The following is a 210,991-nucleotide window of genomic DNA, read 5'->3' as shown; positions in this document are numbered from 1 at the left end:
GAGAGTCTTATAATATTTCCCTGTTGAGTGTTCAGACCATAAATGCTATGCACCTGCCTGCCTCATCCTTGTATTCCTTCTCTATTACCAGTCCTGTCCCATTCCGAATCATGATAGCCAGACCGCATCCCATTGTAGTCACTTGAGTTCTTTAAGAACTATACTATGTTTCCCGGGATTATTAAGACCATTGATATTCCAAGATCCAATCTTGAATTTGGTATCTGACGAGCCTGAAGTAGATGTCCTTCCCCCCCACTTTATTCACCCCTCCCGACCTCCCCCAAGAATTCCCTCTGGTATCTCCACCTCCTGACCAGACAGATTACAAGGAAATTAAATAATAAATAATAATAATAACTTTATTTTTGTATACCACCATACCCAGGGAGTTCTAGGCGGTTCACATCAATTATTCAGATTTACAAGCAACTAAGTCGTTGAGGTAAGCATGAAGGGGTTGTACAAGACATTGGGGTTAGGTAGGGATATGACAATAAGAAGGAGTAAAGGGAGAGTTCAGATCGTTGGTGGGAGGGGTGAGAGGAGTGGGAGAAGGGGGATTAGGGATTCTGTCCGTGGAATAAATGAGTTTTGAGAAGTTTTCTGAAATCGAGGTAGGTGGGGGCCTCGAGCATAATTTGGGCTAGCCATGGGTTCTGTTTGGCCACCTGGAAGGCGAAGGTTTTGTTGAAGAACCTTTTGAGGGAGGGGAAGGCGAATAGATTGATTCTGTGGGAGTTCTTTTTGTTGCAGTTCAGGTTGAAATGCGGGATGAGGTAGCTCGGAGATAGGCCAAATAAAGTTTTGTAGCAAAAGCACGCAAACTTGAATAGGATTCTAGATTCAAAAGGTAGCCAGTGTAGTTTGTGGTAGAAAGGAGAGGTGTGTTCCCATTTGTTCAAGCCAAATATAAGGCTGCTCATATGTCACATCTGTTCTCATTCACCCACCAAGCATCTCCAATATACCATTTACACCTGCATCCACAACCTCCGAGAATCATGAATAATGGAATTTAACACACACATGCGCACACACACACACACACACACGCACAGAATCAAAGTGGAATTGTCCCAATCAGAATTGGGACAATTCCACTTTGGTTCTGTGCACCATTCTGATTGGGACAATTCCACTTCGGTTCTGTGCTTTTGTGTTTGTGGTTTTGTTTCCCCTGTTTTTTTTTGTTAATGGAATTTAACAACAGTCCAACTACTTAAATAACCGCCTTAGGAGCAGACTTCCCCTGGTGCACAACAGTCTGCCAAGCTCCATCCTTCCTGGGTTCTTCCATCTCCCCCAACTGCTGCTCCATAGGTAGTACATTACGACACCCTATCTCTTTCAATACAGTCAAGGCTTCTTTGATGGTATTAATCTTCCTAGAGTTCCCATTTATTGTAATCCACAACCCTACAGGAAAAAGCCAATGATATTTGTGACCCTTGGTAATTTAGTGACCTCTCTGAAGGACTGTCTTTTTTGTAAGGTCTTGAAATACTCCCACCTTCAAATCTTTCCATCACCAGTCCGGCATGCTGCGAGCCTTGGCCAAAATTCTCTCCTTGGTTCCGAAGTCCCTAAAGCATACTATGATATCTCTCACCTTTGAACCTCTAGGCGATCCCAGGCTATGATGTGCTCTTTGAATATGTAGCGCTTCTGCACCAACTCCATCAGCTGTTTCCAGCAGTGCACAACAAAACTCTCGCACCACCACCACACAATCTTTATAAGCCTCCGTTTCAGGAATACCCTTGAAACGGAGATTACAGCATCTCAATCTAATCTCCATGTCTTCTATTTGGGCCTGGAGATCTGACAGCAATTTAGTGTTTGCGGCTACTGAGTGTTTAGTCAGTTTCACCTCCTGCGCCATACTTGCCACGTGCTTTTCTGAAACCGCTACTCGGGTTCTGAGCTCACGCACTTCATTTTTGATCTCTGCAAAAGTGGCTTCATCTTGGCGCACTCCTACAATTGCTTCCTTCAGCTCTTGAATCCACAAAGGTGCCTCAGTCTCCATGCTCTTCGCACCCTCAACAGGTACGTTCGATGCTCCTTCATCCTCTGACTCCAAGGACTGCCGCGCCTGCCCTTTGCCACGATCTGTCCCTGCAGAACCTGATGCTGATTTCGATTTATCTCCTAATTCCACCATAAAATGAAAATTTTTGAGCTTCTTTCTGGTGGCCATGATGCTGCCTAATATATACTGCACTGTAGTAAAGTATTGTGAATTCTTGAGAAAGCAATCCCAGCAATAATTTGCAGCCCCATCGGAGCTCGATGTTCAAGCAGCCATCCTGGGCTATGATGTCACTTCCTCCTCTACAGCTTCTTTCTTTATAATTCTCTCAAGGTCTGATCCCATGAACACTAGGGGGTAATGTCTCCAAATGGGCTACAGTACTTCTTTGCATACAATTACAGTACTGAAACTCACTCCTAAGCCAGGTCAGTGGATGTAGCTACAGAAGAGCCACCCACTTTGGGCTCAGGTTTACCCAAAACTGTTGTGGGTGGCAGGGATCCCTAAACCTTGCCAGCTGAAGACCTCCTCCTCCTCCAGATTCCAGATGCCATAATGCTCTTCAAGCTCAGCAGTTGTGTCCCTGAGCCACCACTGGTAACCCCTGTGTATGCTCAGTTTTCATGGGTTTGTGTGGGGGAAGGGGATGGTGGTGGCAGCTGCCAAGCTTGGAGTTCTAGCCATCATAGGAGGAAGTCTTCACTTGGCAGGGCTTAGGGATACCCAGCAGCTCAGATATTTATATTTTGTCTTGGGGGAAGTGTGGGGAGGAGGCAGAGAGCAAGGATGATTTTGTGCCCATCCACTTTGGTCTTTGGTCCACCCCAAAATTGCCATCTGGCTATGCCAGTGAGCCAAGGTATGATTTCGGTCTTTCAAATTTACTGCTAATACTTATCATAGTACTTCCATTGTGCCAAAGAGAGCTCAGTTTCCTTCTGGAGTTCATAAAATGTAATAGGTATAGGCAACCTGTCAAGATGTGCTTGTTCATGGTGCAACCTCACCTTGAACATTGCATTCAATTCTGGTCACTATATCTAAGTAAGTAAATTTACATAGATCCAAAGAAGAGCAACCAAAATGATAAGAGAGGAGGAACTCCTCTCATATGAGGAAAGGCTAAAGAGGTTAGGGCTCTTCAGCTTGGAAAAGAGATGGCTGAGGGGAGATATGATTGAAGTCTACAAAATCCTGAGTGGTGTAGATTGGGTAAAAGTGAATCAATTTTTTACTCTTTCAAAAATTATAAAGCCTATAGGGCACTCGATGAATACATAGAAATACCTTTAAAACAAATAGGAGGAAATATTTTTTCACTTAGATTGTTAAGCTCTGGAACTCCTTGCCAGAGGAAGTTGTAACAGCAGTTAGTGTAGCTGGTTTAAAAAAGATTTGAACAAGTTCCTGGAAGAAAAGTCCATAGTCTACTTTGAGACAGACATGAGGGAAGCCACTGCTTGCCTTGGATTGGTAGCATGGAATGTTGCTATTTGGATTTCCCACAGGTACACTTGTGACCTGGATTGGCCACTGTGGAAACAGGATACTGGACAAGATGGACCACTGGCCTGACCAAGTATGGCTATTCTTATGTTCTTATGAATATTCCTTCTAATCAAGCTTGTGTGTCCCAAGAAAATGGGAAATGTTTCTCCCACATTTTCTTAGTTTCAGACTGCATTTCTGGTATTTAAAGAGCTTCACTAACATTCATTTATGCAAAATCTAATATTTCTTTGAGTTTGCTAGGCTAAGCACTGGCCATAGGGGATGACAGCTTCTAAGACCATTGACTTTATGCATACATGTGAGTATAACACTTTGTCACGATTTACCAATCAGTTTCCTCTGGATGTGATAGTCATTAGTTTAATGATGGTTTTTCCTTTAAGGAAAGCCACAAAATAGGAAAGGATCTCTACCGAATAAACACTAAAGCAGTAGTTATCAGTTACACAGACCTTGGGCGCACTCAGGTTTTGGTCTATTTTAGCTATGACATCAAAATGACACACTGCATAGAATAATGCCTCAGTGTGAAGTCATAGGCAGCTCTCCACCAATGAGGGCTACCCTGGCCGGTTGGAGGCGGGTATAGCATCTTAAAGGGAAGCAGACAGAAGCCCTGGAGCTGATGAAGTGATTGCTACAGCAGCTCAGCTTTCTGTTTCTGGTTAAAGAAATCCTGAGTGGTGTAGCGAAGACGGCCCAACTCATCAGTGAAAGTGATGACAAATCAGTGAAAGTGCTGGATTTCTTTTGGCTCCCAGCGCAGAGCCGCACGATTCAGGAGGATGCTGCAATGCATCAGCTCTTCCTCGCCGCCTCCTCCTCCCCCGCGCGCGCGCGCATCCTCCCTCCCCCTCCCCGCTGCAGCATCTTCGCTGCTCTGCAGAGCCCGCGCTGCTCTCTGCAAAGGAAAGGGGAGCGTGAGTCTTCTCGGGCAAAGCAAAGACACCCGGGAGTGTGCACAATAGGTCTGCCGCTCCCTCCCAAGGTAGATCTGGGCTTTGCTGTGAGAGACTGATACGAACAGCGAGAAGCAAGAAAGAACTTAGTGAGAGAGAATGAGGCAGAGAGGAGGTGAAGAGCTTTTAGGGAGACCGTGACTGATCCGCTTCGCTAGGGAAGAAGAGCCTGCTTTTTAAAAGGCCAACAAGCGCCGCAGAAGTGGCCCTTAACCCTCCGGGATAGTAACAGCGTGCAGCTTTCATTTACTCCGATCTGCCGCGATTAAAGTTAACACCGACTTTCCCGATTTCGGAAAATGCCAGACAAAGAAAATTAATTTTATTTTTATTTTTTAAAAAAGCTACTTAAGTTCCTTTACGATTTCCAGAAAGAAAGATTATACTTTATTTTACCCAGATTATCTTTACTAGCTTTCTTTGGGCAGCACATATTTGATTAACATTACACAAGGATTTATTAGAGTGCCAGCGCTGTAGCTGTTATCCGCAAGCAAACTGTTGGAGCCCCGGCACAAATCAGAAGGCGACGATAAGCCGCAAAAAAAAAAAAAAAAAAAAAAGGAAGACGTTTTAGCCTAGCAAGCCGAAAACACATTTGAGATTAAGCTGCTGCGGTAAAGTATCCACGTAGGTGATCTCCGGCAGATGCCGCTCGCTAACCCGCCGAGGCCGGCACATCTTTTATAGCGGTCACGGATGGCCTATAGAGGTGACGGCGATTAAGGGTGTCTCATGGTGGTGCGCGTGAGCTCGTGCTGGCGGATTGTTCCGACGGTGGAAGCGAAGAGCGCCGGCCACAGCAGTGCTGCTGCCGCCTGAGGAACAGAAAGTGTGGCCGTCCGATCCACTTTGTGATGAGAGCCAGCGAGAAGATTCCCGGGTTCTGGGGGCTGCCCTTCTTAAAAACTTCTCGCTACCTTCTTCTGTCCTGCTGACGTGATTTTTTCCCTCTGGCGGCAAAGCTCAGGAGTTTCTCTTTGGTCACACGAGGCAGTTTCCCCGACGCTTCACAGCGGTGGACCTGAAGCCAGAATGGGAAAAAGAGTGAACAGTCAGTGAAAGAGCTATCAAAGCTATCCGCCTGCTTTGGCGGACCCCCGTTATTGCTCCTTCCCTCCTCCACCCGGCTATAAATATCTTTCTTGAAGGGGGGATCAGTTACCACCTAATTGAAAGGGAAGGAGGGGACTTGGACTGTAAAGGGAAAAACTGCAGATATCAGTTCGGAGGACGGAAAGGTGTCCAAAAAACTTAAGAGACGCCACTTTTAAAGGTTGGGGAGCGGTTGAGGCCTTTTTGGAGAAGGCTGGAACCCCATTTGATTGGCCAAGGTTTGTGTGACTAGTGACTGAGTTTGCTCTTTGGTTGAAACATGCCTTGCTCAGCACAGATCCTTCTGCTTTGCCTCATGTCTGGTGAGTAAGACTGGCAGTCTTTAAGAGGAGAAAGCTGTTGAGAGGAGTGCTAAGCTAAGACCATCTGGATTCCTCCCTTGTGAGGGAGTCTCCATGTTCTTGTTTGTGGATTGCTGAATGCTTTTCTTGTGTAATAATAGCCTTGTTCAGATCCTTCCGTGTTTTGCCAAATGACCCTGATTAGCCATGATTTTAGATTTTTTTTTTTTTAATACCACAAAGCTTTAGAGTCTTGCTATTTCTGCTGAGACAGCAGGGATTCCATTTACTCTAAGAAGAGCAGCATCTACAAGTTAACAGTGCAATGGGGCAGACCCAACTTGGGCTCACTCTGTGTCCTTAGTGACATTGAATCAGTCTGATAACTCTGTATAAAAATCTAAATGACTATTTATTTAAAAAAATTTATATACCGCTTAGAATCAAAACGGTGTACAAAAAATTACAGTCTCCCAGGGTAGCAGAGATACCAAGTTCCAGGATGGAGACACTTTGACCAGTCCTGGTTTTGCGTTTATATTTCAAAGCACTGTGGGATTTGTAGTGAATGATCCTACCCATTGAAATCAGTTCTGCAAGAATTGGCTCAAAATCTCCAGCCTGGAACTGGGTAATTTGTCATCTCTGAGGTAGGATAGTTAGTGTGTATCTAGCACTCTGCTGACTGGTCAGGAATAAGTGGATTCTGTCAGTGCATCCTGGGATATGTAGGCTCACCCCATGCTTCATTTAACGAGAGATAATGAAAAACTTCACACTCTTAGAATTAAGTCAAATTATGTCTTCATCAAAGAGTTCCTGCCTCGGGGGAATAATTTCAAATCATGGTAAATTAACATCTCCAGAGCAGAGAGCGAGTTAATACTGTGTTTTTGCTGTCTCTAAAGAGCCAGGTCAGGTGGTTATTAGTTGAATTTATACGGATGTACACAGGTGATCATGTACCCTCCCAGTCCACAATATACACATACATTCAGGCACACAGTTTATATATATATATACTTACATGCATACACATACATGTATGTGTGAAATATGTGTGAGGCACGTATTAGTGTTTCTGAAAGCCTTCCTTGTCTCATGGGGGTGGGGAGGGGAATGGGGAAACGCAGAGAGAGATGCAGGTGACAGAACATTTTGCTCTTCCCTTCCTCCAGCTCTTTTGCCTGTTGTCTGTTTTCTTCAATGTCTCGATCTGCAACACTTTTCTCCTGCCCTCTCTCCCTTCTCTTTCTTTCCCTGTTTTTTCTCTGTTACCTTGTCTATCTTCTATCACTATATCCTATTTATCTAATTTTTCCCATCTTTCTCTTTTGCTCAGTATGGCACCTTCCTTCTGTTTGCTGCAGTACCATTCTGTATCTCTGTCTCTTTCCCAGTGTGTCTTAAGTTGTCAAGGTCCTTAGCTCCAGGCAGGAGATCATTGGCTAGTCCTGGATTTCAGACATCCTTATCTTGATGCACTGTGAAATTAGTGTAACTCGGCACTTTTATGTATCTTCTGTACTTTCTATAAAGTACTTTCTATAAAGTTAAGTGCCAAAATGCTGGGTGCTAAGCACAAAGTTTATACCAGGATTCAGGGTCCCCAGATTCTATATTAGAATACAAGTGTGTGCTGGCATTTACACACATTTAGGCATGCTCACTTTTGCCTTGAATGCACCCAAATGCAGCAATTTAGCATGTAAATTTATTTTATTTATTGAGATTTATTAACCACCTATAGAAAGATATTCCCCAAGGTGGTATATAGCAGGTATAATCCAACATAAATTTTTTAAACAGCATAACTGTAGTAAAAAGACCAAATATAAACATAAATACAATGAATGAGGTAAGAGTTAAAATCAGTAAATTGAAACTTAATAATAGGACTACCATGAAATAGTTTCAAAAATATATTATTAACATAGAAACATGACAGCAGATAAAGGCCAAATGGCCCATCTAGTCTGCCCATCCACAGTAACCATTATCTCTTTCTCTTTCTGAGAGATTCCACGTGCCTATCCCAGGCCCTCTTGAATTCAGACACAGTCTCTGTTTCCACCACCTCTTCCGGGAGACTGTTCCACGCATCTCCCACCCTTTCCGTAAAAAAGTATTTCTTCAGATTACTCCGGAGCCTATCACCTCTTAACTCAAACTCAATCCCTTTGCAGGACCACATTTTGGATTTGTAGGTACTTGGAGGGCCTCAGAAAAAATAGTTAATGTCTTATTAAAGAAATGACAATTTTGCATGAGGTAAAACTTTTTATAGTTTATAAATCTCTCTTTTTGGCTAAGTCTTAATAATAATATTGTCATTTATAGCTAAAGAGACATATGATCAAGAAACTGTTTATTTTACTTTTGTGATTATGATAAACATGCCGAGGGCCTCAATATAGTACTTGGCGGGCTGCATGTGGCCCCCAGGCCGTGAGTTTGAGACCACTGTCTTAACTTCATCCTATGCCCTCTCATTGCAGAGTTTCCTTTCAAATGAAAGAGACTCAACTCATGCACATTTATATTACATAGGTATTTAAATGTCTCTATCATATCTCCCTTTTCCCGCCTTTCCTCCAAAGTATACAGATTGAGATCTTTAAGCCTGTCCCCATACGCCTTATCACGAAGACCACACACCATTTTAGTAGCCTTCCTTTGGACCGACTCCATCCTGAAATTCAAGTAAGAGAGATTGTCTCCCTATGTATTATACTTATTAAGCATCTCATAAGCACAAACACTAATGCTTTTCTAAAAAACAGTTTATCTTATAGCCAAGGGGTCAAATGCAGATATTAGATGAGGACAAGATGGGTGGTACAGAGTGCTTTGGGATAAACAGATGGGAGGCAAGTTGTTTATACAGTTAAACAAGGTATAAGGAACTGATTTAGTTAGTATGTGTGGCAAGCTAGCACCTACTGTATATTACATTACATTACATTAATGACTTCTATTCCGCCCGTACCTTGCAGTTCTAGGCGGTTTACAAAAGAATCTAGCTGGACATTTCTAGGAGAATACAATTTAGGATTTTTGAATTGCAAAAGAAGAAAAATAAATAAATAAATAAAAATAACTGGACAAGTCCAGGAGAATTATAATTTAGGGATTTGTTTACATTTCCTGGAGAATTGCAATTTAGGGAGTTGTTTACATGGATGGGACTTTGAGGAGAATGAAGTAGCAAAAGAGGAAGAGATTTTTTTGGGGGGGAATTTACAAGGGGGGGGGCAGGGGGAAGAGTTAAGACAGCTGGATACATTTTTTGAAAAGCAGAGTTTTAATCTCTTTGTGAAATGATTTAAAGTCGCTCGTTGTCAGTAAGTTGGAGATGGTGTGGTCAAGTTTCGCTGCTTGCGTTGTTAGTAGGTTGTCATACATCTTCTTGCGCTGAGTACCTTTGAGTGGGGGGAAGGTAAATGGGGACTGAGTTCTCCTTTGTCTGGTAGTAAGGTTTTGAATTAGGCGGTTGTTTAGGTAGGTAGGAGCAGTGCCATTTATTGCTTTGAATAATAGACAGTATAATTTGAATTGAATTCGTGCTTGTATTGGTAGCCAGTGTGAGTCTAGGAAGGCATTAGTGATGTGGTCATATTTACTTAGCAAGTAGATCAGTCTGAGAGCCGTGTTTTGTATAGTCTGTTGTAGTTTTATCAAGTTTGCTGGGCATGGTAGATAGAGGATGTTGCAATAATCCACTAGACCTAGGACTAGGGATTGGACTATGAGCCTGTATTTCTTTTTATCGAAAAATTTTCTAATTTTTCGTAAGTTGCACATGGTTAAGAATGCTTTCTGGGTAGTCTTGTTGATTTGGACCTGCATAGTGCAGCATTGTTACTCCTAGGAGTTTAAGAGAGGACTGTATTGGGTATTTGGTGGCATTTATTTCTAGTTCTGTGATGGAAGGGGTTTTGTCCTTTTTGAGCAGAAGAAATTTTGTTTTCTCTGAGTTTAGTTTCAATTTGTGGACTATCATCCATTTTTCCACTGCTTCTAGTGTTTTTTCCAGTTTTTCTATTGAAGTGGGATATGGTGAATCGAAGGGTAGGAGTATGGTGATATCATCTGCGTAGCTGAATGATGTTACATTTTGGTTATCTAGGGTGGTCCCTAGGGAGGATATAAAGAGGTTGAAGAGCGTTGGCGAAAGTGGTGAGCCCTGTGGGATTCCACAGGGGTTAGACCAGGATTCTAATTTAAGATCGTTTGACTTTACTCTGTATGTTCTTGATTTAAGGAATCCATGGAACCAGTTGTATACCCTGCCGATATCCCTATGGTTTCGAGTAGTAGGATGAGGTGGTCAACTAGGTCAAATGCTGCAGAGAGATCAAGTTGAATGAGTAACATCCTTCTGCCTTTGCTAAGGTACTGTCTGGCTGTGTCTAGTAGGGCTACTAGTAGAGTCTCCGTACTGTGATTGGTTCTGAACCCTGATTGAGAGGGGTGAAGAAGGTAGTTTGTGAGGTATTGAGCAACTAGTCCTTCTATTAGTTTAACATAAAATGGTATTGAAGCGATGGGTCTGTAGTTGGTGGGGATATCTATTGGGACTTTATGGTCTTTCACAATTGGGGTGATTATGATTTCTCCTAGGTCCTGTGGGAATTGACTTTCTGTGAGTGTGGTTTGGATCCATTGCATGAGGCTAGCTCTAAATTTGGGGGAGGCATTTGCTATCAGATACGTGGGACAGTTGTTCAGGTCGCATGAAGCTAGGCTGTATTTTTTATAGAGTCGAATCATATCAGTCCAGTGGACTGCTGGGAAATCTATCCAGGTCCTATCTGCTGCAATGGCTTCTCCTATTAAAGGGTTTGTTGTTATCTCGTTGAGGTGAGTGCGTGTGTTGTTGAAGGTAGACCTGATTGAGGTAATCTTGATTTTGAAGTGGTCTGCAAATGGGTAGCTGTAGGTGGGTGGTTTCCTTGTGTGGATAGGAAAGGTTTGGTGTCAGTGAGGTTTTTTACTAGGTTGAATAGTTATTTTGTGTCTAGGGCCTCCAGGCCTACCAGTTTAGAGTAGTAAGCTTTTCGTTTTTCCTTGAGTTTGATCTTATATTGTTTTATTAGGCTTCTCCATGCTATTTTTGTTTGATCTTGGTTATTTTTTTTTTCCCAGGCTCTTTCTAGTTGTCTGCAATGCCTTTTGAGTTGGAGAAGTTCGGTGTCGAACCATTTATCAGACTGTCTGCAGATTCTGTGTTTTGATTTTACTGGTGCTAGCTCATTTAGGATTGTTTCGCTTACAGTTCACCATTGGGGTATGAATTCTATAGGGTCTATGGATTTGATTGCGTGGTCTGCTTTGTCCCAGAAAGTAGTAGGTTCTATTTTTTGACAGGTTTTGAAGGGGGTTTTGTGGGGTTGATGTTTGTCTTTGCATTGAGCCCACTTGATGTTAAAGGTGAATTTATAATGATCTGACCAGAGAGAGGGGTGCCAGGTCCCGTTTGAGATGTGAATTTCAGGTATGTGAGGACTTTGGGACATGTAAGCGGCAATATCTAGTTGGTGGCCTTTTTCATGTGTTGGTTGGGGTTTGAGAATCTGGTAGGATAATGCTTTGAGGTATGAGAGTATACTTTCAACTTGTTTGGAGGAGTGGTCTTCTAGGTGGAGGTTTATATCTCCAAGGAGCAGGTTGTGTGTTGATATTAGAGAGTTCCGGAAGATGAAGTCTTCAAGTAGATGTTTTGAGGTGATCCATTTTCCTGGAGATATGTAGCAGAGAATGCAGATCATGGTGCCTTTGAGTTTGTCATCAGATAGTTGGCAGGCTAGAAGATCCAAGTAGGGGGTAGAGTGTTTATCTAGAACTTTTATGTTAATGTTGTTTTTGGATGGCCAGTCCTCCCCCTTGCTTTTTTTCTCGGCAGACCAACTCTAATTTGTATTCCTTAGGGCAGAATTCTGTTATGCTGGGGTCTGAGTCGGAGGTTAGCCAGGTTTCGGTTAGGAACAGGTAACCAAGCTGTTCTTTGACTATCCAGTCCTTTATTAGGTCAGCCTTTGGGCCTATCGATCTTATGTTCATATATGCACAGGCTATTGAGGTGAATATTGTACGAGGGATGGAGGTACATTTAGGGTAGAGGAGGTTTCTTGGTTGTGGATTGGGGTTGAGAGTTGTTATTCTTGGCTTAGGAGGAGGTCTTTTTCCCCAGTTGGGGGGATGCTATTCTGGGTGAACATTGAACAGTCTATCAGATTTCTTGGTGAGTGGAGTTTCCTGGGTGGTTGGATATGTCTGTAGGATTCTGTTATAATAGGGATAGGGTAGATATAGTACCCTGCTGTTTTCCAATTTGTTAAGATCAGGAAGAAAAGTAGGAGGATATGCATTATTTTTGGTGTGTGGGGTGACATTGTGATTGAATGAGGAGGAGGTTCTTCCTCTTGCTGAGAGCTGGGTGGGAGGTGGAGGCTCCGGGAAGGTCTGGAGCTATATTGGAGGAAGATAGGAGTAGTATGGTGGTGGTAAGGTAAAGAAGAGGGGGTATTAACCTGGAGTGGTAGGTGGTCTGTTGGGTATAGTGGAGTTGGCGGAGTTAGGGCCTGAATTGGGTTCTGGTTTAGAGAATTTGGAGTGGGGGGAGAGGTCGGTTTCCTTTATTTCAACCCTACTGGGCTGGGATTGTAGCTGTGCTCTTTTGAGGGCTATATGCCGGGTTGGAGAATTAGTAGTATTGGGACCTGATGAGGTTTCTAGTGTTTGAGACTGGAGAGAAGAATAAAGGAGATGGCTCCTTACCTTTGAGCCTTTCTAGACTGGTACTACAGCTGGGTTCAATTGAGGGTTTGATGCAAGTCAGTGAGTCGGCTGCTGGGGTGATTGTGATTTCTTGTTCAGTGTTCTTCGTCTCTTCGCGCAGACGCTTCGCAAAGGCGCTTGCTAAGGCGCACACGCCTTTGCCGTGCGCCTTAGCCGGCGTGCAGAAAGGCTGCGCGCCGTTTATGCGGGTGGCTGCTTTCCATGCAGTGGTGAGGGCTGGAATCCCGCTGCTTGTTTTTGAAGAAAAAGTCTCCTCTCCCGGCTGGCTGTGGGGAGGAGGCGGGGCGAAACTCACGCACCGGCGAGCAGGGGACGGTGGCTGCTTTCCCTGCAGTGGTGAGGGCTGGAATCCCGCCGCTTGTTTTTGAAGAAAAAGTCTCCTCTCCTGGCTGGCTGTGGGGAGGAGGCGGGGCGAAACTCGCGCACCGGCGAGCAGGGGACAGTGGCTGCTTTACCTGCAGCGGTGAGGGCTGTGTAATAAAGCTTTGGGTGAAGAGCCAGGCTTTCACTTGCTTTCTGAAGTGGAGATAATCTGGAGTTAGACATAGCCTCTTTGGGAATAAATTCCAGAGCGTGGGGAATCCTGAGAAGGCTCACTGGTAGATATCAAATTGTACAATTTCTTTTGATGACACTATCTATAATGTGGATGTAAATTTGGGAGATACTCATTCTCTACCCACATGAATGGCCCCTTTCATTTGCACACTATGTAAGTTGTGCTCTAAGATCATAGAATACTGCTTAGTGCCCAACTTGCCTGTACATCTGTAACATTTGTGTGCATAAGTACTGGTATTCTGTAATCTGAGCGTGCAAATAGGGCCCACGTTATATATTGAGGGGTCCAGTAGAAACATAGAAACATGAGGACAGATAAGGGCCAAATGGCCCATCCAGTCTGCACATCCCCAGCATCCACTGTTTCCTCTCCCTAAGAGATTTCACATGCCTGTCCCATGCATTCTTGAATTAAGACACAGTCTTGGTCTCCACCACCTCTACTGGGAGACTATTCCATGCATTTACCACCCTTTCTGCAAAAAAAAGTATTTCCTTAAATTACTCCTGAGCCTATCACCTCTTAATTTCATCCCATGCCCTCTCCCTCTGGGACTTCCTTTCAAATGAAAGAGACTCGCCTCATGTGTATATATGCCACATATTTAAACGTCTCTATCTTATCGCCCCTCCCCTGCCTTTCCTTCAAAGTACAGTAAAACTTTGGTTTGTGAGCATAATTCGTTCCAGAAGCATGCTTGTAATCCAAAGCACTTGTATATCAAAGCAAATTTCCCCATAGGAAATAATGGAAACTCTGACGATTTATTCCACAACCCAAGATCTTTAATATAAAATACTATAAGTACTTGTATTACAAGACCTCGCTCGTTTAGAACAGTCACTACACTCCTGCAGCGTCAGAGAGAGAAGAACCATTGGCTCAGTTGTGATATGTGTATACTACATGTACTTGTATTGCAAGACATTGCTTGTATATCAAGTTAAAATTTAATCAAATATTTTTCTTGTCTTGTAAAACACTTGTAAACCAAGTTACTTGCAATCCTAGGTTTTACTGTATACATATTGAGATCTTTGAGTATGTCCCTGACCATTTTAGTAGCCTTCCTCTAGACCAGTGTTCTTCAACCGCCGGTCTGTGGACCGGTGGCGGTCTGCAAAAAAACCTTGCCAGTCCGTGAAGGATTCGGGTCCCCGCCACAACAAAAGGTGCCTGTGTCAGCTGACGTGCAACTTCCTGTTGCCATCGCTATGCCGGGCCTCCTGCCTTCCACCATGTATGCCAGGACTCCTGCCACGCATGCCTCCTGCCTTTGTCACCATACACCCAGACCAGCAGCTGTGTACTTTTAACTTTGGCACACAACTGCCCCTAAGCAGTAGTTTAGCTGCGGTTTCATAAGACAGCCTTGGGGCCTTTGCTAGGCCGGCCCGCTTCGATGATGCTGTGTGCCAAAGTTAAAAGCACATCGAGCTGCTGCTAGCCTAAAGAGAGGAAATATTTGCTGGAGAGGGAAGGAGGGAAGGGAGAAGAGGTACTCCTGGACAAGAGAGGGGAAGGGGGTATTGCTGGACAGGGGAGAAGAGAAAGGGAAGGGAAGAGAGTTACTGTTGGATAAGGGGAGGAGGAAAGGGAGAAGGGGTACTGCTGGACAGGGGAGGAGGAAAATAGAAGGAAACATTTGGCAGGGAGATTAGAAGAGGGAAAGGAGTCAGGATGGAATGGAGAGATCAGATGAGGGAAAGGGGAGAGACAGAAGAATGAGAAAGTAGAGAGAGATTGATGCTGGGAAGGGGGTCAGCTGAGAAATAAGGAGAGAGGGACAAAGATGCTAGGAGAGATAAAAATGAAGAGAGCAGAATAAATCATGTAAAAAGGAGAGAGGGGGGAACAGGCTGGATGGAAAGGGGAGAGGGGCATAGAAAGAAGGGAGAGGGCAGACAGTGGCTGGAAGGGGCAGAAAAAGATGATGAAAGCAGAAACCAGAGACGACAAAAGGTAGAAAAAATTTTTTTTATTTCTATCTTGTGATTAGAATATATCAGATTTGAAATATGTATCCTGCTAGAGCTGATGTTAGACATAACTGTGGAGTGTAAAGCCCAGGCAGTGCTTCTTTAGCTTCCAGATGGCTTAGGGCTCTCTCTGACCAAGGGGCAGTTGCACTCCCCCTAAAACCATTCCTGCCATGTGTGACTGCGGTATTTTGTTAGCATGATATTTGTGTAGCATTCTGTAAATTGGCTTATTCAGTTTTCTTGATAGTAGAGGGGATGTATGTGAAGGGGAGGGGACACGGGGGTTTTGTTGATCCTTGCCCTGTATTATTTGTATTTATAAAATGACAATTGTACAGAATATTGTTTTTATACTTTAATAAAATATGTTCAATATAAAATCATAACTATTTGAGGCTTGTGCAGATGAAATCAGATGGTTTGCAAGACCGAGCTCATGGGAACGGGACGGTGATGGGTTTTTAAAAAAAAAATTTCATTCTTAGTAGTTTGCCGGTCCACAAAATAATTATTTTATTTCTGACGATCCATAGGTGTAAAAAGGTTGTAGAACACTGCTCTAGACCACATGTGTCAAACACAAGGCCCGCCTGGCCGTTTTATGCGGCCCGCAGTGACTGTGCACCGGCTTGAGGGCGATGCAATATTTTCCTCATTGCTGCCCCCGGTGTTTTACCTTGTGGCCGGCTCCCTCCTCCTCACTGCCGCATTTGGGATTCTGTGCACAAAGCTGCATGCAGCGGCTCCTCACATGTCCCATGCCTCATCCGGAAGCCTTACCTCTGAAATTGTGATGTTGGAGAGAACGCTTCCAGTTCAGGCATAGGACGACGACGCTACCCACGGTTTTTTGCACAGAAACAAATGTGGCAGTGAGGAGGAGGGAGCTGGCCAGAAGGTAAACACCTACCAGAGGGAGGCAACTAGTTGAGGCACAGCATTTGCCCCCTTTCTTTCCCTCCAACCCAATTCCATCCAGTATCCTTCCCCCTTATGTCTCTCTCTCCTTTCCCTGCACACCAATTCCATCAGCATCTTCCACCTTTCTCTCCCTCCACCACCCTTCCATACCACCCTGACCCCCTTTTTCTCCCTCCACCACCCTTCTATGCTCCTCTCTCCCTCCAAACCAGCAAGGTCCCATGATGACTGCTTCTGTTACCTCTGCCTCTTGAAGATGTAAGTGATGTTGGAGGGGGTGGGCCGGCAGACGCAGGGAGTTGCGGCAAGGTTCCGCAATGACTGCAGCTGCCGGTCCACCCCTTCCAACGTCACTTACGTCTTCTGGAGGCAGAGGCGGAAAATGCAGTCATTGTGGGACCTTTCTGCACTTCAATGCGGCTGCCAATTCTGCTTCGGAATTAGTACAGCAGCCGCGCTGAGGTGCAGGTGCCATTTAGAGCAGCTCGGAAGGTTCTGGATCCAGCTGGCTGTGTACCCCCCTAGAGCTGGCACCCGGGGCAGTCTGCCACTGTATGAGGGGACAAAAAATAATAAAAATAATGGATAACTTGACCGATTTAGACGTCATACAATTATAACCACAAAAATATGTCATAAAATGTAATTCTAAACTCAAAAGACTCCAGACGAAAAGCAGACTATAGAAACGAAACCAGAAAAGACCAAACCCATAGTACTAAGATTCAAATGCTAAAATCGGACATGTCCATTAAGAAGAGAAGTGTGGATCACTGCTAATTATAACGAGTGAGTCTTTAAAATATGAGACGGTAACGGATAGCTAGACCTGGTGGACGGAAGTGATAAATATTGGAGCCAAAACCAGAGCACCGTGATGAAACTTGAATGGAAATATGGATACCTATTTATATTTTTGAGTAAAATTGCGATGCGAACATGTCATAGAAAAGAATAAATAATAGAAACATAGAAACATAGAAATTGACGGCAGAAAAGGGCTATAGCCCATCGAGTCTGCCCATACCAATGACCCACTCCCTGATTCTTACTCTCCTAGAGATCCCACATGAATATCCCATTTTCTCTTGAAATCTAACACGCTGCTGGCCTCAATCACCCTCTGAGGCAGCTCGTTCCAATGATCTACCACCCTTTCAGTGAAGAAGTACTTCCTCGCATCACCCTGAAATTTCCCTCCCCTGATTTTCAGCGAGTGTCCTCTGGTTACTGAGGGCCCTGTAAGACTGAAGATATCATCTTTCACCTCTATACGCCCAGTAATATACTTAAAGGTCTCAATCATGTCCCCTCTCTCTCTTCGCTCCTCCAGTGAGTACATCCGCAGTCTTTTTAACCTTTCTTCATACGTGAGTTCCCTGAGCCCCAAAACCATCCTGGTAGCCATTCGCTGAACCGACTCAATTCTCAACACATCTTTTCGGTAGTGTGGTCTCCAGAATTGAACACAATACTCGAGATGAGGTCTCACCATGGATCTGTACAGCGGCATTATGACTTCAGGTTTTCTGCTGACAAAACCCCTACGGATACAGCCCATCATTTGTCTTGCCTTGGACGATGCCTTCTCTACTTGATTGGCAGCCTTCATATCGTCGTTAATGATCACTCCTAAATCACGTTCCACCGTGGTCCTGGACAAGGTTTCACCATTTAGTGTGTAAGTTCTGTGTGGATTTTTTTTGCCTAGGTGCATTACTTTACATTTTTTAGCATTGAAGCCCAGCTGCCAAGTTGATGACCACTGTTCAAGCTGTCTTAGGTCCTGCGTCATAAAGTCAGGCACACTGCTTTTGCCAACTATGTTGCATAGTTTGGCATCGTCGGCAAACAGTGATACTTTTCCTCTAAGTCCTTGGGTCAAATCTCCTATGAATAAATGAATCTCCTATGAATGTGTAAACCAAAAACCAAGAACAACATATTGTAACATCGAACTCAGAATTAATGAAATAACATGCTAAAAGAACTTAACCCCCCCTAAAATAGGGCATATACATACTTAAAATGATGGCTGGTTACAAACAGTATGCCTAGATATATAGACCTAAACAGGGCAAAAGTAAACGTATGGAAAATGAACAGCTGATAATACAGAGTGTATCTTGAAAGCATAAACTGATAGTAGCTCAAAGACAAGCTGACCGGGTAGATGAAAAGTGAAACCTGGGAAAGATCTAAATTATTGTACAAATGAGCTTCTACTAAAACCAAAGAATAAAACTACAGCACTCGAAAGTAAAAAAGGGAGAGTAAAATGGACTTACCGAAAAGGTCTCTGCACTGATGAGATAAACTCGTACACAGAATAAATGTGAACATGCGACAGTGTGGCTATGATATTTGATCCGTTGAAAGAGGCGCCAAAAAAAGTGTTGGCAGTGGATTGGATGCACACTGATAGGGGAGGGGCATCGGGCTGTTAAAAAAGGCTGCTTTAATAAATAAATGAAAATATTGATGAAAAATTAAATAAAAAACCAAAACCATGATAAAATGTCGAACCTAACTGCAAGTGGTAGTGAAAGTAGCATAAGGCACCCGTAGTACTGTTAGTGCCAGAGCTGCTTAGAATAAAGAACCGTACTGTACATGAGGAGAAAAAAGAAAGAATGAGGTGATAAGATGTAAAGTGCTGGCCCCCTCACTGCACCACTTGATAAAACTAAAGAGCGATGTTCTAGAGCAGTGGTGCCCACACTTTTTGGGCTTGCGAGCTACTTTTAAAATGACCAAGTCAAAATGATCTACCAACAATAAAATTAAAAAAAAACACAAAGCACACTGTACGCATAGAAAATGTTAATTATCATTCCTATTCCAGGGTTTTTTCAAAGAGGTCAAAGCAGATGACTCTATGCACTGTCACCTCAGTAACAACCATACAAAAATAGACAAATACCCCCCTCCCTTTTTACTAAACCACGATGTCAGTTTTTAGCGCAGGGAGCTGCGCTGAATGCCCAGCGTTGCTCTCGACGCTCATAGGCTCCCTGCACTAAAAACCGCTATTGCGGTTTATTAAAAGGGGGCCATAGTGCAAAATATAGACAGCAAATATAAATTCAGACACATTTTGATCACTAAATTTAAAATAAAATCATTTTTCCTACCTTGTTGTCTGGTGATTTCATGAGTCTCTGGTTGCACTTTCTTCTTCTGACTGTGCATCCAATCCTTCTTTCCTTCTTTCAGCCTGTATACTTTCTCTCCTCTAAACCTCATTCCCTCCCCCAATTTTTTCTTCTTCTCTCCCTGCCCTTTCTTTCTCTCTTCATGCCCCCTTTCTTTTTTTCTGTTTCTCTTCTTTCCTTCTGTCTCCCTGCCTGCCCTCTTTTTTCCTGCCCTCCCCCAAGCCACTGCCACTGCCGCCGCCATCGGATAACAGGCCCCAAAGCCGCCGCCGCCCCAAGCTCTCCCTGCTTCCCTGCTTCGGGCCGACTAGCATTCCTCTCCCCGACATCAATTCTGCCATTGTAGAGGAAGTTCCGGCCCAGCCAAGCAGCGATTGGCTGGCCATAACTTCCTCTCCGACGGCAGAATTGACATCGGGGAGAGAAAGGCTGATCGGCCCAAGATCACGATCGACCTATTGGGAGAAATCTTGCCAGATCCTGCCTTCGCGGAAACAGAAAGTAGGCAGGATCCGGCAGCAAGAACAGCAAATTGTAAGCTTCACTGATCTGTCTCCTGCCTTAGCCCGTAGCGAACGCATGCTCCGGGGCTCTAACATGTGCGTGCTGGCTTCCTTTCCACTCCCCCCACCTCCCCCGATATAACCTCCGATTTCGGAGGGAAGAGAAGGGAAGCCCGCATGCACACGTTAGAGCCCCGGAGCATAAGTTCTCTAAGCCGTTGTGTTTTTTTTTTAAATGTTGAGCAGCGGCGGCAGCAGCAGAATTCACATAGGATGATATCCGGACGGTCATCTAAATTAGCCGAGCAGAGTGCCCGGCTAAAAGTCCCTTGGGAGAACACTGCGCTGCTCTTTGAACCTTTTCTAGTGCTGCTATATCTTTCTGGAGGTAAGGAGACCAGAATTGAATGCAATAGTCCAGGTGAGGGCGCAACATGGAATGATACAGAGGCATTATAATATCCTTAGTCTTGTTAACCATCCCTTTTTAAATAATTCCTAGCATCTTGTTTGCTTTTTTGGCCGCTGCTGCACATTGGGCGGAAGGTTACATCGTATTGTCTACAATGACACCCAGATCCCTTTCTTTGGCGCTAAACCCCACGGTGAGGCCTCCAGAATTGTACACAATATTCTAAATGAGGTCTCACCAGAGTCTTATACAGGGTCATCAATACTTCTTTTTTCCTACTAGCTATACCTCTTTCTATGCACCATAGCATCATTTTAGCTTTTGCCGTCACCTTTTCAACCTGTTTGGCCACCTTAAGATCATCATATACAATCACACAGATGTCCCGCTCTTCTGTCGTACACATAAGTTCTTCACCCTCTAAACCAGTGGTCTCAAACTCAAACCCTTTGCGGGACCACATTTTGGATTTGTAGGTACTTGGAGGGCCGCAGAAAAAATAGTTAATGCCTTATTAAAGAAATGACAATTTTGTATGTGGTAAAACTCTTTATAGTTTATAAAACTTTCCTTTAACAGTTAAAAGGAAAGACATATAAACTATAAAGAGTTTTACCTCATGTAAAATTGTCATTTCTTTAATAAGACATTAACTATTTTTTCTGCGGCCCTCCAAGTACTCTATTTTTTCTGCAGCACTCACATTTAAAGTTTAATATCTTTTCTTTCTCAAAACTGGCACATTTCAATCACTAAATTGAAAATAAAATCATTTTTCTACCTTTGATTGGTAATTTCATCAGTCTCTGGTTGCACTTTATTCTTCTGACTGTGCACCCAATACTTCTTCCCTTCTTTCAGCCTCCTGTATGCTTCCTCTCCTCCAGACCTCATTCCCTCCCCCAACTTTTTCTTTCTTTCTCTGATTCCGTGCCCCATTTTTTGCTTTTTTTTCTGGCTCCCTGTCCCCATCCCACCTTCTTTCTTTCTTTCTTCCTTCCTTCCTGCCCTCCCCCATGCCACCGCCGCCGCGGAATAGGCTGCTGCCGCTATCGGGAACAGGCCATCTCCCTGCTTCTCTTCTGCACGGGGCTGACCAACTCTCGCTGCCCGATGTCAATTCTAACGTCAGAAAGGACGTTCCGGGCACCCAGGCAGCGATTGGCTAGCCAGAACGTCCTCTCGGCGTCAGAATTGACATCGGGCCGCCAGAGTTGGTCGGCCCTGCAGGGAAGAGAACAGTGGACCGCCCCCCCCCTTGGTACGCCACTAGAGCAGCAGCGTGTCTGGTGGCTCGTTCGTTCAAAGCCGCGGGTGGTGGCTCCTTGCGCGATCCGCGCCTGCGTCTGAAGCCTCTCTGATGTTGTGACATCAGAGAGGCTTCCGATGCAGGAGTGGATAGCGCAAGGAGCCGCCAACCCGCGGCTTTGAGCGAACGAGCCGGCTGCTGCTCCAAAAGGAAGAGAATGATGCCTTCAGACTGCGGGCCGCAAATTAAACCTGTAGAGCCACATGCGGCCCGCGTGCCGCGTGTTTGAGACCGCTGCTCTAAACTGTACCGTTCCCTTGGATTTTTGCAGCTCAAATGCATGACCTTGCATTTCTTAGCATTAAATTTTAGCTGCCAAATTTCAGACTATTCTTCAAGCTTTGCTAGGTCTTTCATCGTGTTGTTCACACCATCCGGGGTGTCTACTCTATTGCAGATTTTGGTATTACCTGCAAAGACCACTATCCTCTGTCTTCTATCCAACCAGTTACCGACCCAGCCCATCATTTTGGGGCCCATCCCGAGGGCACTCAGTTTATTTATTAGAAGTTTGTGTGGAACACAGTCAAAGGCTTTGCTAAAACCTAAATACACCACATCTAGCGCACTCCCTCTATCCAATTCTCTGGTCACCCAGTCAAAGAAATTGATCAGTGAAGCCATGTTGCCTCCAATACTGTAATCCACTGGATTCCAGAAACTTTGCCATTCTCTGTTTTAAAAGCATTTCCATTAATTTGCTTACCACAGTGCTTCTGTGTTTCTAGAGAGGTAAACTTTTGCAATAATTTCTCATGCACAGGAAACAAACTGATTCAGAGCATTAGGTTCCCTTAAGGTAGGGGTTCTCAAACTTGTCCTGGAGGGAGCCCCAGCTAGTCAGATTATCAGGATATCCATGAGAAAGATTTATGCATACCAAGGAAATAGTATATGCAAATCAATCTCATGCACATTCATTATGTATATTCTGAAAATCTGATTAGCTGGGCTTCCTCCAGGACAAGACTTGGGAACTGCTGGTCTATGCAAATCTGTTGGATTCTGAATTGGTTTCATCCTTAGCTTGACAGATCCAGTCTTGGATTTATCCCCCATTGCATCTATGGACCTGTAGTTCCTGTTTCTTTAAGAACAGCAAGTTTGGAGATGTGATAGGGTAAGACCAGGACTGAATTCTGATGACCTTGAATTAACTGGTAGTTGAACCTCTGCTAATCGAAGCACAGCTGCAAAGTGACTTGGTTCCTGCAAGCTCTTTAGGATTATTCCTGTTTGAACATAGAACCAGTGGCATACTAAGGGGGGGTGGTCCGCCCCAGGTGCTGCCCGCCCCAGGTGCAGCCTTAGGGGGGGGTGTACAGCCGGCCAGGTCCGGAAAACTCTACCGGGCCGATCAGCCTGCCTCTCCCTGACGTCAATTATGCCGTCGGAGAGGAAGTTTGGGCCAGCCAATCGCTGCCTAGCTGGGCGGAACTTTCTCTCCGACGGCAGAATTGACGTTAGGGAGAGGAAGGCTGGTCGGCCCGACACAGGGAAGACGAGCTTGGGGTGGCGGCGGCTTTAGAAGGTGTCACTGAAAAAAAAAAGGAGGCCAGAACTGGGTCACTGAAGGCAGCATGTTTACTTCATTCATGCTGCCAGTGGCCCGAAGAGTTGCAGCAGTGCTGCTGGGAAGAACAATGAACAAGCACCGGATCCTGCCGGGGGAGGAGGGGGGAGGAATAGCATGGGGAGGGTAAGAGAGATGCTGGAACGCGGGGATGGGGAGAAAAGATGCCAGACATCCAAGGGAAGCAAGGGAAGGGGCTGATAGAGATGCCAGACCACGGGAGGGAGGAAGGAAAGGAGAAAGATGTCAGACCACGGGAGGGAGGAAGGAAAGGAGGGAAGAAAGATTGGATGCAGTCAAAAGAAGAAAGTGCAACCAGAGACTCACCAGGCAGCAAGGTAGAAAAAATGATTTTATTTTAAATTTAGTGATCAAAATGTGTCTGAATTTATATCTGCTCTCTTTATTTTGCACTATGGCCCCCCTTTTACTAAACCACAATAGCGTTTTTTAGCACAGGGAGCCTATGAGCGTCGAGAGCAGCCCTGGGCATTCAGCGCAGCTCCCTGCGCTAAAAACTGCTATTGTGCTTTAGTAAAAAGGGAGGGGGGGTATTTGTCTATTTTTGTATGGTTGTTACTGAGGTGACAGTGCATAGAGTCATCTGCCTTGACCTCTTTGAAAACCCCCCAGAATAGGAATGATAATTAACATTTTCTCAGCGTACAGTGTGCTTTGTGGGTATTTTTAAAATTTTATTGTTGATAGATCATTTTGACTTGGTCATTTTAAATGTAGCTCGCAAGCCCAAAAAGTGTGGGCACCCCTGAGCTAGAGCATTGAAGTTGCGTGTTTCTGCCGTAAAGGTCATCTCTGATGCAACTGGAAGTTGCATCAGAGACAACCTTTACAGCAGCCATATGCAACTACAACACTCCGGCTGCTGTAAGAAGGCAGTTTAGACATCGCCGGCCACAGGGCAGGGAGGTTTGTTGGACCGGGCCTGTTGTCCGGGTCGGGGAGGGGGGGGAGAAAGCGCCACGAAGGTAAGGGGCAGGGGGGGAGAAAGGAAGAAAAGGTGGGGTGGAGAGGAAAACAGGGTAAAACAGAGGGGGGAGAAGAACGCTGAAAGCACATGGGGAAGACAGAGGGGGGAGAAGATGCTGAATGGAAATGGGGAACAGAGAGTGGGGAGAAGATGCTTAAGGGAAATGAGGAACAAAGAGTGGGGAGAAGATGCTGCAGGAAAATGGGGAAGAGAGAGTGGGGAGAAAACGCTGAAGGGAAATGGGGAAGAGAGAGTTGGGAGAAGACGCTGGCAGGGAAGAAGACAGAGATGCCAGACTATGGGAGAAGCGGAGGGAAGAAGATGGGTGCCAGACCAATTTGGAAGGAGGGAGAAAGGGAGAGGCACAGTAACAGAGCAAATGGAAGATGCAGAGAGAAGAGAGACAGTGGATGGAAGGAAGAGAGTAACAAGAAGATGAGGAAAGCAGAAACCAGAGAAGACAAAGGTAGAACAAAAATTTTCTATTTATCTATTGCTTTAGGAGACCTGTGTCACTGTTTCTGTGGTGTTGCATTGTATGCAGAGTCCAGCTTCTTGCTGGTTCAATTTAACCTTTGTCTATGTATTTCTATTTTATCCCCCCTTTTACAAAACTGTGGAGCATTTTTTAGCGCCAGCCGTGGTGGTAGCAGCTCTGATGCTCAGAATTCTATGAGTGTTGGAGCTTTTACCACCGTGGCTAAAAGTCACACTACAGTTTTGTAAAGGGGGGAGGGGTTAGTTTGTGATGACATATTCCATACTAGGTGAAGGTGTTTTCTGTGTTCTGTGTGTTCAAAAGACATGGTTTTCTGTTAGGATTGACGGTGTAGGATTGATATGTACTAGTCTGGCTTGTTTAGTTTTACAATGGGTGTATTGATGTTGTACTGCTCACTGCAGTATGTAAGATGCTGCCTTTTCCTAGGTACTCATGTGTGACATGTGGCTTGTTACTAAAAATCATGTTTTTTGTACAGATGGGGGGGTGCCAAAAAATGATGGGCCCCGAGTGTCACTTATGCTAGGTACGCCACTGCATAGAACCCTGTTGCATTTTGGAATTTTTTGTTCTGCTTCTTCCATGTGCCATCAGTAGGGTTACTAGACGTCCGGATTTCTCTGGACATGTCCGGGGGTCCGGATGGCTTTTCAAAACCCAGCACTTTGTTCAGGTTTTGAAAAGCTTCCCGACATCGCATTGGGAAGGGGCTTCCGCATCTGCCATGCGTGGACGCAACATGGTGATGTCGCGCGCACATACGGGTGACATCATTGTGTCATTTCCACGCATGCGTGGATGCTGTCTGGGGATGGGGCTATGGGTGGAACTTGGCGGTCCTGAGGGCATTGCCATGGGTCTAGATTTCCTGAAGGAAAATCTGATAACCCTAGCCATCAGCAATACAGATAGAAAAGTACAATAGGAGGCAGCTAAAGAGCCAGGACTGATTTAAGGTCTTCTTCTCGAAACAGAGTCGCTAAGTAGCCTTGCAGAAAGAGATCTGTAGGCCAATTTGCTGTGGTGTTACACAGAAAGATGTCCATCTATCCCTCTGCTCTTTGCAGGTTCAGCACTTAGGGGTGAAGAGGGTGGAGGTGAATACCTGTCATTCTTCCAAATGTGGAAGAAGATTGATTCCTGTTCCCTGAGGACATGACTCTCTAGTTAATGGGTTTCTGCTTTGCAGAGTAACTGAAGCTGCAATTTATAATTAAACACTTTACTTCCGGGAGAGAAGCAATGTTTGTGTACTACTGCCGAGACCTCTGAGAGCAAACTAGGATTGTGCATCAGTTTAGACACCCCTCTCCCCAGCTACTCTATCCTCAGACTCTCATCTGCCCACCCAACATTAATAATAATGCTGAAGAAACACTGATCTGCTCCAAAGGAGAGCACACTGCACTAATATTGACAAGGCACTGATGTACCAAAGCAGCACATATTGCATTGATAATACTGAAAAGGCCTGCTCCAGTAACACTAAGAAAGAGAGTACACTTTACCAATAACAATGATTAAAGAGTACTGATTTATGAAAGGTACATCAATAATACTGATAAGGTGCTGCTTTACTTGTCAACATACACTGGACTGATAGGATATTGATTTAGTAACAGAGTGTATGATGCAGTATTATCACTAACATAGCATGGATTCACTAAAGGAGCGTACTTTCTATTTCACATATATTGACTTATCCCTTTGGTGGAGGAGATTTGATCTGTTTTTTATTTGATTATAATAAAAAAATATTAGTCTTGGGCTCTACCTGAAGACTGACAGTTAAAGTTCTCATTAATAAATTTGTGGGTATGGAAGGTAGTTAATTCAACTCAATACAATACATACAAATAGTTAAAGCACAATTTTCAGGCTGTTGCTAGAAGGGTTCAAGTTCTTGTTCTGTTTCTAATCTGATAATGTGTTGCTACAGGCCTAGGACTGCAAATGCCACCCCACAAAATAGACTTGCAACCCCTCTGTACACCTCAGCTAGAAGCAGACAACCAGGGCTGGCTCAGCCTGTGGACCAGGTGAGGCCCTGTCCCAGGATGCCAAAATTCAAATTTCTAGAGATATAAATGTCAAACTGGGATTTTGAAACCCTTTATCAGTACCTCACGTAGTCCATTATGAGGGGGAGATTTGAGGTAGAGGGGGAGATACTGGATCACAGGTTGGGGGGAGGGAAGCAGGCAGGTAGTGATGCCTAGTCAGTGGCCACACACCCTAGATAGGGGTCAGGCTGTTGGGTTACTGGATGGTTTGAGCATAGATTGCAAGGTTGGAGAAGAGGTGCAAGGTTGGAGACAGTCTGGGCACAGATTGTAAGGTTGGAGAGGGGGGTGCAAGGTTGGAGACAGTCTGGGCACAGATTGCAAGGTTGGAGAGGAGGGTGCAAGGTTGGAGACAGTCTGGGAACAGATTGGAAGGTTGGAGAGGGGGTTGCAAGGTTGGAGACAGTCTGGGCACAGATTGGAAGGTTGGAAAGGGGGGTGCAAGGTTGGAGACAGTCTGGGCACAGATTGGAAGGTTGGAGAGGGGGTTGCAAGGTTGGAGACAGTCTGGGAACAGATTGGAAGGTTGGAGAGGGGGTACAAGGTTGGAGACAGTCTGGGCACAGATTGCAAGGTTGGAGAGGGGGGTGCAAGGTTGGAGACAGTCTGGGCACAGATTGCAAGGTTGGAGAGGAGGGTGCAAGGTTGGAGACAGTCTGGGAACAGATTGGAAGGTTGGAGAGGGGGTTGCAAGGTTGGAGACAGTCTGGGCACAGATTGGAAGGTTGGAGAGGGGGGTGCAAGGTTGGAGACAGTCTGGGCACAGATTGGAAGGTTGGAGAGGAGGGTGCAAGGTTGGAGACAGTGGGAACAGATTGGAAGGTTGGAGAGGGGGTTGCAAGGTTGGAGACAGTCTGGGCACAAGATTGGAAGGTTGGAGAGGGGGTGCATTTGCAAAAGTTGGCTTGGGGCACCACAGTCCCTTGGATGGCCCTGCAGTCACTACTAGAAAACTGGCCTTGCTGGGACTGTGGTTCTGGCAGCAGCAATGGGTCTCATGGCATGTCCTTCTTCCTTTGCAGAGAGAAGAGGCTGCATGATTCCAACTATTTAGTTTGAATTGGAGGGTTCTGTGTTTACAGAGACCTATGCAATTCAAACATTGTCTGTTTCAGCTGTGTGGTTGAGACTGATGATTGAACTATGCTGGGCTTTGTAGACACAGAACCCTGAGGATCGAACTCAGCGGCCCCTCTGTGAAGGAGAAGAAAGCTGCCATGAAACCTACTAGCACGGCTAAAACCAGAGCCCAGTTGGACCAGCTTACAGATATGTGTCTCAAGGATGGAATTTGGAGAGACAGTGGAGGAAGGGAAATAGCTAAAGATGGAGAGAGGGCAGCATAGAAGAAGAGAGAAATGATTTGGAGTGTGGGGAGAAGGAAAGCTCAGAAGATGGATGCATCTCAGAAGATATTGGACATGATGATTGGGAGAATGCTGAGGGGCTGGGCCGGGAATTATGGATGGGAAAGGCTGAGGGGCGGATGCTCAAAAGCTTACTGTGCAAGTAAGACTTGTGGCCAGTCTAGCTTCTAATGCACAAAAGGGTTCTCGGTGGCTTTTACTGATCATGGTAGCAGCTACCTAGAATCCTATGCAAATGAATTACAAGGAGCTCAGTAGTATTAAAATTAGCACTCTGTGTAATACACAACAAGGAATGCCCACCTTTTACAATGCAAACATTTCTGGCAGATCTGGAGCTGTTGGTGACTTTTCTCTGGTAGGTGCACTTTTCAAGCAAACTGCTCAAATTCAAGCATTTTAAATTCTGATGTTCCTATGTTGTGTTCATGTGTCCCGTGCCTCACAGACACATCATATCACCATGGACCTTAAAAAAAGTCTTCCAAACTTGCTATATTGCAAAAGAAGCTTTAGCTGCAGCTGGAATGGTTTTTTGGTTTTCTTTTTTGCCCTTGATGCTGCTTATCTTTTTGGAGCTCCAGCAATCACAGCCCTGCACTCTATTGGGCCTGTGCACAAAAGCTGCACCTACTGTTCAGCTCTTCTGTGCAGGCACCAGGCACTGTTCTTTCCCCTTTCACCATGATTCTCAACACAGTGTACATATAATTTGCATGCTGTTTGTGTTGAGCATTGCCCTGCAAATGAAAATCACTTCTAACCTGGTGTTTTCCACTATGTTCTGTGCATTGAACCCTGAGTAGGAATTTCAAGGGGATGGTGGCAGTTGGTAGGTTTGAATAGGGCTGTATTGTGAGCTGTAAGTATGAGTGGGATAAATTGAAACATAGTGTGAATGATCTGGAAGATTGGAGAGAGGATGAGAGGTATTTGAAAGAATTGGAGATACTGTAGAGGGGTATGAGAGCGAAGGGATAGATCTCTGAAGGGATGAGTGAGGGTGGAAATGGCATTAAGAAGATGGTGAAAGAGAGGCAATAGAAGATGTGATGAGGGTAAGAGAAGAAATTCCCAGAGGCAAGAGAAGGAGAGACAGAAATTGAACTGGGACTGTGAGAGGATGAGAGGCCGTAGAGTAGTGGTCTTTACTAATTTTTAAGCAGGAGTCACTTTGAAACCAAATGAGCTGAAGGAGAGCCGCAAAATACAAGTATCTTCCTACATGTGGCCATGACACTGCTCACTAGCAGGGCTTCCTTCTCTGTGACGTGGAGACTTCCCCTTAACTTGGGCAGAAGATGGCATAAAATATATCAGTATCTGGATACCTTGTGATCTATCTAAGTTGTATGCTATCTAAATAAAATCTCGCATGCAGTTTATGGAGCACAAATTTTTGGTATGGAGCACTTTTCCTCTGTCTTTACTGGGTATAATTGCTTTATTTAATATGTTATTATTACCTTACTGGCTTTACTTTTTTCAAATGCTTCCTATTTTCTTATCTACTCAAACCCACAAACTCATAGTGCGTGCCTTAAACAAGTTTATCTGGAATGGCAAATAGCCTACAAAATAGTGGTATCTCCTCGAGACAAAGGGAGCTTGGGGCTCTTGAATATTCATATTTTTGCGATGGCCTGTCAATTCCGGCATATTAATGATTGGTATAGAGATATCTCTAAATAAATTTTAATTTACCCAGGCTGAAACTGCCCTACTTCACTTGTACCACTTTAATACTTTTGTTTCATGCTCCTTTAAAATATTTTCGTCCTCTCCTACAAACATACCTAATTTATTTAGCTATGCGAGCGGCTTGGTGGTGGCTCTGTAATCTTTTAAAACTCTGTCCTACTTCTACTCTTTTGCTGCCTATATGGGGCAACCTTGAGTTTGAACCAGGGCAGACTTCCAGGGTATTTCACTTTAGGGCGACCTGGGGACTTTTCATGTATTTTAGGTAGTATCCAAGGGTGGGTCTCAAGTCTTTCACTGCTCTACAAGCTAAATTTTTACTCCCCCCAAAAATATATAAAGGAGTCACTCTATATTGCTTTAACAGTGAACTAGAGGCAAATGTCCATCAACTGCTGTTGAAACTAATGCTCAGAGACATGAAGGCAGATATAACCGCTTCACCACCCAATCATCGCATTGCTCAATACAGTGTCAGAACTATAACAGCGATGAATATAAACTTGCACTTGTCTGATTGGCTAAAAGCTCTATATCTTAAATAGATTACTTAAGACGATGAAACTTAACTTCAGGTTAACTCCAGGTTAACTGGTTCCGATGTGCCACGTTACGATACTGCTTCAGGGAACCGACATTGCACTGCTAAACCATCTCAAACTTTGGGCAATGAAGTCTCTTTAGTATCCCTGGTGGTCCAGCAGTGAATCATAACAGGAGTGACTTTCCTTTGCTCCTGTCCTTGCAGAGCCCTAGCTCATTGGCTGCCATGAGAACTCAGATGTTGGGTTGGGTTTGGTAGGAACATGAGGGCCCTGGTGCAGAAAGCTAACAGGGCAGGAGAATCTGGTCGAGCTATGTTGCCTAGACCTGTGGCACTTCTTGATTTTCAAAAATTGTTACTATGAGTTTTTATTTCTTTTTCAAGTTTCTCTTCATATTCTTTCTTAGCTTTCTTTAACAATGCTTTGCATCTAACTCGCCAGTGCTTATATGTCTGTTCTTATTTCCTTCATTTGGATCCTTTTTCCATTCTTTAAAGGATGGTGTTTTTTTGTTGTTTGTTTGTTTTTTTGGCTATAATAGCCTCTTTCACTTCACCTTTTAACCATGCCGGCTCTCGTTTCCTCTTCTTTCCTCCTTTGTTAATAAGTGGAATACATCTGGTCTGTGCTTCCACCTGGTTTAGAGTCCTAACCTTTGTTACTGATCCTTTTAGCTTCTTTTTAACCATTTTCTTCATTTTCTCATAGTTGATCTTTCGAAAATTAAATGCCACTACAGTAGATTTCTTTTGCGATGTCACTCCAGGTATCAGCTCAAATTTGATCACATTGTGATCACTGTTTCCCAGCGGACCCAACACAGTTACCTCTTGTACTATGTCTTGCATTCCTCCAATTTTACTATATTGCCTATCTTTTTTTCTATCTGTATTTTTACTTTTCCAGCTTCTCGGCTTTTGGAGATATTTCTGCCGGTTTCCTCTTTCTGTGATATCTTGTAATTTATGAAGGCTAACCTTTTATTTGATTTTAACTGTTTTATTTTAAATGTTATACATGCAAAACAATAATACAAGAAAAAAGAGAATCCCCCCAGCCCCTAACACAATCCCCCTCCCCCCAATTTGGGCACTTCCTAAATACTCCATAAAATAATATATAAGCCCAAGCAAAATACAAGTACAGAATGTCCAACTCTAGCATCATAGAGATAGTGATGACGAAGACTCTCCACTGCAAATAGATATCCCAAGCCTTGTGAAAGGGCTGTAAGCGCCCATATTTTAATGCAGTCAATTTTAACATCAAACAAATAAAATCTAGTTCCCTCAACAATTGGAGTAATTCAAAGAAAAGACTTAAATGTCTACAACCCGGCTTTACTACTTTGAGCTACACTCCCACTACTAGATAGACCCTTGAGGTCTAGAAAGGATCATAGATGGTCTGGTGTGAAGAAAACATATTTTAAATCCAATGAATCTTCAATCTTATTACATCTATTTTATCACTTATTTATTTTTACCCATAGGTTTAGATTAGCGTAACGCTTTAAACTTATCTTAATAGATGTGACTGGGGAGGGCTGGATCTGACATGTTTTAATTACTTGATGCTATTCATCATAATGAAGAACCATAAAAAAATATTTTGATCCTTTATTGTTCAGACTATTGGTGCAGGCATTAGTTTTATCTATTTCAGACTATTGTAATATCATCTATTTAGGAGCACTCAAAAAATTCTAAGGAAATTAAGAATAATTCAGAATACAGCTGTTCGATTGATTTTTGGTTTAAAAAAGAACAACCATATTAGTCCATATTATCGTTTACTTCATTGGCTGCCTTTGGAGGCAAGAGTATTATTCAGATTTTCCTGTATCTGCTTTAAGCTGATATCGGGATTGTCTCCAGCTTACCTTTTTCCTCATTTTGTGTTGCATAGATCATCACGAGAAACTAGAAACTTCTACTTATTTGCTTATCCACAAATTAATGAGTGTAGATATAAGACCTTCTTAGATAGGTCCCTAGCATTTCAAGCATTTCAAGCTGGTAGGCAACAAGCTTGGTTAGGTAAATGCATTCAGCAAGCTATGTTATCCTGTTGCAGTTTTTGGAAATTAATTAAGACCACTTTGTTCGATAAGTTTATTACTTAGTGCAGCGGTATCAATGTCCCTCTTCGAGGGCCGCAATCCAGTCAGGTTTTCAGGATTTCATCAATGAATATGCATGAGATCTATTTGCATGTATTGCTTTCATTGTATGCTAATAGATCTCATGCATATTCATTGACGAAATCCTGAAAACCTGACTGGATTGCGGCCCTCGAAGAGGTACTTTGACACCCCTGACTTAGTGAGTTATATTATTGAAATTCTATTTTACAAATATTTGTATTTTTTACTGTATTATTGTATTTCGCTGATTGTCCAGCTCTTTTTCGTGTAAACCACCTAGAATTTTTGGTTATGTTGGTATAAAAGAATAAAGTTATTATTATTAATCACCCCTTACATGGTTAAGATCAAAGAACCAAAAAGCCTTCACACTACACTTACCAGAGACACTGCTGTTATCCGACTCCCAAAACTTCACCAGAGTAAGATGGCGGTAATGGCATACTCCCAGCTCATTAATATTAAAACAGTTTTTTTAGAATAGCTGATAATCTCTGCATAGCATTGTTGGAATATCAAATTAACGTGGTCCACTCCACCTCCGCGTTCACCCTCAAGTTCTACTGTATTAATATTATAGATCCACCGTTGTTCCTTAAAATTTAAAGCTTTCTCACAATTGGGATATCAAAGTGGGATATCAGGATGGTAGGCATGCTAGATGGTGCTCTAAAACTATTGAGGGCAATGAATGGGCAGTTCCAAGAAAAAGTTTTGTGATAAGATCTAGGGCAGATTCAGATTGTAATAGTAAGGATATAATCTATATTATAATCTATAATATATCCATGTAATTTCATTTATATTGGTTGCACTAGCAGACCTATAAAGATTAGATTAAATGAGCATAAATCTAGAATTCTTATACAAAATCTGCAAGCCCCGATTGTTGCCCATTGGATACAGAAAAAAACATTCCTGGGAGGATATTAGGTGGCTTGTTATTGATCAGAATAAGCTGGGGAGGGTGGGTATAAACTTCTCTAAAAATGTTATGGCATTGGAGCCATCCACTCCCTCCGGGAGTCCCAAAACACGCACATTATTACAGCAACTTCTATTGTTAGCTTCCTCCAGATCTTTCCTCAGTTGTGCAAGGGTTTTACGATCAGTCTGGCAGCGCTTAAATCCGTCCTCCATCACAGAGAAATTTGTTCAAGATGATCCATTCTGGTGTTAAAGATCACAAGCTGCTGAGATAGATTTGCAACTTCCGCCTGAAGAGAGATGATTTTAGTTGTTTTCTTGTATTAAATTTTTAATAATTTTAAGTTCTGTCATAGCAAGATTGAGAAATTCAGCAGTATCCCATCCCAGTGGTACTTTCAATGGCATCAGAGGGTCCAGTTTAGGCCTCTTAGCTCCTCCCACCACGAAAGCCACTTCTAACTTACTTTGCTTTCCAGACACCATTCAATCTTAAGAGCATTTATCATACACTTAAAGATATCCGTATTATATACTCGCTTAAAATGGCCGTATTATATATATATGCAAACCTTATTAAAAGGGGAAAATAAAAGCAGAGAGAGAGGGCCGTTGAATCACGTGTCTATTCCACTTTGGTGTTAAGCTCTGCCTCCTGACCTGTTCCCTGTTCTATGACTAAGGCACTTCCTCTGTTCTATCTCTGGAACAGGATGCAGCAAATGTTATCTACACCATCAGTGGTGTTTATTATAGATTTTTGGTATCATCCGCAAAGAGGCAAATCTTACTTGACAGCCTTTCAGCAATATTGCTTAGAAAAATGTTTAAAAAGCACAGGCCCACAAACCAAACCTTGAGGCAAGCCACTGGCAACATCCTTTTCCTCAGAGCGATCTCCAGTGACTACTACCTCTGTTGCCTTCTACTCAACCAATTCCTGACCCAGTCTGTCATTTGGGGGGTCTTACCAAGGGCACAAGGCTCTTATAGACACCTGTGTGGAACACTGTGATTCAGGTTATTCTTCCTAACACTATCAAAGGCTTTGCTAAAATGTAATTTCACCACATCTAGCGCTCTCCCTCTGTCCAATTCTCTGGTCAGATTGATCAGATTTCTCTGACAAGACCTGCCTCTAGTGAATCTATATTTACTGGGGGTCCTCTAATCCATTAGATCCCAGAAACTTCACTATTTTCTGTTTTAAAAATGTTTCCATTAATTTACTTATCACAGATGTCAGACTTACTGGCCTGTAGTTCCATACCTTTCCCTTATTTCCACTTTGATGGAGAGGGACCACTTCCTCCCTTCTCCAGTCTTCGGTACCACTCCTAACTCTAGCACAGCGATATTTGAATTCACACACTCAAATTTATCAACTACTTCCTTTGAAAAACCCACGTTCTGAAAAATGACAAATTTCAACATCCCTTCCATCTAATAATTATATTGCCATATATCTTTCAGTGTAACTTCTTGTGTCATAGTAACATAGAAGATGATGGCAGATAAAAAAACCAAATGGCCTATCCAGTCTGCTCAACCTTACCCACTCTTTAAATTAAGTTTCAAGTTTATTAGGATTTTATATACAGCCTATCAAGGTTATCTAAGCGGTGTTTACAATCAGGTACTCAAGCATTTTCCCTATTTGTCCTGGTGGGCTCACAATCTATCTAACGTACCTGGGGCTATGGAGGACTGAGGACTGATTTAATTTAAATTTTCCTTCTTCTTCTTAGCTATTTCTGGGCCAGAACCCAAAGCTCTGCTCAAACCGTGCAAGTCTGCCCAGTACTGGCCTTAGTTTTTCAATATTTACCATTATTTTCTAATTCAAAATCCTCTGTGTTCATCCCACACTTTTTTGAACTCTGTCACCATTTTCCTCTCTACCACGTCCCTCGGGAGCGCATTCCAGGCATCAACCATCCTCTCTGTACAGAAGAATTTCCTTAGAGGACTCTTGAATCTACCACCCCACAACCTTAATTATATCCTATGGTTTTACCATTTTTCCTTTCTCTGGAAAAGATTTTGTTCTACGTTAATACCTTTCAAGTATTTGAACGTCTGAATCATATCTCCCCTGTCCCTCCTTTCCTCTAGGGCAGTGTTTCTCAACTTCTTCAAGACAAGTACCCCGTAAGCCTAACAAATACCAACCGAGTACCCTGCCTAAGCTCCACCCCAGACTCTCCCCTGACCCTACCCCCATAATAATAGTACTAATTGTAATACAATTTCTTCCATCCATTTTTCATATACACACAATATAATCTTACTAATACATAATGGTAATCACAAAATAAAAAAAAACACAAAACACACTGTACACACAGAAAATGTTAATTATCATTTATATTCGTGTTGTTTTTTTTCCCAAAGAGGTCAAGACAGATGACTTTAAAATATGCAAATTATCATTTATATTTGGGGGGTTTTCCAAAGAGGTCAAGGCAGATGACATTAAAATATGCAATCAGTAACAACTATTGAAAAATAGACAAATATAGAGCAAAATATAGACAGCAGATATAAATTCACAAAACTGACACATTTTGATCACTAAATTGAAAATAAAAAATTATTTTTCCTACCTTTGTTGTCTGGTGATTTCATGAGTCTCTGGTTGCATTTCCAATATTTATTTATTTCTGCCTCCTGCATTTTTCCTCTCCTCCAGACCTCATTTCCTTCCCCAACCAACATCTCACTCTCTGTCTCTCCATGAGTTCAACTTTTCTTCCTTTCTCCTCCATCCCTATTGGCAATATGTCTCCCCCCTCTCTCTCTCTCACTGTCCGTCTTGAGAGAACCAGACATCTCTACCACCCCTTCTACTGCCACAGCCAACATGTCTCCCTCTCTCATCCCCCGGATCATGTGCAACATTTTTCACTACTGCCCACCAGCCTCATGCCCATTTCTCCTTCTATCACCCCTCTCCAGCACAATGCCACATTTCTCCCTCCATCACTATGTCCAACATTCAGTGGTGTACCTAGGGTATGTGGCACCCGGGGCCCATCATTTTTTGACACCCCCCCATGTAAAAAAATATTTTTTGTAATAACCATGAAAAATAAATGGTCATAATAGAAACAGGCACTGAAAATTTTCTTTTATTGAACCTCATATATGTAACCATTATTCCAAACATAACATAAATTATGTCTGAATTGTCATGACATCAGAAGTACATATGGAGTAGTTGCAAGTGATGCTTGGGACAGTTCTGATTGTGTTAGTTCGGTTTTATGTGTTTTTTGAATAGAAGGGTTTTAATTTTTTTTTGAAGGTTTTGTAGTTTGTGGTCGAGGTCAATAGGTTGTAGAGTTGGGGGTCGAGTGTTAGGAGGTTGTCGAACAGTTTTTTTTCTTTTGACAATTTTGGTTGGAGGGTGTGTGAATGGTGCTTGAGTTCTCCTATGTCCGGTTGAGGTGGATTTAATTATTTAGCTGAAGAAATTAGTAAACCCCCCCCCCCATTCCACACACATTAATTTTCTTCCATTTTTGTTCCCATTCTAAAAAACACTGATAAGTTCCCAGAAAAAAAATACATTAAAATAAGAAGTGCAAACAAAGGCCCCTACAGATGAGAACATAACATAAGAATAGCCTAACTGGGTCAGACCAATGGTCAATCATGCCCAGTAGCCCATTCTCATGGTAACCAATCCAGGTCACTAGTACCTGGTCAAAATCCAAAGAGTAGCAACATTCCATGCTACCGATCCAGGGCAAGCAGACACTTCCCCCATGTCTTAATAACAGACTATGGACTTTTCCTCCAGGAATTTATCCAAACCTTTCTTAAAATCAGCAACGCTATCTGCTTTTACCATAACTTCTGGGCACTTCATTTTTAAGCTTCGATCTTTCCTTCCAAACAGAGACCTTGCTAGATGTCAAATACAGAAAGAACAAGGTAACTTCACAAGGACTTAGCTGTGCAGGAAATGTGAATCTCCTCATACACCCACCATATAGTGTAAAAATGTGCAAAGGTCTGGTTTTTTTCTTTCGATCACTACATAGCCTAATACCACACAAGCAGTGCTGTTACAAACTTATTCTGAAGGTCAATGCTAAGGTTATCAAAGTTTCCTTCCTTGGACCACAAGGAGATACTGACAAACCACTGGAAGAGATCCCAAAACAACTACCCAGGCACAACACCCAAAGACCCACTCAGTGTGTGAACCAATTGAGTGGAGTGGACTAACTGGGGGGTGGAAATGTGCCCGGAGTTTGCTCAGCAGAATTTCCCAGACCACCTCTTTCTCTCAACACATTGACACGTTGCCACCACCACCACCATTAGGAACACCTCACCGGGTAGGCCAGCAATGCTTATAAACTTTATAAAACACATTATTATATTTTCTTATAAAGCACATATTTTAACTGAACTCTCTGACATCCTCAGCCTTGCCATTCACAAAAATAGAAGGAAGAAAAGTTCCCGTTTCCTGCTGTCTCATGTCCTCGGCCTATACAATATTTTTCTTCTGCAGACCCTTCAAAAGTCTGACCAAATCCTCGTTTCACTTGCATTATAAAGTACTGAGGATGCCATCTCTCTCCAATCCCAGGTCCTAAAGTCTAAGACAGTAGCGCAAACTAGTGCTGCCCGATTCAAGAAAAAAAAAAAATTTGATTCGATTCAGCCTATTGAATTGGTTTTTCGATTCAACTTTCCTGCCCAATTGGGTGTTTGTTTTTTTTCAAACACCCTGGTGGGTTTATTTTATAACTTTTTCACCCCCCTTTGGCTTCTCCTAACCACACTGGCGCTGTGGTGTAAGTAAAATAAAGAAACAAAAAGGACTTTTCCTCTCTCTGTTAAATCCTAGCTCACGTTTGCGGTCTAACATCAGCTCTGGCAGGATACACATTTCAAATCTGACATATTGTAATCACAAAACAGAAAATAAAATTAGTTTTTCTACCTTTTGTTGTCTGGTTATTTTTCAAATCTTGTTGGTCCAAGGCTCTGGTTGTCTTCTGATAACTTGCTTGCCAGGGTCTCATTCTTCTTTCTTTCTGCATGCTAACCATCCATCTGCCATCTCTGTCCTCTCCGTTTCCCTTCCCTCCTCAGGAGGTCTGGCATCTTTCCTTTTTTCTTCTCCCTCCACAGATCCATCTTTTCTTAACTACCCTTTCATCCAGCATCTCTCCCTCCTTCCCCACCACCCCAGGGTCCACCATCTCTCCCTTTCTTTTCCAAACTCCCCTCCTATCCAGTATCCCCCCCTCCACACCATCCCTTGTGTCCAACTTCTCTCCCTTTCTGTTTCTTCTCTCTCTAAAAACCATGGTCCATCATCTCTTTCCCTCTTCTCTATTTTCAGACCCATTATTTCTTCCCACCCAAAGTCCGGCATATGCGCGTCTCTTTGAACCCCCCCTATTCCCTCCGTGTATTTCTACACCAGGGCCCCCCTCCCTGAAGGCCATCCCCCCCTTAAAGGTCTGCATCCCACCCCTGAAGGCCTGCACCCCCCCGAAGGTCTATCCCCCCGAAGGGCTGCCCCCCCACCAAGGCCTGCCTGCCTGCCTGTCCCCCCCTTGAAGGCCTGCCTGCCTGATCCCCTTGAAGGCCTATCCCCCCTTGAAGGCCTGTCCCCCCCTTGAAGGCCTGCACCCCCCCGAAAGCCTGTTCCCTCCCTTGAAGGCCTGCCTGCCTGTCACCCCCCCTTGAAGGCCTGGCTGTCCCCCCCCCTTGAAGGCCTGCCTGCCTGTCACCCCCCTCCCTCTTGAAGACCTGCCTGCCTGTCACGCCCCTCCCCCTTGAAGGCCTGCCTGCCCGCCCTGCCTCACCCCGAAGGACCGCTCGCCCCCCCTGGCCTCCCCGCACCACCTTTGAAGCAGCCCGCTTTTTTTTTTTTTTTTTTTACTGGTTCACCAAATTTATTTTAAAAATCATAAAATGTCTTACAAAAAAAAATGAACATTACATTCTGCACACTGCTCTGAATCAAATAAGGAACACAGACCAGCATATATGCCCTCCACAACATACAGTGTACTTAAAGCAGTGAGTTCACAATAGTTAGAGAGAACATTACAATTTAAATCACTGACAATCAAAAATGAAATTCACTCAGTCTGCTACTGTTTTCAACTACAATGTTAATATCCCCATTCCCATCCCACTCCCCAGTATCTAAAGAACTAAAGCATTACATCTGGTGAACAGCAAAGATTTTTCTACACCTCAAATGCAGTACACCTATGAAGCAGAGGAATGTTGGCTTTTTATTTTAAAACGGAAGTGCAGATAAAATAAAAAATGAAAAAACAAAAAGATGCAGGACTCCTTCATTCTTTACTAGTCTTAGAAAAACTTGCCAGAATACTGCTTCACACTATAAAAAAAGAAAATCTTACAATAGAACCCTTGAGCATGTGCCTCTCAATGTTTAGAAGTCAAAACCCATAAGAATAATCTTCAGAATACTGCTTCACACTGTTTTGCAGTAAGTATTATGCATTCTGTATCTGGTCCTGTGTGCCTATGATAGTAATGATCCGATCTTCTGATCCTTCTAAAGGTTCATCAATTTTGATGGAAGCCCTGATTCATGACGAATTCACTTTTAACATTCAACTTTCTTCCATTTTTCTGCTTTCTTCTCAAAATCTATCTACTTTTCCATGTCTTCCTTTCTCTTCCCATCTATCCATGTGTACTGTCAACTCCCTCTTCATTTATTTTTATCTCTTCCCTGCCATGCCATCTCCTCCATCTATCTCCCCTTCCCCTCCATCCCTGTGCACCATCTTAATCCTCTCTCTCCCATGGTCAGACAACTCTGTCTTCCCCCTTCGGGGTCCTATGGACTGGCATCTTTTTCTCTACTTCCCATAGCCTGGAATCTCTCTCCTCTCCCATGGTCTGGCATCTTTCTCTTCTTCCCTCCCTCTTACTGTGGTTTTAACATTTCTCTCTTCTCCTTCCCGCAGTCTGGCTTCTCTCCCTTTCCACCTTCCATCACCCTTCGCCGGAGTCTGGCATTTCTCCCTTCCCACCTTCCATCTCTGTAATCTGGCATCTCTCCCTTCTTTGAGTCATCTCTCCTCCCTCCCAGTGTAACATTTCTCCCTCCCTCCTCTCTACCACTATCATGTCCAGCAATTCGTCCTCTTTCTTCCTGTCCTCAAGTATACCATCTCTTTTTCCCTCCCACTCTACATACCTATGTCCAACAATTTTCTTTTTCTCTTCACCCGCCGGCAGCATCTCTATTTCCCTCCATTCCCATCCTCCCAGCCCATGTAGCATCTGTCCCAACCCCCTCCAGCCCGTGCAGCATCAGTCTTTCCCAACCCCCTCCAAACTCCTCCCAGTCCGTGCAGCATCTGTCTTTCCCAACCCCCTCCAAACTCCTCCCAGTCCGTGCAATATCTGTCCTTCTTGCTTTCTCACTCTTCCTCCCCCCACCACAGTCCATGCATTGACCTCTCCCCAGTTCCGGACTCCCCCACCTAGGTGGGGGAAGTCAGGAGAGTCATTCTTCTGATTGTCAATTTTTGGGGAGGTCATGGCCCCTGTGGCTTTCCCCATTCTGATGCCTATGTATGTTTCAAGGTAAGATAGAAACTTGTATCAAAAAAACTTGTAAACATAGAAACATAGAAAGATGACGGCAGAAAAGGGCCAAGGCCCATCAAGTCTGCCCACTATAGACCCTCCCCTTAAGATTAGCTAGTGTTTTGCCCTGACCCTCTTAGGGATCCCACATGGGCGTCCCATTTATTCTTAAAATCTGGCACGCTGCTTGCCTCGATCACCTGCACTGGAAGCCCGTTCCACCGATCAATCACTCGCTCCGTGAAGAAATACTTCCTGGTGTCGCCGTGAAACTTTCCGCCCCTGAGTTTGAGCGGGTGCCCTCTTGTGGTTGAGGGGCCTCTAAGAAGGAAGATGTCATCTTCCACTTCTATACGTCCGGTGATGTATTTAAACGTCTCAATCATGTCTCCCCTCTCCCTGCGCTCCTCTAGAGTGTAGAGCTGCAAATTGTCTAGTCTTGCTTCGTACGGGAGACCTTTAAGCCCTGAGACCATTCTGGTGGCCATTCTTTGGACCGACTCGACCCTCTGCACGTCTTTGCGGTAGTGTGGCTTCCAGAATTGCACGCAGTATTCCAGATGAGGTCTCACCATGGCCCTGTACAATGGCATAATGACAGCAGGCTTTCTGCTGACAAAACTTCTACGGATGCAACCCAGCATCTGCCTTGCCTTTGAGGAAGCCTTCTCCACCTGATTGGCAGATTTCATGTCTGCACTAATGATTACTCCCAAATCTCGTTCCGCTGAAGTCCTGGTCAAGGTCTCCCCGTTCAAGGTATAAGTTCTGCACGGGTTTCTGTTACCTAGGTGCATGACCTTACATTTTCCAGCATTGAAGCCCAGCTGCCAGGTTGAGGACCAGCATTCCAATGTGCGCAGGTCCTGCGCCATACTATCTTGTAAATTGTCCTCGCTTACCATATTACATAGTTTGGCGTCGTCGGCGAATAATGTTACTTTACCTTGAAGCCCTTGAGTCAGATCCCCTATGAATATGTTGAAGAGGAGCGGACCCAAGACCGAGCCCTGAGGCACCCCGCTGGTCACCTCCGATGTCCCAGAGAAAGTACCGTTAACCATCACCCTCTGACGTCTGCCACTCAGCCAATCTCTGACCCATGCCGTCAGAGTCTCTCCCAACCCCATTGATTTCATCTTGTTTAACAGTCTGCGGTGTGGGACGCTGTCAAAAGCTTTACTGAAGTCCAGGTACACTATGTCCAGTGAATCTCCTTCATCCAGTCTTTTTGTTACCCAGTCAAAGAAGCTGATGAGGTTTGATTGGCAGGACCTACCCTTGGTGAATCCATGTTGATTGGGGTCCCGTAGATTCCCTTCGTTCAAGACCGTGTCCAACTGGCGTTTGATCAGTGTTTCCATGATTTTGCATACTATTGATGTCAGACTCACCGGTCTGTAATTTGCAGCCTCTGTCTTGCAACCCTTTTTGTGTAGAGGAACGACGTTAGCTGTTTTCCAGTCCAAGGGGACTGTCCCTGTACTCAGTGAGAGATTGAATAGTACGGCTAACGGTTCTGCCAGGACATCACCTAACTCCCTAAGCACTCTGGGGTGCAGATTGTCCGGTCCCATGGCTTTGTCCACCTTGAGTTTTGTTAGCTCAAAGTAAACCTCGCTGGGTGTGAATTTAAAACTCCGAAACTGTACTGTAACTATGACAAATTGTAACCTATTAACTTTATGTATGCTAACCTGAAACCCGTTCTAAGCTCTTTAGGGAAAACAGGATAGAAAAATGAATTAATAAACATTTGGCCTTTTTTTTGGGGGGGGGAGGGGGTGTTGACTCATTTCTCTGCAATCCCTAGTCTGATCTGGCACTTTTGTGTTTTCCATATGTAAAGTTTCATCCCACTCCGTTAAATTTTCAGTTATTTTGCTCCCACAGCTATACTCTCAATTCCTTTGTATAATTCTTTCCAACTTTGTACATAACATATATAGGGGCCCTTTAACTAAAGTGCAGTAAAGATTTACAGTCACTGCACAGTTCATGCCTAGAGTACCACAAGATAACTGCAAAGCTTGTGTGGTAACTTTTGGAGGCATGCCTAGCATCTTCCCATTCAGCATTTGTGCTGCGCCATTCACAGCCATCATCAAAATGTCTCGAGACTACAACGGGAACTCACAGCAGCCATTTTGATGATGGCTCTGCACAGGGCAGGAGCTTAGGACGATCGATCCTGCCCTGTGTCGCCGCTAGACCACCAAGTAAGGTCTGGGGAAGGTCTGGGATGTGGGGGTGGGTCAGAGCTGGCCCTGAAAGTTATCCACGATATTTCAATATTCGCGGGCAGGCTCTGCCCTTAATTCCCGTGAATATTGAGGGTTTGCTGTACATCAAAGTAAAATAAAGAAAAAAAGGGAGGTAAATGGATAAGGGAGACACATTAGGACAGGGAGCGCTTTGAGAGAAGTGTTTTGGTGCTTTAGGGCGATTCAGCGTATTGTTTTCCAAAGGACTTCATGAGATATAAGGGCAAAAGAAGTGAGGGCTGGGACTAAAGAGTATAGGCGTCTTTAAAGAGAAAAGTCTTAAGTTCAGCTTTAAATTTTTCAAGAGAGTTCTCCAATCAAAGATCTAATGGAAGGGCATTCCACAAAGAAGGAGCGGTAACTGAAAAGATGGATTTGCAAGTGGTGTCATAGAACAGTTTACGTACTGATGGTATGGAAAGTAGGTTTTGGTTGCTAGATCGAAGGGCCCGAGAAGAGAATATGGGATCAGTAGTTTATCAATGAATGCTGTTTGGTTTGAGTTTTTTTATTTTGAAAGTGAGGAGGAGTATTTTATAGGTGAGTGATGGGTAACCAGCGAGCTTTACGGAGGAGAGGAGTAACATGGTCAAATTTTTTTGCATGATAAATTAATTTTACAGCAGTATTTTGTAGTACTTATAAGCGACGGATTTCTTTCTGGGTTATGCCCTGATAGAGGGCATTGCAGTAGTCTATAGTTTAAATTATGAGAGAATGAATCAGGATGTTAATAGAGGGAGGATCAAGAAAAGAAGTGATGGAGCAGATGAGCCTAAGCTTATGAAAACATTTCTGCATTACTGCACTAATTTGTTGATGGAAGATAAGGTCCTTATCAAGGATGACACCGAGAAGTTTGACTTTGCTGCCCATTTTAATTGGGGAGGAATCCATGTAAATGGGTAAACATTGATGTTTGTCTGAGGAGGTCGGGAAAAGGATACCTGTAGTTTTAAGGATGTTTAATGTGAATTTGTTATGCTGGAGCCAGGAGCTGATTTTATTGAGTTTATGATTGATTTCAGTTATTTCATCAGGTGATGTAGGATTTAGGGGGTGAAACAGTTGGATGTCATTAGCATACGTAAATACAGTGAAACCTATAGATTGGGCCAGAATGAGTAGAGGTGTAAAAAAAAAATATATTAAAGAGAAGTGGTGAGAGGATCGAACCTTGGGGGACTCCATAACTTTGATAGATGGTGGAAGAAGTAGAGTCATTGAAGCTAACTCTATAATTTCGATCCTGGAAGTAAGAAGAGAACCATTTTGAGGAATGGTTCAGTGTAAGAGTTGTATCTCCGAGTGAGTCTCTCCCAGGCCCTTCTGTACTGTAAGTACGTTCTTCTCTGGTTGGGAGTGTGTGGTGCAGTGGGTTATAGCTTTAGCCTCAACACCCTGAGGTTGTGGGTTCAAATCCCTCACTGCTCCTTGTGACCTTGCTCAAGTCACTTAATCCCCTCATTGCCCCAGGTACACCTAGTAGGTATATAAATAATTAAAAGATAAATTAATAAAATAGTGGTGCTTCTTGGGGAGGAAGAGCCTAGCTAGCAGCCTGAAGTCCCCCTCTGTAAAATTGGACTGCCTCCTGCATGCCATTTTGCTGCATACAATTTTAATGTGAAAAAACAGCATCATAACACTAAAACGTGATAATGTTATAAACATCGACGATATCTATGTGATGCCTAAAAGGCGATCTACAAAGCACATACATAAGAACACTCAATTCTATAAAGGATTCCTAACTATATAGATGTGCTTAAATATGCTGAGTGTGATTCTCTATTGTGCGTCTATGCATAATAGAATCGTGCTGAGCGTTGTGCTACTGGATGTCTTAAACAATGCCTAACTTTAGGCGTCATTTATAGAATTTGCTCCTTACTGCCTCCTATTGAAGGGCAAAACCTTTAGAGCAGGGCTTCCCAAATCTCAGAAGTCCAAAGCCAGTTTTTTAAGATATCCACAATAAATATGCATGAGGTGAGCTTGCATACTTTGGAGATCCAGTGCATGCAAATTTATCATTTGCATATTTATTGTGGATTGTGGATACCCTGAAAACATGTCTAGCCAAGGGCGTTACAGCTTAGATTTGGGAAACTCTGAGTTAGAGAGAAATTATAGTCTGCTGCCTGGCTTAGGAGGGGTATAGTTAAGGTGACCATACATCCCGTTTTGAATGGGACTTTCCCCTTTTTAGATCCCCTGTCCCGTTGTCCCCACACGGAACGCCGAAATGTCCCGTTTTCAGGGACAGTGTCCCGAAGCTGTCCGTGGGGACAACGGGACAGGCGATCGCTTCCCCTCCCTCCAGCGCCAAAGCCTTCCCCTCCCAGACCGGCCCCCGCTGCTGCTGCCTACTGCTGCTTCAAACACCCCCCCGGTCCGCCGCCGTTGCCGACCACTGCAACTAAAGCTAAGTAAGGTCCAGGCGCCGGCCCACAAACCTTCCTCCCGACATCAATTCTGATGTCGGAGAGGAAGTTCCGGGAAGAAGGCCTGGACCTTACTTAGCTTCAGTGGCGTACCTAGCATATATATAACCAACACTTTCAATTGGAGACTAATGTGGTCATAAGATGTTATAGTGAGAAAATTTTGCAGAGGCAATGTGGAGCAAGTAATAGCTCTAGATGCGCTCTAAAAGAAGGAAAAAGCCTCAGAAAAGGCCCTCCCACCGCCACAAAGGTGGAACTAAAGGTGGTTAAGCGGTTACCTCACAGGCAAAACCTTCGTTTCAAAATGAGCATTTTTGAGCAAAAAACTATGCTTCACATATGCAAAATATTTGATAGAGGATAAAAACACTTATCTTAAGCTGATCGGCACACCGACGGAGGCCAGCGTTTCACCAACAGGCTACATCAGGGTGTGACCCGACCGATCAGTCTTATAAAGAGCGAAAACGAACGCTTCAAAAAAGTCCAGAAAATGGCTATAACATCTTATGACCACATTAGTCTCCAATTGAAAGTGTTGGTTATACATACATTGGTTTTCAATACATCTGAGTTTTTGTAGGTACCTAGCATATGTGACACCCAGGGCCCATCATTTTTTGGCAAACCCCCCCCCCCCCCATCTGTACGAAAAACATGATTTTTAGTAACAAGCCACACGTCACACATGAGTAGCTAGGAAAAGGCAGCATCTTACATATTGCAGTGAGCAGTACATCAATACACCCATTGTAAAACTAAACAAGCCAGACCAGTACAGATCAATTCTACACCGTCAATCCTAACAGAAAACCATATCTTGCGAACACACAGAACACAGAAAACACCTTCACCTAGTATGGAATATGTAATCACAAACTAACCCCTCTTTTACAAAACTGTAGTGTGGATTTTAGTCACGGTGGTAACATCTCTGACACTCATAGAATTCTGAGCATCAGAGTTGCTGCCACCACGCTAAAAAATGCTCCACAGTTTTGTAGAAGGGGGCTAAAATAGAAATACATAGACAAAGGTTAAATTGAACCAGCAAGAAGCAACACCACAGAAACAGTGACATATGTCTCCTAAAGCAATAAATAAATAGAAAATTTTTGTTCTACCTTTGTCTTCTCTGGTTTCTGCTTTCCTCATCTTCTTGTTACTGTCTTCCTTCCATCCACTGTCTGCCATCTCTCTGCCCCTCCCTATATGGTATCTTCTCTCTTTCTATTCCCCTTCCAGAAACTGTATGCCTCTCCCTTCCATCTCTCCTCTAGACCCCCCCTTTGGTCTGGCATCCATCATCTTCCCTCTGTTCCATCATGGTCTGCCATCTTTCTCCTTTCATCTCTCTTTCTCTCCCCCTGTGATTTTTAGCATCTCTCTCTTCTCATTTCCTCCGCTCAGATCTGATATCTCTGTCTCCTTCCCCGTTCTCTGGCATCTCTCTCTCCTCTCTCTCTCTTCCCTTTCCTTCTCTGGTCTTCCTTCTTTATTTTCGGCCTCCGTTTAAATTAAATTCTTTCTTACTATGCAGTCCTCAGTTTCCCTCTTTTCACTATGTCTACCCACAGCATGTCACCTCTTTCCTTCACCCCTCCACTATCTCACTAACTCTTCTTCCCTCATCCAGCATATGTCCTTTTTCTTTATCCCTCCTTCCATCCAGTATGTGTTCTCTTCCTCCACTTCCATTCAGCATTTGCTCTCCCTTCTCCCCACTTCCATCATCTGACCTCTTCTCTCTCCCCTTTCTACCCACTTCTATCATCTGCCCCCTTCTCTCAATCTCTCCATCCACCACAGGCCCATCTTTCTCCCTTCCTCACCTTTCCGATTTTGGCAGCAAGATCTGAACCCCCCCCCCCCCTCTGGACAACAGGCCCGGTCCGACAAACCTCCCTGCCCTGTGGCCGGCGATGTCTAAACTGCCTTCTTACAGCAGCTGGAGCATTGTAGCTGCATATGGCTGCTGTAAAGGTCATTTCTGATGCAACTTCCGGTTGTGTCAGAGTTGACCTTTACGGCAGCCACACGCAGCTTCAATGCTGTAGCTCAGGGGTGCCCACACTTTTTGGGCTTGTGAGCTACTTTTAAAATGACCAAGTCAAAATGATCTACCAACAATAAAATTAAAAAAAAACACAAAGCACACTGTACGCTGAGAAAATGTTAATTAGCATTCCTATTCTGGGTTTTTTTCAAAGAGGTCAAGGCAGATGACTCTATGCACTGTCACCTCAGTAACAACCATACAAAAATAGACAAATATACCCCCTCCCTTTTTACTAAACCACAATAGCAGTTTTTAGCGCAGGGAGCTGCGTTGAATGCCCAGGGCTGCTCTTGACGCTCATAGGCTTCCTGCGCTATTGCGGTTTAGTAAAAGGGGGCCATAGTGCAAAATATAGACAGCAGATATAAATTCAGACACATTTTGATCACTAAATTGAAAATAAAATCATTTTTCCTACTTTATCTGGTGATTTCATGAGTCTCTGGTTGCACTTTCTTCTTCTGACTGTGCATCCAATATTTCTTTCCTTCCTTCAGCCTGTATGCTTCCTCTCCTCCAGACCTCATTCCCTCCCCCAACTTTTTCTTCCTTTCTCCCTGCCCTTTCTTTCTCCCTGCCTCTCTTTCTTTTTTCTCTCTTCATGCCCCCTTTCTTTTTTTCTGTTTCCCTTCTGTCTCCCTGCCTGCCCCCTTTCTTTCTTTCTCTCTGCCCTCCACCATGCCACTGCTTCCACCATTGGAGAACAGGCCCCAAAGCAGCCACGGCGGCTGCCCCAAGCTCTCTCTGCTTCCCAGCGTCGGGCCGACCAGCATTCCTCTCCCCGACGTCAATTCTGCCATCAGAGAGGAAGTTCTGCCCAGCTAGGCAGTGATTGGCTGGCCCGAACTTCCTCTCCGACGGCAGCCTTAGGAGGGTGCACAGCCAGCCAGGTCCGGAAAACGGTTGATTGCCAAGGCAAAGTGAGTCTATCACAGAGCCCGGGATGGGCTCCGCGATCGACTCACTTTGCCTTGACGATCGACCATTTTCCGGATCTGGCGGCTGTGCACCCCCCCTAAGGCTGCACCCGGGGTGGACCTCCCCCCCTTGGTACGCCACTGCTTTACTTTAGTTGCGGCAGTCGGCGGTCGGCAGCGGCAGTAGACCAGAGGGTGGGGTGTTTGAAGCGGCAGTAGGCAGTTGCAGCAGGGGCCGGTACGGGAGGGGGCAGGCTTTGGTGCTGGAGGGAGGCAGGCAGGCTGGCTGGCTTTAGCGCAGGAGGGAGGTAAGCTGGCTAGCTTCGGGGGAGGGGGTGGAACAAAGGCTGGAAGGCAGTGAGGGGGACATTGGAAGGAGTCACTGGGGGCACTAAGGATATTGGAAGGAGGCACTAGGGGCACTAAGGACTTGGGAAGGACGCACTGGGGGCACTAAGGATATGGGAAGGATGCACTGGGGGCACTAAGAACATAGGAAGGGGCACTAAGGACATAGGAAGGAAGGAGGGAGGGAATAGAAAGGCACAATTATTGGGTGTCAGGTCAAAAGCGCGCCGGGACAAAGGTGTGCGCAGACAATTGAGCGCAGTGCGTAGGCGCGCACCACAGATAATTACTGTTTTTAGGGCTCCAATGGGGGGCGTGGGGGGAACCCCCCACTTTACTTAATAGAGATTGCGCCGCGTTGTGGGGGTGTTGTGGGGGGTTTGGGGGGTTGTAACCCCGCACATTTTACTGAAAACTTCACTTGTGGAGGGTTACAACCCCCCCAAACCCCGCATAACGCCGGCGCCATCTCTATTAAGTAAACTGGGGGGGGGGGCTCCCCAACAAAACCCCCCGTCGGAGCCCTTAAAAACTGTAATTTTCTTTGGCGCGCGCCTCCGTCTTGCGCTCAGTTGTCGGCGCGCACCTTTGTCTTTCACGGGGTTGTCTATGAACCCAATTATTGTGCCTGAGTAAAGAAAGAAATGAAAGAAAGGATGCACAGTTAGAAGGAAATGCAACCAGAGACTCATGAAATCACCAGACAGCAAAGGTAGGAAAAATGATTTTATTTTCAATTTAGTGATCAAAATGTGTCAGTTTTGAGAATTTATATCTGCTGTCTATATTTTGCACAATATTTGTCTATTTTTCTATAGTTACTGAGGTGACATTGCATATTTTAAAGTCATCTGCCTTGACATCTTTAAAAACCCTCCAAATATAAATGATAATTAACATTTTCTCTGCGTATAGTGTGCTTTGTGGTTTTTTAAAATTTTATGGTTACTATTATGAATTAATAAGATATTATGTGTACATGAAAAATGAATGGAAGAAATTGGGGATGGGATCGGGGGTGGGGCTAGAGGGGACTGACAATTAATAGATGTCCCGTTTTGATGAAAAAAATAAATGGTCACGTTAAGTATAGTAGGTTTACCAGATAGTTTTATGGAGTCTGGCCTGCTTTCAGTGTACAAGTGTATTCTGTTTTCTGTTAGATAAGAAAGAGCTAGAAGTCTGTAAATGTAAATAGGACAAACTCTGAACTAGTTCAGTTTTTTTGATGGCCTGGTAAGTGTATAGATAGAAGACCTTTAAGAAAGCAGTATAGAAAGTTACCATGCAAAAATACTCTGACAACTAAGAATTTTTTATGTAGCAACAAATCACTTAGAAGCTTGGGAAGCACTCAGAATCAAGATAACACAGAAAGCCAAACATCGCTAAAAGGAAGTTGGAAGACTACCAAGACTTCAGTGGAAACCTGTGTAATAAGACAGTTCAGTTCATAGAAATGACTTTGCAGCAGGTCTAAGTAATCCTAGTTGAGAGTTTAGTGTTCCTTAGCCACGCTGCGGAAGGGCTGAGCATTCCTAGCAGTCATTTCTGACCTTTCACAATGACTGAGATCCTCTTTCAGTGATTGGGCCTCCGCCTGTGTGAGGTTTAGTTACTTTATGTGCAGACTGCTCCCCCCTGCACTGAATGATTCCTGTGCTAAAATGCTTTTTACATCTGTTGCTCTGGCACCCATTTGAAGCACTAAAACTTTCTTCTATACGAGTATCCTCTTGACTCTTTTTAAAATTCACTTGCAAACTAATAGTACCTAAAGTAGACATAAATAAATTGAAGAGCAGAGAACAGGCACACTGCAACCTGGAATCCAAAACTCGGAGATAGAATTGTTCTTTTGAACACAATAACTATGATTAGTTTAAAACTTTTGAAACCAATTTAACACTGGACCCCTAATCTCAATCTCACTCATTGTTTACTGCATCAAAGACGGTCAGTATGTCAAACTTAAGTAGAATTGTCTTTTAATATGAGAAGATAGTACCAGTAACTTAAAGGCCTGATTCACTAACCTGCCCAATCGTGACCGATCTGTGTCCAATCTGTGGAAGGCTAATATTCAAGGCGATTGGTGGAATGCCCCCCACCGACCACATATATCACTACTGAGCGATCCCAATGCATGCGCAGACCATCTTCTTTGCCTGTAGATGGTCTGTGCATGCTCTCCGCTGAAACTTTTTTGACTTCCCTGAGTTCCTCTGTTTTAAATACTTCTTTAAGAGCAAAACTGGGCTTGCGGGGACTGGGTTTTTCAACTTGCTGAGGCTATTGCAGCTAATAGCAGGCACTCAAAACTTCAAAGCCTGTTGGCGGTAGATAATTAATCCTTTGCAAGCTTACAAATAATATAGCGAAGGTGCTGTAGTCCGTTGCACAAGAGGGAACTGTTAACTGGCCCAGTGTGACGTCAGGCTTTTGGAAGTCCGTGCTGTCCCAACTCTCCTGCTCTCTGCCGCCCTTCCCCACAGTACAACCACGGCCTCACACTGTGGGGAAGGGCGGCAGAGAGAAGGAGAATCAGGGCGGCAAGAGCAGGACTCAGCTGGAAGTGTAGCGATGTATCCCTGTTCGCCACCTTTAGAGGCAGAGAGCAGAGTGGCAGAGATGCAGAGTGGCAGAGAGCAGGGGGCTTTTTTGATGCTTTAATGGGCTGGGATTTCAGGGCGAGGACAGTCGGAAAAGACGTGAGCGACTGGTCCCCAGCAGTTGCTTATTCTGTTGATCGGCCAGCTCAGTCAGTATCTTAGATTTGTTTAGTGAATTGCTGCCTGCCTACTTTGCATGCCGTTTCCTCTCATTTGCATGTGCAGATCAGGATCGGATCGGAGGATGATCGGCACATAGGTTAGTGAATTGGGTCAGAGGGAAATCAGGTCACAAAGTGATCGGGACTTGATCGGTGGGCTTAGTGAATCTAGCCCAAAGGGCTAGATTTACTAACCTCATGGATCCAATCCAATAGCGTTCCGATCCGTGAGGTTGCCAGCTGCCCGATTCACGACGTGTCCTCTAGTGCTGCCCGATTCAGAGAAAAATAATTCGATTTGATTCACCCTGTTGAATCGATTTTTCGATTCGATTCACTGTTAACGACACAGGTTTTTAAGTTTAAACATTTTATTTAACGAAGGCAATATCATGTCAGAAATAGGAACATCCAAACTATAACATAGCTTTAAAATTAGTTAGAAACATAGATTAAATAAATTACATTTGCCAGTTCTTATTTAGAAATATCAGTTTGTCAGCTTTGGCTGGCTTCTGACAACTTCGCCAATCAGCAATTATTTGACCTGCTGCAGAGAATATTCTTTCTGAAGGAACAGAAGTTGCTGGCGAACATAGAAACTTCTGAGCAAGCTGGCTTAGTAAAGGTAGCTTCTCTTGTCTGTCATTCCAGTATGCAAATACATCACCTTCAGTTTCCAAGGGTTCTTCAAGTTTATAGCATGCAAGCTCTGCATTGCATCTGAGGCTGATTTCACTATTGTCTGACATCGATGGAAGTCTAGCTTTAATGGCAGCCACATTAGTATTTTTAACTATTTCCCAAAAGCTGTGCTTATGTCTCTGTATCCTGCGAGTGAAGTTGTTCAGGTACCACATGAGTACTTTCTGGTTCAGTTAGTGTTGCTGGTGGGTTGCTCAGAGTTTGATTTTCAGGACCTTTTGTATAACAAATGCAGTTATATCTGTTACCTGTTTAGAACTGTAATATCTCAGACATCTACCTTCTCTAAGCAAGTAAGGGAAAAATTTAAAAAGGTGGACTTAAATTTAATGTTACTTGATAAACATGTCTTGAGTATGGAGACTGAGGTTACTAATCTTAGAGCTACTTCCATCTCAGCAATTAAGGATTTTGAATCTTTACATTTCAAATTGGAAATGATAGAAAATGCCTGCAGATCTAAGAACTTTCATCTCCTTAATTTTCATTCTATTTACTTATTTTCTGAAATATTATTTAGAAAGTACTTGCAGGAAGTATTGGGATTGGTAAATTCTGATGAGATTCAACTTAGCAATTGTTACTATTTACCAATTAGAAGGAAGAAAGTTGATATTCCGTAAAATGTGGATCAATTGATAGCTACAGAAGTGGATCTAAAAGAGGGGGGTCTTTTACTAAGGCGTGCTAGCCGATTTAGCGTGCACTAAATGCTAACGCATCCAGAGAATATAATGGGCATGTTAGCTAAATCGGCTAGCATGCCTTACCCTCTTTTCTACAAAACTGCGCTAGCGGTTTGTAGCGCAGAGAGCCGCGCTGCTCCCGACGCTCATTGAGTTCCAATGAGCGTCGGGAGCAGCGCGGGCCATTCAGCATGGCTCTCTGTGCTAAAAACTGTTAGCGCGGTTTCGTAGAAGAGGGGGTTAGTAAAAGGCCCCCAGAGTTTTTGGAAGATTCTCAGGAAAATATTATAACCAGATCCACTTTACTTGTTACATTTGCCCATAAAAAAGATAAATCATTGGTAATGAAAACATTTTTTAAAAAAAGATGTTAACTTTTGCGGGGGAAAAATAAATATTTTTCTGGATGTTTCCAGAGCTACTCAGCATTTTTGGCTATAAAACCTTAAGCTATTTTTTTTCTTAAATATCCCTGAAAATGTTTCATAACATTTCAAGAGAAGGAATATGTTTTTGGGACTCATTGCAGTTAGATGAGTTTATCACAGTTCATGATTTAAGCTAATTTGGAGTAAAAGATTATTGATCACATGGAAGTAGACAAGATTTTGTCTAGTTTTCTGATTTCTGATTTCCTTTAAGGCAAGATTTCTCTCCCAAGTTGTGGGCTAGTAGGCATTACTATCTATTGATGTAAGAATGTTAATATATATATATATATATATGTCCTTTGCATTGTCTATCCTGTTTCTTATGTGTAAATGGAAATGTTATAAAGTTGTTTAAAAAAAAAAGAATTATCTGGGGAATTATCTGATCTGAGGAAGAAAGGTTTACCTTCAAAAGCTAATCATAAACTACATTGTTAGTCGAATAAAAAAGGTATTTTTTTCCTTTTTGTTTTATTTCTACATATTGCCTACTTAAAAAAATAGCTACAGAACAGAGGACTATCAGATCCCTTTTCCTCCCGATTGCTTGACAGTTCTCCGCATATGGGAATCCCAGAGAACATGAGAAAATCTCTACAACACTAAAATGAAAGAATCTAATAAAAAAAAATTCCTTCCTGATTCCAGAACTGCGGGCTTAACTGTTCTTGGTTATAATACAAAGGGTAATTTTATAACAGGACACCTGGGTAGGAAAAGCACATAGATGCATAGTGTATTTTGCACTATTTTATAAAGGCATTGAAGACTGAGAATAAAAATATTAAAAGAGACATGCCTAATTATGAGATTTTAGATTAATTTTTTTCTTTCAAAAGGGAATAGTAATGAAGCCTAGGGGGAGATTATGAAGGAGAAATATAGAGGAAGAGGATCAAATGGATGAGTGGTGCAGCGGTTACAGAGGGTAATGACAAAGATTAAAGGCTGGATGGTAATAAGTTAAAATTAAGCATCTAGAAAACGAAGGTGATGTGTTTTATAAGACAGAATTGAACTTTTGGGTATTGAAAATCTGGTGTGATTTCTAAGGAGGTAAAGTATTTAGGAGTGCTGGTGGATTTTTATTTGACTTTTAGAGGGCATGTTTGTGCCATGGTCAAGAAAGGTATTTTTTAAATTGCGCATGATGAATAACTTATGGCCATATCTGTCAAGCAATATGTTTAGAACTGTTTTGCAGACTATTGTTTTTACACTCTCCGTGATTGTTTATTTATTTATCTATTTTTTTTAAGCTGTTCGTCCCCCTTTTGAATCTCACTACTTAACTTTGTTTTTAATTCTTTTTTTAATATTTTGTAGTCTAAGGTATATAATTATAAATTACTACGATGAATTCTTTCTCTTCCATATTTTGATGCTTCTTGTGCATATACATTTCTTTAATTACCTAGCCTCCCCATACTCCCAACAGATTGGTACATTCATTAACTACGATTCTAAATTGTATGAATTCTACATATCCTGATCTCTTTCTGATGCATTTCAAAGTACTTAATTTGTCCTTGTATTTCCTCTATGAGCTTTGTATTGTCAGTTACCTTGCATTGATTTTACCATATACTTGACTCCTCTGCCTCATTTTCCTCTCTGCGCTCTATCTAACTCTTTGCCCTGTCTTTATGATTCCGACTGCATTATTTTTACTTATTTGTTTTTACATTTGCCAAGCCCTATCCATGATAATTACTGACTGGACTGATTAGTTTTATATTTATGAATTAATTACCATTTCATTAATTATTAAGTCTTTCTAAAATACCTTTAATTTACCAAGCTGACCCATATTTATGTTGTCTGTCCTTTCCTCACACTTGCTTTCCAATTGTCCTATACTTATTGAATGCAACCTTTAATATACATTACTAATATTTCCTATGCATCACAACACACTAATTAATTAATTTTGCAGCGTCTTTCATAATTTTAAATTGATATGTACTGTTGACCAACTGAAGTATGTTTTTCCCTACCTCCCTCTATTGCTAGATACTCTGTACTATATAGATTTCCCTATTAGTACAGAGTATTAATTGTACTATACTCTTTGTATATTGTGACCAAGCAGGAGCCGTCCTGACCTTGGTCACGTAAATTTACTTGCCATCCACCAGGGGAGCCCAAGAGCTGTGCAGGTCCGTGCTGACTCAGCTAGAACAGGGCATGGCCCTGCTCTAGAAAAGGCAGCAGTGTGGAACAAGCAGTTAGGCAAGCTAGGGAGAAGATTAAAGTTCCTCTCCCATGATGACCCCCCGGGTCCAAGCAGAGGTGAGAACTGTACACCTGTGGAGGTAATTGAGGCTGGTGAATCACTGGATCTTCCAGGGCAGGAGGAAGAAACCCCTATGGAGCTACAAGGAAGTCTTCCAGAGGAGTTTGGTGAATATCCTGAACCCATGGAAGTTGGCTTAATCACCAGGTGTCAAGATTGAGCTTAAGACTGTGAGTTTTGTTTTAGACTCTACATTTTGTTTTGAATGCCTGAAGCTGAAAGTGTCTTGTTTAGGGTGAGGTTTGCAAATACCCTGGGAGGGAATTTTGAAGGCTGTTATATGAAGCTGCTTGGAAAGGCAAACCTAGGACACTCTTCATTTCCCAGCAGTGCTTCAAAGGCTGCTGGAAGCTTCTGTTTGGATTATTGTGAACTTTATGTATACCAGAGCAGAGAACTGTATTTTTGCATTACTACCTACTTAGGAGTAGGCTGTGAGAGCCCTGAGGAAAGAAGCCCTGAGGGGGAAAGATCCCAGGGGAATTATTGACTGTTTGAAGGGAAAGGAAATCCTGAACTGTTACTGTGTTATTTTTGCTTTTGAAAAGCAGCTGGTGTTTTTTTTTTCCTTGCTTTCTTTCTGAGCACGAAATGCCTTAGGAATTTACTGCCTGTTTTGAGCTGATCATTATTTGTGGTGTGAGAAGTATACTTACAGAAAAATAGACAATAGGGTGCATTAAAATTATAAGTAAAATAGGTACTTAGAAATTCCCTTACTGTCCCGAAGACTCACAATCTAACTAAAGTACCTGGAAAAATGACAATTAGTAGAGTAATGAAGAAATAAAATAGAGATAGATGAGAAACTGTCTTTCCTAAAGTAAAGTTTGGAGCTAAAGAACTTAGGAACTGAACGAATGGGTTTTTGTTTAGAAACCTTACTGTGGCTACTGTTTTCCTGGTAGTGTAATCACCTGATTTCCCACAGCTGTGCTGCCTTCCAAAAGGTAGCTGCAGTGAAAGTAATTTCTGAGCAAAGCTGTGCTGTGGCTTGCTGCCTAACTAAGTACATAACTTTTGCTGCTATAAGAATTATCTGGACTTTATATGTCTGCTGGAAAGCTATCTTTCATACCTCTGAAACAAATACTGCTGAGAGGAAGTTTGGGTTTTGTTTCTGAACATCAGAATAAATTCATTACTGAACCAGAGTGCAAGAACTCAAGCAAGTCAAACTGTATTTGGTTTTCTTTAGTACCTTTATTTTGTTTTGAAGCTGAATTTATGAAATGCTGCAGATATTTGCCTTTGTGTTACATCTTTTTGGACCAAGGTCAGAATAAAATCCATTATTCTTTCTTGAAGAACTCTGAGGTGTGGTGACTTGAAGCCAGTACTTACTTTGTGTTCTCCCGGGCCTAGGCAGTTTCCTAGGGCCAACCAAAAGTCCTGAAGATACCCCTGGTCATAGGGGACACGACAGAGCATAAGTTTTGTCACAGTTGAGCTCCGCTCTGAGGAGTGTTTGACAGCATACAGTCCCATCCTTCTTGCCAAAAGTAATGACCAGCTTTCATGTCAACCAGGAGGTCTAGTTGCTGGCATGTCACCTTCGGGATCCAAGAAGTCTGACAGAATCATGAAGTTGCTACATATGTGCAGAGTGTTGCTGCATTACCTAGAAGCAACTGAGTTTCAGCTGCTAGATCATCCCTTTGTGTTAGTGGGCAGTAGCTGCTGGGGACAGCCGGTTTCAAAACGACCATTTCTAGATGGATTTGAAAGGCCATTTCATCGGCTTATATTGGGAGTGGTAAGATACTTCCGATTTCCCTGAAGGCCCACTCTATTAGGAGTGAGCTTTCTCCTGAGCGGAGTCAAAAGTAGTATCCATGGAAGAAATTTGTAGAGTGGCCATCTGTCTCGCACTCTCCATACTTTTACACAGGGTGGATGTAGTGGCAAAATTGGATACCGCTTTCAGAGCTTCAGTGCTAACAGAAGGCTCATCCGTCCCACCCTAGATTTACAGGGACTGCTTTGATACGTCCCACTGGTTCAAGAATGACATTCCTATTGAACTAAAAAGGAAAATTATGTACCTACCTTTTTAATATTTTTTTCTAGGAGCTAGGAACGTCAGTCATGAAGCCCACCCTGTCAGGCAATTCTTAGGCTGCCATTCTGCCTCGAACTTGTCTATAGCTCCGGACAGTTTGCTTCTTCCCTTGGCCTCTAGCAAGAGCTAAGATAAGAAAAGTTCACCTATCTCAAGAAACTAAGAGGTATCCTAGAGAACTCCATGACTATTGGTGCAGGCTGTACTCAATTAAGTGGCCTGAGTTCCACCTTGTTATGGTATATAAAGTGTTCATCATTAATATTATTGTTATTTGTTGTGTTATGAGCAGAACAGACTTGTTTCTTGGGGAGAGTCCCCATTCCCTTCCATCTTATGTTTATTCTCCAGGTCAGAACTGACGAGTACAGGATAGCTCAGGGAGAGAGGAGGTAAAGAGGAAAAATGCAAATGAAGCGCTCTACATATACCTCGTGGGTGAAGGTGCATAAATTCACTGATTTAAGACTGATGTTTCTATCTCCTAGAGAGAAGATTAACAAGGTAGGTACATAAACTTCCTGTCCTACCCGCTTAAATCACTTGCCGTTGCCTAAGAGGGGATATTCAGCTACACTTAACGGAGAGTGCAGGTGAATATCCCCTTAGATCACCCAACTAAAAAGTGTGTCTAAAACTGTGAGCTGCTGTGAGAAGTTACAGCAACCATCTTGAAGAGTCACTTCTAGGGGCAGAAGCAAGTGGGCTGTTTGCCTGCTCCCATGACTCCCGCTGCATCACCGGGTACAAAGATATTTTGTAAACAGAAGATGTGGTGGTTTGTTTATCCCTGTTCTCACATATGGGTGATGTCACCGGTGGAGCCTCGATGCGGAAGCCTCGCAAGCAGACTTGCTTGTAGAAACTAGAAGTTTTGAGTCAGTCACACCGCGCATGTGCGAGTGCCTTCCCGCCCAGCACAGGGCGCGTCTCCTCAGTTCTCAGTTTTCTGCGGAGCCGAGAAGTCCGTCTTCGACTCTCTGCATGTAACTTAATTACTTCGTGCCTTCTCTCACCACGGTTTGTGTTATTTTTCTTCACAAATCGCTATATTTATTTTACTTTCTTTTATTTCTAGTTTTTAAAAAAAAATTTATTTCTTCCGTTCGACTGCCCGGACAGGCCGCTTGGCCGCAGCCCAGGGGCTTCGACCTTGCAGCGGCTGTTTTTCCTCCTATGACCCAACCAACAACAGGCTTTAAGAAGTATAGCCAGTGTCAGCGTGCGATTTCTCTCACGGACCCACACAGTAGGTACCTTAAGTGCCTTGGGCCAGACCATCATCCGAAGTCGTGCGAGCGCTGTGCTATACTTCAACCTCGAGCCCTTAAATGTCGTCTACTTTCAGTGGAGAGACTCTTCGGGATGGATTCAACCTCTTCCTCGACTCCGAAGCCGACCTCGGCCTCACCCTCAACCGAGGGTCCTCCTGCCTCCACTGCTTCTACCTCGAGTCTCATTAGACCTTTTTCGTTTGCAGCGGCTCTTTCCTCGACGACGTCTGCTGTATCTTCCCCTGTATCCTCAGATCAGATAGCTCAGCAGACAATTCCACCAGTGGTGCTTAAGGTGCCTAAGACTTCCAAGTCGAAGCACATTTCCACTGCCTCTGTGGAACCTCCAGCCAAAGCAGGTGGTCCAGTTTCAGACACGGATCCATCCTTGCCGGCTTCTTTCCAGACCATGTTAGAGAAGCAATTCATCCAGTTCTTCACTAATATGGGACCAAAGCTTGCAACTCTAATCCAGCCTGGGCATCCTGTAGACTCCCGCGAGGTCGAGTCTCTTCCTGTGCCTCTGTCTGAGCCTACACACTCTATGCAGGGAGCAGAGTCTCTGCGAGTGTCTGGTCTGGCATCTATGCATGTAAAGCAAGGAGCAAATTCTTTGCAAGTGCCTCGACAGGAATCCTCACACTCCATACAAGGAGCTGAGTCTTTGGGAGTGCATCGAGGATTCTCCATCAAACCTTTGGAGCTTCGATCCACAGCTTCCAGCCCCATCCATTCCTTGGTGCCATCGACTATTTTCATCTCTGGGGCAAAGTTTCCTTAAACTTCAAGATCTGCTTCCAAGCACCGTTCGCACCGTCGTTCGAGGCCTTCATCGAGGCATACTTCCAGGCATAGCTCTTCTTCCAAGGAGTGTCCTTCTTCTACTAAGCCTCGATCTACAGCTTCTAGTTCTACTAGACCACCAACTCCTCAATCGAAGTCTCCACTTCCAAACTTCAAGGACTCAGTAGTTTCGATTGCTTCATCCAAGTCTCCCTATTCTTTTGATGCCTTTTTTCCGGTCGAAGCCTCATCTTTGACCCAGGCTGCCTCGACGACCTCGAGTCCTTCTCAAGGCGGATCAGCTGTCTTTCTCCTCTTTTCTTCGTCAGATGGCTATTGATTTGGACCTTCAATTGGATGCTGGTTCCAAATACTCTAAGGAGTATCTCGAAGTCATGCATCTGCCTCAACCTCTGGTAGAGTCTCTTAAGCTTCCTCTTCACAAGCTTTTGTCTCAGACTTTTACCAGATGCCTGGAGACTCCTTATGCAATTCCAGCTGTTCCAGGCAAATTGGACTCCAGATATAAAACTCTCCATTGCAAAGGATTTGAGAATTCACAATTATCTCACCAATCCCTACCTGTGGAGTCATCCTTGAAGAGGTCACATCCTTCCAAGGTTTATGCTACCGTTCCTCCTGGAAGGGAAGGGAAAACTATGGACAAATTTGGACGTCGCATCTATCAAAATGCCATGATGTCCTCTAAGTCCTTAATTACAATTTCATCACTTACAATAAAATTACAATTTTATCACTTACTAGCTGATGCCCCGGCGTTGCACGGGTATTTAATTATAGCAATAACACTGTAAATGGATTCAAAAAAAGATACTTTATAGTGGTGAAATAAATTATTTTTTTACAGCTTTATAAAAAGTACAATATTCAAATAATAATGTGAAATATTACTAACACAAAACTTGATTATAAACAACATTTTTAGTTTCACCTCCAGGAGCAAGAACATATACATTCTTGGGTGAACCCACCCTTGAGCAAGCAACATAGAGTTGTCCATGGGAAAAACAGGGGGATCTTAAATCCACTCCACAGTATATAATAGTCTGTCCTTGTGATTTGTTGATTGTGATAGAGAATGCAAGTCTCACTGGAATTTGCAATCTCTTAAACTGAAAAGGAAGATCTGTTGGAATAAGTGGTATCCGCGGGATAAATACGGTTTCACCTTGTCCCTTTCTGGTTAAGATAGTCGCTTCAATTACATTGGACAGTAACCTCTTTACACAAAGCCTTGTGCCATTGCAAAGTTTTGGTGGGTCAAGGTTGCTAAGTAAAATAACTGGAGATCCCACAGCTTTTTACATTTTTTCCATTGACATGAATGGGTGAAATATGATTTTATGTTTGTAGCTCCGCCCACGTGTGCAGGTGGGCCGCGAGACCCCCAAAACATATCACCCCAGATAGTGAGGGATCTGCATATCAAGTTTCGTTCAAATCGGTCCCACAGCTTTTTACATTTTTCCCATTGACTTGAATGGGTGAAATCTGATTTTCTGTTTGTAGCTCCGCCCACGTGTGCAGGTGGGCCGCGAGACCCCCAGAACATATCACCCCAGGTAGTGAGGGATCTGCATACCAAGTTTAGTTCAAATCGGTCCCACAGCTTTTTCCATTTTTTCCATTGACTTGAATGGGTGAAATCTGATTTTCTGTTTGTAGCTCCGCCTACGTGTGCAGGTGGGCCGCGAGACCCCCAGAACATATCACCCCAGGTAGTGAGGGATCTGCATACCAAGTTTCGTTCAAATCGGGCAAGCCGTTTTTGAGTTGGCAGCTTTTTACATTTTTTCCATTGACATGAATGGGTGAAATCTGATTTTCTGTTTGAGGCTCCGCCCACGTGTGCAGGTGGGCCGCGAGACCCCCAGAATATATCACCCCAGGTAGTGAGGGATCTGCATACCAAGTTTCGTTCAAATCGGGCAAGCCATTTTTGCGTTGGCAGCTTTTTACATTTTTTCCATTGACATGAATGGGTGAAATCTGATTTTATGTTTGTAGCTCCGCCCACATGTGCAGGTGGGCCGCGAGACCCCCAGAACATATCATCCCAGGTAGTGAGGGATCTGCATACCAAGTTTCTTTCAAATCAGTCAAGCCGTTTTTGCGTGATCGCGGCACATACACACATACACACACACATACACACATACATACCTCCGATTTTATATATATAGATTTTGAGTTCCTCATTGCTCTTTTACCTAAATTTATCACTTATTTAGATACTCAAAAGCACTTTGAATTTCAAGAAGTCATCACTTCTCTCTGACAACTCAGATTATATCTATTTCAGTCTTCTTACGATGCATTTGAGTTGTCTGCCAGGGCAGCTGCTTGTTCTGTAGCAATGCGCCACCTTGGTTGGCTTCGTACCATTGACATGGATTCTAATCTTCAGGCAGCCACCAAGAAATTGTCTGAGCATGAAAAATCCTTTGCTTCTATTGTCAGACCTAAACCGAAGCCAGCTCCTGCCAAGCCTGCACACTCTCCTCCTATTTACCAGAGGCGTTTTGCTCCGAGAGCGGCTTCTTACACTCGCCCTCCTCTCATGAAACATAAACTGAAGCAACAGAAATCTCAACCTTCTGCTGCACCTAAGGCTACACAGCCTTTTTGACTGTTTAAAACAGAGTATAACCGCCACCGTTCTGTCTCTGTCCTATCTTCCCCCTATTGGAGGTCGTCTCCATCATTTTTACCACCGATGGGAGACAATCACATCCAACCTCTGGGTGCTGTCAATCATCAGGGAAGGATACTCTCTTCTTTTCTCTCAGGTTCCACCAGAGCTTCCTCCAAGAGAGTATCCTTCCAGTCCATCCCAGACCGCCCTTCTTCAGGAAGCTCAAGCTCTGCTTCGTCTCCATGCCATCGAACCAGTTCCATTGGAACAGCAGAACAGGGGGTTTTACTCCTGTTACTTCCTTGTTCTGAAGAAGTCGGGCGATCTGCGACCCATTCTGGATCTCAGGGCTCGCCACAAATTTTTAGTCAAAGAAAATTTTGCATGCTATCCCTGGCATCCCTGTATCCCCTCCTAGATCAGAACGACTTGTTATGCTCTCTGGATCTCAAGGAGGCTTATACTCATATTCCCATTCATCAATGGACTACGTGGTTCCTACAAAGTTTGGGATTCGAAATCAACTTTCCCAAATCACAACTTAAACCCTCTCAGAATCTACAATTCATCGGAGCTGTTCTGGATATTATCCAACTCAGAGCATTCCTTCCGCAATAACATCTGGAAGCTCTCCTACAACTCTGTCATACAGTGTCTTCCCGCTCCTCCATATCAGCGAGACACATGATGGTACTCCTGGGTCACATGGCCTCCACAGTACACGTGACTCCTTTTGCCAAACTTCACCTCAGAATTCCTCAGTGAACCCTGGCATCTCAGTGGACGTAGGTTTGCAACCCACTTTCTCGACACATAAGTCACTCCTTCATTTAAACAGTCTCTCCGTTGGTGGATGCTCTCTTCCAATCTCTCCAGAGGCTTGCTGTTTCAAACGCCCCCATCAAAAGGTCCTCACGACAGATTCCTCGACCTACACTTGGGGCACTCATCTCGATGGTCTCTATACTCAAGGCCACTGGACCAGTATGGATCGTCAGTATCATATCAATCTGTTGGAACTCAGAGCGATTTTCAAGGCTCTCAACGCTTTTCAACATCTTCTTCACAACCAGGTAATCCTCATTCGGACGGACAACCAAGTCGCCATGTACTATGTCAACAAACAGGGAGGGATGGGATCTTCCTCCCTTTGTCAAGAAGCTCTGAAGGTTTGGGACTGGGCAATCCGCCACAACAACTTCCTCAAAGCTGCCTACATCCAAGGGGCAGAAAATTGCTTGGCGGACAACTTGAGTCGCCTTCTGCAACCTCACGAATGGACACTCCATTCCTCGCCCCTACATCACATTTTTTCACAGTGGGGAACTCCTCAGATAGATCTCTTTGCAGCTCCCCACAACCACAAACTGCCTCAGTTCTGCTCCAGGATATATTCTCCTCATCGCCTTGAGGCAGATGCTTTTCTTTTGGAATGGACGAATCTCAAGACTTGTCAAGTTGAAGAACGACCATGCCACCATGATTCTGATTTGCTCCTCGGTGGCCGAGACAACCTTGGTACTCCCTTCTACTTCAACTCAGCAGCAGGGAACCATACCTTTTACCAGTTTTTCCATCTCCCCTTACACAAAGTCAGGGATCTCTGCTTCATCCCAACCTACAGTCTCTACACCTGACAGCTTGGTACCTCTCAACATAACTCCTCTTCAGTTTTCTCAACCTGTAAGAGACATTTTAGAGGCTTCTAGGAAGCCTACCACTAGACAATGCTATCACCACAAATGGACTAGATTTTCTATGTGGTGTTTTTCTCACAATAAGGAGCCTCAACATTCCTCCTTATCTTCTATTTTGGACTACCTTTTGCACTTATCCACCTCTGGCCTCAAGTCTACATCGATCCGAGTCCATCTAAGTGCAATTGCTGTTTTCCATCAGCCTATTGATGGGAAACCACTCTCTGCTCATCCGGTGGTTTCCAGATTTATAAAAGGACTTTTCAATGTCAAACCTCCTCTCAAACTGCCTCCAGTGGTTTGAGACCTCAATGTTGTTCTTGCTCAATTGATGAAGCATCCATTTGAACCAATGTCTACAGCACATCTGAAGTATCTCACTTGGAAAGTGATGTTTCTCATTGCCCTCACTTCTGCTCGAAGAGTCAGTAAGCTGCAAGCTTTAGTTGCTGATCCACCTTTCACTGTATTCCATCATGACAAAGTGGTCCTTCGTACTCATCCTAAATTCTTCCCTAAAGTGGTTTCAGAATTTTATCTCAACCAATCCCTTATTCTTCCAGTGTTCTTTCCAAAGCCTCATTCTCATCCTGGAGAATCAGCTCTTTATACTCTGGACTGTAAACGTGCTTTGGCCTTCTATTTGGAACGCACCAAACTACACAGAACTGCTTCTCAACTTTTTGTCTCTTTCGATCCAAACAAGTTGGGACATCCAATCTCTAAACGTACCATCTCCAACTGGATGGCTGCTTGTATCTCTTTCTGCTATGCCCAGGCTAGATTACCCCTACACAGTAGTGTCACAGCCCATAAGGTCAGAGCAATGGCAGCTTTAGTAGCTTTCCTCAGATCTACACCTATTGAGGAAATTTGCAAAGCTGCTACTTAGTCCTCGGTTCATACTTTCACTTCTCACTATTGTCTGGATGTTTTCTCCAGACGGGATGATCATTTTGGCCAGACAGTATTAAAAAATTTATTCTCCTAAATTGCCAACGCTCCCACCATCCTATTCTGGTTAGCTTGGAGGTCACCCTGGGATAAAGCACAGGTGTTATCCAGGGACAGCAGGCAGCTATTCTCACAACCCACCCACCTCCCCTGGTTGGCTTCTCTGCTAGCTATCTGAACTGAGGAGACGCGCCCTTTGCTGGGTGGGGAGGCACTCGCGCATGCGCGGTGCGGCTGACTAGAAACTTCTAGTTTCTACAAGCAAGTCTGCTTGCGAGACTTATGCATTGAGGCTCCGTCAGTGATGTCACCCATATGTGAGAATAGCTGCCTGCTGTCCCCGGATAACACCAGTTAAGGTAAGTAACTGTGCTAATGTGGCAAATATTTTTCTGCTAAAAATTGTTGTAAGGCCTGAATTTGAGTCAGTGTCATTAGTGAAAATAAATACAAATTTAGTTCCTCATATATAAAAGTGTATCTGGCTTCCCTAGGAACTCTGAGCATCTTCCTTTACTTGTCTTTCAGTATCAGCCTGTTCGGCAGGATGTGTGGAGGTTGATTCGGGGACAGAGGCTGTCAACGGCAACTCATTCAAGATAAATTGCATCTCCTGCAAGAAGCGTGGTGAGACTACTGCTACGGCCTTCACAGAATGGCTTTTCAAAGGCAAACAGGATTCAGACTATACTCTGGTAAGTTCAGAGTGATGCAGAGATGAACAGCTTTGTGTATGTTTGGTTGCAAATTCTTCAGGAACAAAGTCCTCCAAACAATCCTGGAGAAAAAAACTCAGAGAATTCTCTAAACTGAGGGCCAGATTCTGCATAGTACAATCAAAGTTGCATGTGCAAATTGGTGTGCACTGCTGATTTGCGCATGCAGCTTAATTGTTTAACAAGCTAATTAGCACCGATAAGTGGCAATTAACTATTAATAATTGGGCACTAATTAGAAGTTATGTGCACAACTTTCTAAGCACATTCTATAAAATAGTGCACGCAGATTTTAGTGTCCGAATCTCAAAGAGGGCTTGGCCAGGGGATAAGCATGGGCATTTCCTAAAAGTTAAGCACACTGTTATAGGATATGCCTGATCTGTGCACAACTTAGATGCAGGTATTTCGGCCTGGTTTTCATTGGCCTAAATGGATGCTCCTAAATGTTAGTCACACTTACTGCCACTAAGCGTGATTCTATATACGGTGAGTGCCTTTTATAGGATCATGCTAAGCACCATTCTGGCCAGCTTCGATTTTTTTAGGCGCCTTATATAGAATTTGAAGGCAAGTGTGCAAATTGGTTAATCAAGTTACTGTATCTTGTTATCAGCTTCCCATGTGTTCCTGGTAACTAGGGCTCAGATGAAGTTTGTTAAGGCAGTGAGAAAGAATGGCAAGAGTAAAGATAACTGCAGGAGACCCAACTTGTTGAGATAAATCCAGCAACATATATTTTGATTTATTTTAATCCTGTGGATGCATTGTAGATACATTAATCATTTCAGAATAGTATATTAATTTCTTTTTTGTTGTTTTTGTGTTATAAAATTGAATGAAAATTGACTGACACATTAAAACATACAGGTGTCCAAGCCAACACACAAACCATTTGAATATACAGTGGTATCTTGGATTACGAGCATAATCCGTTCCAGGAGCATGCTCGTAATCCAAAATGCTCGTTTATCAAAGCGAGTTTACCCATAAAAAATAATGGAAACTCGCTTTGATACGTTCCCCCCCCCCCTCCCAAGGCCAGGGTGCTGCTCCTCCCCCCACTCGCAAAGTCCTCGTCCCCCCCGCATGATCTGGCACCCCCCCGTGAGAACAGGCACCCCCCGCCCGACCAACTTTAACTCACCCCCCCGTCTGGCACTGGCACGATAACCGCTCCCCCCTGCTCCCAAAGGCCCTCCCCCCCCCGCTCGAATAGGCACCCCTCCCCGCGAGACAAGGAACCCCCCGCCCGACCAACTTTAACTCACCCTCCCTTTGGCACTGGCACGCAGCCCACAAGTGCCGGTGCCGGTGCCACTTGAAGATCTTCTTCTTCCCAGTCTCTGCTGGCTTTGAGCATGCATCTGCGCATGCTCAAGCCCTTCTAATTCTCCCTCTCGCCGAGATTCTCGGTGAACGTTTTCTGAAAGTCCAAGTATACAATATCCACTGGTTCTCCACTATCAATTTGTCTGTTCACTGTCTCAAAAAATTGAAGTAGGTTCGTCAAACATGATTTCCCTTTCCTGAAGCCATGTTGATTGGCTCTCATCAGGTTGTGTGTGTCTAGGTGCCGGACTATGCTATCTTTGATCAGCGCCTCAACCATCTTTCCAGAGACAGACGTAAGACTTGCAGGTCTGTAGTTGCCTGGCACTCCTCTCGATCCTTTTTTAAATATCGGCGTGACATTCGCTATCTTCCAGTTGTCCGGTATCTGTCCTGTTTTGATTGACAGGTTGGCAAGTTTTTGCAATAGTTCTCAGATTTCAAATTTCAGTTCTTTTAGTACTCTCGGATGAATTCCGTCCAGTCCAGGAGATTTATCACTTTTAAGTTTATTGATCTGTTGATAAATCTGGTCCAAGTCCACTTCTACTGTGGTGAGGCTGTCCTGTATGACTCCCTTGAACACTTTCACTGTGACAGGTATTGCTGCGGTGTCTTCCTTTGTAAAGACAGACACAAAGAAGGAATTCAGTCTGTCTGCAATTTGTTTGTCATCCTTGACGCACCTTTTTCCTCCCAGGTACCAAATTTTCTTTATAGTGATGTGACTTGAAATAGGTGCCTGCTTACCTTCTTGTCTTAGACACCCTGTTAGAGGGTGACCGAAATTGGAGTTCTTGGTTTTGGCTGAAACTGAATCTGTGGCCAAAACTTACTGCTTGATTTCAGCTAATATCAAAACAATCACTCCCCTCCCCCCACACACACATCCAATAGAGAGCAAGAGTGCAGATCCCTTGGGGCCATCCATTCCATCCCCCCTTTGACCTCCCCAGGCTTATCTTTAGAAGCCCTGGTGGTCTAGTAGCCACTTTGGGTCAGGAATGATCCCTAATTTCTCCTGCCCATGCCAGCTCAAACAGTTTTGTAGTATCCAGATCTGATTGTTTATGTTTCTGTATGAATGATGATTTAAAATCTGTCTTTTATAATGGCTTTCAATTTTTCTGTTTTATAAAATGTTTTTATTGTAAACTGCCTTGAATTGTGCTGCAACAAAGGTATCAAGTTTAATAAATGATAAATTACAATTTTAAATACAAACTCCATAAAGATAAGTTAATGAATAGTTATATTTAAGATCTTTAAATGAATCACTTTCTTTCTTTTCTTTTCTTTTTTTCCAATTCTTTATTCATTTTTTAAAAATTTACAATAAGTGTAACAGCATTTATAACATTTTAAACTCAAATACAACACTTAATAGTCTGTTAAAATCCATATCAGAATTTATCCCCCTCCCCCCTAATCAATAACATTCTTTAAATTCAAGAAAACCTACCATAAACCCCATTCCTATATACCTTATTTAATATTCAAATTAAAAAACCCTTCCCCCCTCCCCCCATCCTGGATGTGCATTTTTAAGGGGAAAAATAATATTCAATCATTACAATATTTTGTTAATGGCTCCCAAATCTCCTGAAATTTTCTAAAATTCCCCTGCTGTGAGGCTATTGTCCTTTCCACTTTCTGATATAGGCCATGCTTTGCTATCATTGTATCAGAAATATAGACATTATAGAAATATATCACACTTAGGGCCTGTTTTACCAAGCCACGCTAGCAGTTGCCCGTGGCAACAGCTCCGAATCCCTTTAAATCTCTATGGGCTTCAGGGGCGTTACCGCACAGCTGCTGCTAGTGCGGCTTTGTAAAACAGGCCCTTAGAATTTTATAAATAATAATTCAAAAATATTAAAGATACTCCTACTTTTTCTAACCGGTTCCATCATTCTGTTTCTTTTTTTAATCAACATATCAATGGTGATTCTTAAAATTTTATCATAGTCCTTGATACAGTAATAGCATAACATAGACTATATCAGAAATTGGTGCAGGTGGGCAGTTATAAAATTACCCCTTAACTATTAAGGTTTAGGATGTCTGTCGTATAAGTAAATTTTATCAGCAATGCAGATAAAAGTTGAATTGGCTAAAACAGAGGGTTGGGAGAGGTTTTCTATCTTCACAAAGTTTATCTTTAAAATCTGCATTCTGGCAAGTTTAATTTTCAAGATCATATAACACTGAGGTCTGTGCAATATTGAACCCCATTTTCCTGAGGTTATTGCTGGATGGAAGGGTGAAGCACTCTCCTGGGGCTGTGACTCTATGGATCTCACCTACACTAATACTTAAGCAGGAGGTCCAGATTGACACAGGTTTAGTTGTTCAAAACAAAAAATGTCTTTATTGAAGAATTATTGAGAAACAAAATCCAGTAGTAGAAGCTACAAATCAATCCATATTAGTCTGTTTACAGTTCATTTTGAAATCTTAAGACATTTGGAAATAAGGGTCAACAAACAAATTTGCATGTGAGACCTTTTTATTGAACAAACTTAATATATCTGTGAGTAACATAGTAGATGATGGCAGATAAAGACCTGAATGGTCCATCCAGTCTGCCCAACTTTACCCACTCTTTAAATTACTGATTTGATTTAAATTTTCCTTCTTCTTAGCTATTTCTGGGCCAGAAACCAAAGCTCTGCCCTGTTCTGTGCTTAGGTTCCATCTACTAAAGTCTCCATCAAAGCTCACTTCAACCCATCTAAACCATCTCAGCCACGGGGACCATTTACCGTGGTAAACCGCGGTTCACCGCAGTAAATCCACAGGAATGGAGACTTTTGCAACTGGTTTACCGCAGGAATGGGGGACAAGATTTTTCACTGCCCCGCAGGAATGGGGACAAGACCTTTTACCGCCCCGTGGGAGCGGTGAAAAGTCTTATTCCTGTGGTAAAAAAATTGCGCCCATGTCAGACTCAGCATGTTCTCCCCAGCTCCTCTTGCGCCTATTTTACCTTCAGGAGCCAGCCATGCCACAATGAAGACAGAAGGAACCTAAAACCTAAGCCTGAGACCAATGTGATTTGAAGAATAAAATTACCAGACAACAAAAAGAAAAAAAATAAATTTATTTTATATTTTGTGATTAGAATATTTCAGATTTGAAATATGTATCCTGCTAGAGCTGGTATTAGACATAACTGGGGACCACAAAGTCCAGGCAGTGTTTCTTTAGCTTCCAGCTGGCTTAAGGCTCTCTCTCTGACCAGGGGGCAGTTGCCCTAGTTGCATTCCCCTAATATTCTTACCATGTGTGACTAAAGCAGGGGTGTCCAATTGCGGCCTGAGGGCCGCATGCTGCCCCGTGAAGTATTTTGTGCGGCCCCAGTCGAGGGCAATGCAATGTTTTCCTCTGCTGCCCCCGAGTGTTTACCGTCTTGCTGGCTCTGCAGTGTTTTGTGCGGCCCCAGAAACATTATTTTTGACCAATGCAGCCCAGGGAAGCCAAAAGGTTGGACACCCCTGGTTAAAGTATTCTGTTAGCTTGATTTTTCTATGTAGCATTCTGTAGTAATTTGGTTTGTTCAGTTTTCACAATAGTGAAGGGGATATTTGTGAAAGGGAGGGGAGATGGGTTTTGTTGAACCTTGCTCTGTTTTATTTGTGTTTACAAAATGACAGTTGTCAGAGGAGAAGCTTCCACCCCCCACACATGCAAATGCAGGGTGGCACAGGCAGGCTTTGCCGGCATCAGCTTCTTTTTTAAAGTGCCGTGAAGGTAAGGGGGAGGGAGGTAGGGAGGGAGATAGAGTTGGCCGGAGGTAGGAGGAAAGGGCCGCGCGCGCGATCGGTGACCACGCGCCTTCCCTCCCTTAAGTTTCTTTACTCCGTGAAGGTAAGGGGAGAGAGGGAGATTCTTAGGCTGCTGAAGGGCAATGAGGTGGCGAGAAGGAAGGGTGGATGCTGCGGGGGCGGTGAAGGGGACGACGGCGACGGGGCAGTGAAAGGGAGGGCGGGTTCGGGGATGGGGCAATGAAGGGGACGGCATTGAAGGGGACGGCGGTCCAGTGACGGGGACAGATTTTTTCCCCGTGTCATTCTCTATGTCCAATCTTCAGCTTGCAGTATGAAACAGGATTTACACTCAAAATAAGACAAAAACAGAATCAGTAAATACTTAAGTGCTTTCATTAGCAAACTTGCATAGTAGTTATCAGTTGTCCCTAGACAAACAGGTAGTATAGTCCAAAAGAATGGCTCAACTTCCTTCCAGAGTGAAACAAGGCCAAAAGGAAAAGAAAACCAAATCACAGTCCAAATTGCTGCAGTTCTTTTGTAGCACTTACAGCTTCACAGGACCATTATTTTAGTAGCAGCAGAAACAGTTCCTTTTGGCAAAGCAAACTTTACTTAGTCCCAAGGTCCAAAAGAAATCAAAAATATCCAAAGACAAAACTCCTAGGCAATCACTCTTTATGCACAGCCTTATGCTAATGTCTCTATTTAGGCTTGCTATTTAAAGTGGAAGCTTTAGGCAGCACCCCATATACTAAAATATATCCACAACAAAGCCCAGTAGTTTAAGCCAGCTCCATGGCTTCTACAAGCTCTCCTTTATATGGAAGCATTTCACCAACCTCTATAGATTCCTGTTGGGCAGTCAGCTCTGGGGTAAACGGTTCCTCATATTCACTCACAGCCAGCATTTCAATGTCAGGCTTTGACTTGGACTGGTGGCTGCTAGGTGGTAATACCTGTGGCTCTGTTCTTCTCCTGGGTGACTTCAATAGCTCTGCTTCCTCCCTGCTGCTGGCCTCTTTTTGCTCTCTCAGGGTCTGGTTTATATTGGAGAGAGTCCTGCCTACACCTGTTTGGAATTGGTATGGGCAAGTACTCTCTCTGCCTCCCCCTTTGGTTAGACTGCAGATTGCAGTCTGGGAAAAACTTTTTCTGAGGGGGGAAAAAAAGAAACTTTTCAGCTTGTTTCTATAAACTTTCCCTTTGTGTTGAACAGGACGTTCTTGCCAGTGATCCTGACTGTGAGGACTTGAGCTGGGATAGACAGCTCCATTTGCCTGCTCATCAGGAAAACTTCTCTGGTGGGCTTTAAACCCCTTTAATACTGGCTTGCCCTTATATTTCTCCTGTGGCAAGTCGAGAACGGCACTAGATTAGCCACAATGCTCATCCCCTTGTTCCCAGATTTATGAAATACAAAAGATCCTACAGCCATTTCCTACCTCAGCTATGGAACCAACTACCCACACAGATCAGGTCACTAGACTCACTAAAGACCTTCTGCAGAGCAGTAAAGACCTTCCTCTTCTGCCAATCGGGCCATTAAAAACTGCCTCCTCAATATACTTCTCCTAGTACTCTTCGCTATGACCAGTCTGGTCTCTAGAATAAGCTCTGTTATTGTCTACTGTAACCTATTTGTTGTCATGACTAGTCTGTTTTCAAACGATTGTGAATGTCTACTTGTAACCCGTTCTGAGCTTCTGGGAGAACAGGATAAAAATTGAAATAAATGAAAGAACTTTTCAATATTAAACCACCTCTCAAACAGCTTCCAGTGGTCTGGGATCTCAACGTTGTTCTCATTAGACTGTTGAAGCCTCCATTTGAACAAATATCTTCGGCTCATCTTAAATATCTCACTTGGAAAGTGGTATTTCTAATCTCTATCTCTTCCACTCGTCGAGTGAGCAGACTTCAGGTGTTGGTGGCAGACCCACACTTTACAGTTTTCCACCATGATAAAGTAGTTCTCAGCACCCATTCTAAATTCCTAACGAAAGTAGACATGGAATTTCATTTGAATCAATCAATTGTGCTTCCAGTGTTCTTTCCCAAGCCTCATTCTCACACTGGAGAAGCAGCTCTTCATACTTTGGACTGCAAACAAGCTTTGGCTTATTACTTACAGCAGAATAAGCCACATTGATAACGTGACAATTTATTTTTTTCATCAAAATGGGACATCTATTAATTGTCAATCCCACCCCAATCCTGCCCTAGCCCCGCCCCCAATCCCACCCCCAATTTCTTCCCATTCGTTTTTCATGTACACATAATATCTTATTAATTCCTAATGGTAACCATAAAATTTAAAAAAACTACAAAGCACATTATACGCAGAGAAAATGTTAATTATCATTTATATTTGGGGGGTTTCAAAGATGTCAAGGCAGATGACTTTAAAATATGCAGTCACCTCAGTAACTATAGAAAAATAGACAAATATAGTGCAAAATATAGACAGCAGATATAAATTCTCAAAACTGAAACATTTTGATCACTAAATTGAAAATAAAATCATTTTTCCTACCTTTGCTGTCTGGTGATTTCATGAGTCTCTGGTTGCATTTCCTTCTAACTGTGCATCCTTTCTTTCATTTCTTTCTTTACTCAGGCACAATAATTGTCCCTTTCTATTCCCTCTTTCCTTCCTTCCCATGTCCTTAGTGCCCCCAGTGCCTCCATTCCATGTCCTTAGTGCCCCCAGTGCCTCTTTCCCATGTCCTTAGTGCCCCTTCCTATGTCCTTAGTGCCCCTTCCTATGTTCTTAGTGCCCCCAAGCCCTCCTTCCCATGTCCTTAGTGCCCCTAGTGTTCCTTCCCATGTCCTTAGTGCCCCCAGTGCCTCCTTCCCATGTCAGTGCCCCAGTACCCCTTCCTATGTCCTTAGTGCCCCTTCCTATGTCCTTAGTACCCCCAGTGCCTCCTTCCCATGTCTTTAGTGCCCCCAGTGCCCCTTCCTATGTCCTTAGTGCCCCAGTGCCTCCTTCCCATGTCCTTATTGCCCCTTCCTATGTCCTTAGTGCCCCCAGTGCCTCCTTCCCATGTCCTTAGTGCCCCCAGTGCTCTTTCCTATGTCCTTAGTGCCCCCAGTGCCCCCTTCCCATGTCCTTAGTGCCCCCAGTGCTCCTTCCTATGTCCCCCTCAATGCCTTCCAGCCTTTGTTCTACCCCCTCCCCCAAAGCTAGCCAGCCTACCTCTCCCTGCCGTGCTAAAGCCTGCCTGCCTCCCTTCCTCCAGTGCCAAAGCCTGCCCCCCGGACCGGCCCCCGCTGCTGCTTTCCGCCGCTTCAAACACCCCCCACCTCTGTCCACCGCCGCTGCCGACCACCGCAACTAAAGCAAAGTAAGGTCCAGGCGCCAGCCCACAAACCTTCTTCCTGATGTCAATTCTGATGTCGGAGAGGAAGTTCCAGGCCAGCCAGGATTGGCTGGCCCGGAACTTCCTCTCCGATGTCAGCTTGGTCCTCAGTTCACATATTCACATTTCACTACTGTCTGGAATCTTATTCCAGATGAGATTGTCACTTCAGTCATGCAGTATTACAAAATTTATTCTCTTAATGGACAACACTCTCTCCATCCCACTGTAATAAGCTAGGGAGTCCCGCATGTTAGAATATGCTGCCTGCTTGTCCTGGGAAAGAGCACAGTTACTTACCATAATGGGTGTTATCCAGGGACAGATATTCTCACAACTCACCCTCCTCCCCTGGTTGGCTTCTTAACTTGCTTATGGAACTGAGGAGCCGCGGAAAGTACTCACTTATGCATGGTGCGGGCAGTTACGAAGTTTCTAAATACGTAAAGTGGCAATACACTTTTAATACTGTCCATACCGGGGCTCTTTGTGAGAATATCTGGATAAAACCCGTTACAGTAAGTAACTGTGCTATTCCTTTGCATCATCACCCTTGAAAACTATTTCTGATTCAGATAGATCACTTTCATCTTCTTCCAAAATGACTGAAGTAAAGAATTCATTCAGTCTCTCCGCTATGGCCTTATCCTCCCAGAGCACCCCTTTGCTCCTTGATCATCCAGTGGTCCCTCTCTGGTTTTCTGCTTTTGATGTACCTAAAAAAATTTATGAATTTATGCCTCATTGGCCTTTTTTGCCTCAAGCATCATTCCCTCTCTGTCCCGATGGGCTCATACTCTACCTAATGTACCTGGGGTATTGGGGGATTAAGAGACTTGCCCAGGGTCACAAGGAGCAGTGTGGGATTTGAACCTACAACCTCAGGGTGCTGAGGTTGTAGCTCTAACCACTGTACCACACAATTCTTAATCTAGTGAGCTAGTGTGGACTTGGAAGCTGTTTGACTTTTCCAAGGACCACAGTGTAAAACAAAAATATAGTACAACTTCCATAAATAGTTTTTGCCAAGTAGTAGATCAGAACTCTGTGCATATCCAGCACATGAAAAACTTTATGTCCATCCTTATCTCTTTTAGAGAAGGCTGGGAGATATTTCCTGATTTACATAGAATGACAATACCACCTTGGGTAAAAATGAGATACTGTCCTCAGTGATTCAGAAACCTCTGAAAAGGAAACATAAGGATATCTGCAAGACAGAGCTTGTTTCTCTGACACCTGGCTAGCTGAATAGATCACCACTAGAAAAACCATTTTCAGAAAGAAGTTCTTAAGGAATGCCTACCTTCATGGGACTAGGGGACACTCGATGAAACTGCAGATAAATACTTTTAAAACCAATAGGAGGAAATATTTTTTCACTCAGAGAATAGTTAAGCTCTGGAACACATTGCCAGAGGTTGTGGTAAAAGCAGATAGCAATAAAATGGCGAGTCACTTGTATTTGGATGAGACTCTTTGGAGGTCATCCTACCAGTTAGTAGGTTCCCAAAAAGCTTCCAAGGTCTCGAATGTTTAAACTACACTTTTGTGTCTGGTAGTTTTTTTCCTTGGCCACCTCTGAAGATAGAGATAAGAACTGAGGTGGGATGTAGCCTGTTCATGTACTAATTTAGACCAAACAATATATTCTAATCACAAAATAGAAAATAAAGGGGTTTTTTCCTAATTTTTGAGTGTGCGTCATTTTATTCTTTAAATCATGTTGGTCTCAGGTGCTGGTCTGTTTTCTTTTGTCTTCTCTTAACTCACTTTCCAGGGTCTCCTGACCATTTGACATTTCTTCTTTCTCCATGCTTACCATCCATCTTCTATCTCTATGTATGTATTGTTCTTCATGTTCAGCATCTTCCTACTCTATATCTCCTATACGTCCCTTTCTAATATTTCCCCTGTACCACTAGCATTAGTTTAGACGCGATTCCATCAGGCAGCCTCAGGGCCTTTGCTGGGCCGGCCCACCTCGCATCATCAAATCGGGCCGGCCTAGCAAAGGCCCTGAGACTGCCTGATCTAAACTAATGCTAGCAAGAGCTGTATGGTGAAGTTAAAACATAGAAACATGATGGCAGATAAAGGCTAAATGAGAGATCCCACGTGCTTGTCCCAGGCTCTTTTGAATTCAGGCACCATACAACAATATCTGCAGTCACTTCTACTGTGTCATGAGACCACATATAGCGAGCAATGAACAATCTTTCTCATGGCTGTATTTCTACAAGTTATCAATGGAAAAACAATTTGTTCAACTTCTAGTGCAACAGGCAAATGGTTATGAACAAACTATTGCAGATTATATTACATATCCAAGATCTCAAACACCCGAGACACTACTTGATTCGTTTCATGTCCTTACTGGGGTTACGTGTTCATCATCGGCCTTGTTTTACTTATTAATGCCTGGCCACACAGGCAGCGCGATTAGACCACCAACTCTCTACTTTGCTGATAACGATCCAAAACTACAGAACATTTAGAAAAGAAATAAAAACAATACTATTTTAAAAAACCCTGATACCCAACAATTGAAACCAACCTAAAGCATCTCTACTCTCTAAAACAACCTAACGCCACAAGATCTGCCTCATCTCTACGAACCAATGTATTTATTCTATAATTCCTCTGGAAATGGCCAAATAGTTCCTTTATGTAATCCGCCTTGAACCGCAAGGTAACAGCAGAATAGAAATCACTAATGTAATGTAATGTAGTGTAATACCCAAATGTACTTATGTGGTGCTGTGATAAATTTAAATTTAAGAAGAGCACTTAGATTATAGCCCAATGGCTACCCAGCCATTTCACTGGCAAGTTTCCTCAGGGGCTGATGCTCTTCACTTTCATTATATCCTGCATTAAAACATAAACTGCGTTACTAATTCAAATTGAGTGCAAATCCCAACCAAAATATAAATGGTCAATTTTTATTATTATTAATATTTTATTTTGTTATTCTTAAATATATAGCTAACTTTAAAAACATTAAGAATTCAAATCTATAATTTATCAACTTGAGGACCACCCAGTGATAATTACATTACATTAGGGACTTCTATTCTGCCTATACCTTGCAGTTCAAGGCGGATTACAAAAGAGCTAACTGGACATTTCCAGTGAAGTTACAACAGTTTTGGGGTTTGTTTGTTTTTTGGTTACAAGGGAGGAGAGATACCTGGATTAATTCTGGAAGAACTTGCAAATTGGATATTAAATTGACTGTACGTTACTGTGTGATATAACAAATAGATTACAGTTAGAGTACAAATAAGATTACGTTACATTTCAGGGATCTGAATACTTGGTTGGTGTTTTGGGGAGGAAGAGATTATTTAAGTGGAGGTTTTGGGGGAGAATTTATCTAGGAGGAGGGGGAAGGGTTGGGTTAAGATATCTGGATAATCTTTTTGAAAAGTAGGGTTTTGATTTCTTTTTGAAAAGTTTTGAAGTCGACTGTTGCCATCAACAGGTTGGAGATGGAGTGGTTAAGTTTTGCTGTTTGCGTCGCCAGAAGGTTATCAAACATCTTTTTGCGCTGAGTGCCCTTGAGTGGAGGGAAGGCAAAAGAGTTCGGAGTTATTCTTTGTCTTGAGGTGAGGATCTGGTTTAGGCAGTTGTTTAGATAGGGGGGGGGCGGAGCCGTTTAATGCTTTGAATAATAGACAGTAGAATTTGAATTGAATTTGTGCTTGCATAGGTAGCCAGTGAGAGTCTAGGAAGGCAGTTGTAATATGATCATATTTTCTCAGGGAGTAGATTAGTCTGAGTGCAGTGTTTTGTATAGTCTGAAGTTGTTTTATCATGTTGGCAGGGCAAGGTAGATAGAGGGAATTGCAATAGTCCAGTAGACCTAAGACTAGGGATTGGACAAATAGCCTGAATTGTGCTGGGTCGAAGAATTTTCTTATTTTACGTAGATTTCTCATAATTAAAAAAGCTTTCTGGGATGTTTTATTGATTTGGGACTGCATTGTGCAGCATCTGTCTATCATTATTCCTAGGAGTTTGAGTTTGGGCTGTATTGGGTATTTGGTGTTTTTAATTTTCAGTTCTGTAATGGTGGGAGTTTTGGCCTTTTCGAGCAGAAGGAATTTTGTTTTATCTGAGTTTAGTTTCAGTTTGTGGTCTACCATCCATTTTTCCACTGCATCTAGGGTTATTTCCAGTTTTGCTGTAGTGGTGGGCTCTGATGGGTCGAAGGGGAGGAGTATGGTGATGTTGTCTGCGTAGCTGAAGGATGTAACATTTAAGTTATCTAAAGTGGCTCCAAGGGAGGAAATAAAGAGGTTGAAGAGCGTAGGTGATAGAGGTGATCCTTGTGGAACTCCGCATGGGTTGGACCATGGTTCTGATTTGATATTATTGGACTTTACCCTTTAGGTTCTTGATTTGAGGAATCCTTGGAACCAATTGTAGACCTTGCCTGAGATCCCAATGGCGTCAAGTATCTGTAGCAGTATGGAGTGGTCAATCAGGTCAAATGCTGCGGAGAGGTTAAGTTGGATTAACATCATCTTTTTGCCTTTGCTAATTTGCTGTCGAGCTGTGTCTAGTGGTGTTACAAGTAGTGTTTCTGTGCTGTGGTTGGTTCGAAATCCTGATTGTGAGGGGTGAAGTAGGTTATAGTCTTCCAGGTAGTTGGTGAGGTATTGTGCAACTAGACCTTCTATTATTTTAACGTATATTGGTATTGAAGCGATTGGTCTGTAGTTGGAAGGGTTATCTATTGGTCCTTTGTGGTCTTTCATGATTGGGGTGATTATGATCTCTCCAAGGTCTTGAGGGAATTGACCTTCTGTTAATGTGGTTTGAATCCATAGCATGAGGTTGGCTCTGAATGTGGTGGAGGAGTATGATAACAGGTAGGTGGGGCAGTTATTTAGGTCACAAGAAGCTTGGCTGTATTTTTTGTAGAGTCGATTCATATCCGACCAATATAATATGGGTAAGACTGTCCAGCTTCTGTCTGCAGCGATGGCTTCTCCTGTTGAAGGGTTTGTTGTTATCTTGTCAAGATGGGTGTGAGTATTGTTGAATGCGGTTCTGATCTTGGTGATCTTATTTTTGAAATGATCTGCTAGTTGAATAGCTGTCGGTGGGTGGTTTCCTTGTGTAACTAGGTGAGGTTTGGTGTCGGTGAGATTCTTTACTAGATTGAATAGCTTTTTTGTGTCTAGGGTTTCCGTGCCTATCATTTTGGAGTAGTAAGCTTTCCATTTTTCCTTGAGTTTGTTCTTGTATTGGTTGATTTGAGTTCTCCATGCTGTTTTTGTGTGTTCTAGGCTCTTTTTTTTCCATTCTCTTTCTTGTTGTCTGCAGAGCTTTTTTAGTTGGGGAAGTTCAGTGTCGAACCATTTGTCTGACGGTCTGCAGATTCTGGATTTTGATTTTTCAGGAGCTAGCTCATTCAGGATGGTTTCGCTTACAGTACGCCATTGTGTTATGAATTCGTTGGGGGCTATATTGGTGATTGCGGGGTCTGCTTTGTCCCAGAATGTGGAGGGTTCGATTTTTTGGCATGTTTTGAAGGAGGTTTTTGGGAGGGGGTTGCTTGTTAATGCGTTGAGCCCAATTGATGTTAAAGGTGTGTTTGTAGTGATCTGACCAGAGGGAGGGGTGCCAGGCCCCATTTGAGATGTGGATTTCGGGATTGTGAGTGTGTTGGGACATGTATGCAGCGACATCTAGTTGGTGGCCTTTTTCGTGTGTGGGTTGGGGGTTAAGGGTCTGGTAGTTCAGTGCTTTGAGGTATGAGAGTATATTTTCTACTTGTTTGGAGGTGTGGTCTTCTAGGTGGAGGTTTATGTCTCTAAGGAGTAGGTTATGAGGTGATGTTAGGGAGTTCTGATAAATGAATTCTTCGAGAGCATTCCATTTTCCTGGTGTTGTGTAACAAAAAATGCAGGTTAGAGTTCCTATGAGTGTATCGTTGGATAATTGGCAGACTAGGAGATCTAGATAGGGAGTGGAGTGTTTGTCTAGGGTCTTTAAGTTGATGTTGTTTTTGAGTATGATGGCTAGACCTCCTCCTCATTTTTTTTCTCTGCAGACCAATTAATGTGTCATGTGGGTAAATTTTAAATATGTAATATTATTTAGGGTTCTCTGAAAATCACTAAAACTACTTACCAACTTGAAGACCACATGGTGATATTATTTCATACGGGTAAATTTAAAATATATACTATTATTGGGGGTTCTCAGAAAATCACTAAAACTATTAATAAACAATGTTTTAAAAACTACTAATGATGTACTTCATGCAATGAATAACTTTCATGGCTGACTGCCAACTGGATAAATGAGGATCAACATCTACAGACCATGGTAATGCAATATTCTAACGCCAGTCCTACTCTTGAAGGAATCATCAGAAGTAATTGGCGAATTGTACAAACACATCCCATATTCAAGGACAACAAATTAAGAACTGCCTACAGTAGGGGATATAATCTTAAAGATATTTTGAGTTCCTCTAATCCCATTATAGATAGGAAAACATCTACAATTACAGGGCATTATAAATGTGAACATTGCAAATGTTGTGAAAACACCATGCAAATTAAGACGTTTCAAAATCCATCCGATAGCACATTTTGAAGCATTTTACATTACATTACATTACATTAGTGATTTTTTATTCCGCTTGTGCCTTGCGGTTCAAAGCGGATTACATAAGAAGAGAGCTGGACATTTCCAGGAGGGTACATGACATTGGAGAATACAGATTGAAAGTGTAGACTAATGACAGAGAGAGTGTGTAGACATAATAACAATGGAAGATAAAACAGGTTACATTACTATACATATCAAATATTCTGTTTCCATACGTTGGTAGGCAATCTGTTTCGGTAGGGTGAATTAGGTTCCTGGTATTTTTATTTTTTTTTATTATTTTTATTTATTTATTTATTTTTTTTTTTTTTATATATGTATTTTTTTGTCGGTTGATGGTATGGTGCCAGGGAGTGATCAAACCTGGTTGGTGGAAGAGGGGAGGAGATTAGGTAGATTGTAAATACTTTTTGAAGAGCAGCGTTTTGATTTCTTTACGGAATGCTTTGAAGTCAGATGTTGAGGTTAACAATCTAGTGATGGAGGGTTCGAGTTTTGCTGCATGCGTTGCTATGAGGTTATCATAGAGCTTTTTACGATGAGTGCCATTGAGTGGTGGGTATGAGAATGGTGTCAGTGTTCTTCTTATTCTGGGTGGAAGGTTACGTTTTAGGCGATCGTTTAGATAGGCAGGTGCAGTACCGTTGAAAACTTTGAAGATTAGACAGTACAGTTTGAATTGAATTCTGGCTTTAATTGGTAGCCAATGAGAGTCTAGGTAGGCGTTGGTGATGTGGTCATATTTTCCGAGGGAGTAGAGAGCTGTGTTCTGAACGGTCTGTAGTTTTTTGATCATGTTTGTAGGGCATGGTAGATATAGGATATTGCAGTAGTCCACAAGACCTAGTACCAGGGATTGTACAATGATCCTGTAGTGTTCTTTGTCAAAGTATTTCCTTATTTTTCTTAGGTTGCGCATTGTGAAGAATGCCTTTTGGGTAGTTTTGTTGATTTTAGTGACTGCAATACTAGTTTTGCTATATATATTGTGGCATGTCCTTGTCCTAAAATATATGTGGGTAAGACCAAAGCAGCCTGAAAATTAGGATGAATGAATATGGATCCAAATATAAACACAAGAGGAAGGAGGCTCCAGTGGTCCAACATTGCTATGATTTTCAGCACAAGTTTTCTGATTTACATTGGGCGTTATTAACATTGAAAAGAAAAATATCAGAGGGGGTGATAAGAGATAAACTTTTACTCTAGAGAGAACAGAGATGGATACACAAATTGCAAACCATTGAACCAAAAGGGTTAAATATTAACATTGAATGGAAAGCTTTTTTCTAAAAATTCTCATTCACGAGTTATATTTAGATTTTGGAATAGTATTACAGTATATAGTAGAACTACAAGTAACATATTCAACTCAGATATGTGACTTCTGATTAAATATCATAATAGTAAAAGTAGGGGTTTAACAATAAGATTGTAAAAAAACGAATATTATGAGCGAACAGAGTTTTGTAAGCAAGCAGTAGCACGTAAACACACGTTAGCGCAAGTATCATTAGTTGGAACACATGCAGGAGAGCAAAGTGATACTCTTCAAATACCTAGAACATGTTTTCAGTAATGTTAACATGATTCAATGTGGACCTCATCACGTTCCAGTAATAGATGACAAGCATGTTTTAAGTATAACGAGCTACTCGTTCGGCTCACATATCAGTGGGGTTCATATTATGATATCAAGGCCAATAGTTAGCAACCAAGCCTTGTCAGCAGCGTCACATAACGTCAATGATTATTGAAGCTGACTGAAGGCGTTCTATTCAAAATCGGGCGCCATTTTGAAGCTCTTGTTTCAGGTTTTAAAACAAGTGGTGCAAAGAGAACCTCCGTACAATGCGGATTTAAAAGTAGACAGAGTAAGTACAGATACAAAGTAATGATAGATTCTGTGCTGCTAGCGTTTTTTTAAAATTTAAATTAACACTTCTTGAAGTTCTACCGTTAAATTTCAAAACTTGAGATGTAAAGAAAGATTTGGTCCAATTTGGACTCAAAATAGAAAGAATGATTAAAAGCTAAAGCTTTAAAGATATTTACAGTAAGCTAGTGTAGTCAAGTAACAATCTCGAGGTGAACATAGACATATTTTGACCTACAAGATAATGCCGAGTGATGCAGGCTGATAATATTTCTAAAGACAATACAGTACTAGGTCAAAGTAATGGATTGAATTAAAGTATCTAAGTAACATTTATCCAATTGGTAGTCAACCATTAAAGTTATTCATTGCATGAAGTACATCATTGGTAGTTTTTAAAACATTGTTGATTAATGGTTTTAGGGCCTCTTTTACAACGCTGTGCAGCAACAGCCCCAAAGCCCTTTAAATCTCTATGGGCTTCGGGGCTGTTACTGCAGCAGCAGTTGCTAGCATGGCTTTGTAAAAGAGGCCCTTAGTGATTTTCTGAGAACCCCCAATAATAGTATATATTTAAAATTTACCCTTATGAAATAGTATCACCAGGTGGTCCTCAAGTTGGTAAATAGTTTTAGTGATGATTTTCAGAGAACCCTCAATAATATTACATATTTAAAATTTACCCGCATGACACATTATCACTGGGTGGTCCTCAAGTTGATAAATTATAGATCTGAATTCTTAATATTTTTAAAGTTAGCTATATTGAAGGAGTCTGGGACTGGTTTTCCTAAGTGTTGAACTAAGTTTTCCCTTTAATAAAATGCTGAATTATGTTTAGCTGCAGACCTAACTTATCTCATGTTCTAGCCTGCCTGTACTGGGTGTTAGCTTGGACATTCTAACTTCTTATGGCTATCTCAGCATAAACGACATGTAACAGAAAGACTGCAGGGCTTAGATAAGTGACCTGCTAATGACCTGCTAGCGAACCTCGCAGGCCGCTCTCCAACTTGGTAGCACGTTCCCTCTGACGCGATCCCGTGCGTCAGAGGGAACGTGCTACCGAGGCTGGAGAGTGGCCTGCGAGGTTCGCTAAAGCCGGACACCATCGCAGGCTGTTATTTACAGGAGGATCAGCAGCGTGAGAGGAGCCGCCGCCGGCACTTTTAAAAACTTAAAACAAAAATCTTCGGCTGCAGCAGGCCAGCCCGCGGGAAGGGAAGGGGGAGGGGACGAACGGAGCAGGCCAGATCGCAGGGAGGGGCTGAAACGGAGCAGATCAGCTCAGGTAAGAGAAGGGAATTGCTTCAGCAGGGACCTGGAGGGGAAGGGAAATATCACTGCTGCTTCTGCAAAGGAAAGTGGGGGGGGAGAGAAGGGAATGGGGGGTGGGGGAAAATGCTGCTACTACTTCACAGGGACCTGGAGGGGAAGGGAAATACCGCTGCTGCTTCTGCAAAGGAAAGTGTTGGGGGGGGGGGTGGTAGAGAGACAGAAATAAATACAGACAGACAAAAGAAGGCCAGGGAGAGAGACAGACAGAAAGAAAGACAGACAGACAAAGGGTGCCAGGGAGAGAGAGAGAAAAATAGCAGGAGGGAGAGAGACAGAAAGAAAGGAAGAAAGAGACAGGAGCAGGGAGAGAGACATAAAGAAAGACAGACAGGCATATATTCTAGCACCCGTTAATGTAACGGGCTTAAACACTAGTCCAGGATATAATGAAAGTGAAGAGCATCAGCCCCTGAGGAAACTTGCCAGTGAAATGGCTGGGTAGCCATTGGGCTATAAGCTAAGTGCTCTTCTTAAATTTAAATTTATTGCAGCACCACATAAATACATTTGGGTATTACCTGCATTAATAAGTAAAACAAAACTGATGAGGAACACGTCACCCCAGTAAGGACACGAAACGAATCAAACGATGTTTGAGGTCTTGGATATGTAATATAATCTGCAATAGTTTGTTCATAACCGTTTACCTATATTTGTACAAGCTCAGTACTTTTTTCTACCATGCTAGTGGACTTTTCATTCCACTGCATGGCACCAGATCCTCCCCTTTTGGGAAATTCCTCCTACAAACCTATTTGAGTCTCCTAACGGTCTCATGTTGCTCCGGTTCCTCTCCACATTATTTTCCTTATAGTTAGTGGAGGCTAATTTTCTTCTAGGTGACATAAACACATTCTGGTATGCATTTCTGCCAATGAACAGAAAGTTAATCCAGAGGTTGTTAACCCGATCTAAGTGCCCGTTTCCTATTATACAATGACCTAAGCCAAGCAAGGCTTCACATAAACCTGTTTCCTTTTTATTCTTAAGCTTCCCACATTTTTTTAAATGGGTGATTCTTTCAGGTTTAAAAACTATTCTCTATTTATGGATAGGTCCTACAAGTCCGACTTATGGTCACTGGAGAGCCAGAATGTTACATCATGTACTTATGGAGGCTATGTCTATTTCTGATTGGGATTTGAAACAGGGCAGAGTGTTACTTACAACTTGGCAACCATTTTTAGATTCATTGACTCCCATTTCTCGCAGTCGTGTTTTGTTAGGAAGACCTTAAGTAATTTTTTTTTTAAATACAGTCCTGGGAGGAGAAACTGGTAGGAAAAATTAATTATATAACTAGTTGGTATTTAAAATATAGTTTAAATAATTGACTACATCTGTTCTGGATATTAGGTGGGGGGGTTAAATGTGTGGAGGGAGGTGGGTTGGAATGGTGGGATTAGAGATTGATATTGAAAATTGTTTAAGCCTAATATTTGTTGTTTACATTGTTATTCTTTCTGTATTGCTAGATTTTGTATGTGCTCAATAAAAATGATTGATTAGCTTCCCACATTCTAGAACCCAAATAGACATTTTACCTGGGTCTTCATAACATCTCACTCTCCTTTGTTCGGATTCGGCTTCTACTATGCGGTCGGGTTACATTTACCAACCTCAATAAGTGATGGCTTTACTGGATTACAGTATTTTCCTTTTACTCTTATTGAGAACATTGTGTACCCCTTACTAGTCCACTAATTTACTTCTCCTTCCATTACTCTGTACATACTCGTATCAGATGGTATTTCCAAGTTTGTTAAGTGGTACTGTCCCATTTATTCTTTATTTCGAAGCTAACTCTCCCTCTATCCCTTTCAGTTAAGCTAGGGAGTCCCATCTGTGAGAATATGCTGCCTGCTTGTCCTGGGATAAAGTACAGTTACTTACCTCTAACAGGTGTTATCCAGGGACAGCAGACAGATATTCTCACAGCCCGCCCACCTCCCCTAGTTGACTTCTTCACTTGGATATAGAACTGACGACCTTGCGAGCCAGCGTTGGGCAGGAAAGCACTCGCGAATGCACGGTATAGGCAGTCTCAAAGCTTCACTAAAAGCTTAAAGTGACAGTACATTTTTTAGCACTGTCCTTACTGGGCGCTGTGGATGATGTCATCCATCTGTGAGAATATCTGCCTGCTGTCCCTGGATAACACCTGTTATAGGTAAGTAACTGTGTTTACTGGTAGATAAAGGGAGAAAAAAATACCCTAGAAGGGCAAAATAATAGTAACAGCATTAAAATAAAATTGTGAACAGAGGTCAGTAATTCCTAGGTTTTGGTCCTGGTCTGCACAGTCCCTGCTCTGGTCACATTTTGTGCCTGGTGGCAAAATGCATCATATTATCAAGACAATATAATTTCACATTTTTTAACATGTATACATATCTTCAGGGTCTTCAGAAGTGCCAGTATTAGCCAAGTGTTTTCAATGGCTAAAATATTATTTTGGCACTGGCCTCGTCATCAGACCCACTTAAATATATTTTTTTTAATATATTTTTTTAAAGTTTTTAAAAAATGTATAAAGTGCTCGTGCTTTGTGCTCATTTAATTCTTCACTTTTATATTTATAAGTTAAACTTATCTTATCTTTAAAGTTCCTCTTATCGTGAAGGGACCTGTTGCTTCAACATTTTTCGGCAATAGGCTGTATCAAGAAGAGTCCCCTGCAACACAAATTCATTTCTAAAAATATAAAATACATCACCATGAGTTTTTTAAATAAATATTAATAAGGAAAAAATCCCATTATAACTTAAAAATTGATATTTACCCCTTTATAGCTGATTGCACCATCCCGAACTTGTAACTTCTCTCGAACAAGATGGCCCCAGCGTTCTTTTTTCTAAATTTAAACCTCCATTTTTACGTCAATTATGTCAGTTACTGAAGGCAGTGAATCGGAAATCACACCAATGATATCCATTCTATTTCTTGATTTAAACCCAATGGTTCCACTGTATTTAAGGTAAAAATCCATTTCTGTTCACTAAAATTCAATCTGCGCTCGTAATGTCGTCCCTCCCACCCTTCTTTGATGTGTGTGATCACTCTCCACTGAATATCCTTTATTGTGTGGCATTCTTTTTGCCAGTGTTGAACCAGTGGTGCTTGAATCACCCCATTGGTTATCCTGGATTTGTCTTTAAACACTTTTGTACAAAATTTGAACATATTGGATCCACAGATACAATTTACACTATCATATGATAGACAGAAAATAGAATTCCTGGACCTCACCATCTTTTGAGATCACAATAGATTTAAAACTACACTGTACTGAAAACCGGTGGAAAAGAACACTTTACTTCAATTTCGTAGTCATCAGCCATATATATTAAAACTTAATTTACCTGTAGGACAGTTTCTTAGACTACGGAGAATTTGTATGGAAGATGCAGAATTTCTGACACAATCAAAGATATTAGAATCCCGCAAAATGAAGAGAGGATACCCCAAAAAAATCTATCCGTAGGGCATTTTTGAGAGCAAAATATGCCAATCATGACCTATTGTTAAACCAACAAGTTCAACAATCTAGCCAACAACCAGTACAGTCCAAAAATAGATTGGTATGTGTTATACTGTACTATAATGGCTCGAACCTCTTGGTGAATAGTATGAGAAAACACTGGCATGTGCTTCAAATTATACCAGTTTTATTTGAGGAATTTCCAACTACAGCATACAATAGGGGTAAAAATTTGGGGGAACGGTTGGCTAAATACAGGTATATTGAGGAGGAAGTAGTTGAAGACCTAAAATGTGGGAACTGCCAGTGGTGTAAGAAGACCAGAGAAGGAAATGAATGGTAGCCTCCTGGACTGGATATTGTCACCTACCGGGGTCTTGGTACGGTTAATAAGACCCCCGATAGGGGGTAGTACACTCTTGACGCGGCTCCCAAAGGGGGAGACCTCACTGGTGTCTCACTATCCGGGCTTTGCTCCAAAATAAAGCACCGGGAGTCAAGTTGAACCAAACATAATGTGTAAAGTTTAATTAGGCACTTAACACACCAACTAGAAATCATATAAGCAGTTATTACAGTTCAAGTTTCCTGGCTTCTTCAAAACAGGGCAAAGAAAGAAAAACAAAAAAAAAAATGAAATACTTTTAACCTTCACCCGGTCCGGTGAAAGCACAGCAAGCTTTCTGTCAGGAATAATTCCAGTCCAGGTCTTAGTGCTTTCTCTACTTTGCCCCCCACAGTCTTTAAGAAAAAAAAACAAACACAGCACAAGTAGTCTCTTAAGAAATTATCAAGCCGTGAGCTTGAGTCCTGGGCTTACCAATCAACACAGTCCAGTTTCTTCACCAGGTATTTGTATCTGTGGTTATAAAGTAAACTTTAAGCAGGAACCAAAAAGACAAAACTAAAGCCTTACTGCAGGCTCTTAAAGTGTCAGTCCTAATTAGCTCACAGTCCTGTAGTTCCCCTGGAGCTTCTGCACAGCTGCAGGGTAGCAAAACAATCAAGCTGTTGCAGCACTGCTCTAAGCTTGTTTGTACCTCACAAACAATCAGGATCTAGTTCTTCTAAACTCTTCTCCACTATTATTCAGATGCAGCTTCGTAACTGCAGTGTTTAGTGGCAAGTTGTCAAGCCCACATCCATGGCTTCTCCCATAACGGTCTCCGGCATACACCCTGCATCCAGCTCCATGCTTTCTGGTGTGTCCAGCTGCTCTGCTGGTTCCTGGGGTATTGAAGCCTCACACTCCATTGGCTCTGGAGTGAGGTCTGGCCTTTTCCTGGCCCGGAGAACTCTCTCTGCCAGACTCTCTTGGGCAGCCTCCTCTAATGCTCTGGAGAGCTGCTTAAAAGGCCTAGGGCCACGCCCTACACTGGGTGTCTGTGTGCCTAGCTTGTATGCTCTTGGGCTCCCCCTCAGGCTGCCGGGCAGAATATCACTGGGAACTTGCTTTAATTTCTTAGTGTGGCTGGAGGTTTTCCTGGTCCGTGGAGTTATCCTATATTCTGGGCACTGCTCTAGGTTAGAAGGCTCAAGATAGGCAGCTAGGCTTAAAGGATCTTCTTGCTGATCCTTTTCAGAGAGAGCCTGGTCTCGAGTAAGTGCTTGAGACCGGGGTTTTGCTCTGACCTGACCGTCTCGGGGAGCGGAAATGTCACAATATACTAATAAAATCTAGAACCAATACAACATGTAAATCTAATAATGTAGTCTACATTATAGTCTGTCCCTGCAATCTTGTTTATGTGGGTAGAACAAAGCCGTACAATAAATGTTCGACTCAATGAGCACAAATCCAGGATAACCAATGGGGGTCATTCAAGCCCCACTGGTTCAACACTGGCAAAAAGAATGCCACACAATAGAGGATATTCAGTGGAGAGTGATCACACACATCAAAGAAGGGTAGGAGGGAGGACATTACGAGCGCAGATTGAATTTTAGTGAATAGAATTGGATTTTTACCTTAAATATGGTGGAGCCATTGGGTTTAAATCAGGAAATAAAATGGATGTCATTGGTGTGATTTCTGATTCGCTGTCTTGAGTAACTGACATAATTGACGTAAACTCAGAGGGAGGTTTAAATTTAGAAAAAGAAATCTGTGGCCATCTTATTCGAGAGAAGTTACAAGTGTGGGATGGTGCAATAAGCTATAAAGGGGGTAAATATCCATTTTTAAGTTATAGTGGAGGGTTTTCCTCATTAATATTTATTAACAAAACTCACATGGTGATGAATTTTAGAGTGGTGTACCTAGCATATGTGACACTCAGGGCCCATCATTTTTTACACCGCCCCTCCCCCATCTGTACGAAAAACATGAATTTTAGTAACAAGCCACACTTGAGTACCTAGGAAAAGGCAGTATCTTACATATGTAAAACTAAACAAGCCAGACTAGTACAGATCAATCCTGCAGTCAAGCCTAACAAAAAACCATGTCTTTCGAACACACAGAACACAGAAAACTAACCCCTCCCTCTTTTACAAAACTGTAGTGTGGATTTTAGCCGCAATGGTAACAGCTCTGACGCTCATAGAATTCTGAGCATCAGAGCTGCTACCACCACGGCTGGTGCTAAAAAATGCTCCACAGTTTTGTAAAAGGTGGGATAAAATAGAAATGCATAGACAAAGGTTAAATTGAACCAGTAAGAAGCTGGACTCTGCATACAGTACACCACAGAAACAGTGACACATGTCTCCTAAAGCAATAAATAAATAGAAATTTTTTTCTACCTTTGTCTTCTGTGATTTCTGCTTTCCTCATCTTCTTGTAACTCTCTTCCTTCCATCCACTGTCTGCCGTCTCTCTTCCCCTATATGGCATCTTCTCTCCTTCTCTCCCCCTTCCAGAAACTGTATGCCTCCCCCTTCCATCTCTCTTTTCACCCCCCATTGGTCTGGCATCTCTCTCCTCTCCTTCCCTCTCCCACACCTTTCCTCTGCAATCCCTTTCCCTCATTTTCCTTTTCAATTTATTTTCTGCATCTGTCTAAATTACGTTCTTACTACCCTCTCATCAATGTCCTATACCGCTAACAACTGTGAGGTTTCTAAGCGGTTTACAAAAATGATGCATTAAAAGATTCAATAAATAAGATAGGTACTTGGAAATTCCCTAGCTGTCCCAAAGGCTCACAATCTAACTAAAGTACCTGAAGAAACAATTTATGAAAAGTAAAGATAAAAATATAAAGACAGAGGTAGAGATAGAGATAGAAATGAATATTCCAACAAGATGGCGGCCAGTTAGGTCATCTTCTGTGCTGTCTCCCTTGTCCTGCTTTTGTTTTTGTTTCATTTTGCCTTTGTTGATTTTTCTTTTAAATTTCTTTTTTGTTGGTTTTTTGTTCTGTCTCTGCTGTTTTCATTTGGGACTTCCAATCTCGTTGGTGTTTGCTTCTTTTGAGCTCACCTACCGTTTTCCAGTTTGACAGTTGCTCCGATCTGGCAGCTGAGGGAGCCATTGCCTGATGCCTGAATGGCTCTATGGTGGCGGTTAAGAGTTGAAAAATTGGGTCCTGTTTCTTTTCGTGGTGGATGGGAGAGTTCTGGCTTTCGGCTCCTTGTGTTTTACTGTCTACCTAAAGCTTGCCACCTCTTTCCCTCACCTCTCCAGTGTTTCCCTAACTCAGTCCTTTTCTCACCATCATGTGCCCTCCTTTTATTTATCCCCTCCTTCCATCATGTACCTTCTCCTCTCTCTGTCCACTTCCATCCAGTGTCTGCTCCCCTCTTTCTCTTCTCCCATTTCCTTCCTGCATTTGCTCACTTATCTCTCCCATCTGCACTTCTATCCAGCATAGGCTCTCCACTACCATCCAATGTCTGCCCTTTCTCTTGCCATCCACCCCTCTTCAATCAGCATCTGCCCCCTTTCTTTCCCTCCAATATCCTTCCCCCTTATGTCTCTCCCCTTTCTCTGTACATCAATTCTATCAGCAGCACCCTTCCATAACACCCTGACCGCTTTCTTTCCCTCCACCACTCTTCCATTCCAGAAATCCTGCTCCTTTCTCTCCTTTCATGCAGCAAGGTCCCACGATGACTGTAGCTTCTGGCTGCCAGTCCACCCCACTCTCACGTACTTGCTCTGGAAGCGGACTCAGCAGCCGCATGCTGGAAGGTCCCGCGATGACTCGTCTGCTGGCTCTGCTCTGGCAGACGCAGGGAGTTGTGGCAAAGTCTCGCAATCACTGCGTCTGCCGGGTCCACCCCCTCTGACGTAACTTACTTCTTCCAGAGCAGAGCCAGCAGATGAGTCATCGCGGGACCTTCCTGCACCTCAGCGTGGCTGCCGACTCTGCTGAAGAGAAAGTAAGTCAGAGGTAACATGACCATTTATTTTTTTCATCAAAAGGGGACATCTATTAATTGACTGTGTATCCTTTCTTTCATTTCTTTCTTTCTGCACTCAGGCCCAACAATTGTCCCTTTCTATTCCCTCCCTCCTTCCTTCCCATGTCCTTGGTGCCCCCAGTGCCTCCTTCCCATGACCATGGTGCCCCCAGTGCCTCCTTCCCATGACCATGGTGCCCCCAGTGCCTCCTTCCCGTGTCCATGGTGCCCCCAGTGCCTCCTTCCCGTGTCCATGGTGCCCCCAGTGCCTCCTTCCCGTGTCCTTGGTGCCCCCAGTGCCTCCTTCCCATGTCCATAGTGCCCCCAGTGCCTCCTTCCTGTGTCCTTGGTGCCCCAGTGCCTCCTTCCTGTGTCCATGGTGTCCCCAGTGCCTCCTTCCCATGTCCATAGTGCCCCCAGTGCCTCCTTATGTCCCCACACTACCTTCCAGACTTTGTCCACCCCAAAGCCAGCCAGCTTGCCTGCCTACATCCTGCCCTCCCTGCCGCGGAAAAAAAAAAGCGCCTCTCCCCTTCCTTTCACCCGGTCTGCGCCTGCAATCTTACCTTCCCCCGCTGACAAGAAGTCTTTCCGACGTCAATTCTGACGTCGGAGGGGACCTTCCGGGCCAGCCAATCACTGCCTGGCTGGCCCGGAAGTCCTCTCCGATGTCAGAATTGACGTCGAAAGACTTCTTGTCGGCGGGGGAAGGTAAGATTGCAGCGGCGCGGGCCGGGGGAAAGGAAGGGCAGGAGGACCCGGATCTGGCCGGATGTGCACCCCCCCAAGCCGTGCACCCGGGGCAGACCGCCCCCCCCCCCTCCACCCCCCTCTTGGTACGCCACTGGAATTTTATATTTTAAGAAATGAATTTATGTTACAGGGGACTCTTATTGATATAGCCTTTCAGCGAAACATGTTGAAGCAACAGGTCCCTTCCCGATACGAGCAACTTTAAAGATAAGACAAGTTTAACTTGTAAATATAAAGTGACGAATTAAATGAGCACAAAGCACAGAACACTTTATAAATTTTTTTAAAACTTAAAAAAATATATTTAAGTGGATTTGATGACGAGACCAGTGCCAAAAGTATATTTTAGCCATTGAAAACACTTGGGTAATACTGGCACTTCTGAAGACCCTGAAGATATGTATACGTCAAAAAAATGTGAAATGATATTGTCTTGATAATATGATTCATGTACTATAGACAATATTAGAGAGCTTTGCTATATAAAGATACTGTGGTGGTGGCAAGATGCAGTATAGTTTTCTGCTATAGTTGCTGTTTTTCCTCTTTTCTCCAGTATTATACTGAGCTTGTCCTACTCATTCTTTGGTGGTAAAGTCTTTTATTCTCTTAGTTTTGGGAAGTATTTTTCTTTGATGTCTTTGTATTTAGCATAATGCAGTAGGAAATGTGTTTCTTTTTTATTTCTTCAGTAGTGCATTGCATGCAGACAGTGGCATAGTAAGGGGGTGGGCGGAGGAGTGATCCATCCCGGGCGCCATCTTGGTGAGGGTGCAAGCACCTGTCCTCCTCCCCCCCCCGCCTCCACTGCTGTATTTGCACAGTGCTACCCTTCCCCATACCTCTGTAAAATTCCTGGCACAAGCAGCAACCCCCACCCTGCTATCGCACTAGCATCAGCTCTTCCTCTGATATCAATGGACCCGCACCAAGAAGTTATGTAGGAAGAAGAGCCAACGCTAGTTCGACAGTAGTTTTGGGGTTGCTGTTTGCACCAGGAACATCACAGAATTACGGGGGAAGGGAAGCGACGCATGCACGGCAGGAGGGGGCGGGGAAGGAGCCTGTGGAGGTGGCGGGTGGAGAAGAGGGCAGGGGAGGGGCGTCACCACACCAGGCGCCTCTCACCTTTGCTATGCCACTGCATGCAGATTGATTTGGTAGTTTTCAGTTCAGTTTTTCTCTTCCTCCTGTTTCTAGTCTTTGGTCACATATTCTGTATTTGATGAGGGTCTATTTGTGTTTTGCATTTGTGAGCAAGGCCAAGTATTCTGTTAGTCTATAGCAGTATACATGAATTTGTAGCAGTCCAGCTTGTTCTGTTTTCGGATCTATGTCTCCCAAAAGGAGGTAGAATATCTTTAGAATCCATCTTTCAACCCCACTCTTCTGTTCTCAGATCTTCCAGTACATCAGCCAGGTTGCATCTATCCATGATGAGCGCTTTACTGAACGGCTGGCATGGAGCGGAACCAATCACACTAATGACATTCAGGATATGTCCATCACAATCACTAATGTCACCTTCAACCATACTGGGGACTACAAGTGTACTGTCAACCGGACCCTCCACTTCGAGGCTCATGAATTTCTGATTAATGTCACCAAGTATGTCCACCTAACAGTAGTGGAAAAAGGTAATAACTGCATTCTCCAAGGGTCACATTCAATTTCCTTTTCTCATCTTCAAGGGATGTGGAGTTTTTTGTTTTTCAGAGGGGCTGTGCCAATCATCTACTTCAGGAATCCAATATGGGAATGAGATGGCTTAGTTTTTCCAAATGTCTTGACTATATCAAGCCATGATTTCTCAGTTGGCAAGCAAACATTATGAGGCCACCTTCACAACCCTTCCTGTCAATGTTTAAACATGAGAAGGAGATTGAAGGTTGGTGGGTGCCACTAGGAGGCATCTGGTGGACGAGATAGAAGTTGTTTAGTGTCAAGGAGTGAGACAGCTGACAAGCAACACAGCATGTGTATTTAATTTCATAGCAAAGAGTCCCTTTCACAGAATTTTGAAATACCTGATGTATAAGTATTAATGGTGGAACCCCATTTGCTGGAGGTCTAGGCTCTATAGGTCTAGGCCAGTGGTCTCAAACTCATGGCGGTACTATTTTGAGGCCCTCAGTATGTTTATCATAATCACAAAAGTAAAATAAAACAGTTTCTTGATGATACGTCTCTTTGACTATAAATTATAATATTATTATTAATACTTAGCCAAAAGGAAAGATTTATAAACTATAAAGAGTTTTATTTCATGCAAAATTGTAATTTCTTTAATAAGACATTAACTATTTTTTTCTGAGGCCCTCCAAGTACCTACAATCCAAAATGTGGCCCTGCAAAGGGTTTGAGTTTTAGACCACTGGTCTAGGCTATATAGCACATCTCTTTTGGGTCTTCACCCTCTGTATTCCAGTGGGGCACATGGGCTTTTGTCACCAAAAGCTCTTTTTAATGTCCTCTAGTTCAGGTACAATGTTTCTTATGGCAAGGTATTCTTTATTGGTAGACAACACTGTGTAGACAGATGGGCTTGATACTGGCAGTGTTTCGACAAGCATGCCTCTGTCAAGAGTCTCTATATAGTGTGTCATACCCAGTGGGTTATTATGTTAAAAATTAACACTGTAGAAATTTTCACTGTGACTTGGAGAATCTCCATAGCCACAAGAGAATTTCTACATCGTTAATTTTCAACAAAATACCCCTCTGGCACGTTTGACGAAACACTGCCAGAATACCATGGATTAACCATCGCTGAATACGCAACATCTTTTGTCTCATGACTCCTCTATTTGCATTGCTGTCCTCGTCTTTGCGATCAGACTCAGCTCTTATATAAGTCTGAATAACATGTCACCTTTCATGCACAATAGGATAAAACCAAAAAATGAGTTTATTTATGAGGTCCGATAGGGGTATCAGACAGCCCCACAAACCAGTTAAGTTTGAGGGGGATACACTCTTCATATACCCCACGCTACCTCCTCCTCCGTGTTAATTCTTTTTCTATTTTGCTTTCTTTTATCTTTTTGTCTTTTTTCCTTTTTTTTATAAATTGTTACTTATTGAACATTTCTAATGCTGGAGCTATATTATTGTATATGAATACTCTGAATACTTAGCTTTCAGCCTTGAAATCATTCCCCTGAACGCCAACGCGTTTCGAATTCTTTGTCAAGGCGACATGGGGAAAGCTGAAACCCAAAAGACATCATAATTAGCACTCTCCAACATGGACTACGCTAAAAATATTCTACTTATTCTACAAAAAGCATAGCCCTCCCATTACTTCAAAATCATAGCTTACCTACTAAGGTGAACATACACTGCATACCGCCGCTAAGCTTATCAAAAGACAAGCCGCGGCGTACAAACTCTGGACTTAAAAACCCCCGCCTGAATGATGACATTTCCGGGGGAAGGACTCATCGAATCATACTACAAACAAATTTGCCTACATTTAAAGAGACCAGCATGAAGTTAAAGGTCCGATTGAGCTAACCAATCGGAAGACTCATTAAGCCCCTTAGGGGACATAGTATCTAAAGTGAACATCCACCGGAGTTCGCATCGGTTTAACCTCTGGGCAGCATTAGAAATGTTCAATAAGTAACAATTTATTAAAAAAAAGGAAAAAAGACAAAAAGATAAAAGAAAGCAAAATAGAAAAAGAATTAACACGGAGGAGGAGGTAGCGTGGGGTATATGAAGAGTGTATTCCCCTCAAACTTAACTGGTTTGTGGGGCTGTCTGATACCCCTATCGGACCTCATAAATAAACTCATTTTTTGGGTTTATCCTTCTGTGGACTCTGTGACTATTTTGGTTTTGAGATATTTCAAGCTATCATTAAGAGGAATTGGTAGTTAGACCTTTCATGCACAACAGCATGGAGAAAAGAGCCCAGCACAGAATAAAAATTGAAAGCGGGGGGGGGGAGGAGCAATTGGGTAGCGAGAGGAACATATGATGATCATGCTACCTACTAGGAGAAGGGAGTCAGGTACCGTCTTGTACAATGCTGGCAAACCGCACCCTCATTCTATGCTATTGGGGAGTTAGCAGAGATTATCTCAGGAACCAGTGTATTAATGCTTCCTGGACCTGGTGCTCTGTGCATTAGAGCTACTCTGCTTGGTTGTAGAACTTCTGCTGGAGGGTTACATGATACACTGAGGACGGCATCAGTATACAGAGTCCTACTGCTGTATGAGAGTGTGGATGTGGCTAATCCGTACTTCATGTACAATCTCTCCTGAGGCTGAATGGATGGAATCTTGCATCTCTGATAGCTTCAGCTGCAGGCAACTAAAAGATGATCCCTTCCCTTTGGGCTACCTGCATGCCATAATCGGACATGAAAAAAACAACAAACCTGTCGGAAGCTGTGTTACCCTTAGGCATCTGAGCTAATCAGGGCCTTAGGCATCTGAGCCAATCAGGATGTACCGATAAGGGGAAGGCCCACCATTTTGGAGTGGCCTGAGAGAAGGAGGGACTGGGCATCCCTGTTGCTGTCATCTTTCTGTATAGGTACAGAGGTGGTTCAGGGGGTATATAGGTGGTTCAGGGAAGGCTGGAGGCATCCAGTGTCAGGAGGGAGTGGGCATCCCTCCTGCTGATTCTTTCTAAAGTAGTGGGAGTAGAGGAGGGGGTCCTGCGAGAGGAGGGGGTTGGTCATTTCGGTGTGGGTGGTTTCGCGGAGGCAGGAGGGAGTGGGCATCCCTCATGCTGATTTTTATTTATGTCTGCAGAGGAAGGATCCTGGGGGGATGTTTTGGCTAAGCGAGGGAGGGTCGCGGAAGCAGGAGGGAGTGTACAACCTTCTGCCTCTCTTTATTTTTTCTTCCAGGGGTCGTCGGGGTGGAGGGTGTTGGCTCAATTCACACTTTTTTTTTAATGGGGCAGATATTATGTGTGTGTAACACATGCACAACATCTGTGTCATTAAAAAAAAAAAGAAAAAACCCGAACAGCTGAGTGGCAGAAGGCTGCTTTGGGGCTTCCCTTACCGCTCAGTTTTTGGGCTTCCCCAAACTGGCTCTGTGCATGTGTGGGAGCCAGTTTCTAAGCAAGCAATCAGATGGGATTATGACTACCCTCTGCAAAACTCATTTGCAACCGTTTGAACATCGATTGCTGTATAGAAATCAGCCAACAGTGACCCGCATGGTCTTAAAGACCTTTTTAGTGCATCTAGCCCCTAATCTGAGTTCTGGCTGCCTTTTCATCCTCTGCTCACTCACACGCTGCCTCCACTATTGGTTCTAATTCAGTATATTCCACCCTATTACTAAATGCTGCATTCCAGAATAGAGAATGAGTAGAGAATTCATCACCGTTCCCGTCCCCGCGGATAACCGTGGGAAACCATCTTCATGTCATTCTTTAAGGAGAGAGGGAAGAATCAGAGTATGAATGGCTACAACCACTGACCCACAAGCTTTGCTTTGAAGAATGCTGGTGTAGAAGAACTGAGGTTGAAATAGACACTAGAAAATGACATGGGATTATTTCCCGCGGTTATCCGCGGGGACGGGGACGGTGATGAATTTTGTCACCGTGTCATTCTCTATTCCAGAGTACTAGGCATTTTCAAAGTTTGAAGGTTGGCTGTACTGATCTGCTACTCCTGAGATCTAGAAAAGCTCATAATATCCTCTGGCATTTTAGTTTATAGTTTATCAAATTTTCTATACCGCTTGGCTTACAGAAGCTACCCACTTACAATTCTCAATGGTGGACATTTTTAAGAATCACAGCAAACTGGAAAAGAATGCCATTTAAAAGGAGAGATTCATCTACACAAGATCATTTAAACATAAAAATAATTCAGATGAATTCAAATCAATTAAAAAACAAAACAATATAAACCAAACCATAGTGGGAGTGTGTGATGCAATGGTTAGATCTACGGCCTTAGCACCCTGAGGTTGTGGGTTCAAATCCCTAGCTGCTCCTTGTGACTCTGGGCAAGTCACTTAGTCCCCTCATTACCCCAGGTACACTACATAGAGTTTGAGCCCACCAGGACAGATAGGGAAATATGATAAAGTACCTGAATGTAAACCACTTAGGATATAAGTGGTATATAAATAATTAAATATATAAAACCCAATCTAAGAAAACTGTATCCTAGTTTTTAGGCAGCAAGACCGCAAATGCCATTACAAAATCATTGAGCCTTCAACAGGTGCTTAAAAAGCATTAGAGACTGAACTTCCTGCAAAGTTTGTAGGAGGGCTTTCCAAAGGGACAGTGTTAGGTAGAAAAATGCTTCTCTCCTTGTGGACATTAATTGAGTCTCCAGAGTATTTTATTTTGTGATCATAGTGATCTTGTAGGTTAATTCTGTCTAATTTAGCAGCATTACAGGTTCTCATTCATACACAACTCTGAATTAAAACTATTAGCTTAAATTGTATCGTGTAGAATGCAGGCAATCAATGATAGTAACACTCGTGTATATATAAAGGAGTAATGTTCAAACTTAGCTGCCTCCTCAACATCCCACAGTCTGCTGTATGTTACTATTACTACTACTATTTATCACTTCTAAAGCACTGAAGGGCATACACAGCACTATACATTTTGACATTAAATTGAAGGATTTGAAGATTCTTAAGATTTTCATTGGTAATTCTCAACACAATAGCATTAGCATAGTCAAACTATGCCAATAAAAAAAATCTAAAAATATCACTTGGTACGTATTTGGAATCACTGATAAGCTAGCAGTATATTGTAGCTTCCCTAAACTCACTCACCAACTACAGATATGCCCAATCTTTTCATACAGGACACGGAAGTTCAATTTAGGGTCTTTTCTGCCTCACATGGGCTGCACCCAGAGCTTATGCCTTAGACCAGGGGTGTCCAACCTTTTGGCTTCCCTAGGTCGCATTGTCTGAAAAAAATGTTTCTGGGGCTGCGCAAACACTGAAGCAAGACAGAGGAGGGAGCCGACAAGATGGTAAACACCCAGGGGCAGCAGAGGAAAACACTGCATCGCCCTTGACTGGGGCCGCACAAAATACTCGGGCCGCAGGTTGGACACCCCTGCCTTAGACAGTAGAAATCCGGATGATGATTTTTGTCATAAGTAGAGGCATGTGTCTAATTTTCTGTGTTTTAAGGCTCGCTCTCTCTCTTTGAGGGCTTGCTGCCTGTTACTGGAAATATTTTGTTTCCTTCCCATGAAGTCTTTACATGAGAATACTATCCTGCATATGCTGTATGATATATCATTAGTGCTACCTTGTATCTATACGTAGGAGCTAAGGGAGACAGAGAGGTACCTAGAGGAAACCTACAGGGACATTGTGGAAAAGTCTTATTCCCAATCTGGCAGCCTCTGTGCTGCCTCGGAAGATGGAGGTCTTCTTAAAGGAGAGCATCACCCTGGTGAAGTAGGAGGCAATTCTGAAGCCAGGATCTGTTCACCACGGGATGCAAAGTCCTCTCGCTCTGAGGATGTGTCTCCAGAGGCTTCTGCCCAAGAGGGAAGGTTTAGGTCAGCCATTATAGTGGGAGATTCAATCATTAGGCATGTAGATAGCTGGGTGGCTGGTGGACGTGAGGATCGCTTGGTCACTTGCCTGCCTGGTGTGAAGGTAGCGGACCTCACGCATCACCTAGATAAGATTTTAGACAGTGCTAGGGAGGAACTTGCTATCTTGTTACATGTGGGTATCAATGACATAGGGAAATGCAGTAGGGAGGGCCTGAAAGCCAAATTTAGCTCTTAGGTAGGATGTTAAAATCCAGAACCTCCTCGGTAGTTTTTTCAGAAGTGCTCCCTGTTCCATTCGCAGGTCCCAAAAGACATGCAGAGTTCCTGGGTCTCAATGCTTGGATGAGGTAATGTTGCAGGGAGGAGGGTTTTAGATTTGTTAAGAACTGGGTGGCATACTGGGGAAAAGAGAGCCTATTCCGCAAAGATGGGCTCTACCTTAACCAGGGTAGAACCAGGCTGCTGGCGTCAGCATTTAAAAAGAAGATAGAGCAGCTTTTAAACTAGAAACTAGGGGAAGGCCGACAGTCGCTCAAAAGAGCATGGTTCAGGCAAGGTATCTTTAAAAGATATAATCAAAAAAGGAAAGACAGAGCATCCCGATAGTAAGATCGCAATACAGGCGACAGGAGATCAGGTTTCCTTAAATACAGAGCAGCCTGATTTTAAAGATTGTAAATTATCCATGCCAACTGCTGACCAAATTGTAAATAAATATGGCAAACTCTGTTTGAAAAGTCTGTATGAAAATGCCAGAAGCTTAAGAAACAAGATGGGAGAGTTAGAATATATTGCTGTAAATGAAAAGATAGATAAGTGGAACCTTGGTTTACGAGCATAATTCGTTGCAGAAGCATGCTCGTAAACCAAAATACTCGTATATCAAAGCGAGTTTCCCCATAGGAAATAATGGAAACTCGCTTGATAAGTTTCCACCCACCCCCTCCCTGAGGCCAGCGGCGCTGCTCCCCCCCCTCAAGCGAACTGGCACCCCCTGCCCGAACAACTTGAAACTTAACCCCCGTCTGGCACTAGCATGCAGCCCACAGGACGTGCCGGTGCTGCTTGAAGAACTTCCTGCCTCTGCCGGGCCTTGAGCATGCATCTGCGCATGCTCAACATAAGAACATAAGAACATAAGCATTGCCTCTGCCGGGTCAGACCAGGGGTCCATCGTGCCCGGCAGTCCGCTCCCGCGGCGGCCCCCCAGGTCCATGACCTGAAAGTGTTCCCTACCTAACCTAAAATATCCATACCCTATTCGCTCAATGTCCTGTAAGGTAAACCTCTATCTGTACCCTGTAATCCCCTTCGCTTCCAGGAAGTCATCCAGTCCCTTTTTGAACCCCAGAATTGTACTCTGTCTTATCACCTCTCCGGGAAGCGCGTTCCAGGTGTCCACCACCCTCTGAGTGAAGAAGAACTTCCTTGCATTCGTTATGAATCTGTCTCCTCTCAGTTTTTCTGAATGACCTCTTGTTTTAGTTGTCCCTGCTAGTCTAAAGAATCTGTCCCTCTCCACCTTCTCTATGCCTTTCATGATTTTATAAGTCTCTATCATGTCCCCTCTCAGTCTCCGCTTCTCCAGGGTAAAGAGCCCCAGCCTGTCTAACCGTTCAGCATATGAAAGGTTCTCCATACCCTTTATCATCCTCGTTGCCCTCCTCTGGACCCTCTCGAGTATTGCCATGTCCTTCTTGAGGTATGGCGACCAGTATTGGACGCAGTATTCCAGATGTGGGCGCACCATTGCTCGATACAGTGGTAGGATAACTTCCTTCGTTCTGGTAGTGATACCTTTCTTGATAATGCCCAACATTCTATTCGCTTTTTTTGAGGCTGCTGCACATTGCGCCGCCGGCTTCATTGTGTTATCCACCAATACCCCCAGATCTTTTTCTTGGCTGCCTTCCCCGAGTACCCTCCCTCCCATCGCGTAGCTGTACATGGAGTTCCCCTTCCCTATGTGCAAGACCTTATTTCTCCACATTGAAGCTCATCTGCCATTTTTTTGCCCACTCACTCAGTTTATTCAGGTCGCTCTGCAGTTCTTTGCATTCCTCAACAGTTCTGACCCTGCTGGAGAGTTTTGTGTCATCCGCGAACTTGATAACTTCGCACTTTGTCCCCGTTTCTAGATCATTAATAAATATATTGAACAGCAGTGGTCCCAGCACTGACCCTTGCGGAACACCACTTGTGACCCCTATCCAGTCAGAGTAGTGCCCCTTTACTCCTACCCTTTGTTTCCTGTCCGCCAGCCAATTTTTGATCCATCTGTGCACGTCCCCTTCCACCCCGTGACTCCACAGTTTCTTCAGTAAGCGCTCATGGGGCACCTTGTCGAAGGCTTTTTGGAAATCTAGATATATAATGTCTACTGGGTCACCTTGGTCCAATTGCTTACTTATCCCCTCAAAGAAATGCAGTAGATTTGTCTGGCATGATCGGCCTTTACAGAAACCATGCTGGCTCGATCTCATCAGATTATTTTTTTCTATATGCTCATTGATACCTTCCCTGATCAGTGATTCGGCCATCTTCCCCGGAACAGAGGTTAAGCTCACCGGTCTGTAGTTTCCCGGGTCGCCTCTCGATCCTTTTTTGAAGATCGGTGTAACATTCGCTATCTTCCAGTCCTCCGGGATTACTCCTGTTCTCAAGGACAGGTTGCAAATATGCTGCAGTAGCTCTGCTGATTCATCTCTGAGCTCTTTCAGTATTCTCGGGTGGATCCCGTCTGGGCCCGGAGCTTTGTCCGTTCTTAATCTATCTATCTGCCTGAGAACGTCTTCGAGGCTTACCTCCATGCATGATAATTTCCCCTCTTGATCTCCCCTGAAGATTTTTTCCGGTTCTGGCACACTGGATGTGTCCTCTATTGCAGTGGTTCCCAACCCTGTCCTGGAGGACCACCAGGCCAATCGGGTTTTCAAGCTAGCCCTAATAAATATGCATGAGAGAGATTTGCATATAATGGAAGTGACAGGCATGCAAATCTGCACCATGCATATTCATTAGGGTTATCCTGAAAACCCGATTTGCCTGGTGGTCCACCAGGACAGGGTTGGGAACCACTGCTCTATTGTAAAGACCGACGAGAAGAACTTGTTTAGCCTACCAGCCACTTCTTTTTCCTCTTTCACCACTCCCTTCCGGTCACCCTCATCCAGGGGCCCCACCTCCTCCCTTGCTGGCTGTTTCCCTTTCACATATCGGAAAAATGGTTTGAAATTTCTTGCTTCCTTGGCCAGTCTCTCCTCATACTCTTTCTTGGCTTTCCTGACTACTCGGTGACATTCTTTTTGATGCTTCCTGTGCTCTCTCCAGTTTCCTTCAGTTTTATCTTTTTCCACTTCCGAAATGATATTTTCTTGTCTCCTATCACCTTCTTTACTTCACTGGTTATCCATGCAGGGTCCCTCGTCTGATTCTTCTTGGAACCTTTCCTAAATCTTGGTATATATAGGTTTTGCGCCTTGTTTACTGTGTCCTTGAATAGGGACCAGGCTTGCTCCACAGTCCGAATTTCCTTGGAGCTGTTTCTGAGCTTCTTTCTCACCATTTGTCTCATGGCATCATAGTTCCCTTTCTTGAAGTTAAATGTTGTTGCCTTGGTTCTCTTTCCCATAGGTAGTCCTACTTGCACTTTGCCTTCTAATTCTCCCTTCTAATTACAGCTGCTTACCTCGATTCACACTGGCTCCCCAATACAAGCAAGAATACTATTTAAATTCTACTGTCACTATTTAAGACCATAAACGGAGACTGCCCAGCCTACTTGAACAACCGACTAATCCAAACAACTACAACCAGACATAGGAGAGCCCATTCACGCACCCTCCAATCAGAAACGTCAAACGAAAAAAAAATGTACGATAGCCTCCTTGCCACTCAAGCAGCAAAAGTAGACTACCTATTCTCCAATTTACTGATCACGACCCCAGACTACAAAACCTTTAGAAAAGAAATAAAAACCCTGCTATTCAAGAAATCCTTAAAGACAAACTAACACAGCAAGAATCATCTCAATCCCCAATAGCAACTCCATAATACCACGGGAAATGTCCAGATAATTCCTTATGTATTCCTAAATGTCCAAATAACTCCTTATGTAATCCACCTTGAACTGCAAGGTAATGGCGGAATAGAAATCACTAATGTAATGTAATGGCTGAAACACCGGGAACGGGACCGCAGAAGGAAAACGTGAATAGGGATGGAGGATTTGTGTTCGTGAGGAGCTACCTAAAATAAAGGTAGACAAAGCAATGGAGCCGGATGGTGTACATATGAGGGTGCTGAAGAAACTTAGGGAAGTTCTGGTAGTTCCACTGACTGACCTTTTTAATAAGTCTCTAGAGTCGGGAGTTGTACCGGAGGAGTGGAGAAGGGCGGATGTGGTCCTTCTCCACAAAAGTAGAAATAAGGAAGAAGTAGGGAATTACAGGCCAGTAAGTCTGACTTCTTTGGTAAGCAAATTAATGGAAATACTTTCAAAACAGAGAATGGTCAAGTTTCTGGAATCCTGTGGATTACAGCAGTGGTCCCCAACCCTGTCCTGGAGGACCACCTGGCCAATCGGGTTTTCATGCTAGCCCTATTGCAAGGTGAAAATAACTTAGTTTGTGATTTATTAACTCATATCATGGCATTCAGAGCAAAGTTGGTACATCTGGAAGGCCAGGTGAAAGATTGTAACTGTGCTCATATGCCATACTGTACAGAATTGCTTAAAAAGGGTGAAGCAGAATTTCCTTTCTCGTTCACAAATTTAGTTATTTCAGATCTTAAACAACAGTTTCAGAGACAATTTGCTGATTTGGATGCCAATGCTAGGGAAATTAGATTGTTTCAATATCCGTTTCACTGTGATGTTGCTGATGTCCCAAGTCAAATTCAAATGGAAATTATTGAACTTCAGGCAAATGAACATATTAAAGATAAATATAAGGAAGGAAACTTGATCAATTTTTATATATTTTTGAACTCTGAGCAGTTTCCAAATTTGAAGAAATTTGTTTGTAACTTTATCTCCATTTTTGCGAACAAACTTTTTCCTGAATGAAATATATCAAGTCAAAATACAGGGCAAATTTATCTGATGAACATTTGAAGTCACTACTTGTGTTTCAAAATTTGAAACTCAGTTTAAGATTCTAAAAACACAAAAACTGTTCCATCATTCACATTAATGGTTTTATTATAATTTTGAAAATGTGATGAAAATGTGAGAATTTGCTAGTAGTGTTTGTCATCATTAATATACAATAATTTAATCTCACATACTCTAATTAGTTTATAAAATTTTCTGCTTTCATTAAAACTCATATCTAGAATTATTTATCTTTCTTTTTTTTTTTTTTTTTTACTACGGCCCACTGAAAAGTGCTGAAGTGTACCCTCTCATGGCAAAAAGTTTGGAGACCCCTTATTTAGGGGAGTAACCAAAAGGAGTTCTGGCTGGGAAAGGAGGAAAACAACTGAGGAGAAGGTGATAAAGAACAGTGGTGCTAAGGAAGAGGGAGAAGAGTAGAGGCTGGAAGACATGAGATGTGAGGGGAAGAGAGGCTGAGAGAAGAGATATAGACCAGGGGTGCCCACACTTTTTGGACTTGCAAGCTACTTTTAAAATGAGCAAGTCAAAATGATCTACCAACAATAAAATTAAAAAAAAAAACCACCAAGCACAATGAAAGGCAGAGAAAATGTTAATTATTATTCATATTCCGGGGGGGTTTCAAAGAGGTCAAGGCAGATGACTCTATGCAATGTCACCTCAGTAACAACTATACAAAAATAGACAAATATACCCCTCCCTTTTTACTAAACCACAATAGCAGTTTTTAGCGCAGGGAGCTGTGTTGAATGCCCCGCGCTGCTCTCGACGCTCATAGGCTATTGCGGTTTAGTAAAAGGGAGCCATAGTGCAAAATATAGACAGCAGATATAAATTCTCAAAACGGACACATTTTGATCACTAAATTGAAAATAAATCATTTTTCCTACCTTTTTTGTCTGGTGATTTCATGAGTCTCTGGTTGCACTTTCTTCTTCTGACTGTGCATCCAATATTTCTTCCCTTCTTTCAGCTTCCTGTATGCTTCCTCTCCTCCAGACCTCATTCTTTCCCCCAACTTTTTCTTTCTTTCTCCCTGCCCCTCTTTCTTTCTGCCTCCCTTTCTTTCTCTCTCACTCTCTATGCCCCCTTTCTTTCTGTCTCCCTGTTCCCCCTTTCTTTCTGTTTCCCTTCTTTCTTTGTCTCCCTGCCCCCCCTTCTTTCTGTCTCCTTGCCTGACCCCTTTCTTTCTCCCTGCCCTCCCCCAAGCCACTAGGTTTTCTGCCGCCACCATCGGGGAACAGGCCCCCAAGTCACTAGGTTTGCCACCGTCGCTATCGGGGAACAGGCCCCCAAGCCACCACCGCTCCAAGCTCTCCCTGCAGAAGTGTCGCGCTGACCAGCATTCCGATCCCCGATGTCAATTCTGACATCAGCGAGGAAGTTCCGGGCCAGAATTGATGTCGGGGAAAGGAATGCTGGTCGGTCTGACGCTTCTGCAGGGAGAGCTTGGGGCAACGGTGGGGATGTCGGGGAGAGGAAAGCTGATCAGCCCGGTAGATCGGGATGGCAACACGAGTCTATCACGGAGCCTGGGATGGGCTCTGCGATTGACTTGCGTTGCCTTCCCGATCTACCGGTCGATCGCGATTGACGTATGGACACCCCTGATATAGACTGTGCAAGCTGAGGGAGAGGTGTCATAGAAATGTCATAGAAAGTCGTAGATAAGAGGATAGCTGGAGAAAGAGAAGCAGAGAGCTGAAGAGGACTGTGAGAGAAGTTCTAGTGGACTTAGGCCCCCGATGCTCAAAACTTACCATGCCTGTAACATTTGATGCTAAATCAGTTCTAACCAGTTTAGCATACAAGCATTTTAGTTTCTGATGCACAAAATGGCTCTGTGCGGTCTTTTCCATGCTTCATAGCAGCCTCCGAGAATAATATGGAAATGTATACCAGCAAGCTCATTAATATTAAAATGAGCACTTTGGGTGATGCACAGGGCAGGATTAATTCTTTGGCCCCTAGGCACACAAGTACACTGGGCCCTCCTGCTCCTACCCCGCCCCTATCATGCCCATGCCCCGCCCGTATCCCGCCCATGTCCCGCCACATTTATCTGTTTTCTTATTTCTTTTTTCTTTCAAAAATTTTTAATTTTTATCATGAAATGAAAATACAAAGAAAATATACAATAATCCTGAACGAATACAACCAGGAATCAAAACCAGAACACACGATGAAAGTGTCTTTCGAATGGTATCTGCACGGAGACAAATGGACCCAGCCAAGCACCACCCCACCCCCACCCCTCCAAGCACTCCAGTGTCAGAAATTCAAGAGGGCACTTCAGGTGCAATGGGACAGACTGTCCCAAACTGGAGCCCAAACCACCCGGAATTTTCTCCATCGACCAGGGCCACAGTTCTTAACATCCAAATATTCATACTTTAACAAGGTAAACAGTTCATTTTTCCACATAGTAAGGGTAGGCACCTCCGCTTGCTGCCAGAGCAAAAGGATACATTTTCGAGACAACAACAAAGCTTTTTTCAGCAATAAGGAGTTACCCCTGGAAAATCCCAAAGAAGTGAATTGAAAGAAAAGCAAAACATCTGCCCTCAGGGGAATTCTTTTTTTCATAATCGTCTGTAGGTGGAGACCAACAAAGGACCAGAAAGTTTGTACTCTGTCACAGGACCAAAACATGTTAAACAATCCAGCTGGTGTTGAGTGGCAAAGCCAGCAACAAATGCCCTATATGGGGAGATGTAAAGTCTCAATAAGAATTTATAGTGTTGTTCCTACAGCACCACCGAGCGAGTCAGACGCGGGAGATGTCGCATAAGAAAACACAATCCCTCATCAGTAATCTGTTCGGTAGGAGCAAGGTCCTGATTCCATACCACCGCCACAGCATCATAGTTCCAGGGAACACTGAAACTTCCCAAGCTGACTTGGTAAAAGGATAAACTGGTTTGGGATGGACTGGACAGGGTCAGAGTTTCCTGAACCATATCCGCCATATCTTCATTCAAAGTGGAGTGGTCCAGGGAATACAGATAATGGATGACCTGGCCATAAGAAAGCCAATCTCGAACCTGCAAGACACCCCGAGCCTGAAGATCAGGGAAGGAGACAGGAAGGCCTCGTGCCGTCACCACATCCCACACATAATAGAGACCTTTGTCATACCAGCTCCTCAAGTAGGTCTTAGAGCCATCCGGATCCAGATCCCGGTTCCCCCACAAGGGCAATAGCACAGTTGAGGTGAAAGGCAAATGCATATGTTTGCATAACCATTGCCAACACTGTCTCATAGATTTCAGCAAAGTATGAGAACGAGTAGGAAAAATCCGATAGGGTCTTTTCACATGAAGATAATACAACAAATGTGTTGGTGCCATCAACTGCTGTTCAAGAGAAACAGGAGTATAATATTGAGTATTCTTAATCCAGTCAACCAAATGTCGGAGGAGACATGCAACATTGTATTTTCTCAGGTCCGGCAACGCCAAACCACCGCTCCCCAGCGGCAAAGAGAGTTGCGCCAAAGTCAATCTGGGCTTCTTATTTCTCCAAAGAAATTTACACAAAACTTTTTGATAATGACCAACATCCTTATTCGTAAGAAACATAGAAAAAGTCTGCATCACATAAATCCATTTTGGGAACAATACCATTTTGAACAAAGCAATTTTACCCCGCAATGTCAGCGGGAATTTGGTCTAAAGAGCCAATAAGTCCCGTGATTTACCCAACAACACAGAAAAATTTTCCACATAAGCTTTTTTAAGGTCACCCGTGATGTATATCCCCAAATATTTAAGTCTGTGCTCCACTTTCGCAAAGGAAAAGGGGAGATCCAATCCTCATAAGCATACCCACTAAACTGCAAGGCCTCTGACTTGTCTAAATTTAATTCAAAGCCCGATACCCCCCCACAACACTCAACAAGTTGCAAAACCCATTGAAAAGAGCGTTGGGGCTGAGTCAGCAACAACAAAATATAATCAGCAAAAGCCAGACATTGCACTTCTTCCTGACCCACTGGAAGGCCCAAAATAGAGCCATCCTCCCAGATATGGTGCAACAAAGGTTCCAAAGATAAAATAAAAAGTAAGGGAGAAAGTGGACACCCCTGACGAGTGCCCCACTCTACCCGGAACCCATCAAATACAGCACCATTAACCAGCACTGCCACACTGGGATTGGCATAAAGAACCCGCATCATGTCCAGAAAAGGGCCCCCCAGCCCATACTTACCCAAAGCCAAAAACAAATAGTCCCAGTCCACACAGTCAAAAAAAGCATCTAAACTAATCAGGAGGGCCGGGAGAGAATAAGTAACACTGTGCCCCAATGCAGCCATAATTTTTCTCACATTCCACACCGCCTGCCTCCCCTGGATGAAGCTGACCTGGTCCGGGTGAATCACCTCTGGCAAAAGGGAAGATAAATGCGTGGCCAAATTTTTGCCAGCAATTTAAGTTCAAAATTAATTAACAAAATAGGACAATAAGAATCCATAGACGTAGGATTCCTAACAGGCTTGGGGGATCAATACTATATAAGCACGATTAGCATGGGCTGGAAAAGTCCCATCCGACACTACCTGAGCAAAATAAGCCTCCAAAGACTTGACTATATGACTTTGCAGAATTTTATAAAACTCTTAAGAGAGACCGTCAGGTCCCGGAGCTTTGGACAGAGGTGAATTCTTAATCACCTGACTAATCTCCAAGGCAGTGATCGGCTCATGGAGCAATTGACTAGACTCCTCCCAAAATTGGGGCAAATGGAGGGTCTGGAAATAAGAATGTAACGTGGCTGGGGTAGACTGCTGCTTGGTATAAAACTCCCGAAAATGCTGATGAAAAATCTCCATCAAGCGGTCCCGATCAGTGACAAAAACGCCCTGAGAATAAAGTCCTTTACAAAAATGAGGGCCCTGCCAAGGATGTACCAAACAAGTCAGAAGTCTACCAGACTGGGACCACTGGCTATGTTCATGAATCTTAGTTTGCAGGGCTACCCGGGCCACCAAGAGGGAATCATAATCCATCAGGGATCCAGAAGCAATCCACTGACGTTTACAAACCTCCACCTTCCGGTGTAAATATAAAAGATCACGCGATTGTTCCTTACGTTGTCGGGCTACATACGCTATAGTTTCCCCACGAAGAACCGCTTTAGCAGTTTCCCAAAGTAACACCAGATTGGAGGCTGAGGAGACATTGTCCAATAAAAACTGCTGCCAGCATTTGATAATATGAGCCCGGAAACGCCGATCCCAATAAAGAAAACGAGAAAACTTCCACAGACCAGGTTAGACTCAAAATTGCATACCCCGAACTTCCACCCATATCAAAGCATGATCGGAAAGAGTAGGGACATCAATTTCTGCTCGAATCACCCAGGGCAAAAAAGAAGTGACAACCAAGATATAATCTGTTCTGGACATGGTGGGATGCGCACGGGCCACATGTGTAAAATCCTTATCCAGAGGATGATATAATCTCCACACATCAACAAGATCCAAAACATTACAAAATTGAGTAAGCCCCCATGCCGATCGGAGATCCGGAGGAGAGGCCCCTCCCAGCCGATCCATATCAGGGTCCAAGACTGTATTGAAATTCCCCAAGAACATCAAGGGCACATCCAGAAAGGTGGAGCACAGACCCACGAGCTGCTGAAAAAAATCAAGGTTAAACACATTGGGAGCATAAACAGTTGCCAATATCATCTCCTGACCCTGAATATCCAAATGAAGAAACAAATACCTCCCCCCAGTATCCTTAACCACTCTATGCACAGGATAGGGAAGATGTTTACTAAGGAGAATAGCTACCTCTGCACTATGGGTAGTGCCCATGGAATAATAAACCTCTTTGACGCATCTCCTACCCAGTTTCTCGTGTTCAGCATCAGACAGATGGGTCTCCTGCAGACAAGCCACATGCATCCCCTTCTGCCGGAGAATTTGTAGTATCTTAGACCTCTTTACTGGCGAGTTTATACCCGCCACATTCCACGAGCACACCTTTAAAGATGGATCACCCATAGTCAGGGTTAAACATAATATTCAACTCAAACCAGAACAATAATAAAGGGGTCCAACGCCCAGCCCACATCAGACCCCTCTGCCCCACAAATCCAATATAACAGACCCCCCAGGCTCCACCAGAACCAAGATCCCCTGACACTGGAGTGCTGAACCCACCCAAACCCAACCCCCCCTCAAGGGAAAACATCCCCCTACCCTTCCCCATGCTCCCCAAGTTCCCCCCCCAAAACTACTTCACAAGTTACGTCCCTATTCTCACCCCAACAGAACAAGACCCATAAGAATCCCTTAAACTAACAGAGTCCCCACTCTCCAGACTTACAACCAGACACACTCACAAACCCGCAGACAAACCCCCTCCCCCAAGCCACACCACACTCCCACCAATCAGTCCAACCAACAACCACAGTATACCATAGATTCCAATACCAAAACTCTATGGGGTCCCAATGACAGCAGCCACCACACCAGATTGCCTCCTATTCACTAGCGGAGGGACCACCTCGATACCCAAGGTATTCACAAAAGTCAATGCGGTGGCTGGAGAGTCAAAAGTCTGTGCTCGTCCATTTTTCTGAATTCTCAGTTTTGCCGGATAGAGTAGGGCACGCTTCACTTTATTGGCATACAGAGCCGAGCAAATGGGGGTAAATTCATGACGCTGCGCCACCACCACAGTAGAATAGTCCTGGAAACAAAGAATATTTTTATTGTCGTGCCGCAGGCCCATGCCCGCTCAAAGCGCTTGCAGAATGGCAGTCTTGTGGGCAAAGTTCAAAATCTTAAAAATGACCACATGAGGTCGGAAGCCTTCTGGACCCCGAGGCCCCAAACGATGCACCCTCTCCACCCTGAACCTTTTCAGATGGGCATCCAGGGAAAGCAACTGAGGGATCCAGCTCTCCAGAAAGCCAGGCAGCTCCGCATCTAGAATGTGCTCTGGGAGACCCACCAATCGTAAATTGCTCTGAACACCCCTCTTTTCAAGGTCGTCCACTTTGTGGGTCAGGGCCACCAACTCCTTCGCCATCCGCATGGCTCCCGACACCAAAGGCTGCACCCGATCTTCTAAGGAGCTGACCCGATGCTAAACGTTATCCTTTTCAAGCCCCAAGCTATCCAGCCGCTTATAAGCCACATTGATTTTATCCAAAAACTGTTGCAGCTTTTTATCAATAGCCGCTTCGACCGTCGCTGTAACCGCCACCACAAGATCTGCCATCAGTACTGGTCTTGCTGTCGGGCTAGGTGAACTAGCATCCAACCCCATTTTAGGCTCCTGAAGTTGGCCCTTGTCTCGATTGGTTCGGATGGGTTTTGAAGCCATGAGCACCTTCAAAACAAGGTGCAAAGACGTCCGAACCCGAAAAGAGGCAAAACGCACCTCCCAGACTACTCGGGACCCAAAAAGACTAGGTAAAATAGATGGTAGGGCACACGAGGACGGGAGCAGTGCTTTTCAGTGGCTGCTCAACCTCATGACGTCACCGGAGGTCCTTATTTATTTCTTTATTTCCACTTGTATTTGTTTTCTTTTTTTTAATTCAAAATTTAATTCTGCGTGGAGGAAGAAGGAGTAGGCAGCAGCTGGAAGGAGAGGAAACCAGAGGGAGGTAGATACAAGAGAGGAAGACAGGGGAGAAAGCGGCGGCGAGGAGCGGGCAGCGGCGAGAGTAAGCTCCGCCCCATGCACCACGTCAGCAACAGCATCATCGCCCGAACTCCCCCTTAAAGGAGAGGAGCCGCAGCGCGAAGGCCACTGCCACGTGGAGGAAGAAGGAGCAGGCAGCAGCTGGAAGGAGAGGAAGCCAGAGGGAGGTAGATACAAGAGAGGAAGATAGGGGAGAAAGCGGCGGTGAGGAGCGGGCGGCGGCGAGGAGCGGGCAGTGGCGAGAGTATGCTCTGCCCCCCGCACCGCGTCAGCAACAGCATCATCGCCCGGACTCCCCCTTAAAGGAGAGAAGCTGCGGCGTGAAGGCCACTGCCGCGTGGAGGAAGAAGGAGCAGGCAGAATCTAGAAGGAGAGGAAGCCAGAGGGAGGTAGATACAAGAGAGGAAGACAGGGGAGAAAGCGGCGGTGAGGAGCGGGCAGCGGCGAGAGTAAGCTCCGCCTCTCGCACCGCATCAGCAACAGCATCATCGCCCGGACTCCCCCTTAAAGGAGAGGAGCCACGGCGCGAATGGCATTGCCGCGTGGAGGAAGAAGGAGCAGGCAGCAGCTGGAAGGAGAGGAAGTCAAAGGGAGGTAGATACAATAGAGGAAGGCAGGGGAGAAAGCACCTCAGCAAAAGGGCAGCAGCAGAAGGACAGGAAAAGGGAGACTCAAGAGAAAACACACACGCATACAAGCAAAAAGGCAGCAGAAGAGGGACAGGAAAAGGCAGGCTCAAGGGAGAACACACACACATATGCGCACACAAACAGCAGAAAAAGGCAGCAGAAGGGGGACAGGAAAAGACAGACTCAAGAGAGAACACACAAACATACACAAGCAAAAGGAACTGGCAGGCACAGAGGGCTAGGAAGAGGCAGACAGCACGCTCGCACAAGCGAAGGGAAGCAGAAGACGAAGAAGGTAAGGAAGAACCAGGAACAGGAGTGAGCGCAAAAGCAAAGAGTACAGGGACTTCAAGAGGCGAACAAGAATGGAAGCTGAGGGACTCCTGAGGATGAGCTTCCCAGTTTACTGCACGGACTGCCACATGTACAACTACCTCCCCTCAGGGAGGCAGTCGTATCTATGCGGATGATGTCAGGAACTGAAAAGCTTGAAGATGAGGTTAATAGTCTGAAGCCCAGGATCCGGGAACTGGAGGGACTCTACATCTCAGAAGACACGTTCCAGACAGTTGAAGACCCTTTGAAAGAAAGGCACATCGAGGAACAAGTCAGGGAGCTCGAGAAGTTCATCGAGGATGCCTACAGGAGAGTGGAAGAACAAGAACATGAGCAGAGCAGGAACAAGGAAGATGCACTGAACGGAGGATTAGAACCACCTGACACTAAGGCAGAAGGACACCATGGAGGAAGCTTCCAGGAAGAAGAGGCAAGATCCTACCAGTGCCTAGAGGGAGAAGAAACGAAGCGCACCAAGGACACAGACCTGCGACTGCAGCGGAAGCTGAAAAAAGGGAAATCTGCAATCCTGGTAGGAGACTCAATCCTCAGGCAGGTGGACAGTCTCATAGCAGGAGGGAGAGAGGATCGGCTGGTGACCTGTCTCCCAGGAGCAAGAAATAAGGACATCGTCGACAGAATTGAAAGGATCCTGGAAGGAGCAGAGATGGAAGAGACGGCAGTGATAGTCCACATCGGGACTAATGATGACACCAGGAGAGACTACAGCAGGAATGCATTTACCGAACAATTCAAGATCTTAGGAAGGAAGCTAAAGATGAGGACACAGAGGATAGCATTCTCGGAGATCCTGCCGGTACCGAGGGCTGATGTGAAGAGACAAGACGGAACTACAATCAATAAATGCGTGGATGAGGAGATGGTGTGAGGAAGAGGGATTTCACTTTGTGAGGAACTGGACAACGTTCTGGGGCAAGAATAAGCTCTTCAGGAGAGATGGACTACACCTGAGCACGGCGGAAACTAGACTACTAGCAAACAACGTCAGGAGAGGAATGGAGCAAGCTTTGATGATTCGGAAGACAGTATCCCGAGAAGATACTGAGTGGGGAAAGTGTTGAGAAGACACAAATGGCACAAAACAGGAGCTGAAAAACCAAGGGAGCCAAACGAAACAAGAGGAGGATAGGAGGAGTGTACTACAAGGGGAAGACAAAATGGAGCAAGATGAAGGGGAGGATCAAAAGGAGGATAATAAGAACATACTAAAAGAGGATAACAATAACCAGGAGTCTGCAGGGCAGGCAGGAGACAGAAAGAAAAATGAAACACAAGGGAAAAAAACAAGGAGGGAAAAATAGCAAGACCTAAACTGCATGTACACTAATGCAAGAAGCCTAAAGAACAAAATGGGGGAACTAGAAGTCGTAGCCAAAGATGAGAGCCTGGACATCATAGCGATCATGGAAACATGGTGGAACGAAGAAAACAAATGGGACATAGTACTACTGCCAGGGTACAAGCTCTATCGAAGAGATAGGACACACCAGAAAGGAGGAGGAGTAGCACTTTACATAAAGGACACCATTCACTCAACCGGAGTGGACGCAGCAACGACAAATGATTAACTGGAATCACTATGGGTCAAAATACCGGGAAGAAAGGGAGCCGAGATAAAGATAGGGCTGTACTACTGCCCACCAGGGCAAACTGAAGCAAAGGACGCAGAACTGGGAGCTGAGCTGAGGCGGGAATGCAAAAACGCAAATACCATAGTTATGGGAGACTTCAACTATCCCGGGATAGACTGGAGTCTTGGAGTTTCAAAATGTACAAAGGAAATGGAGTTCCTGGAGGCTGTACGGGACTGCTTCTTGGAACAGCTTGTCAAGGAACCAACAAGAGGGACGGCTATTCTGGATCTAATCCTCTACGGGCTGAATGGACCTGCCAAGGAAGTGGAAGTAATGGGACAATTAGTGAACAGTGATCACAACATGATCCAGTTCAAAGTGGAAATAGGAGTGCCAAAAGGGAAGAGAACCATTGCAACAATGTTTAACTTCAAGAAAGGGAATTATGATGCCATGAGACAAATGGTGAAGAAGAAACTCAGGAACAGCTCCAGGAAAGAACAGACAGTGGAGCAAGCCTGATCCTTATTCAAAGACACGGTAAACGAAGCGCAAAACCTATATATACCCAGATTTAGGAAAGGGTGCAAAAAGAATCAAGCAAAAGACCCGGCATGGATTACCAATGAAGTCAAGATTGTGATAGGGGACAAGAAAAAATCATTCTGGAATTGGAAAAAGGATAAAACCGAAGAAAATTGGAAAGAGCACAGGAAGCATCAAAAAGAATGTCATCGCGTGGTCAGAAAAGCAAAAAAAGAGTATGAAGAAAGACTTGCCAGGGAAGCACAGAATTTTAAACCATTCTTCCGATATGTGAAAGGAAAACAGCCGGCGAGGGAGGAAGTGGGACCTCTGGATGAGGGAGATAGGAAGGGAGTGGTGAAGGAGGAAGAAGAGGTTGCAGACAGACTAAACACGTTCTTTTCGTCAGTCTTCACAAAGGAGGAAACATCCAACATGCCGGATCCGGAAAAAATCTTCATGGGGATCAGGAGGGAAAATTATCATGCATGGAGGTAAGCCTAGAAGACGTACTCAAACAGAGAGATAGATTAAAAAACTGACAAATCTCTGGGCCCAGACGGAATCCACCTGAGGATACTGAAAGAGCTCAGAGACAAAACGGCGGAGTAGCTGCAGCAGATTTGTAACCTATCCTTGAAAACTGGGGTAATTCCGGAGGACTGGAGGATAGCGAATGTTACATCTATCTTTAAAAAAGGATCAAGAGGCGACCCGGGGAACTACAGACCGGTGAGCTTAACCTCAGTTCCGGGGAAGATGGCCGAATCATTGATCAAGGACAGTATCAATGAGCATATAGAAAGAAATAAGCTGATGAGAACAAGCCAGCATGGTTTCTGTAAAGGAAGATCATGCCAAATGAACCTACTGCACTTCTTTGAGGGGTTAAGCGAACAATTGGACAAAGGTGACCCCATAGACATAGTATATCTGGACTTCCAAAAAGCCTTCGACAAGGTGCCCCCTGAGCGCCTACTAAGGAAACTGTGGAACCATGCGGTGGAAGGAAAAGTGCACAAATGGATCAAAAATTGGCTGGCAAATAGGAAACAGAGGGTAGGAGTAAAGGGACACTACTCTAACTGGAAAGGGGTCATGAGTGTCGTCCCGCAGGGGTCAGTGCCGGGACCATTGCTGTTCAATATATTCATAAATAACCTGGAGTCAGGGACGAAGTGCAAAGTTATAAAATTTGCGGATGACACAAAACTCTCCAGTAGGGTTAAAACTCTGGAGGAATGTAAAGAACTACATAGGGACCTGAATAAACTGAGTGAGTGAGCAGACAAGTGGCAGATGAGCTTCAATGTGTAGAAATGTAAAGTCTTGCACATAAGGAAAGGAAACCTGATGTATAACTACACGATGGGGGGGGGATGGTACGGGGAGAAGGCAAACTGGAAAAGGACTTGGGGGTTTTAGTGGATAAAACAATGAAGCCGGCGGCACAATGCGCAGCAGCCACAAAGAAGGCGAATAGAATGTTGGGCGTTATCAAAAAAGGTATCACTACCAGAATGAAGGAAGTTATCCTGCCACTATATTGGGCGATGGTACGCCCGCATCTGGAGTACTGCATCCAATATTAGTCGTCATACCTTAAGAAGGATATGGCGATACTCAAGAGGGTCCAGAGAAGAGCAACAAGGATGATAAAAGGCATGGAAAATCTTTCATATACTGAAAGGCTGGAGAAGCTAGGGCTCTTTTCCCTGGTAAAGCGGAGACTTAGAGGGGACATGATAGAAACTTATAAGATCATGAAGGGTATGGAGAAGGTAGAGAGGGACAGATTCTTCAGACTAGCAGGGGCAACAAGAACAAGAGGGCATTCACAAAAATTGAAAGGAGACAAATTCAAAACAAATGCTAGGAAGTTTTTCTTCACTCAGAGGGTTGTGGACACCTGGAATGCGCTACCAGAAGAGGTGGTAGGGCAGAGTACGATTTTGGGCTTCAAAATGGGATTAAATGACTTCCTGAAGGAAAAGGGGATTGAAGGGTATAGTCAGAGGGTTACCATACAGGATAATAAATGATTAGAGAATAGAATGCTTGAGGTATAAGATCACTTACAGGTCATGGACCTAGGGGGGCCGCCGCGTGAGCGGACTGCTGGGCACGATGGATCCATGGTCTGACTCGGCAGAGGCCATGCTTATGTTCTTATGTATACCAGTGCACAGTTTTTCTTCTATGCAACCCCCAAACATCTCTGAACAAATCCTCCTTCTTTCCCCACCTACTTACCCAGGAATTTAATTCTTAACCCTTTCCATGCATATATAAAAGTGTTCAAATATTTGTAAAGCAGTAATATTATCCGAAATATAAGTCTATATTAATAACCAAGTTTACAACGCATCTCAACTGCCTCACTCTACATCAACCAAATCTGTAACATCAACATCAAATCTGTAACATCAACCAAATCTGTAACTCCTCTTGTACGTTCCACTCCATGTATGTTAACTTGCAACGAAACAATAAGGCAATCAGTCCACCAAAGAATCCAACGTGAAACAAAAGAAGATTGGCAGAAAATAAGGAGATTCAAATCAGGTTAATTCAAGGTGCTCCAAAGAACCATGCCCGATGCATTTCACCAAACAAGGCTAGTCAACGCTAACAGACCATGTCTTTCATACACACAGAGCACAGATACACCCTCACCTAGTATGGAATAAGTAATCACAAAGTGAAAATAGAAATATGTAGATAAAGGTTAAATTGAACTGCCAAGAAGCTAAATTGCATACAGTGAAACACCACAGAAACAATGACACATAGCCCCCTAATACTCTGCAAAATATAAATATAGCAGATGTAAATTTGAAGAAACTGACAAACAATCACCACTTTACAAATTAACAAATAGAAATAAAACAAAACTTGAAAATAAGAATATACCATTTTATTGGACTAATCCATTTTTCAATTAACTTTCAGAGACCATAGCCTCCTCCTTCAGGTCAATATAGTATACCGCTGTTACATTATACTGTCCTGACCTGAGAAAGGGGTTTTGGTCTCTAAAAGTTAGTAAAAAATGTATTTAGATTAGTTCAATAAAAAGGTTATCTTATTTTCTGTTTATAAAAGTTTTATCAACACAACTACAATACTATTTATTCTAAAACAACAAAAAAAAATCTGTTCTTTCTAGCTAGCATCTGTCCTCTCTCTCTTCCATGCAGCATCAGCCCCTTCCATCCACTGTCCACCCTCTCACCGTTCCATATTGCATCGTCCCTCTTTCTATGCTCCTTTCATAACTGTCTATCCTGTGCCCTGTCTCTCTTTGTACATGATTCATTTCAGCTCTGTCACCTCTCTATTTTTCTCTCTCTGTCACCACCCCCTCTCCTATGCTCTGGCATCTCTCTATTCTCTTTTCTTTCCTTCCCACCCCACGCCACAGTCTGGCATCTTTGTCTCCTTCTTTTCCCTAATTCCCTGGCATCTCTCTCCTTTCCTTTTCTTCCATCTCTCCCTCCTCCTCCATGCTCTGACATCTCCTCCTTCCTTTTCATTTGGTCTGGCATACCTTCCTCCTCCCCTCCATTCCCTAGCATCTCTTCCTCCCTGGACCTGATGGGCTGCCGCATGAGCGGACTGCTGGGCATGATGGACCTCTGATCTGACTCAGCAGAGGTACTGCTTATGTTCTTATGTTCCTCCCTCCCTCTCTTTCTTCCTCCAGTTGAGTGCAGCAATTCTCTCCCTCTCTGCTCCATTTCCTCCTTCTGTCACCTCGTCTCCGATCGGCAGTGCAGTCCCTAAGCGGGTGCTCCAAGGCCTGGCATCATGAACTTCTTCAGGCAGCAGCAACATTCACAATTCGCTGCTGTTGCCGGCTTCGGGCCTTCTTCTCTGTCAGGTCCTGCCTTTGCAGAAACAGGAAATAGGCAGGACCCGGCAGAGAAGCTGACAACAGCAGTGAATTAGAAACGCTGCTGCTGCCCAAAGAAGTTCATGATGCCAGGCCTTGAAGCACAAACCAAAAAGCCACTGGAGGAGCCTGCTATAAAAACTGCAGTCCCAAAGACAGAGGCAAAAGACCAGGCTTCCACAAAAAAACAAGGGACATCCACAAAGCACACCACGTGGAGCCAGCTGTTGGACACAGGAGTTTAAAGTTCAAATGCTTTATTTCAAATTCAAAAAGCTACACCAACGAACACTGGAGCCTAGATCCAACATGGGCCATGTTTTGGCAAATGAAGTCTTCCTCAGGGGTCCTTCAGAAGGTTCAGAAATCCAATACACAAAGAAAAGAAAGGTAAAAAATAATAATTAAAAACATAATAAAATATAACTAAAACCATCAATGACAAAACCATCACATCAATATAAAAAACCCACATCAATAAATTTTTTTTTTTTAATTGAAAAGCATTATAAATGAAAAATGGATAATCATTCATCACATAAACATGAACATATTGATTTGGATTTGGATTTCTGAGATCCTTTTCCTTCACCCATATCTGTGTGCATTGTTGTAGTGGCATGTGTTTTCAGGGAACCATATTCGTCCCAATGAAGCAGTATAGAAAAAAAGCATATATATCTTACGTTTTCACTTTTTCATGGTTTGTTGGTAGTTCTTTGCCTCTTCCTCCCAAGCGTCGATTTATGCATGTATATGACATTCATTGGCAGTGACTTGCTTTACAGCAGGAAAAAAACCGCTAGGCATGCCTGGATTGTTTTTGCACTGTAAAATATTAAGGCCCATGAATTATAAGCATTTGTGATCCACGTGTGCTTTGTGCTACAATGGACAACATTATGGATGGAGGTTTTATCCCTGCTTTCTGCAGGATGCCCTAAGAGGATACAGTGATGATGATGGAAGAAAGGAGGTACAGCAGCCAGAGAGGATTCTAGTACGTGACCGTCCCGAGATGTCAGACCAAAAGGTAGTGAATGATTATCATCTAAGCAGGGCAGGGATTATAGATCTATTTAAGGAGATCAGAGCTGATAGTAATCCATAACAGTCCCATGCACTGCCTGGGCTGGTGAACCTGCTGACTGTCCTGCAGTTCCTTGGCACAGAAACCTTCCAGCTTGTGATCAGGTGTAGCAGCAGTGTAGACCAGTCATCTATATGTAGATGTTTGTGCCAGGTATTGCAAACCCTGAAAAAATGTGCCAAGGACTACATCAACTTTCCAGAGAGGGAAGAAAACCAGAGGGAAGTTAATCTGGACTTTTTCTGGATTTCTGGCATGTGTAATGTCTTGGCTGCCATTGACTGTACCCATGTCATATTTATTCCCCCATTGAATGAAAAGATGATGTTCCACAACTGCAAAATATCCTCCTTGAATCTCTAAGTGGTCTGCGATTCAAACCTGAAAATGCTTGATGTTGTGCCAAGTTCCCCAGGAACTGCCTTGATTCGTATATCCTAGCCAACTCTGCCCTTGGGCAAAAATTTGCAGAGGGAAAATTTGCTCAAGGGTGGCTACTGGGTAAGTGTGGTGTGTGATTTGGAGGGCTATGTGGATGGAGGGGGGGCATTGTACAGTTTTCCCAATTTAGTTTGTATATCCTAGGCAACTCTGCCACATGTTAGTCTATGGTTTGGAGAGCTGTGTGTAATGAGTAGTTGGGGAGGGGGAAGGCAATGAAAGAGGGTTCTTGGGGGAAGGGAGGCCATTGTACTGCTATCCCATTTTGAAACATAATGAATGGGTAGCTTGGGGGGTGGTTGGGCACATTTATAATTTCCATCTGGAAAAAAGGGATAATTTTTACCTCATGAGATATTTCTTCTTATAGGAGATGGTGGCTATGGGTGTAAGCCATGGCTGATGACTCTACTACTGGCACCATGCTCAGAGGTAGAGAAATGCTGCAATGAGACACACATCTTGACCAGGCATACTATTGAGCGCACTTGTGGAGTGCTGAAGAGCTGCTTCTGCTGCCTGCATCTCTCTGGAAGATTCTTGCAGTATAGCACTCAGAAAGTGTCAATGTGACAGTGTGCTGCATGCTGCATAACATTGCACTGAGACATTGAGTAGAGATTCCTGTCAAATGTGGCACCCGATGACTTGGACATCATCCCACCTGCTTCAGGGTCAGATGTTGTAAGGAGAAATGCAGACTTCTGACAAATTTGCAGTTTTGTTTCCAGAATGTTTACATAAAATGTATTTTCACTTAAAACAAAATGTGGTTAATAAAGATGGGTATCAAAACTGAACTGAAATTGTACCTCTAAATGGTTATAAAACAAAGAGATTTTTGAGGGACAGCAGTACAAAAGGTATTTAGGATACAAGATATTTATTGCATTATCTGTTTAATTGGCATGTGTAACTGCTGCCATGCCAATCCATTGAGAGTGTAGGCCTGTTCTCTTGCAGTTTATTTTTGATGCCTGTGTGCCAATTCCTAAACACCCTATATCCTGTCCTGTGGCCCAGCCAAAGAGTTCAAGCAGGTTGTTCCATGGTTGTCCTCTTGGCACATAAAAGCATTCCAAACACAGCAGAGGTAGGGGTGGGCAAGGTGAGAGGGGGGCTGGCAAACTGATGATGCCTATGGTACCACACACATAGAAAGTGCCTGATGTGGCTATGCTTAAGGCTGGTATGGTACATGTTTTGAAAAAGCTGGGGATATATTTTCTATGTGCTGATCTCATGGATTGCTAGATCATCACAAAATAAGTGCCTCCTCAGAAGTTTTTAACCTTGAAAAATAAATCATATTTGTGCACAATACCATAGTACAATTGAACCCCCTTCCCCCCCCCCAAAAAAAAAAAGATGTGCTTATTATGTGCACGAGTATGGTTTGAAAACTACCAGCCCTATGCATCCTGGGGGGGGCGACATGTCTTTTCCTCCCCTGTGTATGTGTGGGTATATAAACCGTGCCCATCCCTGTGTGTCTCATCCCTTCTAAGAAGATGGAGGAGCATGTTGGGTCTTGTAGTTGTAAGCCCAACTTCTCAGAGCCTATGTCTCCTCTTCCTCCGTTGGGCATAATTCCAATGAGGTTGAGTGTATGAGACTCCCCCTCATCCTGAGCTTCCTCGGGATATGAAAAGACAGCTCCTAAAATGGAACAAAATGGAAAGTGGATAAACTTTATTACATACATACCACAAACTACAGTATTTAACCTGCACCCACACAAACTACAGTATTTAACCTGTACCCACACGACTCACCATCCCCTTCATATGTGCCTGAGGCACATGGAACCACTGGTACCCTGCTAGACATTCCCTCATGCAGATCCTCTACAGGAAAAAGCACAAAGCAGTTGCAATCAAACTGTTTAATCTGTATCAGAAAAGTATTGCCCCCCTCCCCAAATCACACCCAACTCACCATTTTCTCCATTGGTGGGCACCACAGATGTATCCATACCACCTGGCAGACCCATGATATGCACATAATGGATGGTGTCAAACCCACGCTGTTCCAGGGGACTGAGCATCATATCGCACCATGGTTCCCCCTCACCCTTTGTGTATTTCCACATCTTGCGAGCCTTCTCCTTCACCAGACCATGGAAATTCTGCCACTGCAGCTTGCACTGATCCACAGTGTGCTTTTTATACCCCCAGGGCACTGACATCCACAGGTATTTGGACCCACAGCAGGTTCTTCTGGCCCATAGAAAGATATGTTTTTAAAAGGCATTCAAAATCCTCACAGACACAATGCACCGAAGCTCTAGCTTTTCCTCACTGAACTTCAGTGCACGCGTCTGGTGAGGTTGGAAATGAATTTTAGGGTGTTTTTTAAAATATGTTAGTACTTTTAGTTTTTGGTCCCATATTTGCATAGGGGTTATCTGTGTTCTGGTTGGAATGAATGTTGAGAAGCATACATTGTGTTATGTGTAGTTTAATTTTGTGGTTAACCATTACCATTATGTGTTAATAAGATTATATTGTATGTGTATACAGGTAGTCGTCGACTTACGACCACAGTTGGTTCCTACTGCTAGATCGTAAGTGGATCAGGACGTAAGTCGGCCTATGTTAAATTAAGGCAAGAATATTAGACTGGGTAATGATATTTTAATCATTTTAATCATCATAAAACAATCTGTTAACAACATTTTCTTTCTTCGGAGAGCGGAAGTCGCGTTGTAAGGTCGAACAGTCGTAACTTGGATAGCTCGTAAGTTGACGACTACCTGTATATGAAAAATGAATGGAAAAAATGGTGTTGTAATTAGTATTATGGGAGCGGGGTCTGGGGCGGAGATTGGGTGGGGTCTGGCCCACGACATAGCCTGTCGTGGGCCAGACCCCATAGTTTAGGATCCATAGTTTAGGATTTCGGCCCTTTAATGTGATTGAGTTTGACACCCCTGCCTTTGAGGAAAGAAGGGATAGAGGTCATTTAAATACTTGGATGGTATTAATCTACAAACAAATCCTTTTGAGAGATGGAAAAGCAGTAAAATTAAAGGACATAATATGAGGTTGTAGGGTGGTAGATGTAGGAGTACCGTAATACCAGGAAATACTTTTTCATGGAGAGGGTTGTGGATGTCTGGAATGCCCTCCCTATAGAGGTGATGGAGGCAAAAACAGTGACTGAATTTAAAAAAATGCATAGGATGGACACAAAGGATCCCTAACATTGCCTTGATGATGAGTGTGACTGTTGGGCAGACTGGATGGACCATTCAGTCTTTATCTGCTGTCATTTACTATGTTAGGAACTGGGCAAAATTCTGGGAAAGGGGGAGCCTATTCCAACAGGATGGACTCCACCTTAACCAGGATGAAACCAGATTACTAGCACTAACATAGAATCATGATGGCAGATAAAGGCCAAATGGCCTATCTAGGCTGCTCATCCACAGTAACCATTATCTCCTCTCTCCGAGAGATCCCTATCCCAGGCCCTTTTGAATTCAGACACAGTCTCTGTCTCTACCACCTCTTATGGGAGACTATTCCATGCATCTACCACCCTTTCTGTAAAAAAAGTATTTCCTTAGATTACTCTGGAGCCTATCACCTCTTAATTTCATCCTATGCCCTCTCACTGCAGAGTTTCCTTTCAAATGAAAGAGGCTCGACTCATGCGCATTTATATTACAGAAGTATTTAAACGTCTTTATCATATCTCCCCTCTCCCGCCTTTCCTCCAAAGTACACAGATTGAGATCTTTAAGCCTGTCCCCATATGCCTTATAATGAAGACCACATACCATTTTAGTAGTCTTCTTCTGGACCAATTCCATCCTTTTAAAATCTTTTTGAAGGTACGGCCTCCAGAATTGTACACAATATTCTAAATGAGGTCTTACCAAAGTCTTATACAGGGGGCAACAATACCTCCTTTTTCCTACTAGCCATACCTCTCCCTATGCAACCTAAGTTTCCAAGTTTCCAAGTTTATTAGTTTTTTAATATCCCGACCATCAAGCAAATGTCTGGCCGGTTAACAGTGTTTTGTAAAGGCTAAAAATGTTATAAAATAATGTGAACATATATGACGTAGACTAGACAAACTGGAGGGTGAGGGAGATAATGGGAGGAAGGGAGAAGTTACATAATTTAGTAAAGAAGGAAAACAGTCAGCAGACAATTTTGATGCTCAATTCAACACATTTTTGCAATGTTTTTGTTAGTTCTGCTCATTACTGGCTGCCCTGACCTCTTCATCACTGATGCTTTCATTCCCCCCAGAAAAACGTTTAATCCATTTGCACCCTGCTTCATGGCATTATCCCCATAAACTTGGACTAACATGTCCCTAATTTCATTTCCACTCTTGCCATGGAATCAAGGGTGAAATACTCATGTGGATTAAAAAGTGGTTGGTGGATAAGAAACAGAGAGTGGGGGTAAATGGACAATACTCAGACTGGAAAAGCGTCACGAGTGGAGTGCTGCAGGGTTCGGTGCTCGGGCCTGTGCTCTTCAACATATTTATAAACGACCTGGAAATTGGTACGACGAGTGAGGTGATTAAATTTGCGGACGATACAAAGCTATTCAGAGTAGTGAGGACACAGAAGGATTGTGAAAACCTACAACGAGGCATAAACACACTCGAGGAATGGACTGCGAAATGGCAAATGAGGTTCAATGTGGATAAGTGCAAGGTTATACATGTCGGTAACAAAAATCATATGCATGAATACAGGATGTCCAGTGTACTCGGAGAGAGCCCCTAGGAAAGAGACTTGGTAGTACTTGTAGACAAGACAATGAAACCGTCTGCACAATGTGCGGAGGCGGTGAAAAGGGCAAACAGAATGCTAGGAATGATTAAGAAGGGGATCACAAACAGATCAGAGAAGAGGGGCAAGAGAGGGAGATATTTTGGGGAATAGAGGTGCATGGGGAGAGATGGAGAAATGTTAAAAATTATGGTGGAAGGGAGAGATGTTTGACCCACGGCACAAAAGAGGGGAAGAGAGATGGTGGATAATAGGAGAGAGGCAGAGATGTTGGACATGACAGAGAAAGGAAGAGAATGCTGCATGGGGGGGAAGGAGAAGAGAGATGTTGGATCAAGGGTACAAGGGAGGGAGAGGGAGAGTGAAATGTTGAATTTGGGGGTGTATGAGAAGGAGGAAGAGATTGATCCAACATATGTTAACTTTTAATGCAGTGATTGTAATATGTCAGTTTTTTAAATTTACGTCTTCCATCTTTATATTTTACACAGTACAGGGGGATATCATTTTTTCTCTTTCTCTGGTGATGCATTGTGGCTGATTGGAGATTCAGTTTAATATATTTCTACACATAGGTGTTGAAACAGGGGGGACCACAGGGGCCATGGCCTTCCCAATAATTCCTGATGATAACGGGGCTGGTGGTGTATCTACACAGGCAGCATTCTTTTTGGAGCAGCATCTTGCTGCCAGCCAGCATACCTGCTGGTTGGCTCTCTTTGCTGCGAACCTTCCCCGACATCTACTCCTCGCCCCCCTCCACCGCACATCTACTTTACAATTCTTGTAAATGTTGCTGGGCAAAGGAATCGATTTCTCAATGCCGCCCTGCCGCCAGCAGGCGTCTTCTCTCCACTGCGCCACACCCTCTCTGACAACTTTCTGTTTCCGCTGGGACAGGCAATGGAGAGAAGATGCCAGTTGGTGGCAGGGCGACATTGAGAAATTGGTTATTCTGCCTGGCAACGTTTACAAGAAATATAAAGTAAACACGGGGTATGGGGAAGGAGTAGATGTTGGGGAAAGTTTGTGGCAGAGAGAGCCAACCAGCAGGTATGCTGGCCGGCAGCAAGATGCTAGAGTGCTACCAGATTTGGGGGAGGGGTAGAAGGTAAAGAAGAAGTAATATAGGACATGGGAGATGGAGTAGAGGAGGGAGAGATGGAGTAGAGGAGGGAGAGATGTTGGATTCAAATGTGGGAAGGAGGGAGAGATGTGACACTCAGGAATGGGGTAAGGGGAGGAGGGTAAGATGTCAGATTTGTGAGGGACAGGGAGAGATGGACTTGGGGATAGCAGAGGGGGTAGAAGGATCATAGGGACAGGTGGCAGAGTGAGAGATGGATTTGGAAGAAGACGGAGCAAGAGAGGGAAAGAAGAATATTGGGGAAGGCAGAGGGGATCAGGGAGAGATTATAGAAGGGGGTGAAAAGAAGGAGACATGGATGTGTGGGGGGGCAAAATGGGGAGAGGGAGAGATGAATTTGGTAGAGAGGGCAAAATGTGGATAGGGAAGGAGATTCCGGGGGTGGGGCAGAAGAGGGAGGAAAGATGGACTACTCAGGGAGAGCAGAAGAGGAAGAAGAGAGATGGACAGGGAAAGGCAGAGGAGATATGGACTGGGGGCCAGAAGGAGGGAGGGAAGAGAGATATCAGACTTGGGTGGAGGGAGTGGAAGGGCAGAAAGCAGAGATGGACTTGTGGGAGGGAGAGAGAAAGAAAGAGGAAGAAAATGCTGGGTTACAAGGGTGGAGTAAGCAACAAGGAGGGGAGGTGCTAGAAATGGTGGATCCATGTGGGAGAGTTGTCAAGGAGATGAACAGAATGAGTATATGAGGATAGAAATGTAATGGGAAGCAGATAAAAAGGAATAGGAGGATGAGAAATGTGAAAGCTAGGGGGTGAGAGAAGGAGATAGAAAGTTGATTAGATAAAAGGTGAAAAGGAATAAAACAATGTTCCCTCTAAGCTGCATGGTCGCACATCTTTTGGCCACGGAGCCCACACACCAAGATCTCTGGCCATATTCTGCTGCTACTGCTGCTGTGGCTTTGTGAAGAATGAAGTGCGGCTGGAAGGAAGGAGGAGGCGGTCTACTCGGATGTCTTAGAGCTGGCCAGAACACAGGTACACACCCTTGGGAGGGTTCATGAACTTGGGACAAGAGAGAGAGGCGCATTAGGTCACAGAAGGGAGGGAGAGGGGCACAGGACACAGAAGGGAGGGAGTGTGAACTTGGGATGAAGGAGGGAGGGGGCACGAACTTAGGACATGGGAGGGAGGTGGCATGACCTTGAGACAGGATGGAGGGGAGGAAGGAAAAGAGATGCTGAGGTAGGGGAGGGAATAGAAAGGGAGAATTGTTAAACATGGGTGTGAGGGAAAGAGATGGTGTACATGGGGAAAGGAAGAAGAGGAGAATTGTTGGGCTTAGGGAGGGAGAGAATTGTTGGCCCCGAGGCCACTGGCACGCTTCCACCCCACCCCCGGGAACCGGCTTCACCCCCAACCTCACCCCCGCGACCCATACCCTTACCTCGAGCGGACAGGACACAGGGCGTGCCGATGCCGAAAGAGCCTGCCACAGATCTCTGCTGGGCTGCTGCGGGGCCTTGAGCGTTTGCGCATGCTCAAGGCCTCCTGGCTCCCACTCTCTCCGAGATTCTCATGAGATTTGAGCCAGAAGGCCTTGAGCATGCGCAGACACTCAAGGCCCCGCAGCAGCTCAGCAGAGATCTGTGGTAGGCTCTTTCGGCACCGGCACATCCTGTGGGTTGGTGCTGCTTGCCGGTGTCCTGTCTGCTCGAGGTAAGGGTTTGGGCTGCGGGCGGAGGGGGCGAAGCTGGTTTTCTGGGAGGGGGGGGCTCACATATCGAGTCAATGCTCAGTTTGCGAGTCAAAGTTTGCAAGAGTGTTTTGATTGTCTTGCAAAACACTCGCAAACCACGTTACTCACAAACTGAGGTTTGACGTACTTTGATGTTTTGAGCAAAAGATGTTGCACACAGTCCGGGGGATAAGATAGGGAAAAATGTTGGATGTGGCAGTAGAGGGAGTTGGAGAGATGCACCCTGGATCCCTCCTTCTCTCTCTCTCTCTTTCCCTACTTCCTTTGCAGCAAGGGAGGGAATAAGATAGAGAGAGATGGTGGACAGTGAAAGAGAGGGAGATGTTGCATATGGGGGCGGAAGAGAGAGGAAGAAATGATGTGCAGGGGTGGGAAGGGGAAAAGAGTGTGCTTTGTGTGGTTTTATTTTGTGGTTACCATTATGTATTATTAAGATTATATTGTTGTACAGTATATGAAAAATGAATGGAAGAAATGGCATTTGCAAGTACAGTAAAACCTTGGATTGCAAGCAACTTGGTTTGCAAGTGTTTTGCAAAACAAGCAAAACATTTTATTAAATTTTAACTTGATATACAAGCTGTGTCTTGCAATACGAGTACATACAGTATACACGTGGGAAAGCGCTACAAGGACTTCAGGGACCAGACGGACTCCATCTGACCAGTAGGGGTAAGAACGTCTTCGGACACCGACTAGCCCGCCTGCTTCACAGGGCTTTAAACTAGGTAAGTCGGGGGAGGGTACCCATTCACATATTAGTGCAGAAAGGAATTATCCTGATGAGGTGAGTCGAAATTCCGCTTCCATGTCCAAGGTAAGTACCCACATTGCAAACAGTTCTTTGGGAGTCACACCGACTCGGGTAGGATACGCCTCACAGGGACTTAGCAAACACAAGATATGGAGGGCCATGTATGTCAATGCACACAGTTTAGGTAACAAAATTCTAGAATTGGAGGCTGAAATAAGGAGTGCCGACCTAGATGTGGTGGCAATATCTGAAACTTGGTTCACGGACTCACATGGGTGGGATATGGCTTTACCGGGCTACAATCTACTTCGTCAGGACAGAGAGGGCAGGTTAGGAGGGGGGGTAGCTCTATACATTAAAGAGGACATCAAAACCACCAGGATCACAGATGTCAAGTACACCGGGGAGTCCCTCTGGGTAAACCTGGCAAGAGGCAGAGAAAAATGCCTGTATCTAGGTGTGGTATACAGACCCCCAAGACAACTGGAAGACATGGACGCAGAATTAATTGAAGACATAGAGAATATCACTCTACGAGGAGAAGCTGTACTGCTAGGGGACTTCAATATGCCTGATGCAGACTGGAACTCATTTTCAGCGTCAACCAGCGGTAGCAGGAGGCTCTTAACCTCCATAAAGGGAGCACGTCTCAAACAAATGGTAACGGAGTCCACTAGGGCCCAGGCGATCCTCGACCTGGTACTCACCAACGGGGAAAGCATCTCAGAGGTCTCAGTAGGAGCTACGCTAGCCTCCAGCGACCACAACATAGTATGGTTCAACCTTAGGAAAGGCTTCCCTAGATCAAACACGAAAACAAAGGTACTCAATTTCCGGGGCACAGACTTCGCACGTATGGGAGATTTCGTCCATCAGACGCTGCAGGACCAAGCGGAGACCGATGATGTAGAAGCTAAGTGGTTAACACTGAAATCAACCATACATAAAGCAACTAGCCGCTTCATAAAATCAGTAAATAAATGACAAAGAAACAATAAACCCCAATGGTTCACCGCGGAGATCTCGCACCTCATTAAGGAGAAGAAAAAAGCGTTTCTCTCCTACAAACGCACAGAGAAAAGAGAGGCAAAAGTAGAATATAGGACCAGGTCTACAGCGGTCAAAATGGCAGTTAGGGAGGCAAAACTTCGAGTGGAAGAAATTCTGGCAAAAAACATTAAAAAGGGGGACAAATCCTTCTTCAGGTATATTAGTGACAGAAAAAGGAACACAGGCGGGATAGTACGCCTTAGAAGACCGGACTGAAGTTACGTGGAAGCAGATTCCGATAAAGCCGAACTACTGAATGAATACTTCTGCTCAGTCTTCACCTGTGAGGCACCGGGACACGGTCCGCTGTTGAAGGCAACACAAAGCACAGAAGACCCGTTTCAGAATTTTGAGTTCACACCAGGTGAAGTTTACAGTGAACTGGCAAGACTCAAGGTGAACAAAGCCATGGGACCAGACAATTTGCACCCAAGAGTGCTCAGAGAATTGAGCGATGTCCTGGCGAAACCGTTGGCTGAGCTATTCAATCTCTCCCTAAGTAAGGGGAAAGTTCCCCTGGACTGGAAATTAGCTAATGTCGTTCCTCTGCATAAAAAGGGTTGCAGGGCAGAGGCTGCGAATTATAGACCGGTGAGTCTCACATCAATAGTGTGCAAACTCATGGAAACACTAATTAAAAGCAAATTGGACACGATCTTGAATGAAGGGAATCTTCGGGATCCCAGTCAGCATGGATTCACCAAGGGTAGGTCCTGCCAATCCAATCTCATCAGCTTCTTTGACTGGGTAACAAGAAAGTTGGACTTGGGAGAGTCTTTGGACGTCGTGTACCTGGACTTCAGTAAAGCTTTTGACAGTGTCCCACACCGCAGGCTGCTAAGCAAGATGGAATCGATGGGGTTAGGAGAGACACTAACTGCATGGGTCAATGATTGGCTGAGTGGCAGACTTCAGAGGGTGGTGGTTAATGGTACCCTCTCTAAAACATCGGAGGTGACCAGTGGAGTGCCGCAGGGCTCGGTCCTGGGTCCACTCCTTTTCAACATATTCATAGGGGATCTGACTCAAGGGCTTCAAGGTAAAATAACACTATTCGCCGATGATGCCAAACTATGTAATATAGTAAGTGAATGCAGTTTACAGAATTATATGGCGCAGGACCTGCTTACATTGGAAAGTTGGTCCTCAACCTGGCAGCTAGGCTTCAATGCTAAGAAATGTAAGGTCATGCACCTCGGAAGCGGAAATCCATGCAGGACGTACTTCTTGAACGGAGAAACTTTAACTAGGACTTCAGCAGAACGAGATTTAGTAGTAATCATCAGTGCAGACATGAAAACTGCCAATCAAGTGGAGAAGGCTTCATCTAAGGCAAAGCAGATATTGGGTTGTATCAATAGAAGTTTCGTCAGCCGAAAGCCTGAAGTCATAATGCCGTTGTACAGGGCCATGGTGAGACCTCATCTGGAGTACTGTGTGCAGTTCTGGAGGCCACATTACAGTAAAGATGTGCGCAGAATTGAATCGGTTCAACGGACGGCCACCAGGATGATCTCGGGGCTCAAAGGTCTCTCGTACGAAGAGAGACTGAACAAATTGCAGCTCTACACTCTCGAGGAACGTAGGGAGAGGGGAGACATGATTGAAACATTTAAGTACCTCACGGGGCGTGTCGAAGTGGAAGATGATATTTTCTTTCTCAAGGGGCCCTCGGCCACAAGAGGGCACCCGCTCAAACTCAGGGGCGGAAAATTTCATGGCGACACCAGAAAGTATTTCTTCACAGAGAAAGTGGTTGATCATTGGAACAAGCTTCCAGTGCAGGTGATCGAGGCAGACAGCGTGCCAGACTTTAAGAATAAATGGGATACCCATGTGGGATCCCTACGAGGGTCAAGATAAGGAAATTGGGTCATTAGGGCATAGACAGGGGGTGGGTAAGCAGAGTGGGCAGACTTGATGGGCTGTAGCCCTTTTCTGCCGTCATCTTCTGTGTTTCTATGTTTCTATCATCACAACTGAGCCAATTATTCTTTTCTCTCTAACACTGCAGGAGTGTAGTGACTGTTCTAAATGAGCGAGGTCTTGCAGTACAAGTACGCATAGTATTTTGTATTAAAGTTTTTGGGTTGTGGAACGAATCGTCTGAGTTTCCATTATTTCCTATGGGGAAATCCGCTTTGATATACGAGTGCTTTGGATTACAAGCATGCTTCTGGAATGAATTATGCTCGCAAACCAAGGTTTTACTATACTATTATTATGGGGGGTAGAGTCTGTGGCAGGGCTTCGGTGCTTGGCAGGTTTGCGGCAGGATCTAGAGCAGAGCTTATTTCCCCCCCCCCCCCAAACAAAAAAGCGTTCACTGCCTATGTTTCTATTTTTAATTTGTGGTTATTCTTTACTGTGTGAGAGTTTGTGTTCTCTGTATATGAAAGAGGCATGGCTTTCTGTTAGCATTAACTGTGCAGAATGGATTTGTACCAATCTGGCTTCTTTAGTTTTCCAATAGGTTTATTGATATTCTAGTACACATTGTAGTGTTTGGTACTGTGTTTTCCTAAGTAGGTCCTTGTTACGCAGCTCATGAATGTTACTGCAATTATAGTATTGTAGAATTGCTTGTCAAATCCTGGGTCACATTTGTAGTATTCTGTATTGCTTTACAGTATGCCTGTTACTGGATTTTGGATTTAGATGATTTCTTTCTCAGGGTGAGTAGGTGTTTTCATTATCCTGGAGGGCTTACAAATTAAGTTTTGTACCTGATTCAATGGATGATTGAGTGACATTCCTGGTTCTTGGCCTGCAGCTCTATTAGGTACAACTAATATTGTTAATTTACATCAGATAGCACCTAAATATTTGCAGTATTGAATGACACCTTACAAGCCCTCTCGCACATTGCGCTCTGCAGCACTTTCTGAACTGGTTATTCCTACCTGTAAGAAATTATGTTCAAGTTTCAAGTTTTATTAACGTTTGTTGTACACGCAATGTCAAATACTTCAATGCTTAGAACATTTTTTAAATAGGGGACAAAACAGAATAGTTTTATACAATTAAATACAAAATATATACGTACTAATAAATAACTGGTACAGAAGGTGAGGGGGATGAAATATAATCTTTAAAGAAAGAGAAGAAGCATGTAGGGAAAAACACATATGGTGGGTAACACAAAAGAAAAAAAAAGAGATATAAAGGCAGAAATAAACATAGAAAAAAAGAAGATAAACATGCGACCTATGCGTAGGTCTAATTTGGATCTAAGAGATTTAATGATTGGTAAGTTATACTATCTCTATGTCAAATGCATCCTTATACAGGAAACTTTTTGGAAACTGTTAGCACCATGGCACCACACACATTTACCATAACATATTTATTTATTTATATACAGTACCTTAGCAGTTCTATGCTGTTTACAAAAGAAAATTTAAACAGTGGCAATAGAAGCAAATATAGAAACATAGAAATAGACGGCAGATAAGGGCCACGGCCCATCAAGTCTGCCCACCCCAGTGACCCTCCCTATCTATCTTTGCGGATAGATCCCACATGTCTATCCCATCTGGCCTTAAAATCTGGCACACTGCTGGCCTCAATAACCTGAATTGGAAGACTATTCCAGCGATCAACCACCCTTTCAGTGAAGAAGAACTTCCTAGTGTCACTGTGCAGTTTCCCGCCCCTGATTTTCCACGAATGCCCCCTTGTTGCCGCGGGACCCTTGAAGAAGAAGATGTCTTCTTCCACCTCGATGCGGCCCGTGAGATACTTGAATGTCTCGATCATATCTCCCCTCTCTCGACGTTCCTCGAGTGAGTAGAGCTGCAATTTCCCTAACCGCTCCTCGTACGGGAGCTCTTTGAGTCCCGAGATCATCCTGGTGGCCATTCTCTGGACCGATTCCAGTCTCAGCACATCCTTGCGGTAATGCGGCCTCCAGAATTGCACACAGTACTCCAGGTGCGGTCTCACCATGGATCTATACAGTGGCATAATGACTTCAGGTTTACGGCTGACGAAACTCCTGCGTATGCAACCTATAATTTGCCTTGCTTTGGATGAAGCTTGCTCCACTTGGTTTGCAGACTTCATGTCTTCCCTGACAATCACCCCTAAGTCTCTTTCTGCTTCAGTTCTTGTCAGAATGACCTAGAAAATATAAAACTTTATTAAATAAGTAGGTTTTCAATAATTTCTTCCCCTCTATGGTGCAATTCTGATATCAAAATACAGGATCGTACCATAAATTGAAAGTCTTAGAAATCTTTGGGCATTTGGCTAAGCTCCACCTTTAAATTACCCCCTCTGGGTTTTTCAGTGGTTACAACTTAAGCAAGCTTTCCGCGACTACCCTAACTTTTCTGATCTATCAACAATTAAACCTGATTTAACATAAGAACATATGAATTGCCGCTGCTGGGTCAGACCAGTGGTCCATCGTGCCCAGTAGTCTGCTCACGTGGCGGCCCCCAGGTCAAAGACCAGTGCTCTAAATGAGTCCAGCCTCACCTTTGTCTTGAATCCGTGGAGGATGTTTTCCCCTATAACAGACGTTGGAAGAACGTTCCAGTTTTCTACCACTCTGGGTGAAGAACTTCCTTACATTTGTACGGAATCTATCCCCTTTTAACTTTAGAGAGTGCCCTCTTGTTCTCCCTACCTTGTAGAGGGTGAACAACCTGTCTTTATCTACTAAGTCTATTCCCTTCATTATCTTGAATGTTTCGATCATGTCCCCTCTCTATTTTTTTAATTTTAATTTTAATTAATTTGAAAAAATATCACAAGTAATACACTTGTTGCAGAAATACAGAAGTAAAAAACATCAAAAAGAAACAAGATTGTAAATGTGGCATTTCAATTATTATCCTTTTTAGACCACAAATTTAAAAAGAGGAGAGATCCATTAATTCCATGGAGAGAAATAAAACAAGAAACCTAATTGTTAGGAAAGCTGACTATGCTTAACAGCCCCACTTATCTTTTAAATCCAGCAGATCATATACATTACATATCTCCAGAGATCTTTTAAAGGTCTAGAAAGGCTCTCAATTGTGATGGTAAAAAGAAAGTATACTTGATCCCCAGGTAACATATCAAACATTTACAGGGATATGCCAAAAGATAGGAAGCCCTCAAACTTTTTGTTTCATCACGCATAGAAAGGAATTCTTTTCTGCGGTCCTGTGTTATCTTAGATACATCTAGATAAATCCAAATTCTTTGTCCTGAAAAGTCATGATGTAAATTCCAAAAACAAAGTTTCATTATGAGGTTTAGATCTTGTTCAAATACGAAGGACACTAAAAGCGTCCCCCTTTCCTTAACATCATAAAGGGATTCCTCCAACATTACATTCAAATTTTTTCCACTACCAAATTCCCTCCTTCAGCAACCTTAGTCGTAGCACTGGGAATATAATATATTTTGTTAATAGGAGGAATAGCTTGTTGAGGGATTTTGAGGATTTCCATTAAGTATTTTTTAAAGTAATCAAGAGGATTTAGAGCTGGTGATTTTGGAAAATTTAGTATCTGTAAGTTTAGCCTCCTATTAAAATTCTTGAATTGTTCCAATATAGAATGAACATAACTTTTATCTCTAACCAACGTTGATGTTATTTCCTTTAAATCTTTAACTTCAGTTTAAACACAGGTTATTTGTTCAGCAGAATCATGTTTGGTCTGTTTAATAATTTTAAACAAATTGTCCACTTTCCCTGAGAGACTGAGTACCTCTAATTCCGTCAGCTTGCTATTAAGTCTCTGCAAGGCCTGCCAAATGATCTCTAGTGTTACCACCGGGGGAGTCTGAAGCAGCGGCAAACTTGCTGGCTCCCAAATTCGTTTGCTTGGCTGTCTTTCCCACAGGCGATCCTTCCACCAAACTCAGGTCCAGGTCCGCGACTTCCGCCCCTGGAATCCCTGTCAGGGCAACCCGTGCCGACGTCGGAACGGCGGTGCGCTGGATACCGGAGGGGATAATGATACTTCATGCCCTATGAATCTGGACGCTCCATCGTCCAAACTTCCAGCAGGGCCCTCTTCTCCCGGTTCTGGGGATGTGAGCTGGCTTAAGAACCTCTCCAGGGTTTGTTGCTGTACCGGTGTGGAGGTTCTGAACTGGGAGGAAGCCATTCTCAGAACCTCCTTCCTTTTGGTATGCGGCATTGGAGAAGGAAAATGCCGTGAAAAAAATCACGATATTGAAGACTACCAAGGAATTATCCGGCTCCACGGAAGAGGTAAGAGATGCCAGAACTAACGTGCAGCCATCTTGGATCCCTCGATCATGTCCCCTCTCAGTCTCCTCTTTTCAAGGGAGAAGAGGCCCAGTTTCTCCAATCTCCAGCTTCTTAACCATTTTAGTCGCTCTTCTCTGGACCCTTTCGAGTAGTACCATGTCCTTCGTCATATATGGCGACCAGTGCTGGATGCAGTACTCCAGGTGAGGGCGCACCATGGCATGATAACCTTCTCCGATCTGTTCGTGATCCCCTTCTTAATCATTCCTAGCATTCTATTCACCCTATTCGCTGACACTGCGCATTGCGCGGATAGTTTCATCGACTTGTCGATCAGAACTCCCAAGTCTCTTTCCTGGGAGGTCTCTCCAAGTACCTCCCCAGACATCCTGTATTCATGCATGAGATTTTTGTTACCGACATGCATCACTTTACACTTATCCACGTTAAATCTCATTTGCCATGTCGATGCCCATTTCTCAAGTTTTATTATGTCACGTTGCAGATCTTCGCAGTCCCCCTGTGTCTTCACTACTCTGAATAACTTTGTTTTGTCTGCAAATTGAATCATCGTACCAATGTCCAGATCATTTATAAAGATGTTGAAGAGCACGGGTCCAAGTACCAAGCCCTGCGGCACCCCAATGGTGACACTCTTCCAGTCCGAGTATTGTCCATTTACCCTCACTCTCTGTTTCCTATGCTCCAGTCAGTTTTTAATCCACGTGAGTATTTCACCCTCGATTCCATGGCTTGCAATTTTCCGAAGTAGTCGTTCATGAGGAACCTTGTCGAATGCCTTCTGAAAATCTAGATATACAATGTCGACCAGGTCACCCTTGTCTATCTGCCTGTTTACTCCCTCGAAGAAGTGCAGCAAGTCCATCAAACAAGATATGCCTTTGCTGAAACTGTGCTGGCTGGTCCTCATCAGACCGTGTCCATCAAGGTGATCAATGATGCGATCCTTTATCAGTGCCTCTACCATCTTTCAGACTCGCCAGTCTGTAGTTTCCTGAACCTTTTTTTGAAGATCGGCGTAACATTCCCCACCTTCCAGTCTTCCGGAATCTTTCCTGATTTGATCGATAGATTGGCTATTAGTTAAAGCAGTTCAGCTATAGTCCCTTTCAGTTCCTTCATATCCCTCGGATGGATGCCATCCGGTCCCGGGGATTTATCGCTCTTAAGCCTATCGATCTGCCTGCATATGTCTTCTATACTGACCGTCAACCCTGTCAATTTCCCGTCTGTTTCCAGCATATAACCTGATGGGGTCAGGTTAGACTTTTGCCATAAATTTGCTTACAACAAGAAAGAGGTATCTAACTGGTACAAAACATTTCAGTTACTTAAACCATGTTGCCCATCCTCTGCATTAAATGCTTGGCATGAGGATTTTTACATGATTATACCTCCTGAGTCATGGCAAATGCTATGGTCCATAACATAAAATTATGAGCTCAGCTGCCTTATATCAGTCCTTTTATTTCTTATTGCACAGAGCATACTGGACACCCTTAAACTTTCAAAAATAAATAGAACATAAGGCGGTGCCTTCTGTTGGTCCTGTAAATCCACAACTGGATCTTTAAAACACATGTTGTATGTTTACTCTCTGTTACGAGACTACTGGGAATAAGTTTAGTCTTTTATAATGTCTATTGTAGATATCTCCATACCACTTCCCTATCAATTACTTATAATTACTTATAATCCTCCTAAACTTACTTGCTCCATTTCATCACTGACGCTGACCCATTCTGCTTCTATTCCTTTCTCTCCTCTCTTCTACCTTCCAAAGTATTTAGATCAATGCTGTCTTGTTAAAATGTTTATTTTATTTTTATTTTTCCTCTAACTCTACTTTTCACTTCTCTATTACCCTCCAGGTACTTTAGTTAGATTGTGAGCCTTCGGGACAGTAAGGGAATTTTCCAAGTACCTTTCTTATTTCTAATCTTAATGTATATTTTCTGTAAACCGCTTAGAACCTAACGGATGTAGCGGTATATAAGAAATAAATTACATTACATTACATAATTGACCATTATTTATTCTTACCGACTGAATTGTTAAAATTGGTGCAATTATTAATGTTAATAGCTATACGTATAGTACTGTCTAAGTGGAAAGATTTCTCCTGTATTACTTTTTTTAAAAAAAATATTCTTTATTCATTTTTAAAATTACATTAAGTGTTACATCGATTCATTCACATTAACAATACATATATCACTTACAGACTATCATTTGCACATTACTTAAAATCTTATCACTCCCCCTTCTCTCCCTCCCTACCATAAAATCAAGTATTATATAATATACAGGTATATTAATAAAATATCCCTTCCCTACCCAATTAATACTAATAAAATTAAGGGAAACAAATCTAACTACTCCGTGCAACATTTTGTTAATGGTTTCCATACATCCTGAAATTTCTTGAAATAACCCTTTTGTAATGCAATTAATGTTTCCATTTTATAGATATGGCATAGAGAGTTCCACCAAAAGTTGTAGTTTAATCTTCTCCAATCCTTCCAATTATATATGATTTGCTGAATGGCAACACCAGTCATTATGAGTAATAGTTTATTGTTATTCATAGAAATCTGACTCTTTGCTCTCATTTCCATGCCAAATATCACAGTATCATAGGATAATGCCACCGGGTTATCTAACAAATTATTAATTTGGTCCCAAATTGATTTCCAAAAATTCATAATATATGGGCAATGAAACAATAAATGATCTAAAGTTCCTGCTTCCAAATGACAGTGCCAACATCTATTAGACAAAGAACTATCTAATTTTTGTAACCTAACAGGGGTCCACAACGCTCTATGCAACAGAAAAAACCAAGTTTGTCTCATAGATGCTGACACCGTACATTTCATCCTCCGAGACCAAATTCGTGGCCATTGAGATGCAGTAATTTCATGCTTAATCTCAATGCTCCAAATATCTCTTAAACCATTTTTTAATTTATTTTTATTAAATCCACTTAACACTTTATACCACTGGGCGGCCTGGTGACCCAAGAAGTCTGCCTGGAAACACAGAAACTCCATACTATAATGATTATTAAGGTTTTTCCAATCAGGGAACCCTACCTGAATGGCATGCTTCAATTGCAACCATCTAAAACTTTCTGAGTTTTTAAGACCAAATTTATGTTGCAACTGTGAAAACTCCAGCATAGTACCATTAGCAATAACATCATCCAATATTCGTATTTCTGCTATCATCCAATGTTTCCAGACTAGTCTCTCCCCGCCAATTTGGATCTTGGAGTTTACCCATATAGACTGCTTTGTAGATTTAGAAATTGGAATAGTTGTTAGGTTGCTTACATATCGCAATGTTTTCCATGTATCTACTAGTATCCTATTATTTTTACTATAGCTAGGCATTTTGATACTGAGTACATGGCACAGACGCAAAGGAGACATGAGTTGCCATTCTAACCACAACCAGTCAGGGAGTTTTTCCATGAGTTCTGGGAGGACCCAATACATACCTTGGCGCAAAATATAGGCTTGATGATACCTATAAAAATTTGGAAAATTTACCCCTCCCTCTGAAAATGATCTTTGTAAGGATACCAAAGCCACTCTAGGAGTTTTACCCAACCAAATACATTTTAAAAGAATGCTATTTAATTTTTTATAAAAGGACCCTTGAAAATATATCGGCAACATACCCATCTGATAACAAACCACAGGTAAAATCATCATTTTAATAGTTTGGACTCTCCCTCACCATGAAAGGTGTAAAGGATTCCATTGCTCACACATCTCCGTAACCTTTTGTAATAACAATTTTTCATTTATTTTCATTGTTTCGTCTAATGTATTTTTAATCCAAATGCCTAAATACTTTATACCATCCTCTTTCCAGAGAAAGGGAAAAGAATCAAACAAACCTTTTGTACAATGAACATTAAGTGGAAGAATTTCTGATTTATTCCAATTTATCTTATAACCTGAAAATTTTCCAAAATTCTCAATTAATTCAAGTAAGCAAGGAATGGTTTTCTCAGGATTTCTCAAATAGAGCAATATATCATCCGCATAAGCCGAAATCTTATATTCCCTATCTTTATGAGGAATACCCTGTATCTCCTCTGTTTGCTGAATGGCTAATAACAAGGATTCCAATACAATATCAAAAAGCAAAGGAGATAAAGGACAACCTTGTCTAACCCCCCTTTGCAACCTAAAACCTTCTGAATAATTATTATTAATATATAATTTAGCAACAGGGGAGCTATACAATGCTTGAACCATTTGTATAAATCCTGAGCCAATTCCAAACCACTCCATCGCTTGATACATAAAGGTCCATTCAACACGATCAAAAGCTTTCTCTGCATCAAGTGATACAGAAAAAACTGGATCTTTGAAGGCTTTGGACAAATTCAACATCTGCAATGCAAGCCTAGTGTTGTTAGAGGAATGTCTTTGAGCAACGAATCCTGTTTGATGCATACCAATAATAAAAGGGAGAGCTTTAGCCAAACATATAGCCAAAATCTTAGCTAAAATTTTCCCATCAACATTAATTAAAGAAATAGGCCTGTAATTTGAAACCAGTGTGGGATCTTTATTTGGCTTTGGCAAAACTATAGTTAATGATTCAGCCATGGTACCCGTAATACAACCTTTAGTAAGTTGAGTCCGATACAAATTTAATAAATATGGTAACAGGGTAATTTGAAATGATTTATAGAACTCTACAGTATAACCATCTCCACCTGGAGCAGATCCAACTCTAAGGGATTTCAATGCTGCTTGTAATTCATTTATTAATATTGGCTTTTCTAAACTTTCTTTTATATGCTCAGGAATTTTCTCCTGTATTACTTATAATGAATGGTGGAACACAGTTTGCCTGTATGCACATTATGAATGAATAGCTACAGAAAGGAGGAATTCACTCAGACGGTTTGAGAAAATGTGGGCTCCTTTGCTTACCAGATTATTTTCCTCTTAGCTGAATTGAGATCTCAGTGATTGTAATAAACAAACATACAGTATACTGAATAACCACTTTATACAGTTTACTGTACATGTGGTATTCCTCCTGTCACTAAATGCCTTGTAGATGTGACTTATACATATAACTGCTTTATAATATTCACTTCTGTCTAGGTTTATGGTTACTGATTCTCTTTTTTTATTGTTTTACTGGCTGTTGGATTTACATTTTTGTTTTATGTTCACTTTGGGGCAGATGGCCAATGTATTTTTGTTACTTATGTAAGTTTTAAAATTTAATAAAGATTATAGAACTAAAAAAAATAATTTCTTGAACTGCTGGAAAAGACAGAGCTAACAGATTAACAAACTTTATCACAAGAAGATTGGAGTCATTGAAAATAGCTCTTGTATCGTCTTGAGTATTGTGAATTCATGGATAAAAAATGATCCACAAGATAATCAGGTGCTAAACCATGTAAGGTCATGCACCTTAGTGGCAAAAAAACATGCAGGACTTACACCCTAAATGGTGAGATCCTAGCAAGGACTGTAGCAGAACGTGACTTGGGAGTGATCATTAGCGAAGACATGAAGACTGCCAATCAAGTGGAGAAAGCTTCATCCAGGGCTAGACAAGTCATGGGTTGTATCTGTAGAAGTTTCGTCAGGACTCAAGGATCTCCCATATGAGGAATGGCTGGTTAAGTTGCAGCTATACTCACTCGAGGAACGCAGAGAGAGGGAAGACATGATCGAGACGTTCAAATATGTCACGGGCCGTATCGAGGTGGAAGAAGATCTTTTTTCTTAAAGGACCCAAGGCAACAAGAAAGCATCCGTTGAAAATCAGGGGTGGGAAATTTCATGGCGACACCAGAAAATAATTCTTCACCGAAAGGGTGGTTGATCGCTGGAATAATCTTCCACTACAGGTAATTGAGGCCAGCAGCGTGCCAGATTTTAAGAAAAGATGGGATTGGCATGTGGGATCTCTTCTTAAAGGAAGTTAGGGGGTGGGTCATTAGTGTGGGCAGACTAGATGGGCCATGGCCCTTTTCTGCCATCATTTTCTATGTTTCTAATATACAACCAAACTTAAATCTTACTCTGGCCTCGATTAGTTACTGATGTAGTCTTTGGTAATAATATGTGACACGATCTGATTTTTTTCTGGTCAGGTCATGAAATGGTTCATCTCTTTCTTTGCAGAACGGACATCTAAAGTTATCTTTAATTCCACTTCTTCGGCATCCCACAAGGCTCTATTCTATCTCCATTACTTTTTAATATATTTCTGGCCCCTCTTCTAACCCTAGGGCAGTCCATTGGTTTTACCACCTACGCATGTGCGGATGATGTCCAATTAATCAATCCTATCGACCTTAATGATCCAGATGAAATAATTATCAGAAATTAGGAAAAATAAAATCATGGTTAAACACTTAACATGCTTTCCCTTAACATCAACAAATCTAAGTTGATGATCTTTCCTTTTAAAGAAGGCTTATCATTACACCCTCCCCCTACTGAAATAGACTCATCCCCAGTTCAAATTGTACCTACTTTAAAATTGCTAGGAGTTTTTCTCGACAGCAAGTTCAGCTATCATGCATCAGTGCTGTGGTACAGAAATGTTTTTAACGACTGTGAATGATCCACTCTCTAAAGTTCTAGAACCTTCATCCATAAATACTTTGATCCACTCACGGGTGATCTCTTTGATTATTGCAATGCTCTTTATAAAGGCATAACAAAAAAAGATTCAATTTAAGCACAGAGCATTTTCACAAAAAAATCTTTAAAAAAAAAATTCTCATCTCAATGAAAGATACCATCTCCCTGCTTTTAATCAGTGCAGGCATCTAAGAGTTTGAGAGAAAGTTAAGGGGCTTATTTTATAGCCTCTTCACCCCCTTTGACCTTTCCTACCCACACTGGTCCTGTGGTGTAAACAAAATAAACAAACAAAAAAGACTTTTCCTCTTTATTAAATCCTAGCTCATGTTTGTGGTCTAACACCAGCTCTGGAAGGATACACATTTCAAATCTGACATATTGTAATCATAAAACAGAAAATAAAATTATTTTTCCTACCTTTTGTTGTCTGGTCATTTTTCAAATCATGTTGGTCCCAGGCTCTGGTGTTCTTCTGATCAGGCTCTCCTTCTTTCTTCTTTCTCCGTGCTAACCATCCATCTTTCATCTCTGTCCTCTCCTTCTGTTTCCCTTTCCTGCCCCGGAGGTCTGGCATCTTTCCTTTTTTTATCTCCATCTCCCGCAGCTGCAGCGATGGACCCCCACCATCCATAGATCCACCATCTCTCCTTTTCTCAACTATCCTTTCATCCAGGATCTCTCTTCTGTGTCCCTGTCCCTATTCTCCTCTCCAGTAGTGTCCCCCTTGTGTCCCTGTTCCTATGTTTCCTCCATGCCTAGCATCTTATTTCTGTTTCATGTCTCTCCCCATATCCAGCTTCTTCTTTCTCTCTTCCTTACCTCCTGTATCCCCTTCCCAGGTACAGGCTTTCTCCTACTATCTCTCCTGCCATCCTGCACCCTGCCCACCTACTTTGAAGCAGTATCTGTCCCTCTTTTACCCTTCCCCTTGTGGTCTTGCATTTCTCTCTCCCTCTCTCCATTAGTGCAGCACCTCTCCTCTGCTTTCCTCTCCCTCTCTTTTGTTTGGTCTCTTATCTTCCCTTCACATCACCCAAGGTCTGGCATCTCCCCTCCCCTCTCTTACTCTCTCTTATCCCTTCCTCCTCCTCCCTCTGCACAGGCCTAGAAGGCATCTCTCAGTCTTCAACATGCGAGTATAGCAAATGTGTTTTACTGCCCCCCCTGCGAAGGCCTGCCTCCCCGCCATGAAGGCCTGCTCCCCCCACAAGCCTGCATATTCCCCCAGTTTCCCCATTTTAAGCTAATAAGGCAGCCTGCAGGATCGCCGGTGCTATAGCGATCCCTGCAGCTGCCGTCGTCCTCAGCCGCACGTTTCCTCTGCCGCAATCCTGACCCTGACATCAGAGGAAGGGCGGGACCATAGCAGAGAGAACGTGCTGCTGAGGATGATGGGCAGCTGCAAGGATCACTACAGCACCGGCGATCCTGCAGGCTGCCGTATTAGCTTAAGGTAAGAGCGGGGAAGCTGGGGGAACATGCAGGCCTTTTCGACTGACCCTTCCCCCTCAAGTAGGAGCGGCAGTGGACAGCCAGCAAGAGGCAGCGCTGCTGCTCCTGCTTTAGAAAGGCACAGGGGGAAGGGTCGGTCATTGAATCTGGAGGCCGATTTTTTTTAAAAAATTGATTCGAATCGATTCACCCAATTCGAATCGGTTCAAATTGTAAATGGGGCAGCACTACTATTCAGGCTTATGTCCCTTTATCAAAATTGTGCTCTGTCCATCATGGCGATTTGTCTATGCCATATGTAAAGGGAACTGAGACTGAATTTTTCATTTGTGATTATGTTTTCCTGTAGGGGACCCCAGGAATGGAATCTTCTACCTTTGTACATCAGAAAGCAAAGTAATTTTGATGGGTTCAAGATGTTACTGAAGAGACATTTATTTTGCAATATGAAATATGGGCATTAAGACTTCTGTTTTAGTGTAAGCGCTGGTCGCTTATTTTGTGAATGTTTTTACATGTATTTTATGTATTTTTATTATGTATGTTTATACTGTGAGCCGCTTTGGGAAAAGCGGGTTATAAATAAAATAAAACAAAAAACCCAGAACAAACTCTCTAGTTCAGAGCTCAAATTTGCATATTCATTAGTTCTGCTAACCTTAGGTCAAACCATAAACTTTCCTTTAGTTTCAGCTAATTCGTTTCTGGTCTTTTTTTCCCATATGGGCAGAGTAGTAAAGGAAGTACCATTCTTGTGTTGCTAACAAAACATAAACTGGGCCCCTTAATTAGGGGAAACTGAGCGATGAATGGGAATATACTGTATCACTTTATCTATCTCTTCAGGACATAGATGACTTATTCTGCCCGTCTTATGACTCCTTATGAGGTGTAAGTGTTATAAAAGAAGGAGAAAAAACACAGAAGAGTTGGGAATCTAGAGTAAGGTAGGCCCCAAAAAGGCCTCTAACAGTAATCTATTGTAGTACCTTATCCTGGAGGAAGTCTTAAAATAGAAGAACACAAAGGAATGATTTGGGCAGGAAGAGAAGCCTTGAAGTAGTTATTTAATGTTGTACACAAAATAGTGTTAGATTGTGAAAGGGAAAGATTACAGGAATACTGACAGAAAGTTAACTTTAAAGTAATAGAAAAGGAATAAGATGCCTGGTTCATTATAGCATTCTCTGATAACCTTTTCACAATTCAATGCCTGAATCTTATAGCAGGAACATACAGTCAACCTCCCTTAATTGGGTCTGTGTAATCACATCGTTTTTTCTTGTGTGCTAGAGATGTATTATCAGAAAAAGAAATGGTATATCATAAAATGCAGCATTAACCATTTAAACCTCAAATACAAAATAACCTCCAGTTCTTTCTGCTGAGTATGATTGCTTATTAACTTCTACCCAACTTAGAAGGTTCTTTTTTTTATTTTTAAATTCTTTATTCATTTTTAAGATTACATTAAGTGTTACATATATTCAATCACATTAACAATAAATATATCACTTACAGACTATCATTTGCACATTACTTAAAATCTTATCCCTCCCCCTTCCCCCCTCCCTACCATAAATTCCAGTATAATATAAATATGTATTAATAAAATATCCCCACCCTACCCAATTAATACTAATAAATTTAAGGGAAACAAACTCTACTACTCCGTACAATATTTTGTTAATGGTTTCCATACATCCTGAAATTTCTTGAAATAACCCTTTTGTAATGTAATAAATCATTGGGTAGAAGTTAATATAACGCAATCATATTCAGCAGAAAGAACTGGAGGTTATTTTGTATTTCAGATTTGTTTAAATAATCCAGTTCCTCCATTTGTTTTTGATAATATGAACCATTTAACCACTGTTTTAACAGTATTTACATCTCCATTCTTGTCACTCTGTACTTTTTCTAATTCTGATATATCTTTTTGAGATGCAATGCTGGATAGAAATATTTCAGGGACATTTTATGAGTGCCCAACTATAACTCTGAACAGCTCTGACCAAGGTAGTGTGATAAGGTAGACTGTACAGAATCTGGGAACTCAAATTGATTATCAGATTTGGGGTCAGAAAGATGGGGGTGGGGGTTCAGTGCTGTAGAACTGGCTCCAAATGTGTTTATCCTAAGTCCCAAAATGACCAGGCTAATAAATACCAGATGGTCAAAGGAAAGATTGATATATTGAACTCTGCTTCTCTTCCAGGCCAACCAAGTTGAGGGTGAAGAATACAAATGGTTTTAGGGGGCTGATAGTCTCACATGTTCTGGAGTCTGTGCAGTGAGGTTATCACCACAGACACAGGACTTTCCTGTCCTATCCTCATGTTCTTTTCTCTTTTAAATCCTCACCACAGCAAACAGGGATATAGCGTCCATCATCTCAGAAATCATGATGTATGTGCTAATCGTGTTCCTCACTATCTGGCTCGTGGCAGAGATGGTCTATTGTTATAGGAAGATTGCTGCAGCCAGCGAAGAGCCTGTGCCAGAGAACGCGTGAGTGCCTTACTGAGCAACATCCTTATATAAAGACACACATGTACACATTAGCCTGCATAAGACAGCCCAGGCCCTCTCCCTCACTGCACTTGCTTTTCAGCTTATCTAGCCAAACAGCAGCACAAAATGATCACATTAAAAAAGAAAAAAAGCCTGACTAAATATGATATGAGTACTTCCAGTTTTGGGGAGGAAAAGAATTCAGAAGCCCTTCTTATGGATGTTTGCCTGCTCTTAGGGCCAAATATTTTTAATTGGTCTTAAAACCTCCTTGTTTTCTATTTTAAGCAAAAGTGCTTACTAAAAGTACTCTATAAGCACTCTGCAATTAGTACAGCAAACTGAAACTTATCTTAATCAAAAACTTGTCCTTCAGTAAATATGAAATTTATCTTCATCAAAAATGCAAAGGGGAAATGGTTTAACCTGCAGGCTTCCTCAGGGGTCACAGCAATTCAAAATTCAAGCCGCTACTGAAACTGAAAAGCAGTAAAACCCATACTTCAACCAATGTTTTTATTTGAATAAGATGCCTGGAGCTTTTTGATACATTGTTCATTGTTCTTTCATCATGCAGCTGTTTCTGTTATCCAAAATCTAGAAGTATCACTTATTTAAAGTCAGACATTTAAACAGATATTTATACAGAATTATGACAGAGCAAGCCCTGCAAAGACCAGGAGAAAGTGGAGAAATAGTGCACTGGACAGCTGACCACTGCTGCTGTGTTATCCAGTTCCAGAAGGAAGAGTCTTTGACCAGTCCTGGTTTTGAACATTTATTATAAAACAATGTGTTATTTGTAGTCCCTTCTTCTACCCATTGAAATCAATATTGCAGGACTTACAATGGATCTGGATGGGATTGTTAGAAAACCAGGAGTGGCTCAAAACCTTCCTCCTAGAATTGAGTAACTTAACAGCATTGCAGTACAGGTAAGTGTGATTTCTGTGATCATACTTGTCCCTCCGTCTTCTACATATGGGATCCTAGTTTAGAAAGGAAGCAACTCCACTGGGAACAGGAAGAAGTAAAGGGCAGCTTCTGAAACGGGGTAAGAGGCAGCTGCAAGGAGGAAAAAACCAGTGAAGGGAGAGCCTGTGGCTAAGACAGTAATGGTAGGAAAGGAGGAGACTGCTAAAGGGGAAAAAAGGAGGTGACAGCAGCTACTGGGTCGGTGGAGATAATAGTAGTAACTATAGGAACAGGAATGCACCACAACAGAGCTCTGCTTCGGTTTCCAAGAGCTTTGTGGTGCATTCCTTTGTCTTCAAACACTCACGCCACAGCAATTTGAGAATACAGTGGTACCTCGGTTTACGAGTGCACCGGTTTGCGAGTGTTTTGCAAGACGAGCAAAACATTTGCAAAATCGGTGCCTCAGAAACCGAGCATGGCTCGATTTACGAGCACCCCTCCCCCCCACAATCTGGCACCCCCCCCGCCACGAACCGAAACCCCCGACACGATTGGGCACCCCCCCGCCATGATCCGACATCCCCCCCGACACAATTGGGCACCCCCCCTCCGCTTCTTACCCTCATCTGGGCACTCTTGAAGCTCGGCCTCCTCGTCTGCTGGGCCTTGAGCATCTGAGCATGCTCAAGGCTTGCGAGTTCACGTTCACGTTTAGAACGTGAACTCGCAGGCCTTGAGCATGCTCAGATCTCAAGGCCCAGAACGTGAACTCGCAGGCCTTGAGCATGCTCAGATGCTCAAGGCCCAGCAGACGAGGAGGCCGAGCTTCAAGAGTGCCCAGATGAGGGTAAGAAGCGGCGGGGGGGTGCCCAATTGTGTTGGGGGGATGTCAGATCATGGCAGGGGGGTGCCCAATCGTGTCGGGGGGGGGGTCGGATCGTGGCCGGGGGGTGTGCCGGTTCGAGGCGGGGGGTGCCGGATCACAGGGGGGGGTGCCTGATCGCGGGGGGGGGTGCCTGATCGCAGGGGAGAGCCTTCAAGAGGAGCAATGCCGGTTCTCGGGGGGGGGGGGGAACGCATCAAAGCGAGTTTCTATTATTTTCTATGGGGAAACTTGCTTTGATAAACGAGTATTTTGGATTACGAGCATGCTCCTGGAACGGATTATACTCGTAATCCAAGGTACTACTGTATAGAACTGTGTTTGGGAGACTCTTGATAAAGGCATATTTGCCGAAACACTGTCAATGTCGAGTCTACAATTTGGTGTGGTGCTGCCATTTAATAAAGAGTATTTTGGACAGTCCATTGCTGAGTGATTGACACCTTTTCCTCACAACTTTCTTCTTTGGACTATTTCCTTCTTCATAGAGGCCTTCTTATACTTTTTCTTCTGTGCTTATACAGATATTCTCATTAGAGACTTATACATCCTGGTTCTAGAAATTGCAAACCCAAATTTCTGACTAGTATACAACTATGTGTGTTCAACTTTTAGAAGATGGTCAGTTGTATGCATAACTTAATAGATTAATTAGATGCTAAAGAACTGTAAATTACAGACCAGTAAGCCTCACTTCAGTGCGGGCAAAATGATAGAAACAAATATAAAAAATAAAATTGTGGAACACGTAGGCAAACATTATTTAACGTGACGGAGTCAGCAGGGCTCGGTGCTTGGACCCGTGCTCTTCAACATCTTTATAAACAATCTGGACATTGGTACGACGAGTAAGGTGATTAAATTTGCAGACGATACGAAGTTATTCAGAGTAGTGAAGACACAGGGGGATTGCGAAGATCTGCAACGTGACATAATCAAGCTTGAGAAATGGGCATCGACATGGCAAATGAGGTTCAATGTGGATAAGTGTAAAGTGATGCAAGTCGGTAACAAAAATCTCATGCACGAATACAGGATGTCCGGGGCAGTACTTGGAGAGATCTCCCAGGAAAGAGACTTGGAGTTCTGATTGACAAGTCGATGAAGCCGTCTGCGCAATGTGCGGCGGCGGCAAAAAGGGCGAACAGAATGCTAGGAATGATTAAGAAGGGGATCATGAACAGATCGGAGAAGGTTATCATGCCGTTGTACCGGGCCATGGGGTGCCCTCACCTGGAGTACTGCGTCCAGCACTGGTCGCCATACATGAAGAAGGACACGGTACTACTCGAAAGGGTCCAGAGAAGAACAACTAAAATGGTTAAGGGGCTGGAGGAGTTGCCGTACAGTGAGAGATTGGAGAAACTGGGCCTCTTCTCCCTTGAAAAGAGGAGACTGAGAGGGGACATGATCGAAACATTCAAAATACTGAAGGGAATAGATTTAGCAGATAAAGACAGATTGTTAACCTTTCCAATGTAGGGAGAACAAGAGGGCACTCTCTAAAGTTGAAAGGGGATAGATTCCATACAAATGTAAGAAAGTTCTTCATCACCCAGAGAGTGGTAGAAAACTGGAACGCTCTTCCGGAGTCTGCTATAGGGGAAAACACCCTCCAGGGATTCAAGACAAAGTTGGACAAGTTCCTGCTAAACTGGAACGTACGAAGGTGAGGCTGGACTCATTTAGATCACTGGTCTTTGACCTGGGGGCCGCCACGTGAGCGGACTGCTGGGCACGATGGACCACTGGTCTGACCCAGCAGTGGCAATTCTTATGGGTTCAACCGAGGGAGATCTTGCCTCACCAATTTACTTGACTTCTTTGAAGGTGTGACTAAACAAGTGGATAAAGGTGAGCCGGTTGATATAGTGTATCTAGTTTTTCAGAAAGCTTTTGATAAAGTTCCTCACGAGAGGCTCCTGAGAAAATTAAAGTGTCATGGGATATGTGCCAAAGTTCAGTTGTGGATTAGGAATTGGTTATTGGATAGAAAACAGAGGGTAGGATTAAATGGTAATTTTTTTCTCAGTGGAGGAGAGTAAACAGTGGAGTGTCGCGGGGTCTGCACTGGGACTGGTGCTATTTAACATATTTATAAATGAGCTGGAAATTGTAACGATGAGTGAGGTGATTAAATTTGATGATGACAATGACACTAAACTGTTCAAAGATGTTAAAACGCATGCAGATTGTGAAAAATTGCAAGCGGATCTTAGGAAATTGGAACACTGGGCATCCAAATGGCAGATGAAATTTTATGTGGACAAATGCAAAGTGATGCACATTGGGAAAAATAACCTGAATCACAGTTACCAGATGCTAGGTCCACCTTGAGGATTAACACCCAAGAAATGAATCTGGATGTCATCGTAGACAATACGATGAAACCTTCCGCCTAATGTGCGGTGGAGGCCAAAAATGCAAACAGGATGCTAGGAATTATTTAAAAAGGGATGGTTAACAAGACTAAGAATGTTATAATGCCTCTGTTTCGCTCCATGGTGCGACTTCATCTGGAGTATTGCGTTCAATTCTGGTCTCCTTATCTCAATAAAGATATAGTGGCACTAGAAAAGGTTCAAAGAAGAGTGACCAAGATGGTAAAGGGGATGGAACTCCTCTCGTATGAGGAAAGACTAAAATAGTTAGGGCTTTTCAGCTTGGAAAAGAGACGGCTGAGGGGAGATAGAACAGGATGAATGGAGTAGAACAGGTACAAGTAGATCGATTTTTTTGCTCCATCAAAAATTAAAAAGACTAGGGGACACTCTATGAGGTTACAGGGAAATATTTTTTAAACCAATAGGAGGAAATTTTTTTTCACTCAGAGAATAGTTAAGCTCTGGAATGCATTGCCAGAGGATGTGGTAAGAGTGGCTAGCATAGCTGGTTTTAAGAAAGGTTTGGACAAGTTCCTGGAGGAAAAGTCCATAATCTGTTATTGAGAAAGACATGGGGGAAGCTACTGCTTGCCCTGTATCGGTAGCATGGAATATTGCTACTCCTTGGGTTTTGGCCAGGTACTAGTAACCAGGATTGGCCACCGTGAAAACGGGCTACTGGGCTTGATGGACCATTGGTCTGACCCAGTAAGGCTATTCTTATGTACTTAACCAATAATTGGTACTAATTGACAGACATATATAACTCTCAGTATTCTATAAGTGGGAGGGGTATGGGCAGGTCAGGGGCATGTCCAGCAGTTAGCATCAGTTAGCCTGAGCATGTCAGGGGCATGTCTGTCATGTCCAGCAGGTCAGGGACAAGTCTGGCAGTTAGCTTGAGCACCAGACTGGTATAAGTACTCGCTTTTAAAGTCAAGCACATTAAGGCAGACTTACACTAGTATTCTATAATAGAAATTGTGCGTAAAAGTATGTTATAGAATCTGTGCTTAGTGCATATCATTCCAATGCCTAACTTTAGGCATTCTGTAGAGAATTACCTCAATAGTGAAACTGAATAAGTCTCTGCTGAACATAAGAATTGCCGCTGCTGGGTCAGATCAGTGGTACATCGTGCCCAGCAGTCCGCTCACACGGCGGCCCTTAGATCAAAGACCAATGCCCTAACTGAGACTAATCTAATCTAATCTTCTATTTGTGCGTTGCTCATTCCTATAGAGGCTCAAGGCGACTGTAAAGAGATGTAAGAGGGGAGAGAAAGAGCAGATAGAGAGAGGAGGCCTTACCTGCGTATGTTCTGGTTCAGTTGGAACTTGTCTAACTTTGTCTTGAATCCCTGGAGGGTGCTTTCCCTTATAACAGACTCCGGAAGAGCGTTTCAGTTTTTTTACCACTTTCTAGGTGAAGAAGAACTTCCTTACGTTTGTATGGAATCTATCCCCTTTTAACTTTAGAGAATGCCCTCTCATTCTCTATCTTGGAGAGGGTGAACAACCTGTCTTTATCTACTAAGTCTATTTCCCTCATTATCTTGAATGTTTTAATCATGTCCCCTCTCAGTCTCCTCTTTTCAAGGGAGAAGAGGCCCAGTTTCTCTAATCTCTCATTGTACAGCAACTCCTCCAACCCCTTAACCATTTTAGTCGCTCTTTTCTGGACCCTTTCTAGTAGTACTGTGTCCTTCTTCATGTACGGCGACCAGTGCTGGGGACAGTATTCCAGGTGAGGGCATACCATGGCCTGGTACTGTGGCATGATAACCTTCTCTGATCTATTCGTGATCCCATTCTTAATCATTCCCAGCATTCTGTTTGCCCTTTTCGCTGCCGCTGTGCATTGCGCGGACGACTTCATTGACTGGTCAACCAGTACTCACAAATCTTTCTTAGGGGGTCTCTCCAAGTACTGCACCGGACATCCTGTATTCGTGTATAAGATTTTTGTTACCGACATGTATCACCTTACACTTATCTACGTTAAATCTCATTTGCCATGTCGCAGCCCATTTCTCGAGCGTGTTTATGTCACGTTGCAGGTCTTCGCAATCCTCCTGTGTCTTAACTACTCTGAATAACTTAGTATCGTCTGCAAATTTAATCACCTCACTCGTCGTACCAATTTCCAGGTTGTTTATAAATATGTTGAAGAGCATGGGTCCAAGCACCGAACCCTGTGGCACTCCACTCGTGACGCTTTTCCATTTATTTTGTATATTATTTAAAGTAATAGAGGGATGGTAACATTATTAATACTAAAGTATAGCTGTGAAAATATTACTATATATTAATTTTCGCCACAGAATACTAAGATTTATCTCCCTATTGAGTAGGTGAATTGGTATAATTCTGAAGACCACACTTTGAAAAACAGGATAGAGCTGATCCAGAGGGTATATGGGGGTAGACTTAAAAGATCTCAATATGGAGAAAATTTGTAGAGGGGAGATATGATAGAGACATTTATTTAAATACATCTGTGGCTTAAATACACAGGAGGTGAGTCTCTAAATGGAAGCTATGGAATGAGGAGGCATAGGATGAAGGTGAAAGGGGACAGCCTCAAGAGTAACCCGAGGAAATATTACTTTAAGCAAGGGGGGATAAATGTGTGGAATAGCCTCCCAGAAGAGATGGTGGAGACAAAAACAGTTTCTGAAAGCTTGAAACTAGTACATAGGATCTGTAAGGGAGATAAATAATTAGTAAATAGTATGGATTAGTAGACTGGATAGGTAAGGTGACCATACGTCCCTTTTTCAGACCCCCTGTCCTGTTCTCCCCACACACAGCTTCAGGATGCCGAAATGTCCTGTTTTCAGGGACAGCGTCCCGGAACTGTCCTCGGGGACAAAGGGACAGGCGATCACTTCCTGTCCCTACATGCCGCAAAAAAAAAAAGCCTCCTTCCTTTCCCCCGGTCCGCTGCTAGCTTACTGCCCTGCTGCTAAAGCCGATAGGAAGTCTTCTTTCCGACGTCAATTCTGACGTCGGAGAGGATGTTTTGGGCCAGCCAGTCGCTGCCTGGCTGGCCCAGAACGTCTTCTCCGATATCAGAATTGACGTTGGAAAGAAGACTTTGTGTCGGCTTTAGCAGCAGCAGCAGGGCGGTAAGCTAATAGCAGACCGGGGGAAAGGAAGAAGGGAGACTTTTTTTTTTTTTTGGCGCAGCAGGGACGGAAGGAGGTAGGCAGGCAAACAGGCTGGCTTTGGCCAGGGAAGGAGGGAGAGAGATAGACAGGCAGGCAGGCTGGCTTCGGGGGTGGGGGTGGAACAAAGTGTGGATGGCAGTGAGAGGGACATAGAAAGGAGGCACTGGGGGCACTAAAGACATGGGAAGGAGGCACTGGGGGCGCTAAAGACATGGGAAGGAGGCACTGGGGGCGCTAAAGACATAGGAAGGAAAGAGGGAGGGAATAGAAAGGGACAATTCTTGGGCCTGAGTGCAGAAAGAAAGAAAGAAATCAAAGAAAGGATGCACAGTCAGAAGGAAACGCAACTAGAGACTCATGAAATCACCAGACAGCAAAGGTAAGAAAAATGATATTATTTTCAATTTAGTGATCACAATATGTCAGTTTTGAGAATTTATATCTGCTGTCTATATTTTGCACTATATTTGTCTATTTTTCTATAGTTACTGAGGTGACATTGCATATTTTAAAGTCATCTGCCTTGACATCTTTGAAACCCCCCCCAAATATGAATGATAAATAATTAACATTTTCTCTGCATATAGTGAGCTTTGTAGTTTTTAAAAATGTTATGGTTACCATTATGAATTAATAAGATATTATGTGTACATGAAAAATGAATGGAAGAAATTGGGGGTGGGATTGGGGGCAGGGCTAGGGTGGGATTGGGGCGGGGCTAGGGCAGGATTTGGGGCGGGACTGACAATTAATAGATGTCCCCTTTTGATGAAAAAAATAAATGGCCATGTTATGGATAGGCCATACATTCTTATTTGCTGTCATTTTCTTTGTTTCTTTGAGACTGATTTGCATGCAGATATCTCTAATATATATTATTTGTGAATATCCTGAAAACTTGATTGGTTATGTCCCAAAGACTGATCTGAGAACCCTGATCTGAAGTCAACAGTGGATATGTTTCCTACCTATAGGGCATACATGTGCACTCAGACATCCTGACAGAGACATTATCTATAAAAACTAAACACAAACATACCTAGTTTCAGTTTTGTCATATAATTTGGGAGGCTTCTTGCCTTTAAGTTATCAGAAATGGTTTGGGAGAGGCCTCATTTTATCCAGTGAATTTTTGTTTTGTTTGTTTTCTTTCTTCTTGTTTCCCATCAGGCTGTTGCTGCTTAATACTGGACTTCTCGTTCTAATAGTCCATTCAGAAACCCTGTCTTCAAAGCTCCTGTCAGCAAGAGATGTGGATCTTAGCTCCCTTTAGATTCTTCTTGACCAAGGGCAGATTGATCTGTCTGGCATTTGAGCATGCCATTGTGCTGCTGAGAGACAGGATTGGGGAACACCAGCAACCAGGGCCGGCTGAACCAGGGTTACAAGATTTAGCATCTGAATAAAGATGACATGTGGGCCCGCCCTGTTCTGCCCTGGCCTCACCCCATTCTGCCCCCCAACCCCAGTCCCACACAAACCTTGTCACTTCAGGCCGAGTCATGAGTGCATTTGTGTTACCGTGTCACATCTGCGCATGCACAGATACTCAGCCCCAATCTCAACAGCTTTTCAAAACCCGGACAAAGTGCCTGGTTTTGAAAAGCCATTCAGACACCTGGAAAGTACTCTAAAAAGATGAGATATCCAGCTAAATCTGGATATCTGGTAATCCTAGGCTGAACCTATGGACCAGGTGAGGCCCTGGCCTAAGGTGCCATTGATAAAGACTGCCAAAATCCTTATCCAGTCTACCTTCAGACTTCTATAGGGATAGATGCTGGACTGAGATTGTGGCACCCTTTATTATCAGGGCCTTGAGACAGACCCAGATGCACTAAAGTCAGCGATTGTCACTAAACCTGTTTTGACAGCTTTAACAACAATCGCTTTTGATGGCTCATCATGTGTTTTTCCTTCGATCTCCCATTTTCAGATCTGGCCATGCAAATTAGCTAAAACACCATGTAAACTAGCCAAGCGATTGAGCCACTAACATCGCTTGGCTATGCACAAAAAAGCAAGGGTTTTGGCGATCCAAATAAACAACAGATCCAGCCAGACCTATTGGTAACTGTGTTACCGACAGGTCTGCCTGTTTTTTTGGTTTTTATCCTTTTTTTGTTAATGGCACAGATATTTTGCTGGTGTTACATACACAAAATATCTATACCATATAAAAAAATGAAAAAAGCCCCCCCCCTCCCGCCAAAGACGACTCTCCCTGATGAAAAACACAGCACCGAGAATTTCCCCCCCTTCCCCCCCATGCTAGCAAAAATTGGCAGGTGATATACCCATTCCCTCCTGCTATGCCACTCCCCCCCCCCACACACACACACAAGATAAAAATGATAGGAGGGATGCCCATTCCCTTCTGCCATGCCGACCCCCTAAACACCAGGTGCCCCCCTCCAAATATCCCCTTCCCTCTCCCCTTCCCCCCCAAAAAGGCAAGAGAGTTGCCCACTACCTCCTATGACTATAGGTCCCCCCCCCTACCTTTCAAGGAAGTTGGGAGCAGGAGGGATGCTCCGGCACTTCTCCAAGGCCTGCCTATCTAAAATGGTGGGCCTTCCCTTCCCATCATGTGATGCCTGGGAGGGGCCTAAGGTCCTAATTGGCTCAGACACCGAAGGCCCCTCCCCATACATCACATGATGCGCCAGGGAGGGGAAGGCCCACCATTTTGGACAGGCGGGCCTCGGGGAAGGAGTGATTGAGCATCTCTCCCACTCCCAACTTTCTTGAAAGGTACGGGGAAGGGGGACTTCTGGTGGCAGGAGAGAGTGGGCATCTCTCCTGCCTTTTTTAGGAGGGGAAAGGGGGTGGGTAGGGGAAATTGTGTGTGGGGGGAGCACCTGACGCGGAGGTGGGCATCTCTCCTGCTATTTCACTGCTGCATGGGGGTGATTGGCATTGCATCTCTCCTGCGATTTTGTTTCTCGTGTGGTGGTGGTGGGCAGCATGGCTGGAGGAAATGAGCATCTCTCCTGCAGATTTTCGCTACTGGAGAGGGGGGATTCTCGGTGCTGCGTTTGTCGGGGGTCATCAGGGAAGGACGTCATAACCGGAGTAGGGGGGGGCCTTTTCCCCATTTTTTTAATGGAGCAGATATTGTGTGTGTGTAACATACACAGCATCTGTGCACATAAAAAAAATAAAAGGTTTCCTGCCCCAAACAGCTGAGTGGTAGGAGGCTGCTTTCGGGGCTTCCCCTGTAGGCTTTGTAAATGTGTGAGAGTCACTCTCACAGCGATCAGTCGGATGGGAGAGACAGGGATTGCAATGAACCTCTGCGTGAATCATTCTCATGCAGACTTTTTAATACAGTGGTACCTCGGTTTACGAATGCACTGGTTTGCGAGTGTTTTGCAAGACGAGCAAAACATTTGCAAAATCAGTGCCTCGGAAACCGAGCATGGCTCGATTTACAAGCGCCCCCTCCCCCACGATCCGGCATCCCCCCCCCCCCGCGATCCGGCACCCTCCCCCCCGCGATCTGGCACCCCCCCCGCTGCAATTGGGCACCCCCCCCCCCGCCGCTGCTTACTGTCATCTGGGCACTAGCACCGGCATGTCATGTGCATTGGTGCCGGTGAACTCGCAGGCCTTGAACATGCGCAGATGCTCAAGGCCCAGCAAGAAGAGGAGGCCAATCTTCGGGCGCCGGCACCAATGCAAAGGACATGCCGGTGCCGGTGCCCAGATGACAGTAAGCAGCGGCGGGGGGTGCCCAATCGTGGCGGGGGGGGGGGGGGGTGCCCATTCACGTGGGGGTGCCGGATCGCGGGAGGGGAGGGTGCCGGATCGCAGGGGGGCTTTCGGGGGAAGCAATGCCGGATCTCGTGGGGGGGGATTGGGGGGAACGTATCAAAGCGAGTTTCAATTATTTCCTATGGGGAAACTCGCTTTGATAAACGAGCATTTTGGATTACGAGCATGCTCCTGGAACGGATTATGCTCGTAATCCAAGGTACATCAATACACTGTACATCAATAGCTCATTTTGAATTGGATCAGAGCAGACCCACACTGATCCTCTTTAGTGCATCTAGCCTTCAGTGCCTTAGCTGGTCCAGCAGGAAAAGGAAACTTAATAGAGGTGAAGATACCAGATCACAGGAGGGGTGGGCAGGGGGGGAGAGATATACTAGATTGTGGGGGTGGGAGGGTGCCAATGTAAAAGCTGATTCAGAGTGCCACAGTCCATTGAGTTGGCACTGCTAGCAGCAAAAAGGAAAAGCGAAAATAAAAAACAAAACAGCATCAGGCCTTTGAGCCACTGCAGAAGTTCCTGCTCCTCCCCCTCCCACTAATCTGTTTTGAAGTGGGAGCGAGAATGCAGCAGGGTTTGAGTTTTACAGGGGCTAACTTATATTTATGTGTACAGTGGTGCCTCGCATAAAGAACGCCTCGCACAGCGAACGCTGCACACAACGAACTTCATGTCATGATTCATACAACGAACTTCGTTTCACACAACGAAGTCGCCCGAGCTTCCACGATCGCTGCCGATGTATTGCATCCTTCCGCGCAGGCACTGCAGGCAGTCGTTAGTCACTGCGCTTAACGCGTTTCACATCAAGTTTCAAGTTTATTATATTGTTTGATTAAACGCTTTTACAATTTCAAAGCGTTTTACATAAATAAAATAAAGTGGACTTACTTATACAATTACTATTTATATAAACAAACTGGGAAACAACTTTAGACAAGAAGACAGCTGATAACAATGGGAAGGTGGGGAGGAAATACAATTTTTGTTAAAAGATTACATAAAAGGGAAACACATTGGGGAGATAAGGGGATAAAATGAGAGACCGAAAGGATGTCAAGAAAAATGAGAATTTGTAATCTGTCAATTAAAGGCTTCTTTAAAAAGAAGACATTTAAGGTTCTTTTTAAATATTTTTAAATCTTGTTCTAATCTTAAAAACAAAGGAAGAGAGTTCCATAACATTGGTGCCGTAACGGAGAAAATTGAAGCACGGCGAGTTCCAATAATTTTTAAAGAGGGGACATTTAAAGTACATTGCGAAGATGATCTGAGAGTTCTAGATTAACTGTATGGAATCAAGAGCCTATCTATGAAAGCCGGACTATTAGATTTTAATGTCTTAAAGACTAAAAGAGCTATTTTGTAAGTAATCCTATAAGATATTGGCAACCAATGAGCTCTTTGAAGTAAGGGTGTGACGTGATCAAATTTTTTGGAACCTGAAATAATCTTTATTGCAGTATTTTGAACGAGTTGAAGACGCCTTATATCCTTTTGGTAAACCCCTTTTAATAAGGAGTTACAATAATCCAATTTTGAGATAACTAATGAGTGGATCAGTGTATTGAGAGAAAATGAATCAAGAAGGGGAGCAAGTGAACGGATCATTCTTAATCTGTAAAAACAGTTTTTAACCATTGCACTGATATGTCCTCGGAAAGTAAGATTGTTATCTATTAAAACCCCCAAGATTTTTGTATTAGTGGTCTGAATGAGGGGTTTATTATCAATTATAATTGGACTTGTAAGTTGAACTCCTTCTTTCTCTGAAAAGAGTACAGTTGTGGTTTTATTAATACTTAAGGAAAGTTGATTATTGTTTAACCATTCATGAATTTTTGCTAACTTCTTATTAATTTCTGTTATGTCCTGCAAACTATTGGGGTCAATGGTGTGCAGGAGTTGGAAGTCATCTGCATAGGCATATACTGTGAAGCCTATGGATTGACATAGTGTTAATAATGGGGCCAAATAAATATTAAACAATAATGGTGAAAGTATGGACCCTTGTGGTATTCCATAATTATTTTGATTAGACTTAGAAAAGGAATTTTTAAAGAAAACATTGGAAGATCTATCTGTAAAGTAAGAACGGAACCATTCGTATACTTGATCTGTGAGACCTATAGAAGAAAGGCGATGAAGTAATAGACAATGATCAATTGTATCGAATGCAGCAGCTAAGTCAAGGGATATGAGAATAACAGATTTATGTTGATCCAGAAAATAGTGAATAGTTGTAACCAGGCCTAATAATGAATGTTCAGTCGAATGATTTTTACGAAATCCTGTTTGATTGGGGTGTAGTACCTGAGTTTTGTCAATGAATTCTGATAATTGTTGAAATACTACTTTTTCAGTGATTTTGGCTAAGAATGGAAGACTCGAAATTGGACGATAGTTAGAGCAATCGGACAAACTGGTTTTGGTATCCTTGATAATAGGAAGTAGAACAGAATGCTTCCAATCCGTTGGAACTGATGAGGTGGACAGACTTGTATGTATAATTTTAAGGATAGCTGGACCAAATACAGAGAAGTAACGTTTGAGAAGAAAAGGTGGAAAGGGTTCAGATATAGACCCTTTAAGTTTTAGACCTTGAAATAGCTGTTTTATTTCTGTTAAAGATGGAAGGGTAAAGTTGGAACAAGTGGCATGTAGGGACCTGGTTTTTAATAACGAACTTTTCGCATAACAAACTTGCTCCTGGAACGAATTAAGTTCGTTGTGTGAGGCACCACTGTACTTATATTTTACTTGCAGAATGGGTTGCAGGGCATCTTTGCAATGCCACAGGGAGGTAACGGAGAACTGGACTGGGCTGCAAAAAGGACCCCCATAGGACAGTATCTTACTATAATCTTAATTGATATGAATCCTGTCAGGTTCTGCCAGCTCTAGTTTTGCCTCTATGCAGCTGTAGACTTGTACTTCAGATTTTTCAAAGAAAAGTAGAAATGTAAGTCCATTGACAAAATCAGCACTGGATGAGACTGACAGCAACCCTAGCTATGTAGTATGCCAGCACTCCCTTTTTCCTGTCTCTGTAGTATCCGCGTTCAGCCTAAAGATGTACAGTGAAAATAAAAACCAAAACTGTGATAGGGAGTCTGTTGATAACCCTTTAGGTGACATGAATTGTAAGCCTGACATTTCTCTTCTCCTTGTAGGTCTGACTACTTAGCAATAACTTCAGAGAGTAAAGAGAACTGCCCAGTTGTCCAGGTGGAGGAATAGCAGAGGAGCCAGCAACAAAAAGGCTCTATAGATAGGTAAGCACTGGATGCATCCTCTAGTCTAGAGTGTGCTTTGGTAGGGTTACCAGATGTCCGAATTTCCCAGGGTATGTTTTCCTTTTGGTGGTCTATTGGGGTGTCAGGGCGTCTTTCCTATTTGCCCTCATTTGTCCAGGTTTCAATGTTTAGGGGCAGCGATAGAGGGTGGCTGTGTGGTGGGCTGTGATCCGCCAATTGACATCCCTCCCTCCCTCTGTGAGATCTCAATTTTTGGGCCTCCTAAAAGCAGCAGTCAACAGGCTGCTCCTGGCCTGCTCGCTGGGACCTTTCCTCTGTCGCATCACTGATGACGCGGCAGAGGGAAGCCCTGGTGGGCAGGCCGGGAACAGCCTATTCGTATCGTGTAGCAGTATCAGCAGCAATTCCCACACTCTGCCTGCCACTGACCTGGAAGTCTTTCTGCAGCAGAGGGGAGACTTCCATGTTAGCGGCAGGCAGCATGTGAGAGTTAGAGAATGACACGGTGGCTGTTACCCACGGTAATCTGCAAAAACAGTGGCGTGGAAATAGTGTTCACCGCGGCTACAGGGACAAGGCCATTCACTGCCCCATGGAGCGGTGAATGGCTTTGTCTCCGCAGTTAAGGGAGGGAACGCGCACAGTCACCGATCGCGCACCCTCCCTCCTTACTGATAGCCGCCCAAGCATTTCCCTCCCTCCCTCCTTACTGATCGCCGCCGCCCGATTGCCTTCGGCTGAGCATCTCCCTCCCTGCCCCTTACCTTCGCAGCAGGCAATTTCTCTAAATTTGCTTCCTACAAGCAACCAGAGCGTTGAAATCGCGTGTGGCTGCTATAAAGGTCATCTCTGATGCAACTTGAAGTTGCATCAGAGATGACCTTTCCTTCAGCCACACACAATTTTCTTTTTTTAATTTATTTATTTATCATTTTCAAACTTCAATATCAAGCATAATAACTTGTACAGAAAGAAGTTAAACAAAGTTAAACCCAAGAACAATTCCATCAGAATTAACATTTCAACAATAGAAGAAAAAAAGGAACATATATATGTTTAACTTTACTCAAAACCTCCAAAAGGATCCAAGGTTAATAAAGAGCGAGAAATTAAGCAAATGTTCAAAGAATATCAAGGCTATAGAGCTGAGAGCTAATGTCTAAATTAATCTAAAGAGCTAATGATTTTCTTTCGCCAAACGGGATAATGACAAGAAGGTAGTTAATTGAAAAGGTTCAAAGAAAACATACTTAATTTCACAGTGATATAGTATATACTTACAGGTATGCCTTAAATAGAATGTGGCCCCTAAAGCTAAGACACCTGGTTTCAAAAGAAGAAATTTACATCGGCGCTTCTGCGTCTCACGTGATAGATCAGGAAACATCTGAATTTTAAATTTAAGAAATTCTTTTTATCTATTTTTGAAGAATAATCTCATAATCTATGCCTTATCTGGCTGAAGAGCCACCGCCAAGATTAATGTAACTGGGATTGACATTTCTTTGTCTGATGTCTCAAGTAAAGTTGATCAAAATGTATGTGAAACGTATTGTGAATGGTATTTAGTAGCAGGGAATCATTCATACCACATTTACAAAAATTATTGACATCACACCATTGATATGGAAAATTATAGAACAACGGAGAAAAATAAACCTCAATTGTGAGGGGACGGGACTACAGAAGTACCCGAACCAACTCACATCATCACTGATTTATGAAAAAACTCCGTGTACATTTAAATAAATAGTTTCCATTCATACAAAGTTTTAATGTTTTTCAAAGATTTTTCAGTGTGAGCAATGTAAGCAAAGTCCAATATACTGGAACATATCAAAAAAATGAACAAGATCCCAAACTGACTAAAATATTAGCGAGGGCTACAGCTCAACTTTACTGATGTAAGCGGTTGTTAAGGCGTGGGGTCTAGAACAATAATAAGAGAGAAAACATCCACTCATCTGAAGGTGTGAAGTGACTCAAAAAGCTCTCAATTCCTTGTCCCGACAGAAAAGTCTTTCTGTTTCGCCTAGAAGGCTACTTCAGGGGATAAATCCAATGTCCAAATATCACCCCGCTTCTTCCAACACGAAAGTAGTAAAGCTGGCTCCTCTCGCAGTTCCAGAACCATTTTGAGAGGAGCCAGCTTTACTACTTTCGTGTTGGAAGAAGCGGGGTGATATTTGGACATTGGATTTATCCCCTGAAGTAGCCTTCCCCGGCGGCATCGGGATCCGACATGGGGTCTGTGGAGCCGCTGACCAAGGCTGATATGCAGCGCTGGATTCAGGAGGTGAAATCTGAAATCGCGGCTGTGGTGGTGCAGGTTCCGGAGACAGTGCAGGAATTGAGGTCGGATCTCATTGAAGTGGGCTCTCGAGTGGATGTTGTGGAGACCCGGCTGGACACATGTGAGGCGACCGTAACTGGGGTGCAGCGGAAATTGGAGGATGCCGGAGCTGAATACCAACTCCTGATGGACAAGGCTGAGGATCTGGAGAACCTCACTCATAGAAATAATTTGCAGGTGCGGGAGCCCCCAGAGGAGCCTGAGTACAGGGATGTTAGAGATGCTGTACTGTGTGTGTGCTACGATGACTGCTCCAGGATGACCTGGGTATAGAACAGGCACATCGAGCTTTGGGCCCTCGGCTCTCTGACCAGCCAAAGGATGTGGTGATTTGTTTACAGAGCTTTGTGGTCAAGAAGCGGGCCTTGTGGAGGGCCAGGGATCTGGGCACAGTGAACTGGGAGGGCCATCACCTGGAATTCTACCAAGACCTGGCAGCCAGCACTTTGCAGAATAGGCGCTCCTTTCGGGAGGTCACTAAGGCTCTTCAGCGGGGCAATTTTCATTACCATGGACTTATCCTTTCGGAGTGGCTATCACCATTAATGGAGTACACACCAGGGTCACCTCTGTGCGGGAGGCCCGTGCCCTGCTGTTGAATGCAGGCATTGAGGTGCCAGAAGCTTTGGTCCCAGAGCCGTGGAGCAGGACCAGCCCCAGCCAGGCTTTGGCTCCTTCTAGATGACAGCGAGTGGAGCATGATTCTCGAGGGAGCCGTGGTGGACGTGGAGGTGGACCCCCCTCTCCAGCGGTGGCCTCTACCTTATCGGGACCTACCTGAACTGCACTGGTTGAGGGAGGTGCCTGCTTGTGCGGGTAGGCTGTGACTGTGCCAGCCTGGGTGGTTTTTTATAGGGGGTTTTGAGCCCTGGTCTTAGGAAGCCTCCGGGACTGAGCGGGTGGGTAGTGGTGGGAGGATGTTGGATGGGGGCTTGTTGTTGCATTGTGCCTTACTTTCTATTTTACCTTGCATTCTGGATTGTTTTTGTAAGGTGGGCTGGGGATCTTTGTGGGGAGGGGGGCGGTATGGTGTGTTACTTATGAAGATCTGTTTTGTTGTTTGTCTTGGGCTGTGTAGAGGGCGTTGGGGACTGTATAATTCCTTGTTTTCAGGTGGGAGGTTTGGATGCTCCCACTGAGGGGGAGGGGTGTGGTGGGTGGGGATAATTGAGGGTGGGGTGGGGTTGGGATGGGGTGGTGACAGTTCTATATTGTTGCTTTTGTAATGCATCTTGTTTCTCTTTTTCTCTCTCATGGCTGGTATCAAGTTAATCTCATATAATGTCCGGGGGCTTAACTCTCCCCATAAGCGGAGGGCTCTCTTTCGAGAGCTGGCTCATTTACGGGCTTCAGTATGCTTTTTCCAGGAAACACATCTGTTGAGGTCCCACGAATAGATGGTTCATGACCCTAGGTTTCCTACTGCAATATGGGCTTCTTGGGTGGGTCACTCTAAGTCGGGAGGGGTTGAGATTTTGATCAGCAAGCAATTGCGATGTGAGATCCAGAGGGTGGTGCGGGATCCCCAGGGCTGCTATATCATGGTGGAGGCCCTGTTGGAGGGTTGTTTGTATTCCCTGGTAAATGTTTACACTCCCAATGAGGGTCAGGGACTTTTTGTGCAGGATCTGGTGGCCCGAATCTTGCAGTTTAAGGGGGGTGCTTTACTCTTAGGTGGGGATTTTAATCTCACTGTCACGCCGCACCTAGACAACTCGGACTCCGCTGGGAGTTATGGCCGGTGGGATCGGAAACTGTTGCGGGCTGCGCTCGCTGACCTCAATGTTGAAGATGGGTGGCGCTGGTTGTTTCCTCAGGAATGGGACTATACCTATTTCTCGAGGGTTCATGCTTTCTACTCTAGGATTGACTATATCTTTGTGGAACGCAGCCTTCTTCAGAGAGTGGATGGAGCAGATATCAAACGGACCAGTTGGTCGGATTATGCTCCCGTTTGGTTGCAGCTTGCCGGTACTGGGGGTGGAGTTGGGGCGAAGTATTGGCGTTTTAATGATAGCTTGTTGGATAATCCCATGGTGGTGGACCAAATTGCGGGGTGGATTCAGGATTATCTAGCTGATAACTTGGGGTGTGGGGCTTCCCCGGAATCTATTTGGAAAGGCTTAAAGGCTACTTCCGGGGTCAGTTGATTTCTTTGGCTTCCTTCCAGAAAAAACATCAGCGGGAAGCGGTGGGCGCTCTGTTGGCCCAGATCGGGAGACTTGAGGAGATGCATAAGCACCAACCTTGGTATGTGGAGGTGGGGAATCAGTTGCGGATGGCGCGTAGTGATCTGCATGCTTTCAAGTTGGACCGTTTGTGTTTTAATCTTCAATTACTTCAACAGAAGTACTTTGAGTTTTCTAATAAGGCTAGTTGCTTAGTCGCTCACCGGCTGAAAGTGCGCCATACCCGGATCATATTTTGGCCATTCGGGCGGCTTCGGGGGAGCTTCTACACCAGGAAGATGCTATTAGGGCGTTTTTTGTGGAATATTATGGTCAGCTGTATACCCCTGAGGTGGAGGGTACGCCCCTTGCCCGAGAACAATATCTGGCAACCGCCTCCATGCCTCGGATAGTGGAGGCCAATGTGGAGCACCTGGATAGGCCGCTCTCGGACCTGGAGCTTTGCGTACCATGCACGTGGGCAAATCTCCCGGGTTAGATGGTTTTATTGTGCACTATTTTAAACGTTTTCAAAACTTGTTGTTGCCCCCGCTGGTAGGTTTTCTTAATTCCCTGCAGGGGGGCGGTCAGTTGCCCTTATTCGTGCTGGCCTACATTTCAAGCAGATGCAGCTGCTGAGCTTATTGCGGCAAGGGATCTCCCCGCTTTGGGGGGGTGGGTTCCAGCAGGAGAGATTGAGTATTCCTCCTGCTGGCAGTCTTTGCACGTTGCCGTGGCCGCTAAACTGTTTGTGATAGGGAGATTCCCTTGCTGTGATCAGCTCAGCAGCAACGCGATTCTCTAACCAGCGCCTGTAACATAGGCACCATTTAGAGAGTCGTGGTGGTTAGGCGGCTTAAGGCGATTCTGTATTGGCTGCCCAAGTGTGATTCTCAAAAGCCGCTTAGGCGGCTTCTGAGACCGGACGCCCTATACAGAATCCAGGTCTTGGAGTTCACACAACATAGTGTTTTCTCTTTCATAGCTCCATTATTATAGAATTCATTATCTTTGGCAATCCATAGTGAGTTTTCCTTGAAAAAGTTCAAAATTGCGAGTAAAACATGGCTATTTGAGTAAGTTTTTAGGGAATGATGGATGGGGCCTTTCGGGGTCTGACTGATGTACTTCCTGGAGTCTCTGTATTAATTCCCTTTTCCCTTTTGGGTTTGTATATTATGTTTGTATGCGTATGTCCTTAGTATGGCTGATTCTATCCTATCAAGATTTGTAGCTCCTTTCCATTATTTTAAGTTATAGATTGTTTACTGCCTTGATCTACTACTATAGTAAAGGCAGTATAGTAAGTTTGAAATAAATAAATCATAGATGCTGGCTCCTAGGTTTTTGAGCTGGATCCTAAATTTAATGAAAATTTGTCAAGGCCTACAATGTAGTTATTAATCACATGACGGTAGATAACTGCCAAATGGCCCATCCAGTCTTCCCATTCGAAGCATCCACTATCTCCTTCTCTCCCTAAGAGATCCCACATGCCTATCCCTTGCTTTCTGGAATTCAGACATAGTCTTTGTTTCCACCACCTCTACTGGGAGACTATTCCATGCACCCTTGCTATAAAAAAAGTATTTCCTTAGATTAATCCTAAACCTCTTAACTTCATCCTACATGCTTTCTCATTCCAGAGCTTCCTTTCAAATGAAAGAAACTTGCCTCTTGCGCATTTTTGCCACTTAGGTATTTAAATGTCTATCATATCTTTCCTCTGCTGCCTTTCCTCCAAAGTATACATATTGAGATCTTTAAGTCTGTCCCCATACGCCTTATGATGAAGACCACCTACCATTTTAGTAACTTTACTCTGGACCAACTCCATCCTGTTTATATCTTTTTGAAAGTGCGATCTCCAGAATTGTACACAATATGCTGAGGCCTCATCTCATTATTTATAGGTCATCCCAGCTTCGCTGTATCTACCTACACTAACCTGGGGAGATTGAGATTACCCAAATAAACAGAATTATTTTCCCATGAACTAGGAAGAGCTTGATTTCTATAAATGCTCATTAAATTTTTTTAATGCTTCCATGTAACATCACTGTTGGTTTTAAACAGCATGTCTCTCTTTCCCAGAATCCTTTCTATCTTCTTTTTCCTTAATTATCACCCTAACAGTTTTCTAGTCCTTTTCCCATTTTCAAAAAAGTTCCTCCTAGGTAATTGTACCAGACATTCCATTTTCTTAAACCACCAATATCCACTTTTATAACTTGTGCCCTGTTATGCAAAACCCTATTTTCCCTCAGGCCCTTGTGTTGCTTCTGTAGCAACTCTAATTGTTCATTTAAGGGCCAATATATTCAATCCACAGTGGTTAAAGAATATTATAGCATTGACCACCAGGGGAGGAAACTTGACCAAGATGTTCAATGCCAGCCTTAATCTAGGCACCAGCATTGAATATCTGGAGCTTGCTTGGATATCGGAAATTTTATAAGGTCAAATACACATCTACTTGACATTTAAAAAATACTAACATAGGTGCAAAAGGATGTATGCATATGTAGGCACTAGCATTTATCACAAAAAACAAGAGATACCACCTTCACAAATCATGAAAGCAGAAAACAAACAATGAAGGTGACTGATCGATGTTCAATTTCCTTTATTGAAAAAATGACTCAGCACGATCGTGTTTCATCCCCAAAGGGCCTGCCTCAAGAGTCTAAAATATATAGATATGATGATTACATGCATTTGAAATTATAAAAATATACTCATAAACTTCTATACATAAGAAAAGGAACAAACCGATGAATAAAACATTAAAAACCACATAATAAAAAGTCATAAAACATAAAATATGTCTTGAATATGATGAATAAATAATATAAATATACATTATTTTCTAATATTGAGAAAATACAAAAAAAAAAATAACATATATAAAACCATGTTCATAAAATATATTGTGATATGGACATTAAGGCCTTGATTCTGCAAAGTGCGTCTAAAGTTAGGCGCAGTTTAGACATCTAAAGTTAGGTGTCTTTTGTAGAATCACGCTCAACGATGCTCAGCACTGTTTAGACTTTCAAATTTTTAGATCTCCTTTAGAGAATTGGGTTTTAGGTGAGAGTTATTCATCCAAACAATGTCCTTAATGTTATAATATTTTATTATGATGATGTTATTAGAATGGCAATTTTATAGTGTTTTTCATAATTGTGATACTGGGAGTTGGATCTGTTTAATGCTTTTATATATTTCTCTTCCAACAGAGAGTGACTGGGATTCAAACCAGCAACATTAGGGTAGAAGGCTGTAGATTTAACTAGTGTGCTACACAGTGAGCTAGCAAGTTGCATAGCAATTGTAAAACTAGGTCCTATAGGCATTGTAAAGGAGGTCTACTTTTCAGCATAGTCTGGGCTTCAGATAGACCTGAGTTCTATAGACGGAACTTAGGCACAGTTTGGACAGTCTTAATGCGATTTGCTAAATAGCTCTCTGGGTTTTTATTTTAGCTTTATTAAGCTAAAAATACATTTAATAAGGCACCACATAAACAGGGTATCAAAACAGATATATTGCATGCAAAACCTTCTATTTTTGTGAACAAACAGCAATGTTATTTGCTAATTAGAGGAAACATCCTTTAACTGAACAGAGCATATGAAAAAAAAACACAGCTTTAGGTTTCTTGCTAAAGAGCTACCCTTTTTTTCTGACTAAACAGTGCTTCAATCAGCTCATTACTGAAAGCAAGGAAAGCACATGAGAAAATATATAGATTGCATACATAACTTCATTTGCAAAAGCTTAAAAGCAGAAAACAACAGATACAGACCTTAGCATGGCTTCTACTTCATTGCAAATGGAGGTGTGCAGCGGCACAATGTTGACCTCATTTTGAGATCATCAAGGTGAACCTGCAAGGTAGAATGTTGCAATTAAAATATGCACTGGGATTTGAACCCACAATCTCTGGAAGATGAGCACAGGGCTTTTACCTGGTTAGCCACAGCTGCTTCCTTTCAGTTATGGGGGTTCCTACCATGAGAGCTAAGTGATCCTAGCCATGTGAAGGTGAAAATACCTGACAAGATCATAGCTTAGCAGATCCCTAATCTTTCATAGCAGATGTGAGGAAGAAAGACATTAGTGGAAGCTGCTGTGGCTCAATGGGTAAAAGCCTTGTTCCCATCTTCCAGAGGTCATAGGTTCAAATCCCAGCACATATTTTAATTGTAGCATTCTATCTTACAGGTGCACCTTGATGATCTCACAATGAACTCAACATTGTGCAACTGCACACCTCCATTTGCAATGAAGTAGAAACCATGCTAAGGACTGTATCTGTTGTTTTTTTTTGTTTGTTTTTAAGGTTTTGCAAATGAAGTTATGTATGTAATCATATTTTTTTCATGCGCTTTCTTTGCTTTCAAGAATGAGCTGATTTGGAGCACTGTTTAGTTAGAAAAAAAGGGTAGCTTTTTAGCAAGAAACATAAAGCTGTGTTTTTCATGTGCTGTGCTTCAGTTAATAGATCTTTTCCTCTAATTTGCAAATAACATTGCTGTTTGTCCACAAAAATAGAAGGTTTTGCATGCTTTATATCTGTTTTGATGTGCCCTGTTTATGTGGTGCCTTATTAAATGTATTTTGAGCTTAATAAAGAAAAAAAAAAAAAAAATCTAGAGAACTATTTAGCAGAACGCATTAAGGACGTCTGAACTGTGCCTAAGTTCCGTCCATAGAACTCAGATCTATCTGAAGCCCAAACTATGCTCAAATGTAGACCTGGTTTTCATTTGCCTACAATGTAGGTATAAGATGGATGCCGTAGGTCACTCAGCGTTATGCAAATGAATCAAAGGATGCCCATATTGAAGCCTCGCCCAAACTACGCCCATTCAACACCCATGCCTATTCCGTTAGGTGTGAGTTTTCCCAATGGGTATCCATGAAATTGTGGAGGCGCCTACAAAGTGATGTCCACATCCTTTGGACGTCCATGTGCCAATTATTAGACTTTAGGCGCCCTTTAGGTGCCCTTTATAATATGTGACCCATTCAAAATGACTGATACCATAAATATAAACCATCATATTAAAAAAAACATAAAACCAATCCAATGAAATTGATGACGTAAATATACACATGCATCAATATGTCACCAACCGGCTCAGGACAATGGGCCCTGAGCGGCTGGGACAAGGAAGTTGTGCTCTTGTGAGCCGCGGAGGCTGCACAAGTAAAATTAATGGAAGAAAAATACTGCCACACCAGGTAAGTGTAGTCGCTTAAATCAATTCAGAATTTATTCTTTCACTGGAACTTAAACAAAAACTCAGTCAGGATGTTTCATGCGTTTAGAAGATAGTCCCCAAACAATGGTAGCAAGAAACAAAACAAAACAGCAAACTGTCCCAAAGTGGAAATGTTCAAAAGTTCAAGTCTTTTCCTAAGATTCAGGCTATTGGCTTCAGCCCCTACTCATTTCCAAGCAATGAAAAAACAAAACATTCCAAACACCAACAGTCTTTAAACCTGACTATTGCAGCACTAGTCAGAGCTACGGCCGTGACTATCCCAGCAGCTTGAATACTGGGCAGGCAGTGCGCTTCACGTGGTGATATACTGCCAAAAAGGCCCACAATCCCACCACTAAATTACGTGAGGCGAACCCCCACTACCTGGGCTGGTAACAGTCCTTTCTCATGGAAGAGAAACACAAAGAAAAAAAAACCTTCACAAAAGTCTTTCAATCTTCTGGAGCTCTTGATTACTAAAGCTCTCACAGGGCAATGCATAACCATGGAAGTCCTTCATATAATAAGGTCACAGCTACTCACATTTATTCCTCGAGCGGCTTGCCTTCCAGGAAGCCCACTTCCATTGAAAGAATTTCACTCATTGGAGCTGCAGAAGAATCTAGGTCAATTTCCATGGCTTGAGATTCTTCATTCTCCTTGAAAGCAGATTCTTCTCCGGCTTCCATCAGCTCCATACATTCAAGTGGAGAACTGCCATCAGTATCTCCCAGCCCTGAGCTCTCCTGCTTGTCCTGTGCCTCTCCTCCGTTTAACTGACTTCCCAGGAGCTTTCCTCTCTGGGCAACTAGTTTGCAGCCCCGCCCCAACCCTCAGGTGGGAAGTATTTCCTATCAGCAACCCTGGGCCTGAGAGGGGGATGGGTGCTCTGCACTCGTGTTCTCTGACTCCCTCTAGAGAGCAAGGGAGAAATAGCATCAGGAGAATCAAAAAAAGGTTTATCTGTAAAACTGGGGGAAGGGTTGGCCTTTAAACTGGGCTCTGCACTAGGGACACACCTAGCAGGCATAGGCTGCGTACTACAGTACATATTTGTATATTTATCCTTTTAACACATTTGAATATTAACAAAGTGATATATGGGTTATAAACATTTTCCATACACATCCATTTTTTATTTTTATATAATTTGTTTTTATATAAGATTGTGTATATGTGGACGATCCTGGAGTTTGCCTCTTTAAGGAACGGTTTTCTTTTAAATGGGCATCACAGGGGATACACTACTAGGATATCCACCTTCCTAGGGATTTAACTCAGTTGTATGCTGTCAATTATGTACCGGTGCTTAGACAGATTAGAGCTGACTTGCAGTGTTGTCATGGACTTTGGCTCTTTTGGTGGGGGCAGATTGTAGTTCTCAAAATGAATATCCTGCCCTGACTTTTGTTTCTTTTTCAAACTTTGCCTGTGCAGGTGCTTGATAGCACTTTTACACAGCTACAGGCTGATTTTAAACGGTTTATTTGGCAGACCAAACTGCCCTGGATTTCACAGAAGGTCATGTTGGTGGCGAGCGGACAGGGTGGGCGTGCAGTTCCCAATTTGAGGTGGTACTTTCAGGCGGCTCAACTTCGCATGCTGTTGAAATGGGAGCTGGGGGAATCTAAATGGGGGGGTTCAAATAGAACGGAGTCTCTTGGGTGTCGGTCAACTTAGCTTTCGGTTGTGGTCATCTTTGACAGAGCACCAGGAACTTTCCGAGCTTACTAATCCTTTTTTACTACATTTGCTTAAGATATGGGGACAGGCGAAGAGGGGGTTTAATTGGGACTTGGGGGTCTCCTCACTGGCTTCATTACATATGGAACCCCAGGTTTTGGGGGGTCAGACTAATAAGGTCTTTGAGCAATGGGAGCGTTTAGGGTTGGTGACCTTTCAGGATCTTTTGCAAGGGGGTGGCATAGTGCCTTTTTCAGTGCTACAAACTAAATATGAACTTCCAGGGGAAGATTATTTAGCTTACTTGCAGGTGCGGCATTATATGTGTTTTCAGCAGTGGGATCGTACTTCACTAGAGGGGAAGAAACATTTTAAGAATATGTGGTTACTCTTGAAAACTGTCCCCAGGCCTATTTTGATACTTTATAAGTATTGCAGGGGCAGTGAGGTACCAGTGTTTTCTTTTAAGCGTCACTGGGAGCATGATCTGGGATGCAATTTTACTTCCAGGGAATGGGATAGTATATGTGCTGAGGTAGGGAAAGTGGCCTCTTGTGCCTTGGTGCAAGAAAATGCTTATAAAGTTCTCTCTAGGTGGTAGTAAACACCACAGAGATTGCTCAAGATGTATCCGCAGCTGCCTGCTCTTTGCTGGCATTGCAATGCTGCTTTAGGCTCCTTCATCCATGTCTGGTGGGTCTGTCCCAAATTGACATCCTTTTGGAAGGCTATGGTAGACTTTTTGACTAAACATTTGGGTAAACCAGTCGGCTTTACGCCACAGAGCTGCCTTTTGAGTTCGACCAAGTGGCAGACACGACTATTAAGATTGAGTTTGGCAGCAGGGTCCTGGAAGTCACCTAAGGCGCCAGATTTGAGTGCTTGGCGTTTGAGATTATATACTATGGGGACTATGGAGCTGATGCTTGCAAAGCGGAGGGGGTATTATGCTCAATCTTTGGTTAATTGGTCTATGTTTAGTGCTAAGCTGGAACTTTTATAAGGGGAGTCCTGTATGTTTCCTGATCTGGGGGGAGGGGGGATTTGGGGAGGTTTGTTCTTTTCATTCCACATTTGGGTATTCTGATGAGGAGGGAAGTTTTGGGGAGGTGGGGAAGGTTTGGAGAGCCTGCTTTGTTAGCGGACTTTATGGTGGGGAGCAGTTCAAGGGGTTGAGACCTTGTTATTTTTGTCAAAAGATTTAGCTCATGTATTCTGGTTGTTTCTTGTGGTTGTCATTGCTATGTGAAGTTTTCGGTCTTACAATTGTTCTTTGTATATTTTGAAAATTTCAATAAATATTAAAAAAAAGATTGTGTATATGTACGTCATCAATTTCATTGGATTGGTTTTATGTTTGGTTTTTTTATATGGTATCAATCATTTTGAATGGGTCACATGTTACACATGTATATTTAATGTCCATATCACAATATTTTATGCACATGGTTTTTATACATGATATTTTTATTTTTTTGCATTTTCTCAATGTTAGAAAATAATGTATATTTATTCATCATACCAAGATATATTTTATGACTTTTTATTATGTGGTTTTTAATGTTTTATTTATCGGTTTGTTCCTTTTTTTATATATAGATGTGTATGAGTATATATTTTTATAATTACATGTGTATATAATCATATCTCTATATTTTACACTCCTGAGGCAGGCCCATTGGGGCCGAAACACGATCATGTCGAGTCATTTTTTTCAACAAAGGAAATTGAACATCGATCAATCACCTTTGTTGTTTGGCACTAGCATGTATCATAGCAGCCAACTTTTCAAAATGATTGAGATGCTCAACTTGACACAAATTACCAAGTCCATATAAAAGAAATTAAAGCATGGTGGGTTGTGAACACCTGCAGAGGACATCCTTCCTTCCCCACCACGCCCCTGTCCCCCATGCCCCTCTTTTCTATCTATATTGTAATTCTGTTTCCTCACTTCTTAATCCATACTCTGCCTACTCTACACACACAGGGAGGACTTTTTGGTAAAAGAAATGACCTGAAATTTGGTAGCCAAAATTTAATGGTAAGAAATGCAAGATTGTGCATTTGGGCTGCAATAACCCGAGGGAACGGTACAGATAATTGAGTGAAGAGCTTATGTGCATGACAGAAGAGCAGGACTTGGGTATGATTGTATGTGATGATCTTAAGGTGGCCAAACAGGTTGAAAAGGAGACGGCGAAATCTAGAAGGATGCTAGGTTGCATAGGAAGAAGTAAGGCTAGTAGGAAAAAGGAGGTATTGATGCCCCTGTATAAGACTTTGGTGAGACCTCATTTAGAATATTTTGTACAATTCTGGAGGCCGCACCTTCAAAAAGATATAAAAAGGATGGAGTCAGTCCAGAGGATGGCTATTAAAATGGTCAAGTTTCAAGTTTAATGTTTTTTTTTATTAATCGCTTAATCATATTTCTAAGCGACAAACAATTTAAAATTACAATTAATGGGAGACAATACAATACAAAACTATATATAATGACATTAGGGATTAAAAGTTTAACTTAACAAACTCATATACACAAGGAAAGAGGGGAGGTGAAATGTGGTCTTCATCATAAGGCATTTGATTTATTAATTTTTAAACTGTTGTTTTAAATCTTAAATTTTACTGTTACATACCTTCCCAATGTTCTTTTCCTTTGTTTGTTCTACTTTTCTATCATGAACTGTATTTCACTTCCCCTTTTTACCTTTTGTTATAAATATGTTGAGCCATTTCTAATATTATGTTATTATTTAAGTTTGATTTGTATTATATGTTTAATCTTTTTTAAAGTTTGTATTGTATTGTTTCCCTCTGAATGTATTTTAATTGTACATCGCTTTGAATTATGATTAAGCGATTAATCAAAAAATCATTAAACTTGAAACTTGGGGACAGACTTAAAGATCTCAATCTGTATACTTTGGAGGAAAGGCGGGAGAGGGAAGATATGATAGAGACATTTAAATACCTATGTAATTAAAATGCGCATGAGTCAAGTCTCTTTAATTTGAAAGGAAACTCTGCAATGAGAGGGCATAAGATGAAATTAAGATGTGATAGGCTCCGGAGTAATCTAAGGAAATACTTTTTTACAGAAAGGATGGTAGATGCATGGAACACTCTCCCAGAAGAGGTGGTGGAGACAGAGACTGTGTCTGAATTCAAAAGGGCCTGGGATAGACATGTCAGATCTCTCGGAGAGAGAAAGAGATAATTTTCAAAAAAGGATCAAGAGGAGAACCGGGCAACTACAGACCTGTGAGTCTTACATCTGTACCTGAAAAGATGGTTGAAGCACTGATTAAAGATAGCATAGTCCAGCTCTTGGATACACACGACCTGATGAGAGCCAGTCAACATGGCTTCAATTTTTTGAGACCGTGAACAAACAAATTGATAGTGGAGAACCGGTGGACATAATATACTTGGACTTCCAGAAAGTGTTCGACAAGGTTCCACATGAAAGACTTTTCAGGAAACTACAAAGCCATGGAATAGAGGGGGATATACTAAGATGGATAGGCAAATGGCTGGAGAACAAAAAGCAGAGAGTGGGCATAAATGGGAAGTTCTCAGATTGGGAGAAAGTGACTAACAGTGTGCCCCAGGGCTCAGTACTTGGGCCCATCTTATTTAATATTTTCATCAATGACTTAGAACAGGGATAGGGAACTCCGGTCCTCGAGAGCTTTATTCTAGTCGGGTTTTCATGATTTCCTCAATGAATATGCATTGAAAGCAGTGCATGCAAATAGATCTCATGCATATTCATTGGGGAAATCCTGAAAACCCGACTGGAATACGGCTCTCGAGGACCGGAGTTCCCAACCCCTGACCTAGAAGAAGGAACATCCAGTGAGATCATCAAGTTTGCAGATGACACAAAGCTATGCCAGGCAATCAGATCGCAGAAGGATAGCGAGGAACTCCAGAGTGACTTGTGTCAGTTAGAGAAATGACAGGAAAAGTGCAAAGTAATGCATTTAGGCAGAAAGAACAAGGAACACGAGTATAGAATGTCAGGTGCAACTCTGGGTAAGAGCGAACAGGAAGAGGACCTGGGTGCACTGATAGATAGGACTCTGAAGCCATCGGCACAATGCGCGGCAGCAGCAAAGAAAGCAAATAGAATGTTAGGCATGATAAAGAAAGAATTGCGAGTAGATCGGAGAAAGTTATAATGCCGCTTTATAGAGCAATGGGCAGATCACACTTGGAATACTGTGTCCAACATTGGTCTCCCAACCTAAAGAAGTATATAAAACTGCTGGAGAGGATGCAGAGACGAGCAATGAAGCTAATAAAAGGTATGGAGAACTTGAAATATGAGGAACGACTTAAGAGACTGGGATTGTTCTCCCTTGAGAAAAGGAGACTGCGAGGGGATATGATCGAGACTTTCAAAATACTGAAAGGAATCAACAAAATAGAGCAGGAAAAAAAATTATTTACAATGTCCAATGTGACACGGACAAGAGGACACGGACTGAAGCTAAGGGGGGGACAAATCCAGGACAAATATCAGGAAGTTCTGCTTCACGCAATGAGTGGTGGACACCTGGAATGCTCTCCCAGAGGAGGTTATTTCAGAATCCACTGTTCTATGATTTAAAGCAAACTAGATGCACATCTCTTTACGAGAGGCATAGAGGGATATGGGTAACTAAAATTATGCCAGGTGTACACCTGGCTGGACCTCCGCATGTGTGGATCGCCGGATTTGATGGACCGAAGGTCTGATCCGGCGATGGCAGTTCTTATGTTACTGCGGATGGGCAGACTAGATGGGCCATTTGTCCTTTATCTGCCATCAAGTTTCTATGTTTCATGTTTCTATGTTTTCAACTCCACCTCCTTCCCAGGGAGCTGCTCCTCCCCCTTCAGTTTGTTTTCTGTAAGCAAGTTGCTCAGAAGTGTTTCTGCTTTGCTCTCTATGGTTTTATTATTTTCAGGTATTTTTCCAAGTGTTCAACTGGAGACTCAGTGCCCTGAGGTTCTCACTGGTTGGGTTCTCTATCTGGGAGAAGACACAGTCTCGCGTTGCAGAAATCTTCTGCTAGCAGGATCAGCTCTTGGGGACACCTAGCTAGCCAGTCTGGTTTTGTATTTTTGAAGCTCAGGAGCCATCCCCTACATAACTGCTTGCATCCCTGATTTATTCAGGAGCCTGAGCGCAGGCTGTTTGACTCCTTCTCGGCTCAGCTGGGATTAATAGTGGGATTAATAGTGGTCCTCCTCCCTTTGTGAAGAGGTTTTCTGGGGGTTGAGGTTTAGTCCAACCTCTGTCCTACTGGCTGCCTGAAGACCAGGTTTGTCCAGAATTGTTCCCATTTGCTCCAGCTGAATTCCTATGCTGAAGTAGGCAGGCACCACATGACACAGTGAGTACTACTACTACTACTACTACTACTTATCACTTAATATAGCGCTGAAAGGCATACGCAGCGCTGTACATTTTGACATTTATAGACAGTCCCTGCTCGGAGGAGCTTACAATCTAACTTGGACAGACAGACACAACATATAGGGTTAGGGATGCAGAACCCAAGGTTAAAGGAGTAAGGCAGGCAGCCAAGAACACATTGTTTTGGTATGAGTATATGCTTCTATGCCCTGGGCTGCTAGAACATATTCTCCCACTTAGCATGTAATCTTTCAGATTTCAAATTGTGATCCTTGTTGGGCTTCCAGAGCTCAAGGTGAGCATGTGGCAAAAAATCTGATGTGGACTCTGCAGGTAGAAGGTGCCATTGACCTGAAATCTGTGAGTGCCAGGGAAACTGCTGCAATACTGCAAAAGGGGATGGGGAACCAGTCCCAGAAAACAGGAATATGCCTAGATCCAGGGAGAGGAGAGCAGGGGAATGATCTAAGTCTGTGGTCAATAGGGAGTCACAAACTGAAAGAAAGTTAAGTCTATAAACATTGGACTTACCTGTAGATGAGAGTGAGAAGTGGGAATCGGTAAAGGGATGGGTGAACAACACCTAGTTAGGGAAGACTGTGTCAAGAGAAAATGAGAAGCAGAACAGGCTAAAATGATATGGGGAATGAAGCAAGAAAAGAGTTATTAAACTCCCTGTCCTCAAAAATAAAACATCAAATACCTATGCAGGAAGACTAGGGAGGGGGGAGGGAAGAACCAGGAGGAGCGACGGGGAAGAAGAAATTAGGGGAAATTAAAAAAATTAGGGAAAGTGTGGTATAGATGAGCTAAGGAAAGAAAGGGACTGGTTGGAGAAAACTGCTATAAATGGTTTGAATGGAGAGAGAGAAAGTATGATACTGATAAGCTGCGAGGGGGAGGAGAGAGTGAACCCTAACTTTTGATATGTCCACATTACCTGCCCTGCTTTTAACACTTAGATACAGGCTGGTGACTCACTACAAGATGTACTGTATTTTGTTTTTCCTTTTTCCTTTTCTTTTTTTGGTTGAAGGGAAATTTGTTGTGAGTTATGAGTTGAGCATCACCAATCATTTTCAAAAGTTGGCTGCTATGCCTATTCCCATAACTCTAACCCTCTGTACCTGCCTGCTTTTGTTTCAGATGGGGTTTTAATAGGCATGACAGGAGGACAGCAAGCAAGAGAAGAGATTGTCACAACACAATGCAGTTGGATGCTGCTGAAAGAAGTTGAAAATATCCAGCATTTTGAAACACTCACTACATCAAAATCAAAAGGACTTACAAAATTACTCCTCCATCCCTCTTGCTGCTCAAAGAATGGGGGAGAGAGGAAAAGAAAATATTTACAAATAAAGCATGTTATTTTTAATAAATAAAAACATAAAAGGCATAAAAAATTGTAAAGACATAAATGAACCTAAGGGGGCAAAAAAAGAAAAATTGAAATTCTGTTCTTTAGCACCTTTTTTTCTCAAGAGGCTACTGGGTAGTCAGCATCAATGCAGTGCATGATGGGATACAGCAGTGTGGCTGCTGCCTTGCAATGCAAGTTTTTATTCTCTTACACAGCTTTAAAATTATATAATATATTATTTCTTATTTATAATCTATTGCTCCAAGACCCAGAAAGGTCTTGTTTTCTTTCCTTTGCTTTATTTTGCTTAGCCTGTTGCAGATCTTTTTTCTTGAAGAGTAAATATTGACATAAGTGGTTTAAGGCCCATTTATGATATCACTTCTCTATAGTGCAGAGCCAACATACAATATCACTTCCTCGCTAAGGAAACATCAACATGGCATTTGTTATTGAATAAGTTTGAAGGCCAGGACTCAGACAGGAATGTCAGAGATTAGGGTGCCCTCTAGAGGGCTTCCAAGGGCTTTGAGATGATGAGAGGTTATAGGCCACAAATGGGAGAAGGTTAATGATGGTAGATAAAGACCTCTATAATCCATTCAGTCTGTCCAACAAGGCTGCCAAAGACACATCCACCACTCTGTGCAAGTTACACTCTTTCATGATTGAACACTGGCATCACAAACAGGGCAGTTGGCAAGCCTTGAAAGCCGACTCCAGCCCATCCAGATCTGTCTTTGTCTTTTTTGGGACACATAGAAATTTGCCTAGCATTGGCCTTACTTCCTCACTAATTAAATTACCATCTAAATACCACTCCTGCCATTAAAACACATCAATCAGCCATGCTGTCATTTAAGTTTTGTTTATATTTCATCCTCTTTCTATAAAAGGTCTTTTGTGATTATCCCACACATTTTTGAATTCTGTCACCATTTTTGTAGAGCATTTCAGGCATCCACAACCCTCTCTGTGATGTTATTACTAAGTCTACCACCCTGCAACTTCAATTCATGTCTTTTAGTTCTACTACTTCCCCTTGTCAGGAAAAGACTAGTTTGTATATTAATACTACAGTTGTACATCGATTAAAAATTTTAATTGCATGATTAATCGCAATTAATATTTTTAATCACATGATTAATTGCATAAAGTGCCCCCTGTTCAGTGCAATATAGAGACAGCAGATGTAAATTCAGAAAAATTGACATATTTCAATTATTAAACTAAAAATAAAATCATTTATCTTACCTTTATTGTCTGGTGATTTTCTTTCTAATCTTCTCATTCCCTGACTGGTGCTGCTTCCTTGTGCATGCATCACGGTTCTGTATCATCAACTGTTTCCAGGGCCTCTTTTCTATTCACTAGTTCTTTTTTTCTCCTCAGTCACTTTCTGCTGTATATCAATCTTTCACATTCAACTTTCTTCTATTTTTCTTCCTGCATCTCAAATCTATCTAGATTTCATCTCTTCCTTTCGCTTCTCTGTTCATGGGCACCATCTCCTCCCTTCTCTCTTCCCTTCCTTTCCCCTCCTTTCCATGGGCACCAGCTTGTCCTACCTCTCCTCTTCTCCATGAGCACTATCTCCTCCAGTTTCTCTTCTCTCCCTTTCCTCTCCACTTTCACCATCTTCTTCCATATCCCTTCCCCTCTATGGGCACCATTTCTTCCCTTCCCTTCATCTATGGTCCACCATTTCTTTCTTTCTCTCTTCTTTCCCGTCCCTTTCCCCACCACTCTGTTCCACTCCACTGTCACCATTTTCCCCTCCCCTCCATCAATGCTCATCATCTTCCTTCTTTGTTATTCAATCCTCTAATTCTAGCATCTATCCCTCTCAAAAATATCCACATACATCCACATCTCTCTCTCTCCCTCCCTGTTTCTTGTACAATCCCACTTTATTCCGGGACCAGTGGGTTATTTCCATCTACCCACCAGGACTTTGTAGGAAGCCTCAAACTTCAGAGACTTAAAATCCTACTCCTCTTACCTCATCACTGTCCCTGTATCCTCAGTCTTTCTTCCTACAAGCCAGGCTGCAGGAGCTTATCTTTTCTGCTCGTGTTTCAATTTGCATATTTTCCATTTTTGCATCGCAGTTTTTGCCCTCATGCTGTGGAGGTTCCCTGCGGGGACCTTTGGAAGAATCTGCTTCTGGGGGTATTCTGCTTGTCAGTAAGCCCCCTGGACAGCCTGCACATCAGATCAGGAAGTGCTATTTTTCTGAATTCTTTTCACGATTGAAGCACACCAGCCACCCTCCCCTGAAGAAGCCTCATTTGGGATGGTGAAACGAGGGCCCCATTGGACTTTAATATATTAGTGTTGATATTTATGCATGGCGCAATCAAACCACTACAGATAAGTGTTGTCAATTAAATTTATCACTAACGTTGTGTGAATTTATTTAAACGAACATTTGAAAACAACAAAAAAAGTTAAAAATTATAAAATTAAGCTTTAGCATTTGGGAGATTTTTCAAAGACCAGTGATTGAGACATGAACTACCACATTTGTTTGGTATAAGCAGCATTGTTGCTTGAAAAAGGCCTCTTGTCTTTTATTCTCCCATTTTGCATATTCATATGTACTTTATTATCTATAGGTGTATTTGGTGGGTTTGGATCTGTTTTTGCAAGTGACACCTGAGTTGCGGTTTTGAGGTGATGTAGAGAAGTCCCACCTCTAGTCTGGTAGCCAAATTAGTACGGTGTTTCACCAGTAGCGTCTTCAGGAGACAAGACTTCAAAAGTCTACAGCAGAGCAAAGGCACCTGAATAAATTAGCGACAGCCAACATGATGAGAAAATCCCATAGTTGCTAGGCCACCGCCATCTTATGGCGGTGGCCTAGCAACTATAGGATTTTCTTATCCGGTTGGCTGTCACTAATTTATTCAGGTGCATTTGCCCTGTTGTAGACTCTATTGAAGTCTTGTCTCCTGAAGACTCTACTGGCAAAACACCGTCGGGTGTTGAGCAAGACAGTTTCAAAACATTTCTTCAGTGGGAGGTGGGAGGGTGTTTTGAAATGTGTGGCAGTGGCATGTTTTAAAAGGAGGGAGGATGTTTTAAAACGGGGGGGGGGGGGGGGGGAGGGGGAGAGTTAAAAATTGTATCTTCGCTCCATAAGATGCACCGAGATTTCCACCCACTTTTGGGTGGAAAAAAAGTGCATCTTATGGAGCGGAAAATATGGTATATTTTTTTAAGTTTATTCAAATTCACAAAATGCTACAAACTATTTCAAAATTCTGCTTAAAATTTTTTTGTTTTATTTTGTACAATGTGCTCAGTATACCACCCAGGTCATAAGTGAAAACCTGATGCTGATAACACACAAAATCCGAGTTTCTATATTTCAAAAAGTGAAAACCACTTATCTGAAATGCTTGTCCATCCAGTCAAAGTGTGGTGTTGCTTCCAAATCAGGTCTTTAGTGTGTATTTATCCCCCAAATAAATATGAAAAATTTAAAACTGTCTTATATACTCCTAATGCCATCAGACAATTAATTCCATTGCTCTCCTACTCCAGCAGAGTTTCGTTTACGTCTTCAGGGAGAGCAAAAGTGCACCAGAGCAGTGCTCGAGAGAGATCCTCAGAGAATTACAACGTAGCTCTGGCGCACTTTTGCTCTCCTTGAAGATGTAAACGAAACTCCGCTGGAATTTCTCTGTGTGGCTGAGGATTCTCTGTGTCAGTTTGCAGTGCTCGAAAGAGATTCTCAGCCGTAAAGAGAATTACAACGTAACTCTAATGCACATTTGCTCTCCATTAAGACGTAAATAAACCTCTCCTGGAGTAGGAGAGCAATGGAGTTAATTGTCCGATGGCATTGGGAGTATATAAGACAGTTAAATTTTTCATATTTATTTGGGAGATAAATACACACTAAGGACCTGATTTGGAAGCAGCATTGCACTTTGACTGGATGGACAAGCATTTCAGATAAGTGGTTTTCACTTTTTGAAATATAGAAACTCTGATTTTTGTGTGTTATAAGCATCAGGGGGGAACACAATTATGCGATGATGGTTCCCTTTATTCTAATATCTGGTCCAAAGTTTTCACTTATGACCTGGGTGGAGATGTACTGAACACATTGTACAAAATAAAACAAAAAAATTTTTAAGCAGAATTTTGAAATTGTTTGTTGCATTTTGTGAATTTGGCAACATTTTATATTTAAAGTTTTCAATGGCACAATTGGTGACTATTTGTTATTACTATACACTACATTCAGTATTAGAAGAATATACAGTGGTGCCTCGCATAACGAACGCCTCGCACAACGAACGCTGCACACAACGAACTTCATGTCTTGATTCACACAACGAACTTCGTTTCACACAACGAACTTCGTTTCACACAACGAACTTCGTTTCACACAACGAAGTCGCCCGAGCTGCCGATATATTGCATCCTTCCGCGCAGGCACTGCAGGCAGTCGTTAGTCACTGCGCTTAACTGCCCTCTCTCACTGTATACAGTCGTCCTTTTAAGATAAGCTCAATATTTTTTATATATCATGGCTTCTAAAAAAAGCAGGAAGGTGATTTCTGTTGAAATGAAACGGGAAATAATTAGAAGGAGTGAATGTGGGGTAAAACAGTGTGACCTCGTCAAAGAGTTTGGCCTCAGCAAGACCACCATTTTCACCATTTTGACAAATTTATCTTTTTTTATGTCATCTTAGCATATTTTATGCTGCAGAACGAATTATTTTTTTTAACATGTATTGTTATGGGAAAACGCGTTTCACATAACGAACTTTTCGCATAACAAACTTGCTCCTGGAACGAATTAAGTTCGTTGTGTGAGGCACCACTGTAATTTACTAAAAGAGCTCAAACATGAAATTGCTGACCTGCTGTTAATGATCTGTAACCTGTCACTAAAATCGTCTGTAGTACCTGAAGATTGGAGGGTGGCCAATGTTATGCCAATTTTTAAAAAGGGTTCCAGGGGAGATCCGGGAAATTACAGACTTCAGTGCCAGGCAAAATGGTGGAAGCAATTATAAAAAATAAAATTGTGCAACACGTAGACAAACATGATTTAATGAGACAGAGTGAGCACGGGTTCAGCCGAGGGAGATCTTGCTTCACCAATTTGCTTGACTTCTTTGAAGGTGTGAATAAATGTGGATAAAGGTGAGCCGTTTGATGTAGTGTATCTAGATTTACAGGAAGCTTTTGATAAAATTCTTCATGAGAGGCTCCTGAGAAAATTAAAGAGTCATGGGATAGGTGGCAAAGTTCAGTTATGGATTAGGAATTGGTTATCGGATAGAAAACAGAGGGTGAGGTAAAATTGTCATTTTTCTTAATGGAGGAGAGTAAACAGTGGAGTGTCACAAGGATCTGTTCTAGGACCGGTGCTATTTAATTTATTTATTAATTATCTGGAAATTGGAACGACGAATGAGGTGGTTAAATTTGCAGATGACACTAAACCATTCAAAGTTGTTAAAACTCATTCAGATTGTGAAAAATTGCAGGCAGACCTTAGGAAATTGGAAGACTGTGCGTCAAGTGGCAGATGATATTTAATGTGGACAATTGCAAGTGATACACATTGGGAAGAATAACCCTAATCAGTTACCAGATGCTAGGGTCCACCTTGGGAGTTAGCACCCAAGTAAAGGATCTGGGTGTCATTGTAGACAATACGATGAAACCTTCTGCCCAATGTGTGGTGGCGGCCAAAATAAACAGTATGCTAGGGATTATTAAAAAAGGGATGGTTAACAGGTTAACAAGACTAAGGGCTCCTTTTACAAAGGTGCATTAGGGGCTTAACAAGCGTGCGTGCTAGCTGCTACCACCTCCTCTTGAGCAGGCGGTAGTTTTTCGGGTAGCGTGCACTATAGCATGTGCTAATCCGGTGCGTGCGCTATAAACGCTAGCGCACCTTTGTAAAAGGAGCCCTAAATGTTATAATGCCCTTGTATTGCTCTATGGTGTGATCTCATCTGGAGTATTGCGTTCAGTTCTGGTCTCCTTATCTCAAGAAAGATGTAGCGGCACAAGAAAAGGTTCAAAGAAGAGTGACCAAGATGATAAAGGGGATAGAACTCCTCTCATATGAAGAAAGACTAAAACGTTTAGGGCTCTTCAGCTTGGAAAAGAGATGGCTGAGGGGAAATATAATTTAAGTCTACAAAATCGAGATCATGTGATGCTGTAAACAGGGGCAGACGCACACTGCCCGAGCTCCCAGGCCCCGAGTTTAACTCTCCTAATCTAGCACACTTTATCAGCACATCTGACGCCCTGGGTCACTACTTCCAGTCGAGCTCCGGTGCATGGAAAGATATTTAAAATCGCCGGTGAGCCCGATGACATCTAAAATGGCTAAAAATGATCGGGACCGCACAAGACCTGCAAATGACAAAATGGCATCAAGCCTGACGTCGGAGATCAGCCAGTTTTCCCCGGAGGCACTGCAGGACCAGACCTTGGCGGTATCCTAGGCTTTTCAGCTGGGAATTGAGTGCCTTTCTGAACAACTGCAGCGGATGGAGTCCTTGCTGACTGAAACTACCCAATGGACAACGGAGCTTGAAATTCATATAACAGCGCTGGACGGGACCCAGGGAGAGCAGGCAAAGGAGATTCAGGCCCTGCAACATTTGACCCAGGTGCAGGCAGATCGACTAGAGGACCTGGAAAATCAGTCCCGCTGGTCCAATCTGCGCTTTATGGGCATTACGGAAATGGTAGCAGGGGCAGATCTGGTGGCCACCATGGAGACCTGGTTGAGGGACACTTTTCTCAAGCCGGAGGCTATGGGCCTCATTCGTCTGGAGCGGACTCATCGTTGGGGAGAGAATAAGCAAGGGAGGTGATCATTAAACTGCTTAATTTTAATCATAAAGTCTACATCTTACGTAAATATAAGCAACTTCGAGACACGCTAAATTTGGGGATTCAGAGATCCGGATTTTTCAATACTACTCTGCAGCTTTAACAGAAAAGAGGAAATTGTTTTATCCTTTATGTACAACTTTGGTAGAGAATAAGCTCTGTTTTATGTTCATTTACCCAGATATATTGCGCCTTCAACATAAAGGACAGTGGCATACTTTTGATTCTTCTACGGAGGCAGCCAATTATCTTAAAACTCATATTACACCCCCCGAGGATACATCTTGAGTATTGGGAGGGCCTGAAGGACTCATCTGTTTGATGGACTGAATGGCTGTGGACCCACTTCTCTTTGGAGTGGCCTGGGTGGACCGATTGGTCCGGAGTTTCTTATATTGCTATCTATTCTGCTTCTGTATTGTACTGTTGGGGAATGCCTCTCCTGCATTTGCCACCACTGCTGTATAATTGCTGTTGTGCTGTATGCATATGTATAGCTGGTTTGCTCATTTTTCTGTATAATTCTGACAATGGGAGGTGGCTCGGGGCTCAGAGAGGCATCTTATACGTGATCACTACTACTCTGTGCTATTTGTGATGGGGCAGAAGTTGAGTGTGAGGGGAGAGCAGAGGGGGGATGGGGGGACTTGGGGGTATTGGGTACAAGTGTTGGGTAGGGTTTGGCAATCTTGTTATACAGAGTGTTTTCAGGGCACATCTTTTACTTTATATTTTACAACTTGGCAGAGTTGGAATCCCATCAGGTGTTCTGGGACGACTTTCCATGGTTTTCTTTCTATCTGTAATGAGGCTGGGCACTCTGGATAGTCCTAGGACTTTAGCATATAAACGCTACTGGTATGGCTTTGCTCACTCTCCTAGATGACTACTTCTAATTTACGTTTAGTATCCTGGAATCACATCTCCCATTAAACGGATGAAGATATTGAATCAATTAAAGTGTCATAACACTGATATAGCTTGTATTCAAGAGACCTGACTCTCAGCCACAGAACATGAGAAGCTCGGTAGAACCTGGGTTGGGTCTGTGTATGCAGCTTTCACTCCCCATAAACTAACGGGGGTTGCAGTTTTAATTAGGAAGTCGCTCCCTCATAAAACCCACATCATAGATCAAGATCCCCAGAGATGTTACCTGCTATTACATATTACAGTGGGTTCTTATTCTTTTCATTTACTAAATGTATATGCATCAAATATTTATGATCATTCCTTTTTTGAACAAATAGTCCACCTGGTGTTGGAATGCACTAATGAGCTATTGTATCTAGCAGGCGATTTTAATCAGGTTTTGGACCCACAGCGAGATCGCTCACACCCATTTACCACACAGGTGGAGTCAGGAACTAGTGGTTACCATATCTTTGTTCACCCTTGGATCTGGTGGACTCCTGACGGTTGCTACACACTACTGTATGGAATTTTACCCATCGCTCTCGAGCACATGGCACATTTTCCCGAATCGATTATATCCTCACTTCCCGTGTATTTTTTCCTCAAGTTGAGGGGACAATGATCGGGCCCTCGGCAATATTGGATCATGGTTTGGGTGGAGGTAGATGTGGGTTTTGGATTCCGTGCGCCCGGCCGCTTGTGTTTTCCCAGCTATTTGGCTTCGGACAAACATTTTTTGTGCATATTTAACAAAACATGGGAAGATTATTGGGACTTTATTGGGCAACATTTACCTGATCCCGATCTCTTCTGGAATACCGCAAAAGTGGTGCTTCAGGGGGATTGCATTGCCTATGTTATTGCTAAGAAGCGACGTCTTTCTAGAGGTATTCTTAAGTTGGAGCATGACGTGGCGGCGGCTAAGCGAGCCTGTGTTTCCCATCCCTCTCTATCCTCCAGGAAATCCTTGCTTTCGGCTGAAACAGCCCTTAATTCCATGATCCACGAGCGCACCACCAAGATGCTCTTTTACTAAAAATTTAAGTATTATTGATTTGGCAATCGTTCGGGGAAACTTTTAGCCCAGCTGACTAAATGTACACGGGGCCATAGATTTCTTAATGGTATTTCTGATGGGCTGGGGGTGGTACAGTACAAAACGGACAAAATTGCACATCTTTTCTATGAACACTTTCGAACGTTTTATGACTCCCCGGAGTTGGGGTCCAGCCCCTCTCTGGAAGATTACTTAGAGGACTCTGGTCTGCCTAAACTATTGGATACCACTAAGCTCTCCCTGAATGCTCTTCTTACAGTTAGAGAACTTCAGCGGGTGATACAGTCTCAGCATAATTACTCTGCCCCGGGTCCTGATGGATTCACCGCAGAATTTTATAAATTATTGTCTCCTACTATATGTACACCACTGCGGGATTATTATTCCCAGATTATAGAATGGGGTGCGTTTCCTGGGGGTGCCAATGAGGCTTTTATTACCCTATTATTGAAACCTGGGAAGGAGGCGATGCTTTCTGAGTCTTACCAACCAATATCTATTTTGAATGTAGATATTAAAATCTTAGCGAAGATGTTGGCGGACCAGTTGTCTCATCTCTTTCCAGGTCTTATTGACCCTGAGCAGGTGGGATTTGTACAGGGTAGACAGTCGGTTCATAATGTACAAAAGTACTGTTAGCTATTGCTCATACTCAACACAGAGATATTCCTATGGTGTTGGTTAGCTTAGATGTCGTTCGTGCGTTTGATCAGGTAGATTGACAGTATTTATTTATTGTGTTAAATTATATGAGTTTTGATGGTTGGTATCTGCGGGCCTTAAAGACATTATACTCTGATCCGACGACGCACCTCTTAATGATCAAATTACTGACCCGTTTCCCATTAAACGCGGCACTAGACAGGGTTGTCCTTTGTCACCCCTTTTGTTCCTCCTTTATTTGGAACCCTTTCTTCGTACTGTAGTGCGGGATGCGGACATGGCCATTGCTTGCTCTGAATCAGTAGCATGGAATGTTGATACTCCTTGGGTTTAGGCGTGGTACTAGTGACCTGGATTGGCCACTGTGAGAATGGGCTACTGGGTTTGATGAACCATTGTTCTGACCCAGTAAGGCTATTCTTATGTTCTCACTGCAGCCATTATAGGATTGTCTTCGTAATACATGCTTTTCAGGTGAGGATTAAAAACATACTTAACATAAGAAACGCCTTCACCGGATCAGACCTAGGTCCATCTAGTCCGGTGACCCGCACACACGGAGGCCCAGTTAGGTGCTCCCTGTTGGAGACCCAGATTTCCCGTATCCCTCGATATGATTTGTAAGAAGGTGTGCATCCAACTTGTGCTTGAAACCCAGAACAGTAGTCTCCGTCACAACCTCCTCCGGGAGAGCATTCCAAACGCCCACCACTCTCTGTGCGAAACAGAACTTCCTGACATTTGTCCTGAACCTGCTGCCACTCAGTTTCAGGCTATGACCTCTTGTCCGTGTCACATCTGAAAAAGTCAGTAATGCTGCTTCCTGGTCTATTTTGTCAAATACTTTTAATATTTTAAAAGTCTCTATCATATCCCCTCGCAGTTCAACAAATTCCTAGTAAACTAAACCCTGTGCTCTTTTCACATGTCTCTCCTAATCCTCAAGCTGAAGGAAAAGCTCTAGGTATAGACTCATTTCATTCTTACCTCCAGCACCCCTCACCACTCCTGCCTCTCCATGTCTCCATATCTATATCGAGGTTCAATCTCTATTTATTTCTTGAGTTCTTATATCACCTCACCTCTATTGTAGTTGACTCAGACATGCCATGATCCTTTATTTACACTCCTATGTTACTTGTACTTGTACTCTCTTCTCTTGTACTCTTGTACTTGTACTTGTACTCTACTCTTGTACTCTTTCATAGCTTTCTATTTAACTCTTGGGGTTGTTTGGTTTTTTTTTGCAACTGTATTTTTATTTAGTATTTCAATATTACAAGTTAACATAATTATTGCAAATAAACAGAAATATACATAAGTAAATTCAAATAGTATAGGAAATATCAAAAACTAATACAAAAGAAAAAACCTTTTCATTTATTCTGTTAATTAGTCCACAATATGGGAGGGAGCAAGCGAAAAAAGTCAGACATTATCATTATTAGCGCCCATGACAAGTGTCCGATTGCATTGGGTGGGTTCTTTTCCGCTTCAAAGGGCTACCACCTCTTTTCAATATTTAGGCATTCAATTGACCTTGTCCATTTCCAATGTATATAGCACAAATATAGACGCTATATTGAGGTATACGGAGGACTGTCTGTGTCGTTGGGCTTTACTACCGCTTTCTGTTCATGGTCGTATCCATCTTTTTGCTATGACGTTTCCCAAATGGCTCTACCTATTACAGTTGTTACCTCTCTCGCTACTTCAAAAAGATTTGCTTAGATTATCTTCTCTTTTATCTCGGTTTTGTTGGAATAACTGGAAACCTAAATTAGCTTTTAAGTTTTTGATGGGGAATTGGTCACAGGGGGGTATGGGGATCCCCAACCTTCGGGTTTATAGTCAAATATATTTTATTGAGCAAACAAAAATGGAACAGTACAAGCAACAAAGTACAAAACCAGCTCAACAGATTTTGAAAGGACCCCGAAAGAACTCCCCCCTTCCCAACCCAAACCCTCTCCCCCCACCTTCCCACCCCCGGGTCCTCCTTCCAAAACACAGTAACCAAGGATTAAAAGAGAATTAATACATTAAACAAAGAAAAAGGAAAAATACAAAAGAAGAATCAGCAGTTAAGTATCCGGCTACGAGCCAGAGGGGTCAAGGTAGTCCAAAAAGGTTCCCAAGTACTCTGAAAAAAGCGGCCCTGGCAAGAAGACAGATCTTTCACATCCCTCCTCTCCCACATCAGGAGAGAAATCATGCGACATCTCCACAGGGAATAGTCCGGAGCTTCAGCCTCAAGCCATTTCAACAATATGCATTTCAGAGCAATCAGGACAGTCCACTTGAGGAAAGTTGCAACTCCTTTAGAACGGGGGAAATAATGAGGAACAGTCCCAAACAAAAGCAGAGGTGAGCTGCGAATGGTGATGTGCCAAAGGTGCTCTACAAAAGTAAAGATAGCAGTCCAGAAAAGCTGAACCCTAGGACAGGTCCAAAACATGTGTCCCAATCCCGCTTCTGGAGCCTGGTAACGTAGGCAGGCAGTGTTAAGACGGAAGTGGGACAAATAAGCCCTTTTAGGAGAAATGTATAAACGAAAAATCAATTTAAAATGTTGTTCCCAAAAGGTAGTATATTTGCGAAAAGCAGGCAATCGACGGACAGCCTGAAGGAGCACATCAGAGGGCAAGTCAACAGCAAGATCGCGAGACCAAGCCTCTCACAACCGAGCATGATCAAACAAAGGGGATTCATCTTTCAAATGGCGATGATGGAACTTGAGGGGGACCTGATTTTGGGAACCAATAGTAAAAGCCGTGGACAACAACTCTTGACAGGAGGCTTGCAAGGTGCCAGAAGGTAATGAAGAAAGGTAATGGTGAACTTGCAAAAAAGCAAAATAGTCAGTGGGGGGGGGAGATCAAAGGCTGCTCGCAACTGAGCAAAGGTTTTAAGAGTTCCATCATCATTAACCAACTGAAAGACATAATGAATACCCTTTGCTTCTCACTGAGCAAAACTCGGCCCATCAATCCCAGGCAAGAAAGAACTATTAAAGCGAATAGGCAGGAAGGGAGAGACAGAGGGGGAAAGAGAGTGAAATTTACAGACCCAACGCCAAACCTTCCTCAAGGGTCGGTGCAGTATATTCACAGAAAGAGAATCAGGTTCAAGAGAAGGAACAGAATGAAGATAGGCACTAAAATGAGTAGAATGAAAACAGGAAAGTTCCAAAGAAGTGTTAGTGAACGCTGAAGTACCCCTGAAAAGGTCATTAATATGACGCATACCACAGCAAACTGTTAAATATTGGAGATTCAAGAGGCCCAGGCCACCCCTGTACCAGGGAGTCGCCACCCTCTTATAGGACAAATGAGGTCTCTTCCCAGCCCAAAGGAATTTCTGGACCAAGCGCTCCAATCTGCGCTCGTCACGAGAAGTCAAATAAAGGGGAAGGACCTGAAAAACATAAAGCCAACAGGGGACTATGAGCATGTTATACAGGTGCACTCGACCCAGAAGCGAGAAGGGGAGAGTTTCCCAAAGGTTCAATTTGTTCTGGAACATTTAACCGATACAGACTAGATAAGTTTAATGGAATGGAAACCCCCAGATACTGCAAAGTAGAATCAGCCCAGTGAAGAGGAAATCACCCCTCCATGAAGTACGTAAGTCCGACGGAAAAGGTAAGGCCAAGGATTTATCCAAATTAAGAGAAAGCCCCGAATAAAAACCAAATTCAGAAATAAGGTCCAGTGCCGCCGGAAGAGAATCTTCAGGCCGGGTAAGAATCAAAAACATGTCGTCCACATGCGCAAGAGTCTTAAGCTCAAAGTCACCAACCGAGAGACCGCAGACCTCCGCGAACCCCCGAAGAGTACATAATAAGGATTCCAGAGAAAGAAGGAACAGGAGGGGGGAAAGAGGGCAGCCTTGCCGGGTACCACGAAGGATAGGAAAAGAGTCCGAGCGTGTCCCATTGACTAGCAGAGAGGCCTGCGGATTAGAATAGAGGGAACGCACAGCTTCCAGATAGAAACCTCCCAACCCAACATGCTCCAGGGTACGAAACAAGAAAGACCAATGAATGCTATCAAACGCCTTAGAGGCATCCAGGCTAACAAAGAGTCGGGATCTGGCGAAATTGACACTGAGCAAGAGCAAGAAGGACCTTGCGAACATTGCTTACAGACTGACGGCCCCGAACAAAACCAACCTGATCCTCATGTATAAGCTGCGGTAGATGAGGAGCCAGACGATCAGCCAATATACGAGCAAAAAGTTTCAGGTCCACGTTTATCAGAGAGATGGGGCGATAAGACCCAGGTAGGTCAGCCTCCTTCCCAGGCTTCAATAGTAAAGTAATAAGGGCCTCATTTGCAAAATGCAGAAAGGAGCCCTGAGCAGTAGCTGCATTAAAATACCCCAGCAAAGGTCCAAAAAGAGTAGGAGAAAGAAGCCGGTAAAAGTCACCTGAAAAACCATCCGGGCCCGGAGCCCGATCAGAGTGAAGTGCTTTAATGGCGGACTCCAATTCAGCCGCCCGAAACAAACTATTAAGAGAAGACACCACTTCCGCGGGTAGACGAGGTAGACCAGAAGATTGAAGATAGTCCGACAACATCTCCGGAGAGACATCATCCGGAGCATCGTATAACCGGCGAAAGAAGTCAAAGAGGACCCCAGAGATATCAGACGTTTTGGACACCACCCCACCACTCCGAGTCCGGAGAGATAAAATCGGCCTCCTACCAGTCGCAGCTGTAACTAAGCGGGCCATAAGGCGTCCGGGCTTGTTCCCATAACGAAGAAAGTGGTGTTGATAAAAGGCTCTACATTTTTGGAAACGAGAATGAAGAAGCGAGTTCAAGGCCACCTGAGTAGATAGATAACATTCCCGAGTTGCCCATCAGATTTAATGGCACTTAAAATTTACAGCAACTGTCAGTTTTGTCAGCGTCACTTATCTGGACATGATGGTCATTAGGTGGCGGTATTAGCCCCTCTAGGAAACAGCGATCACAACACGATCCAGTACAGGCTAGAAATTGGATCATCAAAGGTGAAAAGAACCACAACGACGGCACTCAACTTCAAAAAAGGGAATTATGATGCCATGAGGAAAATGGTAGGAAAGAAACTCAACGGCAACACAAGGAAAATGCAGTCCGTAGAAAAAGCCTGGAACCTACTCAAGGACACTGTGCATGAAGCACAAAACCTGTGCGTCCCCAAGTTCAGGAAAGGGTGCAAAAAAAATAGAACTAAAAACCCAGTGTGGATAACACATGCAGTGAAGAAGGCGATAAGTGACAAGAAAACATCGTTCAACAAATGGAAAAGAGACCGAACAAAGGAAAACCAAAAGGAGCACAAAGAACACCAAAGAGAGTGTCACCGAGTGGTTAGAAAAGCAAAAAGAGAATACGAAGAGAGACTGGCGGGGGAAGCAAAAAACTTCAAATCATTCTTCAGGTACATTAAGGGGAAACAACCGGCAAGGGAGGAAGTGGGACCCTTAGATGATGGAGACAGAAAGGGAGTGGTAAAAGATGAAAAGAGATAGCGGACAAGTTAAATGAGTTCTTCAAATCAGTCTTCACGAGGGAAGACACAACCAACATTCCGGAACCTGAGGAGATCATAAATGGAGACCAAGATGTTAAGCTGGTCAAATTAGAGGTAAGCCAAGAGGATGTCCTCAGGCAAATAGACAGGCTAAAGAGTGACAAATCGCCGGGTCCGGACGGCATTCACCCAAGGTACTCAAGGAATTAAGGAATGAAATAGCAGAGCCACTTCGACAAATATGCAACCTATCCTTAAAAACTGGAGAGATCCCGGAGGACTGGAAAATAGCAAATGTCACGCCCATCTTCAAGAACGGTTCAAGGGGTGACCCAGGTAACTACAGGCCGGTGAGCTTGACCTCGGTCCCGGGAAAGATGATGGAAACGCTGGTTAAGGACAGCATCTGTGAACACATTGAAAACAATGGGCAGCTACAGTCGAGTCAGCATGGCTTCTGTAAGGGTAGTGAATCCCAATATATGGAAGCGGTATATAGATGATGTATTTCTGATTTGGACAAACACTTTGGAGATGTTTCACCAATTTTTGAGTTGGCTTAACACATGCGACCCCCATTTACAATTTACAGCAAGTACCTCATGTACCAATATAGCTTTTTTGGACATTCAGATTTCCATTCATGAGGGAGTTTTCAATACGTCTATACACCGTAAGCCTACAGATCGTAACACCTTGCTTCATTATGACAGTTACCATCCTCGTCATTTGAGGAATAATTTACCTGTAGGCCAGTTTTTGAGGCTCAGACGGTTGTGTAGTACCAAAGACGAATATAAACTCCGGTCTGTTGACATGTGGAATCGTTTCAAAGAACGTGGATATCCTTACAGTATTATAAAAAAGGCTTACAAACGGGCCTTATATGCCCATCGTACATACCTGTTGCAACAACCCCCTACACAGTCTGAGTCACGCATGGTGTGCACGTTACCTTATTCATATAAAGTTTTCAACATCAAAAAAATCATCAATGCCCATTGGCACATTCTTCAGGTTCACGAATGTTTAGCACAACCCCCTCTTTTTGCATATTCCAGGGGAAAGAACTTACGGGACAGTGTGTCCCCTTCACAATTCACGAGTACAGCAGTGGTGCCTGCAACTTTACCATCTAAAGGACATTTTAAATGTGGCCATTGCATTGTTTGTGCACAAGCATTGGAAACTTCATGCATTCGTCATCCTAGATTACCTAAGAAGTATGTTTTACAACAGTACTCAGATTGTGATTCTCAAGGGGTTGTTTACATGATTTTGTGCCCATGTGGTCTTCTCTATATTGGACATACTACCAGAAGTGTTAAGACTCGCATCATCGAACATATGAGTAAAATCAGGAGGGGAGATATTAATGCTCCACTTGTGCAGCATTGGTTGGCCGTTCCGCACCAAGTACAGGAATTACAATTTTTGGTTTTAGAGGTGGCTCATTGCAGGAGAGGAGGTGATTCTCAAACTTGGCTTTGGAAGCATGAACAGAGCTGGATCTTTCACTGGCAGACAGTGACTCCTTTGGGACTGAATAAAGAAGTGGAGTGGTGGGCGTTTCTCCACTAGTTGATTGACATCTCTTCTTAAGCATAAATATTGGGTGCTCAGCTGAGCGCTCATGTGACAGGAAAAGAAAATTTGACTGATTTCAAACCAGGTACATTGCCTCCTGCGCCGAGAGTTTGGTATGAATTTGAGTTTTTTACACCCATTTTTACATGTACCATACTTTTCTGTCTTTCTTAGGATAAATAACAATATGCAAGATTGTATGCGGGTTCTCTGAGGAAGCCAGTAAGGCGAAACGCGTCAGGACCCAGCCAAACTAACGCTAGCAGCAATCTTCAGCTAAGTTACTTAACCTTTGAACCATTCATACATTATAAGCAATTTGAAAGTGTGCAAGTTACAAAGTATCACTTATTTTATTCAATGTTTCAAAACAACTTTTCACAGCAGTCATGGTGCAATGATAGATACCACAAGAGTTCTGGTAGGGGTTAATCCCCCACTCTGAGTTCTTACATTCCATCTTGGATTCTGAGCACCGTTGAAAGTGGAAAGTATTTTTTGAACTGGTTCCTCTATCTGTTTATTTGTTGTTCTGTAAGGGTAGGTCATGCCTTACAAACTTATTGTACTTCTTTGAGGGGGTAAACAGCCAGGTAGATAAAGGGGAATCTATAGACATCATTTACCTTGACTTCCAAAAAGCCTTTGACAAGGTACCACACGAAAGAGTGCGAAGATATGGAACCACGGGGTGCAAGGGGAGGTCCACCGATGGATCAAAAACTGGCTGGCAGACAGGAAACAGAGGGTTGGAATAAAGGGACATTACTCAGACTGGAAATGGGTCACAAGCGGAGTACCACAGGGGTCAGTGCTGGGACCGTTCCTGTTCAATATCTACATAAACGACCTAGAGGTGGGAACAAAATGTGAGGTCATTAAATTTGCGGATGACACCAAACTATACAGCAGGGTTAAAACCATGGAAGACTGCGAAGATCTCCAAAAAGATCTAACGACACTGGAAGAGTGGGCCAAAAAGTGGCAAATGAGCTTCAACATAGGGAAATGCAAGGTCATGCATGTGGGGAAAAAGAACCCGATGTTCAGCTACAAAATGGGGGGATCACTACTAGGGGTAAGTAACCTGGAAAGAGACCTGGGAGTGATGGTAGACACAACACTGAAGGCGTCGGCGCAGTGCGCCACAGCCTCAAGGAAAGCAAACAAAATGTTGGGTATCATTAAAAAGGGTATCACGACCAGGTCAAAGGAAGTCATCCTGCCACTGTATCGTGCAATGGTGCGGCCGCATCTGGAATACTGTGTCCAGTACTGGTCGCCGTACCTCAAGAAGGACATGGCAGTGCTTGAGGGAGTCCAGAGAAGAGCAACAAAGCTGATAAAGGGTATGGAAAATCTTTCATATACTGACAGATTGAAACAGTTAGGACTTTTCTCCCTGGAGAAGCGGAGACTTAGGGGAGACATGATAGAGACCTTCAAGATAGGCATAGAGAAAGTAGACAGGGACAGATTTTTCAAACTAAGGGGAACCACAATTACAAGGGGGCACTCGAAGAAATTGAAAGGGGACAGATTTAGAACAAACACTAGGAAGTTCTACTTCACCCAGAGGGTAGTGGATACATGGAATATGCTTCCAGAGGCTGTGGTAGACAGGAGCACTGTACAGGGCTTCAAAGAAGGTTTGGATAGGTTCCTAGAGGACAAAGGGATTGAGGGGTATAGATAGGTGTAGACATGGGTTGTAGGGATAGGAGTAGAGGTAAGTTACAGGAATAGGAGTAGAGATAGGCTATAGAGCTAGACAGGGACCACTGCTCAGGCAATGGGCCTGATGGGCCGCCGCGCGAGCAGACCGCTGGGCGAGATGGACCTCTGGTCTGCCTCAGCGGAGGCAACTTCTTATGTTCTTATGTCAGGCAGGGAAGGCCAGGAAAGTGCCTACTGCTCGAGTGGTCTCAAACCCACTCCCCCTGGAGCTATATGTTAACTCTCACAGAGGCTGCTCAGGAAAGACGGTGTAACTGGAATTTGAAAAGAGCATACAGCATGGCAGAAGATGGCTGCACCTTAGATAGCCAGTAATATTGGATGGAATTAAAGCTGGAAAGTAGTCAGTGCTTCTTCCTTACATGTGCACAATAAAAGTCACTGTCCCAGCCTACACATCTGCTTGAATTGTTTGAGGAAAGAGGACAACTACTTTTTCCTTTATTCTTAACCTGCATAGCTTATATGAATGGGGTGGTACAATATGTATCTCTCAGTGTGATGTGGTGGTTAGAGCTACATCCTTAGCACCCCACACTATCCCTTGTGACCCTGGGTAAGTCACTTAGTCCTCCACTGCTCCATGTACATTAAATAGATTGTGAGCTTGCTAGGACCAGGGCAGGATTAATTCTTTGAGGGCCCCTAGGCACACAAGTACACTGGGCGCCCTGCCCCGTCCCACCCAGCCCCCTTCCCACCTCTGCCATGCCCTCATTTATTTATCCATTTTCTTATTTACTTTTTATTTCTTTTATTTTAAAACTAGTTTTTTTAGCCCGTTACATTAACGGGTGCTAGAATAGATGTGTAGACTTAGGCATTTCTTTCTCTCTTTCTGTATGTGTGTCTTTTTTTTCTTTCTACCAGCCCCCCTTTCTTTCTGTCTCTCCCCCCCTGTCCAGCAGTAGCCCTTCTCCCTTCCTTTTACCTTCCCTCTGTCCAGCAGAACCACTTTCCTGCTCCCCCTGTCCAGCAGTAGCCCTTTTCTCTTCCTTTTACCTCACCCTGTCCAGCAGTACCCCTTCCCTGCTCCCCCTGTCCATCAGTAGCCCTTCTCCCTTCTTTTTACCTACCAATATTCCCATTTCCCCTTTTACCTTTCCTATTTCCACCTTTTTCCACCCCATCCAGCATCATTAGAGTACCCGTTGCATTGTTAGTGTTCCAGTGTCTCCTCTGCCTTGGGTCTGGGCCGACTATTGTGGGCCAGGATTGCCAGGAGTGCCCTGTGGGACAGGCAGGGGCAAGGGTCAGCAGAGGTGGGGGAGATCTGGGTGGCAGCGTGAGTACACTCTGGTGCGGGGCCTCTGCCGTGTCGCGGGGAGCTGGTGTCTGTACTTCTAGCCACTTCCTCTAGAGTCCCTACTGTACCGCGTGGCGGTGACGTCCAGGCCTTGCACTGCCACGTCTCTCCTGAGCCGCGACGAAGAGGGCAGGGGGTGCTAGCCGCCGCGGCCTCCTCCCGGCAGCCACCGCTCCGCACAGCCTTGTCGCGGCAGCGTCTAAAGACATTTCGGCCGGTAGGGCCGTATTGTGAGGTGGAGAGCAGGGAAGCTTGTCTGGCGTACATGCGCACTCGTGCCACCGCAACAGATCAGGGAACACGTGGTGCAAGTGCGCATGCGCGCTTAGCGTTTTATTATATATGATTCAAAATAAACAACAAAGATTACCATACCAGTGCCAGTGTACAGTTTTTCTTCTATGCAACCTCCAAACATCTCTGATCAAATCCCCCCTTTCTTCCTAGAGGAAGTGATCTTTAGTTGGCAGGGCTTTGGGAAGCCCACTAATTTATATTTTGCATTTGGGTAGGAGGCATGGGGCATGGTGGGAAGAAAATTTAGTGCCTGCTATTTTATTGGAGTAATATTGTTTGTTTATTGTTTATTCAAAGTGTTTGAACGCTTATCCAGCAGTACAAAGAGTTGAACAAAGTATTTAAAAATTACAGGAAGACAAACATGTCTGCATTAAATGTTTTAGGGTGCAAACTATATTTGGATTCTTCTTTTCTCTAATGCCAATTTGTAAAAGATCTTTGCAATGTTTTAATTTGGTCTTATCGTAACCATCCCAAATGTGATCTGAAATGTGACCTCTGCGCTTAAATCCTCTGGCCATAATGGCGGCTTGGTTTTCAAATTCAGGCAGTGATGAGCAAAGACTTTTCAAGCGTAAGGTAAATTTCTCTTCAATTAATTCTGGTGAAACTGGAGAAATGCAAATAACTATTCCTGTCCATAGGCTTTCTGTATATCATGGTAGAAAAACTATAAAGTTCTTTTCTAGTAAGAATGTCCATCAAATTAATCTGTTGGCGATTGAACGTCATTTTAAATTTGAGATTATGATCGCAAGTGTTCATTCTAAGAAGAGGTTCGGTCTGGTTTCGTTCCCTCTCCGTAGGATGAAGACATCATCAATGTAGTGCTTGTAATATAGTAAATGACGGCAGATAAAGACTTGAATGGTCTATCCAGTCTGCCCATAAGTTATACCCATTAAAAATACATGATTAAATTAACTTGTCTCTTCTTTGATATTTCTGGGCCATAGACTGTAAAGTCTGGTATGGTCCTAGGTTCCAAATGCTGAAGTTGCCATCCAAGCTCACTCCAGCCTATCCAACCATCTCATTGTTTGCAGAATACCTACCATAAAGTCTGGCCAGTAACATCCTCATGTTCCAAGTTAGTGGAGTTCCCATTGATGCCCACCCCAGCTTATCCTAAACCGAATCACCATATATGGGACACAGACTTTGCAAGTCTGTCCAATATCAGCGTTAGTTCTTTCATTTATATCCATAGTTTTCTAATTAGAGATTCTCTATTTCAGTCCAATACCGGCCTTAGGGATCATTTTACTAAGGCGCGATAACCATTTTAGCGCATGCTAAATATTAGCACGCGCTAAACGCTAACATGTCCATTATAGTCTATGGATGCGTTAGCATTTATCACTCGCTAATATTTAGCACGTGCTAAAATGGCTAGCGCACCTTAGTAAAAGGACCCCTTAGTTCTTTAATTTATATCCTTCATTTTCTAATTAGAGATCCTCTATTTTTATCCCACACTTTTTTTAATTCCATTGAGGAAAGCATCAATTTATAAAATTATTGTGTGAAAACTTAGGTATATGAAGCAAAAAATAAACTGCTTACTGAATTTCAAACATTAAAGTTTGTAGCCAAATATTTCTGATAACAATTTTTGCATTTTTGTTAAGCTTTCACAAAGTAAAGTTAATATGGATTTCAACATTTCTTGTACTAAAGGTCCCTGTCATTGAAATTACAATCAAAGAGATCAAGCTCCTCTTTTACTAAAGCTTAGCATAAACTATGGGGGAAATTCTATAAAATACATTCGTGTTTCTTCAGAAAATTCATGTTCAGTTAAAAATCTTTTTTCAAAATCAGCAACATACAGGTTTGTGATGTCGGGTACCATGGAGGCTCCCATAGCTGTTCCCTTGATTTGTAAAGAAAACTTTCCATCAAAACAAAAATAATTTTGAGTAAGATCTATAGTGGCAAATGTGATAATCTGTTGGGGATTTGTGCGTCATCTTCTGTCATGTAATGTATGTTTTATAATCTGTATTGCATCATGTGTGCGGAGATTTGATCCTAGGGATTCGCTCCCTAATTACCTTAGAGAGGAATCCATATTAGGTAAATTTAAGTTGTCTCTTAGAGCTTTCCTTTTTAAGGATGCATTTGATATCTAAACCTGCTTTCCTCTCAATAAGAATCTTACCAATTAGGTATTTCTTCATTGTTTCGGTTACTCTCCTAATTTATTTATAACTTTCAAATAAAATTCACAAGTATACATCTTGCTGCATGAAACACAGAGAAGGAAAATTATTCAAAAAGAAAATTCTTATAATATATCCAAATATTAATCCCCTTTCTTAGACCACAATAATGATAGGGGTAGTCAACGTATATAACAAGGAGAAATTAAATACATAATCATTAGTGGAAAAGGCTTAGTTCTCCTTTTACAAAGCCGTGCTATGGCTTTAATGCACGGAATAGCGCACGCTAAATTGCCTTGTGCGCTAGTTGCTACCGCCTCCTTTTGAACAGGCGGTAGATTTCCAGCTAGCGCACACTATAGTGCATGCTAATCCGGTACGTGCGATAAAACCGCTAGTGCGGCTTTGTAAAAGGAGCCCTTAGTGTGAATCATTCCTTGATGATTTTCTTAATATCTAGAATCTGCTTCAAGTGTTCTGGAGAATAAAATGTATATTTGACACCCAAGTACCTAACCAGGCACTTATAGGGATACGCAAGAAGAAATGTAGCACCTAGCCAGTGGCTTACCTAGCATATGTTAAGAGTAAACACTTTCAACACTGAATGTGAAGATGTCCAAAAATGTAAGACAGGAACAGCATAGATCTAACTTAATCCAAAAAATGAAGGAAAAAGCCTCAGAAAGGGCCCTCCCACCTCACCAAAACGGCTCAAAGAGGTGGTCGAGCGTTCACCTCACTGACAAAAAACCTTCATTATGTGATAAAGTCTTATGCTGTGCTGTAATGTGTCAACAAAAATTAAATAATAGAGGAATTATTCCACTTATCTTCACTGATCGGTATACCTAGCATATGTGACACCCGGGGCCCATCATTTTTTGACACCCCCCATCTGTATGAAAACCATGATTTTTAGTAACATCCATATGTCACACATGAGTACCTAGGAAAAGGCAGCATCTTACATACTGCAGTGAGAAGTACAACAGCAATACACCCATTGTAAAATTAAACAAGCCAGACTAGTACAGATCAATCCTGCAGTCAATCCTAACAGAAAACCGTGTCTTTCGAACTCACAGAACACAGAAAACACCTTCGCCTAGTATGGAATGTCATCACAAACTAACCCCTCTCCCTTTTACAAAACTGTAGTGTGGATTTTAGCTACGGTGGTAACAGCTCTGACGCTCATAGAATTCTGAGCATCAGAGCTGCTACCACCATGGCTGGTGCTAAAAAACGCTCCACAGTTTTGTAAAAGGGGGGCTGAAATAGAAATACATAGACAAGGTTAATTTGAACCAGCAAGAAGCTGGACTCTGCATACAATGCAACACCACAGAAACAGTGACACATGTCTCCTAAAGCAATAAATAAATAGAAAATTTTTGTTCTACCTTTGTCTTTTCTGGCTTCTGATTTCCTCATCTTCTTGTTACTCTCTTCCTTCCATCCACTATCTGCTGTCTCTCTGCCCCTATATGGCATCTTTTCTCCTTCTATGCCCCTTCCTGAAACTGTATGCCACCTCCTTCCATCTCTCCTTTTACCCCCCATTGGTCTGGCATCTCTCTCCTCTCCCACACCTCTCCTCTGCAATCCCTTTCCTTTTCCCTCATTTTCCTTTTCAATTTATTTTCTGCATCCGTCTAGATTATGTTCTTACTACTCTCTCATTAATTTCCTTTTTTACTGTCTACGTACAGCTCACCACTTCTTTCCCTCACCCCCTCCAGTATTTCCCTAACTCAATCCTTTTCCCCCATCATGTGCCCTCCTTTTATTTATCCCCTCCTTCCATCATGTGCTCTCTTTCTCTACCCCTTCCATCTAGTACCTTCTCCTCTCTCTGTCCACTTCCATCGTCTGCTCCCCTCTTTCTCTATTACCATTTCCTTCCTGCATTTGCTCCCTTATCTCTCCCATTAGCACCTCCATCCAGCATAGGCTCCTCCTCTACCCTCCTCACTACCATCCAATGTCTGCCCTTTCTCTCTCCATCCACCCCTCTTCAATCAGCATCTGCCCCCTTTCTTTCCCTCCAATCCAATTCCATCCAGTATCCTTCCCCCTTATGTTTCTCTCCCCTTTCCCTGTACATCAATTCCATCAGCACCAGCCTTCTATACCACCCTGCCCCCTTTCTCTCCCTCAACCACTCTTCCATTCCAGCAGTCCTGCTCCTTTCCCGTGATGACTATAGCTGCCGTTTGCCGATCCACCCAACTCCGACGTACTTGCTCTGGAGCAGAGTCAGCAGCCGCGTGCTGGAAGGTCTCACGATGACTCGTCTGCCGGCTTTGCTCCAGAAGAAGTAAGTTACATCAAAGGGGGTAGACCTGGCAGATGCAGGGAGTTGCAGCAAGGTCCCGCGATGACTATGTCTGCCAGGTCCACCCCCTCCGATGTAACTTACTTCTTCCGGAGCAAAGCCGGCAGACGAGTCAGCAGGGGACCTTCCTGCACCTCAGCGTGGCTGCCAACTCTGCTCCAGAGCAAGTACGTCAGAGGGGGTCCACCAGCAGCCATGCTGAGGTGCAGGTCCTGTTGCACAGCAGGGCAGGACGACCCGGACCTGGCCGGCTGTGCACCCCCCCTAAGGCGTGCACCCAGGGTGGATCGCCCCCCTCCCCCTTGGTACTCCACTACACCTAGCTTGATTGTCTCTTGGCGTAATGAAAGAAAATCTTTTCTTCGTTCTTGAGTGGTTTTAGAAACATCATGGTATAACCATATTTTTTGACCTCCAAATAGTTTCTGGGAATTCTTGAAATATAATTTCAAGATCATATTAGCCTCCTGTTCAAAAACGAAAGACACCAAAAGAGTAGCTCTCTCTGTGTCAGCTGTTAAAGTTTGTTCAAGAAGTAAAGACACATTTTCAAAATCAATCTGAGGCTCTTGACCATCCTTTTTTCTAATTCCTTTTGTAAAGCCTTTCTGTTTGGCAAGTGGTAGATTTTATTAATTGGAGGAATATTATTTAGGGGAATTTTTAAGTTCTCAGATAAATACCTCTTAAGAAAATTAATAGGTAGAACACCTGGGGCGAGAGGAAAATTCAGGAACGAAGATTTAACCGCCAATTATAATTTTCTATCTGTTCAAGTTTCCTATGAATTAAGCTGCTTTAAATTGCTGTAGATGTAGTATCTCTTCCTGTGTTTGCCTGGACAGAAAACTCCATTTTCATCAAATCCACAGTCTTAGTTAAGCTATCCAACTTAGTTGTAATATTAGTTAGCTCTTCTGTGGACTTAGACATTTTAGTCTCCATTCGTTGCAACAGCTGCCAGATATCATTCAAGGAAGTCTCCGTGGGAACTGATACTATCTCAGCTCTCTTGAGTGTAGCCATCTGCTGTTCTACTGTTGACGCTGTGCCCTCGCTGGGAGAGCCTGTGTATCCACTTCCTGGATCGCAAGTCTCCTGCCCCAGAGCCCCAGTTACAGCTGGACACAGAGGATTAAGGGTAGGCGGAGGTGAAAGTGATGTTTCAAGGCCTGAAAGGGCAATAGGCTCTCCCAAACCTACGTCTAACGCCGGGTTATTCAAACCTCCAGATGCTTGCGTCGTCATTGATAGAGCTGCAAAGAAGCGATCAACCGTCTGCTGGACTGGGGTAGACGCTAGTGTCGGCGAGGGTATGGCTCTAATCACCCCCTTCCTCTTCATATGTGGCATAGCAGCAATGATGAAAAGTTACAGCGATCGAACGGCAGGTAATGAAGACAGGAAATCCAAGTAGTTGCCAGCTCTTAACTGCGTCTTACTCTCAGCTCACACACCGCCGCCATCTTGACCCTCTACATCCACCTACTCTCCTAATTTTTATTCTTATCTAGACTTGTCCTCTTCCTCTCATCCTTCCCCTTAATGTAATCTTTCTTTACAGCATTGTAGTTCTCCCCTTTTTTGTCCTGTCACTGTCTATTGAACGTTATGTAACTATTCTTTGTCCCTATTGAATGTTATATTGGTACTGATGTACAATTTTTGTGAATGTTCTATACCCTTATTTAGTTTGTACAGCGCTTAGAAGGTTTTTTTTTTTAATAAGTGTTTTGATCAAATTTTAAATAAACTGTAAATTGTAAGATTTGAAAGTGGCTTGAGAATTGAGCCGTTGCCTGATACTATAGGTCTGCCAAGGGGATTAATGAAGGATTTGTGTATCTTAGGCAAGATATAGATGGTAGGCAAGACAGAATGTTCTGTGGTGAAGAACATTTTGTCTTTTAAATTGATGATGCCAGCCCTGTATGCATTTTCAAGTAGTTCAGAAATTTCTTTCTGTAGCATATGGTGTGATCTCTGTCAAGAGGCAAATAGAAATGTTCATCATGGATTTGCCTAGGGATCTCATCAATATAGTGTGATCTATCAAGATTATAAGTTACCAATTACCTGAAGTTGTTATTTGTTGTAATAACTGAATAAACTGATAAAAAAAAAAGATTATAAGTTACCTTCAATGTATTTATTTTATTTATTCTCCCAGGAGAGCTCAGAACGGTTTACATGAATTTATTCAGGTACTCAAGCATTTGTCCCTGTCTTTCCCAGCAGGCTCACAATCTAGCTAATGTACCTGGCGCAATAGGGGGATTAAATGACTTGCCCAGGGTCACAAGGAGCAGCGTGGGTTTGAACCCCACAACCCCAGAGTGCTGACGCTGTAGCTTTAACCACTGCACCACACTCTCCCCTCCAATGGGACATAGCTTTGATTCTTTCATTTTTCTTTCAGTTATAGGCTCTGCTTGCTATTTCACGCTTTTATAAATGTGTAAAATCTTTTAATTGTATGATTATGATAATCGGGACACTATCATGTCTTTGCTACATCAGGTTTTACTCATAAATGCGATGTCTCCCCAGTTTTATTATTTATTTTTAATTTTTCATCTCATACATCACATTGGAGTCCTTTTACTAAGGCACGCTAGCCATTTTCGTGTGCGCTAAACACTAACGTGTCTATAGACTATAATGGCTAGCGTGCTAAAATGGCTAGCGTGCCTTAGTAAAAGGACCCCATTGTTTTATTATCATTCTTTACATTACTGATTTCACTTATTTTTTTAAGCAATGTCTTTTTATGCTATATGATTGTATGTTTTACTTGTTTGTTCTTAATATTCATGTAAAATCTGATTTGATTTCTTCCATGGGATATGCCTCAGATGTTATGATTAATCACTATCATTATTCTTAAACTCATACCACATGTGATTTCAAATTTTACTGTATCTTATTTTGTGTCAAGTGGATATATTACATGTCAAGTTTTGTCACTTGTTTATGACAAATGTTCACCTCATATCTTCATATGGTCTTTATATGTGCTTTATCACCTACTTCCGCTCATATGTTTTAGAATATTCTCAAGCAACACACATTTTCTTGATAGAGTACGTGAATATTAGGTGTCCTTCATGATGTTCACTGTATATTTGTTTTATATACGGCGTTTCCATTTTACTAACAAGACATTCTTTTTTTCATATTTCACACGTTCATTCTTTTATATTTGTACCATAGAGGCTTCTGGAGGTGCTATTTCTTTTTTTCCAGTTAGTCATACCTTTTTTTCTGCCCTATAATTGCATTAGCACGGCAGTCTTTTTCTTTTTTGCCGTCAGTCATTTTCAAGTACATATTTTCTAACACGTCACCTTCCTATTTTAATCTTTCACACCATGGGTGTATGTTCTCCTAGTTGTATCTACACTCCTCACACTTCCTATTTGCATTTCTGTTGTATCCACCAATACCCTCTTTTGGTCTGTATCAGTTTTTTCCTTCGCACGACTCATTGAAGGCAGATTCTTTTTGTCACTGTTTTCTTTCTAGTTCTATTTTTGTCTTTTTTGCTCTTTATTCCCATATACACTTTATTTGTATCCAGACACAATCCCAATTGATCAGCATATGTCCCTTTTTAAGGAAGATAGTCATTGGACTTTAGGCTTTTTGCTACCGTTCTTCCACAAGCCCTTTTTATTTCTACACCTTCATCTTTTTGTTTTTCTAGTTCTTTGCGTGCACAGTCCTTCGCTTTTTTCCAGTCCCCGTTAAGATTCTGCTGCCCCACAATGCTTGCACTGGTCTTTTTAAACATGTGATCTTTCCCGCGGAGTTCTCTCTTATGGCCAGCACTGCTGGATTCAGACCGCGCTGCTGCACTACAAATTACATGTAAGTTTCTCCTAACTTTTTCATCTGTGTATATGGGTATATTTTCCTTTTTAGCATCCTTTCAGATTTACTGCATTTTTGTTGACATCTCTCACCGGCATTTTTCTCTCCTAAGTCATCTGGCCTTTCTATCTTCCGCTATCAGTTTTCACTCCCAGGATCCACTATCCCCATTCTCACTTTTGATTTTCCTCAGCTTTTCACTAGGCCCCCCTTTTTCAATTTCCATTTCCTCCTTCAGTTACCTCTTTCCTGTATTTAGATCTGTTGTCTTATTTTTATTTGCTGTATATCGGTTCTAGCTCTGCTCTTCTCTCTGGTCATTTCTTGCCATATCTATCTTTCATAACTTTTTTTTCCTTTTGCTCCTTTTTTTGCTCCCCCTCTTTCCCCTCTTCACCCCCTTCTCTCCCTCCCTCCCTCCCTCCCATCTATTCTCTTTTCCCTCTCTTGTTTCCTTCTTCTCTCTCTATCCTCTTTATCTTTCTCTCTCTCTTCTTGTCTTTCTCTTTCTTCTCCTTTCCTTTCTGGTTTTTACATGACCTTCTCATCAGCACTTTCTAAATTTATACTGCTATTCCTCTTGTCACCGTCCAAATGAACGGTATGTTTGAAATCAATAAGCCTCTATTGGGGTTTTTTTTGGCACTTGGCTCATTTAATTACCTTCCTTTGGTTTATAATCAAATATTATCACTGGCATGGCACCTTTATTTCACATTATCCACCTCCTTGTTTATTCACCTTTACACATACACACCTCAGCAGTTTTCCATCTGACATCTCCAGTTCTTCCCTTAGTACTTTAGGTTATCCATGAGCACTGTGTATACAGGTAGAGAAAACGAGATGGCACTCTCTAAAGTTAAAAGGGGATAGATTCCGTACAAACGTAAGGAAGTTCTTCTTCACCCAGAGAGTGGTAGAAAGCTGGAATGCTCTTCCGGAAGCTGTTATAGAGGAAAACACCTTCCAGGGATTCAAAAGTTAGATATGTTCCTGCTGAACCAGAATATACGCAGGTAATGCTAATCTCAGTTAGGGCACTGGTCTTTGACCTAAGGGCCGCCGCATAAGCGGACTGTTGGGCATGATGGACCACTGGTCTGACCCAGCAGCGGCAATTCTTATGTTCTTATACACATTCACTCACAAAATTTCATTCTGCTACCACTTTATTCATTACATGAGCACCATTCACATTTCACATAATTATCAACAGAGAGAGGAAGAAAAGTTGGACTCGTGGAGGGACAGAGAGAGATGTTGGTTGCGGAAGGGAATGAGATCCAGAAGCATGCAGGAGGCAGAAAGAAATATTCGATGCACAATCAGAAGGAAGTGCAACCAGAGCTTCATGAAATCACTAGACAACAAAGGTAGGAAAAATGATTTTTATTTTCAATTTAGTCATCGAAATGTGTCAGTTTTGAAAATTTAGATCTGCTATCCATATTTTGCACTATATTTGTCTATTTTTCTATAGTTGTTACTGAGGTGACATTGCATATTTTAAAGTCATCCACCTTGACCTCTTTGAACCCCTTCCCCAAATATAAATGATAATTAATATTTTCTCTGCATACTAGTGCTGCCTGACTCAAGAAAAAAAAATTTGATTCAATTCAGCCTATTGAATCGATTTTCCTGCCCAGTTGGGTATTTTTTTTTCCAAACATCCTGGTGGGTTTATTTTATAGCTTCTTCACTCCTTTTGTCCTCTCCTACCCACACTGGCACTTTGGGTAAATAAACAAAAAGACTTTTCCGCTCTCTGTTAAATCTTAGCTCACTTTCGTGGTCTAACACCAGCTCTGGCAGGACACACATTTCAAATCTGACATATTGTAATCACAAAACAGAAAATAAAATAATTTTTTCTACCTTTTGTTGTCTGGTCATTATTCAAATCATGTTGGTCCCAGGCTCTGCTTGTCTTCTGATCAGGGCCTTCTTTTTTCTTCTTTC

At 43.2% G+C, this 210,991-nt stretch overlaps 1 protein-coding gene across 2 annotated transcripts; it reads left to right on the top strand.

Moving 5' to 3' along the window:
• Positions 1–4,426: 4,426 nt before the first annotated feature.
• On the top strand, positions 4,427–181,933 carry SCN1B (sodium voltage-gated channel beta subunit 1). 2 transcript variants are annotated; one of them, XM_033914797.1, is made up of 6 exons: positions 4,436–5,927; positions 65,858–66,024; positions 94,343–94,580; positions 147,880–148,021; positions 162,333–162,434; positions 180,456–181,933. In XM_033914797.1, exons 1-5 carry the CDS (start codon positions 5,885–5,887, stop codon positions 162,397–162,399), a joined length of 657 nt encoding a protein of 218 aa, XP_033770688.1. In that variant the 5' UTR covers positions 4,436–5,884; the 3' UTR covers positions 162,400–162,434; positions 180,456–181,933. The 2 variants fall into 2 exon arrangements, with proteins under 2 accessions (XP_033770689.1, XP_033770688.1); XM_033914798.1 differs by lacking the exons at positions 147,880–148,021; positions 162,333–162,434; positions 180,456–181,933 and adding an exon at positions 122,136–122,483 and having other exon boundaries at positions 4,427–5,927.
• The last annotated feature ends 29,058 nt before the right edge of the window (positions 181,934–210,991 follow it).

Source organism: Geotrypetes seraphini, chromosome 11, assembly GCF_902459505.1.
Source record: "Geotrypetes seraphini chromosome 11, aGeoSer1.1, whole genome shotgun sequence".
Taxonomy (NCBI): Eukaryota; Metazoa; Chordata; class Amphibia; order Gymnophiona; family Dermophiidae; genus Geotrypetes; species Geotrypetes seraphini.
Note: the sequence above shows the minus strand (reverse complement) of the source record. Positions and strands in the feature narration are given on the sequence as shown.

Coding starts and splice junctions, on each gene's coding strand:
- SCN1B (XM_033914797.1), top strand. CDS start 5,885: ATGCCTTGCTCAGCACAGATCCTTCTGCTTTGCCTCATGTCTG. Junction 5,928..65,857: donor TCTGCTTTGCCTCATGTCTG/GTGAGTAAGACT, acceptor CTTGTCTTTCAG/TATCAGCCTGTTCGGCAGGA. Junction 94,581..147,879: donor CCTAACAGTAGTGGAAAAAG/GTAATAACTGCA, acceptor TCCTCACCACAG/CAAACAGGGATATAGCGTCC.